At 45.1% G+C, this 288,358-nt stretch overlaps 2 protein-coding genes across 2 annotated transcripts; one reads left to right on the plus strand and one right to left on the minus strand.

Annotated features, from left to right (window-relative positions):
- The first annotated feature begins 57,065 nt into the window (after window positions 1–57,065).
- MED17 (mediator complex subunit 17) lies at window positions 57,066–181,858 on the plus strand. The gene is made up of 12 exons (XM_085621395.1): window positions 57,066–57,432; window positions 62,587–62,753; window positions 64,547–64,766; window positions 72,669–72,805; window positions 72,891–72,975; window positions 88,764–88,916; window positions 101,870–102,000; window positions 128,406–128,590; window positions 150,610–150,747; window positions 163,056–163,173; window positions 164,308–164,467; window positions 181,510–181,858. The coding sequence occupies exons 1-12, from the start codon at window positions 57,192–57,194 to the stop codon at window positions 181,716–181,718; spliced, it is 1,944 nt and encodes a 647-aa protein (XP_085477521.1). The 5' UTR covers window positions 57,066–57,191; the 3' UTR covers window positions 181,719–181,858.
- Window positions 181,859–221,622: 39,764 nt separating this feature from the next.
- VSTM5 (V-set and transmembrane domain containing 5) lies at window positions 221,623–255,773 on the minus strand. Its single transcript, XM_085624058.1, has 4 exons — window positions 255,493–255,773; window positions 226,980–227,306; window positions 224,860–224,997; window positions 221,623–222,015 (listed from the first exon to the last, which is right to left on the minus strand). The coding sequence occupies exons 1-4, from the start codon at window positions 255,572–255,574 to the stop codon at window positions 221,966–221,968; spliced, it is 597 nt and encodes a 198-aa protein (XP_085480184.1). The 5' UTR covers window positions 255,575–255,773; the 3' UTR covers window positions 221,623–221,965.
- Window positions 255,774–288,358: the final 32,585 nt, after the last annotated feature.

A 288,358-nucleotide genomic window follows, 5' to 3' on the forward strand; every position in this document is an offset into this window, starting at 1 on the left:
ACAGACTTGGTCCTGAGATTGGGCCTTCTGCTTTGCTTCGGCTGCTGTCAAGCCTGCAGCGGGGGTGGTTTTTTCCCCCGTGGTTCTTTTGTTTCTTCTTCTGCTGCGGAAGTTCTTCCAAAGAGGGTTCCCATATCTCGGGACTTCACGTGCCCTATGTGGGGTTATGGTAGCTGTCATATGGCTTACGCTCTGCTGGAGGGTTTTGGTCGCCACGGGTACCTGTTCTCCATGGTGTTACCTAGGTTGCTTTTGCTTCCTGAGGTTGTGTGCGCGGCCACTCGTGGTGGTGGCCCGGGCCTCTGCTCCTCTCCCTGCTTCCGTTCTGCGGTCTGGGATGTCCCTGTGTTCTCCCTTGCCGGGCGTCGCCTACCTGGCCTTCCTGGGGCCTTGGGCTGTTCTTCTTGCTTCTGGCCTTGACTGACGGCATTGTTCTGGCTGGCAGGCTGCTCTCCAACTGGAATGGGCTTGCCTTCTTCTCCCTAGTTTCCTTGGGCCCTCTAGGCTTCTTCTTCTTCTTCTTCTTCTTCTTCTGTCTTCCTGTCTTGGCCTTCGGCGGAAGCTCTGTTGCCTTCTGGGGGAGTGGGGTGCTTCGGCCTCTCAGTCCTTGCCCTTGGTTACTCTGCTGTGAGTGTACGAGCCTCTTCAGCCTTCTTTCCCTCCTACATCCCCTTAGGGTCGGTGGGGTTCTGCTTGTTGAGGTTACCTTGGTTGGGCAGGGGCGAGGTTCTACCTGGTCCACAGATCTGGTCCCCTGGGGGGAGGGGGGGGGGGGGCTCTGTTCTGCATTGGCTGGTGAGGTCCTTTCGCAGACCCTCCTTCCCAGGGGGTATTGCTAGGGTATCTATTTGACGTGAAGGAATCTGCTGCTAGTAGTCTCTATCAGATGTACGAGATACTTACCTTCGGTAACGATGTATCTGGTAGAGACGATTCTAGCCGCAGATTCCTTCACGGCCCGCCCTTCCTCCCCTATTCTGCGAGGACTCTTGGGTTGGTCTTCGGTGCTCGCCTCCCGGTGGGGGACTGTGTCTCCTGTGAGTACCTTCCTTTGTCTTGACGGGTGGCTCCGTCTGGGGGCGGTTCCTTCCTCCTTTGGTTCTTTGGAGGATGGGGTTCCGGTGTGCCGGTGCCCTGCTGCTCTGGTTACTCCAGGTTTGGGGGGGGGATTGCTTCTATCCTTGTCCTCCCTCCCTCCCTCCCTCCCCTCCCCTCCCTTCCTTCCCTTGCGATCCTCTGGTTTGAGGGTCCTCTGGCCATGTCTTGCCCTTGTCCTTGTGGGTGGTTGCCCTCTAGGCTGGGGTGGCTTGGAAGTTTATTGTCCCTGTCTGTCTTGGGACTGGTCCCATTCCTTGCTCAGGATGGGGGGGGGTGGATTGCCTACGTGTGCCATGACTTTTACTTATGCTCTTGCCTCCGGGGCACAGGGATGGGAGGTTGTCTGTGCTGGCAGGGTGACTGTGCAGGTTCCTGCTTCTTCTTTCTTCTTTCTTCTTTCCCTGCCCTTGGGTTCTGCGGTGTTGGCACTACTCTGGTGTGCAGGGATGCTGTGGCAAAAAGTTTCCGGATCCAGTCTCACGACTGGGGATAATTCTACGTGAAGGAATCTGCGGCTAGAATCGTCTCTACCAGATACATCGTTACCGAAGGTAAGTAACTCATACGTTAAGGCGAGAAGGACTTTGTATTTACAATCAAATGCAAAAGGTCAATGGGGTGTAGGTCATATAGATGCTTTTTGTGAATGCCATTTTCGATCTTGATAACATTTTTTTACCAACAGTATGTATTGCGGTGACGAGACATGCTTTCTTTCAGAAGAAAAAGAGAAATAGGAAACAATTGTCCGCAGTGTTTCTTCTTTAAAAAATGTAGCAGCCACGTATACGTTTTGAATGTTACATGGCGAATTAATTTGTGCCCAAGTTGTAATGTACTTGAAAAACAAAGGCATACAGGAAAAACTTTGGATTGAAGGTGTCTCTAGTTTAAACAATATAATTGCTTTGGTGAAGAAAGCTAAACTTTCTGAATGTTGTGCTAGAGATATCTTCCCATTTTATCATAAGGAAACACATAATTCCACAGTGAAACTATTGGAAGGGAAAGGAAAAAGATGATAATTACACAAAGCACATCAGTTTCCAGTTAAAGGAAAGGTGGCTAATCAAATATACTATCGGTCTGGTAGCTTGCATCATTTCGCTACATTGAATGTGGCCAGTGAGAATTGCAAAATGTTTAGAATGCAGTATTATAGGCCACTTTACTAGGGTGTGTAGGAAGAAGAACAAAATACTTGATTGCCTGTGTGACTGAAAGTGAGTCTGACTTGGTGAGTGAAGAAATTGACAATATCAAAGCTCAACAGGGCAAACCTAAGTAAATGTTGTTTTGAATATAAGTTGAGGTAAAAGAAACAAACCTTTATGTTGGGTGTCATTTGGTGGTATCCCCTCTAAAAGCTGCTGCTGACTCTGGTTAACCATAAACTATAAATCACAATATATTCTGATGAAGAATTTTCTATGTGCACTTGGGTCTGATCTCGAAATTGCTAACATTAATCCAGAAAGTTATACTTAAGATATATTTTATATGCTTGAGTATAGATGTCTTGTTTTCAAGTTTAAGAATAGACAAGCTACCTGTAAATTTTGTGTCGCCACTGAAGGTCCGTCTGTCTTTGAGGAGATGGAGGCGGGGGAGGGAGAGTGGTTGGCGGATGTCGGGAAGATCAGACCACTCTGCACATTGTTCTAGATCCTAATAGCCCTGAACAAGTTCTGGTGACAGCGAAGACAGTAGGGTTTGTGTTTTGAATGCGTTCCTAGTATGTTTGGGGTCACATTGGCAAATAAAAGTGGGTTGTTGCATCAGATAAGATTTAAGACTAAGCTGACACCAAAAAAACAAAGCCTAAAATAATATTATAACAGGAATAAAGTAAAAAAAGAACTAAACAAATTACAAGTGTTTCATATAGTTGACCCTTTTGACGCATCGGAGTGGAATTCTCAATTGGGAGGGAATAGACTCTTTGTTGATCTAAGATGTCTTAAAACCAATATGAGATGCTTTCTTTCACTAAACATGCTAAGTGGTTTTCTACTCTAGATCTATCCTCTGCATATCATCAAATCTCTTTGCACTCGAATAGCAGATATCTTACTGTGTATTTAACGCTGTTCGGGTGTTTTCAGTTCTGTCATGCCTTTTGGTCTCACATCAGCTGCTGCTGTCTTTCAGACGCTTATGACGGAGTTGTTTGGTGATATGCCGGGGGCAGTGTGTTCTCAGAAAGATTGTAATCATGGCCGCAACAGGAAGGAACATGATTGTAGACTGAGAATAGTGTTAGAGGTGTTGTAGAGGAAACATTAGTCTGTGGAAGTATTTTATTTATTTAGGAGATGAAATAATTTGGGTATTTGGCCAAAGGAAAACTTAGTTGAAGCCATTACTATTACCTCAGTCAAAGGATGATCCCAGGCCATTTCTTCATGTGGCTGAGTTCTGTCCCATGTTTGCAGGACATTTTCACATAAAACTCATTACATGAGGGCGTTGTTGGAAAATAAGACCACGTTTGATCAGATGAATGCCAAGCATCTTTTGTCGAAATACAAAATGCTATTAGCAAAGTTCCGTATTTAGAAAGCTTGACAGAATGACTGCCATCTATGTCACCACTGATACTAGTGGCAAGAGTCTGCGTAGTGTTCTCACACAAATCGATGATTCTGGCAAGGAAGTTATTATTGTCTGTGCTTCTCATTTGTTATCACCCACGGAAGAGAAATACTCAGTGATAGAATGGGTAACACTGGCATGTGTTTGGGCACTTGAACCTTTTCGTACAATATAGAAGGCAGAAAATGTATATTAAGACGTGACCATAAACTATTAACACAACATTTATCCACTGAAGGTCTACTTTGTGATTCTTCGAGAATTGCTAGACTCTTAATGCATTTGCTGTTTTTTTTTTTTTATATGATGTCCAATGTGTTCCTGGGGGCAAACAATGTTGCTGCTGATTTTGGGTGTAGAATGGCTTTAACTTTGAAAGAAATAGATGTAGAGCCTTGGAATTAATTTACTATTGCAGGAGTTTTTCATGTGAATGAAATATTTGGTGCTTTTACTAAAGAAGAATAGATCATGACTTATGACCAGGATGATGAGTTGGAAATGTGTTAAAGATAAGGTGGTGAACAGCAGGAAAAAACATCCAGTTGATGGGACTTGAGAGCATTTTGAGAGGTAAGGAATGACCTGTGTATAGATTAACATTTTCTTTTAGGAGGGGTTAATGTAATTCCTCTCACTGGTATTGTCATATGGCCGATAGGGTCATTGTTGACATCGCTAAGTTAGCATGAGCTCTGCTTCCATGATGCTGCTTTTGCACATGTTACTACATGACTTTATTTTGCAAGACTCTGTTTATGGCTTTCATATGAGAACCGTCTGCTTTGTGCGTTCTTGGTCTGTTCCTGGAGTTTAGTCTGAACACTGTGAGCTAGGTCGATAAACAGTGCCCCTTGTTATTCTGTTGTGGTCAGTCCCTAGTACCTAGACAAAACATGCTAATACAGCTGCGGCTGCTGGAAAACTTGTGCTTTGATATTATGGGGATGCAAGTTCTGTGTATGTGCAGAATCCCTGCAACAGTATAAGAATGAAGATTATCAGCCTATGCCATAAAGGACATTATGGCATTACTCGCACTAAGTGTCGCATCAAAGATTTACATTGATGGCCGAAGATTCATTTGGAACCTGAGAGATTTGTCTAACCTTGTATTGAGTGTGAGAAAGTGGCTACATTGCAGAAGGCTTTACTACTGTAGCCTCTAGTGGGGTATTGTAGCGCTGGTTATAGGATTTTAGATTATCACTCTAAAGGGTCTGAATGCAGGTTTCTGAACGGTCTTGCATCTGTTCAATTACAAAGAGGTCAACCAAAAAAAAGGCTCTCAACACAACATGTAGGCAACACTAAGCAATTAGCTACATTAGTAGTGGCATACTGAGAATATCTGGTGTACCAAGTTAAAACGTTGTTCCGTAATGATTGAGGCCTTAGACAGACATACACACTGAATATTATTAAGAATTTCAATTTAGGTTGCTAATAATGAGAATTTAAGTGAATATCAATTTTATAAAGTTTCCAAAACGCAATATTGGTATTAGTGGCTCAATATTTGTGAGGGTGGCATTTAATACAGTGTTTCATTTTTCAGTGTTAATTGCTCTTTGCTAATTATTGGAGAGATAAACTGAGGGTACTGCTTCAGGATGCTACCAAAGCAGGTGACGAGGAAGGTATTAGGTTGGGATGCTGACATGGCAGCTGTCATGGAGTGGCTTGATTCCACTGAAAAAAACTGTTGCCTTTATTGCAACCCATGTATTTGCCCCGGTCCATCAGCCCTGGGTCACCCCCTCTCAAAGTAGCCCTAAGGAATATCCAAGAAAGAAGGGGGTCCCACCTTGGGCAGCTTTCCCCCAGTTTCAAACGTGCAAAAAAGGGGGCACCAGCGGGGCAAAGAGGCAGTCAGAAAAAGGCTCCCAATCCATCTCACATGGGGTACTCAATCATGGCCCAACCAGTCCTCATCAGTAGAGGTGATTTCAATAGTAAGGGATGAAGCTGGCCCACAACAGAGAGAAACTTCACACCCAGATGCAGAGAAGGAACTGGTAACTAGTTTGGCGTATGTGTTGTCAAAGCTGGGGGTAGGAACTCAAGCAAATGGCATGGATGCCCTAGCAAAACCACAGAGGTGTATTTGAAAGGTTTCTGACAAGCAACCAAACCCCGTAGTCACTGGTGTGGAAACACTATCCGATCAGCCAGTAGCCCAGCAACAGGCCACACGTTTAGTATAGGCTCAAATCACCCTCTCTATTGCACCAGTAGCAACTCCCCGCCCCATCCCCCAAGCCCTCGTTGTATCCGCAGCAGAGAATTTGAAGGAAGGCAAAAGTGAGGATACAATCTGTATTAAAAAATGTCATTAGCAGGTGCTGGGCTATCCAGATCATTTAGGCTTACACTTAACGAAAGAGAAAAAGTATAAGATCAGGAAAAGGGCTTTTGTAGAGCTTTTTGAACTCATTAGTTTAAAGCCGTTCACTGAAGATCCTTTTTTTTTATAGGTGAAAAGGAGATTTTATTGATATAATATAAAACATCTCAATAAAATACTGAAATATAAAATAAAATCTAATTATATATTCTGTTAAGGCAATACGAGGAGGAAGTGGGAAAGAAAAGAGGCAGGGGGATACATGACATTCATTTATATCTATTTTTAACATAACCACTTATATATTTACTCATTTCTAACCAATAGCATACAGATTAGAGCCTTGCCACGAGATATGACCCTTGAGTTTGGCTGCTTGCAAATTCTTCGATAAATCTGTATATTCCAAGAAGTATATGATGACTCCTCTGGGTTTGACTGAAAAGGTCGCCATAATTGGACTGCGACCCAAATGGCGTGCTCTTTGAATGTTCAAGACAGGGGAACTGGAAATAATAAGAACTTGTGAAAGGAATGATTTAAAGAATGAAATGGGATCTGAGCCTTCCTCCAAACCATATATGCGCACGTTTTTACATCTATTACGTTGCTCAAGATTTTCCACTTGCTTTTTGAGTAATGAATTTTTGGATTTCCTCGAAGGGACTTGGCTCACCACAACCTGAACAGATTCCACTCGCTGTTCGGTCTGCATAACCCTATTTTACATAGTAGACCACTTGTAATCTAAGGCTGGAAGTCTTTTATTTGTTTCCTCCATGTAGAGTCGAAGGGCACGTATTTCTTCAAGAAGCACATCTATAGCATTTGCTGGAGGAAACATAATGGGTGAAGGAGGATCCTTTTTGACACGTTTACCAGAAGTTAGTGTAGATGAAGTGGTCAATTTATGAGTAAGTTTGTTGGGGGAAAGCGGAATATTGGATGACGCTGCCAATGTTCCCATATGGGAGAGTGTTGTATTGGATTCAGAGCTTTCCATATCCGCTGAAAGTGTAGAATAAGGGTTGTGGTCTGCCAAAGATGAAAATAAGAAAGAGCCAACAACACGATGTGTAGATTTCGTTCTCGCCATAAAATTCTGGGCAGATTTTTTGATAGTAGTGAAAGCACACTGACAGAAGAGTGCGAAATATGATGTGAAAGCGCAGTCTCAGTGTAAAGACACAAAAGTGCGTAGAAATGCAATTGAGAAAATGGTATGTCTATCTTAGTAGCCAAGAGTAACTGCTATAGAAGTATCAGAAAATACCTCTTTGAGATAAGGGATGACGGGCTCAGTGAATAATAGTTTACACGTTCAGATTCAAAATAAACTCATTTGTATTGCATTCCTACTTTGCTGTAAAGCAACGTGAGACCATAATGACGGGTGCAAAACCTGTGAGGGGAAAGGGGCCGACCCCAGCAAATTTGTACCTTCCAAACAACCAATTCTATTTCTCACTGTGTGCCAAATTAAGATTTTATATAGTATGCTTTTTATCCTATGCTGTGTTCATTTCAGCTTTGTGCACATTTCTAAACATTCTGAGATGGCTGGAGGGTTTGAACATTATATTGTTCCCTGTCTTTGCACAATAAATTGATGCATGATCTTCATTAGTGGCTATTTATATCAGGAAATAAGATTTCCTAAAAGCATTCCAGTTTCTGTCCTTCCACGATAACAGGCAGCAGTGTAGGAAGACAAAATGGCAGTCGCGAGTCCCATGTGTGGAAACGCGCTGGCTGCAGCTGACAAGAAAGAACGTTTACCGGAACGGGAAAAGGCTTCTGGAGTCCTTCATACCAGGAAAGATTCTATTGTTGTGCAGCTGAGAGGTGAAAGTCCGCAGGAAAATCCACCACTCTCTCCAAGCAGCCGCGGAGCTCCCTCAGTGAGCGGCCATCTTCTGCTGGTGTCAAGCCACGTCCCCCATTCACTGAAGATCCTAAAGAGCCCAAATAATTTTCCCACAAGCAGAAGAAAACAAAACCAGAAGAGTCATTGATCAATTGACTCAAGGGCTATACAATTTAACAGTCTGTGCTGCTGGAGAGATCTCCGGAACTGGATTCATGAATTTCCTACTACCAGAATAAGATTGTGGGTCCATGTAAGAAGTTTCGGGGAACTTGCTGAAAGGATTATGATAAAGCCTTCTGCCTGAAGAAAGCTTCTCATCAGAGCATGTTTTGAGATCAGACAGACATTATTTCCTGGTTACATTGTATGATGTTGAAGAAAGTTGATGTGGTGGGCCAGCTGTCCTTTCAGAATACAACAGGGGGGAGTGGGAGAAAACGAGATTGCTGGGCTTTCAACAAAAGACTTGCGCAAGGCCCACACAACTATATGTAATTTCAAACATAAATGTTTCTTCTGTGGGACTGGTGGCATGCAAAGTTTAAATGCTTGAATAAAATCCAAAGACAGAGGAGCTCAGACGTTGTTAAGGGTAGCTCTGCCGGAGAGGGCACCTTCTCCATTATCTCTATTGGCAATGACCCCTTGGCTAAACTCTGACCCGAGAGCTGATGTAGCTCAACAGTTTTATTGTGGATTCTGTTACAGTTTTAAAATACAGGCCACAGGGATCAAGATTGAAAAGAAAGTGGATCTTGAGAAAGGTGCTAGTCCTTTTGATAAGCCATCTTTTGCCAATTTTGTTTGCCCACCACTAGGACTGGCTTCCAAAAAAGACCCTGGTGAGTTAAGGTACAGACACAACATATCTGTCCATGTGGGTGGGTCAGTCAATGATGCAGTTGACCCAATGCTCTGCTCTTTAAAGTATGCTTCCCTTGAGAGTGCTATCCAAATTGACGGCGTCGGAATGGGGTGCTTCAAGCCCAAAACGTACATCGAGTGAGTATTCCACCTACTCCCAGGCACCCTGAAGATTTTCACTTGATGGATTTCCTATTTAAAGGAAGCTTCATTCATGACAAATGTATGCCCATAATGTGTTCACCACGCATCTTGCACCTATTTTGAGCGTTACAGCACTTTCCTTAAGTGGGTCTTCTCCATGGTTTCCAGCAGGCATCTAGTCATTCATTACCTTGAAAATGTCTTCTTCTTGGGCTCAGAAGGTTCTGGCAGATGTGCTGACTCGGTCATCTTTCACCAGTCTTGTGGTTAGTTTTGGTGTACCATTGATAGAGGAGACAACAGAGGGTCCAGCAACAGGTCTAGTTTTTCCTGGGATTGAAATTGAGTCAGTAAAGGGGAAGTGTAGAACACCACAAGAAAAGGTGAGCGCCTTTAGAGCATCGTTGAGATCCTGTTTGTAGGCACGTAAAGTCACTTTACGTGAGGTACGAGCTTTGGTGGGTCAGCTGAGCTTTGCATGATGGACCATTCCAATGGGCTGCCCCTTTTCAAGATCCATTGCACAGGTAATTAATGGGATTAGCCAGAAGCATTACAGAACACATATCAGCAGAGATGTAGACAGGAGGATCTGGTTTTCATTCCAAGAGGAATTTAATGGTTCAGTGGTATGGCCAGGTCCAGTGCAGTCTAGCCAAGGGTTTGGTCAATGCACAGATGCATCGGGTATTGCTGGTGTTGGTGCCATATTAAGCCCTAAGTGGTGTGCCATCCATTGCCACAGCAATGGTTTGAATCAGGTTTAGTGAACATTGTTACTTTCCTTGAATTTTTCTCCATTTTAGTGGCACAGCATATTTGGACAGACCAGTTTAGGAACCAATTAGGTATATCCAGCATGTCAGTGGTTGAATCCATTAACTTCCAACATGCAAGACAGTATTGCGATTGCTTAAGGAGCTTAAACTTGCATTTAAAGAATGTCTTCTTCAGAGCTAAACATGTGCCCGATATCCTGAATAACACAGCCAATGCCTTATCTCTTTTCACATAGTAGAATTTTCAGCATTTCCATGTGGGGCGGAAGCACAGCCCACTCCTTCCCCAGAGCTACCATGGTTTCTTGGGGCTCTGCTCTATCAGACGCAATTGATACCAGTCTTGCCCCAGAAACAATGAGGGCAAATAAAGGGCTTTTCAGTATTAACTTTCTTACACTGCACACCACGCACAAGCGCAAAACATCTCATTGGATAGCTGCCTGGGTTTCCTGCAGCATATGATAATACAGGGGAAGTCGGAAGGTCGGCTGTATTCGTTGGGTACCACATCACAGCTTTGGGCTTTTTCTGTAAAATTGGGAATGTACCACACACCATTCACGGGCATTTCTCATCAAGAAAGCCCCGATGAGCTGGCAAAGGTTAAAGGGGGCAGTGCTGCATATGAGACGCCTCATAGATCTTGACAGACTTGGGAGGATTCTGGGAGTTTGCATGCTGTTTCCTTAAGTTTCAGACTGTACTGTTCTCAGCAGCTTTCTCACTCGCCTTTTATGGGGCATTCATAATCTCGGAACTTGTAGCAGGGACCAAAAAGAACATTCATGGGGGGTTATAGCTGGAGCACATATCTTGGCTTTTGGGGGGGACTTGTAACCACCGCACTCTTAGTTGACCCTTAGACGAGTGGGTAGGGCCTTAGGTTGCCCAGTTACCGCACTGAGTGAAATATTGATTTTGCTGCCTAACGCAGCATCACTCTCCCTGTTAATTCACCACACAAGGTCTCCTGCTCATAAGATATCAAATAATCAAATTGATGGCCAAGTCTTTTCATGCATCTGGCATTCACAACTGCGAGTAAGCTCCCATTCATTCAGGATAGGTGCTGCCACAGATAACTACACTTGCTCCTGATTGACAAATGCTCTCAATTCAAACTCCTCAAACACACATTCAAGGCACTACACAACTCAGGCCCCCACCTACCGGAACAGTGGCATCTCCTTCTACAACCACCCAGATACCTCTGCTCCACAGGACTCCTACTCACACACATGTTGTTAATGTTAATGTTACTTGGTATTTATAGAGCGCCCGGCTACTCCCAAGAGTGTCCTGGCGCTAACATGGAACCCATAACAGAAAAACCCTAGCAGTCAGACATCCTGGGCACCGATCATAAAAACAGCAGCGTTTTTAATTTGTGACGAAAACGCAGAAGGTCATTTTCCCAGCGCAACTCAGTAGGTAGATTATTCCAGAGTACAGATACAAGTACCTGAAACGACCGACCTCCCATCCGAGCACAATAGAACCTAGGGGTCAATAGCAAACGGGAGGATGAGGACCGTAGATTACGGGCGGGTACATACTGTTGGCATCTAGCACTTAGATAGGGAGGACCGGTATTATGGAAGGCCTTAAAGGCCAGTACCAGTGCTTTAAAAGATACCCTTTACGGACTGGAAGCCAGTGAAGTGTTCTAAGCAGAGGGGTCGTGTGGGTGCGACGATCAGCAAAAAAAATAGCTCGGGCAGCAGCATTCTGGGCTACCTGAAGCTGATTAAACAAATACTCAGGGAGGCCTAGGTAAAGAACATTCACATAGTCGAGCCGAGAAAGCATCAAGGCTTGCACGACTATCTTCCTATGGGATATAGAAAGCAATAGTAAAAAAATTTGCATCATCCTAAGCAATCCAAAACACGTGCCCATCACCGATTGAACCTGGGCAATCATAGAAAGATTGTTGTCCAGTTTAACCCCCAGGTTCTTAACTGTAGTGGCCAGAACAGTTGGAGGAGACATATCAGATGGCCACCAATCACGCCATTCATCGTCTGGTGAACAGCCGAAAAAATCATTTCTGATTTTTCGGAATTACATCGAAGATGGTTTACATTAAACCAGTTAAACACCGCCAAGAGGCACAGGTTAATCATCTTCCCATTCAGTACTTCGCCTTTGGAACATGTGAACAATAGTTGCGTATCGTCCGCATAAGAGACGATTTTAGCGACAAAAGATTCAACCAACAGTGCCAGGGGAGCCACGTACACATTAAACAATGTGGGACTCAGGATGGAGCCCTGGGGGACTCCCACATTCATTGATTGAATGGGGTCCTCAAAGGGGGGGGACCAAACAGCTTGCTGGCGATTGGTGAGGTAGGACCGGAACCATTGTAAGGCATTGCCCCCGATACCGCATCTCCAAAGACGATCGAGAAGAAGGTCATGGGGTACGGTATCGAAGGCTGCAGATAAGCCCAGCAATACCAGTGCAGCTCTCCCACCTTTATCCAAGGTAACTTTTATAGACTCCGATATCTCGAGGAGAGCTGTTTCGGTGCTGTAGTTGGCACGAAAGCCTGACTGGCTAGCATGTAGAACACCATTGGATTCTACGAACTCTCCGAGAACCTGATTAACATATTTCTCCAGCGTCTTGGACAAGGCAGGGAGTAGTGAAATAGGTCTGTAATTGCTGGCAGTCCAAGGATCGGGAGAGGGTTTTTTTTAAAAGAGGAAGAATTTTCCCGCGTTTCCAGTTATCTGGTACTGTCCCCATAGATAGTGAAAGGTTTAGCACCCGATTAACTGCCGGGTTAATTACCTCTGCTATCGAAGCCAGAATCTTTGCCGGACAAGGATCTACTGGAGATCCTGACTTGAGAGAGCGAAGAAGTAAGGATTTTTCTAAAGACAGTTCTGGAATATGTAGTAGGCAGTTCACAGACGGAGGTGACTGTAGGAAAAGCCTATCCAAATTCCCGTAACAATCGGGGCCTGCTGCTACAAAAGTAGCCTGTAAGGAGGAGATTTTATTGAAAGAAAATTGAGCAATGCTGTCAGCCCAAGCATTCATTGGAGTAAAAGGATTTTTTGTGGCATTAGGGGCCGTAAAATCCTTTACAACTTTAAAAAGTTCTTCACTTTTACTTCCTGCTTTCTCAATTCTTTCATAGAGAAAGTTCATTTTTCCCAGGCGAACTTCTTTATAATAAGCTTTTAGTGCGTTCTTATAGGTTTGCTTGGCCCGTAAGTCATAATCCTGTCTCCATTTCCTTTCTAAACATTTACAGATGCTCCTGCTCTTCCTGAGCTCTTCCGTAAACCAGGGAGCAGAGGGTCTACCTCTATTAGCTGCTCGAGTTTTGAGAGGGGCGATGTTATTTACACAAATTTCGAGCCAACTTTCTAAGGAAGATACATCCGGAGCAAGACAATCAGTAAATGAAAAAGGATGTGTTTCCAGAAAAGCTCCCACGGCTGCCGAGGTAATAGATTTAAATGACCTAAAATTGTTAGTCCGTAGTGCATACGATTTAGAGGATGGGGCTACCGTTTCCTTAATGCTAAAAGTTAGTAAATAGTGATCTGACCAAACCTAGGGAAGGGGTAAGGCCATTTCAATTAATTTAGTTGAGAAAACTTGATCTAATATATGCCCCTTTTCCTGGGTGGGATGGGTAACATATGGAAGAAAATGAAACATATTTAATGAGGAAATAGCAAAATTGAAACCTTCCAGGAAGCTTTTAGCCTCACCTGGAGGCCGATAGATTAAAGCCCCAGCAATAGAATGGTGGGGAGATATTTTTAACAGGAAACTCAAGCTTTCCGTAGATTAAAGCCCCAGCAATAGAATGGTGGGGAGATATTTTTAACAGGAAACTCAAGCTTTCCGTATTCTCTAAAAAAAAATTGGGAAGGGTAGTGCAAGTAAACGTATTTTTATAAATAATCGCCACTCCTCCGCCACGCCACCCTGCACGATCATTCCTTATAATAAGGTAATTCGGGGGAATGGCATTGGCGATTTTAGGGTTAGACCCTTCATGAAGCCATGTTTCTGTAAGAAACAGCACATCAGGCTTAAATTCAGTAAGAAGATCAAAAATTTGTTGTTGGTGCTGTTTCATAGAGCGGGTATTCAAGAGCATCAGTTTTAACTCATTGCTAATACGCTGATTGGTAAATATGGGTTGATCAAGCATGTGTTCCCCTAAAAGGGAGGTATCAGCGGTGGCCGGGGGAAGAGGGATGGTCCAATGGCATGTGTCACAGCTCCATGCTTTCATGGAACCCACCGAGAGAGAGTGGGGACAACATTTCGCACCGATGTTCAAATCTTTAAGATCTCCAATGTTATAGCTAATTCGAGAATTATGTGCACTAATAGGCATCTTACCCCTGTTTCTAATACTATGATCGTCCGGAGCGTCCGAGGCGCGGACTGGTGCAGATAGGCTTGCCTTGGGCGCGCCTTTGGCGGTACCGCGGCGCGTCCGCTGTGTGCTAGCGCAGCGTCCCGTTTTATCTCCTCCGTGTTTAGTAAGCTAGACCGCGCCTTTACCAAGATGGCGGGTCGTAACAGAAGAACATTCCCACTTTCTGTTCCCTCCAATCAAGGTTCGATTCCCCCCGTACTCTATATTACAATTACAAATTTTAAAAAGTTATTGATAATCAGGTTAAAACAACGCAACACCCAGGAGATTATTTTAAAAAGATGCCATCATTTCAGATCTTTTTACAGTACGAACAAATGTGCAAAAATCAAAGTAATAGCAGCTAGGATCGGCGTTCACAGGGCTAACAGCTGAGCAAACTTGCACGGGTCCCATGCATATAGAGAACCTGACATCAGAGCATCCTCCTCTCTTTTTGAATTCTGCAAGAAACTGAACACCTGGCTTTTTAATTAACTAACCTCCCATAGGCTGGGCTAGTTACATACTCCTGCTCTGCGCTAGTATACCCTTGTGGGCGATAGTGCGCTTTACAAACACACATAACAGAACAAGATTTTAAATCCCACTTTGAGTATTTAGAGTACCCAAATTTTCCATGAGAAGATGAAGCTTTGGACATTATAAGACCTGTCATATGTATTCATGGCAACATTTTAGAAGATGAAAGTGGGAGATTTTTTTTAATTGATTGGGAGAATGTATTTCCTCCAGTGAATTGTATTGAATCAAATGCAATTTCATGTGGGAGACGGACAAAATAAAGACATTATTGGCTTTAAAAAAAATAAAATTGGGTGTCTCCCGTCTAAATCAGGTCTGTTGGCATGTATGCATAAGGGAAGATGAATATAATACATTTATCATCATTTTGTTTGATATGTTTTCAAACTGGATGGAGTTGACATTAATTGGCAAGGATGATACTAGGAATGTTATTACATTTTTTGATTAAATATGTTTGAGAGAAAAGTTTCCACCATCGATCCGAACGGACCCTGGGGTCAAATTTAAATCTGTGGTAATGCTGCATTTCTTAAAATGTTCTTAAATTAAGCATATGTACCAGACTTGTGAAATGGGCTCACCGATTCATTAAAGGGATTTTGGGGTTGACCATTTGTAGTAACCAGAGATGGTGGGTTGAAACCATACAGAGTGACTGCTCATGAGTCTACGGGAGAAACCCCATTTTCAACTATGAGAAGGCATGTACCTTGTAGGAGGATGGATTTCTAGTAGAGCTAGGTATGTAACTACCACTAGCAATAAGGCCACCCACTCAATATAAGGTCCAGATAAGGTCTCAATACATTAGCCCCTGGCTGAACCCATTGGTAGCTGGCTGCGAGCAGGCATACTTAACTTAGGAGACCAGTATGTAAAGCAGTTAAAAACACCAATACATTAAATAAGTAATACACAACACAATAAAAATCCTACCACAAGTTATAAAAATAGTAAATATTTTTATCTTTAAAATGACTCCAAAACTACAAACATCCATGAAGGTAACCGGAGATGTGATTTTTTAAAGATGCTTAAAAAACATAAAGTGACAACCTGTGACATCTGATTGTGCTTGACCGGGACAAAGTTAATGTTTGAGGCCGATCGTGATGGAGCCCTGGTCAGATACACTCAGTGGGTGGACCCCGTGAAAATGTTACCTTTGGACTTTGAAGCTTTTCTGGATGATTTGACGTCGTGCGGTCCCCTCCAGCAGGCCAATTTTGATGCAACATCGTCTAATTGATTCTTGACAAGGCACCTGTCAAATTCTGGAGTTTAAGAGCTTGCACCGGGATGAACCTGAAATCCAGGCCGGGTCGCGGCTGAAGGTAGTCTGCTTGACTCTCGACGTCGGGCCAAAAGTTCCTCCAAACTTTTGGAATTTCTTCCTCAAATGGTCCAGAACACAAATCCAAGGGTCTAGAAACTCTGAGATGGTCCTTGGAAGTTTAGACTACAGTTTCCACAATGCACCTGGCCAAATCCTTAAAAGTCTACTGGATGCACTTCAGGCAAGGGACTTCTTTTTTTTTAATTATTTTTTTATTGAGAGTTCATAGGAATTTCAAACATACAATGCTATAAGATATAAATACATGTTCCAGAATATTGCAGAGTAAAATCAAAACGTTCACATGAGGCAGTAAAAGATCACCTTAAATTAAAGTGCAAAGTGCTAATTCTCACATAAATAGGAACACATATGCTCTATCGCTCTATATCAGGTCTAATATAGATTGAAATACGTAAGTAAAGGAGTTAATTAATATGCGACATGCAAAATGCTAATTCTATAAGGGATAAACAAAATGACAACGATTTCGCTACCTGTTTGATGCGGTATAAGTTCATAGCAATTATATACATCAGTTGAGAATCATAATAGAGGAAAGTGCAAAGTGCGTATTAACATATAAGCAAAATCCAACCTTCTATTAAAAATCCAGATTCGACATATTTCCTTCTAGTCTTCCCCATAATAATATTGGATAACTGATAGGTCCAGATCTTTATCCTGTATCTCAAATAGACTCCAATATTTCTCATACTTTTTTATTGTGCCTGATCTTATTGCATATTTTTTTCTAGTTCTTGAATTTCACGCAATTTCGCTCTCCATGCATGGAAGGTAGATACCTCCTCCGTTCTCCAGAGTTGTAGAATTAGGGATCTTGCTATTAATGCTACAATATATAGGCATTCTTCATTTGTTGAGGTAGCAGGTGAGCAACCCAAAACTGCAATAGATGGCATCAATCGAAATAAGGGGGTCCAATGTGCTTCTAAGATAGATCCCGATTTCCTCCCACAAACTACGAATTTTTGGACACTCCCAAACAATATAGGTCCAAGTGCCTCCGCCCTCCTTTGCACAATGGAAACACCGTTTTTCAATTTGTGGGTATATCTTATGGAGAAAAGAGGGTGTCCTATAAATCAACCATTTCGATTAGTATTGCATGCGTTTAAAATGTGTGCCTCTAAATATAGCTGCATTAAATGTATTAATTCTAATCCAGGTTGATTTAGAGACCTGTATATCTTCCCTTATCCTCCATCTATCCCTGGCTTTTTCATATAATGAAAGAGATTTGTTCTCATCAAAGATTTTAACCCAGATACTGATCTTCCGTTGTATTGGGAAATCCAAAGCTTCACTTGTACTTGTTCTAAGGGTCATATTTTCCATATCTATTTTCTCCAACATAGGTTTTAATCTAATAAATTACCATTTCAAAATTGTATTAGAAATTTCGATCTCTAGCCAAGATTTCCAGCAGTTGTCTCTGATAAAATCCCGGATCTGAACATACCCATTTTCTTCCCACAACCTCAAAATACTAGTCTCTAAAATACATCTTTCCCCAGTATATATATTGGAAAGCCTAGTCGAATTATTAACTCTTGGAGTGCTGTAATATGTTTGATTTACCTAGCTCCCTTTCTGACCTGTTCTCTGCATCTGCAGAGCTCTCCCCATCAGATAACCTTTGCTCTATGCAGCCACTTATCAACTCATCAAAGCAGCCTGACTAAGCCTGAGAAGTCAGCAGAGACTGCTAGAAGGCGGGATTGTGGTTCACGGAAGAGAAAGTTCAATAACTTGTTTTCTGTACCAGTTATGATAAATTTCAACTGTGGCAAGTTGTTGGAATTATCATTATCAATCTTTTAAGTCAACAAATGACAGTTTATTTCCTTCCTAGCAATATTTACATCTAAATAAAATATTTCAATGTTAGCCTATAGGACTAATAATGTACAGTGTGGGGAAACAAAATTGGCAGTGTTTCCCTCACCAGAGCATATAAAACGTCTTTTATAATATCCAAGCTTATAGTAACATGGCCCCCACCCCTGGGGCTCCTAGAGGAGCCCTTGGGGTAACAAATAAGGTAGTTTAACACTTTGGAAGTACCTTTACCATCAAAGTCGAGTTTGTATGTAATTTACTTTTTAAAGACAGTCTGCAAAGCAGGACTGCTTTAAAAAATGACAGGCACACAGCAGTGCACACTCCAGTGCAGGAATTCTACTCAGCCTCTAAACTCCCTTTCCCTACTATATACTAGGGTCTGATAGGTAGTTTGCATCCACCTTGCTTTATTATATACTAGGGACTTACAGGGGTCTGTCAATTCCAATTGTAATTTTACTTAATTACCATATACCTTTTTCATCAGTGGACTGGCCCGGTGCCTCATTAGTAGAGCCCAGGGCACAGTCAGAGTCAGCTACCACCAGTGTCAGTAAACAAATGGGAGTGATCAGGGCATAAATGATATCTTTCTCACATACCTCATTTAAGAAATAACCCTGAGTGAATGGGTAGATGCTGATTGGTCAAGTGGGGTCCAGAAATAGTTAAAGACCACATATTGTTTTCTCACTATTAGAAAAAACTGTATTAGGACACAAAACATAGTGTACTAGAGGTGAAGATCAAAGTTGGACTATGGGTGTATGGAAAAAGTGGCAGGAAGGTTGGCAATGGGAAAACCTGATTTAATGAACCAAACAAAACTGTTAAAGTAATGAATACAATGATTAGAGGATAGTAGTATCTGGTGGGAACATGAAAGTTGTACAGAAATTATGCATGACAAATAAATAATGGTGGTTAGAGAAAATTAGTGATAAAACTGATGGTCATGATTGTCTTTCTTCTAGTAATGATGTTGAGGTGAATGCTGGTGTTTTTAAAAAAAAAAGCATGATGGCAGCTATGGAGACTCCCGCCTCTCTGTAGCTCAAGTGTTGGTTGCTCCTTCCACCGCAGCGAAGTCCGTAATAGTGTCGGATTGAGAAACGCAGAGAACGCGGTGAATACAGTACTGCCGCGAATGCCCTGAGACGAATCTTGAGGTGTCGAGTGCCGAGTAATTCCCGGGGGGAGCTTGGTGGCAACAACGGGGATGGTCTAAATACTCCTTTGGACTCCGCTGGGACGCCACTGTGGGCCCCCATTGGCTGGAATGTTTACATTCCAGAGGAGAGAAAGAATGTAAAAAACACGCCCCCAAATCCGAAAAAGACGGGGCTTAAACGGACAGACGCCCCTCTCCTCCAATGGCTGGCCTCCGTTTAGGAAGCCAGCCAATGGAGAAGAGGGGCGGGTTCAAGCCCTGTACTAAAAAACGTTAAATCTCGCGAGCTAGACTGCGCAAGCACAGCCTTCGCTAGCCGAGACCTAAAAAGGGGAAGATAATAAATACAAAATAAAATGACACAGGGAAAAACAGTGATGCAGAAAAATGAAAAAAAAGAACATAAAACTGACCCATTTGCAAGAAACAGGTGCTCTTAGGCGCAGGCTGTTTATGCGACAATCTCCGAAAAACACCTTTGAAACTCATATTTGTGCTCCATTCCAATCTGAAGGGGGGGGGTCATAGGAGCACATTGAACACCCTTATAAAACTGAAGGAGCTGGGCTGACTCTAGAGGCCAGGCCGTAGGTTTGGGGTCCGTGTGCCCTGATTAGGGATGTCAGCCCCCTGTACTGTGAATTAGGAGGCCAGGCTGATGTGTACTGATTTCAGCAGGCTTTACTGTGCTGTTTCTTTTATTGGCAGTGAAAGCTGGGTTGCCAAGCAGTCCTCTTACATTACTAACCAATAGATCCTCACATTGCTGCCATCAAGGACGTGCCGCATTAAACTCAGCTCACTGCCATTATTCCCGACAAACATGCACAAAACACAAAATCCCTTGAAGAAGGATGAATATCGGAAGCAAATAAGCATGCGCTCAATAGAGACACTTTTTATATGCCACATGTGAAAAAATGTAAAGATTCAATGTTGATATATGTACTATGATTCCAAATATAAATTAATCGCTTTGCAATGCAATCGGTCTCGCTTTTGGGACCTTATAAATATTTTACGATACAGCTCATTATCGCACATTATTGCTTATTAAAAGCTGTCTTTTTGGAGTTGGAAGCTCAGGTTTAAATGCACTGGAAGGCGAAGCTGAATACACACAGCAGCACAGACAAGCTTGGTGTCAGCGACGCACTATTGGCCTGCCCCAGATCTGCTAGCCTATAAAATTGCCAACAAGAGATGACTATGCGATGACGTTTGTTCAAGTTATTGTCAGCAAATTGAGCCAATCAGCGTCCAAGATAGATGGCGGCCATTTTAAAGGGTCAGGCAAAGTCCCAAACAGCGCAAAATCGTGCGAGCGTCATCTTGGAGTCAGGCAAATTGGGCCAATAGCAGCACAGGAAGGCCGGGAGGCCATTTTAAAGTCAGGCAAAAAGGAAAATAGACTAAAAAAAGGTCTAAATTAAAGGAAAACGACAAGGAAAAGGTGCCAAAGAAAGAAAATAGCACCAGGGGAACAAGGAAGAAGAGGAAAAGTAATAAATAAAATAAAAGAAAGGAGAAGGATATGGGTGACGAAGAGACAAGGAGCACACAAGCTGTGTTCCGCAGGCCACTGCCATTCAACATATCAGAACCGCAAGCAGGCATCAGATGGGAGAGATGGCTACGACAATTTGAACACTACATGCGCGCAACGGACGTCGTAGAGAGCAAACAACTAGATCTGTTGGTTAACCTTGCACTACCGAGTGAAAAAACGGCGGATTACAAAGGCGCGAAAGCGTGCCTCACAGAGAAATTCGACCCCCAACGCAACATCGATTTTGAAAGATAAACGTTCCACACAGCATGCCAACAACTAGAGCAAAACCAAAGGGAATGATGGACGGAGTGTTGAACATTGCAAGCACTCACCCCCAGTCAACTGATCTGGGTTTAATCCATCACCGTTCTTTAGCCCACTCTGCCACCCCAGTTCAGACATGCCCATATGCAAATCAGTCTGACCCTGTGCCTCATGGGAACAGTCCCGCCCGAACTGCCAAGCCATGTCTTCTCTGGACCGGAAACAAGCTTTCTAGGACCGGTTTCTGGCATTTCAGCCGTCATCAGCCAGGCTTGCTTGAATCCAGTGGCAAAGTGAGCAAGGGACTCACGTCTGAGCATACCCTGCCAACTTATGGCGAACAAAGAAAAACCAAAGGGAATGATGGACGGAGTGTTGAACATTGCAAGCACTCACCCCCAGTCAACTGATCTGGGTTTAATCCATCACCGTTCTTTAGCCCACTCTGCCACCCCAGTTCAGACATGGCCATATGCAAATCAGTCTGACCCTGTGCCTCATGGGAACAGTCCCGCCCGAACTGCCAAGCCATGTCTTCCCTGGACTGGAAACAAGCTTCCTAGGACCGGTTTCTGGCATTTCAGCCGTTATCAGCCAGGCTTGCTTGAATCCAGTGGCAAAGTGAGCAAGGGACTCACGTCTGAGCATACCCTGCCAACTTATGGCGAACAAAGCAAAACCAAAGGGAATGATGGACGGAGTGTTGAACATTGCAAGCACTCACCCCCAGTCAACTGATCTGGGTTTAATCCATCACCATTCTTTAGCCCACTCTGCCACCCCAGTTCAGACATGGCCATATGCAAATCAGTCTGACCCTGTGCCTCATGGGAACAGTCCCGCCCGAACTGCCAAGCCATGTCTTCCCTGGACCGGAAACAAGCTTCCTAGGACCGGTTTCTGGCATTTCAGCCGTCATCAGCCAGGCTTGCTTGAATCCAGTGGCAAAGTGAGCAAGGGACTCACGTCTGAGCATACCCTGCCAACTTATGGCGAACAAAGCAAAACCAAAGGGAATGATGGACGGAGTGTTGAACATTGCAAGCACTCACCCCCAGTCAACTGATCTGGGTTTAATCCATCACCGTTCTTTAGCCCACTCTGCCACCCCAGTTCAGACATGGCCATATGCAAATCAGTCTGACCCTGTGCCTCATGGGAACAGTCCCGCCCTAACTACCAAGCCATGTCTTCCCTGGACCGGAAACAAGCTTCCTAGGACCGGTTTCTGGCATTTCAGCCGTCATCAGCCAGGCTTGCTTGAATCCAGTGGCAAAGTGAGCAAGGGACTCACGTCTGAGCATACCCTGCCAACTTATGGCGAACAAAGCAAAACCAAAGGGAATGATGGACGGAGTGTTGAACATAGCAAGCACTCACCCCCAGTCAACTGATCTGGGTTTAATCCATCTTTAGCCCACTCTGCTAGTTGGCAGGGTATGCTCAGACGTGAGTCCCTTGATCACTTTGCCACTGGATTCAAGCGAGCCTGGCTGAAGACGGCTGAAATGCCAGAAACCGGTCCTAGGAAGCTTGTTTCCGGTCCAGGGAAGACATGGCTTGGCAGTTCGGGCTGGACTGTTCCCATGAGGCACAGGGTCAGACTGATTTGCATATGGCCATGTCTGAACTGAGGTGGCAGAGTGGGCTAAAGAACGGTGATGGATTAAACCCAGATCAGTTGACTGGGGGTGAGTGCTTGCAATGTTCAACACTCCGTCCATCATTTACTTTGGTTTTAACAACTAGAAGAGAGCATGGATGACTTCGCGACAAGATTGCGGAAGTTAGTGACATACTGCGAATTCGATAAATTTGACAATGAAGAAGCAATACGAACGCGTCTCATCGTAGGGTGTCTGTCAGTAGAGTTCAGAGCACGCATCCTAAAAGAACCAACAACACTTGAGAAAATACTGACGATGGCCCGCACAGAAGCACGGGCCACGGAACATGCCAAACAAATACAAATAGGCAAAGAAAAAGGAACAGCGATGGCACATCGGATGACGGAAAATTTCAAAAGGAACGACAACAGGGAGCAACAACATCCCAGGAAACAAGCGGTCACATGCTACAAATGCGGCCTTGATTTCCCACACGTTGGCACCTGCCCAGCAATGGGCCAGAAATGCAGAAAATGCAACAGGGACAACCACTTCGCAAGCACCTGCATGAGCCGGCAATTCAGGAACGAGAGGGGACGAACAGCCAGGCCAAGGACGACAAGCACCAGACACGCCCGACACATGGAGACAGCAGAGAGAGGCTCGTCTGAAGAGTCGGATGAACAGACGACGGCTGGGAGAGAAGCCCGGTTATACCTCATGTCCGACACACCAAAAGAAAGAACACAGCAGGAACATATCCAGCTGGTGGAGAAACAGTAAATAAAAAAGACGGCCACAGTAGACATCGACGTCGGGCGCCACAGAACAAAATTTGTGTTAGACAGTGGTGCCACATGCAACATAATGTGCATGTCAGAGTACATGAAGATGAGAATAAAGCCAACGTTATCGCCATCAAAAGTAGATGTGTTCACGTGGGGATCAAAGACACCAGTCGAAAACATGGGCAAGTTCACTGAAACTCTAACATATCAGGACATGACATGTCAAGAAGAGATACACGTGCTGAAAGGGGACATCCCAGCACCCTGCCTGCTGAGCAACGTCACGGCACAAGTAATGGGGCTGTTGGCTATGACATATCACATGACAGAAAAAGAGAACATACTGCAAGAATATCAAGAAATACTGCAGAGACTGGGGAAGCTAAAAGAGAAACAGGTTACCCTACACATAAACGAAGCTGTGAGACTAGTGGCACAGCATCACAGGAGAGTGCCGATTCACTTACCACCGCAAGTGGAAGAAGAAATAAACAACCTACTGCAGCAAGACATAATTGAGCCTGCAGACGGGCCGACACCATGGGTATCACCGATTGTGGCAGTCCCGAAGAAGAACACGTCCAAAATACGGATCTGTGTCGAGATGAGAATACCGAACACTGCAATATCGAGGGAACGTCATCCAGGACCTCATCTGAACGACCTGATCAGCCGGCTGACAGGGGCGTGCCGATTCTCAAAGCTAGATCTGTGCAAAGGATATCACCAACTAGAGCTGGACCCACAGTCAAGGTACATAACGACATTCTCCACACACCTAGGACTATTCAGATACAAAAGGCTCAGTTTTGGTATCTCGTCAGCGGCCGAAATATTTCAGGAGACAATAAGACAGGTGATACGACCAGTGCACAACAGTTTTAACTACAGTGACGACATTCTAGTGTTTGGAAAATCGGACGGAGAACATGATAGCGCCCTAAGGCAAGTGTGCAAACAACTAAAGCAGGCTGGACTAACACTAAATGGAGAAAAGTGCGAGCTAGGGAGAACAGAACTGATATTCTTCGGGCACATATTCTCGGGAAAAGGGATGCGCCTGATCCCAGCAAAGTGGACACGCTGAAGAACACAAAGCCACCGTCAGACGTGGCAGAAATAAGATCATTCCTAGGCCTGGCAAGCTACTGTGCCAGATACATACAAGACTTTTCCACGGTGAGCACACCGCTGAGAGAACTAACGAAACAAGGCCAGAAATTTGTCTGGTCTCAACAATGCAATGAATCATTCGAAGAGATCAGGAAGGCCGTGATGACTGTGGAGCACCTCGCATACTTCGACCCTCTGCTCTGCACCGAGCTGACGGTCGATGCCAGCCCAGTGGGGTTAGGTGCAATATTAGTACAACACCTGCCAGGAAAGGAGTCACCAAGGAAGATTGTCTCATATGCCAGCAAAAGCCTGACAGACATTGAGAAGGCGTACTCCCAGCCGGAGAAAGAAAGCTTGGCGGTGGTATGGGCATGCAAGCATTACCACATGTTTGTGTACGGGAAGCCGTTCACCATCATCACAGACCACCAAGCACTAGTAACAATTTCACGGCAACCCAGCAGCAAAGATGACGCCCCGCATCGAGCGCTGGGGCATCAGACTAATGGATTACGACTTCAAAATTGTCCACAAACCTGGGAAAAAACATAATCCAGCAGACTACATGTCACGACATCCGCTACCGCATGCTGAAACAAAGGCCTCAATGGCAGAAGAATACTTAAACTTCGTGTTAAAGCAAAGCACGCCTGCACCAGTGACTCTAACAGAAATAGAGAGAGAAACGGAAAAAGATGACACTCTCCAAGCGGCCAGAGAAACGACGAGACAACAAAGATGGAGACATGTAAACAACAACTGCACATGGAAGGGAGGAGTAAAGAAGGAGGAGATGCTGGCTCTACAGAAAATAAGCGGGGAGCTTTCGGAGACAAATAGTGGAATTGTAATGAGGGGTACCAGGATAGTCATTCCAAGCTCACTACGACGCCAAGTGGTCAGCATTGCACACGAGTCACACAGGGGCATTGTGGCGACAAAAAAACTGCTGAGAGAAAAGGTTTGGTTCCCGGGGTTAGACCGTCTAGTCGAAGATACGATTGCGGCCTGTCACCTCTGTCAAACGACAGGTCTGCCTGCAAGACAAGAACCACTACAAATGTCGGAACTGCCAAGGGCTGTATGGACAACAATGGCTGCCGATTTCTTTGGACCTCTAGACGGGGGAACTTACCTACTGGTCATAATAGATGAATACTCCAGATTCCCCATTGTGAGATCAGTCTCCTCAACGTCAGCCGCCGCAACATTACCTGTTCTGGACGACATATTTGCAGCCTGGGGCTCGCCAGAGACATTGAAAACTGATAATGGTCCTCCGTTCTCAGGAGAGGAATTCCGAAGGTTCATGGCCTACCTCGGAATACAGCACAGAAAGATAACACCGCTATGGCCGCAAGCAAACGGCATGGTTGAAAGGTTCATGGGAAACATCAAGAAGGCAGTTCAGAGGGCGAAGCTGTCACAGATTTCCCTGGGCCAAGCACTATGCCAAATACTGAGAGACTACAGAAACACGCCTCATGGGTCTACAGGGAAATGCCCGGCGGAGCTAGTACTAGGGAGGACAAGCAGAACGAGGCTGCCGCAGGTCGAAGGACTGACCGCGCCAGGGCACGAGAGCGTGGCAGCCAAAGATGAGGCGGCTAAGAAAAAAATGAAAGAATATGCTGACGGAAGACGACATGCCATCAAATCACATCTCCATGAAGGAGATACTGTAGTAGTACGACAGAGACAACAACGGAAGTCGGATAGTCCATTCGCCCAAGACCCTTTGAGGATAACACAAGTGAAAGGAACAATGATAACAGCAGAATCCAACAGCAGACGAATAACAAGGAACAGCTCGCATTTCAAAGGCCTGAAAGAAGAAAAGGACGAAGAGCAAGTGACAGGCATCGAAGAGACAACAAAAAGAGAGTGCAACGAAGCAGGTGCAGCAGAAGCCACCAGGCCAAAGGAGGGCCAAGGACTTGTGACGAGGCCAAGAAGAGACTAATAGAAGAAATGTGAGATGCCGCTCTAGGCAGCATCTCACGGGTCACACCCATCGACACTTTCACATCTTGTAACAGAATATACAAAAGAAACTGTCCCAGTTTGATTACTAACTAATGCTACTGTCGGAATGTCTTTGTGACAAAGAGGGGAGATGTAGTGTCCTGAGAGAGAGGGCACTAGGACCTCGCCGAGGGCAGAGGGCAGGACAGGTCACCGGACACCAGTTCCGGTCAGAGAGGGCGAGGGGCAGAACACAGGAAGCAGGGACTGAGATAACACGTGCAGCATGCTGGCTGCAGATGATGCATAAATAAAGTAACATCAACTGACCTGGTGTTGTGGTGATCCTTGTAGCGAAGCGACGCAACAGTTATGCCTTGGCAATTCACCTGTAGAAAAGAGACTACATGTTCCCTCTCTTCCAGATAACAACACAGATAGTGCCTCACTCGATACAGAGGGAAAGGGTGGGGAGGGAAAAGTTGCATTTGTGCTCGCAGGGTGGGGGGGTGGCTCAACATGAACCGGGAGGGTGAAAGCAAATAGGCATAGCATGAGAGAAGCCAACCTTGAAGCTCCGAGGTGAGCTCCTCTGATGGCCAAATAAAAATGAAGCTGCACGCGCTGAGCAAAAGGAAAAGCTGCCATTAGCTGAGTGCATAGAGAGCGTGGATAAAAAAACTCACTCGATGCACACAGAAAGGGCGGAGGAGGGAAACGCTGCGTTTCTGCTCTGAGGTTTGTGGAGGGCTTCCAACGTGAACCAGGAGGGGGGAAAGCAGTAAAGCATAAGAGCGGCCCACTTTGAACCTCGAATGTGAGTGGCATCAAGAAAGGAAAGGCAGCCATGAGCTGAGTGCGAGTGCTGCTCGAGGACAGCTAAAAAAATTGTGCCCAAAAGTGGAATCAAAAATATGCAGCTTAAAAGCCTATGTAACAGAGGCAGTGCATATGGAAGGAAAGGAGGGACTAGTAAGATATTTTACCAATGAAAAGCTGGTATTTACGAAAGACAGTAAGAGGAGCCAATAGAAAAGATCGGAGTGGTTTCAAGACCATATTCTGAACAGCAGCATGTCTCAAGGAGAAAGAGCAAACCTGCCTATGGGTGACCTAAAAAGAGTGAAGAGTTGACTGGGAAACTCAAGTGTATTTAATTAAGATGCCACGCCGCATGCCTTCAATTTACAGGTGGATACGTAACATCTATAAAAAGTTTAAACTGCATCTATCTGCAAAAACAGTACACCAAGGGATGTTTTATTGTAACACACAGGTTATGCAGTGTCACATACTGCATGTGGGATTTCTGATTAAGCGAGAGAAGTGCAGGAAAACTCACAAATCTCCCAGGTCAGTGTATGAATAAATCGTCTAGACCTGTTTTGCTTTGCATTTGGGGATTTTCTACTTCAGTTTATCCCTTTCTAAAATCAGGGATACATGCCACACAAAGCAAAGCAAAAAAAAAAAAAACAATGGTTAAGCTACTCGTGTATGGACCTAAGAAATTTGAGAGTTCTGCAAATGCTGGGTTGAATTAAAAAAAATCACATGGCCAACCATAGAGTCCCATGGTATATAAGGTCCCAGCACAACCAAAGTGTCCTCTTTCTTTCTTAATCATAACAGTTAAGTTCATGCACGACCTGCTCTAAAGAACAACCAGCAGTCGAGAACTTCTCCAACCAGTAACTCGAAGGCCCAACGGGGCTGTACTACCGACAGGGACACGGCCCAAGAATCCCACACTCTTGTAGACACGAAGATTTGCAGAATACCCAGGCAGCTGTACGATCATTCAGGCTTTACTTAGTATCAGCACCTGCAATAATAAAAGAGAGTACCCTGTAATAGCAATCCCTCACCAATAGGTGAAATATCAACAATGCAGAAGAAGGGGTGGGAGAAAAAACCAGACATATGCGGTATACAATAGCATGACTAAATAGACCATGTGTCATAATACATCATATTGTTTGGGTGGGATAATCCTCGCCTCTGTGTCCTTAATAGAATTGAAAATTCTTGTCACAAATGTTTGCAAATTTTGTATTCTATGTCAGGACCGGAGGCTCCGATTATGCTTGTTCAAAGCTTCGCCACCACCACAGAGGCAACATCCACAATAGGCTTGTAATAATATGCCTTAAATGTACTTTCAGTAGACCAGTCAGCTGCGTTCATAATATATGACAAACTGACACCTGCAGAATAGGCTTTAGAGGCCACAGCACCACGGGCTGAATGTGCCCCAAATTTGGAAATAACACTTCCTGCTTCGCCCATGAGCCAGCGCATCCATCGAGATAAAGTAGCTAGAGATACAGGGCGAAAGGGTTTCTGAAGAGCAATCAATAATTGATCTTGCATATCAGTACGAAATTCTGCAGTACTTACCTCGTAATCCTTAACACATTGCACTACACAGTTTAGGATTATTGGGAAAAGCTGGGTAGGAAACAGATGCAGTGTTACACTTAGTTCGTCTGGATACGGTGAATGTCACACCCTCTAGGGAAAACCTACACCCCGCTAAATCCAATGCTCGCACGTCAGAGACCCGCTTACACGAAACTAGGCATAGCAGCATAGTCAATTTAGCCGAAAGCTGCTTTCGGGACAAATACTTATTAGAAGGCCACGCTTCCAAAAACTTAAGGACAATTGAAACATCCCATAACTGCGAATACCTGGGACACGGGGGCTTAACCATCTGTACGCATCTAAGCATCTTACACACCAACGAATGCTCACCAATGGGCTTGCCATCCATGGGTATATGACCTGCCGAGATGGCGGACCGAAAGTTGTTGACTGTTCTGTATGCCAAACCTGAAGATGCAATAGAGGCCAGAAAATTGACAACTAGAGAGACGTGCTTTAGAGGGATCCATCTCCCGTTGAGAGCACCAATCACACCATCGTTTCCAAGAGGAAGCATATCTTTTATGTGTGTTGGCTGACCAAGCTTCATTGATAAATCTGTCAGCCTCTCGCGAAAGGCCTGGGACTTTGCATCTGTCCCTGAAACCCGCTAAGCTACCAGACGAAGGTAGCCCGCTTGCACTAATGGATGAGGATTCATTAGAGGGTCCAGCAACAGGTTCTCTATCCGAGAATGGGAATCGCACAACTCATTACCAGAGGAACCGGGAACCATGCTTGCGCTCTCCATAACGGAGTGATCAAAATGAGTTTGGCCCGATAAGTTCTGGTTCATGCTAGAACCCTGGGAAGAATCATAAACGGGGGAAATGCATAACATAGGGCTGTTGGCCACTCCTGTAGGAATGCGTCCGTGGCGTGAGCCTCCGGATCTGTCCTCCAACTGAAGAATTGGGGCGGGATGCAAACAAGTCGATCTGACAGGGACCCCAAATATGGGTCAGGTTCTGAAATACTAGGGGCAGTTGCATCCAATCGCTGAAATCCTGTAGATGGCGGGAATGCCAGTCTGCTATCTGGTTGTTGTAGCCCAGAAGATATTCCGCCACTACCAAGATTCGGTTCTGAAGGCAGAAGTGCCAAAAATCTTTGGCAATCTCCGCTAGCATTCAGGACTTCATGCCGCCCAGCTTGTTGACATAGCGAACCGCTGAGACGTTGTCCATCCGAAGAAGGATACAACAATCTGTCTTTTGGGGAGACAAGCATCAGATCGCAAAGGAACCAGCTAATAGTTCCAGGCAGTTTATGTGTAAATTTAGCTCTTCCGGCGACCAACGACCACCTGTGAACAACTGTCCGCAAAGGGCTCCCCACCCCCACCGGCTGGCATCTGATTCGATCACCACGTCCGGGGCTGATCCGAAGAGAGCTCGGGCATTCCAGGCCTTCATGTGGTTTAACCACCATATCATCTCCAGCATCGCCTCCTCTGAGAGGGGAATCTGTTCTAAGTAACTGAGGCCTTTTTGGAGATGGCGGATCTTGAGCCGTTGAAGAACCCGGTAGTGAAGGGGACCCGGGACGATCACCTGAATCGAAGAGGCCAACAAGCCCACTATTCGGGCTAATGATCTCAGAGATATTATCTGCCTGTGGAGAGTGGACCTCAGTTCTCGATTGATTGCCCTGATCTTATGCATCGGGAGTAGGAGTTGGCAAGTCAGTGAGTTGACTAAGAAGCCTAGGAACTCGATTGATTGAGTCGGAGTCAGGACTGACTTTTGCGGATTCACAATGAACCCCAAGTTCTGCAATAGACTGATAGCCCAATTCAGACGTACCAGCACTAGCTGTGGAGAAGTCGCCATGATGATGATGTCGTCCAGATAGACTATGAGGCGAACCCCTCGGGCTCTGAGAGATTCTATTACCGGCCACAGGAGCTTCGTGAAGCACCATGGTGCTGACGACAGTCCGAATGGGAGAACCTTGTACTCGTAACAAGTCCCTTTCCAAAGAAACTGCAGAAACCGGCGATCAGGAGGGAAAATGGGGATGGACAAATACGCATCTTTCAGGTCCAGTCGGACCATCCAGTCTCCTTCCTGAAGGAGATCCCGCAGAAGATGGATGCCCTCCATCTTGAAATGTCTGTAAACAATCCAGGAAGTTTATAACTAATCTGGACCCACCCCCTTTCTTCTCTACCAGGAAGGAAGACATTGCTGAGAAAACCTAGAGGGTGAAGAGAGGCGACGACTGTCGCACCTTTCTGCAGTAAGGACTCGATTTCTGTCGAGATAAAGTGCTGATCTCATTGGGAAAAAGACATCTGAAGTGGGCGCACTTCTTGAAAGGGGGAATCGTACAATTCTAGTTTGTACCCCTGCACCATTTCCAACACCCATGCATCTTGAGAGATCCCGCGCCAATTGTTAAGAAAATACATTACTCGTCCCCCCCAATATCACTTCGGAACAGGGAATTAGGCTCACCTGAGTTACCGGTATCCTGTTGACCACTGGAGTTTCCGCCAAACCTGCCTTTGCGGAATCTGTTCCTGGCTCTTCTAGTGGGGTAAAAAGAGGAAGTATTGGAGCTTGACTCTTGATAACCTTCTCTTTGTTGACTACGAGGGGTGCCTTGACTGTACCCACAGATGAACGAGCGCACCCGAAGGCGTCCGACCCTGCCGAAAACCGGGCGGAACGCCCGTTTGAGTGATCCTTGGGCTTCGTCCAAGCCACTGAAAGTAGCCATGAATTTAGTGATTTCTTTTAGAAAGGGTTGCCCAAAAAGCATTCCTTGGGCCATGGAACCCGACTCTGAAGAAGACAGCTCAGCGAGCTTGGGGTCCAGTTTCAAAAGAATAGAACGTCGGCGTTCTGTAGAGATCGCGCAGTTAGCATTGCCAAGTTGGCAAACTGCCTTCTGGGCCCAGCCAATCAACTCATCAGGATCGATCGCTAAGTTAGAATCCTTGGCACGAAACCCTAATTCAAGGATCTTGGTCAGGGGACCGGCCATATCTAATAGTTTGTCCTGACAGGACCTCCAAGACCTGTCAAGGCCTTTCTTGGGATCCTTTGTATACTTTTTTAGGTAAGTGAGCATGGACGGGTCCACGTCGGGAGTCTCCGCTACCTTTCCGGGCAGGTTTGGTCTGGGGCATTCTGACCTAAGTCTTGCCCGTACGTCCTTATCGAACGCCTACCCAATATGCCGAGTACATAATCTGCCACCTCTTGGGGTGGGAGCCTAGCAGAGGAATTCGGGTGTATGATATCCGAAGGCTCAAAACTGAGGACCTTGGGAGCCGAGGGAGTGTCAGTGTGTCTCTCTTTCCTCGCCTTTTTTTGCAGGGCGAGGTGCCTCCTCCTGATCTGTAGAAGGGTCCGAGGAGGTATTCTGATCGGTGTCTTGAGGAAGTTCAGTGATCGTAGCCTCCCGGTTAGGGGCCGAGTGTTCTTGATCAGCCATGGATCTAGCCAGTTTAGCAAAATCTGCTGCGTGTGAATTGGTTGCTCCTTTTCCTCCAGTTCTGGGGCGGGAGCCTGCAGAAGGAAGCCAGCCCTGTTGCTTGGCGTAAGTGCAGAGATGACGTTTGACGGGTTCAATAGCCCTCATCAGCGCTCTGTTTTCTGAATGTTGGACACCTGCGTCCAATGCCTCTACGAGGTCCTGTTCTATTGACCCGGAGTGTTCCTCCTCATAGTAATATTAGTCCTCCTCATAATACTCAGCCATTTTGCACACAGAGTGTGGATTCAAGACCCCGGAGGACTGTAAATATAAAAATATGGATTTACAGGAGGTTAGGGGGAGTGGCAACCCCAGGCAAGCTTAAGCAATCCAAATGAAGGATCTTTTTAAGATGTGGAGGGAGGAAGCTTGCCAAGAACCACTCTAGGCAAAGCCTATGCTTATTTATACAGCCCCACCCAGTCTCAAGGTGCAGGGCGTTAGGGGAGCAAAACAAGCTTTTTTATTGAAATCCTGAACTGATTTGAAGGCAAAAACAGGGTCAGGAGCTCAAACACGCAGCTCCGGCATTCATTAAAGCCTCCCGAGTGACAGAGGCAAAAATGTCCGCCGCACATGCGCGGAAACGGCTGCTCGTTTTTAATAGAAATAGGACCACGCGTCAATGAGACGCGTGTCCTAGCTCCCCGGTGCCTCCTGCTCCACTGAACCCGTCGCAAGCGCGAAGGAGGATGCGTTATGAAATAACGCTGGAGGGCAAAGACTCGTGACCGCAAATTGCCACAGAAGGAGGACGCGTTATGAAATAATCCTGGGGGGCAAAGACTCATGACAGCAAATCGCCACAGAAGGAGCATGCTCTACAACCCCCAAAGACGCGCTGCACTTCACATGCGCTACGGGGAGCGAGCTGGGATTGCGCTCGTAATGTCAAGGACCGAAGCAGCAAGGAGCCGATCAGAGTAAATCACACGGCCAAACCGCGGCGTCCAAAAGTCGGGAATCACTGGGAGTATACAATTTTACCTGCAGCAATACCAGGCAAGTAATAACAATCTAAGCACCATATAAACAATTAAATACTTAGCATACACAATGTAAGACACAGAATAATACCCTTAACTATCAAGAAAGACAAGAGGGTAAAAGCACTTAACTGGCTGCGGAGCATCAAAGAAAGAGGACACTTTGGTTGTGCTGGGACCTTATATACCATGGGACTCTATGGTTGGCCATGTGATTTTACTTATTGTGTTTTCATTGGCTGCTGAGTTTTTCCTAGTAAAGAAAAGAGAAGCAAAATCGGAGACTCCGGTCCTGACATAGAATTCTACAACTGCAGTTCAACATTATTGGGAACTTTCAACTAGCACTACAACAGCACAGACGAGGGCAGCAGCGATATAATTTAAAAACAAAAAAAACACATTATGCGGAGAAGACAATCAGCCGTCCTATAAGGACACACTAATTACATTATTGAAAGCCCAGTTTACACAGAATGTGATATATACGCTTGCAAATCAGGAAAATCACTTTTATTACTGTTCCTGGAGATCGGGGAAGGGGCCGAGTAATGAAAATATCACGTTTCATCAAAATGTTTGTGCCGTTCTGTAATAGTTGACATGTTAGTCATCGCACGGATGAAATGTAGGAATGCTATGTAGAATGTTACTTGTATTCTTTCAAATGTGTGGCTCATGCATGGAGCGTCCACCGGGTTATGATTCGAATACAACTTATCAGTTGCCGTTCGTTCATTTACCTGGGAGGACGCTCTGTGTGCTGGGTGGAGTTATCTTCCAATAGACTTAAGAATTAGTACTTCTCCTGGCTTATGTCCAATTCCTCATTTGGCGACGAGCGAAAGAAGGACTCCACCCACATACCCACGCAAAAAGGTTTCAACAATTCTTTCAGCGTACCTGATGTTTTCTTCAGCAGCGACCGGAACGGAGATTCACGAGTTTCATTCGGTGGATCAAGTTCCCAGATCATCCTCACGGTCATTTACAGGGTGAGATTATTCTGAGGGACGTGACTTTTGTTTCTTCTTTACGGAGCACCCAGCTGGCCCGCGCGCTCTCTCCTCTCGGCAATTCCCTGCCTCGGGCGCTTTCATCGTCCCTCAACGCACCAACGTCATCACGTGATTCAACGCCATCTTTTAAAGGGACGTTTCATATTGAATTTACGGCAATCAAAGCAGTCCATTGGCGCTTAAATCCTGCACATCAAATTAATCAGCGACGAGCACGCTAATTTATTCGCTACATTAGGATAAAGATTTGACATTTACTCAGCGCGTCAGGTTTACTTTTCAGCGACGCGCACGCTACATTTCAATTCGACAATATTCCATATCTTGCAGCAACACGCACACTTCGTATTGTTCAAGCATGTACCTACTGAGTTAAAAAAAAAACAACAAAGAAGCCAACAGCACGTCAAGTTTTATTTCAACGATGTGCACGCTATAACTAAATACTTTATACGCCCCTATCTGCATTTTATGACAACAACATCATCAGTCTATTCAGTGATTTACATTATGATACAGCGTTTCATCTACCAAGTGCAGATAGATACATACTCTAATTCAAATTACTCTGTGTGTCATAATTTATCTTCAGCGATACACACGCTCTTATTAATAAGTTCTGTAAGCCATTAATCATTTCACTGTTAATATTACTGTTATTGTTCATGTTATTACAATTTGTGATTTATTATGGCTAATGTACAACAAATAACACAACCTCCCCCGTTCCTGAGTAAACCAGGTAGTCCACCGATTATTTGGTCTGAATGGTACAGACTATTTGAAAATCATTTAGTAGCCATCGATGCTGTGGATTATACACCTGCTCGCAAATTTGCTTTGCTGTTCGCATGCCTTGGTCAAGCTGCCCAATGGATTTTCGATAGTATTGTACCTGTTCCACCTCCTGTGTCTCATTCTGGCGACACCCAATGGAACGTTTATTTAGAAGCTGTCGCTCGTCTTAAAAAACAATTTTCTGATGAACCAAATATTATGTTGGAGCGACATAAATTTTACAAAAGTAAACAGGGAGAAGAAGAAAAGGTAGAGGAATATATATCTGCACTAAGAGTATTAGCTACAACTTGTGGTTCTGGACCACTGGCGGACAATTATATTAGAGATCAATTTCTTTTTAATTGTGCTTCACGCAAAATTAGGGAAAGAATTTTAAGCTGTAAAAATCCTTCTTTATCTGAAGTTATCGAGTTGGCTCTGAGTATCAAGCGTTCTGTTATCTCTAGCAAAGTCATGCAAGAGGTCCCTAAAACCGGGATTAACCTCATTTCATCTCCAGATGTAGAACAAGATAACTCAATTTGTGCTGTAAATGTCAAAGGTAGAAATGTAAAATTTAATCAAAAGAAGCAATTGTTATTCTGTTACAGATGTGGGTCTAAAAACCATACTGGGAATTTTCCGAATTGTCCTGCCATTGGCAAACGCTGCGTTATTTGCAAGAAAATTGGACATTTGCAGGGCGTATCCAGGAATTCTAGAAAACCTTGCAATGTAAACAGTATCGATAATGTTATAGATACATGTAGCAATTCCCTTAGTAATGTGGTAGTTACACTAGACTGTGGTAGTGAGTCAAATTCCATAAAAGGTCCATTATTCTCTGCTATAATTGATAATATTGCCCTTCAGGTGATGGCAGATTCCGGCTCACCTATTACAATTTTGAGAGATACAACTTTTTATGAATTGTGGAACAAACAAGTTAAGTTGTCACAATCTGATGTGAATCCTAAAGCATTTGCGGAAAAAGATATTAACAGGATTGGATATTTTACTGGTATTGTACAATGTCTCGGGAGAGAGACTGAGACAAAGATTTACAGAGCAGAAAAAGGGAAAAATATAATTGGATGGAAGGACCTGGCACGTATGGGACTATATTTGGTCCCTGAGGATGAGAATCCAATTAAAGTTGGAGATTTACCTGTGTGTAACGTTGAATGTTCCATACCCGAGACTGACAATGAGACGTTGAAAGAAATAGTCTCGGAATTAAATTCCGTATTCAGTGATAACGTTGGCCTGGTTAAAGGTATAGAATACCGTATCAGGTTAACACCTGGAGCTCAACCAGTTTCACACAAAGTGCGTTCGGTCCCATTGGGTGTCAAAGAGGAGTTGAAATGCACTTTGCAAAGTCTGTGTGACCAAGGTATTCTCGAGGCTACTGATTCTTCGCAGTGGGCGGCTCCCATCATAGTTGCACGAAAAAAATCTGGCGAGATTAGACTCCACGTGGACTTGCGCGCACTAAATAAAAATATAATTGTGGATTGCCACCCACTGCCTAAGATTCACGAGTTATTAGCGAACCTCGGAGGGGCCAGATGGTTTTCATTGATAGATTTAAGATCGGCTTACCATCCGGTCGCTTTGACGACAGACTCTCAAGAGTTAACTACATTTGTGACCCCTTTCGGAGCATACAAATTTTTACGTCTCCCGTTTGGCCTTGCATCCGCTGGTAGTGTGTTCCAGAAGCTTATGGATACACTGTTCCATGATATTAGTGGGGTCCAAGCATATTTGGACGATATTTTAATTTTTGCGAAATCCTTGGATGAACATAACAACATATTGAAACAAGCATTTGCAATGCAATAGGTCTCGCAATTACGCGAGTTTGAGCTATTAGCATTGTAAATGATAATGCCTTTTATTTTTGTTCGGGTTTTTAAAACATAAATAAAAGGCTTTGTCATTTACAATGCCATTAGCTTAAACTCGCGTAAATGTGAGACCTATTGCATGGCAAATGCTTGTGGTTAAAGTGTGTCTTCGTTTTGAAGAGATTTGGTGAAAAATAGTTTCGACACGTGCCACCACCACTTAAGGGTGCTTTAATTACAGTGCTGAAGTTGTGTGACGCCAGGTGATAAGTGTGCATAGCTGCTGTCACCCATTGGTATGCGTGACACCCACAGCCAGTCTCGACTCTTTGGCCAACGGAACTCGGAAATTGAAGCTACTACAGGCCAAACTACAAGTCGCTGCATGCCAAGTGCTGTGGGATAAAAACAAAATCCAGATTTGGCTGAAAGCGTGACTCGGGATGACCTGCGGTCAATTGGCAGCCGAGCAACTCTACTTGAATTACAACTTTTACTGCTTTAAATGAAGAATGCAAATGAAAACGGGCTTGTAAAACTGCGCACGGTCGAGTTGCGTCAACAGGAGTTGCCACCTCAGAGGCGAGGGAGGGGTTGAGAGCCTCCGTCCCCTCGGGCTGCCTGTACGGTGGGCTGTCACGGAACCTGTCCGCGGGATGCACTGCATCCTGCCGGGGTCTGGTGTTCCGAGGAGCCCGGGCCCCTGCCTGCCACTCACCGGTGTTGACTTGCATGTGACTGGCAAAGTGTCGCCGGTCCCTGTCCCGGAGCCAAGGGAGATGGGGAGGGAAAGGGGGCGGGGCCATGGTGGAAAAGTGGGAGGGGCAGAGGAAAGGAGGCAGGAAAAGGAGGTGGAGCCGAGGGGACTCCAGCAGGAAGGGCAAGGTGGAGCTGAAGCTGTGTAGAAGAGAAGGAGGCACGCGCGTGAGGCAAGTGGGTGGTGCAATGTTGTAGGGGCGGGCAGGAAGCCAGGAGGGGGCGGGAAGCATGAAATACAGGAGTGAGGGGGAAGGTAGGTATAATAAAAGAGAGGTGATTGGAAGATAGGCGGCGGAGAAGGAACTGGGAAGTTCGAAACCAAAGACATAAAATGTAAAATGACCTATTACTTAGTGTCACTGTAAACTTAGACACTCCAAAGTTTCTACGTCATGTAGTCCCGATGGATACGAAGCCCCCTCACCCGTGGCCGAACCCCAAATGCAAAATCAACAAGACCAGCCCGGCGGAGCGTGGCGCGCGCCGTTGGCGGGGGCGGGGGAGCGCATTCCAGGCGGGGGAGCGGACCCTTTGAAGTGCTCCCAAAAGCGGAGTGCATGGCGGCACGATGCGCGTGATTGTGCGCGTGCTAGCCAAGCAATCCGCTTTTGGGAGCACTTTGAAAAGCCCTTTTACAATAGTCTCGCTTTGCGATCGCTTACGCGATAGCAAGGCGAGACCTCAAAAGTACTTTCTATTTTGAGGTCTAAAAATATGACTATACGTACTGACAAATGTAAGTTTGCCGTACAAGAATTGGATTATTTAGGACACACTATATCAAAGCATGGAATTAAACCTAAGTTTTCCGTTATTAGAGCTATTGAATATGCTAAGCCCCCTACTGATAAAGATGCGTTACGGTCGATCCTAGGACTAGCTGAATAATACGCGAGGTTTGTACCTTGCTATGCACAAGCAGTCGAACCTTTACGCTTGTTGCTAAGGAAGGGACAAAGTTTCAAGTGGACTGTTGAGTTGGAAAAAGTTTTTGAGGATGTTAAAAAGATGGTGGTTTCTGCCCAAGCCTTGCACACTTTTAGAGATGACTGTCCCTTGTAGTGAAGACTGCTATTTATATACGTACAATGCTAAGTTAGCACAACCGCGTTAGATGTTAGAAAGCCATCTTGCCACTTTTGCTGCTTTTGCACACAACACTGTAGTTACATGTTATTAATTGAGAAATGCTTGCTCGCCTTTGATTCACATGAGAACTGTCTGTTGTTCACATCCCTAACAGTGAGCAGCGACCTTGGTCTGAACATTGTGTAAAGAAACAGTCTGGGTCGCTAGACGGTGCATGTTGTTGGGTTCAGGTTGATCGGCCCACTATTTAGCCCTAACACGCACGCAGCTGCAAATACCTGAAAGTCGAGTGCTTTTAATATTGTAGTGCTGCATGCTTTAGACACATTCGGAAGAAGAGCTTTCCCAGGAGCAGAGTCTAGCTGATCCTGTGATGTGATTCCACTAAGCTGATCTTTACAGTATGGGGTTCCCCATTCAAGCCTAGAGACCTTTTATTAGTCTAATAATAATAATATTAGTTTACTAGCGAAAGGAGGGTGGCTGTCATCCACTGTCATTTTATTATGATTACTCCTTTCATTGTCTATGGTATTGTAACTATGCTGATGGTTTTGATCTTAATCATTTGTCTGCTTATGTTAGCCAACGTACTGCATCTTAGGACACGAGGTTTATAAAATAAACTCTTTAAACTTTACTGTGTCTCTGTTTATTCTGTTGTGGACTGATATGAGAATAATTACGAACAGGTATTTCTGATTCCCACCATTCCTGAGAATCCCCTAAGTTGCTTGTTCTGGGTTGTCTATACATTGGGAGCGCCGAGATAAAACTCGGATAACGAATGGGACACTGATGCTGGTCGGATAAGGGGTTCTGGGTTCTGAGGTGAGTTTTTGGTACACCACAATTCACTGATGTCCTGGTTTCCTGTGCATAGTTCTGTGCATAAGCAGAATCCCTGCAACATGGCGCACCTAACGTTTGGTCGATTGATTTGAAACGCCTTAGTAGCGCTTATGTTAGTCCACAACACCCTCACTCTTGTTTCCGGTTAACGGGAGTGACTGGTTTAACCTACCTGTGTTTCAACTAATAGGTTCTTTCAAGCTTGATCATTAAAAAGGTTATTTTTACTGAACCCCAGTGCTACTGTTGATATCGTTGATACTCTTTAGTGTGTCCTTATGGCAGTTGATATAGCCGCGCATAGTCGTGCACCTCTGCACCGTCATTTGACGACGTATGGGGTGCCGGATGATGGGATGGCTGTTATTTTTGTGGTGAGCGCTGATGCGTCTTACCCATATGAGTTGTTTTACTCTTGGGTGACTTTTCAGGCGGTGAATGCAGACGATGATACGTTTCATTCCTATACTCCCACGCAGCTACCTGCGATCTATACGCCGTATAGGACACAAGAAATTCCTATTTCTGCCTGGCAGCATACCATTTGGTTTAATGGCACCCTTCCCCATGCGGTTGCACCGGCTAGAATGGGCCCGTTGTCTATTGCAGGGGCCACATGGCCGGTGCTGGCCGGATTTACGCCTCATCCCTGCTATCTCACGGTGGCGGTGGCTGAGTTGCGGGTACTACACACAGCCCTGATTTCAGTTCATAGGGCTTTAGTGCAGTACGTGTCACGCAACGTGCAGGTGGGGGCACCTGCTGTTTCGGGACAACCAACAGACCACCACGCGGTGGTTATTAGTCCTGTTATGGCTAATTCGGTGATGGGCAAGCGCCCCCAAAATAAGGATGATTTACCTTATTGGCTTGTTGAGAAATTTGACCAACTGGAGGCGGTTTTTCCGCATACCTCTCCTGTGGAGAAACACAGGATTCTCACCATTAGTTTGCCGAAAGACTTGGTCCCAGATATGGCCGATTGCGCAAACTGGGGCAAGGTCTTTGCCGCGACCTACTCGAAGTGCTTCGGCACTTCGTCGATGTCTGTACTACCCTCCGTCATTAAACGTGTTCAAGAGAATCACGGGGCAGAGGCTGCTGTTGAATTGGGAATGAGGCTTGTCGGAGTGTTCGATGTGGTTGCTTCCATGGTAATGGGCAACCTCAAAGGCGATGCCATGCAGTTCCAAGTAGCTAATAAGCTGGACCGCGTGGACGAACTCGACAGGCCTAAGGAGTTCGCTAAAATAATTGCGGAAGCCTATAGGACCATAGGCCGCAGTGCCTTGGGCGTTAAACCTACTGTGAAAATTCCTGATATAGTACAGCAAACTAAGGTGAGCTCGTCTACTAAAGACGAACGCCCTAACTTTCCTAAACAAAATTGGCGAGCAAAGAAACAGGGGAAGCAGCAACAGAAACAGGCATCTCGTCCTGCCTCACCCGTACAGTTGTCTAGTGAACGCACATCTGATCCGCGCGATCGATCTAGTATTAAGTCACCTGATAGGTTTCAGGTTTATGAACAATGCTCTCCTCGTTCTTCACAGGAAACATCGGCTTCACAATCCGGTGTCGGAGACTGTGGGAAAGGACGGGGTGCCCAAAGTCGTGAGCAACCCTGTCAGACTGATGGCAAAGGCAAGCAGGACGAGTCTGCACGTCAACGACCCCCGTTTCAGAAGAAGAAAGTTGCTGCGCTAACAGCGAGGTATGCCACAGATAGTGCAGACGCAGCTTCAGAACCTGACATGGGCACTAACGCTGCTCGACAGCGCGGCGGAAGTTACAGTAGTGCGACAAGCACTGCGTCCATATCTGGTGGCGTCAGCAACTGATACGTTCATAACTGTAGAAACTGCTGACACTAGAGTGGCTCCCCTTGACAGACTGTATAATATAGTCCTTTTAATTGAAGGTGACATACAACGCACGATTCAAGGGATTTTTTGGGATAATCTGACCTCTTCGTATGATATTCTATTGGCAGAGGCAGACTGGCCCCCGGCTTTCATTTTAGATGCTCCTAGAGGGGAGGAGATGATACTCCCGTCCTTTGCGCACACAGTGCCTAAGGACCAAGCTAAGAAGTTCGCCAAGGAGTGGGCACTGGTGCTTGCGCCTGCTTTGTATCGTAATCAGGTAGGCTAGGATAAATTGTCTCCCAGCCATGAGATTCCGTTGCGGTCCACGCCCCAGCCACAACCCCAATATCCCATGCGTCGCGAAGCAAGACCTCACGTTGCGGCTATCCTTGAACAATTGGAATATCAAGGTGTAATTGAAACATGTGTGTCACCAATGAATAATCCTTTATTCACTGTGACGAAGCGTGATGGGTCGTACCGCCTGGTTTTGGATTACCGGCATTTAAACTCTCATTGCCGGACATGCGCAGTACAGAATACCCACAGTTCGGCTCTTGTCGATAGTCTCGTGAGAAAACGGCTTAAAACCACACTTGACCTTTCCAACAATTTTTACAGCCATAACCTGTCCTCTCTTAGTAGTGAATGGACAGCGTTCAGCTCGGGCGGCAAACAAAAACATTTCAAATTTTACCGATGGGCTATAAGAACAGCCCTGGTGTCTTTGCCGCTCGTGTAGTCTCTCTGTTAGAGAGCATAGACCCTGATGCGTACTCGTATGTGGATGATATTTATCTCACAGATGGTGAGTTGTGGCCGCATCTGTGTCGCGTTGATCGCATTATTGTTTTGTTTGCAGACTTCGGATACCAATTCAACTTTGCGAAGTCTCACATTGCGGAATATACAGTGTTGTTTTTGGGATACGAACTCAACAATGAAGGTCGAGGATTGGCTCCGCACTTCCTAGAGAAATACGCATGCCTATGTGCTCCTACGACACTGAAGAAATTACAATCTCTGCTGGGCTTTCTGAATTTCGGTCGAACGTACATTCCTGATTATGCCCAGCGTATCAAGTCGCTTTATGCCTTGGTACAACCTACTTTTTCCAAATCATGCTGGCTGCCGGAGCATTCAGCTATATTGCAATCTGTGCAAGCTGACCTTCTTGCTTCAAAATACTTACTGACGTGTGATAACCAGACTAACCTGGTCATAAGAATTGTGCCGGGCGCAGTGAGTTTCACATATTTAACGTTCAATGAGGGCAATACCTTCCCCATTGCCTACAAATCACACCTGTACACTTTGGCTGAATTGCGATTTTCCGCTGTCGAGAAAGTTCTGACGGCAGTGCAGATGGCGATTCTGAAAGAACGAGCGCTATCGCAAGGTAAACACATGTTGGTGGTAACACCATATCCTGCCCTTGAGGCGGTGATGAAAGCAAGTGTCCAAATTCTAAGGCATTGCATCCACGATGGATACAATGGGCCACTTCCTTGACATCGCCCGACGTCACATATATCTTTGACGCGGCTCTACAGACTCAGGAGTTCTTACAGTATGAATTCGTTCATCCAGCTCCTCTGTCTTTGCGCCCGCTCGAGGATTACCATTGTGTCATTTACACTGACGGTTCTGCGCAACTGGCGACTGGATCGAAGCATGCCTATTCAGCGGCCTGCGCAATTGTGGTCGGTACTTTTATGAATGGTGAATTCCAATCTGATGTCGTGCATACACAGTCATTGGGTGATTGTACCGCACAGTTGGTGGAGCTTCGTGCTCTGGTGCTTGCACTGGAGTTTGCTGATCCTCGAGTCACTACCCTTATAGTGAGTGACTCGTTCTCTTGTGTTCAATATTACAACGACAATCTACATTTTTGGTCTCAAAATGACTACCGTGATTCCAAAGGTAGCACAATTAAGCATAAAACACTTTGGGTTCGAGTGGCAGAACTTAAAGAACATCTGCCTCTCGTGAATGTTATTCACACTCTTGGTCACCAATGAGTTGGTGTCCATGCTGTCGGCAACAGCCTAGCTGACGAGGCAGCAAAAACAGCAGTGGCGACAAACTTAGTAGCAGCAGTTACAAGATCACAAAGTAAGATCGATGATGACATCTTGGCAGCTATTGCTGCTACGGAGAAGGGAACAAAATATCCGAGAGGTTTCCCTTCTCGTTACCATTATCGCTTAAGTCCTGATAACATCCCGTTAGTGAGGATTAATGACGTTGGTGACAGATTGATTTCCAATGCGGACTGCAGACCATCTTTGATATTAGTGGCTCACGAGGGCATGGCGTCTGCTCATGCCGGCGTTGCAGCTACTGTATCTCTGTTACAACAACGTTACTGGTGGTGCGGTTTATATAAACAAGCTCGCGCTTATGTTCTTAATTGTGACATTTGCCAGCAGATAAAACCTTCAACTGCGGCGCGCCCACCACAAACTCAGATGTACATATCTAATAAACCACTGGGTTGTGTTTATTTAGATCATTGCGGTCCATTCACCTCTGATACTGCGTACAAATACATCTTGGTTGCAGTGGATTCGTGCACACGTTTTCTGTGGGTGTGGCCACAAAGGAGTGCTGATGCCCGTACTGTCATCAAGGATTTTCGTGTCTTCATTGGAAGTTTTGCATGTGGTACCTTTGATTCTGATCAGGGCCCTGCGTTCGCCTCTAAGGCGTTCCAAGAAGCCATGAAAAATTTGGGGGTCCAAGTCAAATTTTCGTCTCCATACCGACCTGAGGGTAATAGTGTGGTGGAGTGAATGAACCGTGACTTAAAGCAATCTTTGACAGCTAGGGTTTTAGGTACTGGCCGGAACTGGCTAGCCCACTTGTATGACATACAACGTGCACTTAATAATCTCCCTAGAAGGTCTCTGTGTGGTCGGACCCCAAACATGATGCTCTTTGGCATACAAATGTTTGTCCCGGACCTTGATGGTCTAGACATGGCGGCGTCAGCCGCACCCTTTGACGTAGATGATCACTGTGCTGTATTGCAGAATCTACAAGAAGCCAGAGACAGTCTAGCGAAGGAACACGTGCCCTCCACATCTGATGCTGCGCTTCAGATTCCGGTAGTCGGCTGGCTACCTCGAGTTGGTGATCTGGTCCGTGAGAAGGTGGAGAACAAGAAGGAGTTTGGCCCCTCTTATCGTGCACCAGTTCCGGTGCTTGGAATACAGGGTACACGTACAGTCATTTTACCTCCACTTCCTGGTCGCAAGGATAACAGGTACATCTCTATTGACAATGTCAAGCTACAGTGAGTGGCCGATTCTTCTTAGTATGACTCCAGCGGTTTCTTGCCCTGCGATGCTGAGAAATTCTGTTGTGGCCCCAGCTTCTACCACCTTGCCTGATGTTGCCGTCGAGATGCATACAGTTACTGGTCCTTTATTGCCACCGACACCTGGTGGTCTACCTGAAGATATTGAGTATGCTTATCCTGCGGATGTCCCATTGCCTGTGTTACAATCCACCACAGTTACCCAGTCGCGTTACTCCTTTGACACTAATTCAATGACTTCCATTGCCCCATCAAAAGTTTCGATTTTTGTTGCCTGGTTCAAAAGACATTTTTTGGTTCCCCCTTGGACTTACATTTGGCTGGTGCTCGTATGTATTTTTTTGTTTATGTCCATTGGCTTTGTGGTAGTGTTTTTTAGACTTATAAATGGACACTACCTGAAAGAAAGATCTACAATTAGACTCATTGATGGAACTTTGGTCCCCCACTCCTCATCACATATCATGAAAAGGGACCAGACTTTTGTGAACATTACTGCCTAGCCTGTACTGGATGGGATCGCTTGGGATGCTGTTAAATTTCAAATTCATGGTCCCACTGAAGTAATCAATGTGCCAAATGTATTTTGTGTTTCTATGGGTGATGTAGTTAAGCAAAACATCCACTCTGATGATTGGGATGTACAAGCAATAGAAGCACTGTTTTCTGATTTGAAATATGCTGCATTTGATGCTGAGGATTTGTATTTAGATACTGCTAATTATGATGAGTAATTCTGCTATCAACATTATGGCACGCATTTCCTGCGCAAAGCAAATACGTTTCGAAATTTTGTAAATTATACGCAATGGGAACACTGTCCAGCCCCTAGGCTGGGCAGCTCCACCACGTTAGTGGACAAATTCGCATATTTTTCTGATTTCAGTGTGTCGAATCCGGCCTCCTTTTATTTTAAGGTTGCGGCTGAGTCTGCTTCTAAAGTTAGACTGACACACACCAAATTGTTGTATTCCAAGTCCTTTATGGACGAGTTGGCAATCGGAGGCTATGATCTGTGGAAAGCTACTATCGATCTTAAATCGGTTTGGGGTTCTAAACCGTGGCAGGTACAGGGAACAGAAGCTTTGCATCGTGCCTGCCTCATCCCGAACCACATGTTATTTTTGAATTCGTCAATTTTTCAGACCACCTGTTTTGGATTGGCTACTTCTAAAAAATGTAATTCTCCCTCCACTCTGGGTCTGGGTGCTTATCCTAATTGGGATAATCATACGGATCTGTCCCTTGCTACGTTGTAGTCATACGTTTCCAACACATCCTTCAATATTTCTGAATTGAATCCGGAAGGGTGGTTAATATGGCAAACGAGCTCAGATTCCTGTCAACATCAGTTTCTGGATTTGGCACCGGGGTATACACAAATTCGTGTAGACCCCTGTTTTGAATCTTCTCACACGGTAACTACCTACTCAGTAGGGAAGTTATGCCAGTCTTGGCTACAACATTCCACCTTCGCATCTGTTAAACTTCATTTATCACAATTGAATGACAAAATAGATTTGAATGATTTTGTTAAGGGTCCTGCGGTTGGCAGGTCCAAAAGATGGGTATATGCTGTTTACAACGAAGTTTGGAAGCTATCACAGATTGAAGCTGCATCCAGATTACGAGCTATTGATCAGGCCAATATGGAGAAAGTATTGGCTGTAATAGATAATAGCATTAACACCCTGTCTTCCAGAATTTATACCTTAGATAATATTGTTTCATCTGTGGTAGACATTGTGCAGGATGATTTGTCTGTTTTGTATCATGGTCAAAATCAATTGCGTTCCATTATGCAGTTTGCATGGACGTTTCAAATGTTAAAGGCTGGGAAAGTCCCTTGGGATTACATGAATACTTCATCTTTGTTCCTCCCTTTTAATTTAACTGCGAAAAAACAGTTCATGTCCATGAAAGATGCAACTCATTGCTGCACATTGAAAAGTTAGAACCTTTACCTTTCTCTGTTGCCAAATTAAACTCCGCTGTGTGGCTTATCCACGGGTTGATCACATTACCATTCCCCCTGTTTAAATTCAGTTTGTGCATGAAACATTATGCCCTTGGCAGATATGAAAAACTGGGTACTGCCTTCCTGCACGAAGTTTGGTCACTCCCATTCACGTACAGATGCGTGAGGGATGGAAAAGAGGTTTACTTAAAAGGTAAAGAGTGCACTTCCACTCCAGATCATTCTATAGTGTGTAGGCACATTCAATTGCATGGTGCATGTAATGTGCACGCTCCTAATTTAGCTTGCGTCCTGAATGGGATCCCGGTGCCAGTTATAACACCGTCTTTTACGCTGCTTGCTAACGGTAGTTATTTGCTATTAAATAATGAAGCTTGCTGTGGAATGTTAGTGGGAATTCCCTAAATAGTGACTGTATCACAGAGAGTAGTCTGCTGTAATAACGTCCTTTTCCCACCCCCGCATGGACGGCTCGATGTATCTATCTGGCCTTCCATTCCAACCTTGAAAGCAGAGTTCAACAAGATGAGCAGAATAAGGGCTCTATTGTCTCAAAAAGAAGTCGCGTTGACTTCATCCCGGAAAACATTTGTCCTTCACGTAGCAAACACGTGCACAGAGGTGCAAGCGCTTTTGAATACTGATCTCCCACTTCATTTTGGGGCCCTGATTCAGACTATCTTTAATGCTTCGTCAACAAGTGGCCTGGCACATTTTTTCAAAATTGTGGGCTCCGGCCTCGTGACCTCCTTTCAAACTATATTTGGTGTGATCCCGGAATTTTTTTCATTCTATTTTTTCCAGCGTCTTCGGAGGTCTCCCTTTGATTCTCGCCCTCGTAGCTGGGGTACTTTTGTTGGTCTGCATACTACGCTATGGATGCACAACTTGCGTCACACGACAGCATGTCCCGACTGCTCCATCTTCGTAACTGGATGCTTGAATACTATGGAACTTTACCACTGGCAACTCTAAGCATAGCCTATGGATTGTCCTTCCAGTTTCCATACTTTACTTGTGTGCAGCCTGTCTTTCATTGCCTAGAGTGTCCGTTCCAATGGGCTCTGGATTTGTGCTTGTCGAACTCGATGTCTCCTGCCCCAGATTATGATCGGCTAATGAGCCCCTTAGTGGCTCATGAGTTGGACTGTTCTGGTGTCAGGATTATGGCCTGTGGAGCAGCACATGGAGTCCTAGGGAATTGGGACATCGGAACGGCTGCAGCTGAATTCTTGGTGAGAAGTTATCTTGAAGAACACGCCAGTTGTCCTCTGATGGTACTAGAGGCTCCGGTTGTCGAGGAACATGTGTGCTCCTTCCCCTTGCTGAATTGGATGGCAGATAATTTTGCAGAACGTTCCAATGATTTCCTCTTGGAATCTGTTGCAACTTATTGTGCTTATACCTTGATGGATTAACTTGGAAGTCATCCGTAATTTCTGTGGGATGCCTTTTTTTTTTTTTTTCTCCCCTTCTCGTTGACAATCCATCGATGATAATTTTTTCCCCTTTAAATGGTTTTTTCTCTCCTTTTTTTCTTCGAACTTTCACTTACCTTATATGGACTCACAATTTATGCCCTTGGTTCCGTTATATCAAACTTGAACTCTGCGTTCTTGAAACTGCGCCCCTACTGGTTAGTGGTCTGATCAAGGGGGGGTGTAGTGAAGACTGCTATTTATATACGTACAATGCTAAGTTAGCACAACCGCGTTAGATGTTAGAAAGCCATCTTGGCACTTTTTCTGCTTTTGCACACGACACTGTAGTTACATGTTATTAATTGAGAAATGCTTGCTCGCCTTTGCTTCACATGAGAACTGTCTGTTGTTCACATCCCTAACAGTGAGCAGGGACCTTGGTCTGAACATTGTGTAAAGAAACAGTCTGGGTCGCTAGACGGTGCATGTTGTTGGGTTCAGGTTGATCGGCCCACTATTTAGCCATAACACGCACGCAGCTGCAAACACCTGAAAGTCGAGTGCTTTTAATATTGTAGTGCTGCATGCTTTAGACACATTCGAAAGAAGAGCTTTCCCAGGAGCAGAGTCTAGCTGATCCTGTGATGTGATTCCACTAAGCTGATCTTTACGGTATGGGGTTCCCCATTCAAGCCTAGAGACCTTTTATTAGTCTAATAATAATAATATTAGTTTACTAGCGAAAGGAGGGTGGCTGTCATCCACTGTCATTTTATTATGATTACTCCTTCAATTTTCTATGGTATTGCAACTATGCTGATGGTTTTGATCTTAATCATTTGTCTGCTCATGTTAGCCAAAGTACTGCATCTTAGGACACGAGGTTTATAAAATAAACTCTTTAAACTTTACTGTGTCTCTGTTTATTCTGTTGTGGACTGATATGAGAATAATTACGAACAGGTATTTCTGATTCCCACCATTCCTGAGAATCCCCTAAGTCGCTTGTTCTGGGTTGTCTATACATTGGGACCGCCGAGATAAAACACGGATGACGAATGGGACACTGATGCTGGTCAAATAAGGGGTTCTGGGTTCTGAGGTGAGTTTTTGGTACACCACAATTCACTGAGGTCCTGGTTTCCTGTGCATAGTTCTGTGCATAAGCAGAATCCCTGCAACACCCTCTTGTATAACTGTCGATGCCAGTATTTATGGACTCGGTGCAATCCTTAGCCAGAGAGTTGAGGGTCAGGAACAAACCGTGGTGTTCGCCTCTAGGTCCCTAAAGTCATTTGAATGACAGTACAGCACTTTTGAGAGGGAAGCTCTGGCATGCGTGTGGGCCGTGCATAAATTTAAGATGTATATTTGGGGACGCAAATTTGAGCTGGTGACAGATCATAAACCTCTGGTTTATATTTTTAACAAGGTGAATTCGGTTTTGTCTGAGACCGATTGGAAGTCAGCATGCGAATGGGATGTGATTTTGCAAAAAGTAATGGAGTATACCATTCATTACTGGCCTAACGCCAGGTTTTTGGTAGGGGAGTTGCATGTGTTTGCTCAGGTTTCTGATGAACTTTCAGTGGAGAACAAAATTGTCCGACGCGGAGACAAGTTTGTTCCCCCCACTTCTTAATGACCTACAATTGTTAATGAAGCATACCTGGGACATTTAGGTGTGACTAAAACCATAATGAAAATTAAACAATACTACTGGTGGCCATCGTTAGATTCGCAAGTTAAAAGATCAATTGATAACTGCTCCGTGTGTCTTTTGTCAGATAAACATTGGCGTACCATTAAAACCCCATTACATCCTACCGAATTTCCATATGCACCATGGGAAAAAATTAGTCTCGATTTTTCAGGTCCCTATTCAGTACTTGACCAGAATAGGAGATACGCTATATTAGCTGTAGGCTATTTTTCAAAATGGATGTACCATAGTTTCGTGAAATCTCCTGACACTGAATCAACTATTTTGTTTTTAAGTGAGATTTTTTCTTTAGAAGGATTCCCTAAAGCGATCGTCACAGATAATGGTACTCACTTTGTGTCGGAGAAGAGGTGTACATTTTTAAAAGACTCTGACATTAAACACCTGAAGGTCGCTTTATATTCCCCCACATCTCGTGGAAAGAGGGAATAAGGTGTTAAAAGAAGGTGTACAAACGGCACTTGCTTCTGGTATGAAAGTTGAGTATTTTGTCAAACAAAAAATTTGGAACTATAACACCTCCCCACGTTGTACTACTGGGGTATCACCTTTCACTTTATTAAGGGGTAGAGAGGCACACACTGTTCTTTTTCCTTCCTGGCTACAGGATATATCTGGTGAAAATAAAGTCAATCTTAATGAAATTCCTGAGACAGTGAATGCGAAACAAATCAAGATGAAAGCAGAATTTGATTAAAAAATGTAGTTTTCAGAATAAGGATGTTCTGGTTGGAGACCGGGTTTTAATTAAAAAAACCAAACATGGTTAAAAAGGGTGATTCGAATTTTTTTATTCCTGAACAGGTACTTAAGGTTAGTAAGGGAGCTGCTTTATTGGAAAGAAAAGGTTGGTGGAACAAAAGACATCTTGTGAAAGTGTCTCCGCATCAAGTAGAAATTATGCACGATAATCGCAGAAATGTTGAGGATGACCTGGATTGGGAACAATGGTTAGATTCAGAAAGTAAACCTGTTGAAATGATGTCATCTACTCTTATGTCCAATGTTAACCCAGTTTCCTGTGTCAACGCCCAGTCTATTGTTAACTCGTCATCCTGTAATCCTAGTACCAGTTCTTAGAGAGGTCGGATTATTAGAACCCCAAAGAAATTTGATGGATTTATCAGATATTAAGTTTTTTTTTAGTACAAGTTCTTCTGTATAGTTTTATGTGCACTGTACTTTATTTTATGTAAGGGGAAGGTGGTGTAATAGTTGACATGTTAGTCATCGCACGGTTAGCGCGCGATGCTTATGAAATATATGAATGCTATGTAGAATGTTACTTGTATTCTTTCAAATGTGTGGCTCATGCATGGAGCGTCCACCGGGTTATGATTCGAATAGAATTTATCAGTTGCCGTTCGTTCATTTACCTGGGAGGACGCTCCGTGGAGTTATCTTCCATTAAACTTAAGAATTAGTACTTCTCCTGGCTGTTGTGTATTATCCTTTTCATTAGTACTATTCTTGTTGGAATCTTCATATGACACTACTCTGATGTAGGTGCGTTCTGTGTTACTTAGTTACTGATGAGAATGCTGCGAGGAGGAGAGTGTTCTGTGCTGACCGGTGCTGGAGGGTCTCTGTCATCCGCACTGGTGGGTTTATTTACATGTTTATTTGTCAATAAACATCTGGATTTCACAATCGTCTGAGACCCGTCTTTACATTGGCGACGACTGGGATCACCCACCGTGAAGGAAGGACCCGAGATTTCCTCTGCACGTCTCAATTTTTTTTTTTTTTCATCATAAAAAAAAATACTGGAAGCAATCTACTCCGTCTTGAAACTTTCGGAGGTAACTGAATTCATCTGAGCAAAGTGCTTCGGCCTTATGAAACATTTGGAACAGGTACATTTTACCTTAAAGTTATCGCTGGTGACGGTTGACAGTTGGACTCGTGTTTGCTCGAGCTTCCAGGTTCCCCGTCATATCTCGGCTCCTTGTGAAACAAGACCCACTGCCTTCTGAAAGCACGTACGTTGCGTTACGTTGTTCACGGCGGCCATTTTAATTTGGTCTGAGTAATCGGCATCAAGGTTTAAGCAGTTCCAATGCCGGGTGATCATCTCATTTCGTCAGGAACGGATGCTACGCAGTGATAAAACCGGATGCCAGGTTACTTTATTGCAATCGTTTTGCTGATAATATTCAAGGCTTTTACTATTTTAACTGCACATTTCAATGAAAACTATTATCACGATCTATATTGGAAAGCACTAGTATGATCTTATTTTCTCGTTATCTGTGATACGCTCCCTTCACTGCTAGTACGTATCATCTATACTGATGTGAATATTTTATTTTAGCACATCTTAATCCTTTGGATTGTTTTTCTTTATGAATTAGTTTGTTTTCTTTTCTCAGTGATGTGCACATTCATCTATTAACTTTCGTTTTCAAAGCTTCACTTTCCTATTTACTGAAATTTTACTTTGCATATTTACGTGGTTTCACCTTACTACCATGGCTTCTTCCCAAATCTGCAATCAACCATCAATATTTTTAAGTGCACCAGGAAATCCCATTTTAACTTGGAAGAAATGGTACAAAACATTTGAAAATTATATTGTTGCTATTGATGGGAAAAAATTTCCTGCTGAAAGAAAACATGCACTCCTGTTTACTTATTTAGGTTCGGCTGCTATTGAAATTTTTGAAAATGTACCTCCTATTGCAGCACCAACGGGAGCAGGTGATTCTTGGGACATTTTCAAAGAAGCTGTTGCTAGATTGGAAAAACAGTTCATTGAAGAACCCAATATTTTAATTGAACGTCATGCTTTTAATAAGAGGAAACAATTTGCTGACGAAGCGGTAGAACAATATGTTGCGGCACTTAGGGTCCTTGCTGCCAATTGTGATTTTGGGGCTGGTGTTGATATTTGCATAAGGGATCAGTTTGTGTTTAATTGCGAATCTAAGAAAATACAAGAAAGGTTGTTAGCTTGTCGCAATCCTACACTAAATGAAATTATAGATATTGCCAAAGATATTGAAAGATCTATACAATCATCTAAGGTATTATCTTCTGAGGAGAGTTCAGTCAACAATCACAATCCGGTGTGTGCCATTCAAGTGGGTAAAAAGGTATTTAAGTCTAACATAGCCTCCAGATCTAGTAAACCCTCTTGTTATAGATGTGGATCCAAATTTCATCTTGCCAATAGTTTAGAATGTCCAGCCATCAAGAGAAGATGTACTAAATGTAATAAGGTTGGTCATTTTCAAACTGTTTGCAAAAATGTAAAGAGTAGTTCCACTGCAAGTAGCAACAGTATAACTGTGAATTCTGTAAATGATGTGATTAATGAGGTAGAGAACATGATTATTACCTTGTATGATCCTATCTTTGATGTCAATATGATTAATGTTGGTTTCAAAGCACCTTTAGGAGAAGTCCATATCGGTGATGTCATTTTGGAAGTAATGGCTGATTCTGGCTCTCCTATTATCGTGCATTCTGATGCTACTTTTGAATAAAAGTTGACAGGTATACAACTCTGTGTCACAGATATCAATCCTAAAGCATTTGGAAATTTCGATATTGAAATGTTGGGTTATTTTGAGGAAAAACTAAATTTTCAGGGACGTTGTATTTTTACCAAAATCTATGTTGCAGTCAATGATAAGAACATTGTTGGATGGTATGATCTAGGCAAATTAGGAATAATGTTATGTCCAGGTACTGATACTCCTATTAGATTACGTGACATTTCTATAAGTCAAATTTCTACACAAGATTGTAATACTGATATTCTATCAAAACACAATGCAGTCTTTGCTGATAAAGTTGGTCATGTGCAAGGTTTTAGGCATCACATTAAATTTAAGAAAGGTGCTATACCTGTACAACACAAAGTACGCATGGTACCTTTAGGGGTTCGTCAAAAGCTCAAAGAGCATCTGGATAATCTATGTTATGAGGGCATAATTGAAACCACCAATAGTTCAGAATGGATTTCGGCTATTGTGATTGCACTTAAAAAAAATGGCGATTTGAGACTATGTATTGACTTGAGGGCACTCAATAAGAACATAATTATTGACAGTCATCCTCTTCCAAGGATTCAGGAATTACTCATGGCTGCCAATAATGCTAAATATTTCTCCATTATCGATCTCAAGTCAGCATGTCATCAGGTAATTCTGGATGAGGAGTCAAAAGATTTGACAGCTTTTGTAACTCCTTTTGGAGTCTATAGGTTTTTGCGTATGCAGTTCGGGCTAGCTTCCGCTGCCAGTGTTTTTCAAAAGCTAGTGGATGTATTATTTCAAGATCTTGTAGGTGTACAAGCATTTCAGGATGACATTCTAATTTTTGCTAAGTCTCATGAGGAGCATGACTCTATATTAGATAAAGTTCTTACCAAATTAGAAGACAGAGGGATGACTGTCAACAAAGAAAAGTGTAAGTTTTTTTGTGAAAGAAATTGATTATCTAGGTCACAAAATTTCAAGGGAGGGTATTTCTCCTAAAGTTGATTTGATCAGTGCTCTCAACAATGCTATTAAGCCATATGACAAAGATTATCTGAGGTCCTTCTTAGGACTTGGAGAATATTATGCCAGATTCGTACAGGGTTATGCTCTAGTAGTTGAACCTTTGAGGCAATTGCTTAGAAAAGGTGTATCTTTTGTATGGTCTGAGGAGCATGACAATGCTTTTGTTAAGGTTAAAGAACTCATTTCTAGTGCTCCAACTTTGAAAACATTTGATCCCAATGGTGAATCTGTTGTAACTGTTGATGCCAGTTCTATTGGTTTAGGGGCTGTTTTCACCCAATTTGTAGATGGGAAAGAAAGGACCATTTTTTTTATTTCAAGAGCTTTGAGAGGTTCTGAACTACATTATAGTACGATTGAAAGAGAGGCGCTTGCCTGTGTGTGGGCTGTGGAAAGGTTTAAAAACTTTTTATGGGGGAAATCTTTTAAGTTAATCACAGATCATAAACCTTTAGTGTTCATGATGGATGGTGTACGTTCTGGTAATGCTTCTTCCAGACTCATTAGACTCATCGCTAGGTTGCAAGAATTTAATTTTAAAATTCAGCATATTTCCGGGGGAAAGAACATCACTGCAGATTGTTTGTCTAGATTGCCAGCTAAGGATACCAATGAAGATTTCTATGTTGACAATCATGAATGTGTAGTTGCCTTGGTGGATGTGTTAAACAGTTGTGAGGGTAAGGTTTCTGAAGCTGACCGGATCAAATTTTACAATGAAGACATTTTACTTAACAAAGTCAAAAAGTTTCTTGTCCAAGGATGGCCTCCCATCAGGAACCTTGAAGCAGGATTACACAGTTATGAACACATTTCTAGTGAACTCAGTATTGAGAATGGATTTTTAGTTAGACATAGTGTGTTTGTTCCTCCTACGGGTCTCAGGTCTAAGCTTATTGAGTTAGCTCATCATGGTCATAATGGTGTCTCTGGGACTAAGAGATCTCTTAGACAACATTACTGGTGGCCTGGGATGGATACTTCAGTGGAGAAATGTGTTGATGCTTGTGCTATTTGTGTGCGTTCGGATAAACATTGCAAAGTTTCATGTGAGCCTGTTGGTTTACAAGAAATTCCAAAAGGACCTTGGCAGAAGGTATCCATTGACTTTTCAGGTCCTTATGATATTCTAGGCAGACAACACAGATTTCTCATTGTTTTGATTGATAATTTTTCTAAATGGATTTATCACACTTTCATTGAGAATCCTAACACTGATGAGGTGATCAAATTTTTAGAAAAGATCTTTATTGTTGAAGGTTTTCCTAGGTTACTAATGTCAGACAATGGTGTTCAGTTCATTTCATCCAGAATGGGTTCTTTCTTTAAAAAATGTGGCATCCGAGCCGAGAGAGCTCCTTTATATTGTCCTAAAGCTAATGGTCAAGTGGAGAGGGCTAACAGATTCATTAAAGATGGTATTCAGTGTGCTTTGGAGAGTAGGAAGAATGTTTTTGATTTTCTTTATGAGAAGCTTTGGTCATATCATACCATGCCGCACTCTGTGACAGGAGTCTCTCCTTTTTATTTGATGAGAGGAAGAGGGAGTTGTACACTGGTGTCACCGTCTTTTGAGTTGAGTGTTTATAGGAATTTTGAGAAAACTATAGATAAGATGAAAGACAGTTTGGAAGAAGCTGCCTTAAAAAATAAGGTATACCATGATGACATTCATAGAACCAAGTACAAAAATATATGTGTTGGCGATTGGGTATGCATCATTAAGCCAGGTTTGCCACGCAAAGGTGTTTCTAGATTCTCTGCTCCAGTACAAGTCATTAAAGCCTCTGAAACTGCTGTTCTTTTACACAAAAGAGGTTGGTGGAATAAGAGTTCCATCATTCTTCTTAAACCTGGGCAAGAAAAATTGTTTGATGTGCTTGATTCCAATGATTCCTTTTTGGATGTAAGACTTTCCAATAAGAAAAGTGTATGTGGTCCCAGTGTTAGACATTCTATTGAGGATACACATTTGGCTAGTTCATCATCTGAGTGTGAGTCTAATTTGTGTTCTGATTCATCTGTTCCTGTCTCCGATTCTCACAATCTCTCTTCTTCTGAGGAGATTCTTTCTGGGAATACCATTTCTGATGTTCCTGTGAAAAGGGTGGTGAAATTGCCCAAGAAATATGAGGGCTTTGTTTTAAAATGATTTATTTTATTTTTCTTGTGTTTTGTTTTCGTATGTCCTGTTTAAAAAAAAGAAAAAAAAAAAAGGACATGTTGTGTATTATCCTTTTCATTAGTACTATTCTTGTTGGAAACTTCATATGTCACTACTCTGATGTAGGTGCGTTCTGTGTTACTGATGAGAATGCTGTGAGGAGGAGAGTGCTCTGTGCTGACCGGTGCTGGAGGGTCTCTGTCATCCGCACTGGTGGGTTTATTTACATGTTTATTTGTCAATAAACATCCGGATTTTACAATCGTCTGAGACCCGTCTTTACACTGGCTAATGTCCAATTCATCATCTTCCTTTCTTATTCTGCATGCATGTTTCAATATTACAATGCAGGCGCGGTTCAAGAAATATTTAACAACAACCGCATTTTATTATTGTCAGTTTGCTTTCTGTGTGCCTTCTGATTACATTGGAGCGATGATTCATTCTGGTTCAACATGGCCGCTGCTTTTGCCATCTGAAATATACCGTTCTAGTTAACAGTGAACCACGCGGAAGTAAAGGCAGCGTGACAGTTTTGTCCTGGCGAGGCACCCGTACTGGGCATCGTTTGCAGAGCTCCGTGGTCTTCGGTGCAGTCTTCTCTTTCGTGACCCTGTTAGTAAACACCACTTTTGGGATCATGTCGGGCCCAGGGCCCGTGCCCGCTGTGCGGATCAGCATTGAGTCGGCCTGCGAAAAGCAGGTGCAGGAGGTGGGTCTGGATGGATCCGAGACCTACGTGCAGCCCCTGGACATGTCCCAGAACCTAGCTCGCCTAGCACAGCGCATCGACTTCAGCACTGGGTCCGGAGGCGAGGACGAAGCGGGTGGCTCTCCCACTGGTCGGGACTGGGCTGTTTCCGAACCGGAGGACGACGAGGGTAAGGAACGTGGTCCAGATATGGAAATTGGGGTGTACATTTGCTCGCGGTAGATGTATTGGAGGCAGTGCTTTAAATATCTGCACTTCACATCTGCTTCTTTAATTTTAATTGGAGAGAAGCAGTACTTCTCAGTAGCAAACGGTTACCCTGCCTGGGAAAGTGAGTACCGGTGCTTCTGGTTTTCCATTTCAAGCACTGATTGTGGAGCATTTAAATAGCGCTTCAGATGCAGTTGTGGAGCGCCTTCTCTGACAGGTTACATACTACGCCGGGAAGAGTGCGTGGTTAACAGTGCTTTATTGTGCGTCTATGTTTCCACCAAAGAGTGATCAAATATGTTCTTTTATCATGTCTTGCCTATCCGTGTGATGTACTAGGGGGTGTGATGCATAGGCGTGGGTAAAATTGCAATTAGCTGATGATTAGAATATACTTTAGAAGTGCAGCGTTACGTTTCTGAGTTTTTGTTATGCTAGAGGTTTGGATTTATCCGAATGGCTTATGTTACAGCTACTCCCTTTTTTGTGGGGACTAAAATATGTAGGCAGGTATCCAGAGGAACAGTGGGATACATTTGTGTGTGTTTAAAAACGGGGTGGGGTAAATGGAGAAGGCCCAGTAATCCATATGGCAACATGCTCGAGATAGTGATGCTGTTATATGTGTAAAATAATGACAAATGAGTGAGAATAGAAGTTGGTGACGAGCTGTAGCCACTCATAAAGATTAAAATGGAAAGGGTGTATTAAGAACAATATTTCTAAGCTTTTAAAATGCTACCAAAAAAGATCCCATACTTTTTGTTAGAAAAAGAAATGCACTTTTATTATTAGTAGTATATGACACCTAGTGGTTAAATGGAGACAATGTGATGAAAATAATCTTTCCCTGCTTCCAGTTTTTTGGCTAGGATAGCTGCATGGCATAGATTTGGTAGTTTTCATGTTGTTTAATCATAGGGAAGCTCTTCTTTGATTTCCGAGTGTTATGGAGCTTTCAGGAGTGTCTCCACAAGTTAACTTTCAATCTGATCTCCTTTCATTGTCCCAGCAGTCTAAGGATTAACTCTGCCGTCATCAGTAGGAAGAAGCGTTTAATTGTAAACAATAGTAGCCAATAGGTGTAATTTCCTGTTTGAGAAGACTCTTAATTCATCTTCCATGAATGTCTGCTCTAGCGAGCAAAGTGTTTATCTATTCTTCTGGACTACTTCAGCCTTTGCAGAGCGAGGCCTTTGCCTTCATTGTTTTTCCAAGAAACTCAAGCCCTGGTCCCTCTAGGAATATTTTAGTAAACAAATCACTCTACACCTTGTTACTTCATGGCTGGTCGCAAACCCCGATGCTTGTATTTCTGGTTCTCAAGCATTTAGTCCTATTGTGCTCATAATTACCATTACAAAGAAGGCACCATGCTACCTACTTATATCAACATTAGTAGTGGAACTACGTTGAATCCTGCCATCTGAGAAAAACTCAAACTACCCTTTAATACTTCAGGGCTGGTGCAATGAATCGTGCTAGCCTGCCTTCTTCCTGAGCACTTGATCCCATCCTCCTGACCCCCACCACCCAGAGGATATCACCTGCAGCCTGTTTTTGTCGACATTAGAAGTATGTTGAGGCCTGCCAACTAGGGAAAATTGAGCACTCACTTTTTTCAAATCCAATGATTTTGCGAACTGACCTATTTACTTATAGGTCGGGTCACAAAATAGGGAATCACAGAAGGTCGCAGAATGACCTCCCTAATTTATAATCACTAGGCAGGTCGCAATTAGCGATTGGCTACACTCCGGAATGGTGGCCTGCAAGGGACAGCAGACCACCATCCCTGTAATTGCATTTCATAATCGAAAAAGGGTGTATCATACAAATGGTGCCCTTTTCTAACTATGTGCATATGTTTTTCTGTGCCTGGACAGCCTTCATTTTGAGTTTGAGCATCAGAGTACATGCGCTGTCTGCAAGACCTGCTGTAATCACTCCACAGGGGTGAAATTACAGATGCTGCTTGCCATTGGCTGACAACTCCTTCGCTGCTCCTTATTGGCTGGCCAATTAGTTTTCTTACATCGTAGGTTTTCACTTTTTATTTATGGACAATTTTTTTTTCTTATAAAAGTGCCTCATTCCGTGCTTTACCTTTAATGGTGGCCGGGGCACTTTCTTTAGACACTGCTAGTCTAAAAAACAGGTGCGTGGCCGCTATGAAAGTAAAATCACGAAATGGGGTGCTTTTATAAAAAAGCATTTGTCAAGTTGGAAAACAAAGTGCGGCATGGGGCTCTTTTACAAACACCCATGTCCCAGGGACATCAATTGGGTATACCCTTTTTGGTAACGTCTTTTACAAAACCAGCATTTGCAATTTAATAGCTCTCGCATTAATAAACGTTTGAGCTATTGGCTTTGTAAATAATAATGCAACGCCAATAGTTCAAGCTTTCTGTAATGCAAGACATATTGCATTGCAAATGCTTGTTTTTATTTTTTCTCCGCTTACTTCTTTAGTTTTAATCAGTGTATATATCACCAGCTCTTTAAATCTGTTGAGGCAACATAAGTTATGTCTTCACAAATCTTCGTCTTCGCTTTCCAAAGTCTTAGACTAGGGTCAGAAAAGAGATAGATGAATGACACTCTGGAATTTATTGCTGTAGCAATGTGCCATTAGGTGACAATCATGCTCCTGCAAATGTCATACTCCTCAACCTATCCGCACATTGCGAGTAAATGAGTTACACTTTGCAACAGAAGGGGGATGGGAGCACACTGCTACCTCCCAGCACAGTTCGCCCCTTTGCATCATGGTACATGCAGTTCAATTTAAATGCTTGAAATTTTGCAGAGTGTCTCACCAAAGTTGGTGCAGGTGAGTGCTGTTAATCTCTAGACACATGTGTTTCTGGATTTCATCCTTCTTCAGTAGAGATAAAACGAAATTCTTCTGGGGTTTGCTGAGAAAGCTGCCACAATCCTCTCAGGTCTCTGTACCTCTCCCTGGCGCACAGGTGCCTCCCATGAGCTCGTCAGCCCAGTGGCTCAAGGGAGCCTTTTTGAAACAGAAGGGGGATGGGAGCACACTGCTACCTCCGAGCACAGTTCGCCCCTTTGCATCATGGTACATGCAGTTCAATTTAAATGCTTGAAATTTTGCAGAGTGTCTCACCAAAGTTGGTGCAGGTTAGTGCTGTTAATCTCTAGACGCATGTGTTTCTGGATTTCATCCTTCTTCAGTAGAGATAAAACGAAATTCTTCTGGGGTTTGCTGAGAAAGCTGCCACAATCCTCTCAGGTCTCTGTACCTCTCCCTGGCGCACAGGTGCCTCCCATGAGCTCGTCACTTTGCACCCTGATATTAGAATCTTTTCTGTATCCCTCATCTACCTTCTATTTTCATTATTCTCTTTTCTCACCACCCATGAGCTTGGCAGTAGCCTGTGATTGAATCCCAGAAGGCTTATAGAATTTGAAAGCAGAAATGAACCTTGTTTATATGAAATATTTCCTAGTCCAATGTAAAGAAGTCTGTAGCAACAGAAGACATTTTTATTTTATTTTGGGTTTTCCTTAAGCTTTACTAATTACCATGTGATAGCCTTAGAGTAATTTAGAGTATGGGTACGTATAAGAGGGCACAGTGAATTGCATTTGCCTGAGGTAAAAGCTGGTGAGATAGCAGAGTCTGAGTCAACTTCTGACTGGGCAGGACAAATGCCTTACTCTGTCCTGTCACTAATAGTCTACCAGTTTTAGGTCGAGCCTAGCGGCAGCGCGCATGCTTTGCGAGGCATGCTGTATTAGGGTATGCACTTGCAGTCCCGCCCACTCTCCGCCCACATTTGTCATTGGCTTTGTGGCTTCTGATTCGTCTGATTCGTGTGTGTGTGTGTGTATATATATATATATATGTGTGTGTGTATATATGTATATATATAATATATTTTTTAATTTAAACTGAGTGCAGCACCCGCTTTAGGGACACCGCGCTCGGTTTTATTATTTAAAAAAATATATACTTTAGTAATGAGCACAGCGCCTGCTTCAGGGACACCACAGTTTTGTTTCCTTTTGTTTTTTTAACTTTAATAATGAGAAAAGCGCCCACTTCACGAACACCGCGCTCTGCAATACAATATGTATTGCTTTTGGTATTGTAAATGACAATGCCTTTACATTTTTTATGAAAGGCATTGCCATTTACAATGCCAATAGCTCAAAAACTTGCAATTGCGAGACCTATTGCATTGTAAATGCTTGTTGTTATTCTTTTGCTGTTCTGCTTCATTCCAGGTTAAGGGCCTATCATGTGGCAATCATTTAAGTGAAGCCACTGCCTTGATTTGTATAAAGCAGGGCTTCAGTATCACTTGTTACTCTAATAAAAGATGTTAGGTTTATCATGCACAATCTGCCATGGATATTGGTGGAAAAGGCCAAAGCCCATGACATATATAACCAACTGCCAGTCTTCTCCTATCCTTGAATAAAGAGACAATAGCCACTTTCGACTATGGCTAGAAATACATCACAGTGCATTGCTGAGAAGCTGCTGTAAAATGTCAGAAAATCACGAAGCCCCCTTGGAACTCAGATTGTCCAGTCTGTTGTTGAAATAACAGACAGTGCTGTCAAGACAAAATTAGAAGGGTAGTTTGTCCCCTCTTTCCAACCATCCGAGGACTTTCTCCCTTTACACTCTACTTGTGAAACAGCACAATGAATACAGTACCTAGGATGGCTCAACTACCTTGTGACACTTACTGGCTGTGGACCTTTGGAGGAGAGGACAATTAGTGGGTCACAGTAGTGGGACTGCCTCTTGTGCATATTTTATTCTTGTTGATTTGTTAGTAGTGCCACCGTCACAAAGTTGGGTACATAGACACTTGCAATTAAGCTAACGTTAAAACTTGCAAAATTAGCTTTTATTGTCATTGTTTAGCTCCTAAGGAATACATTATTGTTTTTTAACATATAAATGTTTCTTGTTGAACTATTATGCCTACCTTGAAATAGCTTGATCTCTTTGTAAATTTGAGGGATGTAGTAATTGGTTGGTAGACAGACATTGGAAGAAGGAATAGCTCAACAATGCATTATGTGTGCCCCTGCTGCACTCAGTACTCATTATCTTCTCATTTTCAAGGTTTGGTAAAGTTTCAGCCCTCTCTGTGGCCCTGGGATTCAGTTAGGAACAACGTGAGAAGTACCCTGACTGAGATGTGCGTGCTCTATGATGTTCTCACTATTGTCAAGGATAAAAGATACATGACCCTCGACCCAGTGTCACAGGACACCCTGCCCCCTAAACAGGTAAGTGCTAATTACCAAGTTAACTAACTCGTGTAGTGGCAAATTCCTGCCTGTAGCCAGGCAAAGTGTGGCGGTCAACCTCCAGAAGAGCTCTACAAGTAAACTGAGGTTTACAGGTTTGAATTGCATATTAGTATGTGTGGCTTGAGCAGTACGGGAAAAAGAAGGTGGTGTCATGTTCTAGGCTTCCAGAAGTATGTCTTCACCTGACTAACAAATTATTACAAGGACTGAAGGTAGAACTTTACTAGTTATGTTGCAACCAGAAGTGAAATATGACATCCTCCCATTGAATCTGTATAACTGATTAAGCTACCGTACTTTATATGACTCACTGAATTATTACTTATGTCAATGCGGTTTCGGCACTACATGAATGAATGACTAGACTTATAACTCTGCTAATTGTGATTCCTTCAGGTTCTCGGGCACAGATAAGTAGAAGTGTGGAAAGTTCAACATGCATTGGTGGTAGTGCATTCTGAAGGCTGTGTAGTCAGTCGTGATATAGGCAGTTAGATTGGAGCGTATTCTGTTGCACGGGTGCTGTGACATTAGCATACTCGGGGCATAGAGTGGAATGTTACTGGTTTTTGATGAAGAGCCATTGGAGCAGTTTAGGATCAGAGATATCGTATCTCAGAACTTCTATCTTTCAAGGTCTGCCTTAGTGGTCTCCAGGTTTCTTGGCCACATTGGGACAAATCTGATTCTTTGACAAGTGGAAGAGGAGCAGTTTGGCAAAGTCCGGTTGGGAGATGATATTCACTCTAATACGGAGCGATCTGCTGCAGAAAACGCTAGGAAATAGGTTTAGGAAGGTGGACATTGTGAATGGATTTGCTGACCGCAGATCTGATGCTGTAGGACGACTTCTTGGTGGAAATCATGGTACAGGTATTGTTCATCTGATTTAGAATGATTAGAGGAGTCTTACAATAGATAGTTTGATAATGTATATTGTTCATCAAGGAAGGCCATTGTGTCATAAAACTAATCATGCTTGATTCGAACACATGCACTCCACGTAAATACATTTTTTCTTCTCTACTTAATCTCCAATCTGACGACTCGAGAGCTGTAGAGCAATTCGAAATATCTGATTCTTCCATCTCGCAAAGCACAATCGGTACACCATACTGCCTTCCATAGGTTGAGCATCTCATCCGGAGGATATGGCAGCCTTCGACAAGATACTGTCACAAACGTTTACGCATCTAATCCCGGAGGTAGTTCCTTGTTTACAGATCTTCAATAGAAGGACCACTTTAGTGGCCCAACCTCATGAAGATGAATTGGTTGCACCCCAGTGGTTTAATTACCTTAACTTGAGAAGCACTTTCATATTTAATGTCTTTTCATGACTTAACACTCCACCATTTTCCATTTGTCAGTGGGGATGCTCTGAAATCCGTAGCAAGCTCATGCACACCAATAAAATCAAGGCCTAGTAATTATGGAAGGCGCTCATGGAAATGATATGACTAAAAACATGAGGGAAATTATCTAAGGAAATCCACATTAAAACAGACTTGTAAAAAAGGGCAAGCTTTTTTTGTCTACAGTTTACTAACAAGCATTGTTTTTAAAGCATTTTATGCAGCAATCTGGCGCTGGAAAATTAGTTGGTTTATTGTACATATGGATTGCTTGATAGACAGATGTGCCCATATTAACAATGTCTTGCAGTATAGTCACAGGATTTTTTAGTCAAGGAAGAACATGTCTTCTATTTCTTAAATGAACATGCAAATTAAAAATGTTCACTTTTTTTTTTCTTTATTTCTTTTTAGAATCCCCCAATTTTGCAGTTGATTTCAAAGAAGAAATCCCTTGCTGGGGCATCACATATCCTTTTGAAAGGAGCAGAGCGCCTGACCAAGTCTGTAGCTGAGACCCAAGAAAATAAACGGCAGAGAGATTTCAACTCTGAGTTGTTGAGGCTTAGACAGCATTGGAAACTGAGAAAGGTGGGAGATAAAATCCTTGGGGATCTAAGCTACAGGAGTGCTGGTAGGTGGTTAATTTTTCGCTGTAAACTCCGCTTCACGGGACAGCGTGTGCCCATAGTAGGTCTGTACTCCATCAAGTCTGAAATGTGATTGTAGCACTTTTAAGTAACACATGGGCAAATGCACTGCTTTATTAACCACAAACGCCAATTGCAATGGAAGAAAAAAGGTTTTGTGATATAGGACCCAGTTGGCACCAAAGATAAAATAAAACCTCTAAATGGTCACTCTACAGAGTTTGCTGAGGCGGTTATGTCTCCAGTATTTACATGTGGGTGCACTGGAATATTTATATTGTTTCCAAGGTGTGATTTTTGCACCTAAATGTGATTTTCTTTTTTTCCTCTTACAAATAATGTACACTCCTACTGATGCACCAAGGGAGAAAGAATTTACACCTGCTTGTGCTTTGGCACCAAAAATTGATTTAGCAGCTAAATGTCTTTTTTTTTCTTCTTTTTTTGTTTGTTTTAGTTATGCATCTAAATCTGGTTTTGCACCCAAATGCAATTGTTACTCCTTTTGTTGCTGCAGTGTGATTTTTCACCAAAATCTGTTTCCTCCTAAGTGTGATATGCAGCCACAAAATTGTTTAACCCTCCTACTGGTATTCCACCCAGAATTATTTTGCACCTCAATATGTAATCACCAGTGTTATTCAATACTGATACACCCCTCTTATACCTAATGTGACATTTTACTACTGCATTTTCTCCCTGTACTGAGTGATTTTGAACCTAGTGCACTCCTGGTATTTGCACCAAGGGTGGTTTTGCACCTGTCTTTGTGCACTTTATGTGGGTTTTAATTGTAAATGTAATTTTGCAGCTATATTTGTTTATTTTGTGGTTAAGTGTATTCATACTCCTACTAATGGTGCACCTAAAAGTGATTATTTGTGCTTACCGAAGGTGGTGATATAATGAATAATTCCTTTTAAACCTAATGTGACACCTTAAAATGACGCTTTCTCTGTGTACTAAGTTATACCTCGTGGCAGCATTTTAGGGCTGATCCACAATCTGCGGCTCAAGATCAACAGCCAGCAAATTTTTTGTGTGATCTTAATATGCCCACCATGTCTGAAACAAAGAGAGCTTCTTATCAGATCAGACTCTAGGATGCACACAATAAAAACCTAGATAGCCTAGTCTCTCTATCCTATGCAAAACAACTCTAGAATATCGCAAGCACAGAGCCTTGAGAGCCAGCTTGGGATTCTTAATCGTGGCAAATATCATAGTCTTAGACTCGACTCTTAAAAACTGGTGTAATTTTTTTCCACTAATGATTGATTGATGCACTAACCTTTTACATATTTGTCTCAACAACAAAAAATCCTTATGGCAAAAAGCTTTATATGTCAGGTTACCATAACCAGATATGTGAGCTACTTCTCAGCCTGCATTAAACTCCGAACGTTGTGAGCCAATATTCGTCTATGAACCTTCATATTTTACCACATGTTTGATACCCTGAAGGCCTTAAAAGCTTCTTCCAAGGTTAGGGATGTTAACATAGGTACCATGTCTACCATCTGTTCTATGGCACTACTAGCTTTCCCTCTTCCTCTCCTATTTCTCCACATTATCATCCACACACTGCACAGGGAATGAAGTGAGACAGCTTAATGCCTGCATAATTCGATGTAGTCTGCACCGTAATCTGGAACTGAGTTGCTGCTGCCCTGGCACAGAGCAAAATAAAGTCAAGGAACAAACCCACAGCCCTCTAGTATTCACTTCTGCACCTCAATACAGCCAACCTTTTCCAACCAGCTGCCTGATTCAGTGCAGCTATACCAAAACAGCACACAAACTGTATTTTCACAATCCCTTACTCCTGGCCAGAAAATACAACTCTTATCCACTCTTCAAAATGAACTTCCTGATGTGAAATTGAATGAAGTGATAAAAGTGTGCATATCTCACTCCCAGTCTCTCCCACAAACACTCTCCTCTTAGGGACTGCTCCTCTGTCTCCCCCGTTACCCTTCACTCAACACACCTCCTCTTCAAGAGCCCAGCATGCACACCAACCTCAGTGTTTGGAGCATGCCTTTATGCAGACTGCCTCAAACACACCCCATGCACCCACAAATCCAACAACGCATCTTGCTGCCATAATCTCCAGAGCTAGATGTTGGAAACACCAAGATCAGTCCATCCAAACCCCCTAAACGTCACCACCTCTCGTCATTTTCTCATATCCTACCTAACACTTCAAAGCTGCACTCCTTAACTGTAGGCCTTCATTCTTTAAGGATATTTGTATAAATGATCTCATCAAAGACTGACCTTGATTCCACAATACCAATGGAAACCTGCTTCCGCTTATCCTTTATATCACTATCTTACCACTAAAGCCCAACATCCTCCACCTTGATAAAACAGAAGTAGGGGTGGCCTTTACCACATGAAGTTCCTCAAATGCAATTTGATCAACTCCATAAACTCGTCCTTATTCTAATGATGTTCTGTAGAGATAACTGTCATCTTCACCACTGGGTCTCGACGTCTTTTGCTACCCTCCTGCAGGTCAAAACAGTTTTATTACTAGTTTTCTTCATTATTGCATTGACCAACTCTCCTCCTCTTATTGATGAGATTTAGCTGGGAAAAACTAGACTGCCCCCGCACACTCCTCAAATCGTTCCCATCAGGCTGCAGCTTACTACAGCATTGCATCTTCGTAGCGGTAACAAAGGTTGTGTCCGAGACATAATTTTCACAAAGCAATATCACTTACAAACCTTTAACTCTCTCAAATCCACTTATTCCGTCATTTCCAGAGTCTGACTCGAAAGCATACTTCCTGTGTTAAAATGTAGACGTATTTGGTGAGATCAAACATATTGACAATATGCTTTGGCAAAGCCAGTGGGTGTAATTATGCTAATGTTTGGAAACACAGACATGCACAAATACACACAAGCTAGTTGTGCCTTGTCCCTGTGCAACAGTTTTTTCTATGCCTTGTTTATTCTCCAAGCCTGTGATGCTTCTGTTTTCTTTCTCTGTGCTTTCAGTGCTGGTGTCACTCAGCACTGCAAGCTTGGAGAATGACCGATGTGAGGCGCCGAAGGAGGGAGGTCGCAAAGAGGCGCTACACAAACAGTCTGTGCCCATTTAAGCATGCCTGTGTTTGCATAGATTAGGATATTAAAGTCAGACATAATGGCTTTGCCGATGCTTGTTTTTATAAAGCACTTAATATCATGGTTTTGCTTATTGACGTCATTTGGGGGTCGCAACTTTGACCTCTTGCTTGCTCCCTGATGCTCCTGGCACTTGCTTTGCGACCCCCGGCCTCAGAGGGCCAATATTGCCTCCTCTGAGGCCAGGTGTCACAAAGGAAGTGCCAGGAGTGGTAGGGAGCAAGCAAGAGGTCACAGCTGCGACCCCTGATTGTACACCTCTGTGGAGAATTGGTGCTAATTAAACCAGCAATGCAAATGGTGTTCAGTTTATCAGCATGCAAATGATGGAAGGTTTACAAATCCATGCTGACTTCTGAAATTATATCCTTCAGTTTGCACACGTTTCGGCTGCAATCTATTTACAGAATACAGATTAAATTACTTCACATGGTGTATGTCCCCCCCCAGTTGTCCAGAATCTACTTATTTGTGTTCGTCACTGCAACTTGGGCACGAGGATCCAGGGCAGTGCCTCTGTCCCCACGGTGGACCCCTCCTGGCACATGGGAATTGCTGTTTTCTCCTTCATTAGGACGATGGTTCTAATTTCACAATGGCCCCCTACTGGCTCACAGGAGTCGCTGACTTGTCCTGCAACAGGGTAATGGCTCTTACTTCACAGGGCCCCCTCCTGGCAAACGGCGGTCACGACTTCTCCTGCACAAGGGTGATCGGCCTTACTTCAGGGTGTCCCTCTTCTTGCTCACAGAGGGTTGTCGACTTCACCTGCACCGGGGCAATGGTCTTTACTTCACATGGCCCCCTCCTGACACACAGGTGTCGCTGCCTTCTTCTGTGCATCGGTCCCATCTGGACCAGGCGTCTTAACACTTTGATCACTAGGCTGCACTTGGCAGGATCTTCGCTTGGCCTCGCTCCATTCATGCGCTCTCCTCTGCCTCACAGAAGGCAGGTGCTCTAGGCTCAAGACAAGTGATCTTGACTTCTAGGTAATGCCCCTCACCCAGCTGGAGGAATAGCAGACCTTGGTCCCTAATCCTGGTCCCAGTAGCTAGAAGTCATGAGTCCACTCCCCACTGACTAGAAACTCTTCATGGAATCAAAGAGATCTTTGCTATACGTAGAGCGTGCTATTTTCCCCTTCCTCCAGTGTGTGTGTTCCCACCCCAGCACTAAGGAATGTCAGCAATCCACACATTCTGTCTGGGGTTTGCAGCGTTTCTAGGCCCTGCGGCTTACACTACATACATTCACTATATAGGCCATATAGGCCTAGAGGGATTTAAGTACACAGCAGTGGAACTTTAAATAAGTGGGCCAGTTGGCACAACTCCAGTGACTCAGATGAATGGCTGGTTCACAATGCTGATCACTACTAAACACAAAACTGGTATTCTGCCACCACTGTGCTCAAATCACTCAACGCCCGGTAAGGGCATTAGCCCTTTACCTCTCTGAGATTAGTGCTTGATGCTCCTCTACCAGGCTAATCAGACCGCATTACCATGAGACAGGCCTTGTTTATGGGCGCACACACATGAACCATGTTCACCTATAACCAAAACATCAGTACTGGGGATCCAGATATCTATGTAGCTGGGGCACTCGGGCAGGGGTGCACGTCTGTCACAATGTAGGGGATTTCTCTGTCCAAACAAAGCACACCTGCACTCCAGATGATCATGTTGCTCTCCTCTAAGTTAGAGGTCTGCCCAGATATTCAAGTTTCAGCTTCATTCCTTTATGCATAAAATGATTACTTGTTTGCTCTGTCATAAATGGATAAATAGTTTTCCGTCTCAAGCAAGTTGAGCTGTCTTGCCCAGAAATGTATGTGAGCAAACTTATCTTATGTATGCCTGTGTATATATTGCTCACTTGGGAGTTAAGTCTTCTTGCCCTGTTGCCATCCTCCTACAGAGGTGCTCCTGAAATAAAAACAAAAAATAAGTCTTCATATGCACTACTGAATTTTAGATGTTTGAGCTCACTTTGCAAATCACTGTTACAGGAATTTCAGATCCAGGATTCTTTATAACTTTGGTGCTGTTCAAATCTGCAAGAAACTTAAAAAAAAAAAAGTACTTTACATTCTTCACAGAAAGGCGTGTGCAGGCCTGTCAAGCCGGGGCCAAATAAAAATGCTGTTTAAGTCCGATAGGATTCTTTGCAGTTCTGTACAGAAAGAATTTCTGAACACTATTAAACCAAATATGGCATGAAGGTAGAACTTTACTCAATAAACCTTCTTTGCTCATTTGGTGTAAATTCATTCAGTAGTTTTTGAGAAATTAGCTTTTAACAACGGTCTTGGGTGAGGCTGGGCTACATATTACAGCTGTCTGGACTGTTCATTCGCAGAGATCGCCAAATCTGTATTCACAGAGCTCCACAAATTTAACGTTTAAAAAACACTCTCACCTGCCGGGGCAGCGTTTTCTTCTTTCGGACCATTTTTCATTGCAGAATCTAGAGTCTTGATCCGTGCAAACCAGAGCCCTCTAATTGGCTGGCTGCAACATAGAGGGAAAATGTTGCAGCTGCCATTACAGGACACAGGGAATCTGTCCGTGCGGCCGAATTAATAACAAATGTAAAGAGCGAGTAAGGAAACGGTGTGAGCAAACCTTAAGCCAAGGCCCATGGCCCCGATACTCCTATATAAAAATAAAAAAAATACTGCTGGGGTTGCGGAACCAGTGGTTGGATTCACTCCTGTGCACAAATCCCTCTTGGGGACGGCAGATCCTGTTCCAAGCTACTCTGTCAGGTACCTCAAACTCTGGACCAGCTTCATAGACCTTTGCTGATCTCAACCAACACCTGATGTACATGGCAAAAGGCCTTAGGTAACTGGTGTTGCCCAACCACAGTGTGTTAGCAGTAAACTGCTGGCGGTTGGCAAACCATGGGGTTCTGGGTTCTTTGCAGGACATGTGGCCCACTCCTGCCATCGCTGCTGCATACATATTTGCCATGCGCAATGGAGTTGGCCACCTGTTGAGGTTTGGGCACGGTGAACTCTTGAGGGTGCTATATGATTTTAAAAACACAAATCAAATTGATTGAAAAAGCAAAGGCTAAAGTGAAGCTATAGTTGTATAGCAACTCAACATCTATTAAACCAAAGCTCAGAAATTCACCTAAAAGCCACAGTTATGGTTATGACGTATGGTTAAGAATTAAAACTGAAAACCCCCTGAAATGTTCAAGTTAATGTTAGGCGCACAATCCATAACTTGCACTCCACATGCAATACTTTTTGGACCACACAATATTTATATTAATAAATAAGAACACCTAAAAGCAAACATTATGAAACAGCAAATCGTAATCAAACAAATCAATGATGCTACATTTATAGTTGTCTCTGTCAAAGTGGTTATGGTAATGTGATATGTAATCTAATCTGTAAAACGATTTATATTTGTAATTATACCTGTTCGATTAAGGGTAAGGCCTTGAGCATTGTTTTAGTGTGCAAATTATGGTTTGTGCAAGTTTTGGATTGCGCTTCTTATTCTAACTTGACAATTTGAGTAGTTTTTTCGGTTTTAGTTCTTTACCATTGCTGCCTTTTAACTTTGTGAATTCCTTTGAATTTCTGGTTTGTTAAACATATGTTGTTAACCAAAGCTAACTATATGCATATATTCCAATGAATGTAGCCCAATAATACGTTACTTAAATCAACTGCACTAACATATGCGTATTCAAACATGTATTACTGTAGGTACAAAGTCACATTCCAGTTAATCATTACAGTAGAGACAAAGTGGCACGAGAATAACCCTGTTTACTTTTTTACATTTACTTTACTAGTCACTGGGCCTCTTCAATGTGACCTTACTATACACTTTAATCCCTTGCATTTTGGTTAAATACCTTTTTTAACAAATAAACATGAAAGAATGCCACGGCATAAACCATATGGGAAGATGTGCAGAGCAAAATGTGCAATTAATTACCATTGTTGAGGGAGGAGAGGGACATTATGACCCACTCAAGGTTCCACCTGTTATGAGCCATGGCCTCTCCACCACACTCAGCAGTGGTAAATGTAAATTGATACTTGTATAGCGCACTACTCACCCGCAAGGGTCTCAAGGCGCTTGTACGAATACCGCTTTGGAACCCATCCTGGCTTTCCCTGTGAGGCGTCCACTCCTGGGCACCCCCAAGGTGGAGGCCAGGCATCCTTAGCGTTGTGGGGGCCGTTGTGGAGATTAAGCAAGCTATTGCCCAGAGTTGCAGAGTGGGACTCCATGATTGGAATGGCACCGAGGCGAGAATTATGAGGTCCGTGGAAATTTGAGCCCAAGACCCGCCGAGGCGGGGAATTGAACCCTGGTCCCGGGCTAGACCTCTGCATCATTGTCTGCCGCTCTAATCATTGAGCCACACTTGGTACGTGGTAACAATTAGCAAATTACGCTCTGCACATCTGCATATATTCTATACCTAAATATATAGTGTCATTTTGTTTAATATATAATATTTCTGCCAAGCATGTAAGCACTTTCTTCCAACACTGGTCTGAACCCTGTGTTTGGCAGGAAGAAACATGTGTTTCAAAAGAAAGATCATGATTGCGTTTCATTTCCTCTTGTGTCCTCCACTGTGAAATGTTAATGTGAGCCACTGTACTGGACTGGTGTTCGAGTGATATGCTAAGGGAATCTGTAAACCTTACTTGACCATTTCAAGGGATGAACAAATCAAGTATCTGTCTTTTATGCCTAGGATCACTCTTTCCTCACCAAGGCACTTTTGAAGTGATAAAAAATACAGACCTCGATTGGGATAAAAAGATTCCGGATGATTACTGTCCCTTGGATGTTCAAATACCCAGTGACTTGGAGGGGTCTGCTTACTTAAAGGTTGGTCTAAGAGTATAGCCTGCACATGTCTTCATGCATCTTTTATCTGTGCAAATGTAATCGTTCTCTCTGTATCTATCTGCAGGTTTCAATCCAGAAGCAATCTCCTGACATTGGTGATCTTGGAACTATAAACCTCTTCAAACGGCCGCTTCCGAAATCCAAACCAGGTTCAATTATGCTTCGCTTATATAATGTTTTTATTTGCTTCTTGAGGTATACAATGTGCAGTTCATTGCAGTTAAATGGTACCTGTGTTGCTCCTGGCACTTTGACACTCATTCCCTGAATGGTAATTTTTGACTCCCTTTTGGTCTCTAGTTTCTCTGACTTTTGTTTTTGCACACCGCTGGAGAATAACTGGTTTGTCATTTATCATTCAGCAATACACAAGAAGTTATCAATCACAAAAGTCCATTTGTTCTATCCCTCCACTATTCCTTTTCAATCCAAATAACAGACTTAACATGTCCACCACTCAAATTAATTTCATATTTCCCCAAACTAACTCCCCACTAATCCTGTTTGGGTTCCGGAGTAGCGTGCTTCCTGCCGAAAAGCACTTGAACACCTTTTAGGGGTAGCAAGTGCTATATAAATGCAAGCCTTCTCTCTTCTATCCCTCCACTATCTTTTTCAATCTAAATAACAGACTAACATGCCTACCACTCAAATGAATGTAGTATTTACCCATACTAATTCACCACTAATATTTTTGGGGTTCCGGAGCAGCATCCTACTCGCCGAAAAAGCACTTTGACGCCTAGTCAGGGGTAGTAAGCGCTATATAAATGCAATTACATCAGTCTGCTTAGTGTAGCCGGCTTCTTTGTTAATGGCCTAAGCATATGGTGCAACTTTTGGTGTCTTCCTGGGTGAAATGATAACTGAGATCAGGCATGCCAACACTAAAACTGATAATTTCTATCTCAGTGTACCTCACCCGTGCAGCCGGCCAAATCGTTACTGAAATGCATCAAAGCTGTGTAATATTCTCCCGTTAACTGAAATCTGGGAATTCTCTAGGTGAGGCGATGTTGACTGAGCCTCAGTAGTGGTTGGGCAAGAGCTGTACTTCAAAGGAGGCAAAATCGTCGGCCTTTGATGGCTCAACCATAACTTTTGTGCTGTACTTCTTCCTCCTGTGCCAGACCTCGCCACATGATCGCAGCTGCTAGTTGGAGTTGCATGACACCTCAGTTATCCATTCTCCACCGGCACAAATTTGACCTTTATAGACTGAAAACCTGAGACATCACTGACCACTGACGTCTTAACGGAGGTGGCACACTTTGGGATTAAATGGCTTTAACGGACGTGGCACACTTTGGGATTAAATCCTGCCAAATTAACGTCAGCGTTTGAACCCATGATATGTATACTGTAGCATTCTGTTGTCTCCCACTTACCTTTGCCGAGTGCAGACCGCTGTCTGTACATGGCACCCAAATGCTTGTTTTTATTTATAGCTTATAAAATCGAGCATTGCCATAATATTTGAACAATAAACTTATACCTTGTATACTCTTTTGTGTGACTAAAACGTATATGTGGAGTGATTTGGCTAAAGGGACAAAGTGAAAATTCTAGGACTTTAACGGAGGCTTGTTGTAGCATATTGGACTGGATTTTGTTTTCAGATAACCAGTTTGTGGAGCTCGAAGGATCTTGATTGGGTTTTGAATATGCCTTTACCAATTGACCTGGTAATTCAATGTGTTTTTTCTTTGATTTACTAAAAAGGAAATCTTAAACTACTACAAATTTTGATGCCATCTGATTGTCATCTTAAATAAATTAAGATAAAGGTAGGACAAAAGCTGTATGTTATGTCCGTATGTTTCCTGACAAAGGTCTTCTGTAAATTATTGCCTGTATCTAACGTTGTTAGAAAAGGAGGATTTTTTCCATTAGTATTTTATTTGGTTTTAGCAAGGAAACACAACAGTCACCTCCTCACGTATATAACGGCTAGATAAACAAGCATTTGCAATGCAATAGGTTTCGCATTACAGATACTTCGAGGTATTGACATTGCAAATAATGATGCAACGCCAATAGCACATACTTTCAGTACTGTGAGATCTACTGCATTGCAAATGCTTGTGTAGTGAGCCAGGAACCAGCATTATATGTCTCAGTGCAGTACCGCAAGCTGCTCCTAGAGGTCCATACTGAGCAAGGCACCAGCACTTCATGTCTTCGTGCAGTACCGCAAGCTGCTCCTAGAGGTCCCGAGTGAGCAAGGCACCAGCACTGCTTGTCTAGTTGCAGTATCGCAAGCTGCTCCTAGAGAGCAAGGCACCAGCACTGCATGTCTTGATGCAGTACCACAAGCTGCTCCTAGAGGTCCCTAGTGAGCAAGGCACCAGCACTGCTTGTCTAGGTGCAGTACCGCAAGCTGCTCCTAGAGGTCCCTAGTGAGCAGGGCACCAGCACTGCTTGTCTAGGTGTAGTACCACCTAGACAAGCATTGCTAGAGATCCCTAGTGAGCATTATAGACATTTGGTCACATATGGTACTGCACCCTGCAGAAGATAAGGTAAATCCACCCTGCCCATAATGCATTGCATGCAAGACAGTACCATGAGTACATTCAACTAGCTATGTCCATATATACAATTAGTAGCTTTGAAATGTGACAAAAGACCTATTATATGAATTCCAGATTAGGTTGTACTCTATGTGGAGCTGATGAAGGGAAATTTATAGAAGGTGTAATATAATTGTGAGAGGTGCTAGTGAGTAAAGTAACCACTGCCAACCGATTTTGGGACCAAGTGAGTGTCCTGCCTGAAGGCCTTTAAGAAAATAGTTCCTTGAGGCTGTAATTAAAACCTAGGGCGTAACAACACATGTAACGGTGTGTCTTCATGGGAGGTTACAAGAAGAGACAAGGCGGTACTAAAGTGGGACTACTAAGCCTAATGACCAATGAAAAGCCACTATTTACAAAGGACCGGGATATGAGCCAATTAAAAAGATGGGTGGACAGTAGGCATGTCTTAAAGAGCGCTGCCTAGGCGAGACCTAAAAAACATTGGCTAAAAGAAAAACTTTTTGGGGGTCTCACAAAACACATTTTGCCATAGTAGTCCATAGTATTGAAGTGAACTACTTTGTGTGGATGTTCCTTTTGTGAAAGAGCAGAATGCCATCACTAACAGGAAAGATAGCCAATGGCTGATGGGGGCTGGCCCACTGCCCAATGCTGTACACTGCAGAGGGCGGAAGAAAAAGGTGAATGACACAACCACAGACCAATGGATGAACAGGGCTGGCGGAAAGGCCATGTAAGTATATAATATAACATTTAGGGAAAATTAAAAGATCTTGTCTAACCTAAGAAAAAAGGTAATAAAAAAAAAAAAGGACTAATGGGGCTGAGAATAAAAAAATATTTGAGAGGCAAGTTGTAACCTACTTAGCGTACATGAAAGGAATGCACAGGAATTTTGAACGGGCTTGCAGGTGCAAACACGTCTCCAGCTGGTAATTAAGCATCTCTACTCCTACACTATATGTTTCTGCAATATACAAGTCTACACAGAAATTGTCAAGGGGCAAAGAATTGCCCACTTGGCGGAAAATGACATTTCTTGTCTTTTTTGGTATACTGTTAAAAACAGCTTCTTCAAATTGAGTTATCTGTTTTAGGCACATAAAATGCAGAGCAGTGCACTATCACCATCCCAGTACAGGCCACAAAAATACAGCTACAACTATAGAAGATGTGCTCCGAAATCAGACTGTCTTTAGTGTTTGGGTAGTTCTATGCTCATCATCAAAGAAATAGTGTACATTTTACATCTCTGTGCTAAATTCACGGGGTTATCCATTTTATTTCAACTCTGCTTATTATAAAGTTTTTTTAATAATGATATCACGGATGCACATTAACAACTTGCAACACATTTATAGGAATGGAACATTATGCAAATTAATGTAAAATAAGAAAAACTAAAAGGGAATGCAACACAGTGATCTGACAGCAATATACGTATGCTGAAAAATCAAGGGGAAAAAATAGTAGGATCCCACTAATACTGACATTTAGAAAATGTTAACCAGAACCTGCTTGTGTTAAAAATCTGAAAAAATAGCTTGATACTATTTGCGGCCACTCAGAATCCCACGATTAATGAGGACTCCCCTAGCAATAATCAGACTCGCAACTTAAAGTAACATCAAGCCCTGATCATTGATTGCGTTATATTTTTAAAATTAGACAACCTGGAATATACTTAACTAAACGCTTCACCAGCAATCTGAATTGAAAGCTGTTTTAATGAAGGTTGCCTATAGAGTCATGCTAAAGAACTTTCCTCCAAGAACCTCTACTTGTAGTACATATATTGCAGCAGGTGATAGCTTACTTGGCACAGTTGATTAAAATCCCTAAATCTTACACTATTACCTATGACTAAATGCATGTGCTGAGAGCCTCTTTGGTGCACTAAATATAAAATTCCCAAAAGAAGTGTCAACAAAATGTCTTGTGTCTGCATTAGTTCTTGTGCACAGAAAACAATACAGCCATTTGATTCAGTGCGTGTTCCGCCTGGTCGACTGATTTGGTTCCCACAGAGGATCTTTCAAGTTTCAGTTGTCTCAAGAGCTAATTGCTTCGAGAAACTACTGCGAAATTAAAAAGAATCTTTACTTTATGGCTGAATTTTAATTTGCTCACTACACTTCTCATCGAAATATATAAGGCATGGGACACTCCTAGTTTAGTCATGTGGCAAAATGAAAACAAATCTCTTGCATGAAGCACCGTTCTCTCTCAGCTCGTATTCTGCTCCTAAAACGTTTAAGACTTCTAAATAAAAATGTACTTTCCTGTGTATTGCCGACCTGCTTCAATATTAACGAACATCTTGTTCTTGAAAATTAAAGATGGCCACTGTTCGTCAAACATCTGTTCCTTGGAAACTAACCCCCGCCATGATCAGACGTGAGTTTCAGCACCTGAAAGGGGCTGTAAAACAAGGTCTGTAAGGATAGACAAATTGTTCAAGTTATTCCTCATTACAGCTCCGTGCACAAGCTTAACTCTTACTAATCTTGCTTACAGTCTTGCCACTTTGACTGTAGTCAGGTGATAAAACTTGCTGGAGTGTGTGTGTCACATGCAAGATAAACTCTGTTTCAAACCAAATCGTCACAGGTCCAATTTAGAAACATTTTCTTGCATTAGCCAAGCAAAAGTCAACAGACGTATGAGTTAATGATATTCTGTAAAATAGACGGTGCCCAACAAATAAGAGGTGCATATGTTAGTCTGGACAAACGTTGTTCGACTTTTATTGTGACACAGCCAGTAGCCGAGTAGAGTACCTTTGCGACAAAGCAAGAACCATATACACCGTGAGGCATATAAAAGTCACTGCTTGGAGCATAGGAGATTGACTGTTGAATCTCAAGGAAAAGAATGGAGTAGTTTGCCATATTACATCCCAGTTTGAATCTGCCCCACAGGGGAGGTTCGACTCCCCTCCTGCTTAAAGAGAAGTGTGTTCAGTGCCTGTCTGCATGGCAGAATCATCATTGGGAAGCCCAGTGCCACAGACATCATGAATCCCACGTGAATCAATTCCGTCACCAGGTTGAAAGGGAAGTTCATCAGCACAGTGCCAGCAATGGCTTCAGTGAATCTGACCTAGCCGAAGAAGCCCACCTGACCCATGCAGGGAGACGACAGGCGCCAATGAAAAGCCAACTTGCGTCCTAGCCCTTACGCCCAATCGGAGAGCTGCATTATAAAGCATTTTCATCAATGATTAGAAATTTCTTGTTATGCTAGGGGTTAGCCCTTCGGTGATTAGGTGGCCTGTAGGCTGAATGAAAGCACTGAGGGTCTGACTGGTTGCAGGACAGAAAGGGCTTAAGTGTTTGGTCGTGTTGGGGTTTTTAAAGTGCTAGTAAGAGACAGTGTGAATTCGGGAAGCAGTGGAGGGGAAGAAGCAGAGATGCAGGTGGGCGACTAAGTGAAAGAGATTTGTGGACAGCATGGTTTTAGGATGGCTGCTATTTCAGTTCGTTTGTTTTTTCCTGCACTTTTTATGTTTCACTAATACTATCTAGTAGTCATAGCACTGTATAGTAAGAATCATAGCTGGCTATGCATTTCATATAGGACACACACAGAGGTTATAACTTCCACGGCAAGGTACTCTGTCCTACTTTCCCATAGGTCACAAGCCTGCTCTGGGCGGTTAAAAAACGCTTTGCTGGGGCTTTGGCAATAAGATGGGAATTGAAGTCCCCTTTCTATCCCCTCCACCTCCATCTGCCCAACCCAGGAGGTGCTTCTGGAAGGCTTCCCCGCTCTCTCTCAAGTGCCCAATGCCAGTCTGCCCCTTTTACTGTAGTCAGGTGACAAAAGTGTGCGTCGTATGCAAGATAATACAAAAGCCAAACCAAATATCAGTCAGTCAGTCAGTCAAAGGCTTTATTTCGATAAAAACATATCATAAAAGCTTTACAATTAAAAAAGAGTTTAAATTCATTTAGGTTAAAATCCAAATTTTTCAATAAGAGAAAGACATATCATAAATAGATGTTAAGAACGGATTAAACAATTTCTTTAAGCCTTTTGCTTCTGATGCGCCATGCCCAAGATAGAAATTTTGATAGGGCGCAAGCATACAGAGGGCGGGAGTCAGACATTAAAATACGTAACGCCTCAATGTAGTGCCTAGTACCTAAGGAACGGCACAATTGCTTAAGCCATCTTCTTCTTGGGTGTACATACTGTGGGCATTCAAATAAAAAATGGGCCACAGACTCTTGTCTAGATATACAAAAAGGACAAAATTCAGTAGTCTGGGCAGGGGGATTCCACCGGGAAGTAAAAACATAAAGTGGGAGAGTCCCGGTCCTAAATTTAAAGTAAAGAGATCTATCAAAAGGACTCTCAATAATATCAAGATACAGTTCCCGGATCGGCTGATCCTTGAATTCCAGAAAGTCCTCCGTGAGTCTACCCAATGTACAGATCGTATTTCGTTGGGTCGCAATCCAATTCCAATATAGAGACTTAAGCGTAGCTTTCGGAGGGGAAGACCTGTTTTCCCATGCTGCGCTTAGCCCCAGATTGCACAAGAGGATTTTCATGTCGCTCAGCCACTTTATCTTGTGCCATCCGGGGAGTGACATAACTTCGGAGAGGCCTTTGGCATATTTAGCTAGTTCCGGGACTCGCCATAGTCGGGCCCATAGCAGTAGAGGGCGAAGTTTCGCCAGGTCATTAATAGGACGACATCCTAGATCGAGCATCAGTGGGGTCGTGGGGAGTACCTTGAGGGAGTGACATGATGGCCCTACAAAACTTTCTCTCAGCTCTTGACAACTCGCTAATATTGCATGAACCCCACAGCTCGGCCCCGTAAAGAGCAGAGCTGACTGCCCTTGCTGCATAGATTTCCATAACAGGGGCTATAGGTCTAATAGCACAGGAGCGCTGTTCCTTCAATAGGGCCCCTGTTACCCTCTTGTGGGCTAGCAACATCTTGCATAAGTGGGGGGCCCATTGCATATTATGAGATAAGCGGATCCCTAGGTAATCAAACACATCCACCCTCCCCAAAGGTACGGCATTTAATTTCAAAGGGCGCACAAGTTTTTTGGGGGGGTTCATCACAAGATATTTCGTTTTGTCGGTGTTGATTACCAGGCCCCGTTTAGCGCAAAAGAGTTGGAAATTATTTAATAATTTTTGGAGGCCCATAGGGGATTTGGAGAGTAAAAGGGTGTCGTCCGCGAAGAGGAGGGTAGGGATACGTTCCCCTGCCAGGGATGGTTCATCAGAAGGATCGTTCAGCAGATGCTCAACCACACCGTTCACATATAAGGAAAAAAGGGTGGGGGCTAGAACACATCCCTGGCGGACCCCTCTCTCTACCGGGATTCTACTAGTTCTCTCTCCATCCCTGCCCCATCTAATCTGGGCAAAGTTGTTTTCATGCAGCCTTGCAATTAACAAGAGTAAGTAGTGGGGTACCCCCATGTCAACAAGGACTCTCCAGAGGGTCTCCCTGGGTACCAAATCAAAGGCAGTCTTTAAATCGATGAATGCGAGATAAAGACTGCCCTTGCCTAGGACCACCACCTTCCAATACACTAGTAACAATCTAAATGTCTGTTCAATGGTACCAGTGCCTGTTCTAAAGCCTGCCTGGTAGTCGGAAAGGATATTGGTTTCGTCGATCCATTGTGATAATCTGACCAGCAGCACCTTCCCGACTACCTTTTGGGTTATATCCAGCAGGCTTATAGGTCTATAGTTAGACGGGTCGTCCCTGGCCCCCTTTTTAAAAATAGGGACGACCTCCGCCCCTTTCCACGATGCCGGAATAGGAGCTCCCCTACTAATGGCATTGATCAAACAGCAAATGAATTTGCCCCAATTCGGAATATCCGAACGCAGCAGATCCCCGGGGATACCATCTAAGCCGGCTGCTTTTTGGGGCCTAATGTTACCAATTGCATACTCGACTTCTTTGATCGAGAAAGCAGAATCTGCCAAATCTACCCCCCAGTCATTGAGTGTCGTGATTGTGCCTAACGTGTCGATTTCATAGTCTGCGCTTCTTATTGGGAGGTCGGGAGTTGCTAACGCCACCCCCCGCACCAGATCATCATTAGAAGTGGCTATAGGGGAAGTTTTAGGGATATCCCCAGTGTGACTAGCATACAATTTCGTAAAATGATCAACCCATGCTTGACTTGTAATATTACATGTGATGAGATCGCTGTCGGGTCTAGTTTTAGCTCTAATTGCATCCCAAAAACGCCTTGAATCTTTCCCCAAGCTGGCCTCTTTTAAGGAACACCAATATTCAAGCTCCCACTCCTTTCTAGCGCTTGCGAGGGTTTTCTTGTATAATGTCCTAGCTCCCTGAATTACACCTTGATTTTTGCTTTTGATGGCCTTAATCAAGAGTGATTTTGCATGTCTACAGGCAGATGTATACCAGTCATGTTTCCCCCTAGGGTTCCTAGTTACCTTGTTCTTGACCAGATGCTCCTCTTTAGAAAACACATTCCCAATGGACCTAAGGGTTTCCTCAAAGATGGAAGTGACCCGGCCAGGGGTCGAGAAGGCCGGGTCACTGTTGTCCAACTCCATTTGTGAGGCAATGAGCAGTGTGTGTATAGTGTTGAGTTTGGTTTCATCCTTGGAGACCAAACTCCACTTCAAACGTCTCCCACAAGAGGAGACAAAGATTTTGTTAGCTACCTTAGGAGATGTTTTGATCCTATCGTTGGGCCAGGGATTCCTAAGGGACAAGGAAAGCGAATTGTGGTCGCTTTCAACGGTAGACAAAACAACCATATCCTGGACAAAACCCCAGAGAAAGAGATCTAACATGATATAGTCGATCCTTGAGGTGCAATTAGTTCTATTAAATGTGGCCGCGCCCATAGGATCTGAGCGTGTGCGGCCATTGGCAGCTCTCAAGCCGAACTCCAGCGTTAAAGCATTCAACTGGATCGCAGTTGCAGACCATTTTTTAACCGGGGGGATGGCCAAAGACGGGATGCCCCATCTTTCGTCATCCTCGGCCGGATCAGAAGTGTCATCCTGTATAAGGGGCTCGTAGGTGCAATTAAAGTCGCCCGCGACCAGAACTTGGGCTCCAACTGTATTTTCTCTCAATATCGTGTCAAGAATGGACACTGTCGGAGACGTAGAGCCGCACTTAGCACCTCTAGCATATACATTAAGTACATCAAGAATAAATCCCCTTTGGGGACCTCTCAGGGAGATTCCTAGGATGTCAGGACAATTGATTTGTTTTGCATCTATACGAAGATTTAGAGCAATGCTTATCCAAATGAGTAGGCCTCCAGAAGGACGGCCTATCCCATTTCTAGCAAGAACTGCAGGGACAAAATAGGTGACATAACCTACCCGGTATAAAGGTTCTAAACTCCAGGTCTCTTGGAATAAACAAATCGTGTGTTCCTCTACTAAGGCATTCCACTCCGGAAGGCATAATTTCCTGTGGATGCCAGCAAGATTCCAACTTAGAATTTTTAGAGTACCAAGAAGATCATGGACGACATTTTTTTGGGCGCTTTGGTGGACAATAGAGGGCGTGAATAAATCGGGGGGCACAAGCTCAGTGGAGAGCGTAGGCGGTATGCTCCCATGCCCTGTGATCACAGAGGAGCATGGGCTTAGAGCAGAGGCCTGCGGAATTTCTTGAGCAATTAATTTCGGGGATGAAGCAGTCTTGGTGAAATCAATACTGTTTTCAGAGACAAAACTATCTAGGGACTGGGATAATTTGGGACTATCATGTTCGATGACCTCAGGGCCATTTACTGAACCCGGTGATGGTCAATCCACTTCCTCTAGACAGCTAAATCTGTTAGCGAGTGGTAGACCTCTCCAGCCAACAGAGAAAGCTGCGTCTCTGCCCTCGTAGTCTGGCCAATCGCTCCACTCCCTTCTTATATTCCAGTTGTTTATTTGTGGCATGTTCCTATCGGGGGTGTCGGCCCAATGGTTTGTAGGAGGATAAAAGGAGGAAAGCCTTCTCACCTTTATTCCATCGTACTTAGGCCACATACCACGACGGCAAATGTAATCCGCCGTGCGTGGATTGTCAAAATTAACTATAATGCAGTCCCCTTGGCTCGTTTTCTTCTCGCTTCCCACCCAAGGGACCCTACGCACCATTAGGATCCTACTACCACAGGAGGGTGGGAGCGGTCTGTTGGTATTGAGCCAATGCTGGACCTTGTTTTTTAAGGACCACGTTGGTTCCTCAGCTTTTGGCCTTAACTCGGGAACACCGGTCAGGATCACAACATATGGGTCTGCATCTGCTGGTAAATGTATGCGGTGCCCGTACTCCCCCCTGATTTTATCATTAGGGTGTGTTGGCCCTGAGGGTTTAAGTAGTGTATTTTCCGAGATTTTGGCAGGGCCGGGGGGTTTAGGGGGCTCCACAACTTTCTTTGATTGAGCTGGCAGTGGCTTTAATCTTGTATTTAATACATGAGAGGGTGCATTTGCCACTGGCCGCTCCGTTCTCAAGGTTGTGGGGATTGGTTGCGGTTCCTCAAGATTAGCCAGCCCAACGCCCAACTGGACCCTAGGGGAAACATTCATTGAGGATAACTGTTTTTCAATGTTAGAAAGGGATAGTGCAATGGGTTGCATAAAGTCTTTGATAAGATCTTCTAATCTAGATAAAAATAAGTTTTTGGCCTCGCAGACTTTGCAACCCTCGCCCAAACTACGAAGGTCACCAAGAGTTGTTATGTTTGTGGGCGGAGCAGTTATATCAGTGGCTGAATTAGGTAGGGTACTCTGATTAGATATGCTTTTGCTTTGCACCCGAATAGGCGGGATTTTTTTCTTGGGTTTACCATTGCGTTTTTCCACCTCCCTAGGCTTCTTCCGTTTTGGAATGGCGCCCTCCCTCTTCCCCCTTGAGTGATTAACAGTGGGAAGCTCCTGCCTTGGGCTGATAAAAAGATCGGGCGTCTTCTCAAGAGCTTCGCTTGAGTGCATGTCCGAAAGAGCCAATGAGGCCGAGAGATCGACCGTATTTGGCACGCCATGAGTTTCAGCCTGGGTTTCGATAAGAGGTCTAAGATCCCTAGGGCTAGTGGGTGTCTTGGCTAAAGCCAAAGGGCCTATAGAGGATCGCCTTGCTAAGGCCAAATCCTGAGATACCCTCCGCTCCAAGAGCGATATGCCTTGGTTGATGGCTTCATTTGCCCTGGTGATGTACTGGTCAATTGGGCCAGATGTATGTACATCCCCATATGCAGTTTTACTCCTAGAAGCCCTCGGCATCCTATCACAACTACTAACAATGTACACAATACAAGCTAGAGCTAGTCAAATAAGCAATAATCGCTAGTATGGTGCTTAAAGTGTATATTGAAGATGGCAGAGCAAAAACACCTGTCTGAAATGTAAGAGGGGGGGCCCAGTCCAGTCTTACCCGGTCTTTAACGGGCTTAAACGGGCCCGCCCTTGGCCCGGGCTTCGCCCGGCGTCCCGCTCGCGTCCCGCGACACGGGGAGTGACGCTGACTTTAATGCGCCTCCGGGCGCTAGGTGGATGACGCTGTGTCCGGTGAAGGCCCCCGAGGAGTCTGGGTAATGCAGTCCGCACTCGCCCTCCCTCCGCGCTGCGGCCGCGAGATCCGAAACGCGGCGGCGGGAGGGGGGGGGGGGGACTATGCAGAGGCTGGAGAGTTGCGGAAAGTCAGGGCCAGCAGGTAGGACCAGAGCACACAAGGGCAACGGCAAATACAACACCCGCTCCACCGGGAGTGACGCTGACTTTAATGCGCCTCCGGGCGCTAGGTGGATGACGCTGTGTCCGGTGAAGGCCCCCGAGGAGTCTGGGTAATGCAGTCCGCACTCGCCCTCCCTCCGCGCTGCGGCCGCGAGATCCGAAACGCGGCGGCGGGAGGGGGGGGGGGGACTATGCAGAGGCTGGAGAGTTGCGGAAAGTCAGGGCCAGCAGGTAGGACCAGAGCACACAAGGGCAACGGCACTTTACACCAACCTCTGATGCTGCAGGCCAGGCCAGGCCCAGCCCTCAGGTCAGGTGAGTCTGCGTCCGAGCCTAGGCAGGAGTGGTCAAACCAAATATCATATTAACCATCACTTCCAGGCAATTCCTAAAGTTAGTGTGTACATTCACAGAGTGCCCAGTCTTGAACAAAAATCACCATATCCCCGGGACCCATGAGATCGCATGAACAAAAGGTGTTTCACATCACACGCCTTCACGGCGGCCCACACACAGTTATCTCATGATGTGTGATTTTTCACCCTTGCATAGTACCAGTTATGTGGCCTAAAGTGCCCTGAAAATCGCTTAGCAGGAACAAATGTGCCCTTCTCCCTTTCAGCCGCGGGCCCAGACAATGTCACCGTGTTCTGAACTGAAGGGAAGAACTCGGAAGTAGGTGGTGGCCTCTGAAACGGGCCCCGAACATACTGTAAAACATCACTTCCTATCATAGTACTCAACTTAAGTTCCTTCCTTAGTATATTTTGAAATGAACTCCCCTCGGGAGATGAAAAATATTCGGCCGAGCTCCCTGGTAACGTTCAGGTTTTGTTAAACAGCAGAAACCCTTGGGTCGCCCGGTATGTGAAAAAGTAAAGATAGCCACGGGAAACACAGAGCAAGAACGAAGAAAATTACTAAAAACGCAGGCAGAAAAAAAGGTGTGGCTCGCCAAAGTCTCTTTCTTCAATATTTTGTGCGTTTAGTAAGCAGCGCAGCATGTCGCCTGTGCCACGCTGCATGTTAAAAGCCTAAAATGTTGAAAAAAACTGAGAAAAAATAAATGTCCATAAAGCGTGGCAGTGCGCACTGTTTCAGGAAAGCACGACGTGGGTGGAATGGGTGAAAATCATTAAAGAAGATAATGCTCACAGATGGAGATACAACAGACCGAATAACACCACTAGTAAAAGGTCCAGTCCTCATGAAAGGTTACAAAGGAAGACAAGGCGGTACTAAGGAAGGACTAACAAGCCTATTAACTAATCAGAAGCCCCTATTTACAAAGCACAATGACATAAGCCAATGACAGATATGGCCGGAGAGTGGGCGGGGCTTCCATTGCATACCCTAATACATCATGCCTCGCAGAGGGAGCTGTGCATGCGTGCTGCAGCTAGGCTCGACCTAAAAACTGCCAATTTACCATGGCACCCCAAACCTCCACCCCCTTATCAGCTAATCAATGTAGCTTACATGGTCATGTCAAATGATCAAGAGCCAGCAAACAGGCATATGCCCACTGTCTGGCGCTTCTCAGTGCCTCCCAGGGGTCCTGAAAAAGGTTTCTGAGCAATCTTCCCCCTTCCCCTTTTCGATGACTTCAACTGGTTTCCCTCGGTACCTGGTGTAGAATAAGGATGCAGAAGCCAGGGCATAAACAACGATGAAAAGGATGTGACATTTGAATGAGCGCTCAACTCTAGTACACACTTTCATCGTAGTGCGCAAAGTATCTGAAACATAGCACACTGAACATAGCACACGGCTGGTCATTCCTCTTTATGAAGCCATGCTACATCCGATGGTGCCTTTCCCATTATTGCAGCTTTCATAAGCATCCAATACTTCTCGGGCTAAGCTGACTGATTTAATTGTCCAAGTCTGGGAGGGCTAATCACCTCTGATTCTCTGCTTGCCCTCAGGACCATCTTTGATAGTCGAGATTTCCTATTTGCCCATAGGAATTTGTTGATCGCCCTTTGGGATTGTTTGGAACAAATAGGAATATGTATTTTAAGGCGTAAGGTGTGGAATGAAAATGTATGTCAAGTTAATTAGAATAAAATGTGTCCTGTTGTACTGCCTTTTTTAAAGTTATGAAATAGTGCTTCATTTCTATGTTTAAATTACTTTTAAGATTTGCTAAGAAACTTCTATTGTGAGTTGTTGGTGAAAAGATACGAATACTGATGTATTTTTAATGTAAACCTAAACCGGATTTAGGAATCTGTTTCTGTTGAAGTATTGCTTTATGAGGTACTTTGTCCCTTCTGTTAATTGTACTTGGGTGCTTTACTGCTTTATTGTTACTGAAATGACAACTGATGAGCTTTGCAAATCTACTATTGTAAAGTATTTTTCAAACTAAACAAGAATGAAGTTATGGAATGGGTGGGTTTAGGAAAGTGACGTTCAGGATTTAGGTGCATTTGTCTTAGGGTTTCAGCACTGAAAATGTCCGCATGCTGCATCGCAAAAGGTTTATACATAATGTTATGTAGGAAGTTTAAAGAAGAACGTGTTGCACCCCAGGACTGAGGAATTTGATTCCTTTTTGTACCTCAAAATTTCCAGATCCTAAGAAAAGTGGGCGATAGCTGTGCCACTGATGAGGCCCCCTGAAGGGGCCGCAAACACCTTTACAGGTGAGGAGGCCACCAAAGAATAGAGTAAACCTGGGAAAAGAAGGGGCACTGCGTAGCCGCTGAAAGGATGAGACCCACAAACCACAGGATTCTCAACTGACTAGAATTAAATATGTGGAATCCCAGCTTTGGGTGTGTCTGAAAAGTGCCAGAATCAGTGGATTGACAGTACTTCATGTGGGATATCATGGTGCAAGTGCCAACTACTGGCTCGTGCAGTATACCCCAGAGCGGTGACTACCGCCCAGGAGGATAGCTCTCTGACAGTGAGGGATGAACGCACTGAGACATTTCGGCCCAGTCTGAGAACTCCGGGTTCTTAACCTGGCTCCACATTTAAACCCAATCTGTTTATCTCCTTGCTGGGTGTCCTATCCTGTGGAAATCTGAGCAGCTCTTCCATTCATTCTGAATACTAAGGCGTGTGGCACCTGGTGTGTGCTGTCCAATAGCTAGCATTGAGAATCTCTCAGATGACCGTACTATGGGGAGAAGAATTGTGGGACTTACGACAAGGAAGAGAAATACAGCTTGGAGTCTGCCTTCAAAGAGAAAATCTGATCAATTGCTGAACATCGGGGTCTAATTTTTGACTTCATGTTCACTCTTCTTGTTTTTAGACTTACTAAATCTCTCATGTCCTTTCCTTTGGTCTCCTCTGTAGTATGATTAGAGTGTGAAAAACGATCTGTATCGTTTGACTTGACAGGGAACGACTTTTTGACTACGAAACTGACAATCTGCATACTTCTAGTTTTTATTCACAGTTTCTTGTTGTGAAAGAAAACCATTACTTTTAACTAGGACAGTTCCATGCACAGCCTCTTGTGCAGCTACACAATTCTGGACCAGATTCAACCGGATCGTAACTTTACGGAATCTATTGTGTGTTGTTCTAGCGGTGGTGGATATTCTGAATGACATTACACCTGGATGGCTTGATTTTTGCTTGTAACGATGACTCCAATCTGCAACAAGTTGAGTGATGACAAATGGATTAGTGTCCATGATAATATTCAATCCTTGTGTTTTCAGGAGCTCCTCATTGGCAGACGAAGCTGGAAGCAGCACAGAATGTCCTCCTGTGTAAGGAGATCTTTGCACAGCTCTCTCGGGAAGCTGTCCAGATTAAATCCCAAATCCCTCACATTGTTGTGAAGAATCAGATCATCTCGCAGCCTTTTCCAGGTAAGAATGATGTTTCCTATGTATGGATGCCAGTATATGTACATGTATACCAATGCTTTCACATGCATATAGCATAGAATGTGTTTTAATTCCCATTAATGAGTTAGTTTCATTCATGTGTGAGTTGTAAAACGTAACAGTAAGAGTCAATATCTCCAGTTATAGGGAAATCACTTGCTTTGTACATGTAAACATGTTTGACGAATATGCACAAAATGTTACCATACAGTACTTAACATTTTTTTTTAAGTTTAAGAAAGCTTTATTGAAATAATTACATCAAAAATGAACATATCTAATATCAGATAAAAAGTGTAGTAAAACATAACAATGGGGAGAAATGCAAAGCAATTGATGCATTCATAAGAATGCAATATTGCATTTAAAGGACTACACACCAATGGAGAAAAGCTTAACAAACAAGTACCACATTGTGAGTTGCATTTCGTAGTTTTATTGTAAAGGATAAAGGAGAGAAAAGGAATAAAAAGAAAGAGAGAATGAAAGAGGAGACAAAAAGTGTAATAATATAAATATTTAAATGTACCGAGAACAATTATTATAAATATTCAAAAGCATTACATATAAGAATAACAATGACAGTGCTTAACATTAATGTTGATTTTTTTGCTGATTGGGAGGGGAGAGTGCGCCCAGTGAAAAAAAGTTCCTTCCCCCCCACCCCCATTTCACTTCATGTTTGTGGAAAAAAAAAATCTCAAGTCATGCGGAACAAAGGGCCTCATTATGATGGCGCTGGGACCGCCACTGTCAGGCCATCGGTAGAGGTCCCACCGCTATCTGACCCTGCAGCATCGCTCGCCGCATTACGATGGCGTGCGGAAACAGGGCTGGTGAGAGACCGACCGCCATGCATCCGACAGACTCAAGGAGACCATCGGACTATCAGAGGGCAGAGGGACTGCAATCCTTACAGGGATTACAATGTCCCTTTCTACCCGCCATGAAAAGGCAGGCGGAAAGTGACTTGGGGTCCAGTAGTGGGCCCCCCCTTTTCCCCTTGCCCTTCGATAGGGGCCTTTGGGGTACCTATGGTGGCCCCCTATATATCCCTGCACCACATCACAAGCACCGCACGGTGCCTGCCACAAAGTGCAGGGATATGTCAGATGTGGTTTTTTTTGTATTGCGGCGTGTGCTGCAATACAAAGAATTCACATTGTGACCGCCGTGAAGGTGGTCTCACGTAATGTGGCCAGTGGGACCTCCGTCTTTTAGTCGGGTGATCCAGCTTCCGCGTAGGTGTTGAACGGACATAAGTCCGCTGGACATCATAATCACGGTACAAAAGGGCTGGTCCCAGTGGAAGCAAACTATAACCTGGATTATAACATCACCTGTTAAATCAATTACAATCAATACTTTTCATGTTGAACATATTTAATCATATTGAACATATGTTTTACATGTTCAAAATACAGCACATTTATCAATGAATGTGTGCATAGGTGCCCCAAAAGGGGAGAGGGAGGGATCAGTGCAGCAATGTGCGGAAGAGAGGGTAAGTGAGAAAGGGAGGGCTGTGAACAATATATACATCCAAAACATGAATGGCCTCTCCAGCCTTAACCAAGGCTAAACTATTTACAAAACCATAATGTTAGAATTGACACGGTGAAACTAAACAAAAATGGAGCGGTCGACGTTTCGAACCAGTGGTTGTGTAGGAAATTCTAATCCTTACATTGGGGCGTTCATCAGGACCATGGGGGGCACCTACGGGTAATTGAAAGGGACCTTTAGTGTAATCAGGCGATGGAACCAAAGTTAAGACCGAATTACTTCAAAATAATGGGCATAGAATTGACCCTGTATCCACCAATGCCTGCGTTGGAGACACTGACAACGAAAGGCCCGCGGGCTCTAGGGTCAGAGAGGGATTTTGTGATAGGCTGAAAAAACAAATGTCAAAATATCAGCACAAGAAAAGTAGTATGGGGCGTATAAAGAAAACACTTATCATTGACAGCGTCCCCAGTGACGGTAAAATAGCACTTACTTAGTAGATTAATTTATGTAATTCGTTATGTAGATTAGGCATGATTTAATCAAGATGCTCCTTGTATCTAGCAACAAAAGCAAAATGGGAAATAATTAGCCTCTCCACCAACATAGGTGTTGACTGAAGTCTATTCCTGAAATAGTGTGCAGGAGCGGGGGGAAGAAACATACCTCGCGGCAAAATCCAGGTCCGTTCGCTGGTTTGCAAACGGAACACTGAGCACGTGCGGATTAAGTCCTGGCTCCGAGGCCAGAAACGTGCACGCGCTACGTTCGGCGGACAGACGCTAAATGCTGTTCTCGCCTGATTAGGTATGTTAATGGCCACAGCGGGGAGCCCGGCTTTGTCCGGAGAAGTAAATAGAGCTGACTTAGAAGTGCAGCTCGGCCGTGAGGAGGCATAGAAGGCTGATGGTAGTAAATAAAAGCCTCGCAGATAATGGAGCCCAAGCCTGATGTTGAATGCTGCCCAGAGTTAAGCGGCGCCCATGAGGAATGTGAATGAGCACTACATAAAGTACACTGCCTATGACATTTGGCAAATAACAATTTGCAAGAATGAATATTTATGCGCTCTGGTGACATGAACATACATTTACAGATAAACTTCATGGTGAATTCATTAGGGCTGCAGATTAAGCCCGCATGCGTCGTAAAACAATGAGGTAACATGAGGAATTCTTAAATTAAGCTGGCATTCACAACGAATCCCACATATATACAATTGCTGCAGGCAACAAAACAAAACATTTTCCAAAAGCATTTGATTAACCACCGAGGGGGCAAGCTCCCACATACATTATGTTGTACTGACATGGGCAATGTGCATACCACCTGGATGATTCATGGCAAAACATTAGAGCACTTTTAAGATTACACAGACAGTTGGCTGAATGCCTTTGGCCAGATTAACCAAGGCAAAATCATTAAACCTAGATTCAGTGTAAGGGCAAGCAGGTAAGTCAGTATCATGATATGTGACATGACTTAATCAAGGTACGGTAAACTGACTCATTCATTTGTTGGCAAGGCATGACAATTGGGCACTGCTGGCATCCAACTCATTTAACCCATTATGGATGGTATCTAGGGAGTGTATCCATTTACATTTGCGTGTGTTTAAAACTAGCTGGATGTCTGCTCCCCTGATGCCCAATGTGACTTTTTCTAGGACAAGCCATTTGTTGCTTTCCGGTGAATGTTTGACTCTTTAAATGTTCTATCAGTGGTGCCCCCACTACGCCACATCCCACTCTACTGCAGTGTTGTAAAACCTGTGCTTTTACTTTCTGGCGTGTCTGTCCTATGTATATCAAATCACACTGACAGATAATGGCGTAAAAAACATCCGATGTGGTACAATTTGTGTGGGCTTTGAGATCAATTACATGGTGTTTGTAATTCAGTTGTTTGGTCTGGATGGTTGCAGTGTCCACATTTTCGTGGAAGAGGTAAGACACGAGGTTAGTAACGGGCTGAGAAGAGCTGATCAGTTTTAATGCGGTTTAGGAACCGAATTTCCTGGTTCACTGCATTCTAATGATCTGAGAGCAGTCCATGGTCTTCACTGTCACGGTGGCATGGGGTGCAGAGTGCGCTCCACCATGATGCTACTTCCTGCCAGCACCGAGCACAGACTCTGGGTAAAGGGAGAAGCATGGCTGGTGGCTGAAGGCCACACCCCAGCTGTAAAGGTGAAAAGCACTTTCCCCCAAGTGAGCAAAATATTCGACATTTGATCGTAAAAGTATATTTACCTACTAAAGTTAGTGCAAGAAAGGAAAATTGGCTTGCCTGAGTATGCTTCCTACATTCTTGTGCGACCCTCTTAGCCTGTCGTACTAAGAAGGTCCGTCCATGTCTATTCAAAACGGAAAAGAAACAGTGTACTGCATACCGTGACCCTCCCCCCGATTTCCCCCACCGCCACCAAGGGTAGGTAGGCACATGACAATGTTTTCTGTGGTTTTCTATGTACAAAGGTGCACTAAATTGTCTACAAGTGAAAGTCGGAAAGAATCTTGTAAGGTGTTACGGGGCCCTCGTCGTCTGCGTTGCAACAAATCCAAGACCCTATCAGTCTATGGAGACGATCTTGGCCCAGTGATATTATGTATGTGTGGTTTAGGTCTGACCTGGAGACCACTTTAGATGTGTGCCAGCTTTGAATAAAAGCTATAAATAAATATTATGCATACAAAAGTTAATTGACTAAGCTATTACTGGCGCATTTCAGTGTTTTTTAACAGTAGATTCTCTCATTTCAACACCTAACGATAGCATCACTTTAACCTTTGATTTTTTCCAATGAATATATAAATATGGGTTCTTGGCTAACGTAGGACGCGGCCGGCATGAATCGCGGGTGAGGGAGGACTCCCACGTGGTGTCTCCTGCTCTCTGCTCACAGGAAGCAGAAGCAGGCAGCCTCCCTATCTTCCCCTAAGCCAATCACAATGCTGCAATGGCAGCGTTGTGATTGGCTAGGACAGCCTACATGAAGAAAACGGAGAGTGCTATGACTGGTTTGATCGGCCCTGGGGCCGACCAAACAGTCAGCGCACATAACATTGGGCTAGCCACTCCTCCCTGAGCCCCCCCCCCCCCCCACCAGGCAGACCCTTCTGCTTTCTCGCAGTGCGAGAAGCAGAAACGTAAAATGATATTTATACCATTTTACATTTCTGCTTCTCGCACTGCGAGAAAGCAGTGGGGCCACGGTTAGACGCCCATGTGTAGGAGCCGCCTCTGGGCTAACGTCAGATTTAAACAAGCATTGGCATAGCCAATAGGTCTCGCTGTTGGGACCTTATAAGTGTTTAGCCATGCAACAGTTGCATAACTCAATACTTATAAGGTCCCAAAAGCGAGACCTATTGGCTATGCCAAGCGGCCGTGAAAGTGATCGTGATCAAACATCAAAGCGGCCGCGAAAGTGAAAGTAATCGCAGTCAAGCGCGGCGCCCGCGCACATGCACTGTAGCTCTAGCCTGGCCTGGTAGCACTTTTTGGAGCCCTCTCAATAAGTCTCGCCAGACCAGCGCATGCGCTGGGTCAGGCGAGACCTAAAAATATGGTCACGGGAGCCAAGAGAGTGCTTAGCAATGCATTAAATATTGGTGACCCCTCACCCGCTGTTTTAATGTCCCAATGTGTGCCCCAGCTTTACCCTGGCCTCCCCCCCCCCCCCCCCCCCCCCCCCTCGCCAAAAAAAGTATTTTAATGTGGGACATTGAATGAATTAAGAAATCCAAAATTGGAAAGCCGCCCGTGCCGCTGGTACCTTGAATGCAGGTGCCTTGCTTCGTTAACCCTGTTGCTTGTCTTGTATGCGGTACTTTGTGCTCATTTCATCCCCTTTATATAGGCTGAGCAAACCTACACGCTTCCTTGCAAGCTTGCTTTGCAGTTTGTGGAGCAAAGTCTGTGGAGGGCCAGGGTAAAGCTGGGGCACACATTGGGACATTTAAAGAGCGGGTGAGGGGTCACCAATGTTTAATGCATTGCTAAGTACTCTCTTGACCCCACTGACCATATCGTGTTCATTTCACTTCAAGAAATGACCAAAGACATGTCCGAGACATTCTAAAGGACAGGTGCGAAGATGCGCTTACTTAGAATTGTACCTGAAGGTAATGAGGCATGTTGATCGCTTAAGCAAGGAAAACCTTTTCGTGATATATTTTTTTAATTGCTTATTTTACTGGAGCATTTCTGGTGTTTTTGTTTTTCTCACAATAACTTATATTTACGCTTCCTTTCACTCAAACTGCTCTCACTCTTTTACTTCTTTCTTTTACACCTTCTCTTTCTCTTACTTATGTTCTAGTGTATTCTCCCTCCTTCACTTACTCCTACTTAACTCCAGTTTACCTCTACTCTTATTCCAGTTTACTCCTACACTGTCTAACTTTACTCCTACTCCTCACTCCTTGTTCCTACTTGTGCAGTGCTAATTATGCTGAATCCTTCTTACCCTTACTGTACATGTCGCTTCTGCTCCTATCTCTACTTACTCCTCCTTCCTGGTCACTTCTTACCCTTGTTTTTGGGCTACTTGCCCACACTCTTCTACTTGCTCCTAGTTTTACTCCAACGTGCTCTCACTCCAGCTTACATATTAGGCCATATTACCTTTATGTTCAGTAAGTTTTTACCACTATTTTATTTGTCTTGGCAAGGTAGTGAAAAAAGCAGTTATTCTATTTTCTGCGTTTTACTTTCTATACCAGCTAGTTTAGAATGTTCAGCTGCAAACTCGTAATCTGCCCTGTTCCTACAAATTGTGCTGCACAAAAGCCCCGTATTCCCTTCTAAATCACAAGCATTAGATGAGTAACAATAGAGTGTAAAGTCCACCAAGAGGCTCTCCGTGTATGCACTTTAGTTTCCGTCATTCGTGCCACAAGATGGCGCTCTTTCTTTTCATCCAGATCCATACTTCGGGGATTCAAGGAGCCACTTTCTCTTAAGTGTTCCAATGGAAGCTTTGAGATTAAGCGTTGGCTTGGTGTCCCAAGTCAGTGAAGTTGATAAAAATGTATATTGCGTGTTTGTATTTATTTTCTTAATATTTCAAACAGAAACGGTATACAGCGCATAAAGCAATGGTTTTCTTTATATATTGCTTGATAACATATCTTTAGGCCTGAGCAGTGAGTTGAGCACCACTAGACAATTAAAGGAGTTACTTAGGGTTCAGGGAGTGGTTCTGGTGGACAGCGGGCACCTGTTCAGGAGAGGTGCTGGAAAATGCAGTAAAGAAACCTCATATTTGACGGCTATTAAATATGACATTTCAGAGAAGTAAATGAGTGTAGATTGACGACTGGGCAAGCTAGTGGAAAGAAAGGAACCCGGATCTTGAGCATAGGCAGTGTGGATGGGGAATACAATGAAAACATTCAGTGCCCAAAAGGTAGCACCCTTCAAGAAGTCAGCCTTTCTCATCTGAAGGGTGCTTCCATGAGGAGAAGTCTCGGTTTGGGACTGGAAGCAAGGGAGAGGCAAAACAATTCTTCCACGGTCATGGAATTAAATACATCATATTTCATAATAGTTTGGAAACAGAAAGGGCATGCAGTAGTTTGCAGCTATGTTGGCAAACGTTGATAAGGAGACCATGATAGGTTTGTCTGTCCAGAGCAGGTAGGCAGATGATGGCTGACTGGACCTGGTGGCCCTTATCTATTGTTAATGTCTTGGGTTGCCATGTTCAGTTGACTAATTTGCAGATATCTTCCTGTGGGTAGAACGATGCTCACTTTGGGCCAGATGTACGACTCATAAATTTGTGACTCGCAAATTGTGTCGCATTTGCGACTCACAATTTACGACTCCCAAATTGGCATGTATACCAGTGTCTCACGCTATTTGCGATTCCTAATGGGGTCGCAAATTGCATGCCTCATGAATATTAATGAGGCAGGCGCACTTTGCGACCCCCATTTGGAATGGCTAGCACTCTCAGGATGGTGGCCTGCTGGGGTCAGCAGACCACCATGTCTGCGACTGCTTTTAAATAAAGCACTTTTTTTAAATGCAGCCTGTTTTCCTTAAAGGACTGCATTTAAAAAAGAAAAATGAAACTTTTCAGTTTAATATTTTTCAAGGGCAGGCAGTGGTCCCTGGGTCCACCACCTTCTCTTAAAATCTTTTCTCACATACTCACAAAGGGGACCGGCGAGTGTTTTGTGGCCTCAAATGTGGTCGCAAAACAGTTGTACATGGCATGATGACTCTCTATTTGGAAGGGACGCCCCTTCCTAATAGCGGGAGTCGCAAATGCTATTTTGTGAGTCCGTGACGCGCAAAATAGCATTTGAATATACCATTACCCTTTTTTGCGGTCGCGAACGGAAGGATCCGTTTGCGGCCGCAAAAAAAATGTCATACATCTGGCACATCGTGTAGCAAGATACATATGTATGTAGACACTTATTTCCAGCATAAGCACCCCTCCAGTGTAGCATAATTGTTAAGCTATGTGCATGTTATACATGTTTCAAGAACACAATACACAATGTTCATGCTGCCTCTCCTTAGCAGAGCAGACGACAATGAACGGTACTGCGCCCACCATGGGCTGCAGTGGGATCCCACCCACAAACATTGTGCCACAGGATTTCGATTGGTGCTCACACTAGCATATGTTTAAGACTCAGCGGGCTGTTTTCAAATGAGAACTTCAATGGCTGAAGTGGAGATGTGCGTGCGTGCCTGCTTCAGAAGAGCAAGATGATGGTCTCTATTGCTCTTGGCCATGTAGGGTGAAATAGTTTTTGGAAGAAGTTTGTAACCAGTGAAGTATATGAATCCCATCCAAGCAATAAAATAAAGAACATGCCGAAATAAAGAAAGAATTGATTAATGTGTTCTACAAACATAGATCTGTACGCAACAACAATTATGTTTACATTTAAGTGTAGCATGTACAGTAAATGTGCGCCCACCTGATTATTATGGGAAGAGGGTCCCACTGTTACATGACAGTATTATCAACACCCAGTCTATTAACCACAACTACTATTAGGCATTACTTGCGAGTGATTAACCAAGGGCATAACTGTTTTCTGCGTACGCATAGGCACATCTAGTGGCTTTCAGTGGCATATGTTAAATTCAGATGCATTAATTATGTTTTCATATAGTCTTTATGGAGTAGATGACATGCATTTTATGTTCATCATAACACACGGTGCAAATGTTCTCTTATCAAGTGGTGCTGTGATGCGATGCATGCACTTTGGTTAGCCTAGCACTCGTCCTTTATCTTCTGTTTACATCAGAGATCGTCTTGGTGTGGACGTACATGTTGTAGTATATCAACAAGCATAGAGGGGAGAGGTCCAGGACCTGCTCCAAGGAAGCTCGAACACTGTGGCACAGGCTTTTGGCCTAAACCCTTCCGATCAATGCAGTATATCTCGCAGCTGTGTAAAATGTTGAAGCAGACACCTGAAGCAGAGCATCCTTACCAGGCCAAGAGTGTCCTCTGCAAAGTTCTGGCAAACACCTTCCAGCAGATAGACCGATCACCTCATTCAGAATACATAGACTTTGTGTCCATGTATCCAAACCCGACTCCAAGGGAAATAGCTTTTTATTGATTTGTTAAGCCTTTTTCTCTTCATGTCCACCTCCCCTATTCCTCTTCCTGCAACAGTCTTTCTCTGGCTAGAAGAAACCAGGACAATCTCGATTCAGATCGCTCTGGCTTGGTAATGGCAAGATGTCTTTAGCGCTGACAGCGGAAAGATGAGGTTGCGCACCAGTGAACAGGAGAAAGAAGTCTCCCTGGGACAGCCAGTTGCCTGTAGGCTGTAATTTCTTTTATTTATTGTGACATAGCGAAGGTGACAGGAGACACTGCTCCAGGCAAGAACGCTCTAAGTTCACCCGTCACTATTCTTTGAGAGCAAAGCCAGCTTAAAATCATGAACAAGAGACATGCAGAGAAACAAAGGGAATTTAAGGAAGCCCAAAACCTGATACTCTCACAGAAGCATGCTGCCGAAATGGATGTAGAAATTGGCAGCAGGGGCATTGAGAAACTCGGAGAACTGTAGGTCTTTCATAAAATAAAATCCTTTGGGTTGTTCCCTTATATCAGCACCACCACCACCACCGCCACCACCGCCGCCACCGCCGCCACCGCCGCCACCGCCGCCACCACCACCACCACCACCACCACCACCACCACCACCACCACCACCACCACCACAAATCTAGTTCAATGCTTCGAAAAAAAGTACATTGCCTGACTGCAGTAGTAATTGTAAGCACACACTTTGATTCAAACGTATTCACTATTATTGACTTTATATAAATTATGTCAAGACGTCGGGTAAACCATAATTTATGGAGGGATTTTGCATTTGTTTGAGAGGGCACCATACCTGACAAATTGATATAGAGCACACACAAGTGCTTGAATTTTAAAGAGCCATTGTAGGAAGCTGGCTCTGTAAATGATATTGCCACTAGGTGGTAATAACGTGCACAGAGTCCAGGGGTTCCTCAAAAGTGTGCAGGGCTCAATGCAAAAACCAAAGTGGTCTATTAGTGGTAGTGTGAGCGAGGAGCCTTAGGCCTAACACAGAGCAGTGGAAGACATTTATTACACAACAGTGATCAATAATGGACATACGACTCAAGAAGGCGATCCAGACCAATGTTATAAAATTATACTTTGTTTGTACTTTATTTTAAGACCCAGGTCTTCGTAATTGGGTAAGCAAGTTTTTAATTAAAAATACTTTTCATGTTGAAAAAGCAACCCTTGGAAACTTTTTCACACAGTCCAATGTTATCTTATGGGAATAAAACATTGCGGTTAAACAGGTAAGTATTTAACTTACAATCCCAGTCTTCGGAGCCAAAAGTCAGCAAGGGCCAGGGGTCAGGTAAGTACCAGAACTGCACCACCAGCGGCACCAAGGTGGACAGATGCCGAGGTCAAAATCGGAGTTCGGACCAATGCTTTCCAATGGAGACTGGGGATGCCTGGAGCCACACTGCTTGCAGGTAAGTAGAACGGTTGCAGGGGTCAAGATGTGGGGGTTAACTTAAGCACGGGGGGGGCACAAAGCGGCACCAATCCTACACCCCTAACTGCACAGGGGCGTACGGGTGTAGGGTGCAAGTTCGATGTCGGGCGCCCAATGTTTTTCAATAGGGATTCTCCTTTCGGCAAAGCGGCTGCAGGCGTGGTACCGGAGGTTGCACAAGGAACACCAACAACGGCAGAAGTAAGTTGGGATGTAGGGGGTCATAGGGGCACTATTGGTTCAGCTTACCAAGATCCAAGGGCTTCGGGTGCAGGGTACGCCTGGGCGGTAAATTACGTTCCGCTCGCGGAGAACGCGTAATTGCCAAAAATTCTGCGATCCGTGGCTTTGTGGAATTTTTTGCTTGTTCGCACTTTCAAAATGCGTGTTTGCGAGATATTTCTCCCCGAGCACACAAACAGCATTCGCGAACAAGAAAAAAGTATCGCGAACGGGCGGAAGGAGCAATTCCGCATGTTTGCAAAATTCGCCCACCCCTTGTGCAGGGGCGCTTTTTGACGTTGGAATCTTCTTACCTAAGCCAGTCGAGGTCAGGGGGAGGTTCTGGATTCACACTGAAGGCGCCGTCGGGGAGGGCAGAAGAGGTCTGCCAATGCTGGTCAAGAGGTCAGCCAACGCTGGACTCGAGGTCAGGATCCCCGGGGAGACTTCACTGCAAAGGTGAGCCACTCAGACTCGTCCGTGGATGACTGGTGCAGAATGGGCAAGTGACTCAGATCCGCCTGATCCGGAGCCTTTGGAGTAGGCTTCTTCGGGACTGGTCCACTGTCCACAGGAGATTGGATGGAGTCTTTTTCGAAGGTAGCAGTCCTCCCAGTGGTTTTGAGAGGTCGTTGGCTGCAGGATAGGTCGCAGGGTCGTCAAAGCTGGGAACAGGCTGGTAGTGCTGGGACTAAGGCAGTTGTCGTCTTTTGGCTTCTGCTCCAGGGTGTCTTTTTTCTTCTTAGGTCGTCACAGATCTGAGTGCCAGGTCTAGGGGTGCAACCTAAATACTACATTTAGGAGGAGTTTTAGGGGAGTAGCAGGTAGGGCCAATGGGCACCTTACCTGGGGTGACTACACCCTCTATTATGCCACCCTCCTGTGGGAGGGTTCATAGTCCTAGCTCTGATTGGAGGGATCCTCCCAACTTCAAGATAGCGGGGACTGAAAGTTGTGCTTCACCTTGCTTCCCCCACCTTCGGGGTGGGGTTGACAGAGACCTCCTGTCTTTTTTTTTTCCCCCACCCAAAGTGGGGGTGTAAACCAGGGGCTGCCCTCTGCTGCTAGCAGCAGAGGCTGGAGGTTGCATTGCAAAGGCGGCAGGCCTTTGAAGCTTCCCTCTTCGAGCACTGGACCAGCCTGCGGGAGGAGGCTTGATACCTCTGCCCATGATGTACATTTTTCTAGTTCCAGAGAGCAGGGGCTCTCTACCCAGGGGTCCAGAAACATGTCTGATGGTGGCTGGCTGCCTACAGCCGGTCAGAGACCACATCAGGCTTGGTAGGGATTCAGGGGGCACTTCTGAGGTACTCTCTGGGTACATGGTGCAATGAATCCCACACTGGCATTAGTGTGGATTTATTGAAAGGAGTAGTTTGGTACCAAACACTCCTGTTTTCAGTGAAGCCATCATGGTGCTGTGGAATTCGAGTTGTCGAGTTCCCAGCTCAGGTACTCTCTATGGCTTCCCTGGCACTTACAGTATCAGGAAATGGGGCCCAATATTGTAGGACATATCTCATGCAGATATGCCTTCGCCTGTAGTACAGTGCACACTGGCTTTGGGCTGTGAGACCTGCTAGATAGGTGACTTACCTATGTTGTCATGCAGTGATAGCTGGCATGGCACCCAGGGAGGGTGCCATGTCACTTTTGTCCTTTTCTCTCGCACAGGTGCATGTAGGCTGCAAGGGCCACGGCATTGTCCCAGTGAGGGAGGTCCCAAGCTCCCCTCTTCAGCCCCCAAGCCCTAGGTACCCAGGGTACCATTTACTAGGGACTTGCAGTGGGCAGAAGTACCAATTGGGAGATTGTTTTAGGGATGTAGCACTGCCACAGGGGACCTGGTTGACCGAGGCCCTGTGTACTACATTTGAAACCACATCAAAACCAGGCAAAACGTTGGGGGCTCACCATGTATAAAGATGCACTTTCTTACAGGCGTGCTGATTCTGAGAAACTCAAATGGTTTTCCTTCTTGTTTTAGATTTATAAAAGCAAAATATTTTCAAAGCTCGAGTTTGGAACATAGACACATTAAAATATTAACCATAGCAATTAAAAAGGAGTGTAGCTTTTAAAATCTTTTGATTGTAACTTGAATCTAGATTCCTTGGTTTGTTTAACATATGTTTTTTCCACTCATCCACCTGCCTACAGGTTTACAGTTATCCATTTCCTTGTGTCACTCCTCCAATGACAAGAAATGCCAAAAACCAACTTTAGAAAGGTCAACCACAGAAGATCATCTCTATGTGTTGGAGCATAATCTGCATCAGCTTCTAAGAGAGGTAAGAGTTTCAAGCATTGTGCTTGGAGTCCTTTGTCCCTGAGCCTCCCAGTCTGTAACAACATTTGTGTGTCAACACACACCGAAAGTCGTAATAAAAATCTTACAGTGGGCACCCTCTTTGGAATGTTGGAAACAATTGACCTCAAATACCAGCCAACAAAATTTTTGCTCATAGGTGCTTAGGTAAGACCACATCTAGCAAGTGAAGCACCCAAACCACCACTGTTACAATTGGTGTATGCCTCAAGAATAACTAATGGAAGCCTAGAAACTCGTGCCCCTGGGTATCATCAAGTGGATATTGATTCACTGTCTTGATTTGCCTCTTCACCATGGAAGGTCGTCTAATACCCATGCAAAAAATTGTTCCTAACATTGACCATGTTTTTTGTTTGCAATAGTCTGTGTCATGCTGTTTTTATGCTGGACAAGGGCCACCAGAGGTCTTTCATAGCATTTTGTCACCTACGAAGCGAGCGCCAGATGTATCAATATTACCAATTATCTGCAAATAATAATTAGGAAATCGCTATTCCTAATGTATGAAATGCATAGAGCTTCATTTAGTGAATCCTAGTGAGTCACAAATCGATCTACCTCATGAATATTAATGAGGTAGGTCGCAATTTGCAACCTATTAGGAATTGCCTAAATCACAGTTTGCCAATGGGTTACCACCTACTTGAAGTCGGTGGTAAAATACGAATGTTTAGCGACCGCATTTCGTTCGCTAAACATTCCTACATACCACTACGATTCGGTATTAGGAAGATACGCCCTAAACACGCCCCTTCCTAATACCAAATCTGTATGTATTCACAATTCCAAGTCGAGATTTGGTGACAAGTTACGAAATTGCAATTTGGGAATGATACATACCAAACTGCATGTTCGAGGCATATGAGCTGCAGATTACACACTTGTGCACAGATCGCCATCTGGTGTTGGGCCCGGATGTTTGCAGTTGTTGTTCCTCTTGGAAAGTCTTTGGAAGTCACGAGGTCGGTGACTCCTCCTTTGGATCGTATTGCGCATGGGCTTCGGCTCCATCCACAGATTGTTTTTTTTCCGCCATCGGGCTCGGATGTGATCTTCGCGCTCCGGTTCCGAACAGGTTTCCAGTTCAATCGAAGCGCAATCCTCCCCCAATTCGCGGTATTGTTTCGATTGCGATCTCCACACTCGGCGAGGCTCTCATCGATTAAGACTTTCGATTCCAGTCATCGACGCCGGTCTTCGGGCCTACCCAAGCTCCGGTCCTGGCTAATGGAAAGGACTCCCTTCAAGAAGTGCCCTCGATGTGGGTCCAAATTCCCCCACACCGATCTCCACGAAGTATGTAATCTCTGCCTCTCCCCTGAACACGAGGCTCAAGACTGTCTGGCGTGCAAGTCCTTCCGGTCCAAGAAAACTATTCGAGACCGAAGGGCAAGGAGAACCATGGCACACTCGACGACGGCGATTCCAGATGACATCTTCGGAGAAGGCATCGATGCTCCAGAAGAACACTACACCGACGAGGGCCTCGTCAGTGCCTCCGAAGCAGACGATTCAGATGTGGAGGACATCACTCCGGCACAGAGGGTCGTGAGTACCAATTTGCCCCCCCACACCCTCGCTGGCACCGAAGAAGGCTTCGGTCACGCCTTCGCCTCCGGGCCTAGGTAAGACCAAAGACACTGCTTCCCACACCGCACCTTCGGGACCGGTAAAGAAGCCGATTAAGCCTTCCGGCGGCTCGGGCTCGAGCCAGCCCAACGTCGGTGTCGATAAACACTCCTCCGCACAGACACCGAAAAAGAAAATGGCCTCCTCTTCGGCACCGAGCTCCATACCGAAACACTCGGTGTCGAAACCCAGTTCCACCTCCTCAGTACCGACACCATCCCCGGAACCGACAAAAGCACACAAGGCCACCGGCAAAGAGATCTCGAAGCCGAAAACCATCTCGGCACCGACCAAACAAAAAGCCCTTTCTAAGCCGCATAGTTCCAAACAGGACACTAAAGCCAGAAAACCTACGGCCCGATGCCTTCGGTGCCGACGGATAAACCACCTTCAGAAGAACTCTTTACACTGGATCCCTTGCAAAAGACATTGACCAAGGATCCCAAAACCGGACATTTGATGCTCAGCATCAAAAAGAGACAGCTGGAAAAACCTGCCCCAGCTCCACCTCCAAAGAGGAAGGACTCTGCTACCACACCTTTCAGAATCCCTTCCCTACCCCTTCCACCACCTCCACCTTCCCCCCCCCTCCACCGTCTCCTTCTCTAACCCCTCCTCATCACTCCCCAACATCCCCTCCGGATGATGATGATGATCATGATGATACATATGATGACATAGGGGACGTGCCCCATGACTTACCTACAGGGGACCCCACTCCCACAGGCTCCCCAGACCCATGGGACGACTATAATATCCCCGATATCCCTAACGTTCCACAGGATGATCTCTATCCTTCGAGACTATCCCCACCAGAAGACTCATTGCGGTTCAACCACTTACTCCAAAGGGCTGCACACTTTCACGGGGTAGGTCTCCATACCGACCCCGTGGAGGAGGATTTCCTCCTCGATACCTTCGACACCACACACAGGGCCACCTCCATACTGCCCATTCTCAAGGGAGTTATAAAACATGCTCCGGAGGTCTTTAGAGACCCGGTCAGAGCCAGGGTCATTAACCCACGCATTGAGAAAAAATATAAAGCCGCCCCTACAGATCCCTTCTACATCAGAGGGCCAGCACCACTAGATTCCCTGGTAGTGTCCACAGCACGAAAGAGGGCCAACTCCCAGGCGTCAGGCGAAGCACCACCACCTGACAAAGAGTCAAAACTCTTGGACGCATCCGGCAAGCGCACTGCATCACAAGCTGCCAACATATGGCGTATCGCCAATACACAAGCGCTACTAGCAAGATATGACAGGGCCCATTATGACGAACTAGAAGCCATAATGCAACATCTCCCTGACAAATACAGAAATAGGGCAAACGAGTTAATTCAGGAGGGCAAAACCATCACTAATACCTCCATCTGTTGTGCCCTAGATGCAGCCGACACCGCCTCCAGGGCCATCAATACTAGCGTCCTCCTCCGTCGCCATGCCTGGCTAAGGATCTCAGGATTTAAACCAGAAGTACAAGCTTCCATCCTGAACCATCCCTTTGACCAAGAACATCTGTTCGGCCCAAAAGTGGATGAGGCCTTAGAAAAGATGAAAAAAGACACGGACCCGGCCAAATCTATGGGGGCCTTACAATCACACCCTCTCAGGCGTTCCTTTCGCCGTTCTTCCTTTCGGAGCACCTCCAGAGGCTACTCCTCTGATACCGTTTCCACTTCATACAAAGCCCTTACCCAATCCACCTTCACAAGGGGTTACCAAAGAGGCGGCTACAGGGGCAACAATAATAAAGGCAGAGGCAAAGCAAACACCGCCCGCTCTGCCTCCACACCTACCCAATGACTTCCCTCCACTTCCCCCAGACCGTCCCACTCTCGTCGGGGGAAGACTCCAAAATTTCCTTCATGTCTGGGCTACCATCACCTCAGACAAATGGGTAACACAAATAATCCGTTCAGGCTACTGCCTTGAACTAATATCTACCCCCCCAAACATTCCACCCAGACGCCCAATGTCACAGGAACATCTAACATTACTAAAGCAGGAGGTAATCTCCCTCCTACAAAAAGGGGCGATAGAACACGTTCCTGCCGACCAAAGAAATCTAGGGGTTTACTCCCTATATTTTCTCATACCAAAAAGGGGCGAGACTCTACGGCCCATCCTATACCACCGGACCCTAAGCACATACATACACTCAGACCATTTTCACATGGTAACACTTCAGCAGGTACTTCCACTGCTCTCCCAAAACGACTTCCTGACCACGTTAGACCTAAAAGACGCTTATTTCCACATTCCTGTGCACAACGCTCACAGGAAGTTCCTCCAATTTGTATTGGACAACCAACACTACCAATTCAAAGTACTCCCATTCAGTCACAACAGCACCACGAGTATTCACCAAGTGCCTAGCAGTCGTGGCAGCACACCTCCGGAGGCAACACATCCATGTCTTCCCATACCTAGACGACTGGCTAATAAAAGCCAGTTCATACAACCAGTGTGTACAATACACACATGCCACGATCCAGCTACTTCACCAACTGGGCTTCACAGTAAACCACGCAAAGTCCCATCTACAACCATCCTACATGAAACAATACCTCGGTGCCACCATAGACACCTCAAAAGCGCTAGCCTACCCCAGTCCTGCCAGGATTACAAGCATTCTGGCTCTAAGCGCAAAATTTATAGCACAACACTCTCTTCCAGCTCGGGTGTTTATGCAACTAATAGGGATGATGGCCTCTTGCATATTCATAGTTCCTCACGCAAGACTCCAAATGCGTCCTCTCCAAGAGTGCTTAGCGCGCCAATGGAACCAGGCCCAAGGTCAATTAACAGATCTGGTGTTTGGTAGACTGTCGTACCCATCGCTCTCTGCAGTGGTGGACCACCACAAACCTTTCCAAAGGTCGACCGTTCCTGGACCCGGTTCCTCAGATAGTACTGACAACGGACGCATCGCTCTCCGGCTGGGGAGCTCACCTATTACATTACACCATGCAGGGCAGATGGACACCTCAACAGAAGTCACTCCACATCAACCATCTGGAGTTACTAGCCATCTTCTTGGCCCTAAAATCCTTTCAAACACACATTTCAGGCAAGGCAATCCTAGTCCGCACAGACAGCATGACAGCCATGTACTATATACAAAAACAAGGCGGCACGCACTCTCCACAGCTCTCAGCTAGCACAGAGCATATGGAGATGGGCCATACCCCAGAAAATCTTCCTTCTGGCCCAACATGTCCCAGGAGTCCAAAACACTATGGCCGATCTACTGAGCAGACAAACACAACAGACCCACGAGTGGGAACTACACCCACAAGTTCTTCACCTGTACTTTCAAATGTGGGGGCATCCACAGATAGACCTCTTCGCCACCCACGAAAATGCCAAATGCCCAAGCTTCGCCGCCAGATATCCACACCCATTGTCCAAAGGCAATGCGATATGGATGAACTGGTCAGGCAGATTTGCGTACGCTTTTCCGCCTCTCCCATTCATTCCTTTAGTGGTGCGCAAACTACAACAAAACTCCCTCATGCTCATTCTAGTAGCTCCAACTTGGGCCAGGCAACCGTGGTACACCACACTGCTGGAACTCTCTGTAGTACCGCACCAAAAGTTACACCTCTCTCCACACCTCTTAACCCAGAACCATGGAGAGATCAGGCACCTGGACCCAGCTCAGCTCAACCTAGCGATCTGGCTCCTGAAATCCTAGAATTCGGTTACCTAAATCTTCCACCTGACTGTATGAACGTCATCAAAGAAGCTAGACGACCCACCACTAGAGCATGCTATGCCGCCAAGTGGAAACGTTTTGTTGTCTATTGTCACAACAATACCATCAATCCCCTAGATGTGTCCATTCAACACATCATAGGCTATTTACTACACCTACAAAGATGCAATCTAGCTTATACGTCTATTAGACTGCACCTCGCAGCCATAGCAGCTTATTTACAAAACAGGCAACATCTATCACTCTTTAGAGTACCTGCCATTAAAGCCTTCATGGAAGGCCTTAAAAGAATAATTCCCCCCAGACTGCCACCCTCACCTGTATGGAACCTAAATATTGTTCTCACCAGACTAACTTCGAACCTCTGCACAAATGTGAACTTCAATTCCTAACATGGAAAACCGCTTTTCTTGTCGCCATCACTTCCCTCAGAAGGGTCAGTGAGATACAAGCATTTACCATTCAAGAACCTTTTCTCCAAATGCACCATAACAAGGTTGTTCTCCGTACCAACCCAAGATTCCTCCCTAAAGTCATTTCCCTCTTTCACCTAAACCAAGCGGTAGAACTACCAGTATTCTTCTCGCAACCACAGACCGTTGCAGAGAGACCTCTTCACACACTAGATGTCCAAAGAGCCTTACTCTGCTACATAGAGAGAACACAACCTTTCCGTAAGACCAAACAATTGTTTGTTTCTTTCTCTCCACCACACAAGGGCAACCCCATCTCCAAGTCGGGAATAGCTAGGTGGATTGTCAAATGCATTCAGATTTGCTACCACAAAGCAAAACGAACGCTATCTGTTCCCCCTAAAGCCCACTCTACACGTGAAATAGGGGCTTCAATGGCATTTTTAGGGAATATCCCATTAGATGATATCTGCAAGATAGCTACATGGTCAACACCGCACACTTTCACTAAACACTATTGTGTAGATGTGCAAACTAAGCAACAGGCTAGTGTGGGCCAGGCTGTACTCAAAACATTATTTCAAACCACTGCAACAGATACGGGTGGTCGCCGCTAAGGATGGGTACTGCTATATAATCTATGCACAAGTGTGTAATCTGCAGCTCATATGCCTTGAACGGAATATGCTACTTACCAGTATGCATCTGTTCTTGGCATGTAGAGGTGCAGATCTACACACGCCCACCCGCCTCCCCGGCTACCTTCATCTGTTCCAGTTTATCTTATTTAGATACAACACACATGGGCATCTTCACTGTTATTACTACGCTCCATCTTTCCCTGCTGGCGAAAAACAATCTGAGGATGAAGCCGAAGCCCATGCGCAATACGATCCAAAGGAGGAGTCACCGACCTCGTGACTTCCAAAGTCTTTCCAAGAGGAAAAACACCTGCAAACATCCGGGCCCAACACCAGATGGCGATCTATGCACAAGTGTGTAGATCTGCAGCTCTACATGCCAAGAACAGATGCATACTGGTAAGTAGCATATTCCTTTTCCGGTCTCAAATGGCCCGATGGTGTGAATCAGGCTGTTTGCGACTGGAAAAATGTATGATACATCTGGCACCAAATGCTTCTTGCAGATTCTAATCCAAGACAGCCATTTGCTGTTGGATAATTCATATCAATGGACTTCTTGGAGGCATCCATCATATTATTAATTTACTCTATTGTAATATTCTCGCACATTGGGGCTGTAGGAAGCTGAATATCGGTAAGAAATCTACTGGAACTACTTGTTTACTCCTAATCCGAACTCCCTTCCATTCACAACAAGCAAACCTTTTTTATCTCTGCAATGTCTGCTCATTTTAGATTTTTTTAATGTTACCATTAGTCAAAAACAGGGCATTGGGCCATCTATAGCATACTTACAAGGATGGATGTTATTAAATTATATTTTAACAAATGCCTAAGTGGGGGTATGCTGGGGACCATTGGTACTTTATAGGAAAATGAAAAATGTGCATATTTGTTTAAGAATCTTGTCTTTATGGCTTCAAATGCAGTAAAATCATCAAATAGACTCACAGCACCAACTTAGAGATCTAAGGTCACAATATGAAACTTAACATCATCACTGTTTCAACCTATGCTCAGATTCACAACTAACATTTTTAACGTTTATGTTTGCTTTTTTATTGCATCCCTTCGTTCAGTCTGGTAAATTAATATGATCTTGCAATTGAAGAACGTTTCATTCGAAAGAACAGGAACAGCATTGTTTTAAAGGGGATCCCATAAATTCCTCCTGGTAGATCTATCCATTCTTCATGTCGTTCAAATACTAAAAGAACCATCTTTCTTCTCTCATCCTCTTTCCCCAGGTGAAAGTCACTATACCGTAAACACTGGCGAAACATAAAGGTGTCGTGTAGAGGTACCTGTTAGGATGTCTATACCATATTGCATCTGAAAGGCAGAAAAGTGACACGCAGACCATATAGTCTCTCAAGACCTATTCTGTAGGAACAAGTTTTCCTTGAGACCTAGCCCATCGTTCCTAACAAAAGTTATTTCAGACTACCACATTAATTCAAACATTTCACCCACTGCGGCTTCACCAAATCGTAATTTTCCAACAGAGAGAGAACTTTTGTTAAAGTAATCTAAGGCAATATTTGCATGAAACCAAAGCGTCAAAAAGCAAAACATATTCTTTCAGTTATTCTGCTATCCTCACTGTCTTAGCCCCCTCAAAAGAGCTTGTTTGTAGGTCGCTTGTATTCTGCTTCACCATGTTACTAAAATGCCAACGGACTCCTTCAAGGTTGGCTGAAGCTTGCTTTATTTCTACTTTTGTAAAGAATGTACATATTCGCGAAATATGTAGATGGCGTTTTGAAAGGAAATCTTTACCTATGCTTTCAAGTCATTTTTCAAGTACTTCAAGCATCTTTCCATATCTTCTTGCTTCACCCTCCTCCAGGGTTAAAACGACAAGCTTTCTATTCTTTTTCTTAATGAATTTGAAATAAGGTCCACTTACTAAGAATACAGTCTTTTATTCCCAGTTTTTCATTTTGAGAGAATTATGAATTCCCACAAGCCACCCTCTATCCTCCACAAATAAATCAAACCAATGATGGTAAAATTGCTGGGTAGAATACCCACCCTCATATTGAGGCACCATAATAACTATGCCCTGCACACACATTGAAACGATTTGCAGATGCAAAGTATCACCCTAAAAGTTCCCTCTGGTGAAGGTGCTTGCCACTTTCCCTCATTTTCTGTTTTAAATTTACTTTTAAAAATAAATAGAGAAAGGTCTTTGATAGCCTGTTTTTTCAGTATGTCAATTTTTGATTTATTTGGCTTTTTTTTTTTTAATTAAAAACCGAAAAAGATGTATTTTATATAGGCCTTCTTTTCAAATATATGTTTCAACAAGCATTTACAATGCAATGGTCTCGGCATTGGTAAAGTTAGAGCTATTGGCATTGCTCATGACATTATTTTTGTTTATGTTTTTGTTTTTAAAACATTTAAAGAAACGGCATTGTCATGAGCAATGCCAATAGCTCTAACTTTAACAATGCCGAGACCGTTGCATTGTAAATGCTTGTTCTAGCTCGTTTGGGGCAGCTTTAGGAAATTCCCCGCGTGTGGTGAACTTGTATCACTTTTTTGTGTTTCAAGCACATTTTTAAAAAAAAATTGGTTGTCCCTAGCAAGTTCCAAGAGTCGATACAGTGCAATTTTTCCCAAAACAGACCACTCTTTTTAATGTTATACATTGATGAGTATCAGGTGTTGCATATGTGCCATTTTAAAACTGGGAAGAGGTATATATATTCCCCATTGACTTCCATTAAAGCAGAAGCAATTTTCGACGGATGACCGCTAAAGTAAAAGTCATTTGGACTTCAAAAATCGCGAATCCCCCGTTTGAATCGGTCTGTTGGGATGTAAGGTGTTAATTTTACTGCGTCGTTAACATACATTCAATATGATTTACTTATAATTTGTAAGTAAAAGTGAAGCCCTGACATTATACCCTTCTGACCAGTTTTGGTACACCCCAGGCTTCCGTCCGGCACGTACAGCGTAGTAAAACATCCTGCCGGGCACTTACTTGATTGAAGCCACTGGCTACAAGAGGAGCTCAAGGGTCCAGGTTGCTCTTAAATAGGTCCAAAGGGCCCCCATCCGGACCAGGGGCTTTACCGCTAGGAGCGTAATGCAGATATCACACAAGTTATTATTTTCAACACTGACGATCAGAAACAAGTGATAAACTGCTTCAAGCTCAACGGAGACAGGGCCAAGGTACTGTTTTCAGGACATCAATCCGATAATATGTTACCCGCTTGGCCTTGGGAACTCAAACCATCTCTCTCCACCGTAAATCAGCCAGAAACATTGGGTTCAACTAAGACAACAACTCTGTACGTGCGCATAAGACATTTGGTGGTAAAGAGAGATGGCTCAGTATTAGTCTTAGAATACTATTTGGCAGCAGTGGGTGTACATTATAAATCGTGTCTTAATGTGCTCTGCAGCATGCACTAGTATTACCATAAAGAGCTCAGTGTAAGGAGATCATGTAGCTTAGTACAGGGCCGTGATGTAACAAATCGTTATCAGGTGTGTTTGCCCAGCAGACTGACGAGAATTAAAGACCAACAATTACCAAAAGTTCCCGAATTGGTAGCTCAGCCGGACAATCCTCGTGTGCACTATACTAAGCTTAAAGAATATAGTTTTACCAAAAACGATTTTTGTTGTCGTGCACCGTAAAGGCTAACATTGATAAGTTAAATAATACCCGCACATATCTGCTATGTGTTTGTACACGGCAAACACTACGCCACCAGACCCAGAGTCAATAGCATAAAAGTGGAAAGCTTTCGCTACGGTGCGGGCCGTCTTGAGCCCCAGTGTACTCTGTCAGATTCCCCGCACGGAAAACAGTGAAGGGCTAACTCACCTAGACTCCGACCCATCACTGGCACCGCAAACGCCTGTCGGACGTCTGCAACTCTGAAGGCTGGTTCCCTCAACTGCGGCGTAAAGCAACCAGACTCACGGTAAAGAAGCTGCAAACCCCACAGTGAGCGATTTCGTCACTGCAGCGGCCATCTTGGAGTATGTTTTTAATTTGCCGGTCCAAAAGAATACGTTTCAACAACATTTCCTATGTTAGCAATATAATATCAATTAGTTTGTATGCACATACCGAAATGTATATAGACCGTTTACTTTCACCTAGAAGAAATATAAAATTGAAAATGTGCTTCGCTTTCGTTTATTTTTTTTCTATTGAAATAGACGGGATCACCTAATGCGATCGCTTTGTATTATAGAATTCTTTTTATCTTGGGGCTTTTTGGTTCTTTAATCCCAAAACACTTTTGTATGCATGGCTGCTAAAATTGCAAGAGAATTTGAGCCGTCATTTTAAGGTTGCCATTTTGTCTTTGTTTGATTTCCATAGGGACTGATTCCGTTCGAAAGATGGTCGCCACGCAGCCTGGCGTTAATACGTAATAGAAATCCTTTTGAAAAATATTAAGAGCGGGTCAAACTTGATGTCTATAATGTCGTTGATGTTTCGTGTAGCATTTCGTAAGAGGGAGAACACAACAAAAGAGATGTTACAACGCGTTTACTTTATATCTTCCCACAGCAGTGCACCACGTGTAGTTTGATTTACACCTGGACAGCCACAGGACCACCGGTGTCAAGTGTATTACCTTAACACAAACAAGCAGCCAATACCTCAAACTCTGGCAAATGCGAGACATGTGTGCCATTCGCACTTTCGCTGTAAACATCGGAATCTAATGCGCAGATGTCGTAGTTGAGATAATACAACGGGATGAGGAATTGGGGAAATACATGGAAGAGACGTATTTATTTGTCTCAGGAATATAAGAAATGTACGTTTCCAGCTGTCCTAACGACATCTTGGTGACATTCTGAAACAAGGGGGAATCTACATACGAGGGGGCAGTGCGAGAGGTGTAGCGGTAGGAGACATCCTGCTAACAAACACACCACCGCCTTTCTCCGAGGCAGAGCAGAAATGCCTCGGAGAAAGGCAGCGTCGTTTTCGGATTCGGGGGCGTGTTTTGCTGTTGTCTCCTCCTTGAGACTTCTTGCAAAAAACACGCCACCCGATCCGAAAAGGACGGGGCCTGTTTGGAATGACTGACCTCTTCTCCAATGGCTGGCCAGCATTCAAGAGGCCAGCCAATGAAGAACAGGGGAAAAGAGGGGCGGGTTCAAGCCCCTCTTCTCCAAGTCATTAAATCTCGGAGCGAGACTGCGCAAGCGCAGCCTTTGCAGCCGAGACCTAAAAAGGAAATTTCTTTCTAAAAACATGTTATAGCATCACACTCATAGGTGGTGACATTCTAGGTTTCTGAAAATTGAGCCGATTATATGTTTGCTACCAACCATAACATTATAATTGCCTGTGCTTTGGGGAGGCCGAACACTGGTGTAAACCCGATGAATCTGTTGTACATTTAGATACCAAAATAAAAGATGTTACCTACCTGCACCAGTCGGTTTGAAGCCTGTATTCATCATTAGTTCACATTTGTCCCACCTTAGTTTCCCATGATGCGGGTTTTGTTACAAACATGTCTCACAGTATTATTTGTATATCTACACTCTGGGTCCTGCAGAATATAATCTCAGTCAGAAAATGTGGTTGGTACTTTGGGCTTCGGTTTTGTCATAGTGAGTTATTCTCTATGCACATGTGTGGATGCCTGAGTTTTTTCAGTTCTGGCAGAATAAGGTAATGTTCAGAGCCCAACCAGCAAATGGTGGAATTGTGCTCACTTGATTGAATGTATAATAAAAACAGACCGCCAATCTATTATAAAGACTCAAGAAGCTCTAGTCATTGTCTGCTGCCCACCAACCACTCTCTCCATGGCCAATCACATTCTGTTCCAAGTTGGTGGTCCATATGTGGTTTTTTCGGTATAGATGTAGTGAAAAGAAGAAGGGGAGCATACTGCCGAGGCATACCAGCACACATTTATTTTCTCCCAGGTGCATTATGGTGTATGCAGTACATAAGTCACTTTAGTTTACTCACAAGTGTTAACCATTTATGACGCAACCAGTGTTGAGTATGCAGCCCCACCAAGTTCCACGCATCAGGCGTTAATCTATCGCATTTCAGTGTGGTGGTCCACATCACCGCAATTAAATGTACTAATCACGCCTTATAGAGCTGCCCAGCTGTAAAGCAGAGCGCTGCTATAATGCACAGTCATGTCAGACTGTGAGCTGGCTGCAGTAGTGCGGTGTGCTCTGCTCCCGGCAGACTAAGGGGCTGGCTCAAGATCCGCTAAGCTCACAGCTCTGCAAGTTCTGCTCTCTATGCGACAATGTTTCCAAGTACTTCAGACACTCACCCCCGGGTCCAACACACAAGCATAAACTGACTTCAGGGTATCACGGTGAGTTTCCAATCATGGCTTGACTACTAGTAAGTCTGACTGTGAGTGAGAGACACTGTCCGATACAGGCTAGGTAGGTCAGATGTGGGGTAAGACACAGGTCCTACCTCCTGCTCAGCTGCTGCCCGCGGTGCGATCAGGCGGCATAACTTTTGGGTGTGCGTTTAAGTTGGGGCATTAAGGTGTCACTGAGCGCCACAGCAGCACCTCTGACCTCGCTGCTTGCAGCGGGGAGTCGGATCGATATCGTCTGGTGCAGGTGACCTACAGTGCTGGGCACCAGGGCAAGGCAGAGCCAGCAGCTGCTCACCGATGCCACAGGCGATAATAAATCAATGATAATTAACAGCGGAATATGCGATCCCGCCAGTGCAACTCGAACCCAAGCCCACCAGCTCTGGCTGACAGTGACTCACTGTGAGGCAGGCCAGTGTCACGTCAGTCAGTCAGTCAGTCAGTCAGTCAGTGTAGCAAATATAGGTCACACAGGAGTGTGACTGCACATTCGGGCAGGAGGGACCTGACCTGTCCCCAGCCCACTAGGCTGCGGCGCTGCCTCAGCAGCTGCCGTGTCGAGGAGTCTGCAAGCTGCATGATAAGCAAGTGTCTGAGAGAGTAAGCCGCAGTAATGGGTATTAGTCCTAATTAAGCTAAGTAAACATTATAATTGTTCCACAAATTATGCATTATTTGCTTAAAAGACTAGCAGCTTGTGCAACTTACTCTTTTATTATACTACTCAGTGTGTGTCTGTTGTTAAGTAAATTACAGCCTGCGGCCGGGTTGTGAACCCTAGGCTTTGTGTGTGTGCGCGCCTCTGTCAGCCTCTACTGCCCTTCCATTTCTGGTGCTTTGCAGCAGTTTTAAGATCTTCTTTGTGTTTCTCATTGCACACTTTGTTGTAATTTAGCAAGAAAGTTTCACTGATAGTTGTGGAAATGTCACTCATAATTGCACTTAAAATTATGAAAATGTCACACATAGCAATCTGAAACTTTGGCAGCTATGAGTATGTCTGGACATGTGTTTCTAGATTATTGTGTATCATCAACCGAGAGTAACATGTTGTTTTGAGTTTGCTTGAAAATGCTGCTCAAAGTCTTTTTCAGGGTAAGTCCCATTTCTGCAGCGCAGGTGCATCCACCGGGGCTATTCAGCCAGTAACTTTCTCTTGATGGCTGGCTGGAGTCTAGAAACACTTTCCAGAGAGAGATGCAATGCATTGGCTGTGCCAGCACATGGTAAGCAGTCTACTACTTGTGAATAATTTAAAGATAGGTAATATAGGACTGCATCTAGCAGAACGCGTCGGAAAGAACCAATGCTGTTATGCCAAGCAGTGCTTCCTTTTCCCTTTGTCTGGCTCCTACTGGAGCCACTGAACAGATGAGCCTGTGGATGCACCTGCATACTGGAGTGGTTCTTTACCAGTGCGAAAGTTAGCAGCATTTCAAGCAGCCTTAAACTGGCTTGTTACTTTCTGCTTAAGACCAACAGAAATGCCGAAAGATGTGTTCAGAGAGAGAGTGCTGGCCGGACCAACACATGGTGAACACTCTATTGTGAGAGATGTAAAGTGATTGTTTTCTTGAACTGCACCTACCATAATGCATCTTTGACAGCGGGCGCTGGTATGCCAAGATTTGCGGTCGCATCCCTCCTTGATTGTAGGCAAAAGGAACTTGACAGGAGCAGTTCACTCAGTAGAGGCTTGGAACAGTCAGCACTGTGCAGAAACCGAGCTTTTATGTTTGTATACCTAAATGTTGTGTAAAGTTTAATCATCTGCTGGAGAAGGAGGTAAACATACTGATCATTTGCATTTAGGGCCAGCCTTGCTATGTAGAGGATCAGAGAAGGAAATGTGTGGCAGGAAATTAAATTGGGGATACTTGACATCTTTCTGGAAGCAGATGAACTAAAGCAGCAATTTTGTTTCTAGCAGTTTTTTTAAAAGTTTTTTTTTTAATAAACTTTGTTTATTGGTTTCAGTCATAGCGATACATGTATGGTTTGGACAATATGTTCAAACTTTCATCAGATAGTTGGGTAGACGTACAATTCCTTTGTTCATATTAAATATTTCCTGTCGAACCCACTGCTTATGCATTTCCATTTCGATAACCGGCGACACACATAGATCTCCCCGATATTTGTTCCAATGTGACCATTTCTTATCCCATTTCTTTGGACATCTTCTAGCTTTGAACACCTCGGTTTCTGCCAAAATACATCTGTCCATTTCTTTGGCCCACATAGTGGCGTGTGGCAAGCCCACTCCCCCCCACCCTCTAGCAAGTTCTCGTTTTACCAATGTAAAGCCCAGTGTGGTAAACTGCTGTTCAACTTCCGTCAGGTCGGTCTCTCCCCATATGTTCAACAATCCTAGTTGCGGTGTTAATTCTATGTCTTTCCCCAGCGACTTACACATGTGGCCTGAAGCGTCTTCCCACAGGGTCCATATCTGAGGGCATGTCCATAAGGTATGGTAAAATGTAGCCTGTCCACCACATCCCTTAATACATCGGTCGTCGGGTTTGGCCCCTATTCTCGCCAGAACTGTCCCTGTGATATATGATCGATGGAGTATCCTAAGTTGGATTAGCCTAAATCTCTGTGTGATTGCCGCTTCTCGGGGGACATCAGTGCTGCCTGCCAGTCCTCATCATCCAGGGGGCCCATGTCAGCCTGCCACCTTTCTCTAAGCTTCGGGAAAGTGTCCGGCAAATTATTACTTAACTTTTTATAAGTTAAAGATATTGCTTTCGAGCTAAGGGGCCCGTCTAATAGGCGATCCTCCAATGGTGACGATTCCGGACTGTCTTTAAGAGAAGGAAACGCTGACCGGATCGCATGTCGAATTTGGAGATACCTGTACAATTCCCCTTGTGCCAGATGATACTGTTTCTGGAGGTCACCAAAAGTGAGAATTGTGCCCTTCTTAACCAGGTCCTTCACTACCGATATCCCAATGAGGTCCCATTTATTGAATCCATGCTGATAGCACAGCATACCTAGCTTACGGGTAACCCACAATGGCGTGGCCTTTGAGAGGACACCCGCCCATCCCAGCCGGGAAGTTACCAGATGTCCAATATCTAATGTATGTTGGGTAGGGCCAATTTTTTTTTCCTGTTTCTCCTACCCATAGTGTACAGGGCCCCCAGATATCCTGAGTGGTCCGTTTGGTACCGATCCAGGACATACGCTGGATCATCCGGAGGATGATATATCCAATGATTGACGGTCGCCAATTGCGCCGCCCAGTAGTAGCGTTGTATGTCAGGGAGTGCTATGCCCCCGTCGTACCAGCCTTTTGTCAATTTTCGCTGTGCTATTCTGGGGGCCCTGCCATCCCACAGCAGCGCGCGGATCTCCCCCTCAACCGCTTTGAAATACGAATCTGGGACTCTGTGGGGACAGTTTTGCAGTATATAAAGAAAACAAGGAAGGGTTAACATTTTAAAAAGTGTTGCCCTCCCCACCAAAGGCAAAGTCCTCCAGTGTTTTACATCTGCTCGTAACCGAGCCAAAGGTGGGGCCAGGTTGGAGTTGTAAAAACAGGCCTGATCCGATGTGACAAATATCCCTAAATATCGAAACCCCTCCTTTGCGACTGCAACAGAACATTCTACCGGTAAATGAGGGGCTACCCCCCACAACATAAACAAGAAGGACTTGTGCCAATTAACCCCTTCGGTGCTCATGACGGAATGGTTCCGTCATGACCCACGGTTGAGCTGTGCTCATGACGGAACCATTCCGTCATGACCACACCCGCGCAAGATTCCGCCAGCACAGCGGCGGAATCTGCGCAGCATCGAAGGGGTTAATCGCTTATGCCGAATATTTACCGAAGTTTGTAAATATGTCTAGCACAACTCTAATCGATTTGTATGGGGACGCTAGATATAAGAGTATATCATCCGCGTACAAGGAAATTCGATCTTCCACTCCCTCTTTCCAGTGCAATCCGCGTATCATCACATCTCTACGGACCCAATCCGTGAGGGGCTCCAGCATGAGGGCGAATATCAACGGGGAAAGCGGGCATCCCTGTCTAGTACCTCTTCGCAACTCGAACATCCTAGATGTGGAGCAATTAACTCTCACCTGTCCCAGCACCCCGTTATACAGGAGTTGTATCCAAGCTATAAATTTGGAGCCCAGTCCCACCCTTTTCAGGACCTCGAACATATATGGCCACTCAATGCCATAGAGGCGTCGAGAGATCGCACCGCCGCGTCCTCTTCAATATATTGTCTACGAGCCATCTCATTATGGAGCCGCCTCATATTAAGTGACGTATTTCTCCCTGGCATAAAGCCTGATTGGTCTGGGTGGACCAGAGATGTAATGACAGTCCCTAATCTATTCGCCAGTACTTTTGCCAACAGCTTTGTCTCCGCGTTAATCGGCGAAATCGGCCTGTAGGAGCCACACTCATCTGACGGCTTGCCCTGTTTGTGAATGACCACGATAGTGGCCAGCCGCTGATCTACTGGTAAACTGGCCCTCTCTAGACTATCTTCGTACATGGCTCTCAGGTGTGGGACTGACAGGGAGGCCACGGCTTTCAAGAACTCTATCTGGATCCCGTTAGGCCCCATCGCCTTACCGGATTTAATTTGCCCTAGGGCCTTGCTTATTTCATCGTTCGAAAGGTCGGCCTCCAGGGTCTCTCGTTCCACCTCCGAGAGGCTCGGTATCTTGCTATCGATTAGAAGCCTGCGAGAGTCCTCCGTCGTGTAGCCTGTGGAGGGGGCGTATACTTTTTCAAAATGATCAGCAAATTTCTCCGCTATGTCTTGTGGATGCAGCACCTTCTCGCCTCTCGGTGTCGTCAGTTTATGGACCCACCTATTTCCTTGTTCGCGCCTTTCCAACCACGCTAGTGTCCTGCCAGCCCTATCCCCAAGTTCATACAGTCTACATTGAGTGGAATTATGTTTAGCCACCAGCTGCTCCCTTGTTTTTATCCTGTATTCATCTTGTTTCAGCTGGAGTCTATGAGTTATGGTCTGGGAGGGGTCCCGTGAGTGCTCCTGCTCTAGTTCGGTGAGGTCGGACTCTACCTGGGCCAAGAGTTCACGCTTCTTGGTAGTATAGTCCGTCTTTAAAGACAGAGCTTGTCCCTTAAGAACCACTTTATATGCTTCCCAGAGTACTTGCGCGGAGTCGACTGATCCCACATTTTCAGTGAAATAGTTCTCCGTTTGCCTGCGGAGTTCCTCTCTGATGTCAGGTACACATAAGAGCCAGGGATTAAGGACAATGGTGGAACGTGCTGTTCGTTCCCAATGTGTATATTCCATCCAGACGGGGGAATGGTCCGAGATGCCCCTGGGTAAAACTTTGTATTGGGCAAAGTTACCTGTCGACGGCATATATGTGAGGAAATAGTCGATACGTGATAGACTACGATGAACACTAGAGAAGTATGTAAATGAATTCCCCGTCGGGTGAAGTGCGCGACCCACGTCCACTAAACCCTATGCCTGCACAAAGTCAGCCAGGAGAGCATTAGCTTTTTCTCTTGACTTCGGTGGGTGGCGATCTACGGTGTCATCTAAGGTCATGTTGTAATCACCCTCCCTAATAAGTGTGCCCTCTCGGAGTCCGGTCAACTTCCTCCCCAGTTCCGCCAGTGCCGGCCTGCCCAGAGCAGGCGGCAAGTACACCGAGATGATATTCATAGTCTTTCCCTCCCATTGGGCCTCAGCTCCCACAAAACGTCCTCCTGTATCCGTCCATGTCTTATGCACTATGAGGGGCGTGTTTTTTTTTAACCAAAATGGCCGTTCCCCTAGAGCCCGTGGTGTAGTCTGCGTGTATCAGAAGTTTGTAACCTCACCTAGTGAGGGCCTTAGTTTTTTGACCCACCAGATGGGTCTCTTGTAGCAGGACCACGTCTGGTGAATGTCTCTTAAGGTACTGTTGGACTATCCCTCGCTTGATCTTATCACCGACCCCATTAACATTCCATGACATTATCGACAGGGTTCGGTCTATATCAGCCCCCATTGCTACATAGCACGTCGCTTCCCGATATTCGGATTATCACTAGGCAAGGAGAAGTTTGAGATCTCCCACTCACTTTCCGCCCTCCACCGTTGACCCCGTCCACTGCAACCCCTCGAAGCACTTCATCACTTTGCTGACCAATAACACATTTCAACATGAAAACACCATCCCAACTTCCTAACCCCCTGGAGCTCACCCTCCCCCTACCCGCCCCCCCATCCATAAGATAAGACCCGAGCAAACCCCCCCCCACCTCCCAACCCTTCAACAGCTTCCCCCCTCCCTGCCCCCCTGCCTGTGGATTCAAAACTACCCACACCCGAACATGGCAGAGTGTCTCTCTCCCCCCCTGAAATGTTAGACATGTAAGTGGTGAACAACTCCCATCCCCGCCCGTTCACATCACGATGAACCTATAAATTCTCGCCATCCACTAAACATATTGTCTAGACTCAGTCACAGCACATCAGATAACCCTAGGGAAGTCAAAAATTTGCAACCAGTTTCCATCTTTGTAAGTTTCGGTCCCTTTGAATAGAACAACCCCCACCCGCTTCCCCCCTACTTGCAATTTCGCTTGAGCTTCAGCTCTCTATCGCGGACGCCTAGGGTCCACAGGCCTGTTCCCGCTGTGATCCTTACTTCACTATCGGACCAGTCGTGGCAGCACCACCACCAAGACCCCTGCGGTGGGTAGATCTGTCGGGACGCTCTCGCCTCTGGGCACCCTTCGTAATCCATCCTTCCATCTAGTCCCAAACTGAATCTGGTGAATCAAAAAACCACACTTTGCCATCCGACTCCACCCGCAGCTTCGTGGGGAATAGCATCGCATATTTCACCTCCCGATCTCGTAGTTCCCTCTTAACCGCTTGAAAGCTGCGTCTTTGGGCTTGGACCTTGGCCGTGAAGTCCGGAAAAAAGGTCACTTCGTAATTGTCTATTTTCAGCGGGGGACTAGATCTCGCTGTCTGCAGGATGGTGTCTCTGTCTCGGTAATTAAACACCCGAGCAATAAGGGGTCTCGGGGGGCGCCCCAGACTTTGGCCTTCCACCTGGCACTCTATGAGCTCTTTCAATAGAGAAATAACTGGACAGGGTCTTAGGCTTTAAATGTTTCGTAATTAGGTCTTTGACGTAGAGGTCCGCCGCCGGGCCCTCATTTTTTTCTGGAATTCCTAAGATGCGGAGGCTATTGCGGCGGGCCCGGCCTTCATAGTCATCGAGCTGCTGTGCCATCCTTTACTGCTTCTCCTTCAATTCGAGCATCTGGGTCTGTAGTTCCGATGTATCTGTCTGGAGGGCACTGGTGACCACCTTTCTCGTCCATCTTCCGGAAATCAGCGCGGATGAGAGACACCTCCACTGTGACTGAGTCCACTGAGGCGTGCACACCGTTGATGGCCGCCATGACATCATGCAGAGTCGGCTCCGGTCCGTGCTGAGAGGCCTTCGCCCCCTCCTTCTCCGGCTGTGGCGAATCTTCCTTGCCTTCCCCTTTGGACCATGCAAATTTAGCAAGTTGCTTTTGGGCGTTCGCCTTAGCCCCTTTCCCTCCTGATGCCATGGATGCACTGCAATTCGAGCCCCACTGGGTGAGGACACAGGCCAACCTCCACCAGTCCGGCACTGGTCGTTGAGCGTGGGTGACCACGCCCGTCCGGTCTGCCTCCAGGTGCCCCATGCGAGTACCGGGCCTCAGATTCCGAAATGGCGCAGTCGGACTGGGCCTCTCCCCTCCTCGCCCCCAAGTTCGGTCAACGTGGCAGCCGTCACCCCTCCACTTTCCGTGTAAGGCCCACCGTCACACTATCTCCAAGATTCAAGCGGCCAGTGGAGCCTCCCGAAGTCGGGGCTCCTCCGAAGCTCCCACCACGGCCCCCCAAGCCGACACCTGCCTTCGCTGTTGAGAGTTACAGGACCTCCAAGGCCCTCTGCCGGCCTTCGTACTACAACGCCCTGTTTATCTGTGAGTCCACTGCTCCTGCGCTGACGCCCAGGGTCATCCAGGCCAAGCACCCCCAGCCGCAGGTACTCCTCGCGACCGTTCTCCACCTGAAGGCTGAACTGGCTTGTAATTCAGTCACTTCCGCGTCTAGCTGTCTGCCCAAGCCCAACAGGTAAGGGTAGTTCCTGGTCTCACTTTATGCCAACTGACATGTCAGCCATCACTTCCTATAGCTGCCTCTGGCCAAGAGTCCCGATCCCGCTGTGCCTCAGTATCTCTTTCACCAGGCTCTCAGGTGCACCAGGCCCAAGCCGGGGCCTCGCGTTGGTCCCAGTGGTCGATCCTCGCCAGCCTGGGGCTGTCACTCCCCCGGCTCCCGCGGGTGTGCTGAATCGCACCCCCGCTCTCCCTCCGGAGCTGTTTGCAGGCTCTTGGGCACCACGCGTTTCATCTGCTCGCGGCCGCACCACACCTGGGCCTCCGAGCCTGGGGCTCCGGTGAGCGCGTTACTCACCAGGCCCGCTTTCCCACATTAGCTGCCTCTGGGAGTCCACCGCAGCTGCTCCGGCCCCTCCAGGCGCCAGCACCGGGCCGAAGCCTCGTCCGTGTCCAGTCAGGGCTGTCGTTCCTGTGGCAGCGGCAACCTTTGCGGTCCCGTGCCGCACTGCTGGCACACGCCGCCGCCTCCGCCTCCGAGATGGCGCAGCGAGGGAACCTGGCCCGGCCGAGCTTCCGCCGCTTTGGGTGATTCTCCGGGGGGTAAGGCATAGGGTGGCCTGGTTTCCAACTTGTGGTAGGTGTGGATGGCGGCGGATAGGGCAGGATTGATTACGGGGATGCCGGAGCTCGTTCAGGCAGCGGCCATTCTTGTTGGCCGCTAGCCACGCCCCCCTCATTTCTAGCTGTTTTTAGCTTTACAGTTTTCTAGCCTAGGTGGTGGACATACAATCACTGAGGCTCATGTATTTGAAGGACAGTTCTGTTGGGGTAGATTAGCAAATCTAAGAGGTTTCATCATGGAGTGGAGCGACAGAATTACAAAGCTCTTTGAAGTGTCCTTTGCCAGACAGACACCTGAAGATGAATCCTGAATCTTGATGCAAAGGGATTTAAGTAATGTGTAGATGGTATATTTTTGTCTGATGCTGGCGATCAGGCAGTAGGTGCATTCTATACCTGTTGGAGGTGGGGGAGTTGTTAGGGGAGGTTCAAATATAGCATGGTACCAGAGTTCTTTTTGTAATGGATCAGAGAGCTTATGATTAGTTTGCAAATGTTGGGACCAATGAACGGTTTGACTCTTGAGGTACTTAATGATGACGAATGTGCTTTTTATAGTATCATTTCTCTACAAGGTTATCAGTTGCTGTCCCAGAATTCACCAAAGTTATTTATAGTATTGACAGTTTCCTTGTGCATTCTCAATAAACCATTCTGTTTCTGTCTACTATTCCCATCCATTTCTCTCTCCGATGCATGTGTTTAGATACATGTTTGAAGCTCAAAGGGACCTTTCTTGCACAGGTAGTATTTCCAGTTGATTGGTAGAAAATGTTGAAATATTGAAAACCGATCAGAGGATATTCAGTGTTGCCAGAGATGACAAACAATAGAAAAGTGTTGATTTTGACTCAGTGTTATTATTGTCAAAGGATGAACGATACAATGGTGTGGTTGGATTGTCGGCACCACTGGTTTGGAACGCTGTATGTTTAGAGAGGTATCCCTTAGCAGAGTAGTATAGAGGGTTGTTCTGTTCAGAATCATAGCAGAGCCATAATCCAGATTGGCGAGGGTCCAGTCTTAATTAGGGAAATCCTATAGTCTGAAAGGTACAATACTTACGTAATTTGAGGCCTACTGGATTCTTGAGGAGGAGGGCTAACACACTTAAAAGCCTGTTGCAAGTGAGGTGCTTATATTGTTGACTTTCTGATGAGGATTGTCCGCACAATTGTGAGAAAGTGCCTCTTTTGCATGGTTAGTCCCCACTTTTTGCCTTTTTTGATGTAGTTTTCAAATGTAGTGCACAGGGTCCCTGCCATCCAAGTCACCTGTGCGTGTGCTCCTTCCCTAAAACAAAGCCCCAATTTGTACTTCTGCCCACTGTAAGTTCCTAGTAAATGGCACTCAGGGCCTGGGGACTGATGAGGGTCCCTTGGGAACCCCCTCACTGGGACAATGACAGTGCCCTTGCAGCCTGCATGCAACAAAGTTAACATGGCACCCTGGCTGGGTGCCATGCCAGCCAGCACTGCCTGTAGGTATAGGTAAGTCACATCTCTAGCAGGCCTCACAGTCTTCAGGCAGGGTGCACTATACTACAGGTGAGGCCATATCTGCATGAGCAGATTTGCCCCCTACAATACTGGGCCCCATTTCCTAATATTGTAAGTGCCAGGGAAGCCATTGAGAGTACCTGGGCTGGGAACTCGACAACTCGAGTTCCACACCACCATGATGGCTTCACTGAATACAGGAGTGTTTGGTACCCAGCTGCTCCTTTCAATAAATCCATACTGACGCTAGTGTGGGATTTATTGTACCATGGTCACAGAGGGCACCTCAGAGGTGCCCTCTGAATCCCTAGTAACCCTGGGGTGGTCTCTGACCGGCTGTAGGCAGCCAGCCACCACCAGACATGTTTCTGGACCCCTGGATAGAGAGCCCCTGCTGTCTGGGACCATAATCAATGCACCTCTTGGGCAGAGGTGTCCTGCCTGATTCCCCCAGGATGGGCCAGGGCTCGAAGAAGGAAGCTTCAAAGGCCTGACACCTTTGTATTGCGACCCCCAGCCTTTGCTGCTAGCAGCAGATGGCAGCTTGTGGTTTAACTCCCCACTTTGGGCGGGAAAACAGAATATTTGAAAAGATAGGAGGTGTGCACACCTCTGCCAAACCCACCCTTAAGTTGGGGGGAGGGGGGGGAGCGAGGTGAAGCACAACTTCCAGGCCCTTCCAGTTAGGGCTAGGCTATGCCCCCCCCACAAGAGGGTGGCATATAGAGAGTGTAGTCACCCCAGGTAAGGTGACCATTGGCCCTACCTGCTACTCCCCTAAAACGCCTCCTAAATTTAGTATTTTGGTGGCTCCCCCAGACCTGAGCCTCAGATCTGCGATGACCTAGAAAGAAAGAAGACACCCTGCAGCAGAAGCCAGAAGATGACAACTGCCTTGACCCCAGCCTTACCGGCCTGTCTCCAGCTTCAACGACCCTGCAACCTGTCTCGCAGCAATGACCTTCAAAACCCCTGAGAGGAATGTTTCCTTCAATAAAGGCTCCAATTTCCCGAGGACAGCGGACCTGTCCAGAAGAAGCTGACTTTTAAAGAATCCGGATCCACGTCTCCAACCCACTCTGCACCCGATGCCCAAGGCCCTAGTCTGAATGGCTCACCTGTACAGTGAAGTCTCCTCGGCCATCCTGACCTCATGTCCAGCGTTGACTGACCTCTCCTGCCCTCCACGGTGACACCTGCAGTCTGAATCCAGAGGCTCCCCCCGACTGGCTCCGATAAGAAGACTCCCACGTCCAAAGGCACCCCTGCACCTGAAGCCCCTGGTCCTTGTTGAGCTGAACCGACAGTGCCCCTACGACCCCCTACATCCCAAATTACTTCTGGTGTCGTTGGTCTTCTTCCTGCACCATCCAGTGCCACGCCTGCAGCCTCATTGAAAAGTATTGGACGCCCGACTTCGAAATTGCACCTTGCAGCCGGCCGCCCCTGTGCCGCTGGTGGTGTATGTTCGGTGCTGCTTTGTGCCCTGTGCTTACCCTATCCCCCAAAGCTTGGCCTCTGCAACCGATCTACTTATTTGCATGCAGTGTGGCTCCAGTTACCCCCTGTCTCCATTGGAAACATTGGGCCGAAGTCCGACCTTGACCGTAGCACCCTGCAGCCCCTAGTCACTGGTGGTGCAGTTTTGGTACTTACCTGGCCCCTGGCCGTTGCTAACTTTTGGCTCCGAATACCCGAAATTGATATTAGATACTTACCTCTTTAACATCAATATTGTTTTACCCCGTAGGATAACATTGGACAGTTTGGAAACGTTTTTAAGTTTTGATTTTTGAAAGTGAAAAGTATTTTTTAATTAAAAACACAATTATTACATAGGCCTGGGTTATAAAATAAAGTGGAAATAAAGTATAATTTTATAAAATTGGTCTGGATCTCCTTCTTGAGTCGTGTGTCCTTTATTGATCACTGTTGTGCAATAAATGTCTTAAACGCCTCTGTGTTAGGACTAAGGCTGCTCGCCCACATGACCGCAAACAGAGCACTTTGGGTTTTGCATTGAGCCCTGTACACTTTTAGGGAACCCCTGAACTCTGTTCACGGTATTACCACCTAGCGATAATATCATATACAGAGCCAACTTCCTACAACAATGTTTGGCCATTGTTATGTCCTTGATGAACAAGAAGAGATAGCTTTGGTTCGTGCAGGATGGGAATAGTCTCCAATAATAATTTTCGGATGGAAGGCTATGCTTTAGACGGGAAGGGTAATAGAGCGAAAAGAACCCTTGCTCATACACGTTATCATGGTGTCTTGAGGGCATTAAAAATGTACCGTGATGGGAATAATTGTTTGAGTGCAAAATTAACAGCAAAATAATCTTCCTTCAGATTGCAGTATCTCTTACACCATTCCAGAATCTGACTGCTTATTTATTTTAATTCCGATAGCTCAGCATAAAGCCAGCTTGGGTTGGCAAAACAAGCTCTGGCAGTAGAACGAGGTGAAAGTGCCTTGACTGCTTCGTTGAGTGATGTGTTCATGGTGAGCAGACTGCGAAAAGTCAAGGGAGCTAAAGTGAGCAAAAGGAGGTCACTTCTGTAGCCCTTGTAGTGGAAGGGAGAATACAAGAGAAGATGCAGCAAATATTGTCTTTTGGGGAAAATGTCCAGAATTTAGAAGCAGTATGGAAGGAAAGCTGTTCGAGCCAGAACCTGATGTCATCAATGAGCTAGTTGGAGTTAGAGGTCCAAGAACCCAGGGAAGTGAGAAAGTTTAAGAAACATTTGGAGCAGAACTGATGGCAGTTTATTAAATATAATAGACTCTTGGTCACGAGTAATGTAGAAAAGAAGATTTGGAGATAATTCTGATAGGACGAAATGCTAATAAGAAATGCTATCTTCGAGCTCTAATGAAAAAACCCTCCCATTCCAAAAAGGTAGCAGTCAAAACAGTCACACCTTCCTTCCTCTCTACGCCTCTGTAATCTTACACTTTGGGATATTTGGCATCCCAGATGCTTCCTTTTCTTTTTAGTCTATCTTGTTATTATATTATTTCAATAATTATTTTCATGTTTTGGATGCTAAGGTCCTAGTGACTGAATACGTAAGTAAAATTTAGCGGAGATACTGAAAATATACCCCTGCTGTTCAAGGGAGAACAGTGGCAGGAGGAAATTTGACCGTTTCAGTTTCAGTTTTTTAGGCTGGGGAGGTGGCACATAAACAGCTGACCAGTAGGGCATTGGCACTCGAGCATGATTTGACAAATACATGCCACATTATGTAGCCTCCTTCAGCAAACAGTACTGAATATAATGGTTGATGTTGCCGTCTGGCTCTGTTCATCCATGTTTGTTTATGCAAATCTCTTCTGTGTTTTATACAGTTCCACAAACAGAATCTGAGTTCTTCAGTTATGCCTCATCCTGCAAGTGCACACTTTGGCCACAAACGAATGCGACTAGCAGGACCCCAGGCCTTTGACAGAAATGAAATCAATTCATTACAACAAACCGAGGGGCTCCTAGAGAAAATAATCAAGCAAGCAAAACACATCTTTCTCCGACGAAGGTGAGTGCATTCTGTATACTTGCATATAAATACCTATGAGTGTTTCTATTAAACGCTAATATTAGGAGAGCAATGACATCAGCCAAGCTTTAAAAGACTTATGTGAAGATACCTGCGTCTTTAAATGTGTTAATTCAAACAAGCCTTACAAGAAAAGACTGCAAATTTGTGTTTGTTTCAGCTTAAATGTCTGCAACTGTGCAGCTGTGTACGTTGATGCAATCAAAAGGTAAAACATTGTTATCAGAAAACCTTTTCTCCAATCTTCCCTCCTCTCTTCCTCTTTCATCTATTAGGAACTACTTCCTCCACTCATTCTCCCATTCCCTTGTCCTATCCTCTACCTAATGCCCCTTCCCCACTGTGTATACCAGTCCAACTATTACAAAATAATTAATCGTTCAGTTACAATGTTAGGCTTTACCAGCCTGTCCCGGAGGTTCTGACTAATCATTATGAGGTGGTTGGTAGTGGGGGCATGGTAAATTCACCTGCAAATTTATCTTCGCCATGAGGTAAAGACACCCCAGTACCATGCACTCCTAAATTAAACCCCATGGATTGGGATTACAGCATGGGAGGTTTCGTTTTAGTCTTAAAATCACCCAGATTTCCCAATTCTGTGGTGTTTAACCCATACATTTACAACCTGCTGTCAGCCTAGACCTCTGAGCTGTATGCTGTATGGGGAGTATGGGAGGGAAAAGGGAGCTAATTTCAGGAAGTTGGGGGGGGGGTAGTGTAAGATCCCCACTGTCAGGAGAAAAAAACACAGTGAATGAGGCTTGGCTGCAGATATATATCTGTATGTATGTGTGTATGTGGTGTGTGTCTATATATATATATATATATATATATATATATATATATATATATATATATATATATATATATATATATATATATATATATATATATATATATATATATATATTACCTACTGGCGGTCGCCAGTAGGTAGTTATAGTTAGGACCACGTTTCCATAGGAAAACCTCAACATTCTATTTTGAATAACTTTGGCGCCGGTTGACGAATCCTCGCGAATATCTCAAAATAGGTGGGGCGCTCCGCTCCTACCCTGAAAGTCTCGGGGGGGATCCGTCAAGCGGGGGCTGAGATAAAAGGGGGGTCCCAAAACGCGTTTTTCCCATGCATTTTTCCATAGGACCTTTAGAACGAGCTACAGCCCGAACGGCTGAACAGAATTACTCAAAATTTGGCAGAGAGGTAGTCCCTAGGTCAAGGAAGTGCCTTTTGTAGGTTTGGTGTAAATCTGTTCAGTAGATTCTGAGAAAATAGCCTTTAAATCAATATATATATCTGAGCCCGCTTACGGTACGCTTACCGTACGCTTACGGTAAGCGTACGGTGGCGTGCGCGAGCGCGATTCTGATTGGCTCTTAGATCTTAGTAAACATTCGAATCGGTCGAAACCAGGAAGCGGCGGCCGCCATTTTGTGTATTTCACTCTGAAAAAAAAGAGTGAAAACAAGGAAAGGGGGCAATGAGGAGAGTTACAGACCCCCTAACATTTGTAAGGGGGTCAAAGAAGGACAGAAAAGTACAAAAAAAACATTTATTGATTTTAAAAAAAATCACGGGGTACGCGTACGGTAAGCTTACGGTAAGCGTACGGTAAAAAAAAAAAATAATAAATAAATGAAAAGCAGATTTAAGAGTTTAGATATTAGGGAGCTCTAAAAAGAGCTGTTGTGTTTATGAAGTCATTTTTTTAGTGGTACCTACAAGTAAGTACCGATGCAGAGTCTAAGGTTCAAGAGGAAGACTCTGTTCCCTTCATCATTGAAGTGCACACCATCTCCTCTATAAAGGTCTTGCATGTCATAACGCAAGTTGTTGTGGTAAATGGCACCCATACCATAGTCACGGAGGAAAGCAGAAACAGATTTGTTGACGTGCTTTCTTGCTTTGTCAATCTGTGGACAGAAATGATTGGACCAGTTCCATTTTTGCCTTTGGCATATGTTGGAAAACACAAAGGCAGTTTTAGGGAAAAGTGTAAACAGTTGTGCAAAGGTGTCCTTCATAAGCATTTCCAGACCTACCCCAGTCAAAGTGCCTAGGTCATTGCCACCACAGTGCACTATTATGAGGTCAGGGTGTTGGATTTGAATGAAGGATTTCACCAATGGCATCAATTGGTGCCACTTTAACCCTCTCTGACCAATCCATTTAATGTCTACATTTGGCAAAGCAAGGTCTCTCACCATACCTGTTTTCTCTGCAAACTTTTCACTCCAGAAGACATAGCTGTGCCCTACAATCCACACTGTGAACATCTTCAAAGGAGAACTGGATGCACTCAGGAGGTGTCTTTCAGTAGAATGGCAATATGAAAAGAAAGACAGTTTGGAAATGGAGGCATACATATTTTTTTCAAAACAAAAAGAACTGATTGGCTGTTTCATACCATTCTAGAATAAAAACTAGGCTGTATGTGTAAATTAATAGAAGCATGTTTAGTATTGGTAAAAAAAAATGTGTAACCAAAGAACAGTACTATGGATTTGCTGTTAGGTTTGAAAAGTCAAGCACTCTTGCTCTGTGGAATTGAAACATTGTTTGGCGAACTTCTGACCTAACTCAACACAGCAGTGTTCCATGAGCTGTTGCTATGGTAGCAGGCAGAAGTCAAGTTGGGGGAAGGGTACTAGGCAGAAGTCAAGTTGGGGGAAGGGTACTTTTGGAAAAGGGTTGGTTTTCAACCAATAGAAATGTGTGATTACATTTGAAAAAAAGGGGGAAGCACTGAGATTTGAAACTTACAAGTATATGTGTGGAAAAATAGAGGGAAAGTTTGCCATTATCTGGTTCTGCTGAGAGGAGAGAGGTGAACACAACAGAGATCCTGGCTCTGATAATCTGCTGTTTGAGTGTCACATTTCTTTCACAACTAACTAATTTTAAAGGTGAGTTTACAGTTTGAGAGGGGATGTATGTGGTAACTTAAGAAATGAATAATAGAAATGGAAATTGTTTTTGTTGTAGTTACACATGGTGGTTTCATAATGTGTCAGTCTGTAAAAGTGATTTTCACTTGCCCCGAAAAAAAAAAGAGCAGTAAGTGTGCTTTCAAATTGGCAAAGAAATTTCGTTTTGGGACTAATGTGAAAACATGACTCTGTGTGCAGAGAGGAATTATAGGCAGAGATTTATTGCGTATTGCTCTGGTGATTTCACAGTTGCATTAGATGGAAAGGGGGAGCGAATTTTTGGGGGAAGAAGCAGAGTCTTAGCACACACCCATGTGCTTGCCATGTATAGTCATGCACAGTATTTACAAGCGAGTGGGGTTTTCAGGTTTCAGTCTGTAATGCAAATACATTCAGCATCACTAAGGCTGGTTGCCCTTGCTGGAGTGTAGGCAGTCACCGAGAATACACATGGTGGTGGTCTGAAAAAAAACCAGTTTGGACATGTGCATTTAAATAAATCAAAAAAAGTGGTTTCATAATGTGTCAGTCTGTAAAAGTGATTTTCACTTGTAAAAAGTGATTTTCACTTGCCCCGAAAAAAAAAAGAGCAGTAAGTGTACTTTCAAATTGGCAAAGAAATTTAGTTTTGGGACTAATGTGAAATCATGACTCTGTGTGCAGAGAGGAATTATAGGCAGAGATTTATTGCGTATTGCTCTGGTGATTTCACAGTTACATTAGATGGAAAGGGGGAGCGAATTTTTGGGGGAAGAAGCAGAGTCTTAGCACACACCCATGTGCTTGCCATGTATAGTCATGCACAGTATTTACAAGCGAGTGGGGTTTTCAGGTTTCAGTCTGTAATGCAAATACATTCAGCATCACTAAGGCTGGTTGCCCTTGCTGGAGTGTAGGCAGTCACCGAGAATACACATGGTGGTGGTCTGAAAAAACAGTTTGGACATGTGCATTTAAATAAATCAAAAAAAGTGGTTTCATAATGTGTCAGTCTGTAAAAGTGATTTTCACTTGCGCCGAAAAAAAAAAGAGCAGTAAGTGTGCTTTCAAATTGGCAAAGAAATTTCGTTTTGGGACTAATGTGAAATCATGACTCTGTGTGCAGAGAGGAATTACAGGCAGAGATTTATTGCGTATTGCTCTGGTGATTTCACAGTTACATTAGATGGAAAGGGGGAGCGAATTTTTGGGGGAAGAAGGAGAGTCTTAGCACACACCCATGTGCTTGCCATGTATAGTCATGCACAGTATTTACAAGCGAGTGGGGTTTTCAGGTTTCAGTCTGTAATGCAAATACATTCAGCATCACTAAGGCTGGTTGCCCTTGCTGGAGTGTAGGCAGTCACCGAGAATACACATGGTGGTGGTCTGAAAAAACAGTTTGGACATGTGCATTTAAATAAATCAAAAAAAGTGGTTTCATAATGTGTCAGTCTGTAAAAGTGATTTTCACTTGTAAAAAGTGATTTTCACTTGCCCCGAAAAAAAAAAGAGCAGTAAGTGTGCTTTCAAATTGGCAAAGAAATTTCGTTTTGGGACTAATGTGAAAACATGACTCTGTGTGCAGAGAGGAATTATAGGCAGAGATTTATTGCGTATTGCTCTGGTGATTTCACAGTTGCATTAGATGGAAAGGGGGAGCGAATTTTTGGGGGAAGAAGTAGAGTCTTAGCACACACCCATGTGCTTGCCATGTATAGTCATGCACAGTATTTACAAGCGAGTGGGGTTTTCAGGTTTCAGTCTGTAATGCAAATAGATTCAGCATCACTAAGGCTGGTTGCCCTTGCTGGAGTGTAGGCAGTCACCGAGAATACACATGGTGGTGGTCTGAAAAAACAGTTTGGACATGTGCATTTAAATAAATCAAAAAAAGTGGTTTCATAATGTGTCAGTCTGTAAAAGTGATTTTCACTTGTAAAAAGTGATTTTCACTTGCCCCGAAAAAAAAAAGAGCAGTAAGTGTGCTTTCAAATTGGCAAAGAAATTTCGTTTTGGGACTAATGTGAAAACATGACTCTGTGTGCAGAGAGGAATTATAGGCAGAGATTTATTGCGTCTTGCTCTGGTGATTTCACAGTTGCATTAGATGGAAAGGGGGAGCGAATTTTTGGGGGAAGAAGCAGAGTCTTAGCACACACCCATGTGCTTGCCATGTATAGTCATGCACAGTATTTACAAGCGAGTGGGGTTTTCAGGTTTCAGTCTGTAATGCAAATACATTCAGCATCACTAAGGCTGGTTGCCCTTGCTGGAGTGTAGCACTCTGGACATGGGCTTTTTAAAAAATCTGAAAAGTGGTTTCATAATGTGACAGTTTGTAAAAGTGATTTTCACTTGCCCAAAAAAAAGAGCAGTTTGTGTGCATTCAAATTGGCAAAGAAATTTCGTTTTGTGACTATTGTGAAAAGAAATGTAGTAATATATTTAAATACAATAAAGGATTTTTTTTTTAGTTTTTTTCAGGTATTGCTGAAGAGCAGTGAACAAAATGTAAGATGCCTACAAAATCCAGAGTTCAAAAAACGCTAAAAAAAAAAATATATTTGAAGACAACTGGAGGACCAAAGTTAGTAGAAGATGCTCATGTTGGGAAAAAGAAAAAATCTTCTGGTAAGCAGAAAAAACAATTTCTTAAAAATATATTCAAAACAAAGAAAAATGTACAAAATGTCTGTACTGGAAAGAATGTTACAAAAGGAAGAGAACAGGAAAAAATTGAGAATTTAGTTAATGCAAATATACCTTCTGCAACTGAAAAGATTTACATAAACAGAAAAACAGCGTTTAAAGAGATACGTAGAAAAATGTTTCAGAGAAGAGTTATGTCCAATTTGATAAAGGATGTGAAGAAATATAAGCAAAAGGCAAAATATTACAAGAGAAAAAAAGAAATTGAAGCCATTGCAGCAAAGGCATTAGAATTAAAAAGGAAACTATTCATATTAATTTTGAATAGGATGCGTACATTAGACAAAATGGTTAATGTACTGAAATCACATAGCAAAAGGAAAAGAGTAGTGAACAGAACAAACTTTTGTAAAGTGTTTTTAGGAAAGTGGATGCATAGTTCAAGTAGTGAACCTTTTTTTAATGAAGAGAGCTATTTTCAAAGTAATAGTTTGCTGCATGCAGTTGACACCAGAGGTCGTTCATACGAAGTAACAAATGGTTGCATAATGGAGAAGGAGATAATGGTTCCAAGAGATGAGGTACAAGTGATGGCAGATGAGGCAATGGGGAGACATCCTAAAGCCCCAGTGTACACTTGGAATTGTAGTAGTATTTGCACTGTGCGTCAGGAATCTATTGACAAATTTCGAGAGTTTCTAAGAGAATATAGTAAAAAAAGTATAAAACAGAAGATTAAGGTGCTTCAAAGTCTGGATCCATGCAGAGTGAGAGAGAATACTGGTTTGCAGGGTCATTCTCTGGCTTGTCTATCTAGAAAAGTGTGCAATAGTGTTTTCCATCATTTTAGGATGCTGGCTGTTCATCATACTGGAATGAGAAAGTTTGTGAGACGGTTGTATTTTGCCAAAAGTCCAGCAATAAAGTTAAATGAATTGAATAGGGCTCTGTTCCGAGGAACGGTATCAGATGTAGAGAAGGTTGTTGATGAAATTCAGTTTTGTTACTTTGGTCCTGAACAAAACAGTGCAGAGAAGGACACAGTAAATGAGGAAGAAGTGGAAGAGAATGTAGAACCTTCTGTAAGTAAGACATTTAATGATCACATAACAAAATTTGCAATAGTCTCTAATGAAAGACCAAATGTTACTTGTATTTGTTGCCGCAGAACTCATTATAGAAAACAAACTAGGAATGTTGATCTCTACAGAAAGAGTGAAAATGAAGATAATTATAAGTGGAAGGATTTTGCCACATATATATTTCTAGAAAATTGTTTTGAATTGGGTGAAGATCAGCGTATTTGTAAATACTGTTACAACAAGTTAGAGGAAAATAGAATGCCGACCAGAGCTGTACATAATAATTTAGAATTGGATGCTATTCCTGCTGAACTTTCTGAATTAAATACATATGAGTCTATACTCATTCAATGTGTTCATCCGTTCCAGACCATAGTACGTATGGAGCCCAAAACTGGTAAATTACCTCCTTCAGATTTACTGAGAGGTTTAAAAGGTAGAGTGGTGTATTTGCCCTTGGATTTGAAAAAAAATATGGAAACTATTGATGCGGATACTTTGGAAACTGAACCATTAATTATTCTGGTTAATGGTGTACCTACAAAGAATAAGAAGATTTGGCAGGAGCTGGTAGATGTGCGGAAAGTACAAAGAGCAAATTTGTATTTGAAAAAAAATAACAAATGGTATGAATCAATTTATATAGAAGAAGAAGAAGAAGAAGAAGAAGAAGAAGAAGAAGAAGAAGAAGAAGATTTTCAAGAAGACACAGAAACACCAACTGGACAAATTGAAAAAGTGGACAAGTCAAAGGAAGAAGAAATTTATGAACATTTTAGCATACATCCTCTTCATTCGAAAGAAGTTATGGGAGACAATATTGATCTCTTTCAGATGAAGAAAGCAAAAGGAACTCCTGTGAGTGTATGGGAGGAGAGCTTGGAAGCTCGATGTTTTCCTCAGCTGTTTCCTAAAGGAAAAGGAGGACGATACGATGAACGTCCAGAACAGATTCCAGCTTCAGATTATCGGACTACAAGACTATATGCTGAAGATCCCAGATTTCGACAAAGTATTCCTTATTTGTTCCATCTTTTATTTGAAAGCGACTTGTCTGCACTGTCTTATGCAGTAAATCACATTTTAAAAAGTGGAGTACATTTACAAAATGTGTCTGCTAAGGATTTTATGGAGAAAGTGCAGCACCGAGATGATCATTTGGAAACACAACTGATCAATCTCATGGCTTGTCAGCGTGGGACAAATGAATATTGGTACCGACGCCATGGTGAACTAAAATGCATGTTACGGAATTTAGGAACACCAACATGGTTCCTTACCCTAAGCTGTGCCGAGTACGCTTGGGATGATTTACTGGATTTTCTACGAGAGGCCAATTCAAACATTAAAAACATCGAATACAAGACAGCAGGAGAACTGTGCTCATTGGATCCGGTTAATGTTTGCAGATATTTCAATCATAGATTTGAGGCTATGATGTCCTTCATCTGCAATAAAAAAAATCCAGCCCTTGGAGAAGTAGTGGATTTCTTTTGGAGAAAAGAGTACCAGGCAAGAGGTGCTCCTCATATTCATATGCTGTTGTGGATCAAGGATGCCCCAAAGTTTGGAACAGATGCTGATGAAGCAGTGTTATCTTACATTCAAGAATATGCAACATGTGCTATACCAAAAAGCACAGAAGAGAACAAGTTAAAGGAGCAAGTTTTACGTTTCCAAAGTCATCGGTGTGGAAAATACTGTCGACGGAAATACAAGAGCAAAGAAAAATACTACACTAAGGGCCTCATGTAGGTAGCATACCAGTTACCACTTCTTAAATACCGAGCCGTACCGAATCGGTATTTAAGAAGTGGTAACTCGTATGTAGGTAATGAGTCGGTAATTTTTACCGATTCGTTACAATTCGGTAATTACCGAATCGGTATTTACCGATTCGGTAATGAGGCATACTTTCCCATTGAGGGGAAGGTATGCCTCATTACCGAATCGGTAAATACCGATTCGGTAATTGTGGAGAACATGCAAGGGTGGCAGGGTGTCACATTGACACCCTGTTGCACCCCTGAGTCGGCCATGTGTGCACATGTGGCACACATACATGCCCTAAGGGCATGTATGTATGCCACATTGCACACTGCTACGCGCGTAAAAATGCTTAAACACATACATTAATTATTTACCACCAACTATAAGTTGGTGGTAAATACCGACTCTTAAACACACCCACACACTCCCCCTACATCTCGATTTTGGTTTCGGAATTTACAGAATCGGTAAAATTACCGATTCGGAAAAGTTACCGATTCGGTAACATTACCGATTCGGTATTATTACCGAATCGGTAATTTTACCGATTCGGTAAATTCCGAAATCAAAACTTGTCCCCCTACATACCAATAGCCAAAATACCGGTCGGTAACGGTATTATTACCGAAAATCGGCCGTTACCGACCGGTATTTGGCTACCTACATGAGGCCCTAAATGTCGATTTGGATTTCCTAGACCTGTTCTTTCAAATGGAAGAGTAAACAGTTTTATGTCAGCTGTGAGACATACTATCACAAGAAAATCACCTAAGAATACCTACAACCTTAAAAGAAAAGAAGAATCAAAAAATATAAATGACTACAACCCAGTCATTTTATCCATGTGGAACGCTAACATGGATATACAGTATGTAGCTGACAATTCCATTGCTGTTGCACGATATGTAACGTCTTACATTACGAAATCAGAAAAAACAGAATTGAAGGAAATGTGGGAAGAGATTTCTCACGAGAAGACTGTCAGTAAGAAGCTGTACAGTTTCAGTTTGAAGATGTTATCGCATCGAGAAATTGGATCCTACGAATGTTCAGATAGGTTATCTTCTGCAAGTCTCTACTCGAAGTCAAGAAGAATAATTTGGGCAAGTTTAGGCCTTGCAGCAATGAGAAATCGGGTACTGAAATCTGTAGGAGAAATTGAATATTTGGTCGAGAATGACCCAGAAAGTACAGATATATTGAAAACAAACATGTTGGACACATATTATCCCAAGAGAAGTAAACATCTGGAGAACATGTGTCTCTATGAAGTGCTGCAGAACTACATTTATTCAAGGAAAGCCGCAGAAGACATCAATAATGGAAAATATAAAGTCGTTGGTGAAGAAGGATGTTTGGTGAAGCAAACAAAAGGAAGTTTGATAAATCACCGGAAGCTGAGTTGCGACACTACTGACAAGAAAGAATTTTACTACTTGGCTCTTTTACAGTTGTTTAAACCATGGCGTACAGAGGATGAACTACTGGGAGAATTTCAAAGCTATGAAGATTCATTTAATGCTTGCAAAGACAGCATACAATGCAATACATTCACAACTTATCTGCAAATGTTAAATGAAGAAATTGAACAGGAAACTACAATTGCAGCAGAAATAGCTAGAGACAGTTCTCAGGACAGCCAAAGTTCAGGAACACACAGTCAAGATCCCCTAGGACAACCAATCATTGAAAATGAAGCATCAATAGCCATGAATGAAGTGGAAACGGCTATGAATCAAGCTCAAGAAGAATTTATAGACTTAGAAAATTTGGAAAGACAACTGAATCAAGAGCAGCAACAAATTTATGAAGAGATCAAAAACAAAATTGATCACGGATTTCTACATGTAAAAAAAGAGTGCACATGCACATCATTTCATCCAATCAGGATGTATGTAAGCGGACAAGCTGGAACTGGAAAAAGTTTCCTAATAAAAGTCATCAGAAGCTACCTACAGCAAAAAACGGATTCTACTTTGTCTTGTGTGGTTCCTGCTCCAACTGGGTTAGCAGCATATAACATAAAAGGAATCACCTTACATCGTTTGCTAATGTTACCAGTGGAGCATGAGAACAAAATACAATTCAACAAGCTAACTGGAGAAGCATCCTTGGAAGTTTCAAGAGTATTGAAGAAGATGCAAGTTCTCATTATTGATGAGGTGAGCATGGTATCAAACCTAATGCTTGCCTTTGTGCATTTAAGAATGCAGCAAATTTTGAAGACAGACTATGACATGTTATTTGGTGGAAAACACGTCATAGTTTTTGGAGATCTTTTGCAACTTACTCCAGTTAAAGGACAACCAGTGTTTAATACTGTGACACATGAAGACACGAAGAAGTCATTGGGAAGCATCGGAAATACAAATATTTGGTCCTTCTTTGAGTACAAGGAACTTACTACTAATATGAGGCAAGCAAACGATGAAGAATATGGAAGTATTCTGAAAGATATCAGGATTGGACTACTGACAGAAGTTGGCAAAAAAGCATTACAGAGTCGGCTGCTACATAATTTATTTCCAAAGGAAGAAATAGTTGCAGAGAAGATATACAAGAACATTGCAGAAAACAAAAGTGTCATCTGCTTAATGCCAACTCTACGTGAATGCTCAATATTCAATGAGGAGCTTTTGAAATTGGAAAAGGAAGAGATCAGGAAATTGGAAGCAGTGGACAAAATTGAGGATGGAAGAATTACTGTCACAGTAACAGGCAAACTGAAAAATAAATTGGACTCACTAGAGAAGAACATCTCCAAAACAGCTGGATTAGAAAAAAATCTATATGTTTGCATGAACTGTAGAGTGTTTTTAAGGAGAAATTTGGATGTTGAGAAAGGTTTAGTTAATGGAGCGATGGGAAGAGTTGTGGGTTTTATTAATTACCAGAAAAAAGAAGGAGTTGAATGTTTAAAAATAAAATTTGATCAGATAGATGAAGTTAAAGATATTTGTCGTTGTACAGTTCGTTTTATGCTTGTGAAAGACTTATATGTACGTAGGAAGCAGTTTCCGTTTTCTCTAGCATATGCTGTAACTATTCACAAGTCTCAAGGATTGACTGTAGATTGTGCATTTGTGAACATTGGTTCAACTGTGTTCAAAGAAGGTATGGCATATGTTGCTTTGTCACGAGTCAAAACATTATCAGGTTTATTCATGATAGACTTTGATGAGTCAAAAGTTAGTGCTGATACAAACTGTGTAAAAGAGTATAATAGATTAAGAAGAAGCTATGCTCCTCATTTAGGTCAGTATCCTGTGTTGGAGAAACGTGTAGTTTCTCGTAAAAGAAAAAATGAGAATATCTGTAGTGAAGATGTAGAGAAGAGGAAAAAAAAGAGGAGTGATGTAATTGCAAGCAAAAAGAAAAAGGAAAATGAAGAACAGGTTGTAGGATGTCATTTTGAAAATAGCTCTGGTGTCAACTGCTACGCAAATGTAGTGCTGAATGTTGCATTTTATCTGGAAAGTTTGCAAGAGCAGATAATAGTAAATCAGGGAAAAAGATTCTGTTCAGAGCTGAGTCTCCTTTTTCAAAAGCTGAGTAAAGATAAAACTCAAATAGAAAGTGCTACTGACATTAGAAAACTTTTAGATGTATGTTCAGGACGAACACAGTTTTCTCAAAATGAACAGCAAGATGCACATGAATTTTTGATGTATTTTCTTCAGGTAGTGGAAGAAGAAGGAGTTCCCATTGACATTTTTTTTGGTCTCTCTTATAAATGGGAACATAGTTGTGATAATTGTTATAATATATGTGGCTCTATTGTTGATAATGAAAGGTTTATTTATTTGACATTGCCAGAGAGTAAAACAGTCACTTTTGCAAAATTAGTTAAAGATGCTAATCATAGCATGAAATGTGGTGAGTGTAATTCTGACATGTTTTCAACATTAATTTTAAAGGAATACGGACAGTATGTAATTTTAATGATGCAACGATGTAGAGCTGATGGTTCAAAATTGGATACTTTAATAAAGAAGTTTACAGGACAGCAATTATCAATTTCAGGAAAAACTTTTGTAACTGTTGCAATAATTTTCCATGATGGACCTACTGTTACTTCTGGACATTACACAGTTTATCTTAAATGTGAAAAAGGCTGGACACTGTGTAATGATTCCCAATTGATTTTCAAACAACGTTTGCCTTTTGATTTAGCAAATTCCTATCTAATCTTCCTGAAACCTAAATTTTAGAGAGACTTGGCAAGATCTGGACAAAACAATTTTACCATTTTACTGGATTACCATTGCAATTTTGTAAAAAAAAGATTTTTTAAATTATCATTTGGCCTAATGGAAAGATAACCAATTGTAATGTGGACTTTTTTAATTTTTAATGAAACTTTGAAAAACCAATAATTTAGAGATTATCGGTAACTTCTGCACATTTTAAATTTTGGAATGTTATTGGACTGCCATTGGAAATTTTTTCAAAAATGTTTTAAAAAATTACTATTTGGCCATGTGGAAAAGTAACCAATTCTATTGTGGACTTAATAAATTATTCCAAAAATTTTCGTGAACCAAAATGTTACAGAGAATCGGTGAGATCTGGACAAATTAAACTTTAGAATTTTATTGGATTACCGTTGGAAATTTATTCCCAAAAAAAATTTAAAATTACTATTTGGTCTAAAGGAAATGAAATCAGATGTATTTTGGAGTTATTTGAGATATAATATTGTGATTATACTTCTGAAACAAACATATCAGACGGTATTTTAAAGAAATAACTATTGGTATTAGATGATATTTTTTTACAATATTATGCATTTCTATAATGTTAAGTTTAAGTAAAAAAAGAATCAGGGCATTTTTAATACAATCTTTGTGATTGGTATTTTTTTTTGCCCGCTGTAAAATGATGAATGCAATTGCTTTCACAATTTATAGTGAAATGCAATATATTCTGAAAACAGCAAAAATAAGGCAAAAATATTTTTTGGAAAAAAATGTAAATGTGTACTGTATTATAAAATGTTTTAAAAATATTAATACTTTTTTCTTTTTTTCCAGATAGATATAGAAAATTTTCGAAAACTACAAACATTTTTAAAACTATTTTTAAAAAAAACAAATGAATAAATATTTTTTCAGTGAGTATGGTAAGTCAATAATAATAATTGTAGTCTCTCAAGGACAATGTAATGTGATAAATGATTTTTAGTGTTTAAAAAAAAAAAAAAAAAAAAAGTACGCGCACCGTACGCGTACGGTAAAAAAAAAATAAAAAAAAGTTTTTAAAAACATATGTAAAAAAAAGATGAAAGATAAGGTTGGCTCTTAAAAGAACCGTTGTGTTCATGCAGGGACAGAGGAAAGGAAGCATGGGAAAATTATTCAAAGCGACAAATGTGCTGATCTATTTTGTTGTTCACTAGGGAAACACTGGTCTCCCTATGGCAAATTAGATCTTTACAAAATGTGCAATGAATATCAACCTTCCGAAATCGAGGGTTCATTTCCAGAGGGCCAGCAAAAGGAGATTCTCCCCCCACAGATGAAGGGCTCACCTGACCTGCAGAAGAAGGAGTCAGCCCTGCAGATGATGGTCCAGGCTGAGCTACTGTGGATGTACTGGCTCGTCTTTCTGAAGAGTTACCTCCAAAAAGATGACCATGTGTCCTTCTGTGTACATCCTGGAGGTGTCTCTTCATGGTGTGATTCCCAAAGGAATACTTCCTGTTAGGATTACCTCTAGAAAGTACACGCTTACACAGCTTACAAGTCACTAAGGGTGCATTTACCTTTTGCTGGCCTTCAGGAAAAGTAAAATAATCCCATACATAAGAGGGCTTTTGTTTCCTCGATCTCTGCCTCAAGACAGTGCTGCTAGTGCTAGCCTCACTCTCAGAAGAGCTCTGCTGTTCTGCCATCGTATCCCAAAGACAAACCAGCTCCTTCTCCCAAGGGATCACAAGCAGAAATGAGGGGAATGGGTGTGGTGTAGGAGAGTTCTAGAACTGAAAGTAGTTTCAACCAATCAAAAGTTGTGTTTCATGATCACATGACCTACCGTACGCTTACGGTACGCTTACGGTACGCTTACGGCAAAAAGTACGCATGCGCGTAAAAAAGACACGCGCTTGCGCGCATGCGCATAACAGTCACTACCCGACACTTCCGCGTAACGTGCGCGTGTGGCGTAAGCGCGCACGCGTCCCACGCGCAGTACGCGCGGCTACGCAAAGTGCGTAACTATACGCAAGCAGCGTAGATAGATTACGGACGTTGCGTAAACCGTACGCTTACCGTGAGCTTACGGTACGCGTACTAAAAAAATATATTTTTTTTTAAAAAAAAGTACTGCAAATAAATTTTACATGTTTATTTTAAAAAATATATTTAAAAAAACATATTAAAGAATTTTAAAAATTTAATCATAGTCTTTATAAAAGGTAAGATAAATAAATTAAAAATATGTTAGAAAAAAAAAAATAAATAAAAAAATTAGCATTTAAAAAACCTTGCAAATTCACTGAAAAAACCATGGGTTTCACACACGTTATAGTTAGGAATTAGCATTTAAAAAACCTTAGAAATTCAGTGAAAAAACCATAGGTTTCACACACGTTATAGTTAGGAATTAGCATTTAAAAAACCTTAGAAATTCAGTGAAAAAACCATAGGTTTCACACATGTTATAGTTAGCTGGACATTTTACTCGTAAAAAACCAATGAAATTGCCCCGTTATAGTTAGTTCAGCTAACTATAACTCGCGCGCCCGCAATGCACTGCTGATGACGTCACATATTACATCACTCATGACATGGTCAGTGACATCACTCATGACATCACTGATGACATCTCAAATGACATCACTGATGACATCACTGATGACATCATCCTTGTGATAGAGTGGTAGACCTCCTCTCACCCTAATATAACCTTTGACACACACATTCAAAAATAGAGACTAAAATTTTCAAAACAATGGACATACCAATACCAGTTACAACAACCTCTTCAGTAATTCTAAGATCCACATACACATCCACTCATTCACCAACAGTCCAATACAGTCACTCATACATGTACTCACTCATCATATGTACTCATACACCTATACATCCTGTTACACAATGCCACTCATGCATAGAGTTACTCACACACATAGTCACTCGTGCTAATAAAGAATCAAACATACATTTACTTGCATATACAGTTATACACACACCACCATACTTACTTCTACGGAAACTTACACATACTTAGTCTTTTAAACAATCACTTATAGAAACACATACTTATTCATACAGGAACTCTTCCAATCTCTCACCCTTGCATATACTCACATATATACACCAATAGTCACATATACTAGTTTTAAACATATGTAGTTACTCATAAAGACACTATTGAGACAGTCATTCACTCACTAACACACCCATATACACACTCATCCACCCATGCAGTCCTGCACACATGGTCTGTTCAACACATACAAACAGTGAGTCACTCATTCATGCACCTATGCACTACGTAATACCCCCCACCGAACCATGCAGACACTCAGACTGATACTCAAAAAACCAACTAATAACCTATATAGACACCCATGTAGCTACTCACCAACCCATGCAGCCACTTATACACAAAGTGAGAGACTGATACAGATATATACATATTTAAACATTACTCACTAAGCCATGTATTCACTAAGATACACTTAATCAGTCAGTTAAACAATCAATTTTTCAAAAACAAATCATTTATTTAGACACTTATATACCCATTTATTCTTCCATCGACCTTGAGATATACATATATAAAACATATTTAATTTTCAGAAAAACACACATTCACTGGATGATGTCATCAGTGATGTCATTTGAGATGTCATCAGTGATGTCATGAGTGATGTCACTGACCATGTCATGAGTGATGTAATATGTGACGTCATCAGCAGTGCATTGCGGGCGCGCGAGTTATAGTTAGCTGAACTAACTATAACGGGGCAATTTCATTGGTTTTTTACGAGTAAAATGTCCAGCTAACTATAACATGTGTGAAACCTATGGTTTTTTCACTGAATATATATATATATATATATATATATATATATATCATGCTCCAACTTGCCCACGCTTTGAACAGCACTCGAACACAAAGGTAGGTGGCAAACCTTTATTTTCTGGGTACAACCGGTCTGTTGTTGACAGCTTCAATCAGACAGTCAGTTTGGCAGAGAGCCTGACGCGTTTCAAAAGTTTTCTTTCTTCTTCAGAGGCATTTGCTTAACTGATTGCGTGCACCTGGGCCCGTTTTCACAATGTAGATGCCACTCCCCTGGATGGGCCTGTCACATGACAGTGGGGCATTGTGGGAACTGCAGTCCAGGTTGATTTCGTGTCATATGGTGGCACTAATGTCTGTCTCTCATTTCAAGCCCTCGAATGGGCCGCCGCCAGCAGCGTCCAGTTTCAATCCCTCCTTCGTGCTCCGCATTGCAGCTCGATAGATATCAGCCACGCGGCCCCCGATTATGGGGTGGTGCAAGTTCGGCGGCTGGACCGCCGCCCAAATATCATGCTCCAACTTGCCCACGCTTTGAACAGCACTCGAACACAAAGGTAGGTGGCAAACCTTCATTTTCTGGGTACAACCGATCTGTTGTTGACAGCTTCAATCAGACAGTCAGTTTGGCAGAGAGCCTGACGCGTTTCAAAAGTTTCCTTTCTTCTTCAGAGGCATTTGCTTAACTGATTGCGTGCACCTGGGCCCGTTTTCACAATGTAGATGCCACTCCCCTGGATGGGCATGACATTCTCGAAACGCGTCAGGCGAGTGGCGTTGTGGCTGTCTGATGAAAATCGCCAACAGGAGCCTGCTTGTACCCCTGATTAAAGGCTTGCCACCTTCAGTTTGTGTCTCAAGTGCTGCTCAATGTGTGGGTAGGCAACTGGAGCTTTGATATTTGACGGCGGCCCGGCCGTCGAGCTTGCACCACCCCGTCAAGATTAGGGGGCCACGCGGCAGGACATTTGTCGAGCCGCACAGTGGAGCACAAACTGGGGATTGAAAGTGGACGCTGTTGGTGGTGGCCCATCTGAGGGCTTCAAAATGGACAGAAATTAGTGCACCATCTGTGGTTTTATTCACCGGGACTTCGAAATCCATAATGCCTCAGGACATTTGACCGGCCCATTTGGGGGCGTGATATGGCTATTAAGGATGGAGACCGGCGCACGTATCCATTAATGCGACTGCCTCTGAGGAAGAGAAACACATTCTCGAAACGCGTCAGGCGAGTAGCTTTGTGGCTGTCTGATGAAAAACGCCAACAGGAGCCTGCTTGTACCCCTGATTAAAGGCTTGCCACCTTCAGTTTGTGTCTCGAGTGCTGCTCAATGTGTGGGTAGGCAACTGGAGCTTTGATATATATATATATATATATATATATAGATAGATAGATAGATAGATAGATAGATAGTTTGTTTGCCGGTTGGATTTACCAGCCACAAAAATTGTGAATGTTTTTCCCACAGGCGAAGCTGAATTATGTGTTAATTCTACTCCACCTGACTGGTAATGAAGACCTAAGTCTTTGATCCAATAAAGTTTAAGAATCCAGATTTGGAGGTAGATTCTATTTTAGCTTTTATAAAATTACCATTTAGTCTTCCACATATCAAGTCCAAGAATGTTGACCACAAAGTGCCTGTTAATTTATTCTCTTGGAAGATGGTGTTCGCAGGCTGCTCCTTTAATCGTTTAGATCAGTACATTCCAATAGAAGTGTGTGGAGAACTGTCTGTCTTGTTCCTTTATTGTCCCATATAAGCATCATCGCGTATTGACACCCGAGATGACCAAATCTGTATCATTTTTGAAAATCCATCCTGTGCCCTCCCTTCACAAAATCCATCTTTAAGTGGTGCTCAATATTAAGGCAGGATACTAACACATAGCCAAAATGTCTGAGCTCCCAACAATCCATCCAGCTCGGTGGCTGCGACTTTACATTTTGCAGCTGTTTAGTGAATATGCAAAACGTATGATTGTCTAAACGTTTATTTAGCTTTGTATTTGTGAGTGTCTAATTCCTGTTCCATGAAAGCAATGTTTGTTTACACCCTTTTACCATGAATTAATGTAGGTGTCTCTCCATCTTTTCTGTGCAGCGTGCAAGATGGACTGCTTCCGCTTATTTCAGAAAGCCCTAGCCCTACTAACTTATTAAGCTAAATCTGTAGACACATTTATCACAGTGGGAGAAGGGGGTTTTCCTTTTCAGTTTCTTTGAGTGTTGAATAGAGTGCAATGGCTTTGGGTTAAGTATTTACACAATTCTCTTCTATTCCGTACACACCAAGGCTGTAGGTTTTGTTTTCTACAATATAATTTTTCCATCTATGCTTGTTGTACCATATTGTAGAGTTCCGTCCTCTTGTAAAAGTGGGTGCAAATCTTTCTTCAATGAAAGGAGAAGGAAATATACATCTGGGGCCCAGCCCAGGTTTGCTCACAGAGTAACAGGATGAAAGGGTGTAGCAGATGTTACTCAAGTTTTGCACAGATGATCTGTTCCGTTCCCTTGATTTTGGTCTTCTCCAGTTGTGACCGCCCTTAAAGCCTATGTTACTGATGTTCACACTTGTACTGAAGTGCATGTCTCCGGAACCTTGAATGCAGGGTTGCAGAAAATCTCATTTCTACTAGAACAGGTTTCTTTTCATGTAATACATACATTTTGCCTGGTACATGATGTGATTTTGACTGGATGTGCACTGGGTTTTTGCTAACCAGGTCCCCAGTGCCAGATCTCTTCCCCAAAAAGATGCAATTGTGCCTCTAATTAGCAATACCTTTAGCACACTCTGTGTCCCTATTAAATGGGACCCCTGGTACCTAAGGCCTATGAAACAAAAGAGGGTACCCAAGGGCTGCCATCCTAAGGGATGCCTCACCAAACTCACGCCGTGCTGCCATCGCAGGCTGTGTGTTTTGGTGCAGACAAAAGTGAAAACACAACATGACACACATCTCAGTTTGCCATGTTCCCTAACACTGCATGTAATATTTATAATTCTCCCCTACAGCAGGCCTTACAGCCCTAAGGCAAGGTGCCTTATATTACATGTGAGGACATATCTGCATGAGCAGATATACCCCTGTGCTGGTCAGTTCCATTGCTGCCAGTAGAAGTATCAGGGGAGTCATTTTAACCAATGTTCTGGACACTGGTGAAAACGAGTTCCCCAGTTACATGATTGCTTCACTGAAAATAGGGACATTTCGTCTTCACAACCCACCCTGATTGGATATTTGGGTGCCTGTACACAGAGGGCACCTTAGAGGTGCCATCTGAAAACCTACCGGCCTCTGGTGTGTTGGCTGACTGGTGTCTGCCACCGAGACAAATTTCTGGCTTCCCAGGATGAGGGCCTCTGCTGTCAGGAGGTCAGAAACAAAGCCTGCAAGGGAAGAGGGTTTTCACACCGCTCTACCTCAGGTTGACCAGCTGATTAGCCTTCCAAGGCAGGGAAGCTTCAAAAAGTCCCCACCTTTAAAATGTGAATCTGGCTACCCTCACAGGAGAGGGGGCGGATCCCTTTTGTCCAGAGCCCTTTGGCACCTGGACAGGTGGGAACATTAGTCAGTCAGGTAGGCATGCCCAACCCCAGGCTAGTACCACCCCTGTAGTGGGCTAACTGAAGTGGCCATGACTTTTCAGAGTTGACCATCTTTGTGATGGCAAACCTTAGGAATTTTAGGACAGGTTTTTGCCGACTTCCCACAGGAAGTGGTCATAGAGGGGGCATAGCGACTCCAAGGGTAATTAGCCCATTGGCTACTACCTTACACTCCCCTAACGCCCCTAAATTCAATATTTAGAGGAGGTCCTGGCACCAGAGAAACCGATCCTGCCTTCCTGAAAGATGAAGAAGGATGTGAAGAGTAGCATCCTGCAAGAACTGGAGACCAGCAACTGACCTGGCACCAACCCTGCCGTGCTGCCTGCTGACGACTTTTCCTGCAGCTGTTGAGTCCCCAAAGCCTGGGAGACCTGTCAGTAATTCACCTAGGAACCAAGACCTCCCGAGAAGTAGCATACCTGCTTCCCAGCAACCTGCAGGCATCCAAAGACTCCTGTGAGGACTTTGGGACCGCAGAAACCCAACGCCTGAGGACATCACTGCATCCGTCACTCTAAGCGCCAGTTGAAGTGGACCAATGGCATCATCGTGGCCCGCCAGCCCTCCAGAGACCGAGTCCACGGTAGTTTCGCCCCAGTGAACCCTCCAACGTCACCTGCAACCTCTGCTTGCAGACCCCTCTACTGTGACAGCTCCCAGTAAGGAAAACCCGATGCCGAAAGACACCTGTGCACCCGTTGCCCCTGAGCTGTGGAGAAGATGACCAAAAGTGTCCCTTCGTCCCCAAGCATTGGGAGGCCGATACCCATAGAGTAACATTGGTCACCCAATGCTGTTTTGCACTCCTGCACTCGGCCGCCCTGGGTCCACTGGTGGTGTTCTGCTGGTGCTGCCTTGGACCTTGCCCACCTCTTACCGTAACTCCTGGAGATTGGTCCAGTAAGTCACCGTATTATACCTAAATGCCGCATTCACTTTTCCTCCCATAGGATAACATTGCAGCTTCTAAAAAATGCGCTGTGTCAACTTTTTGAACTGAAAAGAATTTCTATTTGGAAAAATACTTACCTGAATGAGCTGCTGTGCCTAAACATATATAAAGAGATGTGTTATTTTAAAAAATGGGTGTGGATCTCCTTATTGAGTTGTGTGTCTCATTAATTGCCCAGTGTGTGTATTTTCAGATGTGTTGCGCTCCTCTAAGATGAACCTAAGGCTGCTCGACCACACTAATCACTAGAAGAGCACCTTGGGATTGCTAGAGCAAGCCCCTGTTCACTTATAAGGGAACCCGTGGACTCTTTGCACGATGTATCTAATTTTGATATATAATTTAAAGAGCTAGCTTCGTACAGGATGGTAAACTCTTTTGGTGATTCTAGAACTGGGCTGGGGTGAAAAGTCTGGCATTGGGGTGTCCGTGTCTGTTTGTCTTGCCATAGTTGTGTGCCACTTATGTCATTGAAATAGATGTCTGAGTTTTTATGGGTGCGAAAACAGACATTGGTTTGGTTTGCGCTATACAAGTACCATGTACATACATCTCAGCACCCAAATTAAAATCTGAGACCCTGTCTGAACCCCGTTGTTAATGGAATAGACGTAGTAGATAGTGCAGCGAGTATGAAAGGCCGGCGACCATGCAAGACTGATCAGTAAAGCAACACGTATTGGGAGAATCCAATGTAGAAATCTTGCTCCTGTCAATAATGAACAGTCCCTCCTTTCAAGCATATTTCAGTGTTTTGCAGGGGCATGAGGGTATAGTCACAGCAGACTCATCTTAGGCTGGTAGTGAGTAGACAGCTGTCATTACATTTCTAAATGAAGCAAAAGAATCCTTGTTCTGTCATTTTCAGTAATTCAGTTGTTGCAGATGGTTTGTTTGTTCTACTAATGCATTTCTCTACTATTTAAATAATGACTCTCTATAATAATAACGTTTTGTGCTTTTTTATTCCAGGACAGCGAGAACCATTGACAGCCTCGCTAGTCGAATTGAAGATCCTCAGATACAAGCCCACTGGTCCAACATAAATGATGTTTACGAATCAAGTGTAAAGGTTCTAATAACGTCTCAAGGCTATGAACAAATATGCAAGTAAGTTTTAAAGCAGAGAACTTTGTGTGTATACAGTACAGGTGATGATTTTCTGCTTGATATGAAGCTTTTATACGCTAGGGTGGATCCTAAGGGTCATGATGACACTGTATACATTTTATGAACTTGCTATGTCAGAGGATGCTTTGAGGAAGAGCCGTCAGGATTTGAGTGTGACCAGAAAGTATGCCTCAAGCCATCTGGCAGGATGTCACTTGCAACCCTGCACTTTGTGAATATGAGTTGTGCAGAGAGGTTCCTATGTGGTAATGTAAATCAGTAGTTCACCAGGGATTCATTCAGGGATAAGGATTTAAAGATGAACAGCAAGTACATTACCTTGAGCATTGAATGTTATATGTAACCCAAACAATCACTGGTCTACCCGCTGTGTATGCAAAACATAATTAAACTGCAGTCATTGGTTTGAATGATCATAAAATCAAAGAAACTGAAGAAAAGGGTGCTCGGTGTCCCCACTGATCATATAGAAAAAGAAAAACTGTGACTAAAGCTAAATATGCATGTAGATGTAATTAAAACAAACTCTTGTCTGAGCAATAGAGCCGAATTACATCATATGCTATATCTCACAGCAAAGAACAACAAATGAGCTTCAGAGACCAAGTCTGCTTGTTATTTTGTTGACAACATTTCGACTTCTACAAATATTTAACGAGATCTAATCAGGACAAGGATAGATTGGGAACCTCTCTGTTGATATTTGAATAGGGGCACTCATGTCATAAGGCAATACATGCAAATGTCATAGACCTTGAAATAGAGTACCCAAAACCTTGAGAGCAGCTTATTAGACAGGCTTTTTTTCCAACGACTATTCTGGACATCAACTTGTATAATTTACATGGCCAAAATAGTGGAGCAAGGAAGAAGGTTGCAGTGTAGATCATCATTGTTCGTCTAGCTGGGATAATTTAAAGATAGACAGCAAGTACATTACTATACATACTTAATATCATTTATAGCTTAAACAATCCTTGGCCTAGCCCTGAGTATGCAAAACATAATTTAATTGCAGGCAATCATTAGTACGAATGCTCATGAAATCAAAGAACGGTCAAAGAAAAGAGTGCTCAGTATCCCCTGTAATCATAAAGAATAATAGAAGATGTGATTATAGCTGTATAGATATAATAAAAACAAACAACTGTGGTATGAGCAAAAGAGCTAAGTTACATGGAATGTAACACTTCACAGCAAAGAACAACAAATGCGCCTTACCGACCAAGTCTGATTGCTATTTTGGTTGTGGTTTGGTATGTGTTGGACTCATTCCAACACGTCAGTGATTTTTTTACATTGCTGCTGTACGTTCGAATGAAACTTCTTCTTGCACCACCTGTTGGGATGCAGTACACACACAATTTGGTGGCCTTGCATAATCTGCATGAACTAACATTCGTCCAAAAAGCTGCTTTCAAGTTTTTGGATGCCCTATTTCACCATTATTTCGATGTTTGTGAAATTTGCTTATAATACCTCATTGTGTCGGAACCTGTCTTCAAATATCAACATAGAAGTGTCCCAATCTTTCCCTGTCCTGAAGAGACCTTGTTAAATGCTTTTAGAGGTTGAAATGTCATCAACAAAATAACTATTAGACTTATTTTTTGAGGGTCGTTTGTTTTTCTCTTGGCTGTGAAGTGCTGGTTCTCTCGTAGGGGATTTACATGTATAGTCATAAGCATTGAATAGTCCTGCCCACGTGGAGGGACCCTGGAGCACTTCTTTAATATATCTTCTTAAGGGGAGATTTTTGCCTTTCTTCAGGAACTTCTGTAGAGACGCTTTAGAAAAGGACAACTAATGCTGCCTCTATACATAGGCTACAATGGTCCAGTTCTTCATCATGAAGTCAGAAACGGGCAGAACATTACATATGAGAACAATTTAAGGTGTTTTGCAAACAGCAGAAATCTCCCTCACAAATCCTGATGATAGAGCTGAAGGAGTGCAGGACAAAGTAGCCTCTTTGGTTGTCATTATATGGCTAAAATAGAGGCTGTGCCTTTAAGTTTCCAGAGACCACCAGAATCCCATCATGCACAGGTAATTGCAGTTACTTCAGTTCTTTTTGAAGGCGTTGTGAGGTATATGTAGATTGCAAGGATAACTGTCTATTCCACCGGGGAGGAGGGAGTGACGCTTAGGACTCATCATGAAAATTACCCAACAGAGATACAGGTAAGAAACTATTCCTTCATTCGTAGGGGATTTCCATGTATAGTCATAAGCGTTGAATAGAACAGCTAGCCCATCCCCACATAGCACGGTGGAGGAGACAAAGTATTCGGTACACAGACACAACAGTACAAACGATCCTAACAGGCCTACCAGAGAAAGCAGGCTTGAGGAAGATCGAGCCAGCTGCCTGCTCAGGGAGGCAAACAATCCGGTTCAAAACCTTGAATCTTCCGTTCCCCCTTTTTCTTAACCCACTCCGGTAGGGGGAAGCATTCAGCATTTTTGGAAGACTGGAAAAACATCACACAAGATGCCTGGGTTATTGTACTTGGTGTCGATTTATATAAAATGCCAATTAAAAATGTTTTTTAATAAAAAAGAAAGATGCCTGGGTTCTGAATATTGTTCGCAGTGGATATTTTCTCAGGTTCACCAGTTCGCCACCGTCCATACCCCCGAAACCATCCAAATACTAACTTCCACAGTTACAAGCGGAGGTCCGCATCCTCTTACAAATGCAGGTGGTGGAACCTGTTCCTCCTCTACGAGGAGGTACTTTATCGTCAAAAAGAAAGATGAGAACGAATTTAGACCCATTCTTGGCCTCAAAACGGCCAACAAATGGATTTGGCGAGAAAAATTCCAAATGCTGGCATTACATTAAATTTACCGACATTTCCACTAAGGGGATTGGCTCTGCTCCATCGACCTTCAAGATGCGTGCTTTCATATTCCAATTTCTCGAAAGCATAGAAAGTTTTTGAGGTTCATAATGGGGCACGACCAAGTTCCCCCATTCAGCTGGAAGTCAGCACCCAAGACATTCTCGATGTGCATTTCAGTAGTTGCTGCCCATCTCCAGAAACACAAGATATTTATCTAGTTGTATCTAGACAATTGGCATCCATATCTCAGGAGGCTCAGCTTCACTACAATTGGACTTGCAACCTCCTACAAACCCTGGGCCTTCATGTCAACCACACAGTCCGCTTCTGTTCCAGTACAACAACTACACTACATTGGGGCCTCCATCAAAACCCTTCAGCAAGCGTGTGTCCTTCGGAGGAGAGACGCTTATCAATACTTCGGAAGTCTCAGGCTCTCATGAAAGCTTATCATCCAACCGTGAGAACAGTATGCTCTCTCCTTGGCTCGATGACCTCCTGAATTTTTCTCACACTGAATGCCCGTCTTCACATGCGGCCCCTACAGGAATGCCTCCAGTACCAGTGGAACCAACTGACAGGCAATTTGGACAGCACGATGCAACTATTCCATCAGGCAAAGCTGTCCTTGAAATAGTGGTGCTCTCCAACCAACCTACTTGTGGGTACACTATTTCATTAGGAAACCCCTCCTGAAACCATAGTCACGGATGCCTCACTACTAGGATCGGGAGCCCACATGGACCACCTCCAAATTAAGAGCAAGTGGTAAGTGATTGCAGAGAGAATCAACATACCACATCAATCTCCTGTAACTGCGAGCAGTCCATCTTGGGCTGAAGGCATTTTATCCATTGTTAAAATCTAACTCTATGCTTGTTCAGATGGACAATACAACAACCATGTACTACCTCAATAAGCAGGGAGGGACGAGGTCCTGGACCTTGTCTCACGAAGCCCAGATAATCTGGAAATGGTTTCTGGCCAGAAACTTTACAATCACAGCAGCTCACCTACCAGGTGTACAAAATGTTTAAGCAGATGCTCTCAGCAGACTCCTCCAAGGAAACCACAAGCAGGTCTTAACAACAAAATCATCCAAGATATCTTCAAACTATGGGCACCCCAGTCGTAGACTTTTTCGTCATTTCAGAAAACACAAAATATTGAAGCTTCGCATTGAGGTACTTCCAGCCAGGGACGCTGGGGAATGCCGTATGGATCAGCTGGTATGGCCAGATTTCTCTACGCTTTTCCGCCTATACCCCTGATCCCAGCAGTCCTCGTCCAGCTGTCCCAAGAGCCAAGATGATACTCATAGCTCCAGAGTGGCCTTGTCAATGGGGGTTCACAGGTCCATTCGTCCACATCTTAAGCTGCCTTGCAGACTCAACCTACTGACTAAATTTGGAGGCCTGATGGTACACCCCAATCACTGGCTTCTGAGCTAGTGCAGTATGGACATTTGAACTTACCGCAAGACTGTATGAATATCCTTAGAGAGACAAAGCAGCCTTCCACACATGCTGCATATGCCTTCAAATAGAAGGGATTCTGCATATGGTGCTTGTCTAAGAATAAGGACCCTCCCACTTGCCAGGAAGATGACATTCTTCCATACTTACTCCATGTGACTTAATCTGGCTTGCAAATCTCTTCTATAAAGATTCACCTGGCAGCTCTTCCTGCCTACAGAAAATGTCCTTCACAAATCTCTTTTTTCAGAGTGCACGTGATTAAGGATTTCCTAGGATGTTTGACGCCATATGCAGGACCCCTTCGAGCCCATACACAAGGCATCTGTCCAGCACCTGTCTTGGAAAACCGCTCTCCATGTGGCAATTACATCTGCCCACAGGGTTAGAGTGATCTAAGCTCTCTGTTTGCATGAACCAAACACCCTATTTAAATCTAGTAAAGTGGTCATGAGGACTCACCTGAAATTCCTCCCTAAGGTAGTTTCAGACTTTCATGTCAACCAGACAATCTCATTACCCACTTTTTTTCAGAATCCCTCTACTTCGCAGAAAGAACTCTTCATTCCTTGGATGTGGGGAGAGTTCTTAAATTCTATCTAGACAGGACAGTCGGTGATCAGACCAGTTGTTTATTAACTATTGTCCTCTCCGTGCAGGCTTAGCCACCTCTAAGCAGTTCATTTCCTGATGGATAGTCTCATGTATTTTGCTCTAACAAAAAGCTTTAAAAAATACACTCAGCTAGACCAAAAGCACACTCTGCTAGAGGGAAAGCAGCTGCTGTGGCTTTGCTGTGCAATATCACTATTTCAGAAATTTGCAAAGCAGCTACCTGGCAATCAGTTCATATATTCCCCAAGCTTTACTTCCTAGATTCTTATGCTAGAGCAGATGACAGGCTTCCCTCAGTAACCTATTCGCATAAACTGTCTAGTTCATGCTCTATCTCCTCTACCGCCACTATGTGGGGATGGGCTTGCTTTTCTATTCAATGCTTATGACCATACTTGGAAACCCCCTTCGAGAGAAGGATTGGTTTCTTACCTGTAACTCCAGTTCCCTCGTAGGGGAATTTCCATGATAACTTAGAAGTCACCCTCCCTCCTCCCTGGTGGAACAGACAGTTATCCTTACAATCTACATATATTTTACATTGCCTTAAAAAAGAACTGAAGTAACTGCCACCACCTGTGCATGATGGGATACTGGTGGTCGCTGGATCCTTAAAGGCACATCCTCCATTTTAGCCATATAATGAAGGCCTATGAGACTACTCTGTCCTGCACTCATTCATTTCCATCATAAACAAGCATTTGCGAGATTTTGTGCTATTGGCATTGTAAATGACAATGCCTTTTATTTATATGTTTTTTTAAACACATAAATAAAAGACATTGTCATTTACAACGTCAATAGCATAAAATCTCGCAAATGCGAGACCTAATGCATTGCAAATGCTTGTTTATGCTTGGAACTGAGTACAAAAGTACCCCTGAAAACATTTATAATTTTTCCTTAAAATTCATAGTAAATGTTAGATCCACGTGAAAAGATCAATACAAAATTATCCCTCTAAAACCACGTTTTCACCTGTGTTTTCATGTGTGGGAGACCTCCCAGTGCCTTGCTGCTCCTCCCCCCCCCCCCCCCCCGGCCTGCCCCAGAATTTGTAACGCAAATCCGGTGTCCCGTCAAAAAGGAATTTTCCTCTTCTATTTATTGTAGGCTATTTATTTGTTCAATCTTTCAATAATATCAAATTCAAAATTCCACTTTTGAGGTAACCCGTCATCTTTTTACGCCTTAAGTAAGTCAGGTAGTTATTTTTTTTGCATTTCCAACTTGACTCAAATTAAGCTTTAAATTACCTGTTATTTGGAGATTAATAAAAACCATTACAAGAATTATCCATCATAATTTCAAAAATATGACAAACGATGCTTATTCTGGCTTGCGCAAAGAATAACAAGCATTGCCAAAGCCAATAAATAGGCCTGGCTTTAAAGTGCCAATGAGTGTGAATACAGACGTGCGCTGCATGCACAATCACTATTTAACATGTTAGAATCTGACTTGCAAACTTTTCCAAAGTGGGTTAAAATAGTATCAAAATTGACAAGAATCAAAAGCCAGGCTGACGTCAGTCCAGGAACCAGATGTCAGGTTATGACGACGCAAAGATAACAAATGGGGATTGCACATGGGGAGCGTGACCCCACTCCAGACTTCTATAGTCAAATCCAGTGATCGGTCCAGTCCATGCACTTGCGATCAATCATACTGTGACATCCGTACAAAAACCTAAACCCAGACTGTGACGTAGCAACAGCCCCCAGACGTCAGACTGACATCAATCCAGGGTCCAGATATCAGATTGTCACATCACAACCTGCAGTCAGAAAGTGACATCCCTCCAGGAACCCGCCCACAGGCAAACTTGGCACATCACTGCACCAGACATCTCGGCAGGATTAAGCCATGGCCTGGACTAACTCCCAGTTCTAGACATTCAGAACTTACTCACTACTCCCGGAGCGGTGCCGGTTCCCATGGCAGCACTGGGTGAATCAATTTCCTCCTCTGGAACAATGCCGAACACGACTGCCAACCTGTTCTTAAATTTGGCACTGGGTGTTCTCTGCGGGCATGAAATAACGTGCACGCTCACGGACATCTACTTAAGGGGATATGCATTCCTTTCGAACCCTCGCTGTCCAATGTATGTCCCTTGGTGTAATGCCTTCGTGCATGGACTGTGCATGCAAATTAACTGCTTGACCGTGTTAATATTGTTTTAGAAAATTTACAAAGCACAAACTAAGAAAAGTAACTCATCAAAGCGCTATTTACAAAGAAGCTGCATATAATACAAAATAAAAGAATAACAATGAAAAGTCGCAGGTAAGGATCAGGAGGCGTATACGGAACAAAAACAAAACACATACATGAGTGTGCGCAGTTATGGATAAGAGGGCAAGTGTGCGCAAGTGCTTAAGGGTGTAGACGGATGAAAGCGCAAAGGCACAGATTAACATTCAAGGATGCGTATGCACACGTATGGAGGCGTGTGCAGGTGGTACTGCAAGTTGTATGTGCGCATTGAAGCGGAGTTCCTACACGTGTCCAGTGCGCCACAGGCTGTTTGCACACTCCCGGGCACATCTTCGCTAGCGCCCCATGCCTACGTACTTTGGGTTGCAACCAGTCCCTAGGCGTTACTGGGCTCCGAGCTCCACCGCTTGCGCAACTTTCCCAATTCACGTTTATAGCTCCCTGAAGCTCCCCCGGCTTCTAACTGATGTTTAAAGTTCCTAATTGCATCTCACTTGTGACTCTTTAGTTACTGTTTACTTGCCACGTGCTCTCCAATATCTGTCTTTACTGTCCCCTTGAGGGCTCAGGAGTTCCAGTGTACATACAGCTCCTCGAAAGCTCGGCACTTTCACGTTTCTCTCTGTGCTACACAGGTCTTGTGCTTACCATACAATGAGTGGCGCTCGTTTTCAACACTTACTGAATTCCAGTGTGCTCACCAGGGTCTTTGTTTGCAGTCCCCAAGTGCTCATCCTATTCAGTGTTTACAGCTCTCCCAAAACTTCCAGTTTCAGTATTTACACGTTCCCAACATACTCGCCAGTAGCAGGATTTTCAATTCCCAAGTGTTCCAAGTTGTTATTTACAGCACTCTTTCGCTGGTTTTTAATCCTAGATTATTCCTGTTCTTTGAACGCAGGGAAAATCCCTCTTTTCATTTGCTCATCCTCTCCTTTTCTTATGCAGCTGCTGGGTCAGAGGAGTGCAAGTGGTGTGAAGTGTGGGGATACTGTGGGGGTGCAGGGGACCACTGTCCTCACCGCCAGGGGTGCAGATTGCCGATTAATATCACAAGTTACCCTGTCCAGCGCGCTCTCCAAGAGGCTCCCTTAAAGCCCCAGGGTGCTCTCGGAGGGAAGAACTACGCCCAAGAACCACAGGGTTGATTTGGGGACTAAGGGGAGGCGAGGTGAAATGACCGAGGAGGATCCTGGGGTCTTTGAACCACCAGGTGGAGCGCAGAGGGTCAGTTCATTGTGGCCCCACATATCCGCTGCCACCCGCCTGCCTTCTCATCTTGTTATTGCGGTATGCAGACCCCACAGGCATAAAAAAACAAGTGCCTATTCTAAGGAAAATGTCCTTTCCACCTGCGACACATTATCTTCAATCACTGCTCGAGCACACACACGTTTGCAATCATGAGAACATGCTCATGTAAAGGCAAGGAGGCCAGTGCAGTTAAGAGATATAAACACGGATGGCTCCACGAGAATCACAGGCTGGTACCGAACTGTCTTTCTATCCCAGGTGTCACAGAAACTGTGTCTGCAGCAGGTCAATGACGCTGATGGCCGTCGCAGGAAATCAGAGAACTCAACAGAGCGGGCCACCTTACTAAAAAGTGGAGCCCTGTAATGCACAAAGAATGTATAAAAATACAAGAAAGAAAGAATACTTAAAAGAACATTTGGAATCACCAAGTATCAACACACGAGAAACCTTAAAATGCACACGCAGAAACTATGTGCACAACATGGTTGCTTCCCATTTACACATCCGGCTGGTGTTAAAGCTCGCTGCAGCGCTTCCCTACAGTCGACTCTGAATGCATTTCAAACAGTCTGAAGTGTGAATCTCGCTTCGCACAGTGTTTATCACCGTTCATCTTAAAGATGGCGCTGAAGACGTGTACCGTCAATTCAAGCGCTGTGAGCGACTCTGGCGGGAGCGTTGTCATATTGGTGTGTTTTAGTACTTTCTCAAAGAGCAACCAGCCCCGGAGGATGTCAAAGCGCTGTGCAAAAATACGTTAAAATATAACAGAATGAACAAACTTATTCAATGCAGTTCAACAGCTTGACGTGTCGTCCTTTACGCTAGGAGGACATTTGAAATGTAAGATGCTGCTGGCATACAAAACAGAACAAAACAGCCTTCTGCACAGGGCACATGTCCTTAACAAGCGCTCGCCATAGCGCTGTTTATATTTGCATCGCACTTTCAGTGAAAGGGAAAGCGCAATGCAAAAATAAACACGCGGCGCCCTGTCTCCTTTTGGGAGGCCCATCAGGACTGGATCTCAGAGGCTTGTTTACATAACACACCTCTGAGATAAGAAATTTCTTCACGACAGCCGTGAAGCAGGAGACCCAGTCCGGATTGGCCGTCCCAAAAGGAGAAAGGGCGGTAACACAGAAGCCTCATTTTCAATGGGAAGCCACCGTTACCATAAATTGTGACGCTACCCAATGAAAATGAGGGGCGGGGCTTCAAGCCCCCTTCTGAAATATACTCACCCACAATATGTCTCGCAGACGCGAGCAGCGCATGTGCGCTGCAACGCAGGTCTGCGAGACCTAAAAAAGGGGTTTGTGAGAGATTTCTGCTGTTTGCAAAACATCTTAAATTGTTCTCATGTGTAATGTACTGCCCTTTTTTGACTTCATGATGGAAGAATTGGGCAATTGTAGCCTATGTATATAGGATGAATTATTAGTCTTTTTCTTAAGTGTCTCTACGGGCCTTCCTGAAGAAAAGCTAAAATCTCCACTTAACAAGATATATTAAAGAAGTCCTCCGGGGTCCCCGCTCGTGGGCGGGACTATTCAACGCTTATGACTTACCATGGAAATTCCCCCATGAGAGAACTGGGGTTACAGGTAAGAAAATATTCCTTTTGATGTAACTCTGCTGTATTGTTCGGACCACAATCGTTTGTTTTTATTAGATTTATACACTCATGTAGCTATACTCACAGCTCCTGTTTTTCTGTGTGATCACAGGGAACTCTGAACCCTCTTTTCTTGTGTCATTCTTTGATTTTATGATTATTTGTTTAAATGATTTTTTGCAGTTAAGTAATGTTTTGCATACCCAGTGGCTAAGCCAGTGATTGTCTGTGTCGTCTATGGGATAAAGTTCACCCTGGAGCACATTAAAAGGATATTGCAAGTTGTAGTGAGATTCCTTGACCATAGAAGAATGAGGCCAAAGCCTGAGCTGTTTTATAATGTCATGGAACTCCGAGGTGACTTGCAATGTCTTTATAATTACAGCAGGGGAAACTTTATTCCTTATAATAGGTAGTCATACCATCACTTCCCATAAACTGCTTAAATTCTTTGTGTCTTTCATGCTTATTGTAGACTAGAAAAATAAAACCTGAATTTTTACTGCGAAATTAAACACAATATGATATGGAAAAAATAAAAATTTTGATTAAAATACCACCTTCCTGCGGATCCCTTTTCTCTCATTAGAAAAAGATATCAGAAGAACGAAAAGCCAATTCCCATTTTCGTTGTTTAAACTAAATCTGGAATAGTGCTTTGTGAGCTTACTTCCACCCTGGCAGCTGGCACTATCAGCAGGTATTGTGACGTCAAAACTCAACTATAATAACTTATTACAGTTGAATATCTACGCTGTTTCTTCATTTCAGGCGACTAGAGACGTCAAAAGTCACCTGTAGTAAGGAAATGTGAGACCGGCTTTTATAAAGGGATTGCAGCCTCCCCGTATTGTATATGGCTTTAAGTATTCATAGTAATTTACTTGGTGTTTAATCTTTAAATCCTCATCACTGAATAAGTCCTTAGTGAACTATTCTATTTTATCACAAATACCCAAGCTCACTTGGCATAGTTGGTTGCTTTTGTACTTTATAAGGTTACTATGAGGGCCAGCGTCTTTTTTTAGGAGCTGCAAAACCGAATGTGCCCTGCCCAACATGATTGTCTTTATTGGTGTTGGTGAGAGGAATAAAAACACCTGCATTAAAGCAGTTGTGAGCCATCTGTGGACCTACCTTAAACCAGCAGCAAGAATGAGTTAACGGTAAGATATCTTGCATTGGATAATGAAGTAAATTCTGCTGCCGTGGAGAACTGTGTGCAACCCTCAAAACACCTGGTGTCCTTCAGATCACACTTAGATTGGGTGATCACATCTGTTATCAGTGCTTTATTTTTAGTTATCACCATATAAACGTTTCTTAACCATTGTCTTCCAAGCTCATTGCATTCTGCAAAATCCTTCAGGGATTACACTAAGTGTACTGTGCAGCGACATAGACAAGCTCCGATTTCCCCTGAATCATCTCCCTTTTTTGGTCACAGTATCTCCGATGCTGATAAAGACATTATATCTCACTGAATATATAAAAATATGCACACAAACATTGAAAAGCATTAGATTTGTTATAGTTAATAATGTCCTATAACAGAGGTGGAGAAATGTTGTGATCTAGTAGCTAAATTGTTATTGGTTAATCCAAGAAAACTAGTTTATGGTTCTTGGCTCTTCCCTTAACTATATTGTGTGAGCCTGAATTAATCACTTTATCCCTCTGTGCCATAATTCTGTTTTAACCAACTCTGGAAGAACCAATTAATAATGTAAATCATTGTATGAGGAGCTATCCGTAAATGTTCACTTGCAGATGTCAGTATCTGAAAATAAGAGAAGTGTTCTGATGTGAATTCCTTGATGTACTCTGGCTGTCATCTCAGCTGTAGCTCCTCCACTTGTTTTACCCAAACTAAGCCTTATTCTCATCTGGAGTCTGATTTCCTTTATATGCAAATAGATCATGTTTATTTTGCTTCAGCACTGATTGGTAGGTGGCTGTAGGGGTTTGCGAATACAGTATTGAGCGTTTCTTAGATTTCAAACTGCCCTGCTAATCCAGACATGTTATTGGCACAGAACAGGAAGGCACAGTCGAACAGTGCTTTACTAGTTGTGTCTGTCAGGTTGTCGGTCCTTTCAAGCAGGTTATGGAAACTGCATTGGGCTAGTGTGTTTTTGGTCATATCTTGCTACAACCAACATTGGATAGTTTCAGATAGGTTTTTGAGTCTGTATCTACTAGTCTCCTTGAAGGTTCTTCACATTTTCATTGTCTGCTACTTCTTAACTTTAGGTCGATTCAGCTGCAGTTGAACATTGGAGTGGAACAGATCCGTGTAGTGCACAGAGATGGAAGAGTGATCATACTGTCCCATCAGGAACAAGAGCTGCAGGATTTCCTCCTGTCTCAGGTAATATGAAGTGTTCACGGTTTTGCTTTCCCTTTAACCTGTGGTGTAGGAACAATAGAGTACAGTGGATGAGCTGGTGGTGTTTCAACTTCCGAAGAGAGGCTTATATAATCTAAGGAAGTGTGTATGCTCAGTCCGAGGATCATTCGTTGACAGCTTAGAAAATACAGTTTCACTGCAAACAATAGGGTATTGTTGGTCCCTTTCAAGTGCCAGGTTTTTTTTAAACTCGTGTTTATGCATATGGCCACGTAGCAGGCTAGCCATCTGTGCTTCTACCTGTCGTTCCATTATGTCGCCTTCTTTTTGCCCTTTGACCTACGTGAATTATTTACTGCTTTCACAATTTCTCTTTGACATTGCTTCCCGTTCAAATGCTGGAATTAAGTATTTATATGCATGTACCAAAAATCTCGCCAATTCAGTGAAGAAATATTTGTGATGTAGACAGCAAGTTCTCTCTTATTCAATAAAGGCACATGCGTTTTGTGGTTTAACATTAAACGTTCCTAACACATTAAGTGAAAACAAATGATGCTACTGAAGGGAAGTCGTTTTTAGATTGCTGACATGACACGGCATGACCTTTCGTCTCTGGCCCCAATGTTATCCCTTCTTGTCATAATAGCCAGGTGGTGTTAGGGTCTGGGAATGGTATTTGATTAGAAAATTCATGCATTTTATGTACTACTTACTGCAAACTGAATCTACCGCTCACGTGTTCAAATGAATTTAATTTTATGTGATATTAAAACACACAGAGCAGTGCGCATAATGATGGGAAATACCGTTCTTTTCAACCCTCTATATCTGTGTATCCATTCAGTCTTTTGCAATTTTGATTGGACTACTCAGGGTGATGGGTGTATTCTGTTTAATGTGGACTTCCACCCATTAGGTATTGTATTTCCTGATACAATAAAATGTTTTTACATTACACTATTTGATGAATAGATAGATGGTAATGCATTGCAATCATTAACTATCCATACCAGCCCCAAAATCGTCAGAGTAGAGGTGAAAGGCTTTGCATCCCGATGTCTAACCATTTACCCATCTGTCATTCTGTCTAGTAAAGAATATCTGTTACCATTGCTAATAAAACTTGAAAGCTGACTCTTTTTTTGACTGTAGATGTCACAGCATCAGGTTCATGCAGTTCAGCAGCTGGCCAAAGTCATGGGATGGCAGGTGTTAAGTTTTAGTAACCATGTTGGCTTGGGACCGGTTGAAAGCATTGGCAATGCATCAGCAATCACAGTGACCTCGCCGAGTGGAGATTATGCCATTTCAGGTAATTTATGTGGCTTGTATTATTGAATATTTGAGGTGATCGAGTAATCACAAAAATGACTAAAGTCAGTTTTAAGGTATGCTAACACACATCATTGCTACTTTAGAATGTATGGTAAGGATTTCTCAAATTATTTCAAACAATAGTTTCATAAATGAAAATTCTATGTCACAACATCTATCAAAAACGCTATTGCTGGTAAGTGGATTTGTGCATACTTAACTTGAGTAACAATTATTGTGCAAGTTGAATAATTTATGCACATGTTATAAACTGTGTCCTGTGACGGGAGGGCAAGAATCGGCATAAAGATCATGAGTAAGAAATGGATCCATTAGCAACTTGTTACTCTGCCTTTCCGCAGTCCCTTCTTCATGAGGAAAATCGGTTTGACAGAGAGCCGGAACTACAGGAGCGAAACATAATAATGTAACAGCTGCATGGTGCTTCGATGGTCTGACAATTCCTGGTGATGGTGATGAAATACGTTTATAAAGCGCATCTGTTACCCTGTAGGGCTGTCGAGGAGCTAACATACTGGAAGCAGTTAAGCTTGCTGAAGCAGCCTAGACTTTGAATTCTTGCAAATCCGCCAATGACTGGTTTAAATTCTAAGCGACCAGGGAAGATTATTCCTCAGCTTCAAGGCTAGAAATGAGAAGGATCTACCGCCTCTCCACACTAATTCAATACCAGGAATTTTGATACGTAGAGCTTCACCAAATTGTAAAAATGGACGTGGATTGCAGCCTTTTAGTGTCTCTGAAAGACCAACTGCACCACGCTTATAGAATGCCCTAGCACTCGCTGCCTTATTGGGTAGCCAGTGTTCAATCTGGAACCTTTACATCCAGATGTAGGTTTTTAGGAGTGCCACCGAGTATTCCAGCCATATATTGAAAAGCGGCAGCCCAATAATATAATTTAAAATCCGGAGCAGCCCAACCGCCCCTTGCACTCGCTGCCTTAATGGGTAGTCAGTGTTTTTTCAGTGCTGAGGAGATAAAATCATATTTCTTTCTTCCGGTTAGTGATTACTATGTCTGATTGTAATCTTATGATAGTATAAAAGCATACTATAGGTTTATGTAACTATCTGGGAAGTTTAGGGAACACTTTGTGCATTTGTCTCAAGTGCAAAAAGCTGGAGGCTGAAACCAGAGCAAGTCTGTCTGAAGAATCCCATTCAGAAGCCAATTGCTGTCCTAATTGAGGCACTGCATTTTCCATCAGGAACTAATGCAATTCACTGTATAAGTTGTCATGCGTGTAGAGATGTAAAGTCATGCCTTTCTAATGATAAATCTTAGTAATATTAGTTCTAATGTATCACCTATTTTGATTGCAGTTTATTGTCTTCGTGTGATACGTAAAAACTCACAATTAAATCATTGGCTTGAAAGTCGACCAATCTGCTGAGTTAGATCCTTTGTACCTAACATAACCCAGAATTTTAACTAGCTTTTGACTAAAGGGAGTTAGAAAAAAGTACAGAAGCATGTTGTCCTGATTACGCTAGAAAGAGAACGATACCTTGGTTATGAAATTAAACCCTCTCAAGTGTTTTCTAAGTATCATCCTAAAGCAGCACGTCCACACCACCCATCCGTTCATGCGCCTCTTGTTGTGTCGCCGGTTCCTCTGCAGTCATGAAGACTTCTCACAATCAGCATTTATTCACACATTTTCAAAAAAGCTTTTGGATTCATGAGCCATGACTCAACCTTCTATTTAAAATTCAAAAATGTGAAAAGGTGCACCTCATGACCATGAAGAAAAGTGGGAGGAGATAGACATAACCACTTTAAGGAGTGGGCATTAGATGGAGACCAGGTAGTTTGACATCCAACAGGAGCAAGTGCATTCTTATCCCACCATTTTAAAGCAAATAACCCAAGGCTAGACAACATTAATTACAGTTTGTGCAGGAGTCGCCTCCTGTTAGCGTATCCTGCGGGTTGGAGGAAAGCAAACCGGGCACCTACATGAAAATAATGCAGTTGATCATGGCTTCAACATTAAATCAGAGATTTTAAACTGACAAGACTTTGCAGGCTGTGTCACTTTCAGTTTTAGTGAGTGAATAGTCACACAGGAAGTTTTGACTGAGGTGATTGTATATTCACACCCAGGTGCAGAACAACAATTAATGAAATTGGCTAATTTCAGCATAACCATGTATTGTCACGGTAGCTACATGTTGGTCTGAAAACAGGTGGATTTAGTTGGTGTGATTGGCAATTTTCTCTGTATTAAGCAGTGAATAAGGGACACCTTTACATCTTCAGATTGCCCACAGGACTAGCAGCTATTCATGGACCCTCTGCATGGAATAAAAATGGAAATGTTATCAGCTGTAGCTCTGTGTTGGTAATATTCAACTCACGTAGGTGTTACTCCACCTAGTCTTGATCAACCTTTGATTTCCAGGCTTGACAAATACCACTGAGATGGAAGCTCTTATTTGCCACCAAGAAACTAAACAAATTATGTCTGTCCAAATCCTTCAGAGTTTTTGTTCTTCCATCAACCCTGGTTCTTCTGTGGGTTTTATCATAAGTGGAATACCAGCCAAATGTCTTTGATCTCCGCTTCCTTTCTGAGTTTATGGTCAAGTGCCCAGAGGTTGACTCCTTTTGAGAATACACACCTGAGAGCCCACTGCCTTCATCTGAATTATGACACTACCAAGGAACTGTTGCTTGCTTCTCTGTTCTTCATTCTTAAACAATGCCTCCTCTCAGCACTTCATACCTCTTATTCTTCATGAGCAAACAGGGTTTGGTGATATGTCCGGAAAGGTCAACCGCCCTCTTGCTCCCACTTTGTCTTATTTTTTCCCCATTCCAGAAGTGAGTTGCTTTCGCGTTTTCATCTGTTTCTGTCCCGTACTTTCCATCAGACCTATGCCTTCCTTCTTCTTTAGGAAAGTGCCCCCTTTTTGACATGGTCACTGTCACTTTTAGCCTGGTATTTGATGCAGTTCTGACTGGATTCCTGCTATCCAGGTCCCCAGTGCCAGTGCTCTTTCCCTACAACAAGGTAACTATTCACTTGTACCCCAATATGCAAGACTATTGTCACCTCTGTAACTCCCTAGTAAATGGTATCCCTGGTACCTCGGACATGGGTACTAAAGAGGGTTCCTAAGGGCTTCAGCATGTATTGTACCATCCTAAGGGACCCACCACCAAACTCGTGCTAACTGCCATTTCAGGCTGCGTGAAATGGTGAAAACTAGTGTGAAAACACGTCATGGCACACCCCCAGTGTGCCATGCCCACAGACTCTGCATGCAATACATGTAAGTCACCCCTACAGCAGGCCTTACAGCCCTAAAGCAGGGTGCATTATACTACATGTGAGGACAAATCTGCATGAGCAAATATGCCCCTGTGCTGTCTAGTTCAATTGTTGGATAGTACAAGTGAACAGGAAAGCCATCTTAAGTCTATGTGCTGGGCACTGGTCATTACGAGTTCCCCAGCTACATGATGGTTTTTCTGAAACCTATGGTGTTTCGTATCATACACCTTGTCTTAATAAATCCCTACTGAGGCCAGTAGTGGATTTATTAAAACTGCATCCAGAAGGGCACCTTAGAGGCTCCCCCTAAAAACCTACCAGCCTCTTAGTGTGCTGGATTGGTATAGACCAGCCTGCCACCACAGATTAGTTTCTGACCCCCTAGAAGTGAAAGCCCGTCTCAGACATAATGCCTACTCTGGCAGGATGTGTTTACACCTCCTCCAGCAGGATGGCTAGTAAATCTGCATACCAAAGCCAGAGGCTACAAAGCCTCTGCCACCGTTGATATGCAACCCCGGCATCTCCCCGACCTTGGAGATGCCACATATGCCCTGAGGCCAATTTGGCGCCAGTACAAGGGGGAAATTAGATATGAAAATAGGCGTGTTGCACCACCAGGCTAGTCACAACCCTAAGGTGGGCTGCCTGATGTACTCTACGAAGGAAGGATTCCACCATCTTGATTTTTGTGAAATTAGGAACTCTGGGACAGGATTATGCCCACTCCCTGCAGGAAGTGGTCATATAGGTGGTGTAGTGATCCCAAAGGTAAGTAGCACATTGGCTAGTGCTCTTTACTCCTCTTAACACCCCTAGATGTAGTATTTAGGTGCCCACCTGACACCAGGAAAACCGATTCACCTGACTAATGAAGAAGAAGGTCCAAAGAGTCGAAGAAGCGAGAACTGTTGACTAGCTGTGGGCTTTGGCGACAAACCCTGCCTGCCTGCTCCTGTCCCTACAATCGCGACAATCCGACTCAGTCCTGCAGCTGTGCATCCTCCAGAAGCCTCGGAGGGCTGCCACCACTTTGCCAACCAGCAAGCATCTTCAAACCTCGGAGGGCTGCCACCACTTTGCCAACCAGCAAGCATCTTCCTTGAAGTGGAGGAGCAACTTCCTGCAGGCAATGACCACAACGTCGGTTTTACTGTTCTGCTGGCCACCGGTTTCACCAATGCAGCATCCACCCAGGAGGAGGTCACTGTGCTCCAGGAGGTCAGATCCGTCCCCCAGCATGTTTGGAGACGGCAGAACCCCAGGAGCCGCCCTGCACCAATACCCGGGGTACCGGACCCCCTGCAGCAACCAAAGATTGTCTGTAGTCCAATCCGGACTTTGACACCGCCAAGACTGACCAGCCGATGAGTGATGTCAGCATTGCAGAGGCCAGCACTGGGAGTGACCCAGCTGCCCTTTTTTGTCCCCCTCTGCAGGTCTGACCAAGAGCTATGAGCACTTTTGATGCTTGGGAACAGCCAATCAAAACCCTCAGCAGCCGAGCTCCCTGGCCTGGGGCTACGAACAGTGACTGTGCCCTGCTGCTCACTAGACCTTCATGAATTGAGCCCCCCATTGGGAGCTCTCAGACTTTTCCATAAGTCCCCCTCTGTAGCCTGTTTCTAGGTGCCCCCCTCCCATCAATCGTGTAGCGCAAGGCTACCAACTCGTCCAGCACCTCTGCACCCAGACACTCCAGCGCAGGTAAACCCGAAGTGCAGATGAATCTGGTGACCTTGACTCCCTAGTACCTTAAGTCCTAAAGGGGATGCCCGAAATACTATTGCAAATACTTGTTTGCTGTAAGCATTACCGTGTTAAAGCACAAAGTACTTACCCTATTATAAAATTCTTGGTGTTAAACATTTTTATAAAAATCCATGTTATTTTTAGGTCTCGCCTGAGCTATCGCGTAAGCGATACTCTGCGAGACTTATTGAGAGGGCTCCAAAAAGTGCTACCAGGCCAGCCTAGCGATACAGTGAATGTGCACGCGCGCCGCGCTTGACGCGATTACTTTCACTTTGGCGGCCGCGTGGCCGCTTTGATGTTTGATCGCGATCGCTTTCGCGGCCGCATGTTTCAATTAGTGCCCCTGTCACTGTGTCCTGCACTCTCTCCTACCACTTTTCCTCATGCTTTTCACTCCCCATGGCTGTTACTCTGCTTTGTTGTTGCATATTTATATAGCGCGAACTCGACCCAAAGGTATTGGAGCGCTTTACATAGCACTGTATTTACATTACACATTCAGGCATATGCTTTTCACTCCCCATGGCTGTTACTCTGCTTTGTTGTTGCATATTTATATAGCGCAAACTCGACCCAAAAGTATTGGAGCGCTTTACATAGCACTGTATTTACATTACACATTCAGGCATATGCTTTTCACTCCCCATGGCTGTTACTCTGCTTTGTTGTTGCATATTTATATAGCGCAAACTCGACCCAAAAGTATTGGAGCGCTTTACATAGCACTGTATTTACATTACACATTCAGGCATATGCTTTTCACTCTCCATGGCTGTTACTCTGCTTTGTTGTTGCATATTTATATAGCGCAAACTCGACCCATAAGTATTGGAGCGCTTTACATAGCACTGTATTTACATTACACATTCAGGCATATGCTTTTCACCCCCCATGGCTATTACTCTGCTTTGTTGTTGCATATTTATATAGCGTGAACTCGACCCGAAGGTATTGGAGCGCTTTACATAGCACCGTACGCACAGCCGCGTTGTTCAATTAGCGTCCCTGTCATTCTTCTTCTATATTCCAACCACCCTGTCCAAAAAGTTTAATATGTTAAAACTCATTCTCAAAAAGGAGGATGCCATTCCGAAAAGTGATGACACTTTTTGTTTTGTGAAACAGCTAAAAACAAGCATTGGCATAGCCAATAGGTCTCGCTTTTGGGACCTTATAAGTGTTTAGCCATGCAACAGTTGCATAACTAAATACTTATAAGGTCCCAAAAGCGAGACCTATTGGCTATGCCAATGCTTGTTCTTAATTGGTCTTGAGTTTCTTCTCGACTGTCTCTCATTTATTGACTGTACAACAAATGCTTAACACTACCCTCTGATAAACCTAAACTGCTCGCCCACACTACCACAAAGAGAGCATGGGGATTATTAACTTAAGCCCTGTAAGCCAATAAGGGTCGTTTGGACTTACTACATAATGTCCCTTATTTGGGTACACTACATAACAAGCCAGCATCCTACATCTTCCCAGTGAGCTGTCCCCACTAGACACACATACATTGATTTTGCTGTCTCAATAATTCTTTAATTTTGCAGTATCCCTTATCCTGGAAATCATAATTGAAATGCTCCACACTCATTTTACTTCCCATGGGATTGGGTCAGAACGAACCCAATGGTAGGTGAAATAACAGAGAAGCAGCAAAATACTAGTCATGCTTCCTTCTTCACTACACATTGAGTGCCCCTCTCCTTCACCTGTCAGGCTTGGTTACCTTGCTGATGGAATGATGATCAGGAGCAGCAGCCAACCGTCTGAAGAATGTGCACCGTGCACACCTCCTGTCTGCTTTCCCCAGTTGTTAAATATACAAAGTGAAGAAGAAGTCAGGACTGGTAGAACAACCTCAAAAGAAGGGAAACTTGCAAAAACCAGAACAGGCGTGTTTCCCATGCAAGGTGGGAACTTCAGACAGTTGCTTTTGATAGCTGTACAGAACAAGATGTGACATAGTTTGGGCTGTGGCTGTCCACAAATGTAATGCATACAAATCTGGGTGCTCCCGCACTGCTTCCTCCTTCTGCTGGACCTGATCACTAACCTGTGTGTCTGTGAAGGAGTGAAAACACTGCCCCAAACCAAGGAAAAAATGATTGAATCAACTGAAGCGTTTTGTTAGAAATCAATCAAAGAACGTATTTTCTTGCGGTTTGCAAAATAGGGTTAGCAACAAGAAAATGTCTTTTATTAATGTACTAAAACCATTTAGCGATTTGGTAACACATTGCAGAATGGCTAAATAGGTTTCGGAAACCATTAGGGATCGCTATTTGGAAGGGACGTATTTAGTGCATCCCTTCCAAACAGTGATTCCTTATGGTATGTATCAATGTTTTGGTGTCGAATTCTGATAGCAAAACATTAGTATTTTTCTGACTACTGACTACTGAAAGAAAGGTTGTGGTAACCCATTTCCAAACTGGCGTGGGAACCCATTCAAAAATGGGAAAAAGACCCCTTCCACGTTTGTGAATGGCCAGAAAAATAATTTTTTGGAGTACGCAGATGCTTACAAAAAATGTTTAACTTCTTTTTTTTTTTTTTTTTTTTTTTTTACCACATCCTCTTATCCTTTAAGGAAAACATTGGCCATTTAAAAATAAAATAAAAAAGATTTTCCCCATCCCTGTGATTGTAGGGAATTGCAGTGACCCGTCTCATTAATATTTGTGAGGTAGAATTGCAACCCACTTAGAATCAGTATTTTGTAGTACCATAGAATTCGCAAAAATTGGTCTGCCAATTGCTACCACTCCTTATGAATTCTATCTTAGTACCTCTGTCCCCCTAATACCCACGTTAACTCTCCAAGTTTTCTTGAGACCTTCGTTCGGTCTTCTAGTCCCTGGATTCAGATGCACAATTTTCTCTTATGGTGATGCACCTCTGCTCGGACATCTGAGCATTTTATGTTTTTCCTGAAGGACTGGAAGCAGGCTGTCTCGCTGTTCTGTGATTTCCGCTTGAAAATGGGAAACTTTCACTTTCTTTGCTTGGTACCTGCCACAGTTGCATTTCATAGGCTCCGGGCTGCTTGATATCATACGCTTCTTGACTGCCAATGAAACCCCTCTCGGTCAGTGATGCTTGTGAGTGCAGTTTTGTTTGTTGGCATTGTCACAGCACATGCCCTATTTGTTCTGGTCCGTGCTAGGTGTACAATGCATTCGTATGGTGTCATTCCTTAGTAGCAATGCACACGTTTTCCCTTCTTGCCGCAGGATGTATTGAATGAAAACAATGTGCAAATAGACCATATAATTGAGTATTCATCTATCACAAAATGTCTCTCCAATATTCTCAGAGATCATGAGAACACATACATAATGAGAAGTGCTCAAATGAGCACAGTGCTCTCTGCAGTGGGCTGAGAGGACCTAGCCATCCAGAGAGCTGCATGCACAAGGACGTCTGGCATCTTCTCATGTCATAGCCCAGAGGTATCTGTGGGCTGTATTCAGGCGTGATATAGGTGTGCAGCTCTTGCATCTCACTATTCATTATTGCAGATTCAGAGCTAGCAGAAATTAGCGTGCTAGATAACATAGCAAAAATATATCTTTACGTGTAACTTTGGGTTTTTCATCCTAGATATTTTGTTTGCGATTTCCAATATAATTGTGATTTTTGCTACTGTTTTGCTAGACATATTTTGTACTGCATTAGTGTGTAATATAGACTTGCAGCATATGTATCACTACCTTGTGTGTGTGTGTGTGTCTGTCTGCTAACTGGGTTTTAGGGCCAGGGCAAGGGGATCTCTCTGATGCGCTCGCTGCTGGGCCTCAGGCAAAATGGACTTCAAGTCCTTATATAGATTATCTACCTGGTATAGCATGAGGCAAGAGACAGTGAACACATGTCTGTTTCCTCCACCCTGCACCTTTGTGTCCTGAGGCCAAATGGAATTTTTTGTGTGTGGCATGCGTAACATGAACACCAACTGCCATCTTGGAGAACTTCAAGTTGGATGCAGATGATAGTGGTCACAGCTCCGATATTATTAGTTCTGTCACAAACTTTGACACATGCAGCCCTTCGGAAACTGATGTTCGAGGCATGTGGGCTGCTGAATTCATATCTGTGCATAGATCGCCGCCTAGTGTTGGGTCCGGATGTTTGCACGTTGTTGTCCTGGAAGAGTCTTCGAAGTATCCTGGGATAGGTGACTCCTCCCCTGGACTACAGTGCGCATGGGCATCCTCTCCATCCTCAGATTGTTTTTTTCCGCCATTGGGTTCGGATGTGCTATCTTGACTCAAGTTAGGAAAATCTTTTTTCAGGCCAAAAGGCCTTTAGTTCGCGTCGGTACTGTTCTCGATCGGTATCGATATTATCTTTGTTAGTTTACTAACTTCCAGAACAAACTTTCGCTTCTTACCCGACCGTCGATTCGACATCAACGATGGAATCGAGGACACCATTCAAGAGGTGTCCGGGATGCAATGCGAAATATCCCCACGTCGACGTCCATCCGGTGTGTAACAAATGCCTTTCACCGGATCACGACGAATCTACATGCATGGCCTGTGCCAGATTTCGATCCAAGAAGACTCTACGGAATCGACGAGCGGCGAGACTCGAGGCGCAGCAAGCGGCACCGGCCCCGGCCGACATCTTCAACGCCGAGACCGAAGATGTCGAAGAAGTGGAGAACCTACCCTCCAGTCCCGTTTCCGAACATGACTCCGGATCGGAAGACGTCGACGAAATACTCTTTCGCAGAGATGAAGACGACACCGAGGTAGGAGACTACAATGAGGCCTTAGGGGCCGAAGAGAGTAGCTCCGGTGACGAGCAAGGCCTACCCGTTCAGACTGAAGAAAGCCCAGTGCAACAGTCTATGGCTCCGGTCGAGGGATCGCCTTCGGGCCTTACCCAAGACCTATCCCGCAGTTCTTCGGCCCCGGCCTCGGACATTCAGCGGCAGCCATTAATGCCCAAAACGGCTGGTTTCCCTTCTTCAAAACCGAAACCGAAAGCTGTATTGGTTCAATTGAAACCGAAACCAAAAGTGGCGCTGGTCGGATCGAGGCCCTCCACACCTTCGACGCCAGCGAAACACATCGGCACCGAGCGCACCAAACGAGACTTCGGTGCCGAACTCGAAGCGGCCGACGTCGGAGTCGACATAAGGAAGAAGGCCTTCGGTACCACCAAACCTGCTCGGCTCCCGGCACCGACGCAATCGACTCCGACCCCAAAGGTCAAACAGCCTGCTGCGTCTCACACCGCTTCCACGGCGACACCAAAGCCACACTCATCGAAGAAGTCGACGGCCATTCCCGCCCCTCGACTCGATGACCCACCGGCGCCGAAAAAATCCACGACCGCCTCAACAGAACCGGTCGGTGCAAAAGACTCGAGGGCGCTCCAGACGCGACCCATTGCTGCGCAAAGCACCAAAAAGAAAATGGTCCTCCAGGACACGTCTGGCTCCGAACCAATTAAAGCTCCGGCAGCCTCTTCGAAACCAGCAAACATTACTTTTGGCCTGCCACCATCCACGGCCCCGAAACTGTTCCAAATCAGGACACGGGTGACCCATACCACTATCACGCCTGCCGAACGCTCTGCGGAGACGTCTCCATCGCATCTAATCGACGCCGACACCGGCAGGATGACTATCCACAAACGGAAAATAACTTCGGAGCCGGCTTTGGACTCCTTCAGGATTCCACTTAAAAGAAAGCTGCCTGTGGCTTCAGAACCAGTTCTTTACGAACCTTTCCACTCACCCTACCAGGATCCACAATCCTTCTCTCCCACACACTCCGACACGGATGCGTTGGTGGACTACATGGGTGACCAAGTCCCCTACCCCGGAGACGTGGACCCTGACGGCCAACAGGACCCTGATCAAACTTGGGATGACCCTGTGGACCCAGGTGCACCTCTGGATGCACAAGACCCGCAACTCTATGGAGCAAAAACATCTCCCACAGAGGACACGGCAGCGTTTAACGCTCTAATTGAACGTGCTGCGGCCAATCATGGGGTGCAACTTCACTCGGACACCGTCGAGGACGACTTTCTTATGGATACTTTTGCATCCTCAGAAAGGAATATAAAAACTCTACCCATGTTGAAGGGTGTCCTCAAACCAGCCAAGGACATCTTCAAGGAACCCACCAGGGCAAGAGTGATAAACCCCAGGATCGACAAGAAATACAGATCAGCGCCTGGGGACCCTACTTACATCAGAGGCCAATTACCTCTGGATTCCATTGTCGTTGCGAATGCTCGCAAGAGGGCACACTCGCAAACAGGTGACGCTCCTCCCCCGGACAAAGAGTCCAAGGTGTTAGAGACCTCTGGCAAACGGGTTGCCGCCCAGGCAGCCAACATATGGCGCATTGCCAATACTCAAGCACTCCTCGCTCGCTACGATAGAGCGCACTACGACACATTAGAGCAACTAATCCAACATCTCCCTGACCAATACAGAGAAGGTGCAGAAATCCTCATCAGGGAGGGACAGCTCCTCACAAACTCATCCATCAAGTGCGCGCTGGATGCCGCAGACACAGCTGCCAGGGCCATAAACACTAGCGTCATGCTGCGACGACATGCCTGGTTACGAATCTCCGGATTCAAACCTGAGGTGCAAAACAACATACTCAACCAGCCTGTCAACCCCGACTATTTATTCGGCCCGGAGGTTGACACCACCCTAGAGAAAATAAAGAAGGACACGGACACTGCAAAGTCCATGGGGGCTCTCCAGACTCAGTCCTTCCTTTCGGAGCGGCTCCTTTCATCGCCCCGGAAATAGAGGAGCAGGTAGAGGACAGGGGTCACAGCAAACATACAACAAGGGCAATACACAAACCACCTACGATAAAAACACCCGGGGTGGATAGCGTGGCTCCAGTACAAAGGGCAGAGGACGCGGCTACGGCAACACCAGGTCCTCCCCCAAGAACAAGCAGTGACGCCCTCTCCCTTCCTCCCGACCACATAACACCTGTCGGGGGAAGGCTACAAAGGTTCCTGTCCACGTGGAACTCCATCACCACGGACAGGTGGGTCAAAGATATTGTCAAATACGGTTACTGTCTAGAACTAACCTCCACTCCACCCACAATACCTCCAAAAAACCGTCCTATGTCCTCAGAGCACTTAACGCTCTTACAGCAGGAGGTGCAAAGTATGCTTCTAAAAGGCGCCATAGAGGTCGTACCCGTCCACGAGCAAGGTACGGGGGTGTACTCCCTGTACTTTTTAATACCGAAAAAGGACGGGTCACTCAGACCTATATTAGACCTGAGACCCCTAAACAGATACATTCTTTCCGAGCATTTTCACATGCTCACTCTACAGCAAGTCCTCCCGCTGCTCAAGCAGGGAGACTTTCTAGCCACACTGGACCTCAAGGATGCGTATTTCCACATACCCATTCACCCATCACACAAAAAATACCTCAGGTTCACTGTTCAAGGGCAGCACTACCAATTCAAAGTCCTTCCCTTCGGCTTGACAACGGCACCAAGGGTGTTTACAAAATGCCTAGCTACTGTGGCGGCACATCTACGGAGGCAGCACATACACGTCTACCCTTACCTGGACGACTGGCTCGTTCAAGCGAAGTCAGCCCAGCAATGTGCCAGCCACATGTCCTGCACCATTCACCTCCTTCACAGTCTGGGGTTCTCACTAAATTACCCAAAATCCCATCTACAGCCCGCACACGTACAACAGTACCTAGGTGCGACTATAGACACTCTGGCGGCCACAGCTCAGCCAAATTTGGTGAGAATCAACAGCATGCAAATGCTGATTTCAAAGTTCAAACCACAACACTCCCTTCCCGCGCGAGTGTTCATGCAGTTGATAGGCATGATGGCCTCCTGCATCTTCATAGTCCCCCACGCGAGACTACATATGCGCCCGCTTCAGGAGTGCTTAGCACGTCAGTGGAATCAGGCTCAAGGACAGTTGAAAGACCTAGTGTTGGTGAGCGGTCGGGCATACAACTCTCTGCATTGGTGGAATCCACAAAACCTTTGCAAGGGCCGACCGTTCCAAGAGCCTGTCCCACAGATAATACTTACGGCGGACGCGTCTCTCCAGGGATGGGGAGCTCATGTACTCCATTACACAGTGCAGGGACTATGGACACAACAACAAAAGAAGATGCACATCAACCTTCTAGAGCTGATGGCAATCTTCCTCGCTATGAAAGCATTCAAAGTACACTTGTGCAACAAAGTCGTGTTGATCCGGACGGACAACATGACTGCCATGTACTACATACAGAAGCAGGGAGGAACACACACTCCACAGTTGTCTCATCTGGCTCAGAGCATGTGGAAGTGGGCCATTCAAAGGAACATGTTCCTCATGGCAGAACACCTCCCCGGCAAGGACAACCAGATGGCGGATCTGCTCAGCAGACACAGCCACCAGATGCACTAGTGGGAGTTACACCCATCAGTACTCCAACCGTACTTCCAGCAGTGGGGTCATCCAGAGATAGACCTATTCGCGACAAGCGAAAACGCAAAATGCCAAAGCTTTGCCGCCAGGTTCCCACATCCGCAGTCGCAGGGCAATGCGATATGGATGAACTGGTCCGGCAGATTTGCGTACGCTTTTCCCCCAGCACCACTGATACCGCTGGTGGCACGCAAACTGCGTCAACACTCACTGACGCTCGTCCTGGTTGGTCCAACGTGGGCACGCCAGCCGTGGTACACCACCTTTCTCGAACTTTCCGTGGTGCCGCATCAAAGGCTGCGGGTCAAACCCGAGCATTTGACGCAGAACCATGGAGAGATTCAGCATCCAGATCCGCAACAGCTGAACCTGGCAATCTGGCTCCTGAAGTCCTAGAGTTTGGCTACCTAAACCTGCCACCTGACTGTATGGACATCATTAAGGAGGCCAGGAGACCCACTACCAGAGCTTGCTATGCAGCAAAATGGAAGAGGTTCGTCATTTATTGCAATAATAATGACATTAACCCGCTAGACGCATCCATCCAAAACATTATTTGTTACCTATTACACCTATACCGATGCAATCTGGCGTACACCTCTATAAGTGTCCATTTGACCGCGATATCAGCCTATCTACAAACCAGGCAGCACCTCTCTTTATTCAGAGTGCCTGCCATCAAAGCATTCTTGGAAGGACTCAAACGAGTCATTCCACCTAGCCACCCACCAGCCCCAATGTGGAACCTCAACTTGGTCCTCACACGCCTGATGGGTCCACCCTTTGAACCTCTACACTCATGCGAGATTCAATTCCTTACCTGGAAAGTAGCTTTCCTAGTAGCGATCACTTCTTTGAGAAGAGTTAGTGAACTCCAGGCACTAACCGTTCAAGAGCCATTTATACAGGTTCACGCCAACAGGGTCGTACTACGTACCAACCCCAAATTCATGCCAAAGGTGGTATCGCAGTTCCACATGAATCAAACCATTGAACTGCCCGTTTTCTTCCAAAACCCACAAACTGTCGCAGAAAGGGCACTCCATACACTAGATGTCAAAAGAGCCCTCGTGTATTATATCGACAGGACCAAACCCTTTAGGAAAACACAACAACTTTTCGTTGCCTTTGCCCCACACCACAAAGGTAACGCTATCTCCAAAGCAGGAATAGCCAGATGGATCGTTAAATGTATTCAAATTTGCTATCAAAAGGCTAAACTCACTTTAACGATTCCCCCACGAGCCCACTCAACACGTAAGTTAGGGGCCTCAATGGCTTTCCTAGGAAACATTCCTTTGCATGACATATGTAGAGCAGCCACCTGGTCCACTACATATACATTCACCAAACACTATTGTGTAGATGTGCAATCAAAACAGCAGGCAGCTGTAGGACAGGCTGTTCTCAAAACTCTTTTTCAGACCGCTGCAGCTGGCACTGGTAGCCGCCGCTAATAAGAGGGCACTGCTATATATTCTATGCACAGATATGAATTCAGCAGCCCACATGCCTCGAACTGAATATGCTACTTACCAGTATGCATCTGTTCTTGGCATGTAGGGCTGCTGACATTCATATTGCCCTCCCTCCTCCCCGGCGCCTGTAGCAGCTGCAGCTCTCAGAATTACTGTAAGCATGGTCATCACTTTCTATATCTACTCCATCACTGCCACAATGGCGAAAAACAATCTGAGGATGGAGAGGATGCCCATGCGCACTGTAGTCCAGGGGAGGAGTCACCTATCCCAGGATACTTCGAAGACTCTTCCAGGACAACAACGTGCAAACATCCGGACCCAACACTAGGCGGCGATCTATGCACAGATATGAATGTCAGCAGCCCTACATGCCAAGAACAGATGCATACTGGTAAGTAGCATATTCAATATTTGATATGCGTTTTGTCCAAATTATTGTTTTTTTCTCCTTTTTTCCTTATTATCTCAAGATAGGCACTGGCTTTTTGTTGCCCCCATTTTCCCAACTAGGTACAGCCACTGTCTTCCGGATCTGGTACCATTGGTTTGAGTTCCACATGTATGCTAAGGATACAGGGGCCATCCTCAGACTGATGGGTGCTTTCAGGAATATTTTGGTTTCAAGCATGTGTAATGGATGTGTGAAGCTGGATGGATGACCACTGACTGAAACTCAATTAGGAAAAAATTGTTGAGTTTAGGAGGTTGTGTTGATTTATCTACTGTCACATGGCTGAACAAATTAGTAACTTTAGTAGAGAACCTGGTGTTACGTTTCCCATTAGGTTGTCCTTCAGTAAATTTATCAAAACTATAATATTGTGTTTTTCAGCAGCTGTAAATGCTTGGTGAGATAATTTTTGCAATAAAATTTCTCTTAGTCAACAAATCTGGAGCTTGAGCGTATTTTTCCCTTCATGCTGTGAGTTCGTCATCGTTTTATTTTAAGTGTGAAGCTAGTTTCAAAACAGTGGAGCATTGTGCATCCAAGTGGTGGGTATAGGGCGCAGACAGAGGGTAGTGGTTTGTTGTGCGGTGGGGAATTGGCTACTATAAGTAGGGTGGTGTTCCAAATCTGTTGCAGGTAATAATAGAAGCTCTAAGGGAGATGGGGCTTGGCGGAAGGGTGGTGGGCTAGTGGAGAAGGGTTTGGGGGTGTATTCTCTGATTACAGAAAGGTATGCAGTCTTTAAGAGTGCTCTTTAAGTGAGATGGTACACTTTGATAAAGTATTGTTTGAAGAGTAGGATGTTGAGCTCTATTGAAGGTTGAGGAGGGACGGTGACTGGTAGATTTCAATGGGGATGAGGTTTCATAATAGAGAAGTACTGGTGTCTATTCATTTGCTTCCTGTTCTTTCTGGTTACTGTCTACTAATGTTGCTGTTGTCCATTGTGCGAATCCTGCAGATGTCCTGATCTTGGTCATCCAGTACAGTGGGATGCTGGTATTGGCTGTGTTACAGTTGATGCAGCAGATCTCGAAGTTGATGTGAGCCAGAATGCTCTGTGAATAGAAGTAACCCAATCAAATTTCCAAGAATATTTCATAAATTTGATCGCTGCATGAAGAACACTCCTTGGGTGTATTATACATTGCTTAGAAATGCAAGGCATTCAACTTTGCAACTTTCAAGATGGGATAAAACTTTTGTGTCTTTGCCGTCATCTGGTATTGGCAGACGTTCTCTAATCTCTACCCACAACCATTATCATATAATCAGGATGGAGTCCGCTGATATTATTTCTAAGAGCTACAAATGCATTTGTATCTTCCTAGAGAACATACACAAATGTAAAAAGCTGCAATCACCTTTGTTTGAAATAGTTTTACAATTTATTTTATCGTTAATGTCGATTTTGTCTTGTATGTTTCCTCCGGAAATTTGCACCATAGCAAAATAATGCTTTGATGTTAATCGTTTTAAGTTCTAAACAAAGATGTATATTCTGACTGACAAATTGGCTGTTAGGAAATGTATTTCGTATGGTTGGGATTTTTATTCATTTTTATTGTGTTCTGTTTGCACCTATATTTCCACAGTGCGTAATGGTCCTGAAAGTGGCAGCAAGGTGATGGTACAGTTTCCAAGATGCCAGGTCAAAGATCTTCCAAAAAATGACGTGTTACAAGATGTCAAATGGAATTACCTTCGTGGTCCATTCAAGGAAGTTCAGTGGAATAAAATGGAAGGACATAATTTTGTTTACAAAATGGAGCTCCTCATGGCAGCTCTCACTCCTTGCTCTTAGTCCAGCAAAGAAACTGCCCGTAAATTTAATTTATTTTGTAAGGAAAAGTTAAACATTTGTAGAGGAAATTCAAATTATTCCATGTTGTACAGTATTATTGCTTTTTTTTTTGTGAAAGTAAAATTCCAGACCATTTTCTACTATTGATGTGATTTATGAGTTTCATTTCAAACTGATTTGTTTTTATATAGTTGCACAGCTCTAGGGCACCTTGAGAAACGGTGTCTGAATGAAGGTTCGAGAGAAACCAATTGCACTCCTGCCCATTAAGTATTTGTTTGCAAACCTAGGTACAGATATGTTTCTGTAGTATTCTAAAGCAGTAAATCTTACCTGGCAAATCTAGAATGATGTGTAGAAGCACTGAGAAATAGCTACCTATATTTTATATATTTTTAATCCCAAAATTCATAATCTACCAGTGGCATTTGAATACATGTTGTGTGACTGTAGATACACATGCTCTGCATACTTCCACCATCAGGTATTGGATCTCGATGTGTACAAGTTTGTTTTTCTTCGAAGAAGTCCTTCAAGTCACAAGACAGGTGACTCCTCCTCTTAATGATAATGTGCATGGACATCTTCTCCATTGTTAGATTGTTTTCTTTCCGCTGTCGGGTTCGGACGTGTTGTATGGGGCTCCAGTTCGAGATCGTCTCGGCTCACCTTGGTTCGCTATCCAGTTCCACCTACTTCAGTATTGTTTTCGGTCGTGTTTTCTATACTCCCTTACTGAAAAAAAAAAAGAAAACTTTTGCTGGTTAATTCAACATGCTTCACTCGCTACCTTCGGGCCTACTTTTTTATTCGGCTTTCACTGAGATTGTGCTACTAATAGAACAGACTCAATTTCGCTTCTGTCCTATATGGACACCCGGATCTCTACCCAGCCTTCACTCCCTGATAATGCTTTCTCCTATCAGGACCTAATTCTTAGAGCAGCAGCATACCACCAGGTTCTATTACACAAAGACTCTTTTTGAAGCTTTAGCTAGTACACATAGATCATGCTAATATCTCCCTATGCTAAAAGGCATGTTGCTTCACTCTATCTTCAAAGGCCCAGTAAGAGCACAGATCAGAACACCCAGAGTGGACAAAAATATAAACCGCCTCCATCAGACCCTATTTACGTTAGAGGTCATCTTCCCCCTGACTGACTAGTGGTTTTTAATGCCCATAAAAGGGCTAATTCAGAAACATCCGCAGATGCCCCTTCACCTGACAGAGTCTAAACTCATTGACGCTTTGGGGAAGCGGGTAGCAGCACAGCCCTCCAATGAGTGGTGGATTACCAACACACAAGCTTTATTGGCGCGGTACGATAGAGCATATTGGGATAAGATGGAGGAACGTCTCTAACAATTCCCTGAGGAATATAAAAAAAGGGGACATGAGATTGTCAATGAGGGCAAGTAAATTTCTAACAGCTCTATCACGTGTGCGCGAGATTAAGCAGACCGCAGCCAGGGGCAACAATACCAGTGTCCCGTTGCGTAGACATGCTTGGCTACGTATATCTGGTTTTAAGCCAGAGGTACAACAAACAATACTCAATGTACCTAAGGAGCATCTCTTTGGTCCCCAAGTGGACCAAGCATTAAAGAAGATGAGAAAGGACACTGAAGTAGCTAAATTTATGGGGGTGCTTCAAACCCCTGCTTCACGTGATTCCTTTTGCCGCCCCTCTTTCAAACATGGTTCAAAAACTACACCATCTGAAGCTTCTACCTCCTTGTACAGGCAGCAACATCAAACTTGCCCCTCATGAGGGTACAATAGAGGCACATATAGAGGGAACAATTCCAAAGGGCCTGGTAGAGGTGCCTCAACACAATCTGCACCCTCCCCTCAAAAAAGTGACTCGCTTCTCATTCTTACCGACCTGTCGGTGCAGACTACACTTGGCAAAATATAACACCAGATCAGTGGGTGTTGGACATGATCAAACATGGTTATTGTCTGAAGCTTCTAAACACTCCTCTAAATATTCCACCTCGCGGACACAATCTCTCCATAGAACGTCAAACTCTGCTCAAACAGGAAGTGAAGGGTCTATTACTAAAAGGAGTGATAGAGCCCTCACTCTTCAACCGCAAGGATTATGAGTGTACTCCATATACTTTCTAATCCCAAAAAAGACAATTCACTAAGACCCATCTTAGATCTCAGGCCATTAAATCATTACATTCTCTCGGATCACTTTCACATGGTCATACTTAAGGACGTGATCCCACTGCTTCAACAAGGCAACTTTCTCATCACTAGACTAAAAAGACTCCTACCTCCACATTCCAATACATCCAGCTCATCGCAAATACTTCAGATTTGTTGGAGCTGGAAAGCCTTACCAATTCAAAGTACCACTATGCTGAGTCACTACAGCACCACAGGTGTTTACCTAATGTTTAGCAATAGTAGCAGCACATCTACACAGACAAAACATTCAAGCCTTCCCATATGTGGACGACTGGCTTATCAAAGCTTCCCATGTGTCATCACTTTCAGATTACTCTCCATCAGCAGGGATTTGCCGTCAACATACAAAGATCAGACATTCAGCAGTTACAAATTCAACCATATTTGGTAGCTATACTCAACTCACACTTACGTTTAGCATACCCAAATCCAACCAGGATTCAAAATATTAAAATACTGTTACATCAGTTTCAACTCAATCAACAAATAACGTCCCTTAGGTATGATTGCATCTTGCATCACAATAGTATCACATGCTTAACTACAAATACGCCCACTGCAAGAATGTCTGGCGCGCCAATCGTCTCAGTTACAGGGTCATTTGCATGATCTGGTGTTGGTAGACAGCCACACCCATTGCTCTCTGCCGTGGTGGAACACAAAAAACCTGTCAAAAAGGCAGCCATGTTTCGACCCTGTTTCCCAGATCATTCTCACAGCAAATGCTTCCCTTACAGGATGGGGCATTCACCTACAGAATCTCATAGTAGGGGTTCTCTGGGATGCTTAACATCACTCTCCACATCAAATACCTGGAGCTTCAAGCTGTTCACCTAGCATTGAAAGTGTTTCTAACTCACCTAGCAGGCAAAGTTGCCTTGATCCGGAGGGACAACATGACAACTTTGTACTATTTACAAAATCAGTGGGACACTCACTCCCTACAGGTATCACGCCTATCTCAGACAATTTGGCATTGGGCAATACGTCACAACATCATCTGCTAGCTGAACACCTCCCAGGGATGGACAACCAGTTTACCGACCTCCGAAACAGGATGCAGCAACAAGTCCATGAGTGGGAACTCCATCCCCAAGTCCTCCTCCCTTACTTCCACAAGTGGGGGGTGTGCATAAAAAGACCTTTTTGCAACCGTAAACAATGCAAAATACCCAAACTTCGCCATCTGAAAGAGACTATTAGTTATAGATTCCTTACCTTAGAATTACCCCCAGGCGTCAGACTGGATCCGGAGAATTTTTCTCTTAGCAGTACCCCTGCGCATCGATCGACTCGGCGTCCATCGTTGGCGTCATGGTTGCTGGGATGACGTTGCGGTGTCTACTTAGACACCGCCCCTGCGCGCTGATGTCAGTTCTTTGTTTTTCCGGGCCAGTCTAGCGCAGGTTCGGAGAGGGCTTACCCCTTAGTCACTTTTTGACTAAACTTTTTTGACTTTTGTCAACGCCTTTTTTGAGTCTTCGACTCCTGATGCCCAAGGGATGTCCCATCGTCGGACCGGCTTCAAGCCTTGTGACTCCTGTCACAAGCTAATGTCTGTGACGGACCCGCACCTTGAGCGCGACCACGACCCAGAGACGCGCTCCAACTATTGGGCCATGAACCGGAAGTCTTTGTGGGAGCGGTCCTGAAAGCTTTTGGAGGCCCGGCAGTCGGCTCCTGGTCTCGCTCGAGGGGAAGGTCTCGAGACCGGTCGCCGAACCATCACACCTCGTCCATGTTTTCGAACTCATCGGGTAAGTTAAAGCACAAGAAGAAGGTGAAGAAGCATCGTCTCTTTGCCTTCCTCCCTTCAGTTGGCTGATGCGATGCGGAACCCGGAGCATCATCTCTCTAAGGCTCTGTCTCCGGCGCCTGACTCTGGGACGGCTCCGCGCTTCCCTCCATTTCCGGACACCGGAGTGTCCCCCGCCTAGCTTCATACATTCTAGCAAGCCCTCCACCATCTGTTTGGGCAGCCCAACTGCACCACGGAGTTGGTTGGGGGCCCTGGGCCTTCGATGTTGGCGGTTCCGACCCCGGGGCCTGAGGGTCCCCAGTGGATCCAGGCCTGGATCCCGATCGACGTCGGTCGACCTTACTAGACTTCCCCGGTGCCGATCCCGGCAACGAATCCCCCGGCATCTGCTGGGCCCCTGGTTGACGCCATCCCATCCTCATCCCTGAGATGGAGCCGGACCGACATCGGCCGACGTTGAATCGTACGCCCGGAGGGTACTTTTGTTCCCTTGTTCATCCCAGGTGTTCCCTATCGCTCTTAAGGTGGTGATGAGGACTTGGAGAGGTTGCTGGACCCGTTGACAGACCAGCTGGAAGAATCTGACTGGAAAGAGGAAGTGGGTGACACCAGTGATCTGGTGGATACCTCACCAGACCTTGGCATGCTTTCTTCCCCTGCAGTAGCTTCGGAGGAGGGAACATCCTATGCAGTGATTGTGCGTAGGGCAGCCAAGGCCCTGGGCCTGGAGCTCCCTAAAATGGCAGTCAGGACTAACCTCCTGACAGAGGTGCTTCAACTGGTGGCAAATTCTTCTGAGCTTCTCCTGTCCTTCAATGAAGCCCTCAAGGACGTCCTTTGGGGGACTTGGTCCAAGCCTAGCACAGGGGCTCCTGTGGAACGGGCGATTGCCCGCCTCCACCGCCCGGCTCTGGGCGACCCTATTTTCCTCACCCAACACCCTTCCTCCGAGTGCTTGGTAGTCCAAGCTTCTTCTTCCAAGGGCGCATTCCCTTCTGCACCCCCGGATAGGGAATCCGAGACGCTGGATCATCTTGGGAAGTTCATGTTCCCCTCCTCTAGCTTGGCACTGTTGTCCATGAATACCGCGTGCCTCTTGGGCCGATTCTCCCATGCCATCTGGGATACGGTCGCGCAGGTGCTGCCTCCGTGCCCGTAGCAGGCCCGGGCCGTTCTCTCCCAAGCCGTGGCAGACAGGAGAGATGCAGCATAATTCACAATCCGCTGTGGAATGGATACCACTGACTCACTGGGCAGAATGATTGCCATGTCGGGAACCCTTCAGTGCTACGCCTGGTTGATAACATCTGGTTTTTCAGGGGATGTTTAGTCAACTGCTGGACATGCCCTTCGATGGCCGACGTCTTTTTGGTGACAAGGCAAACTCAGCGCTGGAGCACTTAAAGGATTCTCGGGCTACAGCCAGATCCTTAGGCCTCGCTGCGTCCTCCCATCCACCACAGTCTGCCTTTCGTGGCTAGGGAAGGGGCAACCCACCAGGTCCGGCCCAGTCCAGCCACTGGTTCACGCAAGCTGCCCAGCCTCTGCGTGGCCGTGGATTTGGGACCCAGCAACACAGGTCTGGGAACCAGCGGGCGGGCCAGTCCACCCTTTCCCCCCTGCAGCAGCCTCCAAACCCTCCTAGTCTGACCTTTCAGGCCCATCAGCAGCCAGTGGGTGGCAGGATTCACCATCACCTCCCCCACTGGCAATCCATCACGTCAGATAGGTGGGTTTTGCATATAGTTCGAAGGGGCTTCTCCCTCCCCTTCGAGACTGCCCCTCCCTCCATGCCACCATCCATAGATCGCATGTCGGAGGATCATTTGGTTCTTTTCGGCCAGGAAGTATTAGCTCTCTTGGCCAAGGAAGCTATTGAGAGGGTTCCTGTGCCAGAAGTAGGTTGCGGTTGCTATTCCTGCTACTTTCTGGTGAGCAAGAACGACAAAGGCCTACATCCTATCTTAGACCTCAGGGCCCTCAACCGCTTCCTCCAGAAGGAAAAGTTTAAAATGCTAACCTTGGTTCGGGTCTCATCTGCCCTCGACCCTGGAGACTGTATGGTGGCATTGGACTTGCAGGACGCATATTTCCACTTCCCCGTCCTGCCAGCCCACAGGCGTTACCTACAGTTCACGGTAGGCCACGAGTATTTTCAGTTCACTGCGCTCCCCTTCGGCCTTACCAGTGCTCCGTGGGTGTTCACGAAAGTGATGACGGTGGTCGCAGCTCATCTGCGCAGATCAGGGGTTCCAGTCTTCACTTATCTCGAACACTGGCTGTTGAATGGGAGCTCGCCCAAGGCTTTCGTCTCCCACCTCCAGACTATGGCCGACCTCCTGCATTTGCTGGGGTTCTCCATCAACGTTCCGAAGTCACATCTGAGTCCCTCCCAGAAGCTCCTTTTCATTGGAGCGGATCTGGACTCGGCTATCCTCCCGAACAGCGGGTTCGGGATATTCAGGCTCTGATTCCGATCTTTCAGCCTTTATCCCGAGTTTTGGTCAGGTTGACTTTGCGGTTGTTGGGTCTGATGGTCTCCTGCATCCTGCTAGTACATCACGCCAATTGGCGGATGCGGGCTCTGCAGTGGGACCTGAAGTTCCAGTGGGCGCAACATCAGGGCAACCTGTCCGGCCACGTCCTGATCTCAGAGGGCACTGCAAGACAGTTGCAGTGGTGGCTCACGGACCGCGATTGGGTCAGTGGCAGATCCCTCTCCCTACCCCAACCGGAGCACACAGTGGTGACGGATGCGTCCTTCCTGGGATGGGGGGGCCACATGGGAGAGGCGGAGATCAGAGGCCTCTGGTCTCCAGCGGAGTCCCGGCTCCATATCAACATGTTGGAGCTGCGGGAGATCCAGCACGCACTGAAGCCATTCCTTCCCTCGGTTTGGGGAAGTGTAGTGCAGTTGTTCACAGACAACACCACCGCCATGTGGTATTGCAACAAACAGGGCGGGGTGGGTCTTGGACCCTTTGTCAGGAGGCTCTGCACCTCTGGACATGGCTGGAACATCAGGGCATCACCCTGGTGGTTCAACACCTGGCGGGCTCTCTGAACGCCAGCGCGGACAAACTCAGCCGCCGGTGCATGATGGATCACGAATGGCGCCTGAACTCTGACGTGGCGCAAGACCTCTTTCGGCTATGGGGAGAGCCTTGGTTAGATCTACTCGCCACCGAAGAGAACGTGCAATGTCATCAGTTCTGCGCGTTGGAATTTCCAAGGCGGCACTCGCTCAGAGACGCTTTTCGTCGCGAGTGGAGTTGTGGTCTGTTATATGCCTTTCCGCCTATACCACTTCTGCCCAGAGTGCTGAAGAAGATCAGGTGCGACCGGGCCCAAGTCATCCTTGTGGCTCCTGATTGGGCACGAAAATACTGGTATCCCGAGCTACTCAGTCTGTCAATCGATCCCCCGATTCGACTGCCTCATCAGGAGGACCTTCTGTCACAGCAGCAGGGGACGGTTCTCCACCCAAACCTGTCCAGCCTCCACGCGTGGAAATTGAGCAGCGGCAGTTGATGCCATTTGACTTGCCTCCTGAAGTCTGTGATGTCATTCTGGCAGCCAGGCGTCGCTCCACTAAAACGATATACGCCTGCAGGTGGAACAAATTTGTGGCATGATGCACAGCAAAGGCTGTGGATCCCCTTTCCGCCCCTCTTTCTGAGATTCTCCTATTTCTTCTTTCCCTGGCCCAGCAGGGCTCTGCTCTGGGCACCATCAAGGGATATCTTTCTGCTGTTTCTGCCTTCTTAAGGCTTCCTGATCAGCCTTCTCTTTTCAAGTCCCCTGTTGTAAATAGATTCTTAGAAGGCATTACCCACATATTTCCTCCTGTCCCCTTTGTGATGCCTCAATGGGACTTGAATCTGGTGTTAATTTACCTGATGTGCGCTCCCTTTGAGCCACTTCATAACTGTCCTCTTCGTCTTCTGACTCTTAAGACTGCTTTCCTGGTTGCCATCACCTCTGCCAGAAGAGTGAGTGAGCTCCAGGCCCTTTCATTTAAACCTCCTTTCCTTTCTGTCCATCCGGACAAGGTTGTTCTTCTTTTCTTCCTAAGGTGGTTACTGCCTTTCACATCGGGCAGTCTGTCACTTTGCCCACCTTCGTACCGCCTCTTCATCCCTCGAAAGAGGAAGAGAGGCTCCACCGTCTGAACCCAGAACGTGCGCTCTCCTTCTATCTGGACCGCACAAAACAGTTCCGGGTGGGCGACCAACCCTTCGTTGGCTACGTGGGCGCTAAGAAGGGTCGGGCGGTGCACAAGCGGACCATCTCTCGGAGGGTTGTGTTCTGCATTAAGGCCTGTTATTCCTTGGCTAAGAAGGATCCTCCTGTGGGGCTGCGCACCCATTCCACTCGGGTCACAGTGGCTACTACTACCCTGGGACGGGGAGTCCCTCTGCAGGACATTTGTCAGGCAGCAACATGGGCCTCGCTGCACACGTTTGCCAAGCATTACTGCCTGGACAGCCAAGTCCGGAGAGACAGCTTCTTCGGCCGTTCCGTTCTCCAGGACTTCTTGGTTCGCAGACCCACCACCGGGGTTGGTATTTCTGGGGTATCTGTTCTAAGGTAAGGAATCTAACTAACGTGTTTCTTTCAGATGCACAAGTTACTTACCTTCGGTAACGATACATCTGTAAGAAACATTAGTTAGTTAGATTTCTTACCGCCCCACCCATCCTCCCCGTTCTGCGAACTGATATCTAGGGTTAGGGTCATCCCTTTCAGGGCCCTAGTTTCGTGGCACCAGTGTCTGTTTTTTTGCATGGCTCTGCGTTCCTGGTGCGGAAAGCTATGTACAGAACTGCCGTCAGCGCGCGAGGGCGGCGTCTAAGTACTCAGACGACGTCATCCCAGCGATCACGACGCTGACGACGGACGCGGAGTCGCAGACGACGCCTACCGACGCGCAAGGGTACTGCTAGCGAAAAATCTTTCCGGATCCAGCCTGACGCCTGGGGATATTCTAAGGTAAGGAATCTAACTAACTAATGTTTCTTACAGATCTATCGTTACCGAAGGTAAGTTACTTGTGCATTAGTGTACATATTGTCCAGGGTATTTCGATGCAGAAGATTAAATCAACACCTTGCCAATGACTTACAGGCCACCGTAATACTGCAGCAGTGATAGCGGTGAATGCCGTATATCAATTTTGCACATTTTTGACTTTCTTGTCTTTGCTCATATTGTGCAGTCTACTGTATAGATTTTCTTATTGGGTCTCAAGGTTTTTTTATCATTTGGAGTGTTCGAGGAAATTAGGTCTACCAATGCTATCTCAAATTTGTTGTGTTTGACATGCCTAATATTGTGAAAACAATATTGTGCATACTGACCCTGAGGTATTAAGTAGTACACTTCAAAGTTGGGAGCGCTAACTCCCCAGCACTACATTGCAACTGCAAGACATTCCAGCATGCTCCGGGATGTTTACCGGCCCATGCTAGACTAACGATTTGAGATTGCACCTTGTCAAAAAATTTCAGTTTGATGACATTGGCATCTTTTTTTAAAGATACAGCAGCCTAGGCAAAAGCCCCAATTTCATTAGGGCAATCTGCCCCGCCATTGTTCTTGACAGCCTATTGCATTTCTCTATATGTACGGACGTAACCTCTAAACATTGGGCGTAGTTGTTTCTGACAATTCTTCTTGTTCCATTGATATTGTACCCTCAAATCTCTAATGAGGGCATGTCTGGCCAATTTATAGGATATTCCAGCTCGGGGACTGTAGTGGCCGTAGTCAGAGGTAGCATTGTTGTTTTGACCAGTTAATGGTTAGACTCGACCATTTACCAAATATTGTGACTTCGTTATAGGGTTTAGGTTCTGTATTTTTTACTAGATGGAGTGTGTTGTCGGGTGATGGCAATAACACGATCTTATGGTATCCAAACTTTATGCCATGATTGTGATGTAACTTTCGAAGCAAAAGGCAAGGCATTCCGTTGCCAAAACAAAAAAGAGCAAGGGGACATCCCTCCAAGTCTATTTTTCAATATTTATAGGGGGCTGGAAGTTGGTTATTTATATTGATTTGTGCAATAGGGAGTGTGTATAGCAGTTTAACCCACTGTAGTATGGCTTTACCTATCCTCATCCGTTCCAGCACTGACATCAAGAATGACCATTCAATAGAGCCAAAGGCCTTGGTTTCAGCAAGGAATGTGGCCACTGCTTAGATGTCCAGGTTTATTTTGTACATAATGGCAAACAGGGGGTTTAGGTTATCTACCATTGACCGATGCTGAATAAACTGATTGATATGGGTGAGCGATGCAGAAGGGAGTGTAGCTGGTTGGCCAGGTTCTTTGCTAAAATGTTATTGTCACTATTAATGATATTGGTCTTTAGGAGTTTCAAAGCAGGGTAGTCTTGCCCGACTTCAGAAGCATGAGGACTATTGCTTCTCTTAAAGCACACGTCTTACTTTTGCCTCAAAATAGATCAGGAGTAAAAAGGGGGCCAGCTCGTCAGCGAGTTCTTTATAAAACTCAATTGGTAGTTCCTCACTACCTGGTGCCTAACTATTTTCATACTTTGGCCTTTTTTATGTCATTTGGAGAGCACAGTGTTTCATGCTCTATTTCTATCCACTTCAGTGTTACCCTGTCAAGATACTTCTTAGTATCACCCATATCTGGGGGGCATTTTGTGAGTATAATTGGTAATAAAATTAAAAAGAGGCTGCTAGAATGTCTACTAGTAATGTACCGGGAAGTCCTCAGTCGATTCGATATGGATATTAGACGCCACTCATTGCAGGCTGGCCAGCCTGTGACCAGCGCATTCTCCTTCCCAATATATAATTGCTGACGTGTAATTAACTAGAAATTCAAGTTCCCTGTCAATCGTTTCTCTAAACTCCTGTTTAAATTTCATACCAAGCATTTTCTAGTATTCTAATTTCTGTCTGTTTAGTTTGTGTCTGGTTTTAAGTATGCAGTGCCTTTTGGATAAACATCCCCCTTCTCCCCCTAAACATAACCTTAAACGCCTCCCAAAGCAATAAATGTCAACCCATCCTTGGTTTGTGTCAAAGTACGAAATGATTATCAGTGTCCCACGTGAACACATTTTGTCAATTTCCCACTTGAACACATTGTCCATTAGCATATTTGGCTGAAGTCTCCATGTTCTGTGCACTTCTATAGACTAAGGGAGAGGTAGGATCAGGACCACAGGTGATTGGTCAGAATATGTTCATGGGAGTCGTGTTATTGAGTTCGTCCAGCCCATGACATCTCTCACACTCAACCAGAAATCAATCCTAGACGCAGAGCTGTGGGCTGTACAATATAGCTTCTGTACTGTATTGTATCTGGTACGCCAAATTTATACCATGTTTTGTAATATATTACACTGTATTTCTCTAGCCTGGATACTGCGTCTCTTCTCTATTGCTTGTGCTGTCAACTGTGGCACGCACTGTCAGATTGTGGTTGTTTGTGGGTACAGTGTTGCACATCGTGCCATAACGTGTGAGGAACCTCCAGATCATCACGGTTGGGGCCAAAGGTATTTATAAAAGTGAGGCGTCATCTGTAAGAGACCTTGAATAATGAGATAGTGGCCTTCAGGGTCTGCAGAACTGGCTTGAAATATATGCCTTTATTAACCACTAGTGTAACACTACTGGCATACGCAGAGATGGTCTAAAATCTCTATGTGCACTCCAGATCTTCCAAGCACATTAGTCGTGTGGTCTCCGGTTAGAAGTGTCTCCTGTAAAAATAGTGTTTGTGTATATAATGTCTGATGATGTAAGTTATAATTTGACAAGTCTTCCTTGAGGTATTAAGCCCTCTAACATTCCATGCCATCAGATTTAGGTGAGACTGGGTGTGTGCTTTGCATGAGGTGAGGGGCCATGCTCCCGCCCTATGGTTTGAGTCTCTGTGCATGCGTCACACCTCGATTTCCGAGGCACGTTATTCAATCTGTTTAATTTGCAGCAGCTCAGACCCTTCAGTCCCTTATGTTCACAACACCGTCACTGGAATCTACACACGTAGTAGTGATGGTGACGCCCAAAGGGAAGGGGGTCTGCACCAAATAATAAACTAAAACAAGAAACTAAAAGAATGAAGTTGCAGATCTCCCTGTTGGAAAAGGCAGTAGGTTCAATCACCTCTCTAGCCACTCATCACCATTCTCTTTTAGGCACAACTTCTCGTTTCTCAACTAAAATATCAACACCTACCGGAGGAGCTTCATTTGGATGGTTTAGTTGCTTATTTTGTGAGTGCTCAGAGGTTTCCCTGGTAGCAGGTAATCCTTGAACAGAATAGTGTGGTAGTAGATTGGACTTTGACGATCTCCATCTAGCACTGACCACGTTCAGATCAACACTTATCCTGTGTTACGATCGAGGATTCCTTGAATCACCCAATGACAAATTGCACTCCCCCTCTTCACCTTACTATCTTGTTCGCGTTTCATCCCTACATTGTAATAACACTTGCACAATGGGTTACATTACACATCACAAAAACAAAGTGTTACATCACATCTCAAAACGAGCTTTTTTCTCAGAGTTGTGTTTTTGCACAGTATACATTAAAAGGCATAAAGAGAAATATTGCTGTTACCGCAGCAGGTTACTCAGCTGTAGATACAGGTATTCGGGTTTCAGGAAATTACTACCGCACCCACTGTTTATTAATCAACCTCTGGTTTCTCAAGTGTCAAAGGAACAACGTGCACGGTTTTGAGGCTTAATTCCTTCAGCAGTTTCATACCAGCCCAGATTCTTAAATACACACCAAAAAGCAGTTCAGTCTTTCCGCTGTCCTCCTACAGGACTTTGCAAGGCCCACAACTATTACTCGACCCATGGTCAGTCAGGCTCTTCGTTGCCAGATGCTGCTGGCTTCCGGGGGACCCCCTTGCTTAAACCCTCCCAAGCTGCTGCTCCATCCACCCTCCTTGGAGGCTCCATGCGGAGCACTGAGAATCCAAAGGCTGCAGGTTTATACAGCGTCCAGACAAAATGGCCGCCACATCTTCCGAGGCTTGTGTGAACCTCGGCTCTTACGAGATTCCATGACTTGACTGCACACTCAGTGTATTCATTGTTCTTTGGGTTGTTGTGGCCTGGGGCTGTCCCCACGAGGTCTACTCGGTCTCATTTCACCAGTAAAAGTCTAGAAATGTAAAGGCAAATGCTCTGGTCAAGTATGACTACTTCTTACTTTAAGAAATATGAATGCACAATGTTTTGGTAAAACACCATTATTTCTTGCCTCCATACTGCCCATACACTACATGCCCCTTAGGAACAGTTGCCACAGAGGATGCCAAGAAAGTCGCTGACCAGATGCTTTCAGATGCACTGGTTTACCTATTGATGTTCATGCAACAGAGACATCCCCGACACATACTGCACCATTGCTGATCTGTGTGTATCCTTTTGTGCTTGGGGTGTTTGTTTGTTACCATGCCTATAACTTCCCCTCCCCAGCCCACACTGAATCCAAACTTTTCACTGGAAGAACTCCTAACTGAACACCGGCTCTGCTGGAACGCTAATATTCCCCAATTAAAGTAGGCACATTTTAACAGTACCTAAGTGAGCCACTTCTGTGTAGGAAGAGTAGCAACATAATTGAATTTGTGTCACCCACCCTGTGCTGAGATTACTCTATTAACTTGCCACTCGTTTGCAACACGAAAAGTGGATTTCCAACCGTATGTGGTTTATAAGTACATCTAACTGCTCATTGCTTTATAACAGGTCTTATTTCATTGCAAGTGTGATGGATTGTGCTCTGCAGAATTGTAACTGGAGTAACCATGCTTCTGATGTATGAACAAGTCCGTTTGGGTGAGTTCACTTCATTGGATGGCTAAACAAACATCAGTAGTCCCTGGGCTTTGAAAAGGAGCGTACAGTTGTACTTTGTGTAAGGCTTCAGGCATCTATCATTCTACATCACTGAGGCGATGGCCCTGCACCCAGGTATCTGCATCGCAGGCGGTCTTTTTCCTGGTTGAGTATTTGTTTATAAAGTTTGATCAAGCCTGGGGGGGGGGGGGGGGTCAATGAACAACTGCGTTATATATTTCATGGTAAACCTGGGGTAGAGCTTGGCATATTACATGACCAGGGTTTGTAGTTTTGTTTTTAACCGTTAGGAATTTCCTTTGAGCATCTTGCAGTGATTGGGTAAACTCCGGATTGAGAGTAATAGTAGATCCAGAGCTGTTGAGGTCTCTGTTCTCTAGCGCCATTTTTTTTTTTTAACCATTCTTTTTATTAAACAGTAACCGGTGATTGGTACATTACAGAGGAGCCAAGCAGTTAATACTTTACATCGTGCATGAATGGAAGGATATACAGACAGCACATATGAGTGGAACATTACGGCAAAATAGGGTCATCATGATCAACATTTCGAGGTGGTGTGCATATCTCTCCTCTAAAAGTGTTCCACGGGTTCCAAATAAGTGACCACTTCCTAGGACACCCTCTTGCCAAATACACTGTCTTTTCTCTAAACATGCACCAATCGAGATTTTTCTCCCAATCCTTCAACTTGGGTGCATGAGCTGCCCCCCAAAATTGAGCTATATTTCGTTTAGCCAGCATGTACCCCAGAGTGGCCCACTGGGTTTGCGACGCGTTTAAATCTCTGGGCTCCCAGATGTTCAGGAGGCACCTTCTTACCTCGGGGTGGAGGGAGTCGTGCAATACTTTGTTAATTGTGTCATTCACCTGACGCCAAAAGAGGCTGACATGTGAGCATTCCCAAATGATGTGCATAAATGTTCCGGTTAGGCCACACCGCCGTTTACAATCCCCAGCATCCGACCACCCCATGTGTACCAATCTAGGCCCTGTTATGTAGGTTCTGTGCGGGATCTTTAATTGAACCAGTCGCAGACGTGCCGGGATGGCCACCACCTTAGGGGAGGAAACCGCCGCCTGCCAATCCTCATCGTCAAGCTCTACCCCATCCTGTACCCGCTTATCTCGCAATCGTGTGAGGGGGTCTGCCATATGATTAATTAACTTTTTGTATATTAATGATATCGTTTTATCTGGGAGGTATCCATCCAGGACTCTGTCCTCCAGGGGGGAGGCCTCCGGGGGATCGGCTCCTCTAGGCAATAAGGACTGAAGCGAGTGTGATACTTGTATATAGCAAAAACGTTCAGTATCCGCCAAATCATACTCACTCTGAAGCACACTTAAGGACTTGATTTCCCCAAACATCTTTAATCGCTGAGATCCCAATGATGTCCCACTTATCGAACCCCTTCGTCCAGCATCTATCGCCATTTTTAGTATCTGATTGAGGTCCTTGTAGTTGAGAAGCTTACCGATTATGGGTCTTGGTGGTGGTACAGATCTTGGGGCCAGGGTGCTTTTTCCACTACAATTGTGAAATGTTGGTATAGTCAAAGATTTTGCCCAGAATAGTCTCTTTGAAGTAGTCAATGCTGCCCATTCCTGTGGATTCTATCATTCTGAGGTTACTCGTGTGAAACCAGGTTTCTAGGTCCTCATTTCTAAAAAAAAATCAAAAAAAGAAAATTCCACCTACCTTGCCATTTCTTTTTGCTTTTTAGCTAGCTATACTATATCGTCCTTCTGAAAGTTGGTGTTCCACCATGTCTATGCGGCTGTTGTGTTTGTCTGCGCGGTCTTTCATGTCGTCAATTCGCCGTGTACAAGTATCAATCTTGTTACCTAGGAATGGGAATCTATCTTTCATTTCAGGAGTCCTTGATGTCTTTATCTATACACACCTTGTTGGACAGTTCTGCAGAATCAACAGTTTTGGATTGCACCCACACTTCTGCACACAAAATATTTGTTATATCCTCAAACGTGAGTCTGGGCTGCTTTGCATCTGTTTTGCAAATGGCTCAAGGGCACTCCCAACACTGACACAATATGTGGGACAATTCAGTGTTTCGACAGCTTAGACACCCAAGACCCTGCCACTATGCCCGCCACTACCGCACACAACCACGCTGCACCCCAACAGATTGTGCTCAACTGGACTCCGCTCACCACAGACAATACACACAATATTGGATCCTTGCCCGTACCACATCTTCCAGATGTTTCTTTTTTGTGTGTTCTCCCTTGCCGCTGCCCCCCCTTGTTGTCGTCTGTCATGCCAGCACCCACCCACCTCCCCGCTCTTGCCAGCAGCGGGCGGCAAACTGTGGTATTGCCCCGGGCGTCAAATGCCCTAGCTACGACACTGGGCTGATCCCACTCTCCACTCAGCCTGCCCTAAGCGAGAAGTCTCCTTGGGAGTCATTTTTCCAGCGAGACGGTGGCTCATGTAGGACACAAAAGCAATATCTTCCTTTCTCTGGTGATTTTCGGGTCCCCTACTTGCCGAATTTGGGTCTGATGGCCCAGTCGTGCGTGCTCTGCTTTCCACCTGTGGAAGGATTCAGCCACCCTGCCGCAATTTCTCGTGTTGCCACAAGAAGGGCCGTACCCAGGAAGCAATTTTATTTCAACAATGAGAAATCATTCTTTGTGTTTTCATTAACTTTATTCCAGTAATTACATAATGGGTATGTACAGCTAATCTTCTCAGTTAGAACAAATGCTTGTTTACTGTTTACAAACAGCTTTGTTTTTAAGAGGAAACCATGTAATAAAACATTGATAAGTAGATTTTCAACACAAGACTTAATTTCCTGTTCATATCTGTTTGCTGTTTGTGAACAGAGGGTGTAAACACAGGTTCTATGACAATAATTGTTCTGGCTCTTATGCTAATAGGAAATAATATGTGATGATAGGTTTTGTTGCTTTTCGTGCACGTTATGTTTATCACCTTCAGATGTAGATTTTAGCCTGCTCGTGCGCTAAAATGTCTAAAAATAAGTGGTCTCAAAAACACCGTGAAACAATTCAGCGATTCTTTGAAATCTTATTTTTTTTTTTTATAGCTAATGTAAATAGATACATAAATCATATTTATTAATGTGGTTCAGCTACAACGATCAGTGTGTGAGTGATTTGAACAAAATGGATTTTGCATTCCCTGCATGAATGCACTAGTGTACAGTAGTATGACACATTTCAAGCATATATTTCCTAATACACGTAATACATTCACCCTCACTTAGCAACAGCACCCATAAACCATGTAACAATGTATTAGAATTAACAGAGAATCAACCCATGCCAGGCGATAAAAAGGTGGCAAGTGTCAATACGATTAAAGTATCAAGCCTTTATTTTCTGTTAGATGGGGAATGACACAATGCATATTAAAATAGCAAGCATAGTTCATTTAACTCCGAGGAGTCAGTCTCGTCTCTTGTCATGTATACAATTGCACACTTGATGTATTCATCAGCAGTTTAAATACAGAAGACCACGTCTCGTGGTGTCCGAGTGCCTTAGACAATGAGTTAAGTTAAGGTTTTAGAGAGATGAGCATGAACAAAGACAGGAGCTGAAAGCAACACATACAAAGCGTATGTGTAGCATCAGAGCATGTATACGATGACCTTTAACTCTGCAAACACACTTATTCAATGTACCTTTTACAGTCAGTGTCCATTTGTCGTGCTAGTATAGGGACGTTCATTGATGCGTATTTCTTACAATTCTAGATTCAAAATCTTCTACGCAGCCAAGTGAAATCTATAATTGTTTAGCATGTTGGGAAATCTCATATTCTTGGGAAATGTGCACCTATACACATAGATCTGCAGCTACCCATAAGATCAAGAAGCACGTTACGTTGGTTGCATATAAACTGCTTTATGCGGCACTATGGTCCTCTCGAAGTGCTGGATGAAAATGGAGAGTGGGAAGGAGGGAATGAGAGGAATGAAGAAGAAGCCTTGCGAATAGAATGATCTTCCCACAAAATAGAGCACCCTGCGAGTAACCAGTGGTGTCTACTTGCCATGGAGGATACAGGAGAAAAATGGTCTACAGAAAAAGGAGATGATAGGGAAGGTTGGGAGTCATAAGTTAAGGGGGTCAAACAGCATGAAGAATAGGGGCCTCAGAGAGTAAGGAATTGTAGACTGTTAGAGATGTCTCACTGCGACTCATTCATTGCGGCACCTGTAATGAGAGGATTGCTCAAGGATTACATTGTGTCACATGGAGAACCATGTAGTGCGTATATAACAAAGGAGGGAGAAAGATTCAGTCGAAAGAGATTCAATCGAAAAGAAGGGGGAGAGATAGAGAAAGGAATAATTCAGAGCAAAATAATTTCCTATTTGGAAAAAGACCCATCACTCACCAACCTGGTTGGTGACATGCTTCATCATCTGGGTCCCACCCTGACCGCCGAATGCCGTCAGGGTGTGCTTTGAAGCCTGGAATTCCAGCGGAGCAGGTTTTCGTGTATATGGGTGAGTGAAAACGGGAGTGAGGAAAAATAAAAGTGATATTTAAAAGTGTCAGTGGTGATCTTCCTAATAATTTAATATGAAGTCACTTGGCACAATTAAAAACTGTGAATAGATATCGTAACTGGTATTAATGGCCAGTGATATCAGTGTTGGTATGTGTGTGTGGTCAACATGTTTCAACCTTTCTAGTAATTCTTAGGTTTTCGTCAGGACCAGGAATTTATTTGAGGAACGGGGGGTCTGCACTCGCTAAGGTGCACCCACACCCTGAACCTCTATGTACTCTACCTTTATTAGAGAGTAGTTTGTTGTGCCTTCAAGCCGTTCTTGAAGGATGATTCGGATCTGTAAAAGTAAAATCCGAAAAAGAGAAACTTTCTATTGGACTTATTCCTATTAACTCTCCATGCTCACTTATTATGGTATGCGATATGAAATGTGAGTCGTTGCATGCAATCTAATGCAGATTATTGAGGGTATTTATTGCATGCCTCAATCCATGTATAGGGCATGCATTGTAGATCTGGCGAAAAAAATAATCATTATTAATATTCTCGCGTCACGTGCATTAATTGTGCCTGTCTACTGGCAATACAAGAAAGGCATACGTGATGATTCACACTGCTATCAAACATTTCTAGTGCAGCGCGCGTATATTGGTAGAAGTACAGACAGAGACAAACAGACAAATAAGGAGAGCTCAAGGACTCACGTTAAAAAGGCTAAATATTAAGCCTCATGGTTCCCGTGGGGAGCGTGGGCTCTGAACCATTGCTGTGATAGAGAAGGAAAAGAGATTTTCAGCATGATTTGTCTTACCTTGATCTCGTATGGCCCTTCTGTAGTTGGGATAAGGATACACTTACGTTCTCTCACCGGTACGCCCGTTTACACACCTACTTCTGGGTCCCACAGTTAGCGAATGCTGGAGCTGTGGCTGTCACGGTCGGTATTTAAGAGAAAATGCTTCCGCCCTTGTGACTGGGGGTGTGGTTTCATTTTTGCTGGGTCATGGGGATCAAGGTAAAATTCAGTATTTCGTGAGGGTGATAAGGGTTCTGCAATAAAGAGGTGTTTTTGCAGATATTTTAGCTGAGTCACAGGGCTCAGCATAAAATTCAGTTTTTCGTGTAAATAATAAGGATTCTGCAGTAAAGAGGTATATTGCAGAGAAATAAGTAACATTGGATTCTGATTGAAACCTTGGTGTGTGTTATAACAATGAACTAAGAAGAAGAGATAACAGGGATCAGATTCATCTACTGAGTACCGAATTCCATGGTATATTGTCGTTCAGCCCTGTTATGTGGGTTGATAGACGGTACACCCATCGTTGTTCCTTTTCAAAGAGTGTCTTCTGACTTTCAACAGATTCAATAACAGTCCAAGTCATGTCATTCGGAGTGTGGTTATTGCTGATAAAATGTTCAGTCAATTTAGTAGTCGCTTTCTTGCATCGGATAGTGCTGCGATGCTCTGTTATGCGTTGTTTAACTTTACGAGTGGTGATGCTACATAACGCTGAATTTTATACTGAGCCCTATGACTCAGCTAAAATATCTGCAAAAACACCTCTTTATTGCAGAACCCTTATCACCCTCACGAAATACTGAATTTTACCTTGATCCCCATGACCCAGCAAAAATGAAACCACACCCCCAGTCACAAGGGCGGAAGCATTTTCTCTTAAATACCGACCGTGACAGCCACAACTGTGGGACCCCGAAGTAGGTGTGTAAACGGGTGTACCGGTGAGAGAACGTAAGTGTATCCTTATCCCAACTATAGAAGGGCCTTACGAGATCAATAAGACAAATCATGCTGAAAATCTCTTTTCCTTCTCTATCACAGCAATGGTTCAGAGCCCACGCTCCCCACGGGAACCATGAGGCTTTATATTTATCCTTTTTAACGTGAGTCCTTGAGCTCTCCTTATTTGTCTGTTTGTCTCTGTTTGTACTTCTACCAATATACGCGCGCTGCACTAGAAATGTTTGATAGCAGTGTGAATCATCACGTATGCCTTTCTTGTATTGCCAGTAGACAGGCACAATTAATGCACGTGACGCGAGAATATTAATAATGATTATTTTTTTCGCCAAATCTAAATGCATGCCCTATACATGGATTGAGGCATGCAATAAATACCCTCAATAATCTGCATTAGATTGCATACCATAATAAGTGAGCATGGAGAGTTAATAGGAATAAGTCCAATAGAAAGTTTCTCTTTTTCGGATTTTAGTTTTACAGATCCGAATCATCCTTCAAGAACGGCTTGAAGGCACAACAAACTACTCTCTAATAAAGGTGGAGTACATAGAGGTTCAGGGTGTGGGTGCACCTTAGCGAGTGCAGACCCCCCCCCCCTCCCGTTCCTCAAATAAATTCCTGGTCCTGACGAAAACCTAAGAATTACTAGAAAGGTTGAAACATGTTGACCACACACACATACCAACACTGATATCACTGGCCATTAATACCAGTTATGATATCTATTCACAGTTTTTAATTGTGCCAAGTGACTTCATATTAAATTATTAGGAAGATCACCACTGACACTTTTAAATATCACTTTTATTTTTCCTCACTCACGTTTTCACTCACCCATATACACGAAAACCTGCTCCGCTGGAATTCCAGGCGTCGAAGCACACCCCGACGGCATTCGGCGGTCAGGGTGGGACCCAGATGATGAAGCATGTCACCAACCAGGTTGGTGAGTGATGGGTCTTTTTCCAAATAGGTTATTCTTTTGCTCTGAATTATTCCTTTCTCTATCTCTTTCCCTTCTTTTCGATTGAATCTCTTTCGACTGAATCTTTCTCCCTCCTTTGTTATATACTCATATTCACACCGGGGGTACGGGATCCTCATTACCCTCACTCTCTCTATTGTTTTTCTGAACCATGCAGTGCTACATGATTTAATCAAAGCAATTAGTTCACTTGTCCTCGACTTATTTGAGTCCACATTTGCAAAGAGTAAAGCACTGAGGATGGCCTGTATAAGATGAATATGTCCCATGCGTAGAAGGTCGAAACGCGTCTGCACAGATCTAGCCAATAGAGGAGTGTGTGATCAATACAGGACATTGCACCAATATTTAAAGTGAAGGCACATTCCTTGTATGAATTCTTGTGGGGACCACTGAAATGCAAACACCCACCCTCTGGGACTTCTTTGTTGAAAATAAGGCAAACCCTAATAAGGCCTGAATAACTCTCTATGCTAAGTAATGGTACACTGTGTTCTCCTGTTTGTACTTTAATTTTTGTGTGATTCATTTGGTGGCTTATTTTTGTGTGGCATATGTTTATATGTGTATGGGGACATCGTGTAGCTTTGATTTGATCAATTGTCAGGAGCTTGACCCACCCGCATCCACTGTTTGAACAGGTACGGGAAACCAACCAGAATTGGAATGTGGAAGAGGGCAAGGGAGGGGAGTGGGGACATGCTGTTCCCATTCCCTGCTTGCAGTGTTGCTTGGCGCAATTTGGATTTGCTCACATACGGCATGTTTTTATTCTAAAGCAATTTGAAAACGTATTAAGATTGCAGAGAGGCTGTGACTGCGAAACACAAGGAACCTCATTTTAAATGAAATTTATAAGGCTTGGCAGTCTCAATTTGAAAAACGTGCATTCTGTCAATATCACGCTTTGGTGAACTATATGACTTTAAGATGACGTCATATTGGAGGGGTCATATAAACAGCATTTGGCCACTTTTCAAATTCTAATGGACTACCTACCTGTGAACAAGGCTCTCCGTAGGAGCCAAAATGCGTCAGGGTGAAGAATTTGGCCGTGTAAAAGTCCAATTCCAGTAAAGCGCCTTGAATGCTGCGTCTTCCTTGGAGGGAGAAGTGAGTGTGTGTGTGTGTATCTATCTATATATATGACACACACACACACATACATGTGTACAGTTAATGGGGGGCTTAATAACTAATTAATGTCTGAAATAACGGGAAGTAAGTTATGACTGCACATTGTTTTGATTCCATGTGTATTCTATTAATCAATGTTTGATTTATGGCAATTGATGTGTATTTCTATTGTGTCTTCCTCGAGAAAAGCGCACTGTACGGTAACCAATGGTATCTAGTTGCTCAAGTGAAAAATAAGCCACAGAAAAAAGGAGATGATAAAGGAGCGTAGAGGTTATAAGTCAAAGGGATCAAAGCGCTTGAGGAATGGGGGCTTCACAGAGAGTTGGAATTTGTAGACTGTTAGAGATGCTAGCCCAAATCAGGTAGAGTCACATACCCTGGCCACAAAACACTACACAGAGACTGACACGCATACATACACAAAGACTACATACATATATGCATGCATACTGTCTTACCCCATACAGACACGGTCAGTCAGTGCTTAAGCAGGCACACGCAGAGTGAGGGTGGAACCAATGGACAGAAAGACCGACAGATACGGGGTTGCAGGTTTCATGTCCACTTTATATTTAGACCCTTTGTTTATGAAATTACATTTGAGGTAGAGTAAATTCTGATGGATCCCTCACCTTTTGAATTCTCTCATATGGCAAACTAGATAAAGAAAACTTTCGGAAACAGCCCCCACACACCTGTTGGTAGCACCATCAGACTTTGTGGCATGGAGCTGCGTATGTGCACCACCCTTATACGCTGAGGTCAGATCCTCATTTTTGAGGACCTGCACGTTTTGCCCTGGACATGGATCCTGAGCTCCTGCTCGCAACGTTTTTGTTTTACTGACTTTACCCAAAATGTATTTATGTCGTACTATGCAGGGATATCTTCCACTAAAACCACAGGATTTAAGTTCTACCACACCTTTAGGAAGCAGATGTTGGTCACAATCCCACTTAACATCTAACTTTGGTGCTAGGCTCTAAACACGACTCAAATTACTATGACAAAATTACAAATGCTCCCTGACACATCTGAAGGCTATTCCGGACCATGAAAGTAAGATTTACTTCATCAGGCACAAGAAACAAGGCTGATCCTATTTAATGTCTTCAGGCTGTTTCTTGTTGCTGTCCTCTGGTAAGCGCAAGATAAAGTCGAAAGAGGAGTCTTGTTGCAAGCACAAGGCCAAGCTGAAATTGACCACCGTCCTTCTGCTCCCACTCCAGCGAGAAGTTGTGTATTCGCACTCAAAGATCTGACTCTAGCGCCATCCTTCCAATGCAGAGATTGGAGTTGATGCACCCCAAATCTCATGGGCAATCATCGACTTGTGAAGATTGGGCTTTTAAAGAGGTGATGTTGCAGTGTTTCATACTGTTCCGGGTCCTCGTGCATACCTTCAGCCACATGGATCCAAAGAGGACCTCCAGCGGATGTCTGCTGTCAGGTTGATCAGGTGCTGGTTGATCCTAGTCAGCATCACTCTGGCCCTCTGCTAGGGCCAGCCTGTGCCTTGACATCATTGCTACAGGCCTCACTGGTTACGTACAGCTCAGCTCCAGAGGCGCCAGTTCCAGATTCCATCCCGTTTCCAATGTCCGATCCAAAACTGACTTCAGCAAGATCTCAGCCTGTGTTGCACTATGAAATAACTGATGCACAGCCTGTGGCTTGGGAGGAATTCTCTTGATGCGGTCAATGGGCCTAACACTGGTGGTGCCTCTGAACAATATCCACATATTGAAAGAGGCAGCCCAGGGTCTTCAGTGGTGGATGGCAATCCAAAATGCGGCAGATCAGTCTGCCTGCAGCATTCTAAGCTCACAGTAAAAATGGATATTTGTCTCTGGGTTAAGAAGGTCATCTGGACGAGGTGAAAATCACAGGCATCTGGTTTCCTGTGCAGTAGCATCACCATATTAACCTACTGAAGCTGCATACCTTCTGTCTGGCCCTCAAGGCCTTTCTTCCTTCCATCAGAGGCAGTTTGGTCCTGGTTGTAATGGACAACAAAACTGCCATGTGATACTGGAAAAAGCAGGGCAGAGTGGTGTCCAGTGCCTTCTATTTAGAGGCTCCAAGGTGCTTAGGCAGTGGCTGGATCCCCATGAGAGCTACCTGGCCGTCACTTACCTGGCAGGTTCCCTCAACATCAGGATAGGCAGGCTCCACTGGTGTCATCGTGCCAATCAACCACAAATGGCATATGCTTCCTTAGTTGATCTGTTTGCTACCACTGAGAAAACTCGATCTCTGGCCTTTTGCTCCTTCTAGGATCCTTGTTGTTCCACCGTTGTCCTCCTTTATGCATTCCAATATCTTCCACTGATCCCACAAGTCCCGAAGATGATCAGGAAGTATCACACTCTGGTACTCAGTACATCTTGATAGCCCCAGATTTGGCTTGGTGAGTCCAGTACCCAACATAGTGGATCTCAGCAGCTGCCCTTCACTTTGACTGACTCTTCGGATGACCTATCAGGTGATAAACGTATTGCACCTAAGCCTCCACAATCTACACCTCCATGCATTAGGATTAAGTGGAATCACGTTGGTGGCTTTGACCTTCTGCTGGAAGTGTGGTTGCTGACCGTCCATCCTCAAAGTTTATCTAGTCTGGGTGCTGGCATATGCTGATACCTGGTATGAGGATAGACCGGTTGTTCCACATCATATCAAGCTGCCTAATGTTTCTTTGTTTTTCTCTTTCCTACAAAGCTTTGCGGTGGCCACTGAAAGGCTACTCATCTCCTGTTTTGTCCTTTCTTCGTTTGCCTGATCAGCTCTCTTTATTCAAGTGACCCATTGAGATGCTTTTCTTAAACCAGCTTTCCTTCCTATTAATATGCCACAGTGGAACCTGAATTTGGTCCTGACACTTTTGATGTGTGTGGTGTTTCAGCCTCTGCAAAGTTTCACCTTGAAACCTTTGACCTTCAAGATGTTTTTTCTTATTGCCATCACTTCTGCACACTGCATCAGTGAATTGCAGGTGTTATGTGTTTAACTGCCAAATGCCACATTTTTGCCAATAGGTTGAAAGTTTGGACTGGAGTATCCCTTCTTCTGAAAAGTGGTGTCACCTTTTTGTGTGTGACAGTCCATCATCCTCCCTGTGTTCTTCTCTCTGCTGCCTCGCTCTAAGAAGGAGGAGAGGCTACACCTTTGGAACCTAAGCAGGCACGTAGTTCCTACATTGATAGGACTAAGGATCGCCAGGTTGATAGACAACCCTTTTTCAGATTCGGTGGTCCAAAGAATGTAAGACAGTCAAGAAACAAACATTATCAAAGTGGATTGTCCTTTGTACTATGCTGTGGCCTAAAATGAGCCTTGTGTGGGCCCTGAAGATCGTTCCACCAGCATGAAGAAAGCGACTGCAGCTCTGACATGTGCCGAGCTGCTACATGGGCCTCTGCAGATGCCTTCTCCAGGCACTACTCAATTAACTCTTAGTTCTACAAGGAGAGTCATCTTGCCCACTCAGGACTGCAGGACTTCCTGTTGTGAAGTCCACTGCTCAGACATCTTTTTTGGTGGGATTTACTACTTTGGTATCGATTCATAAGGTGAAGAATCTGCAGTTAATACTAGTCATCATAAAAACATGTTACATTCGGTAACGTTCATGCTGGTGGCCACTCGCCACAGTTTTGTCAATAATCGTCTACTTTCCTGGTCTGTGGAGTGGACTTCTTCTAGCTTATCAGGTCCCAAGTTAGACCACGCATACCGTCAACATTTTTATTTGTCAGTCACCCTGGCACCTGGGAAAATTCAAAGGATGAGGAATCCATGGTTAGGTAAAGTATCCACCAGAAAGAGAGTTCTTGAAGTTCAATAACTTGTTTGTTTGGTCTTCATGCTTTACCAATCCTTGGTCTCTTTTTAGCGAACGCACTTATGCTGGGTGATGACATACTTGAGGCTCCATGCCCTTTCAATCGCTGCCCTCCCTGGAATGAGGTCTGACTCTCCCTGCAGACCTGCACTGTAGTTCTCTCAGTGTGCCATTTAATCATTTATTACTTATAATCTCAGATATGTAGCAATACAATTCAGTACATTCATCAATCGATCAATCAATCCATCAGGTATTTGTATAGCGCAGCGTATCATCCCCGGGTGTATCATGGCGCTGAGGTCCCGAAGGCTGTTAGCAGAAGTTCATATCACTAATACTAACATGTAACACACACAGATTTGATCTTTCTACACTAACTGTTGTGTATACAGTAGTAATTATATGTTTTTCGCTAGCAATGTAATTGAATGCACATTTGTTTAAATCTTTAACTTCACCTACACAGTACAACAATAGAACACAAAACAAGACAGCACAGTGAGGCTACAAAACGACAACCCAGCAAAACAACACAAAACTAGAAACATCACAGGAACAGAAACACCAGTACCACAACACAAAAACATAACTGCTGAAAACGGTTCAATAGAACAGCGTAACACAAAACAAAAGGGCAGCGTAACACAACACGCAGACACAGCAAAGTTGTGTTGCATGTTATGCTGTTGTGTTGTAATATGAGCTTCTCATTTCGTTGGTGTGTTATGGTCTATTGTCTTCCCGTGTTGTACTTTATTGGTGTGTCGTGTTGTTGATTTCGTATTGTTTTGTTGGTGGTTGTGCTGGTGTGCTATGTTGCTGATGTGTTATTCTGATGTACAGTTGTGTTACACTTCAACTGATGTCTATCCGCATAGAGATGTCCACATCAAATCCACTTGTATCACACAAATAGTCAATGGTGTTTGTGACAGAGAGTGCACCTTTTATTAGACATGCTATAGCGCCGACCACACACGTTTAGCTATCCGACCCTCTGCCTTTCTTTTTAACTCCAGCTGCCCCCCATAAGATGATCTTGGAGCCTATTGTTCATTTTATGTAGTAAAGGAAGCTGGACAAACGGACTTCTCATGTAAGAAATTAGAAAAAAAGGCAATTGTGCATTTTGTCTTCAAGTGGTTAGGTTTTGTCAAGATTGATAAACTTGTTTCATATAAAAGTAGCTTAAAAATCCTTTTTCGTGAAACGCTCAAGATGCTCACACACAAGTGAAATTTATGATACATTCCAACACTCAGTAAAATAGTCCTACACAGATAATGACGCTTATAAAGAAATAATTCACAGTCCTGGCTTTGCATTTATTTATAAAAGTGCCTGTTTACACCATTCAGAGCAAACTGCTTTGCCTACTGACATATTGAGGGCATGCACTGTAAATTCTTAACTGATTGGTTAACGTGCAGTTGCTATGGAAGAGGAGTTGTCAATCACTAGTGACATACAAACCAACCGGTTGCCACTCAAGAGGGCCTAGAACATGTTATAACAAGCCCATGAAAAATTAGAGCGACAATAAAAGTGACTGACGGAATCCCAGCAAACCAGTTATTTCAGTATTCATGTTTGTTGTGTACAAAATGGAATTCTGCTGGTATTAGAAGGTGATTACTTATCTTTTGCATGTCACATTAAGATTTTTGCCTCAGGGAAAAAATGGAGCTAGGCTAATTTGCACTATTTTTTAATGCTTTTTTCATAGCAAGGAATCGAATAAGACAGTCTTGTATTTCTTTGTTTATTCCTAAAGCCCACGCTCGCACAAGAGTATGTTGGCCTCTTGAGTACTAAAAGGAACTGACAAGGGGATGTTCTCAAGCAGAGCAAATATGTTTTCTGTCTCTTGCCAGGAAGGACATTCCAAGCTGAGCCTACATTTCTAAATGTGCTCTTGCTGCACCTGGCTCCATTAAAGTGAGGGACCACGAAGAAGACATTGGGGCATATTTACAAGGGGATTGTGCCAACGGAGCGTCACTTTTTATGATGCTCCGGTGACGCAATGCCCTGCTCCATATTTACAATGCGGCGTAAGCCAGTTTCTGTGGCTTAACACTGCATTGTAAATATTGTACCCTTTCACGCAGTTTTCTGCGTCAAAAGGGGGTACAATGGGTGTTGCTTGTAGCATTCCACCGTAGCACCCATTGCTTATTGACACTGCCCCAGATTTACAAGGATCTGTAAATTTAAGGCAGCGCCACAAACTAACTCCATTGAAAAGCAGGCACTAGAGTGGCACCACAAGGAGAAATACTTTTATTTCTCCTCATTTTTTTGCTCTTTCTATGTGTGGTGCATTTTGTGTGCATTACAGCTGTGTGGAAAGCAAGCACTTTTTTGTGGAAGCACACAACTTCTAGCCAATCAAAACATGTACTCCAGACTTTTAACATGTGGGTGGAACCAAAGCTCCTCTCCCGGTGTTCTCACATAATTGTCTGGTGACAGCTGTGCTTTCAAGCCAGAACATAAAAATTAGAAGCTAAGTCTTTTTGCTACTGGTTGTGAAAGTTAAAGTCCTGGTTAAATATAATAGCAACATTTGTTTTACAGTGGTTGCTGGTCTGGGACAATACTTGAAAACGACAGAACAACATGCTTTTAACCAGCTAGAAATATTCCAAACCTATCCCCTTAATCTATATACTTTTCCTGTTCAAATAAGGACAACTGTCCCACTTACCCCCTCACACTCCCACTGCCTGATGGAATTGGTAGCCGAAGAACAGCACCAGCTCACAAATAGCTGGAAGTACGAATTGAAAAAAAGAGGAGAAAGTACTGAACCTTGATGCACATCATAGTCAGTATTACTATATATAAATGGGGCAAAGACACTCAGTCTGCCTTGTTACAGCCTTCTGGCCAATCAGGCTCATAGTATACCATCTCAAATGCAAAAGAAAGGTTAAATAAGAGACCTCCCTTTCAATGTCATCATTGATAGTAAATAAATCACTCAGAACAGCCTGCGCCTTTTGGGACCAGTCTAGTGTCCGCTGGACCTCAAGATAGATGGACTGCCGTCTTGCTATATGTTTGCCCATCAGTTTGGAAATAGCATGTAAGAGAGGCATGGAATGGTAGTTCTTCCAAATAGCTGGATCAAGATCATGTTCTTCGGCAAAGGAGTAACAATTCCTCTTTACGAGGTGCATGATACACTGCCACAGGAGATGGAGACATTGATAAGGTTGCATATATGCCTTCCAATGACTGAGGTCAAGGACAGGAGAATGGTTATTGGGCAGGACTTGTTTGGGCAGCTTGATTTCAACCTTATTAAAGAGCTCCAGACCTTTTTATTCTAATACGTTCCTTTTAGTTTAATTTATCAGCCTTTACATGCTATCAGAGCTAAACTTCCTCAGCTCGTTCAAAATAATAGTACATTTATTCTATGCAAGAAGAATTTCATTCTTCTGGAGGATCTAAATCTTTGAATGCAAGATCCTTCAGGATGCACTCTACAGTTAAAAAATAATTTCGAATTTTTTATTCTTCATTTCCTTAACTCCGCCTCAACTCATCATGCTGGCCATCTGCTAGATCTCATCTTTTCCAGTGTTTTGTTCTTCTTTGGTTGACAAGCTGATTTTCAGACATGGACAGACCTCTATGTCAATTCTTTTCTCTACTCGTCTTGCTGAGCCTTTCAAATCTATTACCACCTGTGGTTTCTATAGGAGATATATACCAGAAACAGCGCACACAAGATTTGGACACACCGAACTTTGAATATCTGTCAAGCTGATATCTCCCCTTTGGTCCTGATAGGATCTTAGAGAATTTCAATGATTGTTTGCTTGAAACACCCAACAGTGTTATACCACTTTAAAAGTGTAGGAAAAAACATGAGTTATGCAAGCTTGAAAGGAGATGAAGAAGATCCTATGACCCTAAATTAAGAGCTTCTGATCAAACAATTCAAAGATATATAAGCCACAGATAAAGGTGGCCAAGAAAGCACACTTCTTTGACAACATGAATAAGGCACCCAACCTGGGTAAGGAGCTTTGTTAAATTAAAGATACACAGCAGCACCCCAAGCCACTTAAAGAACTTTCACCCCATCAATTAAAGTGTGCCATAATTTGTCAACATTCTTTGATGCTAAAATCCAGAAAATCCAGACTGATGTTGATTTAGAATACATATTGAGATACACCTTGGTTGAGATTGGTTTCCACTTTGTAATCTCCTCAGTCTCTTTTGACCATTATAGTTCCATCTCCGAAGAAGCCGTCTTGGACACCTTCCATAATAGTTTCCCATTTGGATCGCCTAAAGATCCACACACTGTCAGCACGAATACAAGCTCTACATTTCATTCTACCCCAAGAACTTCTTTTAATTTTTAACAGTTCTCTCAGCACTGTGGCTATGACAATGGAAGTCTTCCATTGTGAAAGCCTCTCTTTAAAAAAACCTTTAAACATAGATGACCCAAACTAGAGGCCTAAGTCATTGCTCCCTTACCTGAAAAGAAAACGGGAGAAGTTTATTTTTGGACAGCTACAGAGTTTTGTGAAAGTGTATAGTCTTTTGGATAATTTTCGTGCTGCCTTAGGTTGGTCAACCTCCAACCTTTTTAACTTCACCCCTCTTATTTTTGCTGACCTTGTTTTTGTTGTCATTAGGACTCTGTGCCCTTTTCACTGATAACCAGTGCTAAAGTGCTTTTGCTCTCCCCCTTAAACATGGTAGAATTGTCTTACACACAATTGGTGTATTTAATTTATTTGGAAGTCTCTACTAAAGTGGCACTACATGTACCCAGGGCCTGTAAATGAAATGATACTAGTGGGCCTACCTAAGTAGCCCTGCAAACATGTCTCAAGTCTAGCATGTATGTGCAATTTTAGACAGCCATGTTGACCTGGCAAAATTAACATTTGCCAGGCCCAAACCTTCCCTTATGCTACATATAAGTCACCCCTAAGTAGGCCTTGAACAGCCCAGAGGGCAGGTGCAGTGTATTTAAAAGGTTAGCTATGTATTTTTAAGTTTTACATGTTCTGGCAGTGAAAATCTCCTAAATTAGTTTTCCACTACTCCAAGGCCTTACTCTACTATAGGATTAGATTGAGTTAGCTTATTACAGTTAATACGTGATAACTTTCAACTGGTAGCAGGTAGACAGTTTGGTGTCTAAAGAATTGTAATTAAAATCCCTCTTTAATTGAAAAGTCAGAAAGTTGATTTTTTTGTCCCAACTGTTTGGTGTCTGATGCCTGTATCATGGATTACATGACTAGGTGTAGTTGGCAGTTGGTTTTTGTTTATTGTTCCCAGACAGTGAGAAGAAGAGAAGCTAGCTTTTAGCAGACTGGCCACTCTGATTAAACGTTACTTGCACATCACAAAGGCCCTACCTGAGTACACTCACAAAGGGGTTTCACGCTAGTCTATTGGGATCCCAAACAATCTGTGGCCAGGGCAGGGAGGAAATTTCAAGCACCACTGGGGGGTGGAATACTCTAGAAACATCTCCTACTTTAAAGTGGGCACCAGGTATAAATATTGGACCTCAGAACCCAACTCTTCAGTACACATCTGGACCTGTTGAAGACTCCGAAGAAAGACTGCTTTGTTGCTTAGCTGCAAGAGGGACTGCCACTCTGATGCCCTTCTGCTTTCCTGCCTGAGTGAGAAGGACTGGACTTGCATCTTTAACCCAGGACCACCGGAGTGTCTCCCTAGAGCAAGTTGGCTTGCTTCCTGATCACAAGCCTCAGGGACAGAACAGCCTTCAACCATATTCATCCCAGCACCCAGACTCTGCCAGCTGTCAGTCCTAACCTCCCAAGTGGTGCCACCCAAGTCCTGCACCATTGGAAGTAGGCCTGAAGGTGCCCTGCCAGCCCAACTGTGGTACCAGCAGAACTGATGCATCCGAACCGCTGCACGATGCATCACCTCTCCAAACTCTGCAGCGGGTCTGCTGCGTGACCTATCCCCAGCTCAGGACTTCACATAGTCGCCCGCATCCCTTCAGTAATCGAAGATGTGTGATGAATCTTTGACACAGGACTTTGCATCGCAAACACCTCGTTAATGGCATCCTTGACAACAGTGCAGGACTCCGCATTGCAAGCCTCGCGGCTTCTTTGGAACCACCTGGTGCACGACTCATCTCGATGCAGTACTCCGCATCTCAAGCCCCTCATCAAGGACATCCTCAATGACGATGCAGACTCTTGCTTTGTAGCTCCTAGGAATTGCCCCTGAGCCACGCATCCCCAACGTGGGACCTCTAATCGCTCCACAACCAGGATTTAAGGTACTGTTGTTCAGCAGGCCTAACTGGGTCCCTGTAGCCAGCTCGTGCTCTATTGCAGTTGGCCTGAACTTGTGACTTTGTCCCAGTCAGCGTGCCAGATAACCACATTTGGTGCTATGTGCATTTTGTGTTTTTTGGTGCCATTTTCACTTGAACTGTTAAAACAGTATATCTCTAGTTCTACAAATTTTTGTTGTTTTGGTCTTAAACTATTTATTTAATTGTATTCTTTTATTCTAAATAGGTGATGGATTTATCTTGTGTTGTGTTTCACTTTATTACTCCTTGAAGTGCTGCATAAATACTTTACATTGCCTCTAAGTTAAGCCTGACTGCTCTGTGCCAAGCTACCAGAGGGTTAAGCACAATTTAATTTGTGGTTTTCTTTTGACTTCACCCTAACAGGTAATTGTGGTTGCTGCTTGAGTTTCACCCCCTCAAACAGTAACCACATTTCTTACAATGCTGGATTCGGGTCAGTAGAAGCATGGAGCAGGTGATAGTGTGAGTAAATGAAGATCTTGTAGGATGCTTGATGGTGGTAGTGTACGGGCCCTGATCTTAATTGATCTCTCAATGGACTTACCTTTAGACTATTTCATATCGGAATAATGCCCTGAAATTGATAATATCATATCTATCTGGCTGCAAACAATCTGTAACCCTGCGCCTGTTTTGTTCCAAACCTAAAGTTCACAATTGTGATGCGTCATGGAGATGCATTCTATCGCCCCTTTTGGTCAATATTCATAAGTGCTCTTTTACCAAACTGTTCCGTCTTGATGGAGCACATCTCTGCTAGTATACAGACCACACCCAATTGATCTTTGGGCTGGCTCGTTCACTGGAGTACTCCTCTTATTGACCATCTTCAGTGGATCACTATATCTGATATGTCGCAGGGTGCTCGCCAACTTCATGAAACTCAATGCAACTACGACAGAGCCCATCTTCCTAAGTGTCCTCAAATGGTTTAACTCTAGGGGCTTACTACCCTCCCTAGAACTCTCTGCATGCAATATGGGTATTTATTTTGATTCCAAGCTGTCTCTGAATTCCCATGTAGCTAAGATGTCTAGTGCCTGTTTTTTCAATAAAAGACTTTTGGCCAGATTTACCAAATTCTCAAGCAACGAAACAGCCAAAAATGCTGTGCTATGTGAGAAGGAAAGAGCAAGAGAGTGCCATAGCTACAGAGATATGGCACCTTCCACCTCTCTCCCCAGCGTTGGCGCTGAATTTTGCTGCCAAGCGCAATGCACACACCTTTGCGCCATAGTGCAAGGGTGTGTGTGTGGGTCTAGTATGGGTTTTATACTGGAAGAATACCCTTCAAGTACAAAATACCATGCCTAGACAACTTTTAAAACGTTTCCTAATTTTATGTGTGCTGTACAGTGCAGCACGCATGCAAAGTCGGAAAAGAAAGGAGAAATGAAAACATTTCTCCTTTTGACGCCTGCTTTCACATTTTTTACACAAAACACGGTCTCAAATTTTGGGTACATAGGTTTCTTTTTACATGGAGAACCTCATTTAATTCAACAACCCTTTAGTCAACCCTAAACACATACATATATACTGTCCTAAACTTTTAGTAAATACAAATTCACTTACTTTGTCAAAAAGATTGTCCCCCTTCTTGGGCCAAATGAAGACATGTATTCACAATATAAAAAAATCTATATCTCTGAAATTAGATCTAATACTCCAGATGTTGTATTTTTTAGAAATTGGGTTCCAGAAGAAATAGAAATTCTTTTTTTAAGTTCCTTGGTAAGGTCTCTCTTTTTTTTTTTTAAGGTTGATAGGTTCTTATGTCAAAAAACAAAGCATGGTGCACTGGAATGTCCATGTGCCCCCCATGTAATGCCCCCTTGACACTAATTAACATAAAGCAGCGCATTGTGTTTCTTTTAGGAAATTTTCCAGCTAAAATGAATAACAAAGAAAACATTTTGTGCAGTTCAACCCAACGCAAAATGTTAGTAAATCTACCCCTTTGAGATCTGTTCTACTTTTCATTAAAGACGTCTTCCAATCCCAGTCATTAATGCCCTGGTCCAGTCTAGACTGGACTATAGATATTGTATTTTCTGGCGGCTTCAGGAAAGCTCTGGCACCATCTACAGCTGGTGCAAAATGCAGCAGTACAACGGATCTAGTTCTGTTCAAGCTTGATCAGATCGCCTCTATATTGGAACAACTGTACTTGCTTCCAATCCATTGTAGCATGATCTCATTGGCCATGGTGACTGTCCATAGGACTGTCCATCAGAAGGCCCCTGGGTTGGCCATCAAATTCTCCATTTATGCACCTGCCAGAATTCTTTGCTCTGCAAATCATTTTCCTTTTACCATACCAGGATGTGGACAGTAACATGTGGGGACGGGGATTCTTCTGTTGCAGGATCCAAGGCTTGGAAATCACTACCTCTGGATCTTCGTCGTGTAAATTCTCTGGTTAAATTTAGAAAATTACTAAAACATTTATTTTCCAACCAATCCACAGACAGCATTGTTGGAGAAATGGAAATCGTCTCCTCCGCGCCATGAAGCTTATCATGCATGTGTGGGGAGAGGAGTTGGCCTAACGGCTAGGGCGCTCGACCTCAGACCTGGGGAACTGGGTTCGAGCCTCGGTAATGACGCAGAACATCCTGTGATTCTGGGCAAATCACTTAATCTCCCCATGCCTAACAAAGAATGAATGTGTGTCCTAATGTAACGTAACTGGTGCTATGTAAAGCGCTCAGATACCTGATTGGATTCGGGTCAAGTTCGCGCTATATAAAACTCTAAAAAAAAAAAAAAAAATGTGTGCTCTACAAATACCATAACACACCACACTAAATCTCTTTTAAAGACGTTTGCAGCAGAACACCCTCTTGGGTTCAAGGACAGTCAAACCAAGCTCATAAACCACTGGCTGTTGCTTCTTTTCAAAATGGAAAAGTTAAAACAATGTTTGCGGCAACATCAGACTGTACTATCAGTAGTGCACAATTATTGTGATTCATTTTTTTTTTAACAAGGGTGATTCATAGATCAGGTGTGTCTTTTATTGAAGAATGCACAAGTACACCGATTGTTTAAAACATCTGCATTCTTCATTTTGCCCAGGTGCAAAAATCTGAATGTAGTAGACTTGAGAAAATCTGCAACCAGAACATTTGTGCAGAAGACCATTGACATACCTGTCTCACGTCTGCAAAGTTTGCATAATCTGGTCCAGGAAAGCTGTTGGTCACCAGAGAATATCTGGCTTGGTTGACATGAGAGCGGTAAAATCGGTGATTCTCTAGACTAGTGTAGTAATCAGGTCCTAGGACACGTCTTCAGGTTACAGGATAGATTTATTAAGATAGCACAGCAGAGATAAAGCACTTCGCTAGCTGACCAGACCATCAACTGCCAAGACTGGAACACTCACATCCCAGATAGAACACTCATAGGTAGTAAGGGAGGTTGAGAAGATATAAACACAAAGAATGGACTACAGACCCCAAGTAGCCATAACAAAGTAAGCACATATATACAACAACTAGCATGCCTCAAGAGACTGGGGCATATTTACTAAAAAATGACGCAGCACAGTACCGCAAGCAATCTTACTGCGCCGAGCTGCGTCATTAGGCAAGTGCAGGGATGCGTCATATTTACAGCAATACAACACATCCCTGTGCTTTCCTCTATGCTGGCAGGCAGCCTTGCACCGAGGTCAAGGATGACATTTTCCTTCTATGTATGCTGCATTCTGCAGCACACATGTAAAGACCACAAAATGAGGAGGAATAAAGTATTTCTCCTCGTTACGTCCCTTTAACACCTAGGCAGCATATTTGCTAGAATATGATGCAAGCCATCTTGCTGCACTGAGCTGCTTCATTAGGAAAGTGCAGGAGTTCATTGTATTCACAGCAATACAACACATCCCTGTGCTTTTCTCTCTGCTTTCGCACATTTGGCTGCCTAGTGCCATGGTGCAAGGGTACCTGCTTTGCAGGGATGATTGTTTTTGTGCAGTAAATGATACCTTCCGGAACAAAAACAATCATTGATGGCGTTTTCCTCCTTCTATGTGTGCTCCAGAATGCAAAGTATGTCTCGCTTGGGTCCCCAAAATCCTAAAGACGACCCTGTTGCCAGACAATGAGTCTGCCATGCTCCATGACTGATATAATACCCTAGACACTGCTTCTTGGCTCTCATGCTATTCTGTCTCTATAGTGTCTGCTCATATGCTCTTTACAGAGGGGCATCCAGGTGCTGTTACTTCTATTTGAGCTCATCATCGGTTGATTGCATGGCTCGTTTCAATCATCACCCAATGGGTGATTCTAACGGTTATTACCAGTGTTAGGAGTTTCCTCGTAGCATAATTAGCATAAGGCATACTTACTGTTGCGGAAGTGAGATATCGACATAAAGAGGAGTGTTCTGTTTTTGCCGCACACAGATGCTTTTGAAATAGAAGAATCAAGCAGATATTTATAGAAGTTTTGTCTGTGCTTAGTAAATGTTCTTTGAGCCAATTCTCTATAGGCATGGCACAATTCATAATGCTAAGTGTGCTGCAATAAAAAGAAAACAAACTTCACCCAGCCTGTGACTGCAAAAATACCAGTAAGGGTTGGAGGGGTCATAGCAAAACCTTAGGTTAAATTGGGCTTCTATGTGCTGCCAGAAGCTGGGAAATGGGCAGATTGGATTGAGGTCCCCTTTCTTCTTTGAATCTATACAACCACCTCACATCAAGATACCTAACAATGTTAACCAGATGTTCTCTAACCCATGACTTTCTGAAGTCGGATAATTTCATTTGTTCCTTTAGTTCCAGGTTCTCCCTCCAGAAGGCACCTTCACCTACACCCTACCTTTTCTACTCCCTAGTCTGGATATGTCGAAAAGGTATTTATGATTGTTTCTGGCACATACCTCCAACCATCTTAGTTACCACCGTCTGGACTTTCTCCAGTCCGTCCTTATTCTACATCACCTGTGGCCTCAAATCGAACATAAAGCTCTAGATGTGGTCTTGTAAACGTTTTTGTACAATAGAAACAAAACCTTTTTCTGAAGGCAAACATTCACCATATGCACCCGAATATTCAATGATTTCTTCCCGGCTATTCCACATAGTTCATAAGCTAAGAGGTACTTGAATACTACGCCATGACATGATGATCTCCAGTATCCAAACATTCCATCTTGTGAAGCTTCACCAGGTTTCTCATCTCTCACCACGGGGCATATCTACAAGGCGGCGATATAAAATTATCGCCGCTTTTGCGTCCGTTTTTGGCCGAAAAGCTGCGATAATTTTATCGCTATATTAGCAAGGTCACGCTATCGCGTGAAACCTTGCCTTAGCGCCTGAATTCCTAACGCCATCTGGATAACGGTAGAAATGTCGCTAAGCGACATTTCTCCTATTATCAATCCTCACGCAAAGCAGCATAGTGACAAGAAAAGTAGCGATAACCCCTGTTATCGCTACTTTCCTTACGCCTGCTTCAGGACTGACTTAGCCATGATATCCTATGTACGGTGGATATCATGGCTAAGTATGTGAGGCCCTATCAGCAAGCTATCGCCAAACTTCGTGGGATAATCTCACGTTTGGCAGTTAGCGTAGGATTTTTATCGCTTTTGAGATAAGCGTTGCTAATAGCACGCTATCTCAGCGATAAAAATCCACGCTAGCCGGCGATAATTATCCTAGCGCTAAGTGCACTTAGCGATAATTATCGCCAGTTGTTGCTGATATGCCCCTACGTTCCTTGAAAATGGCTGATTTGAGTATGCTCAAAATCAGAGGAGAATTAATCACATGGCCTGTTTTTGCCTGTTATAGAGACCCTAATTCACATTTAACTCTGGGTGCAGTATATGTTGATTCTCCGCTCTGTAGCTTAGGTGAATAGCATCATCATTGGGTCTTGTATCACTTGAGTGGTCAGTTCTCCAAGTGATCTCCGTTCCTCCACCTGGAGGGAGACGGTCTGGTTTTTAGAGAGTTATGATGAGAGAGTAAAAAAGTGTCAGAAAAATTGTAAACGCGACTAAAATTACCTCCATTTCTTTATTTAGTCTTGTATTTACTAGGGAAGGGGCAAGATTAAAAGGGGTTGGTGGTGCTGAGGTGGAAGTGTTAATGATCCACAGCACCTGGTGTTAGGTTGCGGTAGGTCAACATGGTGTGGCCCTTGGTTGCCTTGACGGGTCTGTGGGCCTTCTTCAGGACCAAAGTGAAGCTGGTCACCTCTTAGACCGCTTACAGTGAGTATGTGTGTTACTTACCCCTCTTCTTCAATGAGCTCGATCGCTCAACTTCTTATGTGAGTTATAGGTACACCTTTTGTCTATAACTGGGAAAGGTAGAATAAAAACACTGTAGACAAAACAACACATAAATACATTGCAAAGCCGCTGCTGACTGGCAGCAGCAGAGAAAGCAGGGCATTTTCAGTTTAAGGTGCGCATGTCTTTTTGGCCGGCCGTCTTGCGATGGCCAGCGCACACTTTAAACCTCTCTAACCAAGCTGTCTTAAGACATCTGGGTTAGAGAAAGCAAAAGGCTCCAATGCTCATCTGAGCGCTGATCGAGGCCGCTCCCATCAATCCTGGTGCTGCTCCTATGCTGGCGAGAGCAGCACCAGGATTGGCTTGGGAGTTTGGAGCCTGTCTGCCTCGTGGAGAGAAGACCATCGGGATGGACGTCTCGCTCACAGGTAAGTGCTTTTCATTTTTATTTTTTAATGTCCCACCCGCCCCACTACCCTCGGAACATGCCAGCCTCTACTGAATCTTCATATCATTTTCACTTGTGCAGCCACCAGAATCATCTGTGCAGAGGCTTATTCAATCTTCTAGTCCTGGGCAAGGTTGCTGGTGGATGATACCAAGGACTGGTCTGGTGGTCAAAGTTTAACTGCCTTCTTATGGACCTCAAGAGCTAATAATTTGCTTTCAACTCATAAAAATCAGCCAGGTGACCAGACGTTTCCTGCATTTATTTAGTTAAAAGGTGTGAACCTTGGAGGGCAGAAGGGACGTTTGGGAATTTTAAAAACTCCTACAAAGTCCTCACTTTGTGTGTAAGCAGAAACATTAATTAGTAGTGAATCTAAAAATGGAAATGAGTGTGAATTTAGGGTGGCAAAGAGCCCCAACACCCCCCCCCCCTATTTTATAGTGGGAGGGAGACGAGCAAAGGGATTTCTGCACATAGAAAGATGATTTCCATATGGGTGGAAAGAATGTGCAAAGACGCATCTTCTCTAATCCTAAATAAATATTTTCTGCAGGAATACCATTAGGGGAATTGGGATTACTCCTGAAAAACTATGATTTTCATACATTTCTGAACAGACTTGCAAATCCCAAAACATGAGTGAAACTATAATTTGTGTATACGAGGTGAGGATTTGCTTATTTTTTTTGTGAATGCAACTCTTAATACACACCATTTACTCTCACTGCTTATTTTTTAAATTTTTTATTTCTCATCTCTTCTGCTTATTTTTTTAAATTTTTATTTGTCATCTCTTCCATTCTGTATAATGCTCTAATTTAGCTTCAGCATTTCAGAATGACTATCCTTTCATAAATTTCTCTCTTCGCTATATCTTGCATGAATCCTGCATTGCGCTTCTTTCTATTGATGTTGTTTGAGACCAATAAGAAACCGAATGCAACTTTAATGATATAAAAACCTTATTGGTGTTTGAAGTTGAATGGTGATCTCCATGAGCAGCTGTTGTGTAGCAGGTTTGTTCAATATGTTGCTCAATGCTGAAGCCTTGGATAGGGTGTGGGTTTGTGTTATGGTGATTGGATACATTTGTTCATCCTCGCTCCACCAAGGTTTGCAGTTCCATTTCTTCCAACTTGTTAGCTGAATATGAAAGGAAAAAGTTAAATGGATGGAATTTAGATGAAGTATGTATGCCACAATTCATGTACGCTGATTGAAAACATTAAAGAGACCTGCTCTTCATTAGAGCTATTAAGCAAATACAGTATAGACTTTTCAGAGCAGCTCTGTGCTCACAACTGCAGTATGGAGGCGACTAATCCTTGGGAGGCGGGGCCTCATCTGTCTAGGCTACAGCGCCAGGATACCCGTAGGGTGACAGTTCGCAATATATAAGAATGCAATACAATACAATAAACGCTGTGAAAGTTGTAAAGTTTTATGAACGTCATAAGCTTTTGCTTGCAGGAGACATTGCTCACAATTGTCTCGAGGGAATTGTGGTCAAACAAGACAGTTTTTCTTATTTTTTTCCCCGCATTATCTATCTTTGAAGAATTGTTATCTTGCATTTAAAACTTTACAACCTTCGCCAAGGTTTAGTTGCTTGAGAAGTGTTGAAGAAAGCGTCACTACGTTTACTGCAGAAATGTTTGCGCTTTCGCCCCTCCCTTCTAATCTGTGAAAAACGGAGCGGCTGCTTTGAAGCCGCTTTGCGTTTTTACAGTGCAGGTGGCAACCTGCGTACACTTTTAAAGGGGTTAGAGATCCCCTTAGTCATTGACTGCACCCGCCTGAAGGGGTATATCTGGGGGGGTCCACGTGACTCCCTCACTCCCTCCAGAGGGCTGCCATCAGCGGTCACACTGACACTGCGCCACGTTTTAGATGGCGCACTGTCAGTATGCCTCCTGAGAGCTTCTTTGCCTCTGTGCCCGTGTCTGTAATACAGCGCAGGCGCAGAGGCAAAGGGATTCCTTCATTTGCATGCAAATGCGGGAACGCCACCTGAAGATAGCGCCAGGGCTATCGGTATTACAGAAGGGGCCACACAAGCGTCTGCGGCCACTTCTGTAATACCAAAGTGCCCCGGGGGCACGCCAAGTGGGTTCAAACTCCTGTTGCGCCCCCGGGGCACTTATTGTAATATGGCCCCTGGTGTCCAGTGACACATTATGTGGGAACACAGATGAAGATTGGTCAAATGAGGTGGTACTGGTTGTGTAGATCTCATGAGAGCTCTTCACACCCCCTGGACATTCTCACAGCACGTGGAGCCCCAATCTGGCTTTGATATTTGAGATGTGTGGTATGTTCCACAAATAGCGGTATGAGTGCCTAGAGGTACTATCCCCTCAATTAATTATATATATATATATATATATATACATACATATATATACACACACACACACACACACATATATATATATATATTATTATTTTTTTTAATTCGGTAGGAGAGGGTAGGTTCAGGATAGCTCAACATTCCAGGAATCACTGGATGTTCTTAATATAAGGGCATTTGGCTAATATTGAGGAAGAAGCAAACAGCAGCAAAAAGGTTACCCACGACCCCAACAAATTATGCTCGTACAAGCTATTTGTCCCCATGAGCAGTAACTGTGCCCTACAGTTGCCTGTTACAGTGAGAATACGACTCGTCTGCTGCTTCCACAGCACAGGTTGGACCTCTTTTAGCTGGTAAATTAATGTAGTTTTATTCCTAGCCAGTGTTACATCAGCTCTCTGGCTTATTAAGAAAGGGTTGCTCTCAGGATTATTCTTCCAGGACTATGGTAGGCACAAATCACACAAGCTTCAGAATATCCAATTCCCCTCCACCTGACTTGCCCTTTTCTAATTGATAACAGAGAGAACCTGCCCACCTCTCCATGCCTTCGTTTGCTGCTCTAGTAACCTGGCGCAATTACAGTGTTTGGCAAAACAACAATCAATGTCTCCTGGTAATAAAGCCACGCACCGCCTGCATGCAATGACCTGCACCACAGCTGTCTATACCCCTCACTACCCCGGATGCACACCCGCTCCGTCACGCCCTTCTGTTTCAGTATGGTCAGCATCTGGAGGTAGCCACACTGGCCGCAGTCGATTATCCTCCCCTGCTCCATCCAAGGAAAGGTCATCTGTCACCCAGAAGAGGGGGCAACATCCATATCCTGGGATTGAGCCCAGTGGTGTGTGCGGGACCAGTGGGAACAAATGTCTCTGCCCAGTCCCAATTTTCAACTCAGAGGGTCATCCTAGATCCTTCACCTCACTGGGAGGCGGTCTCTGGAAATTCAGTTAGGATAAGATAGGCCAATTCAATCTTTAACTAGCCAAAGAAATGTGTAGTTCGACCCAGAGACTAAAATGATGTTTACAGTTCTAACCTTTTAAATAAAATAATTTAAAATAGGATTTTACCGCTAAATTTGAGTTAAATACTTATGAGTTGCCTTCAAGACTTGGTGTATGTACTTTTAATTACATTTATAGGCTTAATTGTGCAAGCGCCTAAAGACCGCCTCTGTGCTCTGTATCCTGGCAAGTCGAATACAGGGAGGGACACTGGCGCTCCCCCAAAGGCCTACTTTTCAAAGTAACACAGTGATTGGCAGTGGGTTCTGCCCAAATATCCGGAAGGCACTTTTCTATGTGCGCATTTAATTTAAAAAGAAATGGTGCCCCCCTTCTTACAGGGACACATGCCAGGCATGGATTACACATGCTTCATTGATACTCTTGCTCTCTAAACATATTCACTTCTAAAAAGTTTTTAACCAAATTCTTTTTTAACGGGACAATTCCTTGTAGGTGCATCTACCGGCTGCAACCAGCCTCCCCTCACACTTTACCGATCGCTTGTGTCTCGACACACATACCAGACAGGGCTACTATTCATCAAATCTCATCAGATGCTAAAAACATAAATCATTCAACCCTGGAGTGATTCCTAATTTCCAAATCACAAAAACCTACCTGGTAGATTTTCTTTTCTTTCCCTTAATAAATACACACAATTGTCCAAACACCGGATCAAGAAGCCCATAAGAACCATTGCGGACACAAGATATGCCACTGATACAACTGTGAAATATACATCTTCAGAAGAGGTCTCTGGAAGAGATGAAAGAGGAAAGGACTGTGAGAAGCAGGCTATGAAGTGACATCATTTTAACACAACAATGTACATTTATTCAAAGGGCCATGTCATGCTATCTTGGCTCTGAACTGTTGCTTGCCCTCTAAGTCAACACGGTAGTCATTCCTCTCTATACTCTGCTAAATCCTCCCACAGCTCCAACCCATTCACTTTACCCATACTCTGCCAAGTCCTCCCACATATCCAACCCATTCACTCCACCCATACTCTGCCAAGTCCTCCCACACATCCAACCCATTCACTCCACCCATAATCTGCCAAATCCTCCCACAGCTCCAACCCATTCACTCCACCCATACTCTGCAAAATCCTCCCACATCTCCAACCTATTCACTTTACCCATACTCAGCCAAGTCCTCCCACACACCCAACCCATTCACTCCACCCATACTCTGCCAAATCCTCCCACAGCTCCAACACATTCACTCCACCCATACTCTGCCAAATCCTCCCACAGCTCCAACACATTCACTCCACCCATACTCTGCCAAATCCTCCCACACCTCCAACACATTCAATCCACCCATACTCTGCCAAATCCTCACACACCTCCAGCACATTCTCTCCACCCATACTCTGCCAAATCCTTCCACACCTCCAACCCATTCACTCCACCCATACTCTGCCAAATCCTCCCACACCTCCAACACATTAACTCCACCCATACTCTGCCAAATCCTCCCACCCATTCACTCCACCCACACTCTGCCAAATCCTCCCAAACCTCCAACTCATTCTCTGGGTAGAGCAGGGATGAGCTCTTGCATGGCACACTTGGACTGATTCAACTCCTCTACAAGGCCCTCCCTGTGACACCCAAGTCCAGTCTACAAGGGCTACCAAGCCAAGTAGCCAGACACAAACGCAACCACATCGAGCGAGCCCTGAAGGCTCTCCAACGTCTTCCAAGAAGTGCAATGGGCAAACTCAAAGTTCCCTGCACCATCCTCAAGGGCTACAGGGCACAGGTCCAGAATATCAGCAAAAACTAACACCTCACTACACCATAGCCAGAAACCTCTCATCAACTTCTGCCCACCAAATCCAACAACAATCCTTCTGGAGGGAGACAGATTGCTGGCAGTCTGGGGTGTAGACTGTGGAATGTCCTCAAGCCTCCTTGAGATCTGAACCCTGTCACTTACATTTCATGAAACACTTGAAGCTGAACTATTCTGACATAGGGGCATATCATCAACGAGGCGATAAAAAATTATCGCCGCTTTTGCGTCTGTTTTCGGACGAAAAGCGCCGATAATTTTATCGCCTAATCAGCAAGGTCACGCTATGGCGTTAAACCTTGCATTAGCACCTGTAATCTGAACGCCCAGCTTTGCATCTCTAATGAGATGCAAAGTGGGCGTTCCTGCCCTGACATAACTGGAGAAATGTCGCTAAGCGACATTTCTCCATTTATTAATGGGCACGCTAACCGGCAGAGCGACAAACCTCTGTTATCGCTACTTTCCTTACGCCTGCTTCAAGACTGACTTAGCCATGATATCCTATGTAAGGTGGATATCATGGCTAAGTATGCCTTGCCCTATCATCAAGCTATCGCCAAACTTTGTGAGATTATTGCTGGATTTCCTGCGATAATCTCACATTTGGAAGTGAGCGCTTGGAATTTTATCGCTTTTGAGATAAGCGTTGCTAATAGCACGCTATCTCAGCGATAAAATTCCACGTTACCTGGCGATAATTATCCTAGCGCTAAGTGCGCTTAGCGATAATTCTCGCCGGTCCTTGATGATATGCCCCTTACTTCCTAAGAAAACCCGTCTCAGATACAGGGCTGAATGGAAGAACATTGAAACGAGCTCCACCCTTCTTTCTTTTCTTATCATTCTGTGCACTGTAAGCTCCTCTAGCGCTCTGAGGTCAATGAAACATGTATTGCAACACTACAGTCCCAAAATAAAAAATAAATAGATACCTGTGATATTCAGCACAATGGTGGCATGCTTGTAAGCACCAGCATCTTCAGTCACAATGACGGTGTAGAACCCATGGTCCCCTAATCCGACGCTCAGAAGTTCAATGGATCCGTTCTCATGGTGGGACACTCTGTTCTCATACCCTCTGGAAACATTGACGTAAAATCCATCCTTCCAAAAGATAATATGTTGAATTCCTCGTTGCGACACATACTCCCAGTTGATGGCTGGTTTTCCTTTGCATGCATAATCAATTGAGAATAAGACATTTTGGGCCACGGTGGCATTTATGACAGGTTGCGGGATGAGCAATGCAATTCCTTGAGCTGAAACCAGAACATGGTTATATGGAGTGAGCACTGATTTACAGGATTGCCCTTCTACAGTAGTAACACTGGATGGCTCAAGAAAAGGCTTTGACTATATACAATACTGCAGTCCTAATTGTTCTGTAACTAGTAGTTTTCAGGTGAACAAAACATTGAAATGTGCTAACTCTATATGTGAATGCAAATACAGGAATGAACATAATAATATAGTTTTACTATACATTTAGGGCCTCATTTATAGCAAGCATTTGCAATGCAACAGGTCTCGCATTCACACGATTTTGAGCTATTGGCATTGTAAATGACAATGCCTTCTATTTATGTTTTGGGTTTTAAAACATAAATACAAGGCATTGTTATTTACAATACTAATAGCGCATATGGAAGGCATACCCCTCTGCTGGTGCTGCTCGATCTTCCATAGCACAATTCCTTCCACGCAGAAAGGGGACTGGGGAACTCATTTACCAGTGGGTTTTCTGGTGAGATTAGGTGCTTAGTCAGAAAATTGCCATTCTCCAGAATCAGATGGGTGTGTAATGTTATGTTTGACATTAAACTATGCTAGTATGCATGCCATATTTACTGGTATACGCTTCAGGGAATGCTACCTTGCATGTAATGTTAGGTGTCCAGAGGGTTCGGTTACATAGGCCATTTTTTTAAGACCAGAGTGAAATCGGCTGAACAGAAACAAGAAAAATATTAAACGAAATGTCCACAACAGTAGTCACCTAACCACAAGATGTTGTACTAAAATATCACACTCAAAAATCAACCATACCGATGGCTGGCTATTCTATGGCCACAATGTACCTTTAGGTTTATAGTTTGACTGCAATATTGTGACATACAACCAACCATAAAAGATCGGGAGGGCCTCAACGGGGTTAACTTGTCATTCATTACACTGAGATCATCCAGGCCCACAGAGTAGCAGGACTGGGCTAGTAACCTACTAGCCCTGGCAAACCTATTCAAATCAGCTCCATAGTGCAGCGCACCAGCGAGCAAAGCCAGGTCGTCCATCCTGGCTGGGCTATGAGGATTGCCCTACCACATCCGCCACCACCAAAGTAAAAACAAGTTCATATGGTGCAAATTACAGCACTTAAAAAAAAAAAAATTGAAAGCTATGTTTCAGCACTTTCAAGCCTGTGCCTGGCCCTGAAAGCAGCCCCTTGCTTGCAGCCTACATCCAAATGCCAGAATGGCAACTTCGCCCTGCTGAAAGGCCCTCAATGATACCAACCTCGCCCCTCATGCCAGAAATCCGTGTTTTAATGTTTTGGCATCTCTATAAGGGTAAGGCTGTGAGGTAGAGAGCTGAGGTGGTCTCGGGAATGAAGGACACTTTAAACCCTACCACCATGGGAGACTAGTCTCAAAGTGCGCTCTTCACACCCCCTCCTAAAACGCACCACGCTCATGACAAGCGGCAGGGCCTAGTTGTGACGTACTGAGGGGGGAAGGCCCGCAAGACCCTCGCAGAGCCTACGATAGTGTAGGGTGTCAGGCGTCGGATTAGCCACAGTAATTATGGGCTCTCTTGACCCCCTCGATGGCAGAAATGCGAAAACGCGCCGAAAACGGCAACGCTGGAAACCTCATCTCGACAGAAATGAGAAGTGAACTTTCCGGCCTTTGCGAGTCTGTCATTGCAGACCCCTGATTAATATTCTGGGGTTGGGAGCCTTTCCCTGAAAACATAATTAATTGAGGCGGCAGCGATAGTAAACAAGCAATTTCAAATTAATCCGAAATGACGGCGTCTTCATTTGCAAATGTGAACAGATTCTGTGCAGAGATAAATGAAGTCACCGCATTAGAGAGAGACGGGCAGGGGGGAGGCGGGGTGTACACAGGGAGATGGGGAGGGGGTGGTGAAGTGATAGTCGCTAATCTCTACCTGTCTATGTCACGCTGACAGCCATCTCCGAGATACCAGACTTGATCCGCTGCAGCTGCTCTCTCTCCGCGCGTCACCAGGTAATTAAATAAACAAGCACGCCCACTGCTGTCCTATTGCCAAGGGCCACATAACGCTAATGGAAAAGCAATATCGGACTAGATCCGCTGCAGCTGCTCCCGGTCCGCGCAGCTCCCCGTGACGAGCAGCACCAGGTAATTAAATAAACAACTGTGCCACTGCTGTCCTATTGGCCAGGGCAAAATAACACATAACGCTAATGGGAAAACAAGACTTCGTAAACATGATCCGTCACTTTACACCTCTTATAGATAAGAAATACCCCCATGACAGCCGTTAAGCAAACAATCCAGTCTGGATGGGCCGTCCCAAAAGGAGACAGGGCGGTAACAAAGAAGCCTCATTTTCAATCGGAGGCCACCGTTTACCATTAACGATGACGCCAGCCAATGAAAATGATGGACGGGGCTTCAAGTCCCCTTCTGAAATCTCCTCTACCACAATATGTCTCTCAGAGCGAGCAGCGCATGCGCGCTGCAACGCTAGGAGAGACCTCAAAACTGACGCATTGCTATGTGAAAACAGCGATGCAACAGTTTACACACGCCCTCCTTGCGACACGATGGATGCGCCATATTTAATATATGGTGCTCCATGTTGCAAGGAGTTACAGATACATCGGTATTTCTGACGTATGTGTAGGCGCAGTATTAAAAATATTGCTGGAGTCTGTTGCAAAAGTGACACAACTCCAGCATTGGTTCAATAGACATGGGCAAGTCCCATGTTAAATGTTTCTGCGTCAGTCTTAGGTGTGCTGTGAGGCAGGCATAAGATTTAACGCAGTGGTGTCCTATAAGTGGCACTATGAAATCTGATAGATTTCACTGCGCCACTTCAATCAGGAACGCCCACCCTGCATACATTATACCTGACAAAGGTATGATGTAGCTGTAAGAAACTGGCTCTATATATACTACACCAAAATGAGGTATAGTGTGTATAGAGTCCAAGTGTCCCCAGAGGTAGGCAGAGGTTAAAGTTAGATAGAACCTTACTCTTTAATAGTGGTAGCTTGGTCGAGTAGTAAGGCAGTATCAGAGGACAGTGTTAAGCATTTGATGTACACGCTCAGTCAGCAAATTAATTCACACACTCAAGAACTGAACTCTAGGCCAATTGTTTTTGTATAAAAATATACTGTTGTTTATTTTTAGAACCAAGCAAGCCTGGTACAGGTAAGCATTAAATACTTTACAGTAATACGTTACTGGATATAGAACAGTTTGAAAATGCAATGGAAATTGTACTTTGTTTGACTTACAGGGGAGCAGTAGTATGCAACACTTACCAAATACAGTACATTGAAATGAATAGGCTTTTTCAGTAAATTGCAGGTAAGTTACTTTTACGTTACTTTTCTAACTCAGTGCTGGATACCTAAATTCAGCACTGGGGCATTTCCTAGAAACAGGTAAGTAATTATGTTTTTGTTATTTGCATGATTTTTAAAGAATATTTTCAGTTTTCAAAACTCCACACTTAGAAACTTTTTGGAGCAGTACATTGAAATTAATGGGCTTCTACAGTAAATTGCAGGTAAGTTACTTTTCATGTTACTTTTCTACCTCAGTGCTGGATATCTAGATTCAGCACTGGGACATTTCCTGCAAACAGGTAAGTAAACACGTTTCGGTTATTTGTGCGATTTTTAAAGAATATTTTTAGATTTCAAAACTCCACACTTAGAGGGGAGGTCTGCTGTCCGTACGGAATGAAAGATCAAGATTCAAGGTTGTCTCCAAGAATGTGCATCAAAGGAGAGAGTTATAGTGTTGCTTTCGAAGGACAAAGAATTATGGTCATTTGCAAGAGAAAATGTTGTTTGAAGAAGAATTACTTGGGACCTTGGTCCTGATTTCGGAGGGTATCTGGGTTGTTTCCAGATTCAGCAGCAGATCTCAGAGTAGATTCAGAGGCAGACTCCAACACAGACGCAGATGCAGATTCCTTCTGAGACTCTCAAGGCTAGCAGAGGTTTAGACCTATGCGTTTTATGCTTTATCTCGTTATCTTGTTGTGTGGCTACATGTTATGTGACACTTTATTTTAGAAAACGTTTACTGAAGTTTGCATGCTGAAACCTTTCTTTACTTTAGGGATCTTTATGGGATTTAGTTTAGTATTCTCTAGAGTAGGAATTATATTCTTAAATGCATCATAGACAGGAAGATCAGAACTTTCAATCTCCTCATCATGCCGTTTTCTTCTTGAGCTGCACTATCGCAACTGAAAATCTCATTGGCTATTTGTTATTAAGAACTAACTTTGTTTGTAGAGCTGGAAGTCCTTTGATAATTGTGTACGGTTATGCGATCAATCCTGAGATTGATTTGTATTACACTGGCTTTGAATTTGTAATAAATCTATACTTAACTTGATTAACGACTCAGAGATTTACTGTGTAGCCAAATGGGTTGCACTGTAATTGGGATCTTGAACTGATATTTAACTCCTCATCTTTCAAGCTCCCTAAAAAGATCAGCCCGGAGGGGATGAGAAAAGGGCCAAATCCCCTCCACTGGAGCAACTTCAACAACTCTCCTTTGTGTTCTAGTCTGGCCCAAGCATCCTTTTGATGTCGCAGAACCGAACAAAGTGCCGACGATGACTGTGAATCTAGTAATACTCAAATATGTGTAGAGCAATCTGAACTGTATCATGGATAAGATACATGTACACACACCATGCAGACTGCACCCAGTACACTGGCCATGTATGTCCCTATAAAATGTGCAAATCTAGATTGTTTTGCATCACCAGTCAGAGTTTTTCCGTAATTTAATTGAAACTTGAATTACCTCTGAATCTATCACACTATAATAAAATTGTGAATGTGATGGTAAATAATAGTGTTATGTTTTTATAAACAAATGCCACTGTCTGTACCATATGATTCTTGATTGTAATTTGGGTGCTAACTGTATCTGCCTTCCTAAGCATACATGAGCTTCCAAGAGTATACTGTGGCTGTTCATCCCCGCTCACTCTGAAAGTCAAAGCCTGAAAAGAAGGTACTTGGTAATTCAGTAATTGAGTGAGCGCACAGTATTGTTTGGCTACTGCGGTTTGAAGGACAAAAATGCAACACTTGTTACAAGATTGTCCAACTGTCCCCGAGTTTCCATGTCTCTGAAGAGCTGGTCTGATAGCTGCTCACCCATCTCTCCCACTCACAGTCCCAAAACTCCTAGTTAACAGCACTGAGGCACGAATGAACCACCCTCTACTCCTCTCTCACAATGTCATTCTAGCTCACTGTCTATGTGTTGACAAGAGGTTAGTCCCTTGCTCAATCTGCTTCCTCCTCTCCATTTCCAGAGCTGCGTCATCCCTCTTAGGTGCCACACTGTCCTCTACTGCTGCCTCTTCTGCCTGTTGATTGTGTTTCCTTGGCTCCCATTCTCACAGTTTCCTTATCTCTGGTATGCTCAGGGCTTGATAATGGTGCATCCTGTCCATGATCTACCATACACGGTAAAAGCGGTAAAAGCTGTAACTGACTTCTGTCTCTGTGGGTTTTCATGCGCATAGGCGGCATTTGTTAACCTTTCATACTTGTAATCTTGCTACGTTTTTAGCCTTTTAAAAAAACTTACTTTGCACCGTATTTTCTCGTTGTATTTCATGTGTTGGGCATTTTGACTACCTGTACGGAGCACATTGTCATTGATCACATACCTTACTGCATTTCCTCCCCGTTCCACCGCAGCCTGTGCTGATTGAGTGTAGTGAGTGGTGTTGCGACAGAGTTTCCTTGCCTTCCTCACTTCCGGTGGCAGAGTTTGGGGCAGCCATCTTGAGAAGTGACGGACTAGTCTTTTTCACACAGAACAGCAATAAATATGCTAATGGTGCCGACGCGCAGCAGACGCGCGCAGCGGGCGCGCCAAAGGCAAGTCCGTCTGCGCCCGTCCGCGTACCGTCTGCGCACAGCACCAGCCATCATGCTGCTTTTGGGGTAAATCGTTATGCTGCTCCTGCTCTTAGACAACTGAGAGTTTCTCCCCAGGTAATGGGTAAGCAGGAGGGGGATGCTCAATTAGCGATCCCGGTAGGGATAGGGACAGTAGCTGATTTGACTAGAACAGACTCCTTGAGATGTGGCCTGCTTAATGTTAGGTCCCTTTGTAAACATTATCTGGAGACACAGATGTTGTTAGAGTCCCATGCATTGGATGTCCTGGTGGTGACGGGGACCAGGACTCATCCGGATTCTGATTTAGAACTGGGCTTAGCCTGCCCTCAGGGCTACAAAGCTTTTCATAAGCCACGTCCTTGTGGAGGGGTCGGGATCTTTGTCAAGCAGGTCTGGAACTTCTCACCCGTGGATATCGACATGGTCGAAGGGGTCGAGCTATTGGGCTTTGCTCTAAACATTCTTGGGCACCAGGTGCTGATAGGTATCATCTGTTATAGGCCGCCAGGAGTGGCCAGCCTCCTTCAACAGAAAAACCTGATTGATGTGTTTAGTAATATGGCTCTTTCACATGCCAGGCTCCTTATACTGGGGGATTTTAACTTATGGGTTAACAGGAGTATGGGCTCAGGGTATAACAATCTCCTACAATCATGTATGGATTTGTCCCTTACTCAATGGGTGGTAGAGCCTACACATACGGGGGGGACATACCTTGGACCTGATATTCGCCAGGGAAGACTCACTGGAAGTTGTGAATGTGTTTCCGGTTGGTTGGTCTGATCACCACCTGATAAAATGTTATGTGTTCGATATCAAACTAAACAATACTGTTATGAAGGAGACAAGATGCTTTCTTAGCAGGGACTGGAAAGGCCTGCTGAGGAAAACTAGCTCCACCCCTGGATTCCATCTGGAAGGTTTGTTTGATCCAGGGAAACAGGTGGAGGGTAACTATGTCACCTTCTGCTCACACATCAATGACTATCTTGATCAGATCGCCCCGCAAAAAATTATTAGAAGAGGTGGTAAACCCTCAGCGCCCTGGTATAACACTGCCGTGAATTTTTTTTAACTGGGCTGTAGATGAGCAGAGCGGAAATGGAGGAAGGGGTACTCTGATACAGACAAAGTTATCTGGAAAGAGAACATTTCTAGCTATAAGAAAAGTATTGCCTCTACCAAAGCTGAGTACTTCGCAGATGTAATTTTGAAGGCCCCTAATAGTTCTAAAAGCATTTTCAAAATACTGAACAATATTGCCAACCCAGCTTGCACTAAAAATAAGGTCCTCCCCACGCAGTAACTTGGTGATAGCCTAGCTGCCTTCTTTGACAGTAAGATTAGTAAAATTATTGAAGGGCTGGAAGAGAACAGCATGGCTGGTAAGACTACTGGCCCCACACAGGATGGGCAGGAGGACCCGAGAGTGATGAGGAAGGCCTCGGCTCAGATGCCTCTTTTAGATCATTTTGATATACCTTCTATTGAGGTGTTTGAACAAATCGCTGCTGGGGTCTCTTCCGGCTCATCTTTAGACCCTTTTCCACATAGGGTCTGGAAAGCGTTTGGTTCGGAACTGTTTCCCCCACTTAGACAGCTGTGTAATCAATCCCTGTATAGAGGGAAGGTTCCCTCCTGCTGAAAGCAAGTGGTTGTTTCCCCCCCTATTGAAGAAGCCCTCACTTGACCCGGCGTGTCTTAAAAATTACAGGCCGATTTCACTCCTTCCATATCCGGTAAAGATCATTGAGCGCCATGTAAGCAGGGCACTTTCCCAGTTCCTGGAGGCAAATGATCTACTGGATGAGGTTCAGTTTGGATTCCGTCCAGACTGCCCTGTTGAACGTTTTGGATGATCTTTGTTTGCGTGCAGACATGGGTCAACATACCATCTTGATCCTATTAGACCTGTCTGCCGCATTCGACACGGTCAATCATAAGGTCCTCCTGGAACGGTTGGAAGGAGTGGGGGTAGTTGGTCTGGCACAGAAATGGCTTCATTCATATCTATCTGATAGATGTCAGGCCGTGGCTCTCCCCCCTTTTCAGTCCAAGTTTACCAAAATCCGCCATGGTGTGCCGCAGGGCTCTGCAATAAGCTCCATTCTTTTCAACGTCTATATGCGTCCCCTGGTGGATAATATTAAATCTTATGGCATAGACCTGGTAAACTATGCAGATGACACCCAGTTGATTTTATCACTGGAGGGAGAACAGTCATCTTCATTGGAGAACTTCCATGTCTGTATGCAGAACGTGGTTCATTGGTTAAGAAACAACTCTCTGCAATTTACTGCAGATAAAACTGAAATCCTCTCTACTGAGGGTGGGAGAGTGCCCTATTCCCTTCCGGCCGACTTCTGACCCATTCCTGCTGACCCCCCATTGCTACCATCTAAGGCAGTTCGCAATCTGGGAGTTTCATTTAATGAGAAACTGACCTTGGAAACACACGTTAATAAAATCGTGCGGAACTGTTTTTCTCTTGTTAGGATTCTGAGGAAGATTCTTCCTCAGCTCCCTGCTCAAACACGCCACTTGGTAGTTAGAAGTGTGATTTTGAGCAGGTTGGATTATTGTAATTCACTACTATTGGAATCCCCTAAGTTTCTGACTGGGAGACTGCAGAGAATTTGGAATATGGCAGCCAAGTTGGCTTTGACACGCCCCCATCAATCCTCTTCCTCTCAGGCCCTTGCAGAGCTGCACTGGCTTTCCTTAGTGCAGAGGATCCATTTTACATCCCTCTGCATTGTGTATAAGGCACTGCATGGTTTGGGTCCCATACTACTGCAGAGTAAATTCTCCTGGTATGTCCCCACCCTCCCCCCGCTGCCTTCGGTCTTCTTCAGCTAACTGGGTGAAAGTACCCCTGACTAGAAGAGCTAAGCTGGGGGGACAAGCTTTCAGTGTTGCCGCTGCAAGACTTTGGAACAAACTATCCCTGGAGTTGCGACAGATGAAAGATCTTTTATCTTTTTGTAAACAAATTAAAACCTGGCTCTTTCCCAGTGTTTAACATCTTCCTGCTCATGTCATAGTCATTTGTTACTGTCTTTTCCCTCTTTAGCGCCAGGATGCCCGATGGGTTGCAGTGCGCTCTATAAATTCTTTTTACATTACATTACATTATACAGGGCACCTTCGTCCCTAGCAGATGCACTGATAAGAAGCACTGGGACATGATGCTGAAGGTGAAGCTGGAGGGCCAAGAGTTTGTTCAGCAGGCAGGCCTGTGGGATTACCAGTTCTGCTATCACCTGCCATTAGAGGCACGAATGTTAGGCACATCATTGATATGCCATTGATGGGGACCTGAGGCCTTCCAGTACTGCCAGCTCTTCTCACACCCGCTCATGTTCAGGACCGTCCCCACCGAATCATCCAGAACTGGGTAGCTTTGTCATGAGCTAACAACGGAGTGTTTGCACAAATTCCGTGGGCTTAACTTGCAAAGGGAATGGGGGATCAATGTCTATGGTGGCATAATTTGAACATATAATGGATACGTGCTGGTTGAACATCCGTTGATGTCACTGCCTCTGCCCCTTGTGACATCAGCCCTCATGACCCCAACCCATCTCTGCTGCGGTCTTCACTTCCGGGCATATTTTGCCTATTTCCGGCACTGCTGGCAACAACACATTCCGTGGCAGGCCTGCGGCCATGAATTTGTGCTGTACAGTGACCGTCCGCCTTTAGTGAATGAAACGAAACAGGGACTAGTAAATCTAACCCATGGCCACAGACTGAGGGCCTCATTTACAATGAGGCAGCACCACCGGAACACCGCTTTTTGTAATGCTCAGGTGGTGCAGGGGCCTGCTCCATATTTACCAGCCAGCACTAAGCCACTTTTTTGGGCTAAATACTCCCTTGTAAATAATGTTCCCTTTAACACAGTTTTCTGCATTAAAGGGGCGTGCACTGGGTGTTGCTGTGGGCGTTCCCAGCAACACCCATTGTTTTTTGACACTGCCCCAGATATCTGAATTATATTTACAAGGTCGCATTCAGCCATGCCTGGTAAATATGGAGCAGGCCCCTGTGCCACAGGAGCGTCGCAAAAAGTGATGCTCCGGTGGCGCAGCCTCGTTGGAATCGAGGCCCAGAGATGCAGACTGAACTGCTTCTGTCGCACAGTAAATAAAGTGCTTCCTCGGTGTTCAGCTGGGTCTCAACGACCGTGATGTGGCTCTCTGCCAATTCAATGCTTTGTGCATTACACGGGAAAACACATACCCTGTCGAAGTCTTGTGTCTTAGTGACTGCACCTATGAACTTCACAAAACTGGCACAGTCAAAAGCGGTGGCTTGGCGTAAAATGATGTGCCCCCTGCAAAATGGGATGATGGCCCCCCCAAGTCTCCCATATCTCAGATATTAATTTGTCTTGCGCTGAATCGGGCACCCTTGAAGGGCTGGGGCCCCCTGGATAGTTGCCCCCCTCTGCGCCGCAGGGGCTGCGGGTGCCTGTGATATGATCCTGGGTAAAAGCGAACTCTGTGTGCTTGATAGAGAATCTGCCTTAAGAGAATGTGTTACCTCACTAAATGTATTTTATGTGGAAACAGTTTCTGGTTTACCATGTCTTGCTATAGAAACAATCAGAAGCTTTATCTGCATCAGATGTTGAACAAAGAAGGTCAGGTAAGCTGTGCATTCCACTGAACCAAGGTTAGATGGAGGGTACGTCCTATAGCAAGTGTTTGCTTTGTAGATACTGCTCAGCTTTTATTCCTTCAAAAAAGGCAACCCCCCAGCAGGCATTTCATTCTATTTTGTGATGAAGAACAACATCAGCTCAGCCACCCAAAACACACCCTAAAAGCTATTTAGAATTCGCAATAGGGATAGATATATACTAATCTGTCTGCGTAATAACTTGTTACTGTATAATGCTGCAAACCTGATTTTTGCCCTCTCTACCAGCGCTGTAAATTACAGGAGTTATTATAGACCAATCCAATGGCACTTACTTTTATGGATAAAAAGTGAATATCATCACATGATCCCTCATGACCAACTCCTCAGTCTATCGCAACTTGTACCCGGGCCATACACACTCAGGTGGACACACACATACTTTTCTCTGCTTTCAGTCATTACAGTAATAAAAAACTTCCCTGTCATCTGAAGTCACCATCTGGGCGAGGATACATGCAAGCGCCTAAACCGCCAAGACTGAGCAGTGCGACTCACTTCCTCTTTTTCATACGGCTCTCCCCGATTCTAAAGCCTTGAGAAAGCCCTTAGCATGCACATCATTAAAGGGCGAAACACGTATTGGCTTTAAACAGAACAGATGTGCGTAACTTTGAAGCTATCTAAATGTATAAACGTAACATATTTTGTGAAACATTCAAAATAAATTTAAAAAAAATAAAAGGATTGACTCCATTTTAAAAGAGCTTTGTTTATTTAAATTGTTATAGCAATGTGCGTAACCTGATCTCAAAGGTTTATAAAGACAAAACATAGACATTGAGGGCAATTTCACACTCTACACAAGTACCATAAACAAAGGAATCATTTTAGAGTGGATCTTATCTTATCGTGCCAACAGAACTAGCATCATCTCACATTACCTTCTTTTAGTACTGTCTTTTGCATACCTCCAGTGTTAGAACTTGGGTTTCTGGTTGGCAGAGGTATGCACCCGGTCCAAGCAAGAACCACAATCCTAGTCCGGGTAACTCAGATACACACCATAAATTAAACTGTGCTCACTCTCTGGTAGCTTGGCACAGAACAGACAGGCTTAACTTCAGAAGCAATGTGTAAAGTATTTGTGCAACACTTCAAACAGTAACACAGTGATAAGGACACAAACAGACTCCACACCAAGTTAGAAAAATAGCTATTTTTATGAACAAAACAAGACCAAAATGACAAAAATCTAAGTATAACTGGAGTTATGAATTTATAAAGAAGAAATGAAAATGTAGTGCTTAAAAGCATATAGCCCCAACCATTGCTATCTGATCACGCTAGAACAAGGTCAAATACGAAAGTTCAGGCCGACAGCAATAGAGCGTGGGTTGGATACAGGGACGAGCATTAGCCCACTGAAAAATTACCTTAAACTTATCCACGTTGGGGACAATGTGGGTAGCAATGTAGGTGGTGCGTCGTCGATCCTTACGATAGCAGCAACGCATCAGTTCCAAGCTGCGCATTGTTGAGAGTGCGTCGGAAATAGAGGCAATGCGGTGAGCAGTTGACAAAGGGATGTACTTAATCGTCGGAAAGATGTGTCGCCATCTATGGGACTACACCGGATCCGAGCGGCGCAAAGTTGGAGATGCGCCAAGCAGTTGGCGATGCCCGGTACTCGATTGTTGCAACTGCAGGGATGCATCAGTGTCGACGGAGATGCACCAGTTCAGAGCGGTGCATCTGCGTCGATGTATGTATTCCTGCAGTTATACCCACTTCCTAGGGCCCAGGACTTGATTGGCATCACTTTGCTTGCTGCAAGTCTTGCTCTGCCAAGTCCAGGTGCTGTTGCATGTTGATGAAAAGTCTTTGATGACCATGAGACTTAGAGCAGGGGGCAAGTCAGCATGCCCTTGGAGTCACAATGGGTTCAAGTGAGTTGGATCTGGTCCTTCCTCAGCAGGGCAGAGAGTAGTAGGCAGCAAGGCAGCACAGCACAGCAGAAAATCAGTTCTTCCAGAGCAGCAGTCCAGCAGTGTGGCATTCCTTTTAGAAGCACAGCAGTCCTTCCTCCTGACAGAGTTCTTCACAGGTCTAGTAGTGTACTGAACTGGTAGGGTCAGAGACCCAGTACTTATACTAAGTTGTGCCTTTGAAGTGGGGGTGTCTTCAAAGAGGGGCTTTGAAATGCACAGATGTCCTCCTTCCCAGCTCTGGCTCCAGACTCACTCTAGGGGGACATGCAGCCCTTTGTGTGGGGACAGGACACAGGCTATTTAGGTATAAGTGTCAGCTCCTCCCACCCATCCTACCCAGGATGACCCATTAAGTTGTGGATGGCCACTCAGTCATACCTAAGGTCCAATTGTGTGCGACTGGATGGAATGCGCAAAGTTCACCTGTCACCCACCCCAGATGTGTATTGCAGGCACACAGGGCTAAGAACAGAAAAATGTCATCTTTCTAAAAGTGGCATTTTTAAAAGGGTAATGATAGATTTAACTTTACCGGTATGGAGGATATATCATCACCATTCCGATGACATGAAATATGACAGAGCCACTCTTTCTCAATCAGGAATTACAGCTTATAAACTTAATAAGGAATTCCCTATGTTAACCTATGAGAGGGGTAGGACTAACAGTAGGGAAAAATTAATTTTGGGTGTTTTTCACTACCAGGATATGTACACAGCACCCTGACCTATGGACTACTTAGGGCCTACCTTAGGGGTGACTTATATGTAATAGAAGGAGAGTTTAAAGCTTGGCAAGGGGTTTTAAATACCAAGTCGGCATGGAAGGGAAAACTGCACACACAGGCTCTGCAGTGCTAGGCCTGAAATATGTATAAAATGCTACTTGTGTGGGTGGCACAATCAGTACTGCAGGTCCCGTAGTAGCATTTAATTTACAGCTCCTGGGCACATGTAGTGCACTCTACTGGGGACTTATAGATAAATTAAATGTGCCAATTGTGAATAAGTCAATCAAACCACGTTTTAGGGGAATAGCACATACACTTTAGCAATGGTTGTCAGTGGTAACATGCTCAGTGTCCTAAGGCCACCCAAAAAATTCAGCAAAATTGGAGGCAAGCAGGAAAAAGGTTTGGGGAAGACCACCCTAAGGCTGATAGGTCTAACATCAAGGCTCAATTGTCTCCTCAAGTCAATGCCAATGTAAGTCTGCTGCCAGGTTCGGTCCTGAGCCCACTGTTGTTCAATATTTATGTCCGACCGTTGGCTGATGTTGTTGAGGAAGCAGGGCTGTCTCTCTTTTCTTATGCCGATGACACCCAGATCATCTTCTCCCTCTCCTCATCTAAGGGATCGGAGCCCTCGGCCCTTCAGTTGGGGTGAGCAAAATTGCATCTTGGATGCAGCACAATCTGATCAAACTTAACAGAGATAAGACGGAGGCGATGATCCTAGGTAAAAAAACTGACCTCTGGGGATTGCATCACTAGCCATCTGAAATGGATACTTTGCCCCTGCCAGTACACCAAGTCCGTAACCTGGGCTTCATTATTGACAGCCAGCTCTCAATGAACCAACAAGTCAACAAGGTAGCTGCCAATTGTTTTAATGTTCTAAAATGGCTGAGAAAAATCTTATGGATGATACCTTGCCCGGCATAGAAAACAGTGGTCCATGCCCTAGTCACGTCTAGGCTGGACTATGGCAATGTTCTTTACTTAGGATCCATCAAAGTTACCATCCAAAGGCTCCAAGTAGTGCAGAAAGCGGCAGCTAGACTGCTGTGCAATGTACCTAAGACTGCTTCAACCACTGGCTATCTTCGCGACTTACACTGGCTGAAGATAGAGAATCGAATCAGATTCAAAGCTTTATGCGATATGCATGAAGTCAAAATGGAAGTGTCCCCAACATATCTACAATCGCTGGTACAACCATATCATCCTTCACGTCTCTTACGTTCTGCCCACCAAATCAGATTTATCATCCCCAAAATTAAATTTTCGCATACGCACGGCTGTTCTTTCTCTTATCTTGGTCCCACACTATGGAATTCTATGCCCCTCACTTTACGCGTGGAAACCCATATGGTAGATTCCGTAAAAATCTAAGGACTTGGCTGTTTAATCTCTGATTTCCTAGTCTGCTCTCTCCTCCTACTGGTTGGCGCCGGGAAACCTTATGGGGTAGCTGAGCACTTTACAAATTTAGTTTAATAATAATAATAATAATAAAGAACTCGGGACCTATTTAAAGGGGATTTTGGAATACATAAAAATGTAATGATGAAGTACACCTTTATGGACTCTTACATGCTTTTTTGAATTAGGAAGGAATGTCTAACTATGGAATTCTGGCTGAAAAATGTGAATCTTGTAACAACAAATTTGACTTTGTGCTGATGGGAAGGCAGTCGTCAGAAGCGTTATTTCTTATGACCGCTAGCTGGGGTCTGCATAATTTTTAACCCAAACTGGTCATTTCAGCAATAGACTCTTTCATTAGGGAGTACAATAAATTCATATGGGTTACAATTATGTCTATTTTAGTAATACAGCAAAATACAATAAACTCATGTCCCATGGAAAGTGGGCATGCATAAACTATATTTATTAAGCTCAACTCGGAGGAGACTGAGGTCCTCATCCTCGGACCCTCCACCTCCGCCTGGGACATCACCTGGTGGCCCTCCGCCCTCGGGAGTCCACCCACCCCTACAGAGCACGCAGGGAACCTCGGAATCATCCTCGACTCCTCCCTCACCATTACCCGCCAGATCAACTCCATCGCCTCCACCAGTTTCAACTGTCTTCGGATCCCCGCAAGACCTTCAAATGGATACCCCCCGAATGCAGAAAAACGTCACCCACGCACTCATTTTTATTTAGAAATCTGTTTATTGAATTTTTAAAGTTTGCAGCAAGAAGATTATACAATGCAGTGCAGAATGGCAAAAAAACATAATTACAGCTGGTACACAGTAAGGACTCGTAGTATGCCACATATAAGCATAACACTTCACGCCAATTGAGGAGCAATCAGTATGGGCTAAAGTTGTGACCCGTGAGTCTGTAATGACCACTACCATCACGCGTGTTGTTGCAGTCACTGTGTCAGTTGAGAGTAGCAAGTCACCGCCTTATTCACTATAGACGCGTGCTGCCCAGTGTACCCCCAGATCAATAATCAAACAGCCTTGCGCATCCATACTGCAACTGGGGAACTGGCCTGCTTGCCACAGAACAACGAAAACAACATCTAACAGCAGCTCTCCTGTCTCAATTCCAGGCGTCCTTCTCCCTCAAACCCCCCCTCCCGTCGAGTCCCCCCCCCGGCTCCCACCCCAGGAACGTCATGTGTAGGAACATCCGGGCTGCGACGCGCAGGAATGCCAGAATCCAAGCAAATCAGCCCCAGCGCTGTGGCACCCCGTCAGATCGGACCACCTCCCCGCAGCTAACCCGGGTCCTGCAGCTCACCCTCGGCCCCAGCCAGAGTCACCCCATCAGATTGTAGCAGGACCTGCAGCATCTCTCCCCATTGGGATGCGATCGGTGTCATCCGGAGACCCAGCGTCTCCTCTCTCCGAAGTGCCACCTCCTCCGCCTTGGCCCAGACTAGAAAAGAGCCGCGCCACGCCCGTACGTGTGGCGCAGCGTCTGCTTTCCAGCGTTTAGTGATGAGTCGCTTTGCCACTATGACCCCCAGGTCTATGAAACGAGATGCTACCTTGACCGGGGGTGACCTATGAAAGAGGTGCAACAGGTAAGTAGGCCACTCAGGAGGGATCTCCCGTCCCGTACACCGACGGAGTATCCCGTGTATCGCCTGCCAGTATGTACTCAGTTCCGGGCAGCCCCACAGCATGTGAAGCAGATCAGCATCAGCTTCCGCACAACGGGGGCAGCTGGCATCCGCACGGTGGAAATACCTATTAATGGCGGCAGGCGTTAGGTAGGCCCTATGCAAGACGAAGAATTGTATTTGACGAAATCTCATATTTCGAGGTACCCTCCTCGGCCCCTGCAACACCCTGTCCCATTCCTTGTCTGTCATGGGGCGGGCGAGGTCTCCCTCCCATTTCTCGCGTAGTGCACCCAGACCCGGCACAGCATGCGCGCGCAGTGCCGCAGCAAACCACCTGATCAGGTGTCCCCCGCGGCCCAAGACATGGAGGTACTGCATCACCAAGTGTTGTTCCGGCTCTTCCCGTAGGTCTCCCCAGTGCCCCGTGAGCGTCTCTACCAGGGCCCGATGGCGGAGGAACTGGCCCTGTGCCAGTCCCGTCTCCTCCGCAAGGGTCGCGAATGACAACAATTCCCCCTCACGGTAGAGATCCTCCAATGTGTGGATATCCACCGCATGCCAGTCCCTTAGCTCCGCGGCCCCAAGTGTGTCCCGGCCGCAAGGGGAACCCTCCAGGGGCATAGCCGGGGCATAAGGGGTCCTGGTACTGGTGAGCCGGAGGCTTCTGCGGTAGCATTTGCACGCCACCGCCAGCAGCGCCGGTGCTGGCCGGGAAGCCCCCGTCGTCGGGTGAAAGATCCGCAGAAGCTCCGCCACCGCCATCGGAGGACTCTCCGCTGTTGCAGTATCCTCCCGACATCTGTCCGCCAGCCACCGGGCTATCCATTGCAACTGCGCCGCCAAATAGTAGTGTTCAAGACAGGGCATTGCGAGCCCGCCCTGGTCAACGGGAAGGCATAGCTTGGGCAACGCAACCCTATGGCGTGCCGCTCCCCAGACGAAATCCCGGAGGGAGCGCATGAGGCCTGCGAAGAAAGATGCCGGCAGGTATAGCGGCAGATTGGCGAAGTAGTACAACAACCGAGGCAGCACTACCATCTTGACCAGCGCTATACGGCCAGTGACAGATAGGGCTAGCGTACTCCAGAAGGCCATCTGAGTCCGAAGCGCCGCCACGGCACGCCCCAGGTTGCCCTCCACCAGGTCCTCTGGCCGGCGATAGATCTGGACTCCTAAGTAACGAAAGGTGTCCGACTGCCACCGCACTCGCACCCCACCAAGCTGGTAAGCGGGGTCCTGAGTGTCGTCTCGAAATGCATAGAGGCAGGATTTGGCGGCATTCACCCGGAGTCCCGAGAGCTGTTCAAAAGTGGACAAGACTCGTTCCAAGTCTACAGGGATAGAAGACACATCCCTAACAAAGACTAGGAGGTCATCCGCGTAAAGGGACACCTGGTGCACCGCATCCCCCAGCGGAATGCCGTCTGCCAGGTCCCTACGAAGCGTCGCCGCCAGCGGCTCCATTGCGAGCGCAAACAGGAGAGGCGACAGCGGGCAGCCCTGTCTGGTGCCGCGTCCGACCTTAATGGGTTCTGAAACATATGGGCCAGTACGCACTCTCACCGTCGGACCTTTATACAGGAGAGCCGCCAGTTGGAGAAAGCCGAGCCCCATCCCGAAGCGCGACAGCGTAGTCACTAGGTACCCCCATTCCAGGCTATCAAAGGCCTTTTCCAGGTCTAAAATCAGACATCCTGCCCGGGGCCAGAGGCGGGTGCTCTCCGCCATGACTCGAAAGAACCGCCTCAAATTGAGAGAGGTGCTGCGTTTAGGCACAAAGCCGTTTTGGTCACCGTGTATCAGCGCAGGCACCACCGGCGCCAGCCTCTCCGCCAGTATCTTCGCCAGGATTTTATAGTCTGTGTTGAGCAGGGCGAGCGGGCGGTAAGACCCCAGCTGGGTAGCATCGCGGCCCGGCTTAAGCAGGGAAATCAGATAGGCCTCCTTCATCGACTCCGGTAACGTGCCGTTCTCCAGAGCTGTTAAGTAGAGGCTGTGGAGTTTTGGTATCAGGGACTCGCGGTAGGCCTTATAGTATTCCGCCGGGAGCCCATCCGGCCCCGGCGCCTTACCCGTCGCCAGCGAGGAGACAGCATCTCCTATCTCTTCCACCGTGGGGGGGCCCTCCAGAAGATCATGGTGCTCCTCCGGCACCACGGGCAGTGCTACACTGCCCAAAAAGTCATCTAGGTCACACTCTCTCCTCCTTCCAGTTGACCGGTACAGAGAGGTATAATACGCCGTGAATGCTTGATGGATTTCCCATTGGGTATGGACAAGCGTACCATCGGGGCCAGCAATGGCGCCTATAGGGCCCCGCGCGGTCTCCTGCCGAATCAGCCAGGCCAGGAGCCGCCCGGCTCTATCCGACGTAGCGTGCACCCTAGCCGAGTGGGCCGCATAATTAAGGCAGCGCAGCCGTTCTAGAAGTTCAGCATGGCGTGCCCTGAGCTCCAATAAGCCACTTGAGCCTGTACCGCCACCCTCCCCAGGCAATTCACACGCGAGGAGGCGGGATTCCAGGGCGGCAAGAGTTCGCGCCAACTGCCTACGAATATTCCACGTCGCACCCAAGCAGTGCCCCCTAATATACACCTTATGGGCATCCCATTCCAGCAACTCACTATCCGTAGTGCCCTCATTTAGGTCAAAGTATTGTTCGATCGCTGTACCCAGGGAGGCACGGAACTCCGAGTCCTCCAAAGCCACCGTCTGAAGGCGCCAGGTCGGAACCGGAGGTCTATCCGGGCGCCACCGAAGTCCCAGGATGAGGGGGTTATGGTCCGAGTGTGTCCTACCCATATACTCCGCCCGAACCACCCACGGAAGCACCGATTGGGTACCCACCACCCTGTCCAACCGAACATGGAGGCCGTGAACCGCCGAATAGAAGGAGTAGACGCGGTCGCCGGGGTGCATGCTCCGCCACAGGTCAATCAGGGTCCACTGCGATAGCCAGGCGGTCAGGGCCCTAGCATTCGACCCCACCTGTGTGCTCCGCAGGGGTGGGAAGGACCGGTCCAAGTGCACATCTAGGACGGAATTAAAATCTCCGCCCAAGAGCCAGGGAAGGCCAGCGTACGGCGCCAGCACCGTCGACAGCCCGGCCAGGTAAGAGGGCTGTTCTACATTGGGCGCATAAAGGGACCCCAGCAGCACCTGTTGCCCATCAATCTTCCCGTGTACCAGGGTATACCTCCCCCCCGGGTCCACCAGCACCTCCAAACAAACAAATGGGGTACCCGCCCTCACCCATATCAGCGTGCCTCTAGCGTGCGCCGAGCATGTGGTGCCGTATACCTGACCCCTCCAGCGCATGCACAGTCTCTCCAGTTCCCTCGGTGTCATATGTGTTTCCTGCAGGAGAGCTATGGCCACTGCGTGTCGCTGCATGTATGCATAGACCGAGTACCTACGCGCCGGCGTGTGCATACCTCGGACATTCCACGTAATTACATTGGTAACAGCCATGGGTAGATCCAAAGTGGAGATCTGCGACCGGGGCCAGGGACTCCGCCCCAAAGCGGGAGGCAGAGGACTGTCACTAGATTATATAGGGAGCTGCATTGATAACCAGTTAGAACAACATCATGTAAACGTACAATCAAACGCAAAACCAGACCAAACAGGCCAAAGTAACCATCAGGGCAAACCCCTCTGCGGGCGTTCGTCCAAACCATGAGGCAACGCTCACAATATTAAACTGAGCCTAATTGTGGCTGATGGGGCGGGCGAGTGGTGGTCGCTGCGTATGTGTGGTCCCCTGTAAAGGTGCCTGTGTATATGTGGTGCAAGGGCCTCCCCTGCGCAGGGCGCAATGCGAGCCGGAGGAGCGCGCGGCCCCCACAGCGTGTGCCCGCACTCGGGAACGTCCAGCACAACAGGTGCGCACCCCACTAGAGAGAAGCACAAGCCCGGTCGCCTCTTCCTCATCTCAGCCTCCCCGCTAACCCCTCCAGATACCCCGACAACAGGCCCCCCCTCCGTCCACCCCCCAGCACCCCCTCCACCCCACAGGCCCGGGTCAAGTGGCAACAGCCCACACGAGTCAGGCCCAATGCTGGGGAGTACCTTTGGCGATGACCCCAACCTCCCCACCACCCATGCCCTACATGACATGGTCCGATGTCTGTGGGGTGACCAGCGGCAGCAGCTGGTCATCCGATATTACAGTGGACGGAGAAGAGGAGCCGCTGGCCACCAGTCCACCCTGCTCTCGGGTAGCTTCCCCACTCCTGCTGTCCGGGGACCCAAGAGTGGCCACCGCTTCCAGCGCCTCTTGCCGTTCCATTCTGCTCCTCTCCGGGCTAGGGGCCACTCCCAGGGTGCGTTCCTCCGCTCGCCAGTGTCCTCTCCCCCTGCGCTGCCGAGATCTCCTGCGACGCCGCGGAGCTGCTTCCACGTCCGGCGGCCGCCGGCCATCGCTGCGCCCAGTTTCCTCCAGCCAGTCCCAAACCTCAGATGGTGCATCGAAGAAGCGAGTGCCATCGGCGGTGACCACCCGCAGACGGGAAGGAAACAAAAGGGAGTATGATATCTCCAACTCGCGCAGGCGACGCTTGACCGCCAGATAGTTGCTGCGACGCCTCTGCACCAGGGCAGTATAGTCTGGGAAGAATTGTACCTGTCCATTGCCGACAGTGATGTTGCCAAGTCGCCGGGTCTCCCGGAGCACCACATCTCTATCCCGGTAGTTCAGGAGCTTAAACAGGAAGGGTCGAGGGCGAGACCCGGGGCCGGGCCGCCGCGCCGGCACCCTGTGGGCCCGCTCCACCACAAAGTGCGGCGAAAGCTTCTCGGGGCCGATCAGGCCGCGCAGCCATTCCTCCACGTAGTGCTCCGGCTGCCGCCCCTCCTCCCCCTCCGGCAGGCCCACCACGCGCACATTGCTGCGCCGTGAACGTCCTTCGGCATCGTCCACGCGATCCTCCAGAGCATGGACGCGGTCAAGCAGGTCCTGGAGGGCGGCCGTGTGAGTGGCTACGACCGGCCGTACGTCTTGTAGAGTCTGCCCCTGCAGCGTCACCTTGTCCGCCAGCTTGCGATGATCCGCGTGGAGCAACGTGAAGTCAACGGTGACTTTGTCAATGCGGGCCTCCAAGGAGGATCTCGTTTGCTCGAGCGAGGATCCTATCCGCTCCACTGCGGCCAGCACAGAGTCCAGTTTAGCCGCCAGTAGCTCAGTTTGTGGAGCCGGGCCAGAGTCTCCGGGCGCCGCAGCCCGGCCCGGGCCGGCCGCCGGTGGCTGGCCATCCCTCTGGGCATTGCGCAGCCGACCCATGACCAGCTGCTGTGCAGTGGGCATCCGCCCGCAGTCCACGCGACCGGCGACCACGTCCCGTCTAGTACAAGCCGTCTGTCCCTCCGCAGCACCGTGGATCCACTCGCTACGCTCCCACACAAACTCTCATGCGCGGGCCTCCACGTCGGTAGTCAAGCGCCTGTGTACTGCCAGGTAGCTCCCAGCAATGACCCTGCGCAAGGCGCCGCACTCCCTGGGCACACCGCGTGGGCGGCAGAGGAAGAGCCGCTATCCGCGGGCCCCGGGCGGCGTCACACTCCCCGATCCTCTCGTTACCTCCACGATAGTCCTCAGCTGGCAGACGGGTGCCCCAACGGGGGCCACCTCCCCCTCCACAGCAACGTGATCACGCCTCGGTGGGTTCTGAACCGCAGGGTGGCTCCCGCCGGGGTTTCAGGCCTACTCCTCTCTCTCCGCAGCCGGCCAGATCGTCCGCCTCCCAGAGCTGTCCACCGTCCACACCGTCGGCGCCAGACACCCGCTCCTCCGCGTGGCTCCTCAGGGCAAGGTGTCGCACTCCCAGGACACACAGCGGGGCAACGGGGCAGCAGCGGAAGACCTGCTATCTGTGGGCCCCAGGCAGCGTCTCACTCCCCGGTCTTCCCGCTACCTTGCGCCATAGTTCACCACGGGCAGCCGGGGGTCGCAGCGGGGAGCGCCTCCCCCTTCCCGGCAATGCGATCGCGCCTCGGCGGGCTCCGAGCCGCTGGATGGCTCCCACTGGGTCGTCAAGCCCACCCCGCTCTCACCACAGCCAGCCAGGTCGTCCGTCTTCCAGGGTTCCCGCCGTGCACTCCTTCAGCACCGGACACCTGCTCCTCTACGGGGGTCCTCAATGCCGGCTCCTCACAGCATGCGCACCGCACTGGCACCTCCACGGGTTCTCCGCGTTACCTCCGGATCACGAGCTCCGGCGCCGTAACTGCCGCGGCCCAGTGGGCCTCCACCAAGCCGCGGTGTCCAGTCGGGCTCGCTGCCGGGCGCCGAGCTCCAGCCTCACTCCGGGACTGCCGGCCGCAACTTGCAGGTGCCCCCCGCCGCACATACAATGTCCACGCGTGCCGACTGTCACGCCGATGTGTTGGGGGGTGAGCGAGCCGCCCCCGCCACAGCTCACAGCACCCAGGAGGGGTTCCCCTGCAGGATAAACCCAGGATAAGGGCACCAGCACGACGGAGCTCTACAGGGCTGCGACCATCTTAGTCGTGCGCCAAGCCACGCCCCCCGTCACCCACGCACTCATAACCAGCAGACTGGACTACGGCAACGCCCTCTATGCCGGAATCAACACAACTCTCCTACACAAGCTCCAAACCATCCAGAACTCCAAAGCCAGACAGATCCTCAGAACCACACGAACACATGACCCAACACTTACGAGACCTCCACTGGCTTCCCGTCAAGAAGAGGGTGACCTTCAAACTGCTCACCCACGCCGACCAATCCCTCCACAACATTGGACCCAAATACCTCAACGAGAGAGTCTCCTTCCACGCACTCAAGAGGAACCTCCGCTCTGCCGACCTCGCACTCACAGTGACCCCTTGCATCCACAGAACCAGAGCATGTGTAGGAGCTTTCTACTACATCGCCGCCAAAGCCTGGAACGTGCTCCCAGTCAACATAAGACGCTTCCCCACCCTGCACACCTTCAGGAAGAACCTCAAGACCTGACTCTTTGACGGAACTGGAGCTGCAACCCCCACGACCCCCTCAGCGCCTTCAGACCCTCACGGGTGAGTAGCGCGCTTTATAAACTCCCTGATTGATTGATTGCTTAATTATTATGCGCACTTATATAATGTATGCAATTATTGGAGTGAAATAAAATTACCAAATAATGTATATTTTATAGTATATTATGGATTATACTACACATTCATAAACATTTTTACAAAACTTATTTGGAAGTAAAAATATAAAAACCTATTAATTTGTAAAATATTTACATTTATGCATTATCACTCAAACATTGACAAACAGTATACTAAGTGGAAAACTCTTATTATATAACTAATACTGTGGCTCTTATCAATGGTATTTAGTCAAACTACCCCAAAAAATGAACTAGCAATACCTTGAAATACACTCTAGAAAATACAGAAAATGACAAATTCAACAGTAGTGCAGTGCCCCATTTGCTACTCCAGTACCAGCCTAAGATTGATAAAGTCTCGAAATTCAGCAAACTAAAGCAATAAAAGAATTATTTGACCAAAAATTGAGTCCTTTCCTTTTTAGGTCTCGCATAGCAATGCAGCGCGCATGCATTGCTTGCTCTGCGAAGCTTCTTGTAATTGGGATTTTTGGGAAGTTGCGTTTAAGCCCCGCCCATCATTCTGATTGGTTTGCGTCAGCGTTTATGCTAAACGCTAGCTTTCAATTGAAAAGGAGGCTTTTTAGTCCCTCCTTGTTACCGTCCTGTCTCCTTTTGGCACCGCCCACCTGGACTGGATCTTCGACTCGCGGCGTTATCCAGTGTCCTTTAACCCCTTGCATGCTCCTGACGGAACCACTCCGTCATGAGCCACGGGCGCCGTGTGCTCATGACGGAGTGGTTCCGTCATGCTGCGGCCGTTGGCGGCCGCTCCGCCCACGCGGCGCTGTTTCCCCGCCTGTGCGGGCGATCAGCGCAAGTGGGTGGAGTCATGACGGAACCACGCCTTCATGAGCACAGCTCGCCCGTGACGCATGACGGCGTGGTTCCGTCATGAGCATGGCGGCGCCGCGCTCACCCCAAACCCCCCCAGTGCTGCGGCAGAATTTGCGCCGCAGCGAAGGGGTTAATTGCTGGGTAGACACTTTTTTTTTACCATTTGTATATGTTCGTTTAACATTGCGGTAGATTAAATACATAATGGCTGTTATGGTATTTTGCGTGGTCCTCTTTCACTTTAAGGTCTGTGCTTGCTTATTTAATTAATTTGCCGCGCGCCGCTTTCACTTTTGCTGCCGCGCTTAACCATTTGGATTATTTGGAGATTCCACGAGTTCTGTCACATGGTAAAAAGCAATGGGTGCTAGCTTTGTCGTGGGCATAAAGGGGGGCACACACTGGCTGACTGGCTGTCTGTCGCATGAACGGCTTTCTTGGAGGTTTTAAGGGTCGTTCGCTGTGGATTAGTGGCGATCCGCCCCTGTTCACAGTGTAGTTCAGGCAGCGACAGGCATGTGGGGCGAAAGGAAGCCCTCTGCCTAGTGCGCTGGAGGGACGCCACCATAAGGAGTTTGAAGACTAACAGGTGCCATTATCGATCGCGAGGTTAATGGGAGCTTTGCATCCAACTTGAAATGTATGAGGGATAAAAGTTCTTTCGAAGAGGTTTTGTCAGCACGGCATGAGACCAAGCAAATACTTTATTTTTTAAAAAAAGCTGCTGCTTCAGCCCGACCTGCATTTTGAGGGAAGTTATATATTCGAGTCCCAGGAGGGTCCCGGAAGCAGCAATGTCCTGCGACATTTGGAAGGGCGCAGCTCATAAATTCCATTGCACCGACCACAGTCGAGTGATTAAAATAGGAGGCATTCAGGTAAAAGGACATTTCAGTGACGTGTTTTCCGTGCCACAACTAAATCTGTCGTTAACAATATGGAGGAATGGTGGTTGATCTCATTTGAGCTATGTTGGTACAGTGGATGTGTTATGAAAATGTAATGCGTACACAGCGGTTCACATAAAAGGTCTTCATTGATTTTGGCGGTCTCTATTGGTTTTTCAAATCAGTGTTATGTGCACACCACCAATGACAGCTTCAGGCGTCACCTTGATTTAGATGGCATTGACTTTAATGTTCAGGGTGAACACAGTTTTGACAGGTTATGCAGTTTTTGCCAGAAAGCTACATTGACGTCGATGATTTTGCATGGTCTCTGAAAGGGAACATGTTGGCCTCCCAGGTAAAACATCACGGGCCCACCTGGGACTTCCAATGTGAGTGCAAATTTGACTCATATTTAAGGAAATGAGGCAAATACATGCACCTCTCTGAAATATGTACTGCCTTGAATGGATTTTGGGGATCATGTGCAACAAGTATAATTTTATTAGGGGTTCTTGATGCAAGTATCTATGTATACAGGGTTTATGACTGATGGTTTGATTAGTTTTATAACTGAGATCCCAGAGCAAACCACCTCCACACAATAACTCCGCCCTCCTCACCCCCGGGGCATTTATAAGTTGATCTTCACAAAGGGCCACAGGCAACCTTCGACGTAAAAAAAAACAATCCTTTGCAATGCAATAGGTCTAGCATTAACACGAGTTTAACCTATTGGCATTGTAAATGACAATGCCTTTTATTTATGTTTAAAAAACCAAAACATAAATAAAAGGCACTGTCATTTCCAATGCTAATAGCCCAAACACACGTAAATGCTAGACCTATTGCATTGTAAATGTTTGTTTAATGTTAGTTAAAAAAGCCTTTTGTACACAGTAGAGAGTAGCCAGGAAAGTAAAATACCCCCCGCTTTATGTGGAACTAAATAAAGGAGCAAAGTGAGCTATCCTGCTCTTTCCTTTTGAAGCAAGTGAGAATTGTTCTCCTGATGGAAATTTGCAAAAAATGATGCAAAATGATGCTTTTTACAGCCTTAAAGAAAGTTGGTCAGAAACGGCATTTGCCTCTATTGACATCTTTCTTTTATTCTATCCTTCTTTCAGCTTCTTTCTTTCCTTATGTTCTTCTTTCATCCTGTCCTTCTTTCTATACACCTTTCTTCTCTACTTACTTCTTTCCATCCTCCATTTATTCCTCTTTCCATCTTTCTGTCTGTGTATCCTTTTATTTCATATCTCATTCTTTCTCTCTGTTCTTTATATTCATGTTTAATTCTCTTTTCATATTTCTTGAACCCATTCTTTCATCCTTTTGTGTGCCTTTCTTTCATTTGATCATCCTCTTGTCCTTCCTTCAATTGTTAAATCTTTCTCTTAAATCTTTCCAGCTTTCTTTCATTATTAGCATGTTATTCTCCTTCCTTCATTTGCTTTCTTGCTCCATTTGCCCTGTACTTCTTTTTCATGTGTCATCTCTTTGTGTTGCCGTTTTTGACTACTTCGACCCCCTTAAGCCCCTTTCCCACAGCTGCATCACGCAGATTAGTCTTGCTTTGTTTATTAGTTTCTTATTCTGTCTTGTGCTGACATGTGAGCCTAAGATGAAAGTTAGTAAGGGCCCTGAAACACTTTTATCTGACCCTGTGCTTTGAGCGGTGGTTTCAGGTGGTCAGCACCGGCACGTAATTGTCAACACCAGCGCTTGTGACAGTCTGTCACAAGGTGGTGCTGTCTGGCTACTTTAGAGATCAGCACAACAGTTAATTATTAATTAATCATACATTAAAAATGACTATTACCTGCCACCAACCCCATTCTTATAGATTTTGGGCTAGAAGAGTCCGAATTGCCACTTTTAGGAGAGTGAGGGTTAGTAGTTGTTTTGTTGCCATCATTATCAGCACTCCAGGGGCAATGTGTGGTGTAAGCTGCAGTGGACTCCTGAAGTAAGCCCTGGCACTTATTTTTTTCACAAATAAAGCACTGGCGCTGTCCCCCCCACCCCCCCCCCCCACAAGCTGATATAGCGGGTGCTTATCTACGCCCTTGTGTACAAAGCCCCTTTATCTGTTTTCTTTGCGTCCCTATTCACAGCAGTACATTTTACTGTAGCGGCAACTAGGTGCAGGAACGCCCGTCTCAGAGGTGCTGGGGGCTGCTGAGTGGCCGTGTTCTTCAAAGGGTCATCTGGCGACAAAGGTATCTTGCATTAGGTTGATTTAACACACGGGTGGCAGAGGGGCTCAGGAGAGAAGGGAGTGCAAAAGCAGAGGGCAGTTTACATTTTTAGCCTTCCATATGATTTTATTTTCATTGTTTCTAGAACTTATAGTACATTCTCTTGGCTGCCCGCTTGCTTCCAACCCCTTGTTTGTACAGAGGAGGTCTTTCTTCCCCACAGCCTGTCACCTGTACTACCTGCGCACCACTGTGTAATAACCACAGAGCCACGTGACGTGTAATGCACACCAACGTAATGTGAACATTACAACTACACTTTAACTAAAGTTGCAATAATCAAATGCTCACTGGTTCATGCTTGCCCTGGGGTCCCTGTATGTATAATAATTTATTGTGGTACTTTAAGCTCTCCAATCTGGTACAACCATGTGTGGTCCCCCCACCCCATACATACACACACACGCATACTATATACAAAACAAATCAAAATACATTTCTCACTGTCAATGTGCAGTGTAGGGTACCGGTGTTTGCCTGCGCCTGTCAACTTTTTTTTTGCAGTTTTATATAGCGCGAAGTCGACCCGAAGGTATTGGAGCGCTTTACATGAGCACCAGTTACAAGGACCCATTCACGTTTTGTTAGGCACGGGGGAATTAAGTGATGTGCCCAGAATCACAGGATGTGGAGCCGACGTCAAACTCTAACCTGGTTCTCCAGCTCCAGGGTCGATAGTTCTGGCCGTTACGCCACATCCTCTCCCCAGATCGTTTGTACTCACATTGAAGACACAGCTCGGTGAAGCACAACACGAAGTATACGCCCGGCAGTGTGCACTTCCTCCAATCACTGGGGCTCCTCATGAGAAACAAATATATCACACGTGGGGAGCCTGACAGCCGGGGAGCTTGGGGTCGGAGATCATGGCGGCCTCTCTGCGTGGATGCACGCGCTGTGGAGCGCGGACCCTCAAATACGGCAGTCTCGACTTTTCTCAAACCTTCCTGTCGCGAGGGAGGTGCTGGGCGAACCAGTTTCACTCCGCATACCTATCAGAGGAGCAGAGCTGATGTACAAGCACGAGAGGCCTCTTTGTTGACGCCTTGCTGCCAATCAAAGCATAGCTACACTCTGTTGCCAGTTCTGCCCAGCGATGATGGGTGTTTGTTCGTGACTCATTAAACCAACAGCATGACATGTGCTTCTGTTTCTGTTCGGGTAAAAAAATCTTAAAACGCAGCATCGAGTATGTGTACCTGACTTCCTCGCCCTCGTGCGAGGCGTTTCATAAAGACAATGCTTAAATGAAGGGCAGATCACAGAAACATTTTTATATTGCACAGAAACTTTGCACCAGTGCAAATCCATTTGCACAATTTGATGCTTGTGTAATACGTGCCTTACATATGATTGTGCATACAATTTCTCCATTTTCTGTACACAGCTCTTTCTGTAATATGATTTGCTGTATTTTATTACGTTTAATATTCTTACGTAGCAAAAATGCTGCAATGCAATGTGTTTTTTTTTTGCGCCAGAGCAAAGTTTCTGTAAAAGGCGAAGCAGCCATATTACAGAACCTTCACACTGCTTTTAAAGTAGGAAAATCACATTTTGCACTATTGGGCTGCCTATATTAAGTGAAATGTAGACATATATGTTGCTCCATTTCATATGTATTTTAGCTTAAAGATATTTGAGCACAATGCACACGTTTTTCGGCGCACTTCCGACAGTGCCGCAGATGAAGCATGCACTTTTGTGGAGATGAGGTGCATTCTGCATTTGTCATATTGCACTTGTGTAATAACGCCAAAGGAACACATTCACAGCTTTAAACGTGTTGGCAGTCCGCTCCTTAGCACTGGGGTATCTTAGTAATAGTGCGAGACGGACACAGTGGCAGCAGGTCAGATATCAGTGCGGTGGGCACTGATATCTACCTGCCACAGTCAAAACCTGTGGCAGGTAGACCGCAGTCAAACTCGTGGCAGGTAGACCACAGTCAAAACTCGTGGCAGGTAGACAGGAGTCAAAACCCGTGACAGGTAGACTGCAGTCAAAACACATGGCAGATAGACTGCAGTCAAAACCCATGGCAGGTAGACTGCAGTCAAAACCTGTGGCAGGTAGACCGCAGTCAAAACCCGTGGCAGGTAGACCACAGTCAAAACCCGTGGCAGGTAGACCGCAGTCAAACTCGTGGCAGGTAGACCACAGTCAAAACTCGTGGCAGGTAGACAGGAGTCAAAACCTGTGACAGGTAGACTGCAGTCAAAACACATGGCAGATAGACTGCAGTCAAAACCCATGGCAGGTAGACTGCAGTCAAAACCTGTGGCAGGTAGACCGCAGTCAAAACCCGTGGCAGGTAGACCACAGTCAAAACCCGTGGCAGGTAGACCACAGTCAAACTCGTGGCAGGTAGACCACAGTCAAAACTCGTGGCAGGTAGACCACAGTCAAAACTCGTGGCAGGTAGACCACAGTCAAAACCTGTGGCAGGTAGACCGCTGTCAAAACCCATGGCAGATAGACTGCAGTCAAAACCCGTGACAGATAGACTGCAGTCAAAACCCATGGCAGATAGACTGCAGTCAAAACCCATGGCAGGTAGACTGCAGCCCATGGCAGATAGACTGCAGTCAAAACCCGTGACAGGTAGACTGCAGTCAAAACCCATGGCAGGTACACTGCAGTCAAAACCCATGACAGATAGACTGCAGTCAAAACCCGTGGCAGGTAGACCACAGTCAAAACCCGTGGCAGATAGACTGCAGTCAAAACCTGTGACAGGTAGACTGCAGTCAAACCCAGTGGCAGGTAGGCCACAGTCAAAACCCGTGGCAGGTAGACCACAGTCAAAACCCATGGCAGATAGACTGCAGTCAAAACCTGTGACAGGTAGACTGCAGTCAAAACCCATGGCAGATAGACTGCAGTCAAAACCTGTGACAGGTAGACTGCAGTCAAACCCAGTGGCAGGTAGGCCACAGTCAAAACCCGTGGCAGGTAGACCACAGTCAAAACCCATGGCAGATAGACTGCAGTCAAACCCCATAAGAGATAGACTGCAGTCAAAACCCGTGGCAGGTAGACTGCAGTCAAAACCCATGGAAGGTAGACTGCAGTCAAAACCCATGGCAGATAGACTGCGGTCAAAACCCGTGACAGGTAGACTGCGGTCAAAACCCATGGAAGATAGACTGCAGTCGAAACCCGTGACAGGTAGACTGCAGTCAAAACCCATTGCAGGTAGACTGCAGTCAAAACCCATGACAGATAGACTGCAGTCAAAACCCGTGGCAGGTAGACCACAGTCAAAACCCGTGGCAGGTAGACCACAGTCAAAACCCGTGGCAGGTAGACTGCAGTCAAAACCCATGGCAGGTAGACCGCAGTCAAAACCCATGGCAGATAGACTGCAGTCTAAACCCATGGCAGATAGACTGCAGTCAAAACCCGTGGCAGATAGACTGCAGTCAAAACCTGTGGCAGGTAGACTGCAGTCAAAACCCATGACAGATAGACTGCAGTCAAAACCCGTGGCAGGTATACTGCAGTCAAAACCCATGGCAGATAGACTGCAGTCAAAACCCGTGGCAGGTATTTTATTTATTTATTTTTTACTATTTATAGAGCGCGAACAAATGCCCGTAGGCATCTCGGCGCTAGAAACAGTGCTTAAAGTTCCCACAGAGGCTAAATCGGCAGCTGTTATTGACCAAACAGCCAGGTCTTTATTTTTCTGCGAAATTGCATCAGGGACGAGCTTTCTCTGATGGCTACTGGCAAAGAATTCCACAGTCTGGGAGCGGCCACCAGGAAGCGCCTATCGCCCCAAGTGACTGTTTTGGTTCGCGGTACCAGCAGAAGATTGAGGTTGTTAGATCGAAGCGATCTTGTGGGTGAGTGGAGCCTAAGATGGGCTTTCAGGAAATGCGGGCCGTGATTATGCAGTGCTTTGTATACTATACAAAGGGTTTTAAATTTAATCCTATTCCGGATCTTGAGCCAGTGAAGATCTTTTATGGCCTCCGAGATTGGCATGAACTTCGGGGTTCCAGACAGGAGACGGGCTGCAGCATTCTGGATTGTCTGCAGTTTATTAGTCACTCTGGCCTGGGCATTGATAAATAAGCCATTGCAGTAGTCGAGGGAGGACAACACCAGGGAACTTACCAGTGTCTTTCCTGCTGCAGCTGGCAAGAACGGCATACTTTTCTTAATCAGCCTTAGTTTATGGTGGGCAGTGGCTGCTGTTTTGTTTGCGTGGGCCATAAAATTCAGGTTCTGGTCAAAAGTCACTCCAAGATTTCTGACAGTAGGGACCGGTTTAGGGGGGGTCCTATACGTGGGCGGCCACCAAGTAGTAGACCAACTGGGTGAGAGATGTCCGAAAATGACCACCTCCGTTTTTTCAGAATTTAGTTTTAGGCAATTGGAGGCCATCCACTCTCCAATCGCCTGCATGCCCCCTTGAAAGTTTTCTGCTACCCTCTCTCCATCACCATTAATGGCCAACACAAGCTGTGTGTCATCTGCGTAGGAGGTAAGGCTCATCCCATGGACCTTGATGACAGATGCCAGGTCCGACACATACATATTAAATAGTGTCGGACTTAGGGATGAGCCTTGGGGTACCCCACACGGCAGTGACAGCTTGTCTGATTGAAAATGCCCCAATGTGACCACCTGCGTTCTCCCAGCCAAAAAGGAGGAAAGCAAGTTCTTTGCCAGGTGGCGAATGCCCATCTTTCCGACACGGTCCACCAAGATCTTGTGATCGACCGTGTCGAAGACTGCGGATAAATCGAGTAATACCAGTACCGCTGTTCCTCCCTGGTCCCGGATCACTCGTATATCCTCAGTCGCTTTGATTAGGGCAGTCTCCGTACCATGGTACTTATGAAAGCCGAATTGGGTGTTGTCCAGTGATTGGTGCTTCTCTAAAAACTCCGAAAGTTGTATATTTATAGCTTTCTCAACTACCTTGGCTAAGAAAGGTAGGCTAGCTATGGGGCGGTAGTTTTTTAATTGCTCCTTGTCCAGATTGGCTTTCTTCAGAAGGGGCTTAACCAGTGTGTTCTTCAGTGAATCCGGGTATATCCCAGTTCTGAACATTGCATTACAGACTGAGGTAATATCAGGAGCCAAACAATCCATCATCGGACGGATGAGCTTGAGAGGACAAGGATCTAATGCAGATCCAGATTTAATGGTAGCAATAATGTCCTTAATTTGTATCTCTGCGAGGTCTGTGAACTGGAGCAGTTCAGTATCCTGAGTCATGCTGTCAGGCATGGGCGAGTGGATTACCGTTTTAACGGTGAATGCTTGATATATGTCATTCACCTTGGTAAAAAAGAAATTGGCCAATGAATCGCAGAAAGATTGGGATGGTGGTGGAACTAGGTCCGGAGTGTTTCCCGCTAAGATCTTGGTGATCTCATACAGTTTATTACTGGAGTTTTGGGCGTTATCGATCTGTTCTGTAAAGAACTTTTTCTTAGTTTCGGCAATGAGTGCTTTATACAGCCCTAGTGCTTCCTTGTAGCTAGCTTTGCTTTCTGAGCTGTAGGATCTGCGCCAATACCTTTCCCTATTTCTGCAGAGTTGTTTCTGTTTGCGCAGTTCCTTTGTGAACCACGGGGCTGAGGGCGCTGTTCTATTTCTCGAAAGCTGTTTAGTCGGGGCTAAGGTGTCTGTGGCCGTGCCCAGCCACTCCTGAAATTGACATGTGGCAGTGTTGGGGTCAGTGGACAGACAAGGCAGAGTCCTATCCAGAAAAGCAGTTAACTCCGTCTGATCGATATCTTTCCAGACCGTAAAAGGTTCTGGTCTCAATGCGGGGTCTCTTCTAGTCCTGTTCGCCTTGACTGAGATTCTCATTAAGATGGCATAGTGATCAGTCCAAGGCATGGGCAAGGTATCTATTATTTTTAGGGCTTCCATATTGGAAAAGATGCCATCCAGAGTATGACCGGCCTTGTGAGTGGGGATAGTGACCAATTGCCGAAGACTCAAGGTATCCATATCTGATATCAAGGTAAGGGTGTCGTTATCGGAAGACTTCTCAAGATGGAAATTCATATCACCCATAACTGTAAATGAGGCTTCCATCGCCAATGCTTCGAGTATCGAGCCTAGGTTGGCGAGGAAGCCAGTACGGGCGCCTGGGGGTCGATATAAGAGCATACCTTTGAAGTGAAACGACGGTGTAAGCTTAAGATCAAATTGGAGGGCTTCACAAGAGGTGGAAGGGATATGTGACATTCTCACACTTACGTGATCGTGGGCTATGATGGCTAGCCCCCCTCCACGCTTCCCTACTCTATCTAGACGGTAGGCTTTATAGGCTGGGGGGGCCGCGACTGCCATGTCTGGATCGGACGCCTCATCCGTCCATGTCTCTGTTATAAAGAGACAGTCTACGTTGTTATCCAAGATGAGGTCGGATACTTCCTGCCGGTGCTTTACCAAGGAACGTGCATTAATGAGTGCTGCAGAGAAGTCTATGGTGTTAACGGCTGTAATGGTGTTCGTCTTAACCTTATCATTAGCTATGTGTAGCCTAATGTTACAATGAGGGCATATGAGTTCTGTGGTTTCCAGGACTCTATACAGGCTATGTTGGACACATTGGGTATTAGCCATCGTGCGCAGTTCCAGCAAGGCAGATTTCGAGTAAGTTAATAATCCCTGTCGGGGACTCTGGCCAGGGGTTCTGGCCCTAGGCCCGGTCCCGGCGCGGACAGGTGCAGACGGGCTTGCCTTTGGCGCGCCAGCGGCGCGCCCGCTGCGCCCGACCGCTGCGCCGTCGGGTTGCGTCTGTCATTGTATAGGGGGAGGAGGAGGGTGGGAGGCAGCGTCAGCTAGAGCGCTCCCCCAGCCTACACCCAAGATGGCGCCTACCCGACCCTCGCACCAGCTCGAATAACGGCTGTGCGGGGCTCAGAAGGGCGGTAGAAAGAGTGTTAAGGTGTCAGAGTGCCTAACACTAAAATATAGCAGCACACACAGTAAAATCGGCGATTAGACTGCAGTCAAAACCCATGTCAGATAGACTGCAGTCAAAACCCGTGGCAGGTAGACCACAGTCAAAACCCGTGGCAGGTAGACCACAGTCAAAATCCGTGGCAGGTAGACCGCAGTCAAAACCAGTGGCAGGTAGACCGCAGTCAAAGTATGCAGGGACAAGAACCTGGCAGTGTGACAGTAGTTGAACAGGTGCCGGAGAGAGGACTGAAACCAATTGAGGAGTCAATGGGTGTTTTGCATGAGCTTAAAATAATCCTCACGTCAGTGGAAGTTTAGCTACATTATGACCTTCAGTTTTTTACAAATATTTCCATATGTGCATTTTTATTGTTCCTTATTTCCTTCTTAAATATGTGCGCTTTTAGCATTACTGCTGCTTGTAAATTCAACTTAGATAGGCCTGTCTCCATCAGGTCAGTTCTATTTTTCATGTTCTCCCTGATCCCTTTCAGGATCTAGAAAAGGTTCTCTGTGGGTCATGTAGTGAACCACTTGTTTTCAAGAAGATTCTATGATTTTGTATGTTACTTCCATGTGCAATTTGTACAATAGGGTGCGGTGATTTGATAGTGACATGTACATCAGAAGAACAAGAAAGCAATTTATGTCAAAGTGTGTAAGTTTATGTTATTTAAATGAGAAAAACTAGATTCAGCATTAGTTAGTCTTCATATGAGCATCTCAAGTTATATCTCGTAGGAAAGTCCTTCCCTCTGAGCACCAGCGGAAACAACATGGATGCATCAAAATGTAAGCTCATCTTCGTTAAAAAAAACCCAGCTTCCTTCAGACACAGCATAGCAGCCATGCTTGCTCACCCTCTTGACAATGGCTCTGAATGTGCTCAGCTCAGAGCAGCAAAGAAGAAAATGAAGGTTGCCTTCATTTTCTAAAGTGGAATATAAGTACTGTGAGATGAATCCTGTAGTAGTTCAGTTCATTAAGGTGCCGATTCCGATCCTGGAAAAACCGGGTACGAACCGTCGGTCGGAGCGTTTTCTCCGTCCGATTCGTACCCGGGAAAAAAACATTTCAAACATGGAAGTACGATTCGCACGGAAACACCATTTCCGTACGAGTCGTACAAAACACCGACCGACGAAAATATACATACAAATGTGATCCGGGGAAAGCGCCGACGTGACGTTGGGACGCTTTCAGGCAGCGTTTCACGAACCAGGAAGTACGAACCGCACCGACGTCACCCCGCACGGATAAAATTCTCCGGCTGCCAAAAACTGCCGGGAAATCAGGACGACGCACGGAAGGAGCACCTGTACGCGACGGACAGCCATGGACCCGAACCTACGTGTCATCCCAGCCCTCATAGCAGTCCACCTGCTCTACAGGAACCAACGCAGATGCCGCAGAAGGTCAGAACAACACCCAGGGGCAAAGGGGGGGGGGGCAGGGGCAGGACACAAAACCCCCACTCAAGTCCCAAATCATACATGCCCAGGACATACCTGACCTTCAGGGCCTGGTCACTTCGAGGGGGTGGGGGCGTGTCCAGCAACGGATGTGGATGTAGACGCGAACCGGCAACACAACAAGTCCGGTACGTACCGTACCCACGCCTTAAGAGCGTGGGTACGAGTCGTACCACGCCCACCCCTACGTCACCCCAATAATGGCGGTACAGCCCGTACCCACGTTCTAAAGGCCTGGGTACGGGCCGTACCCCCACCCGTGTATGTACGGCACGTACCAACACCCCACCCGTGGATGTACGGACCGTACCCACACCCGCGTACGTATGGAGCGTACCCCCACCCCAACAGTGTATGTATGGAGCATACCCCCACCCCAACAGTGTATGTACGGACCGTACCCACACCCGCGTACGTATGGAGCGTACCCCCACCCCAACAGTGTATGTATGGAGCATACCCCCACCCCAACAGTGTATGTACGGACTGTACCCATATGTATGGAGCGTACCCCCACCCCAACAGTGTATGTACAGACCGTACCCCCACACCACCAGTCCATGTACGGACCATACCGCCACCCGTGTATGTTACTTCCGTGTGCAATTTGTACAATAGGGTGCGGTGATTTGATAGTGACATGTACATCAGAAGAACAAGAAAGCAATTTATGTCAAAGTGTGTAAGTTTATGTTATTTAAATGAGAAAAACTAGATTCAGCATTAGTTAGTCTTCATATGAGCATCTCAAGTTATATCTCGTAGGAAAGTCCTTCCCTCTGAGCACCAGCGGAAACAACATGGATGCATCAAAATGTAAGCTCATCTTCGTTAAAAAAAAACCAGCTTCCTTCAGACACAGCATAGCAGCCATGCTTGCTCACCCTCTTGACAATGGCTCTGAATGTGCTCAGCTCAGAGCAGCAAAGAAGAAAATGAAAGGTTGCCTTCATTTTCTAAAGTGGAATATAAGTACTGTGAGATGAATCCTGTAGTAGTTCAGTTCATTAAGGTGCCGATTCCGATCCTGGAAAAACCGGGTACGAACCGTCGGTCGGAGCGTTTTCTCCGTCCGATTCGTACCCGGGAAAAAAACATTTCAAACATGGAAGTACGATTCGCACGGAAACACCATTTCCGTACGAGTCGTACAAAACACCGACCGACGAAAATATACATACAAATGTGATCCGGGGAAAGCGCCGACGTGACGTTGGGACGCTTTCAGGCAGCGTTTCACGAACCAGGAAGTACGAACCGCACCGACGTCACCCCGCACGGATAAAATTCTCCGGCTGCCAAAAACTGCCGGGAAATCAGGACGGCGCGCGGAAGGAGCACCTGTACGCGACGGACAGCCATGGACCCGAACCTACGTGTCATCCCAGCCCTCATAGCAGTCCACCTGCTCTACAGGAACCGACGCAGATGCCGCAGAAGGTCAGAACAACACCCAGGGGCAAAGGGGGGGGGGGGCAGGGGCAGGACACAAAACCCCCACTCAAGTCCCAAATCATACATGCCCAGGACATACTTGACCTTCAGGGCCTGGTCACTTCGAGGGGGTGGGGGCGTGTCCAGCAACGGATGTGGATGTAGACGCGAACCGGCAACACAACAAGTCCGGTACGTACCGTACCCACGCCTTAAGAGCGTGGGTACGAGTCGTACCACGCCCACCCCTACGTCACCCCAATAATGGCGGTACAGCCCGTACCCACATTCTAAAGGCCTGGGTACGGGCCGTACCCCCACCCGTGTATGTACGGCACGTACCAACACCCCACCCGTGGATGTACGGACCGTACCCACACCCGCGTACGTATGGAGCGTACCCCCACCCCAACAGTGTATGTATGGAGCATACCCCCACCCCAACAGTGTATGTACGGACCGTACCCACACCCGCGTACGTATGGAGCGTACCCCCACCCCAACAGTGTATGTATGGAGCGTACCCCCACCCCAACAGTGTATGTACGGACTGTACCCATATGTATGGAGCGTACCCCCACCCCAACAGTGTATGTACAGACCGTACCCCCACACCACCAGTCCATGTACGGACCATACCGCCACCCGTGTATGTATGGAGCGTACCCCCACCCCAACAGTGTATGTACGGACCGTACCCACACCCGCGTACGTATGGAGCGTACCCCCACCCCAACAGTGTATGTATGGAGCGTACCCCCACCCCAACAGTGTATGTACGGACCGTACCCACACCTGCGTACGTATGGAGTGTACCCCCACCCCAACAGTGTATGTATGGAGCGTACCCCCACCCCAACAGTGTATGTACGGACCGTACCCACACCCGCGTACGTATGGAGCGTACCCCCACCCCAACAGTGTATGTATGGAGCGTACCCCCACCCCAACAGTGTATGTACGGACCGTACCCACACCCGCGTATGTATGGAGCGTACCCCCACCCCAACAGTGTATGTACGGACCGTACCCACACCCGCATACGTATGGAGCGTACCCCCACCCCAACAGTGCATGTATGGAGCATACCCCCACCCCAACAGTGTATGTACGGACCATACCCCCACACCACCAGTCCATGTACGGACCGTACCGCCACCCGTGTATGAATGGAGCGTACCCCCACCTCACCAGTGTATGTACGGACCGTACCCCCACCCGCGTACGTATGGAGCGTCCCCCCACCCCAACAGTGTATGTACGGACCGTACCCACACCCGCGTACGTATGGAGCATACCCCCACCCCACCAGTGTATGTACGGACCGTACCCCCACCCCACCAGTTCATGTACGGACCGTACCCACACCCGCGTACGTATGGAGTGTACCCCCACCCCAACAGTGTATGTATGGAGCGTACCCCCACCCCAACAGTGTATGTATGGACCGTACCCCCACCCCACCAGTTCATGTACGGACCGTACCGCCACCCGTGTATGAATGGAGCGTACCCCCACCCCACCAGTGTATGTACGGACCGTACCCACACCCGTGTATGTGTGGAGTGTACATGGCCAGACACAGGAGGGGTGTGTGCAGAGTCCTCCCAGCAGTGCCCAGACACAGGAGGGGTGTGTGCAGAGTCCTCCCAGCAGTGCCCAGACACAGGAGGGGTGGGTGCCTATCACTCCCAGCAGTGCCCAGACATATGAGGGGTGGGTGCAGAGCCCTCCCAGCAGTGCCCAGACACAGGAGGGGTGGGTGCCTATCACTCCCAGCAGTTCCCAGACATATGAGGGGTGGGTGCAGAGTCCTCCCAGCAGTGCCAAGACACAGGAGGGGTGGGTGCCTATCACTCCCAGCAGTTCCCAGACATAGGAGGGGTGTTTGCAGAGTCCTCCCAGCAGTGCCCAGACACAGGAGGGGTGGGTGCCTATCACTCCCAGCAGTGCCCAGACACAGGAGGGGTGTGTGCAGAGTCCTCCCAGCAGTGCCCAGAAATATGAGGGGTGGTTGCAGAGTCCTCCCAGCAGTGCCCAGACATAGGAGGGGTGTGTGCAGAGTCCTCCCAGCAGTGCCCAGACACAGGAGGGGTGTGTGCAGAGTCCTCCCAGCAGTGCCCAGACACAGGAGGGGTGGGTGCCTATCACTCCCAGCAGTGCCCAGACATAGGAGGGATGTGTGCAGAGTCCTCCCAGCAGTGCCCAGACACAGGAGGAGTGGTTGCAGAGTCCTCCCAGCAGTGCCCAGACATAGGAGGGGTGTGTGCAGAGTCCTCCCAGCAGTGCCCAGACACAGGAGGGGTGTGTGCAGAGTCCTCCCAGCAGTGCCCAGACACAGGAGGGGTGTGTGCCTATCATCCCCAGCAGTGCCCAGACACAGGAGGGGTGGGTGCCTATCACTCCCAGCAGTGCCCAGACACAGGAGGGGTGGTTGCAGAGTCCTCCCAGCAGTGCCCAGACACAGGAGGGGTGGATGCTGAGTCCTCCCAGCAGTGCCCAGACACAGGAGGGGTGGTTGCAGAGTCCTCCCAGCAGTGCCCAGACATATGAGGGGTGGTTGCAGAGTCCTCCCAGCAGTGCCCAGACACAGGAGGGGTGGGTGCAGAGTCCTCCCAGCAGTGCCCAGACACAGGAGGGGTGTGTGCAGCGGCCCCCAGCAGTGCCCATGGAAAGAAAAAGGTTGGAGTACCCACAGATCCAATGGCCACAATTGACAGTCAGGTGCACAAAGACTCTGCAGTACATGTAACACATGTGTGCTAGGCTGGGAGTACACACATGCATACTGCCTAAAAGGGAACATGTCCACATGAAGTCATGTCAACAGTCCACATACACAAGTACAGTGATCACCAAGGATGCCACGAAGGATGCAGGTGGAGACATCGATCTGCATGCATGGCCAAAGTTGAAGGGCCCGTCACACACCCAGCTAATGTACACACAGCTCAGCACAACATATTGGAAACACCCTGCAGGGAAGATGTCAGGGTACACAGAGGAAGGAACACACCTTGGGACAATTTCACCATGCAGTAACTGCTTACATGAACAAAGAAACTTAGCTAACACCTTGTGATGGCACACAGATACCAGGGTCCCCCCTATGACCAGCACACTACTACATTTCCCACACACCCAACACATGATCACCACCCAAAATCATGTAGCAGCCCCACCAACAGCAATATCAGAAAAGCAGTAGTGTTCAAAGGAAACAAAAATGGCTTTAATCAGCATGATCAAAAATTGTTTGTTCGTAGAAAGTTCAATATTTACAAAGCCCATAGGGCAGTCCATGAGTCACAGCTGGATGGGGGACACAGTGGGACGCTGGTCCCCTAGCTTGCCTGCACAGTTCAGACCACCCTGTCTTCCACAGGGGGGGGGGCATCATGTGGGGGGGAAGGACCAGGCACCGCAGGGATAGGAGGGGCAAGGGCAGGCGTTGTGGGTGCAGGGACAGAGGACTCCACCACAGGGGGTGGAGCAGTGCCAAAGGAGGTGGTGAGGATGGCGCTGCACACGGTTGCAAGGTCCCCCAGCGTCTCCCCTGCACCCGAAGGAACCACAGGCCCCAAGGAGGGGGGGGGGGGGGCGGATGAATGGGTCGCAGCGCCACTGGGGGAGGGTGTGCACAGGGGGGGGCACTCAACTACCCTGACCGGGGACTTCTTTGCCCGCTTGCGGGGTGGTGACACTGTCGGGCTCAGGGACAGAGCGGCCATGAAGGAATCCTTGCTGGATTCGTGGCCAGGAGAGCTGAGGGGAGTGGATTTGGAGGGAGTGGATTTTGCGGAATGCGGACTCCCACTCTGGCTGCGTGACTTACGTTTGCCCCCCGACCCAGTGGGTGTGCCTACCTCACCCTGTGTGTGCGTGCCAGGAGGTGTGCGCTTGCCCTGTCCTGCTGGTGTGGTGCCTGTGTCTGGTGGGGTGCGTGCATGCTGACGTCTGGGTGTACGTGGGACAGGCATGGGAGTGGGAAGTGTGGATGGGGCAGGGGTAGGGGTGGGACGTAGCGCTGCAGGAGACCCACTGCTGCAGTCAGTGTCGAGTCTATGGACCTCAGCAAGTTGCGTTGGTCAGACTGTGCGGCTGAAATGCCCTCCAAGTATGCCTCCATCTGGTTCAGCACTTGGCTGTGGCCATGGAGGACATTAAGCGTCGCAGTCTGACCAACCCGCAACTGCCGCAGGATGTCCACAGACTCGGCATTGGTGGCAGCAGTGGAGACAGGGGCAGGGGGTGCGGTGCCTGGCAAGAAGGAGACACGTGGTGACCGAGCACGGCGGGAAGGGACACGAGCAAGTGGGAGGCCGGTGATCGGAATGGAGGGGGCGGGTATTGATGGAGTGCTGGTGTCAGCTGTGTGACCAGCCACCGCCCCCTCGGAGTGCTCAGCCTCGGACCCGTCTGCGTCATAGTCGCTGGTGGTGTGACTGGACAGGTCCTCCGCTGCACTCCCGTTGGCCTCCGTGCCACTCGATGTGCCAAACAGCTCTGCACTGCTGGCACTGGTGCTCGCTCCCGCCACACGGTCCGTGCCAGTGTCTCCCTCGGTGTCCCCCGACGATGCTGTGGGCAAGGTGAAGAGACAGAAAATAATCAGACACCTGTATACACAAGTCACATGCGTAGAATCCACATAGGTCACAGTGCTATTCCTGAAAAGCACCATGAGTAACATCTACAATACAAGGTACATATGTAGGCCCTGCAACACACAGTTGGTTGACCCACCATGCCACTGAGCAACTATGGAGAGCATGACACAAAAGCAAAACCCATGATATGGATTAGGACAGAGGAGCCAGGCACTGGGGACAATACAGCACAGCATCTGCGGCACACAGCGTTGGCGTAAAAAGGGATGAGCAGGAACCATGTCTATTAACTGTAGGCACATGCTGCAAAGGTCATACATAAAAACATGCCCAACATTAATGGGTCACTGCACCTTGAGTGTATGTCCAGACAAACATCACACACTGCCCAGACCTAGCAAGGAGACTCCAGGTTTAGACATGTAGGCCTTGCCCGCCCCAACCACCCCCTACATGAGGCAATTTTTGGAGACACAGGAAGCACTTACATCTCTTAGTCTGGAATAAAAACACATGGCCTGCAAGAAATCCTGATTGGACACAAAATAACCCTGGTGCTCCGGTACAAATACATCATCTACAAATGGCCATCATCAGACCATTTTACCAAGACACACAGGCACTGGCCCCCGTGAGTATGAACAAGGGACATTTGGTCAGCCTGTACAGTGGACACATGTAGCAGAGTTCACGTAAATACAAATGGTGGCAGGGTACAATGGCACAGAGCACAACCTATGCTGTAGACACGGAGATTGTCGACATTTTTGGATTACACACATGATACCTAGGAAAAGATGCCCCAGGGGACAGTAGTGGCCACACTACTCCATGGTCCTGAATGGTACTGACTGCAACACAAGCCACCATCCCTGCACTCAGCATATCTCACACTTATGCACATCATGTCACAGGCCACAAAATAGGACACTCCTATGTCTGGACTCAGCATCAGTGCCAACTGACATGGACCCCACAAGTACTGAACTGGACAGGGCACAGGCAAGGTCCCAAAACCTGTTACACACCACCCCCACACATGAAGCTGCAAGCATTGGGCACATCGATAAACTGGCAGCCTAGATAACCTTGTGCAAGTGTGACTACACACAGACCAGGGTACACATGGCAAGGAGGGGAAGGGAGGAAGGACAGCACCGCTACACTTTGGGGACCAGGAACTGCACTGCACATGTAAAACCCTGGCAGTGTATCCATGCAACTGTGCACTTACAAATGCTGGTGACACACAACAAACACACATGTACCTACCCCCTTCCTGCTGCTGCTTTTCCTGTAAGCGCCTGTCCATGTCAGGGAAGACGACCGCCAGCACACGCTTGTGGATGTGGGTCAGACGGCGGCGCCCATGGTTCTTTTGGCTCACAGGTGAGTCCCCCAGCAGGACCTGTGCAATCCTCCGCGTCCAGCACCGGATATCCTGCCAGCGTTTCCTCACCTGGGCTAGGCGCCGCTTCCGACCATCGGTCTGCCTCACGGCACTGACGGCGTCCTTCCAGATTTGCTCCTTGGCACAGGCGCTTACCTGTGAGGAAGAAAAAGTGAGACAACATCAATACACCTGCGACATGTCACAGAGACACACATTAGGACAATTTGGCTGGTTTTAACAGGGCATAGAATGCATCAAACTCATTACACCTGTGTCATAGGGACATTTTCCTCTGTGGAAGGCAAAATGCACTAGGTGGCATTGTAGAGTACACAGGTGGCATGAGGGGTACGACACAATCAATCATCTAGCCACACACTGTGCATCACAAGCGACACCAGGATTATGTGCAGCACCTCAAAGCAGTCACATGCCACAGGCCACTGAGGCGCCCTCAGCAGAGTACACAGACACACACAGCCACAGGACAATCACCTGCCATTGCCGACTGCAGCTACACACCTCACTCTGCACATGTGCCACTAGACTGGGGGATGTCACAGGTGTAGGGCTGGCCCATCACCGCAGACACACAGCACTGCTCCCGGCTCACATCAGACGGGCAGGGTATATCCATCCCTCATGCAGCTGGGGTGCTACACTCCACATATGCACTCACCCACATGACAGGGGACTTACACCCACCCACCAATGTCCAGGGGACAAACACATCATTTGTACACTGTCAGCACAGGTACACTAAACAAACACACATCTGTGGGTACTGCCACCTGTCACACTGGGGGGAGCACAGATTCACATTAGGACTGTAGTGACAACATTTCCAGGAGGATTAGACAGGCAGAATGTGTAATGCCACATGCAGTGATTGTCCCAGTACACACAATGCAAGTGAGGAGAGCAGACATGCACCACAGCCTGCTCTGGCTGGGAGACATTAGGCATTCCCCCACCCGGGACCCACCCTACAGTACATTGCATGTGTGTTACACCTGGACACAATGGCAGAAGTCACAGTCACAAAAAAGAGGCACAGTCTTTGCTAGTGGTCTCAGCACTCACCTGAACCCCTGGTCGACCATACAGCATGGGGTACTGTGGGAGGGTCACATCCAGCAGGGCTTGGTTCTCCTCGAGGGTGAAAGGCTGGGCCCTCTCCACAGACCTGGACATGGTGCCAGAGGAATCAGAGCAGCAGCTGTGGTGTGGAATCAAAGGTAGTGCAGGCAAGTGCTCTCTCATGGGACCTGGCTGCCTTATATCTGCCTAGCTGCCCTGTTTCATGCACAGGAGTACAGAGTGATTGGTCACTCACATTTGCATCCTATGTTTCCTCCAATCACTTTAAACCTACCACAGTCAGTGCCTTAGCATTTTTTTTTAAATGAGCATGATGTCAACTCTACAACCACTTTGCAACAATGTAGATTCTTTCAAACCGACTTTAGCTGGGCAACTGATGAAAAAATTAAAACTTGAAACTCGGTCTACATGACAACCAGCATGCATGTAGGGCTTTATACTTGTCCCGCATGTGTCCCCTATGTAATTTGGACATCCACACACAGGTACGGTGAGTTCCAGGGCCCTAGGGAACCCCAAAAGCATAGAAACAGCCCGTACACACGTGTGTACGGGGCGTATCACTATGGGTACGCATACGCGAGCAAAGCCATAGTGAAACGGCCCGTACACGCGTGTGTACGGGGCGTATCACTATGGGTACGCATACGCGAGCAAAGCCATAGTGAAACGGCCCGTACACGCGCGTGTATGAGCCGTTTCACTATGGCTTTGCTCGCGTATGCGTACCCATAGTGATACGCCCCGTACACACGCGTGTACGGGCCGTTTCACTATGGGTAGACCTACGGCAGCACTCCCATAGTGATGGGGAACGTACACACGCCCTCAGAGCGCATGTACGGTGCATTTCACACCTGACAGTGGTGACAGGCAGCACACAGAAAGGAATAGAGCTGACATACTTGTCCAAGGCTGGACATCAAGGCATTGTCTGTGCAGTACTACATGTGTGGGGCACAGGTGTGTCAGGCTGTAATGTGGCACATTACTCCTGAGTTGTGAAGGCAATAGATGTATGATGAGATGTGTACAGATGTCATGTGTGATGGTGGACTGTGTGCCAGACATCCCCTTCACTCCTTTGACATGTGTGCATGTAGTACAGAACACTTGTGAAAAGCGTCACTGCCATGGCACAGTCAACAACACACGCAACTGTCCCCTGATGCCAGCTACAGGGGTTTTCACACCTGACATGTGACTACCCGCGTTGCACGATGTGACTATGTCGTGTATGTGTCGTGTGTTGCCATTAGCTTGCTGTAGGTGTTTGGTCAAATGCATCTGCAGTTGCTGCAACCAACATGTGTCTGTGTGTAGATGGCCATGGCACAGTGTTACGCATACCAGGCCACATGTGGAATCCGACGTAAGGTGTGTGTGTATGGGTCAACACGGAGTTTCAAAACAAGGACATATCTGCATCCTTTCAATGTATGTGGGATCTTTCTTGAAATGTAATCCTTCATGGCAAGGTGTGTGGTCTGTCCTTTTTCTATCACATGTGACCTGTGCCTCTAGTGTTCCGCAACCGGTCTGTACAATAAACATCCTTCCTCTGCACATATTTGGCTGTCTGTAACTCCTGCAATGCGTCTGCTTGCTCACTTACACTGGCCCACAGCTAGTTTCATGGCATGGCATTATGAGGTTGAGAATAAACGTTTGGAGCTGTCTCTTGGTAGGAGTGTCACATGGCTGGCAAACGTGTCCAGGGCATATTGCACAGATCTGACTCTGTATGTAGCATATGTGTATTGCCTGTTGACCATGTGCTCAGTACATTGACATTGGTGGAGTACTGTACTCACTCTTCGTTGTCCCTTCTAATTCACTGCAGGGCTCTGCCTCTCCCTCGAGCAATTCCGGACTTGGCTGATATGCGGGAAAATGACTGTATACGCCGCTACCGCTTCCCCCAACGTTTGATTCTGGACTTGATGACACGGCTGGCAGCACACCTCCAACCGCTACACAGGTATCCTGGTGCACTGACACCCAAGGTGAAGGTGATGGCAGCCCTACATTTCTTGGCCACGGGTACCTTTCAACATACCATTGCCCATGTGGGTGGGATGTCCCAAACCATGTTAAGCCGTGTTCTGCATGATTTTTTAGAGGCCATGTTGGAGCACCTTGATGAGTTCATAAAATTCCCAACTCCTGAGCAGTTGACAGCTGTCAAGCGTGAGTTCTATGCCCTGGGAAGGATGCCCCATGTCATTGGGTCCATAGATGGAACACATGTGGCTTTGGTACCACCACAGGCACAGGAGGTAGCCTTCCGTAACCGCAAGCATTACCACTCCATTAATGCCCTTGCGGTGTGTCTTGCCAACATGGTGATTTCACATGTCTGTGCTCGTTTTCCAGGATCAGCACACGATGCGTACATCATGAGGCGTAGCAGGGTGCCTGAAATGATGCTGCAGCTGTGAAACGAACGAGCATGTATTGTTGGTGGGTATACTCTGGCAGTCCTGTATTTAACGTCATCTTCCTGTCTTACTGCTTCTCCTGACCCACTCTTGTCCATGATGTTTCCATGTAGGGGACGCTGGCTATCCCAACATGCCATGGCTGATCACGCCTCTCCGCAACCCCCGCACGGCTGCCGATCACCGCTACAACAACGCCCATGGGCAGACCAGGCGAGTGATAGAGAGGACGTTTGGCCTCCTGAAGAGCCGATTCCGTTGCCTCCACAAGACCGGTGGCGCACTCCCATATGCACCGGTGAAGGTCTGCAAGATATTCCTCGTGTGCTGCATGCTGCACAACATCGCAGTGGAGAAAGCTGTGCCACTCATCCTGGATCCAGATGAGCAGGAACATCCACCCATGGAGGATGAAGGGCTTGGGCACGAGGCAAGTGATGTGGAGGAGGAGGATGTGGCAGAGGACATGCGGAGTCGGCTCATACGCGACTTCTTTGCTTAGTGGTGAGTTCCAGTGTCTGAGTGTGCATGCATTGGGCTGTGTGTGGCATGTGTTGCGATGTGTGTGTCCATCTGCATGTCTTCCAAGTGAGTCAGAGGTGTGTTTGGATGTGTCATTCGAGTGATGGTGCAATAGAAGAATGTTTTTCCAGAGTCATCATTGTCACCTAGCATGTTGACAACCTAATACGTGTCGAGTACATGCACATGCATGCGGATGTACTTCATTTGGCTGACTTCTGGTGTGTCTCCCATCCACAGGTACTTGCGCATGCTGTCTGCTGGTGGCATTGTTGTGCTCCTGCTATTCCTCATGATCACAGCAACATGTGCTGAATCAGTGTTACATGCACGGACAAGTTTGAAAATCTCCTTCGGGTAAGGGATGCAGCACGGCTTTTTGGGAGTGGTATTTGTTTTGAATGTGTGTGCACTGCTCCTGTTCATGTTTGGTTACTTGGCATACATGTAGAATCACCATGGGGCACATGACCTGGAGCAGAATTCACCTGAATTGATGGTCAGACTTGGTGACAGTCATCTGTAATGGGATTGTGATGGAGCCATCAATGTGTGTGACACTGGCCTCGGAAACATACGGGTTGCACCGGGTTGACATAGTGTGTGAATTCCCCATTAGGGGCTCAATGGTGTATAGCAGGCTCTCCGTGAGCAGCAGGGGGTGTTTAGCTGTCACCCATCACTTGTGTGCCAGTGCCATGGATTTCCAGCATCTGTGGTGCTAAGGGGGGTGCCAGTTTTGGTCCCACGTCTTCATCCACATGACCTGTGTATGTGTAGACAGAGTTGCATTGGCATTCCAACACACATGAGTAATAAAGGTGTCCCTCTGCCTCCAAGGTGCCTCATCTCTGTCAATGGTGGTCTGTTGCCAATGTGCATGCGGCATGTCTGGCATTGTTCTCAGAGATGGTGCATATGAGTCTATGTGTAGAGTAGCAAGATGCAAGCTGTTTTTCAGGGATTAGATTCTGTATTGTGCATGATGTCCATGGCTTTGTAGGTTTTGTGGCCTGTCAGTCTCCACGACGGCCACTGTGCCGCATGTGAATCCATTGTGTGTGTGTGTGCCATGTTGAACCAGACATTCCTTCCTTGACATGCACCTTTTGCATGGTTCCTTCCTGAGATCCTTGTCTTTGTGTGCTACTTGTGGCATTGTTTCCTTGACATGGCGCATGCTGCTGCAGGCCCTGCAGCAAGGGCACCCAGTGTCCACGCAAACGAGCTGGTGTCCATCATGGATTGCTTGCTGACATGTGCTATGCTGATCAGCAGCATCTGTGCCTCATGCGGCAGCACACTCTGCATCATGCACCAGATCCCCAGTTCCATCCACCTCAAGGCAAGAGGGAGACCATCCCCCAGGTCAACTATGACATCCGTGTCTACTCCTACCCTACACTCTACGGACATGTGCGTTAGAAATCCCATGATACTTGTCCACATCCAGGGTGCATCTGCACAGCTCTGCTACTACATCCGGCGACCAGGCCACATCAACGTCAAACAGAGATGGGGGGAGTGGGTCACTGCCAGCTGCAGGATGACCTTCTCAATCTACGCACACCCTTAGTATGCAGCCCACACCCACAACACAACCTTGTGGCACTGTGATCCAACACCCTATTGTGCCATCTCCATGCATCCAACCTTGGCTGGCCCACCATTCGCCACATCCACCTGACTCAAGCATGCAGGACATGAATCTGCCACGTGTCTACACATACCTGGGACTCCCAGCACAAGACACTCCACATGATCCCTGACCTCTGCGCATGACTGTTGCTCTTCTAAATAGGTCTGTGGGCACAGTTGTGCGGGCACCCCCTCAGCTGGTTGGACCCATCACGGGTGAGTATGGTGCTCCATGTCTGTCTTGGATGGTACGTTGTGACCCATGTTTGTCCTGTGCCAGACTCAGACCCCAGGGTATGGTGGTTCAGAGTTAATTCAGGAATCAGGCATGGTTTGACTTTACAACACACACATGTAGTGGAATAATGCAAAATGAAGGCATCATCTTGTGATTGTGATGAATTTTATTAGTGCTGGGGTACGTGTTTGGGGGGGTGACAAGAGGTGCTTGGCTGGAGTGTTGAATCCAAAGTTCACAGGGGGAGTTGGTGTTCTTGCCATTGACAGTCATCAGAGTCTGTGCCACAGTCTTTGTCAACATTGGTCAGACAGTGACCAACAAGGCCATGTGGCAGAGAATGTCCTTTGCTGCTGTGCTGCTGTTGGGCCATAGGGCCAGGTGCCAGGCCAGGTGACCTGGGAGATGGTGATATTCCGCGGACTCTCACGTTTTCTTGCGTGGACGACCCACCTTCCTGCGGGGACCCTCAGACGCCTGGCTTGACGGTGCAAGGGACGCTCCGTCAGATGATTACTCCTCCTCCTCCCTCCCTGGGGCTGGTGCTGCTCTACGCCTGCTGGCACAGGGAGGGTTTGCCAGGCTTTGGGCGATCTGACGGAGGGATTGGCTCAGGTCCCTCTGCACGGCCAAGTGCTCTGCATGTCTTGCCTCCATCCTGGCATGATGCTCAACCTGCAGGGCCTTCATCTCATTGAGGGTCTCTACTACCTGGGCGATGCCTCTGGAGTTACGCCGGTATGCGTCCAGGATGGTTCTGACGTGTGCCATAGCCGGGTCCTGAGCCAACTGGGCAGGTTCGGGCCTCCGCCGTCCTTCACTGCCACCACCCCTGCCCACTTGCGCCTGGCCTGCCGTTGTGGGCACATCGAGTCTCCGGGACCCCTGAGGGATGGCATTTGCGGTGTCGCCTGCCTCCTCCTGGGTGCCCGAAGAACCTTGTCCCTCCTGGACAGACTGGCTGCGTTGTTGTGTGCGGGCAGGGCTCCTGGGTGTCTCCTGGGATGTGGCAGGAATGGGGGTGGGGGTTGGCACAGTTATACCTGACGCAGGTGCTGCAGGTGGTTGGACACCAGAGGGGCCAGGTTGGTCTGGGTCATCCACAGAGTGGTGAGAGTCGTCGCTGGCGTTGGGGTCCTCTTCACGCAGAGCCTGGTCCTGTGAGTCTTCCCCCCAGTGTTGGGGGGAGATCGACGACGTTGACCTGTGTGTGAGAGAGACAGTGTTAATTGTGTTACATGCGACATCCATGTTTCATTCTTTTTTGATTTGGCACAGTTCCTCTGGGTGTTTGGATTTGGCTAGCATTCCTCACACAGTGCACTTGAGCATGGGTATGTCCCTTGGCCACAGCTTTTGACACTTTACCTATGTGTGACACAATCTTAGTTGATGCATATTTTGGGAACGCAGTCAGCAGTGTAGTGAGCGGGCGTAGCAAGCCATGCAGAGCCGCCTTACGTGTTGCACTGTACGTGGCCAAATGGTGTTTTTTCCATGCTATTTGAGAATGCAGGTAGGTAACTTAACAATTTGTGACAGGGTTCTGACGAACACAGTGGGTAGGTATACTGGGTGTACGGTTCTGTTTGTGCCTGCAGCACGGATGTACTCGTGCACAGATTGACACATAGCCTTGTATTTATCAAAGGTAGAAGGGGGGGTTAAGGCACTGCCAAACCTTGTCTACATGCACACAGTCCACCTGCTGACGAGCGGACATGGCCACACCACCCAAGGGTGATTTGGTCTCCCTCTATCTCCCTTTCTCCCTCCCTCTGTCAGCCTCCTCCCTCTGTACGTCTCCCTTTCTCCCTCCCTCTATTAGCCTCCTCCCTGTGTTCGTCTCCCTTTCTCCCTCCCTCTGTCAGCCTCCTCCCTCTGTCCATCTCCCTTTCTCCCTCCCCCTGTCAGCCTCCTCCCTCTGTCCATCTCCCTTTCTCCCTCCCTCTGTCAGCCTCCTCCCTCTGTCCATCTCCCTTTCTCCCTCCCTCTGTCAGCCTCCTCCCACTGTCCGTCTCCCTCTATCTCCCTTTCTCCCTCCCTCTGTCAGCCTCCTCCCTCTGTCCGTCTCCCTTTCTCCCTCCCTCTATCAGCCTCCTCCCTCTGTCCGTCTCCCTCTGTCTCCCCTTCTCCCTCCCTCTGTCAGCCTCCTCCCTCCCTCTGTCTGTCTCCCTGTGTCCACCTCTGACTGTGTCCCTCTCTCTGCCCCTCTCCCTCCCTCTGTGTGTCACCCTCTGTCACCTCAGCCCAGCTTCCTGGGCACACACAGTTTGCAGGTCTTGCAAAGGCCATTGGCTTGTTCATGTGGGTTTGTTTCTTCTCTGCGGGCACCCATTGGGCGGAGTGTCTGAGTGTGCGCTGCTGCTGTGGCGGTGTGTGCTGACACTCTTTCAGTGTGCTGCGTCTTCATTGGCTGCTGTTATGTGCAAATTGTGCCGTCATACCCATGGCGTCCTGCAACGCGGCCACCATTAGCAGGCAAAACAGTACTGTGTGGGGATACACTGTTGGTATGGCTGTGCCCTAAGCCATATGCGCTGAGGGCATTGTTGTGTGCTTCAGAGTTGCTCTATGTTAGTTTTGAGGCCCACCCTCCGGGCATCGGGGACATCCTGTCTTGTGTTGGTGTTTTGTGTGGCCTGTGACTTGGCATGGCCTTGCTTGGGGCATGGGGCATGGAGGCGCTAGTGGCATGTGTGTGTTTTTGGAGTGTGGTTGTGTCCGGTGCTGGCTTTGGGGGGGTTGCGTGCATGATTGGTATTTGGGTTGTATATGGCGTTCCCCCCATGTGAGGTGGGTTGTTTGTGTACTCACCAGGCTCTCGGACTCCTTCTAGTCCGTCACATGCCAACGGCTCCAGCGTGGTCATCACCTTCTCCTCCCAGGGATGGTAGTGTACCGGTCTGCGGGATGGCCCTCCTCCAGTGATGTTGGCCTGGTTGTGCTCGTCCGTCATTTTGCGGCGGACCGTCCTCCGCAGATCGTACCACCTGGCTTGGCACTCATGCCTGGTCCTTCTGGTGGACCCAACAGCATTCATGGAATTGACTATCCTCTCCCACATGGCAGTTTTTTTTCTGATATGCTGGTCCGTCTGACCAATGTTCCAAAGAGCTGTGGCTCGACTCTGATGATTTCGTCGACAAGGGACTCCAGCTCGTCCTTTGTGAACTTTGGATTCTTGTTGGTGGGCATGGTGTGGGGTGTGGGTGTGGATGGGTGTGTGTGTGGATGGTTGTGGGTGTGCAGGTGTGTGTGTGTGAATGTGATGAGGGTGTGTTTGTGATGGTGGTTGTGTGAAGGAGTGCAAGTGTAAGGTGTATTGATGGTTGAAGTATGGTGAAGTGCGTTGTCTCTGGGGTCTGGCAGCAGTAGATCTGTTGCAAAGGATCATGGTTTGTATGTGTTGGGCCTTTTTATTGGTCCATTTGTGGGTGTGGCTGTGTTTGAACTTTGGGTGGGTGTGTTATAAGGAGTGGTAGTGGTTTGGGCCTCTGTTTATCTGTTTGTCAGTTGCAGGTCAGTGTATAGGATGTATTTGTCCTTGTTGGATATGTTTTGTGGTGTTGTGTGCCTCGTATTGACTGTCCTTGTGTTTTTTTGGTTAGTTATGGTTCAGTAGGAGTGTTTTTGGCGTCTGTACGGTGCGTACATGGGCCATGTTGTTGTACAGTGCTGTCCTTTGCTATGGCTTAGTACGACTCGTACATGCCCGATGTTGGGTGAGGGTGCTGGTGTGTGGGCCTGGGGTAGGGTGCGTACGAACACGGGTGGGGTGGGGGTTCGGTCCGTACATACACTGGTGGGGTGGGGGTACGGTCCGTACAAACACGGGTGGGGGTACGGTCCGTACATACACTGGTGGGGTGTTGGTACGCTCCATTCATACACGGGTGGGAGTACGGTCCATACGTACACTGGTGGTGTGGGGGTACAGTCCGTACGTACACTGGTGGGGTGGGGGTACGGTCCGTACAAACACGGGTGGGGGTACGGTCCGTACATACACCGGTGGGGTGTTGGTACGCTCCATTCATACACTGGTGGGGGTACGGTCCGTACATACACTGGTGGGGTGGGGGTACGGTCCGTACATACACAGGTGGGGGGTACGGTCCGTACATACACGGGTGGGGGGTACGGTCCGTACATACACTGGTGGGGTGTTGGTATGCTCCATTCATACACGGGTGGGGGTATGGTCCGTACGTGCACGGGTGGGGGGTACGGTCCGTACGTGCACGGGTGGGGGGTACGGTCCGTGCATACACTGGTGGGGTGTTGGTACGCTCCATTCATACACGGGTGGGGGTACGGTCCGTACGTACACTGGTGGGGTGGGGGTACGGTCCGTACATACACTGGTGGGGTGGGGGTACGGTCCGTACATACACGGGTGGGGGGTACGGTCCGTACATACACTGGTGGGGTGTTGGTATGCTCCATTCATACACGGGTAGGGATACGGTCCGTATGTACACTGGTGGGGTGGGGGTACGGTCCGTACATACACTGGTGGGGTGGGGGTACGGTCCGTACATACACTGGTGGGGTGGGGGTACGGTCCGTACATACACGGGGGGGTGGGGGTACGGTCCGTACATACTCTGGTGGGGTGGGGGTACGGTCCGTACATATACTGGTGGGGTGGGGGTACGGTCCGTACATACACTGGTGGGGTGTTGGTACGCTCCATTCATACACGGGTGGGGGTACGGTCCGTACGTACACTGGTGGGGTGGGGGTACGGTCCATACATACACTGGTGGGGTGGGGGTACGGTCCGTACATACACTGGTGGGGGTACGGTCAGTACATACACGGGTGGGGTGGGGGTACGGTCCGTACATACACGGGTGGGGGGGTGTGGTCCGTACATACACTGGTGGGGTGGGGGTACGGTCCGTACATACACGGGTAGGGTGGGGGTACGGTCCGTACATACACTGGTGGGGTGGGAGTACGGTCCTTACATACACGGGTGGGGGGTACGGTCCGTACATACACGGGTGGGGGGGTACGGTCCGTACATACACTGGTGGGGTGGGGGTACGGTCTGTACATACACGGGTGGGGTGGGGGTACGGTCCGTACATACACGGGTGGGGTGTTGGTACGCTCCATTCATACACGGGTGGGGGTACGGTCCGTACATACACGGGTGGGGTGGGGGTACGGTCCGTACATACACTGGTGGGGTGGGGGTTCGGTCCGTACATGCACGGGTGCGGTGGGGGTTCGGCGCGTACATCCGCGGCCGGGGGGCATTTTGCACGTACATGCGGGGTCTGTGGTGGGGTGTTCGGCGCGTATGCGGACACGTGTCTCCATGCTTGCTGTGGGAGTTCGGTCCGTACGGTGTTTTTAGCATACAGTTGTAAAATCTAAAGGACGTGAGTGATCGTACTAGCGCGGTCGGACTTCATTTTTCCGACTCGTACGGTAAATCGTCCGGGGATGTGTCGAACACATATTCCGACCCGAGGACGTGTGGGGGAGTTTTCCGGATGTGATTCGTATGGAGTTTTTCCCATGCGAATCGTACTTGCCAGTTTGTACGGTACTTGAGCGACTCGTACGTAAAAAAATACGGATGCGAGTCGTACGGTATTTTATTTTGCCGAATCGGAATCGGCACCTAAGTCTTTATTTCCATTATAAAACCATAAAAAAGATTGCAATCAGTTAAAAATTAAACAAGTTAAAAATGCTTGGTTAAAAATGGTTGAGTCAAGACAGAGATAACATTATTATGAAGCAAACGCAGTAAGAATCCTGTAGTATACATTAGTATTATATGGTGAGCAGTCTAAATATCGACTTTTTAATATCGAGGGACCTAAATATCGAGTAAAAAATATCTAATGTAAAAAATATCGAAATCGATAATATCGATGTTAAAAATATCGTTTTTTATTTTTTAATTATATGTCGATGTAAGTGATATCGTTAGTAAGAATATCAACATATCAAAATATCGTTATTGTATGTTTAGTTAATATTTTTAAGTTTGTTTGTATAAATTGTTGAAATGTATACAATATTAAAAATATTTATATTGTTTTAGGGGCGGGATGTTGGGTTATAGGGGATAAGGGTGGGGAGTGTTTTAAAAATATTTATTTATTTTGTAATATTTTGTAAAATTTAATTAGAAATTTTGAATTAAATTTTGAATTTTATATTTAATTTTAGGAGCGGGATGTTGGGTTATAGGGGATAAGGGTGGGGAGTGTTTTAAAAATGTTTTATTATTTAGTAATATTTTGTAAAATTTAATTAGAAATTTTGAATTAAATTTTGAAATTTATATTTAATTTTAGGAGCGGGATGTTTGTTTACAGGGGATAAGGGTGGGAAGTGTTTTAAAAATGTATATTTATTTTGGAATATTTTATAAACTTTATTTAGAATTTTTGAATTTAATTTAGAATTTTATATTTAATTTTAGGAGCGGGATGTTGGGTTACAGGGGATAAGGGTGGGAAGTGTTTTAAAATGTTGTTTTTCTTTTGGAATATTTTATAAAATTCATTTAGAAATTTGGAATTAAATTTTGATTTTTATATTTATTTTAGGAGTGGGATGTTGGGTTATAGGGGATGAGGGTGGGGAGTGTTTTATAAATGTTTATTAATTTTGGAATATTTTTTAAAATGTATTTAGAAATTTTGATTTAAATTTTGAATTTTATATTTAATTTTAGGAGCGGGATGTTGGGTTATGGGGATAAGGGTGGGGAGTGTTTTAAAAATGTTTATAAATTTTGGAATATTTTATAAAATTTATTTAGAAAATTTGATTTAGATTTTTAATTTTATATTTAATTTTAGGAGTGGGATTTTGGGTTATAGGGGATAAGGGTGGGGAGTGTTTTAAAAATGTTTTTTTACTTTGGAATATTTTATTAAAATAAGTTAGAAATATAGAATTAAATTTCAAATTTAATATTTATTTTTAGGAGTGGGATGCTGGGTTATAGCGGATAAGGGTGGGGTGTGTTTAAACATTTTTCTTTTGTTGTAATATTTTATAAAATTTATTTACAAAAATTTAAATTAATTTTGATTTTTATATTTAACTTTATGAGGTGGATGTTGGGTTATAGGGGATAAGGGTGGGGAGTGTTTTAAAAATGTTTTTTAAATTTGTAATATTGAGTAATTTTTTAGTTATAATAATATATTCAAATTTTAATTATTTTTATAAATTTCGGATTGGGGAGTTGGATTTGTAGAGGATAAGGGTGGGGAGTGTTTTATGAAAAATTTGAAATAATGATTAAAAATAAACATTTTTTTAATATATTTATGATTATATATTTATATTGCACCTACCCTAATTAAATACATATTGGAGTGGGAATAGTAAATTAATTAAGCTCAGTGTACATGATCTAGTCTAATTAAATATATTTTGGAGTGGGAATAGTACATTAATTAAGTTCAGTGTCCAGCACCTACCCTAATTAAATTTAGATTGGAGTGAGAATAGTAAATTAATTAAGTTCAGTGTCTAGCACTTATGTTAATTAAATATAGACTGGAGTGGGAATAGTAAAGTAATTAAGTTTAGGGTCCAGCACCTACAGCAATTAAATATAGAATGGAGTGAGAATAGTATATTATTTAAGTTCAGTGTCCACCACCTACCCTAATTAAATATAGATTGGAGTGAGAATAGTATATTAGTTAAGTTTAGTGTCCATCACCTACTCTAATTAAATATAGATTGGAGTGAGAATAGTAAATTAATTAAGTTCAGTGTCTAGCACTTATGTTAATTAAATATAGACTGGAGTGGGAATAGTAAATTAATTAAATTCAGTGTCCAGCACCTACCCTAATTAAATATATTTTGGAGTGGGAATATTAAATTAATTAAGTTCAGTGTCCAGCACCTACCCTAATTAAATATAGATTGGAGTGGGAATAGTAAATTAATTAAGTTCAGTGTCCAGCACTTATCTTAATTAAATATAGAGTGGAGTGGGAATAGTAAATTAATTAAGTTCAGTGTCTAGCACCTACCCTAATTAAATATATTTTGGAGTGGGAATAGTAAATTAATTAAGTTCAGTGTCCAGCACCTACCCTAATTAAATATAGATTGGAGTGAGAATAGTAAATTAATTAAGTTCAGTGTTTAGCACTTATGTTATTTAAATATAGACTGGAGTGGGAATAGTAAATTAATTAAGTTCAGTGTCCAGCACCTACCCTAATTAAATATATTTTGGAGTGGGAATAGTAAATTAATTAAGTTCAGTGTCCAGCAGCTACCCTAATTAAATATAGATTGGAGTGGGAATAGTAAATTAATTAAGTTCAGTGTCCAGCACTTATCTTAATTAAATATAGAGTGGAGTGGGAATAGTAAATTAATTAAGTTCAGTGTCTAGCACCTACACTAATTAAATATATTTTGGAGTGGGAATAGTAAATTAATTAAGTTCAGTGTCCAGCACCTACCCTAATTAAATATAGATTGGAGTGAGAATAGTAAATTAATTAAGTTCAGTGTTTAGCACTTATGTTATTTAAATATAGACTGGAGTGGGAATAGTAAATTAATTAAGTTCAGTGTCCAGCACCTACCCTAATTAAATATATTTTGGAGTGGGAATAGTAAATTAATTAAGTTCAGTGTCCAGCAGCTACCCTAATTAAATATAGATTGGAGTGAGAATAGTAAATTAATTAAGTTCAGTGTCCAGCACTTATCTTAATTAAATATAGACTGGAGTGGGAATAGTAAATTAATTAAGTTCCGTGTCCAGCACCTACCCTAATTAAATATAGATTGGAGTGAGAATAGTAAATTAATTAAGTTCAGTGTTCAGCACTTATCTAAATTAAATATAGACTGGAGTGGGAATAGTAAATTAATTACGTTCAGTGTCCAGCACTTATCTTAATTAAATATAGAGTGGATTGGGAATAGTAAATTAATTAAGTTCAGTGTCCAGCACCTACCCTAATTAAATATATTTTGGAGTGGGAATAGTAAATTAATTAAGTTCAGTGTCCAGCACCTACCATAATTAAATATAGATTGGAGTGAGAATAGTAAATTAATTAAGTTCAGTGTCTAGCACTTATGTTAATTAAATATAGACTTGAGTGGGAATAGTAAATTAATTAAGTTCAGTGTCCAGCACCTACCCTAATTAAATATATTTTGGAGTGGGAATAGTAAATTAATTAAGTTCAGTGTCCAGCAGCTACCCTAATTAAATATAGATTGGAGTGAGAATAGTAAATTAATTAAGTTCAGTGTCCAGCATTTATCTTAATTAAATATAGACTGGAGTGGAAATAGTAAATTAATTAAGTTTAGTGTCCAGCACCTACTCTAATTAAATATAGATTGGAGTGAGAATAGTAAATTAATTATGTTCAGTGTCCAGCACTTATCTAAATTAAATATAGACTGGAGTGTGAATAGTAAATTAATTAAGTTCAGTGTCCAGCATTTATCTTAATTAAATATAGACTGGAGTGGGAATAGTAAATTTATTAAGTTCAGTGTCCAGCACCTACCCTAATTAAATATATTTTGGAATGGGAATAGTAAATTAATTAAGTTCAGTGTCCAGCACCTACCCTAATTAAATATAGATTGGAGTCAGAATAGTCAATGAATTAAGTTCAGTGTCCAGCACTTATCTTAATTAAATATAGACTGGAGTGAGAATAGTAAATTAATTAAGGTTAGTGTGCAGCACCTACCCTAATTAAATATATATTGGAGTGGGAATAGTAAATTAATTAAGTTCAGTGTCCAGCACTTATTTTAATTAAATGTAGACTGGAGTGGGAATAGTAAATTAATTTACTTCAGTGTCCAGCAGTTTTCCTAATTAAATATAGACTGGAGTGAGAATAGTAAATTAATTAAGTTAAGTGTCTAGTGCGAGTAGTAAATTAATTAAGTTTGTTAAACAGCAGTTATTATCATAAAAATATAGAGTTGAATAGGAACAGTTAAATTAGTTTGTTTTAATTTAAAATAATTCTGTAGATTTTAGTTTTTATTGGATAAAACATAGAAGTCACATCAGAATGCAAATTGAAATTTTTTGTATTAAACATTGCAAAGGAAAATATTTTTTTTTTATAGTTGTTGGAAGATATATTGATTACAGAGCAAATATTGTTTATTAGTAGGCATATTTTAACAATTAAATCATTGAAATAAATATGTAATAAAATAATTAGTATTTTACATTTGTATTATTGTAAGAAATATATTATAATGGATATCCATTTTTGTAATGTATATTTTGTACATTAATATATTAACAGAAAAAATAAATAATTTTTTTTTCCAGATTTTTACAGCTGTTTAACATTTTTTAATTTATATTGTATACTGTAAATATTTGTACACATTATTTGAAATTATAAGAAATTGTATGTTTTGAAATATCTGATTAATATATTTTAATTATTAATATTAATATTAGATAATTAATATTGATAATATTTACATGTTATAACAGTTGTTTTTTTTATTTTTAGTTCTGGTATGTTCTAGATACAATATATTAATTATATCATGTTCATAAATTTTGTTTTGTAATATATACATTTTTATTATTATATTAGTAAATATAATTAATTTATTATATTTATTATTATAAGTTAAATAATTTTAAAGAATGTTTACGTATATAAAATAAATAGGTATTCTTTTTTATTATTTTATTCAAATGTTTTACTAATTTTTAAAGTAATGTGTAATGTTAAATAAATAGTTTGGATATTTATTTGGTGTTTTTTTAGTTGTTATGTTTGTTTGGGTCTTTTAATTAGTAACCGCTCGCTGTTGTTTTGGGTTATTTTGGTAGAATCCAGGTCGCGGTTGGGAGCTGTTTCGCGTTTGAGAAGGTAAGAGTTATTTTCTTTATTATTAAATAGTTTAAAGTGTTTTCTGGAAGTAGTAATGTTGTAATAAGTGTGTGTGGAGTGATGTTTTAGAAGTTAGGGTGTTAGTAATAGTTTGTATACGATTTTATAATTTACGTTGTGTTCCGTGTTTGCGGCTTAGTTAGTGTTTTGTTATTTAGGTGTGTTAAAGTTTTATAGTGTTTGAATAGTGTTTGTAGTGATGTTTTTAGGTGCATTATGTGTGTGTGTTTGTGTGTGTGTTTGTTTCTCTTTTGTAGGTTTTACGGAGAAGATATTTTCGTCTCTTTCAAAATCCGTTTTTTTTTTTTTAAAGGAAGTGTGTATTAGTTGTGTTTACTAATATTTATTTTACACTTCCTTTATTGTTCGGGTTTCCAGGAGCGGTTATTTATCTTTTTAATATTTTGCGGGATTTTTATGGTTATTGGATTGTCGTCTTTTTTGCCTAGACGATTTTTTCGAAAAACTGTTGTATTTTTCCATTTTATTTGGGTTTATTTTTGATATCTATGGATTTTGAACTATCTGGATTTATTTGGAAGAAATGTAATTATTGTATTGGAGCAACCAGACAGGTAAGTTGATTTAAATATTTTAATTGTGGGTGGGAAAATAATGTATTTTTATGATTGTTGTTGTGTACTTGTCTTTTTTAATTTTGTTGTCTAAATATAAGTATATATATATACATTTTTATTATTTTTAACCAAAATAATTAATTTTTTGATATAATAAAGTGGTTTCTTTATGTTGTGATAGTTGTTTTAGTAGAATTGTGGGTTAATTTGTTGAAATGGTTTAGATGAGAGTTTGAGCTATTATATTTAAGTACTCAAGTCCTCTTGTGGATGGGTATAGCTGTACCTGTTGTTGTAGGTAA

Source organism: Triturus cristatus, chromosome 8 (genome assembly GCF_964204655.1).
Source record: "Triturus cristatus chromosome 8, aTriCri1.1, whole genome shotgun sequence".
NCBI classification, from domain to species: domain Eukaryota; kingdom Metazoa; phylum Chordata; class Amphibia; order Caudata; family Salamandridae; genus Triturus; species Triturus cristatus.

What these genes read in the sequence shown, in the direction of transcription:
- MED17 (XM_085621395.1), top strand. Translation starts at nt 57,192, where the DNA reads ATGTCGGGCCCAGGGCCCGTGCCCGCTGTGCGGATCAGCATTGAGTCG. An exon ending in AGGGGTCTGCTTACTTAAAG is followed by an intron (nt 72,806 to 72,890) that starts GTTGGTCTAAGA and finishes ATCTATCTGCAG; the next exon opens with GTTTCAATCCAGAAGCAATC. An exon ending in CACATCTTTCTCCGACGAAG is followed by an intron (nt 128,591 to 150,609) that starts GTGAGTGCATTC and finishes TTTTTATTCCAG; the next exon opens with GACAGCGAGAACCATTGACA.
- VSTM5 (XM_085624058.1), bottom strand. Translation starts at nt 255,574, where the DNA reads ATGAGGAGCCCCAGTGATTGGAGGAAGTGCACACTGCCGGGCGTATAC. An exon ending in CACCGAGCTGTGTCTTCAAT is followed by an intron (nt 227,307 to 255,492) that starts GTGAGTACAAAC and finishes TTCTGGTTTCAG; the next exon opens with CTCAAGGAATTGCATTGCTC. An exon ending in AAGAAAAGAAAATCTACCAG is followed by an intron (nt 222,016 to 224,859) that starts GTAGGTTTTTGT and finishes TTTCATATTCAG; the next exon opens with CTAACAAGTTGGAAGAAATG.